This window comes from Chrysemys picta, chromosome 1, assembly GCF_011386835.1.
Source record: "Chrysemys picta bellii isolate R12L10 chromosome 1, ASM1138683v2, whole genome shotgun sequence".
Lineage (NCBI taxonomy): Eukaryota > Metazoa > Chordata > Testudines > Emydidae > Chrysemys > Chrysemys picta.
The window spans coordinates 126,695,435-126,983,792 of record NC_088791.1 but is presented as its reverse complement, the minus strand read 5'-3'; the positions used below and the strand labels follow the sequence as shown (position 1 = coordinate 126,983,792).

At 42.7% G+C, this 288,358-nt stretch overlaps 2 protein-coding genes across 10 annotated transcripts; one reads left to right on the top strand and one right to left on the bottom strand.

Annotated features, from left to right (window-relative positions):
• Positions 1-55,664: 55,664 nt before the first annotated feature.
• On the top strand, positions 55,665-211,337 carry KIAA0930 (KIAA0930 ortholog). Of its 5 annotated transcripts, none has more exons than XM_005299925.5 (10): positions 55,665-56,277; positions 146,091-146,239; positions 184,542-184,646; positions 186,011-186,088; positions 190,246-190,347; positions 191,850-191,990; positions 196,085-196,279; positions 198,863-199,025; positions 202,941-203,096; positions 206,059-211,337. In XM_005299925.5, exons 1-10 carry the CDS (start codon positions 56,133-56,135, stop codon positions 206,097-206,099), a joined length of 1,275 nt encoding a protein of 424 aa, XP_005299982.1. In that variant the 5' UTR covers positions 55,665-56,132; the 3' UTR covers positions 206,100-211,337. The 5 variants fall into 5 exon arrangements, with proteins under 5 accessions (XP_005299982.1, XP_005299981.1, XP_042703378.1 ...); XM_005299924.5 differs by having other exon boundaries at positions 184,539-184,646; XM_042847444.2 differs by lacking the exon at positions 55,665-56,277 and adding an exon at positions 56,362-56,615 and having other exon boundaries at positions 184,539-184,646.
• A 17,468-nt stretch (positions 211,338-228,805) lies between these two features.
• On the bottom strand, positions 228,806-264,091 carry NUP50 (nucleoporin 50). 5 transcript variants are annotated; one of them, XM_065569878.1, is made up of 8 exons: positions 263,962-264,091; positions 258,624-258,702; positions 255,450-255,533; positions 253,432-253,627; positions 238,410-239,075; positions 236,437-236,515; positions 234,270-234,388; positions 228,806-231,795 (listed from the first exon to the last, which is right to left on the bottom strand). In XM_065569878.1, exons 2-8 carry the CDS (start codon positions 258,690-258,692, stop codon positions 231,593-231,595), a joined length of 1,416 nt encoding a protein of 471 aa, XP_065425950.1. In that variant the 5' UTR covers positions 258,693-258,702; positions 263,962-264,091; the 3' UTR covers positions 228,806-231,592. The 5 variants fall into 5 exon arrangements, with proteins under 5 accessions (XP_065425950.1, XP_065425939.1, XP_065425974.1 ...); XM_065569867.1 differs by having other exon boundaries at positions 263,637-264,081; XM_065569902.1 differs by having other exon boundaries at positions 238,410-238,493; positions 263,637-263,974.
• Positions 264,092-288,358: the final 24,267 nt, after the last annotated feature.

The window sequence follows — 288,358 nt, the reverse complement described above, 5'->3', positions numbered from 1 at the left end:
CCTCTAATCCCATTTTCTATTGCTTCTATTTTCTCTTCATTTCCAAGCACCGAGCTTCGTTTTTCCACTTTCACTCCCTTCCCCTTGAAGGACAAGGAGATGATGGCGCTCTTCTTTCAAGAATGACAACCAGAGGAGCAACAGGAGCAACTGGGTATTTGTTTGTCCTTCAGCGACAAAAGGCCAAGAGAGAGATTGAAAAGGAGGCAGCATGTATTCTAAACCCTGAGATATCAATTCTGAGTTCATGGCTGTTACTGTGGATGCTGCATTTGCCTTTTGGGAATCTCTTTATGTTGCTATATATACAGTGTTGCTTCATTGTCACCTAGTCATTGTACTGCCTGTCCCCTCTGAGTTCTTAATTTTACTCTCCCAGACCACTATTAGTCATAATTTGTATTGCAGTAGTGCCTACAGGTCATACTCAGGATTGGGCCCCATAGAGCTAGGTACTGTGCAGACACAGAGTAAGAGAAAACAAACCATCAGATCTCACTGGGCACCAGGATCAACAGCCAGCTAGAATTTTTTTCCCTTGAGGGTTTTACATTCACCATTTGCAAAGTCTGGTTTCTGCCACAGTGGAAGAAAGCCCTCCAATGCTAAAATATAGTGAAAAAACACAATCCTCCCCATTCATCTCTGCTTTGCAGACTGGAATTTGACCTGCTAATTAGACAGACGATTGAGAGTTTGAGATAAAAAAAAACAACAAAAAAACAGACCCTGGTCTGATAGAATTTGAATGACTGTGTTTGCAGTCTGCTTAATTGTGTAGCAATATCCACTAGCTATATAATAAGGGTGCACAATGAACATTACATTTGCATCCGAAGAATGTTGCATCCGAAGAAGTGGGCTGTAGTCCACGAAAGCTTATGCTCTAATAAATTTGTTAGTCTCTAAGGTGCCACAAGTACTCCTGTTCTTTTAATGAACAGTACGTATGCCTCTCTTCTGTGAGGCAGCAAGTATCAGGAGTCTTGCACGTTGGCTTCCCAGTGGAGGAGAAATCAGTGATACAGTGTCTAGTTATATTCTAAGTGTAACTTATTTTATTTTCACATATACCCCAGTACTAGCACAGCTGTGGTCAAAGAATCCCTTTTTTCCAAGAATCTCAGCCCACCCCAATTCAAGTTTCCAGAGAGCAACTCTGTTTCAAGGATTGACTTTAAACAGAGCCCAAGGCAGTGAACAAATTCTCCTGCTGCTCACATATGTCCCTCTCCCAGGACCACTGTCTTTAAAGAAAGCATTGCATAGCCCCAAAACTAACACCAACGCACATTTTCCCAACACTAAACATTTAGTTGCAAGTGAAGAACTTGAAAGACTATGTCAAAGAGTGCCACCTAGTGACGCCAGCCATAACAATAGTAATGTAATTAATAATGCCACAGGAGATCTCCAACCCATGGTCTAAACCACTTTCTCAACTGGTGGATTCTGATCACTAGAGGGTCATGAAGAGCAATGACGGGGGTCGCGAGGTGTTGAAAATGTTATTACAATGTAAAGCAAAGAAAATCTTGCCCACCTACTCCCTCCCCCACTCCCTTATCCTGCGTTCTGTGTTAAGGAAAGGTTGAGAAACACTAGTCTAACGAAAGGCTACAAGCTTGACTTCTCTCTGACATAGGATGCTCTAACAACACAGACATTTTGGACCAGAATTAAATTAAAGGATTTGTAGAAGGGCAGGTGAAAGTTACAGAACATGAAAAGAAGTATGGACTTGTGATTAAGGCATTGAATTAGGTCTCAGGAGATCTGGGCTTGATTCTCAGCTCTGCAACTGACTTCCTCTATAACCTTGGAAAAGTCATTTAATCTGTGTGCCTCAGTTCCCCATCTGTAAAATGGGGAAAATAATGTCTTGTTTTTTCAGACTGTAAACACTTCAAGGCAGGGACAGTTGCTGATTTGGTGTGAACTAGAATTATAGGGCCTGATCTTGGGGGACACTAGGCAGTACTGTAATAGAAACATGTACTTACAGTGTACATCTCATTTTGTTATAGATACTCCATTGTTGATACATAACATTTTATCTATGTACTTCCGAGACATTTGAGCTGCCCAGAAGGAAAGTTGAGTGGAAGATGTGCCTGCTTTTGGAAGGATGGCAGATGGTTTCTGAGACATGGAACACGTAAGTAGCTCCATAGTACCTGTATACAGGACCGCACTCAGAATGTTAGCTCAGAGGAATCATATAAAACATGGCATAAAATCTTTCTCAGTGGTGGTGACAGGCCAGCATATTCAGCAGATTCTGAGTGTTTCTCTAAAATACCAGTTAGCTCAATGAGTAAATGCAGATGCTACCTATAGGAGGCTATCAAAGATATTGGGATAGCTCAGTGGTTTGAGCATTGCCCTGCTAAACCTAGGGTTGTGAGTTCAATGCTTGAAGGGGCCATTTAGGGATCTGGGGCAAAAATCTGTCTGGGGATTGGCCCTGCTTTGAGCAGGGGGTTGGACTAGATGACTTCCTGAAGTCCCTTCCAATCCTGATATTCTATGCTGTTACTGGGAATGAGATGCACATTCACTTAATGTACTAGACATTTGTAATAAGGAGCTATAGGAGAGTAAGACTTAAGGAGGTGGATTTTCTGTCATTTACATATGAAGAAGGAATCTTTTGTCTGGTTGCAAATGTCTTCCCCCCCCCCCCCCCCTGAAGTTGCAAGCTAAAAATAAGACCATTGACAGTTGCATCAGGCAGGATAAAAATGTATGGGATACAACGCCTCATGCATCAAGGTACACACCCACCACGAATTAAATGGGTATAGGAAGAAATCTCCCCCTATGGGCAGGTTAATCTATAATTATTTTCAGTGGGATTTCTTGAGCCTTCCTTAGATACATCTGGTAGTGGCCAATATTGAGGCAGGATGCTAGGCTAAGGATCCCACTTGTGTTACCTGCTATGGCAATTCCTACTGTCTGTGCTTTCTATCTTACAAACTAATGTATGGGATGGGATTTTTTCTACTTCATGTTCTGTGTATAAATGAGGCTATTATCACTGTTTAACAAATAATAAATAATAGTGCAAAAACAACAAGGAGTCTGGTGGCACCTTAAAGACTAACAGATTTATTTGCGCATAAGCTTTCGTGAGTAAAAACCTCACTTCTTTGGATGCATAGGTAACTTTCACTCTATGCATCCGAAGAAGTGAGGTTTTTATCCACGAAAGCTTATGCCCAAATAAATCAGTTAGTCTTTAAGGTGCCACCAGACTCCTTGTTGTTTTTGTAGATACAGACTAACACGGCTACCCCCTGATAAATAATAGTGCAACACCCTCAGAGAAGTATTATCTCCATTTTACAAATGGGGAAACTGAGGCACGGCGGGGCTAAGAGATTTGTTGAAGGTTATACAATGAGCTAGTAGGAGAGCTAGGTATGGAACTTGTTTGGACTCTCCATACCCTACTGTGACTACTAAACATTATACCTCAGAAAATAAAGAGGTGTGGTTACTTGTATTGGTGGGTGAGGGACTCATGTACCTAAAGTGTTAATGGGATTTTGTATGTACCTCAGTCTAGGTTCCCTAATACATCACTAACCTACTCAAAAGAGAAGAGCCTGAATAAAAATGAAAATGCATGTTCATCAATTGTTGATAGGCCTCATAGGGCAAACCATGAGAACTGGCTTAGTTACGCTGATACACAGGTCGTTGTCATCGTGTGCTTGAGCAGAACATGCCTGAAACGATTACTCTTCTGGCTTTTAAATATAGAGTTGGCTTATTGAATCAATTTAAGTATTAACCAATTTCATCCCTGTCTTATCTAATTGGGATCTCAGTAATGGAACATCTCAGGCCTTTCACATCTCGTTACTGAGACCATATATTTCTGGCATGGCAGGATGACTGAGCTGTTGCTCAAAGCTTCATTTAGGAGGCTGTGTCAGCTGCTTCTAAAATATATATTTTAAACTGTCTGACATCATCTATTTACTGTAAAGAATTGATCTTCCCTCTTTTCATGCCAGGACTGGTTAGCAGGCTGATTAGGTATCTGGGGACATGAGTTTAAGGTGTATTGAGTTTCCCTTGTTCTATAGCATTAAATCAGCGGTTCTCAAACTTTTGTACTTTCACATAGCAAGCCTCTGAGTGCAACTCCCCTTATAAATTAAAAACACATCTTTATATATTTAACACCATTATAAATGCTGGAGGCAAAGCGGGGTTTGGGCTGGAGGCTGAGAGCTTGCGACCCGCCCCCCCCCCATGTAATAACCTCGCGATCTCCTGAGGGGTCCTGACCCCCAGTTTAAGAACCCCTGCATTAAATGGACTGTATTAAGCATTCTCAGTGCTTGGCTCCCTGAGCTAATCCTTTGGATGGTCATGCTTTTTATCTCTGAACTGGGTGGGAAAATCTCTGCTGAGGAGCATATTCATCAGCTATGCTCCTCCTCTAGTCCAGTATGACACATCACACCTGCATGGGGATGCATGGGTGGAGCTACATTCATTTGTGAGCAGGCTTCTCTGCCTCCCCAGAACATCTCTAATTCTATCATTACTGTCCAACCTCCCCCGGATCTATGTTCCCACTGGTTCTTCACCACCAGGTTCCCTAACAATACAGAAACCCTCGTCACCCTCCCATTCCAGACCCTACCCTTAGCGCCTGGCCAGGAAAAGCTGGTTATCTTTTGATGAAAGCCTGACTCAGGATGCCGAGAGGCAACAATGGGATGTTCTCCTGGGCAGGGGCGGCTCTATGTTTTTTGCCGCCCCAAACATGGCAGGCAGGCGGCTTTCGGCGGCGCACCTGCAGGCAGTCTGCTGGTCACGCAGATTCGGCGGCATGCCTGTGGGAGGTCTGCCAGTGCCACGCCATTGGCGTCCCCGCCGCCGAATTGCCGCCGAAGCCGTGGGACCGGCGGACCTCCCGCAGGCATGCCGCCAAAAGCGGCCTGCATGCCACCCTCACAGTGACCGGCAGGCCGCCCCCTGCAGATTCCTGCCCCAGGCATGCGCTTGCTGCGCTGGTGCCTGGAGCCGCCCCTGCTCCTGGGGGACATCCCTTCTCGTCTCAGGCAGCTAAAGAGTCCACTTAAAAATGCTTAATGTTTACTCCATACATAAAGCTAAATTCAGTGCCTTGTATGAAAAATCATATAGCACTCCAGTCTCACCGGCTTCCAGACACTGCTCTTTCTAGCGGTTTTCCAGTGCAGCGATGTCTCCAGATGAAATAAACACAGCTAGTTGTTCTGCATTCCTACAGATTGGCAGTGAAATCAGGCTTTCCTCTTCAAGTCCCGGGGTTGCATGATAAGGGATTGTAGCTGCTGTCTTTACCATTCAGTGATGGAACTAGGCCCAACTTTTCTCCTCCCCAATTACTATAGCAACATGGTGGTGAGGGGGAAGAGACATTCCCAAAGGAGCAAGTTTCCTTTATGCTTTCCCCCTAGATTCCCTGTTCTTGGTTTCTTCTCTCTGAACAATGTGCCAGACTCGAATGGGAGCAGGCAGCAGACATGCCAGTGGGTGGGAGGTAGCAGCTTCAGGAGGAGAGTCTCCCCCATGCCGTCATTGCAAAAGGATAGGCACAGAACTTTTAAAAATTAGGTCTGTCTGTCTGCTATGCTGTGGCCTGGTGGATGAAATTTGATAGGCGTTAGCCCCCGCTCTTAACTTCAGTCATGGGAAGACAGGAACTGCCATACTGGATCAGACAAGTAGCTCCTCTGGTCCAATGTCCTGGTCCCTCAGTTAACTTGGCTCCAGAGAGAAAGACATCTATTATATAAGGACTGAATTAAATTCAACTGTGAAAATCACAATCACAATGGCAAACCTCCAAAGGTCTGGGATTTGGGTTTAGCTTAGTTAAGCATCTGAACGTTTGGATGTTTGTCTGAATTATCCAAATCTCTGGAGCCCCCTCAAACCACACTATCTACCCTCTGCCCAAAAGGCTCCACAGCCTTTTCTCCATCCTCACACAACGTAACAGGCCAGGGTTTCTTCCATCTTGTCTTGTCTTTTGGAAAGGCTTGGTCGCCTGTAGTTTTATTGGGAAAGGTCAGTATTGCCAATGCCAACTGTTCAAAAATCATGAGCCAAGCCCCCCAAAATCATAAGATTGGAAGAAATAGTCAAGTTTGGATTCTTTTAATTTGCCTCCTCTTTTTTGAGCCTCGGAGGTTCAAGTTTTCAAGCTTTTCTCTGCAAGCACAAGACCTAGGAACTTCCTTTTTTAAAATGAAACTGTGATTTTGTCATATTCACATGACTCCGGGAGCTAGGTTTAAACATCAAACATCATGAGACACATAATAAAATTGTGCAAGTTGGCAGCACTGAAAGGTATTCATTAGGATTGGTCAAAATTTTCTGTGCGAAACTGTTTTCTGATGGAAAATTTATTTTTTGTCTAAATTAAATTTTTGGTGGAAAGTTTGGTGCTTTTGGCTGAAAACTATTCAGGTTCAGTTTTCAGGTTTTTGATTAAAAGTCAAAATGTTTTGCAACAAAACAAAACAAAAAACCCCAAATCATGTTCTGACCAACTCTAGTATTCTTAGTAGATAGGAAGTTGACTTTTTTTCATTGTTTACTCACTGTGTGTATTAGACGAACCAGTTTTCTAAAAAGGAAACCTGCAATGTGATTTCTATCATTTGCAACTCTTGTGTCCCACCAAATGGAGCCAACTCTGGATCTTTGTGTTATCAGAATAGAACTTTTCCACTTGATTTATAGGAGTAATAGCTAGCCTCTATGAGGACCAGTCACTAGAGCGGTACTTAACACACACTTTCCCAGTATGTTATACAATTATTTGCTAGATAAAAGTAGAATGTTGGAGATCAGGAATTCTGAATTATATCCCTGGTTCTGGGAAGGGAGAATGGAGTAGTGGTTAGAGACAAAATAAACAAAGCAAAAACAGTAAAACCTGCCAAGAGCAACCACTCATGGGAGTTGAGAAAAGTGGTCACTTGTTAGAGGTGGTCTCTCTTCAAAGGTTTGCTGCCTTCAGAGCTGGGTGGCCAGAGAGCGGCAGCCCGGCTCTCAAGGCAGAGCAGAGAGTGGCAGCTGCTGGCCAGGTGCCCAGCTCGGAAGCAGCGCCAGCACCACTAGCAGTGGAGAAGTAGGGGTGGCAATACCATACCATGCCATCCTTACTTCTCCGCTGCTGTTGGTGGCGGCGCTGCCTTCAGAGCTGCATGCCCAGCTGGCAGCCACCCTTCTCTGAAGGCAGAGCAGAGAGCAGTGGCTGCTGGTGGGGCACCCAGTTCTGAAGGGAGTAAGAAAGGGTCACAGATGACAGATAGTTGCTCTTCACAGTTTCTTCATGGTCAAATTATAGGGGGAAATGTTCCATGAGCTCTGCAAGTAGTCACTCGTGACATGTGGTCTCTCTTCAGAGGTGGTGGCTAAGGCAGATTTTACTGTATATTTATCATCTTCATTATGAAGGGCAGTGTGGCTGAGGAGATAAGACTTTTGGGAGTGACATATTGGACACCTGGGTTCTATTCCCAACTCCACCTGTACCTCTACAGCTTCGCTGTTAATTTATTTGTAAAGGGAAGTGGCAGGGGAGTAATACATGACTACCTTATAAGGTCACTTGTTACTCCCCTCACTTCCCTTTACAAATATGAGGTCTTAGTAATAAGGGGTGATAAGTGCACAAAAATATACACAACTCTCAGTAGAGATGAAATTTGAAATCCTGGCTCCCAGCTCAGTGCCCTTTCCTTAGGCTACAAGGTACTTTGGACCATTGTAGGTGAGTGGAACAAACAGCCTGATTCAGCCAAGATGTGGATTTGACCAGCGAAATATGATCCCCTTGAGAGTTCCTGACAGGAGAACAGGTCGGTGTGATGGAAGGAATTAGGCAGGATGGGTTCCTTAACTGACAAATGTTGAGTCTTCCTAAATTTTTGGTTCTAAGAACTGACAGAGATTTGAATCACTCATTCATGCCCCTCTCCCCCATAATTACAGTTAGGACTAAATGATTCCATTCTTGGCAGTCTTGGCTTGAGAACCTGAGGCGTGAATGGGCCTTGAAGGTGGCAGTCCCTTCTCCTTCTTAGAAAGGCTCCCTTGAGATTGGGGTTGGGACAGTAGCTCTATTTCAGAGCTCTTCTGTGCAACAGAGAACTTCAAAGGTTCCTCACCCTCACTCTGACCCCCTACGTACAGGATGGAGTGATGTAAAGACGTCTGAAAAGCCCCATATCTCTCTGGGGCTAGATTCCCCCAGCACAGGCATTGTGGAAGATAATCATAAGGGTGCTTTTCCTGTACAAGCCTTGGCTGGGGATGGGAGGCATAGGTGCAGACTCGGTGGATGCTCTAGCCCCGGAGCAACCACAGAAAAAAAATAGTGGGTGCTTAGCACCCACCAGCGGCCCTGACGATCAGCTCCTCCCCCTCCCTCCCAGCGCCTCCCACCCACCAGCAGCTCCACCAATCAGCTCCTCCCCTCCCCCCCAAGCGCCTCCCACCCGCCGTGGATCAGCTGTTCAGTGGTGTGCAGGAGACGCTGGGAGGGAGGGATTGGTGGAGTGAGGGTGGGGTGCGCTCGGGGGAGGGAGCGGAACAGGGTGGGAAGAGGTGGGGTGGAGGCAGGGCAGTGGCGGGAAGAGGCAGGGTAGGGGCAAGGCCTGGGGTGGAGCAGAGGTCAAGCACCCCCAGGGAAATTAGAAAGTCAGCACCTGTGATGGGAGGGGCCACAGCACACAGCATTGCAGAGATTCTGGGCAGCTGTGCTGCAGGCAATAGGGCAGCCCAGGAATGCTGTTGTAATTTAGACAAGCCCCTGGGGCTATCTAAATTACACCAGGGGCATCTCCAGCTCCCAGAGCAGTCCAGGATTAGGACAACGCAAAGGTGGCTTAAAATCCGTGATAGCTACCCTTATTCCTGTGCCCAGAATCTCACTCCAAGTCTACAGTGATGCTAGTTTGGCACTGCTCACCAGAACTAAAACTATAAAAATATTTACAAAGTGTTTGAGTCGGCAGGAATAGAACAAAATTAGCATTCATAGCTTCTTATGCTCAGTGAGAGCTGTTAATTATTGGTAATGCAACAGACACCTATATACACAATGGGTAATACATTATTTGAGAAGATTCCAAACACCACTGGCATGTAATTCACATTCATTAATAGAAAATAACAGATTCATAGTCCTGAAGAATAAAGTCCTCCTGAACTCACATACTGAGTTCCTAAATAGGGTTGTTAAGGTGTGAAAGAAGAGGAGTTGGAAAGCAAAATACTCCAACATCCCAGTAGCTGAGGAATCCTTATTGTTTTTTGTACCGAATAATTTATTTCTCTGTTTAATCCTTTATTATAGCCCTGTCACCATGGCCTAAACACAAATCATCAACCAATATTCTACATTTGAACAGCAGTAACAGCCATCTCTACTCTAACCACACAAACCCATGAATGCAGCTCTACACCATGTGCTGTTTATTGTTTCATAGTTCCTGCCTACATTCCACTTTTAGGCCTCCATCCTGCAGGATTGGGACCTCAGACGACAATTCAGTACAATAACCCAAATTGGGCTCTGGTGTCTTTTCAGACCAGTTGATTGATCCAGATCTGTGCAATGCACACCAGTGGATCTAAGAGAAGCAAAAACCACTATTTTACAGGCGGTTGGGAGCCCTTTGCAATAGGTGCCTCTCAGATGGATAGTGAAGGAAACTGATTGTGGAAATGAGAATTAAAGGTGCAGCAAGTAAATGGTATAGGTACAGGCCTATTTAGGCTCTCATGTAGTTATATCTAGGAAGATGCACAAACATACAGTACCCTTACTAAAAGGCTGCCCTTGCACTCATTGAAGTCAATGGATATTTTGCCTTTGACCTCAAGGAGAGCAGGATCAAGCTCGAAATGTAATGTGAAAAGGAAATAATAATTTTCAAGCTTATCAATATGTAATCAGTGAAGTTTTCCACTGCTGTTGTGATGGCACAAAAAAAGCAACAACTAGATTTTTTTCTTGCAGTGAATAGTTGATCCATAGCGTCTCCCTTAGAGAAATATACTCAGAATGGCATCTACCATGAGGTGGGCTCAGCCAATCAGGGAACAGGGAACCAATACCATGGGACTCATGGAACTAATCACTACCAACCAGGTCAGGTCAAAATTTGAAAGGGGAAGGTAAAAGCTTTCCTGCTGATATTAAAACATGCAGCCACACTACATCTATTATTGTCCTAAATTTCATTTTAAAAAAATTGTCAAATTGATTCTCTTTTATGAACTCAAAACCAAGCATAGCAAATCTTCTTTTTATAATGTCTATTTCAGCCAGATCCCTGTACATCAATACTAGATTCTTGGGGCCAGATTTTTAAAAGGTATTTAGGTGCCTCATGGGATTTACAAATGCATCTATCACCCATTGAAATGAATGGGAATCAGGCACCTAGAGGCTTTTGAAAATCCACTAGGTGCCTGAATATCTTTAAAAATCTGGCCCTTGGGACCTGATTTTCAGCAGGGCTGGTCAATTGCAACTCCAATTGAAGTCAGCAGGAGCTGTAGGTGCTTAAGACTACTGAAAATTATGCTCTTGATGGACATATCCAACTCTATTAAAATTAGTGGAAGTTAGAGGCATGCATCAAGGGGACACCCTTTCGTTTTAAAACTCAGCTGTAGGTCATTCCTTGTTTTCCTTTCTTTGTTGTGTGTTTCATCAGAAGCTGAAAGGTCTTGCCATAAACTTTAGAGTCAGACTCACAATTATGAAGCAGAAAATCATTGTCAGAACAATGCAACATACTGTATCCTAAAGAATCTGCAATTAGAGAAAAATGCCAGCACTAAAATGTGATTTCAATAACCCAGTATTAGTTTCTCTAGCTTTAATTCATTGATACTTATGCTCTCTACTGCCAGCAGTCCCAGCTAGGAATTCCAACTCATGCGATGATGAGCTTCTGGACTGCAGTGGTAATGTCATTCTTGGTGACATTTTAATTTTTCCCCACAGTGATCATGGCACGTAAATACTACTCATACTTAGAATGCAAATAGAGCTGGTCCAGCACTGCCTCTCTATCTAACACAAGAACTAAACAAAGATGGGCTCAAACTGCAAAATCTGAATCTGGATCCAGATTTCTAACACCTCTCAATTTTGGGGTGTTCAAGTCACAGGTTTTGATTCAACGCATCATAAAAAGAGGGGCCATAGTTGGATTTATGATGGGCACATCTCTGATACAAAGAAACAGGAGTCTTTTCACAAGTGTTATTCCTGGTGTCTTGGCTAAATTCCAATATAAGTAATTACATAAAACCTATATTAATCCACCCTCTGGCCCCCACATCTCCAGTTGTAAACAGCACTTTTCCTTATGTCCTGACCTAAACCACTGTGCAGTGTTACTGTGAGTTGTTAAATAGCTGTTGTGCTTCACCTCTAGAGGTGGCTGCATTTCAGCAGTGGGTGAAGTGACAGCTTTATATCTTTCATCTTCCTCACAAAGGTGTTTTGAGACGTCATTAATGTTGATAAAGCTCTTTGAAATCCCTAGATGAAAGATGCTATAGAAATGCAAAGTATTCCTAATGCTCTATGTATGTCTACAGTATGTTGAATTCAGTCATTAATAGTATTCTTGGCATGCTTCTGTGGTGTGTTTGTGAAAGAACTGAGGAATTGGCAATGAGAAATCTAAAGAAAAAAGGGCTGTCCAAAACAGCATAAGAACAGCCCACCGCCCCTCTCCCCATTTCCCTTGCAAATAAAATTTATGGGCATTCTATAATCAGCTCAGCAACGACACACTGTTTTGAATAATTTCCTTTGAAATCACTGCCCCCCCTGCGTACTACTATGTGATCCTGTCTCTTCTGCCACCTTAACAGATTAGCAATGATGCTCCTAATGAGAAGTGCCTTACAGAGTAATGAGATCTGATCCTTAGGTTGGAGGCAGCAGCAAATGCATTCTGAAAGTGCTCTTGGAGTGCTGAATTTGCTGAGGTGAATTCAAACAACCCTGAGGTGAATTCAAACAACCAAACAGCGTTAGTTAGTATCAGTATGAAAGTTTCATGTCTCTTCTGGAATAAAAAAACTCTGGATATTAGAAGCTTTCGCTCCTGTCAATGCAACTAAAGGTGCCACAGGACCCTCTGTTGCTTTTTACAGATTCAGACTAACACGGCTCCCCTCTGATACAATGCAGCTATTGTTATTCATGGCAACTCCTCCGTTTAGCACATTTTACAGTTATTGAGGGTACCTATTTGGGGGCACTAAAGTGGAGTTTCTTGCACCACTGCATTGGCTGTTGCTTTTGTGGCACAACACACTTACTCTTAGTACATATGACTAGGCAGCTGATAAGAGATGACAACTGCTACTGACTGGCTCTTTTCACCTGCGAATTGTGCATACAGCCTGCCTATGCTAAATCATCCTTACTCCATCCTCCCCTGCCCCTGAGCCACATCCACTGGTCTGGTTCACCCAGCTGCTACACCTTGTTATTTAAATTGTGAGCTCCTTGGTGCAGGAATTGTCACTTATACTATAGGACCTCAGTGTTACCAGAACATGTTGCAATTCAATTAATAATAATTTTTAAAATACTCCAGTGAAGGTACAAAACTCTACAGCTTGAAAGAGTGTGACTAGAGGGTTTAAGGCCATTACTGTAGAGAATAATGTTTTATTACTCTAAAAATAAAACTAACGTCCACTGTTCCAGTTATGCGTCTTTCACAAAACACAGTAGAAGGCAGCCAATGTGCATCCAAGCTGGATACCAGTTGCTCTTTCCCCCTTTTTATTAACATGAAAAATAAACCAGCCTAACTTTCTTATTTTGAAATATTTATCAACAAAGACTTTAAAAACTAAAGCCAAGATTTTCAAAAATAGGTTCCTAGAGTTAGGGTCCTAAGGACAAAGTTAGGCACATAAATAAGGGGCTGATTTTCAAACATGCTGAGCACCCAGCAGTTCTGCCATTGATTTCAATAGGAACTGCTGGGTGCTTGGCCCCTTTAAAAATCTGGTCACTTATTTAGATGCTTTAAATGTGGATTTAGGAGCCTAACTTTAGGTTCTTGTTTTGAAAAATCTTGGGCCATGGGCCTGTCTGCTGTGGGAAGTTATGAAGATCTCATAGCATTAGCGATGTTTGCTTTAGTGGCCTTGCCCAAAATTTGCCCGCTCTCCACTCTTTTCAGTGTGCTGTGTGCTCCCTGGATGCCATCTTCCCACCCCAGAGCTGGCTGCAATTCAGTGTTGCTGTACATACATGGAGCCAGACTGTGTCCTGGCTAATACACCTGCACACAGGAGAAAGGATCCTCTGGCACCCTTTATTCCCCTGTGCCAGCTGCATATTCCCCAGGGAGTAGCACAGAAGGGAGAGTAGCCTACCTGGGCTGTTATGTTCCCTCCCATGCATGTGGGCAGGGGGTAGTCAGAAAGGGGTGGGTAATGGGGGGAGATGTGCTGGCCAACACAGCTGCAGTGGTGCACTTAGGGGAGCATGCTGTGCCAGGTATGGGACTCATGTAGGGTAAAAGGGAACTGGGAATCTGGGCCATAATCAGGTCTCAGACTGCCCCATCCATGGGGCTCGTGGCAAAGCCACACTTCACTCCCTCATGTGTGAGATCCTTAAGAATGGAAGCTCCCATATTAAGAGATTGCAACTCACGAAACATGGCCTGTTATTATGTGAACTGAGTCATGGAGGTAGTGCTGAGATCCAACTTAGATCCTGGGAATTGCCAAGGGCCCTGACATTTCATCGAAGTCAATGGGATTCTAGGGAGCTCAGCATCTTGCAGGGCCCTACTCTAGTGTTTGGGGGACAAATCGGAACTAGGGCTGGCCATGATTGCATGAATGCCTTGCAAAGGGATGTCAGGCAATTTCAGCCCTACATATCAAAATCTCTCTTGTGAGATCAGAAGTTACCAACAGTTCTACATCTAGAAGTGAAGGTATGGATTTGGATTCAGGGATCTGAATCATAACCACCACCATCACTTCCAAATTTGAAGGGACGTAGGTTCAAGGTTCCAGTTTTAACTTATCTCTGGTTAGGACGCCGTGTTCGGTGCTGAATGACACAGTGCAGAAGCAGGCTCCTCTGCTCTGTGGCAAACAGAGCACAGCTGCAGTGACTTCTGACAGTCTGCACCTTTAAATGGATGTTCTTCATGACATTGCCACTGGCATCCGCAACCCTGTAGTAGATAAGGGGTTAAGTCTATTAACTTTGTCACTAGGGCTGTGTGACTGATCACTTCTCTGCCTTCACACCAGACTTCACCCTTTACAGATTTAAATCCTAGTTGATGTTGGGGGGAGAGGAAAGGTGATATATCTTTAAAAAGGGAGATGAGATCATCTTCCTTTTATAGAATCTGAGATCATTTGAAAGCAACACAGCAGTAGTCTGGGTTTGCTTCTCCTTCGGCATGAAAAGACCATTCTCTGGGAATATCTACCCAGTTGAAAGGGAGCATATATTAATCGGGCTTTATCTTAGTATCTGAACCCTAGACTTTTTTTTCTTGCAGGGAATTGAAGGTTTGGTGGTTGGTGTATTATTTTTTCTGCTGATATAATTCTATCCATCAGAGTGACAACCAAGACCTCTTTTTTTCCCCTCTGTATGACTGAGAAATCATTATAGCACTTTGAATCTCATCTCAAAAGAGGAAAAGCCTTTTCAGTTGTCATGGAGCTATTATTAGTCATCAGGATGAAGCACTGAGGCCTGCTGAGAACAGTACCCCACTCTACTATTCATTTTCAGATGGGTAGAGTCTGTCAAATGCAGAGCTATTTCTTTAACTTGTGTGTAGTGCGATGGAAAGATTAAATACTAATCCTGAAAAAGACTGCGCACATGCACCCACAGATCTGTTCTATATTTGTACAGCACCTAGCACAATGCTCCATGACTAGGGCTTCTTGAAGTTACCACAGTGCAAAATAATAATAGTGTCAGATCAGTCACAGGTCACCTTAATATTTTGTCTCATACAAATGGAGTATGTTCTAAATGAGACGGTGTAGGTTTAATTCTTCTCTTGCTGGTTTTATAGAGTTGTAACTCCATTGCCCTCCACGGAGAACTCCTGATTTACCCTAGTGTAAGAGGAGAATCAGGCCCCTAGACTCTAAAATACTTTACCAAGGTGGGCAAGCATCCTTATCTCCATTTAGCAGATGGGGAAACAAAGAAGGACAAAGAAGAAGTGAAGTGACTTCACCAACATCATACAATGACTCAGAATCAGGCATAGATCCCAGATCTCCTCTCACTCCAGTGCCCAGTTCACCAGACCTTGCTGCCTCCCATCAACAAGTACAAAGTAAAAATAGGATTTGAACATAGAACTGTAAACATTCCTCTAAATCAGTAATCAAAGAAAGTGAGGTAAAAATGTGGCGTAGGCAAGGATGAGTACTATTTATGATACAAGAAGTGGAAGAAGCACTGATCTATCGTTTAGTTATCTGGTTCTTGTTAGAGCTGGGTGCAATTTTTACACTGAACCTTTTTTTTTTCCCCAGGAAAAAAAATGCCAAGTTCAGTTGATGGAAACATTTGTGTTGAATCCACCAAATTGTTTTGGTCAAACTCCCCTCCCAAAAAAGCAAGTTCCAAGAAACTTGAAGTGTTTCATTTTGATGTTTTCAAAATGAAACATTTCAGTTTCTGATTTGAAATGACTTTTTGTTTAGAAATTTCCTTCAATTTTCATTTATAAAAAATAAAGTCTTTAAAAAGCTCAGTCTAAACAAAATATTTCATTTCAGGTCACACTAAACATTTTGTCTGACAACATGAATTTTTAAAAAAAAGCTTTTTGGTTAAAAAAGATTTTGCTTCAGGTTGATCTGAAACAATTTTTTCCCCAGTTTTTCAGAAGTGATGGTGAACCAAAAAAACCCCAAACAAACAATTATTTGCACCGCTCTCATTCTGGGACTGACTTGTCCTTATCCAGGGATGGAAGATTTTGAAACTAAGTAGTTGGCCACCATGTATAAGGAGTTATTTATATTGATCATAAGTGATCTCAGTTTCTAATAATGAGAAATTTCATTATGCTTTGATGCCCTGATTTAGCAAAACATTTAAGCATGTCCTTAACTTTCAGCACGTGCTTAAGTGCTTTGCTAAACAGGGGCCTGAGATCTGAAGAAATGTGTACATACAGCAAATGTAGTCGTGTGTACACCACAATATCAGGACATACTCTACAGTCAGAAGTTATCAGTATTTAGTATGCCGGATTTTGATATTGACTGGAAAACAGAAGTCAGTGGGTCCACATGAAGTACTATTTTACATTTTTAGAGCAACATTTCTTTTGAAGAATCTCAAAACACTTTACAAACTATGGACCTAGTTCTGCAATCCACAAGAGTCAGTGGGACCACTTGTGCCAGTAAAAGTGACTACCCCTAGATATCTAGCACCACTGAAGTGCAGTCAGCTCTGGGGCAGTGGAGAGGGGCATCTAAGCGGACTACTCCACGGAGTGCAGTGTGTGTGAGGGGGTGGAATGGAATTACACTAACGGTTACGTTAATTACAAAGCACATCAAAAGCTGAGGCTACTGTGATTTGTGCTGGGAAATAAGAGGTAGAAACAGGCTGAGAGAAATAATGTCACTTAGCTTTCAAAACCTCTCTCTGGGCGTGTGTGTGTGAGTTTGATTTATGAATATCTTCGGTAGAGTTTCACAGCAGCACAGAATATCACAGTATAGAGTTACTGTATAGCCAGTCCTATTAGAAGTAGTCTGGTGAAGAACATAAAAGGAAAGTGAGCTTAGTTTCTGAAATACTGTATTGTCCTATAATTGTCTTTTCAATTCCCACTTTATATAAGCTCCTTGGAAAATCAGCTGTGAAATTTCACTCAGTGTTCCTTGACAACCAGAAACAGGCACTTTGGATGCTATAAAGAGCAGTTAATCTATTTGAGAGGATTATATTAATGATTTATAATACATAATAACACAGGGACAGATCCTCAGCAGCTGTAAATTGGCATGGCTCCATTGACATCAGTGGTGCTATGCCAGTTTGCACCAATTGAGAACCTGGCTCATAGGGTCCTCTTTCCAGGCTAGCCTTATAATGAGGTGGACAATTCTAAAATTTTCAATATGCATTAAAATATTACCTTGCTTCTTAATTGTGCCAGTTTGTCTAATCAAAAAGTAGAAACGTAAATTGTGAACATTTTAACATATATTTACATCTCAATGGCTTCATTATATATAGCCATATATATATATATATATATATATGGCATACAAAACTATGCTAAAGGAATTCTAAGGCTGAAAAGCCAAGCACTCACAAGTTATGAAATGCAAGAAATAAGAGCTGATTGGGATTTTTTTTCAATGAAAGTTTTTTTGTCAGAAAATGCCAATTTGTCAAAGCCAAAAAACTGTTTGCGGGAACGGGTCAGTTTTGACAAGTTTCCCATTTCAAAAATTTTGAAAATGTCAAAACAAAAGTTCATGTTTTGGTGTGAAATGACTTTTTGGTTCAATATGGAAGTCAACTTATATGTTCAAAAAATATTAAAAGGTGAAAACCAAAACAAAACCTTTCAAAATTATTGAAATACTCTAAAATGTTTTGACTGATGTGATCCAAATTTTTGGGCGGTACTTGGTTCATGAAAATTTTTGATGATTGACATTTTGTCCTGATTCGGGGGAAATTTTTTCAAAATCTCAAATTCTCGCAGGATGGGAAAACCATTTCCTGGCCAGTTCTAGAAATAAGTTACCTGTGGAACCTTAATTTTGGCCCCTTCCTCTGTGTGTGTGTTTTACTTACAGGAAAACATACTATTCTTTTCCACAATACATGTGCCCCATTCAGTGCTCACAGGGAGGATAGCACTCACTGAATGAGCAGTTATTGTTTTGTTTTATCCTCATGTTCAATGTGTGGCTCTACATTTATTTATCACACACTGTTCAACCCCTGTTCTAAAGACAGAATTATTAATTTCCTCATAGGCTTTTCTATGGCATTCATCACAATGGCAGCTGAGTGAATTACAAATATTAATGAATTTATTTTCACAGTACTCATGTAAGATGTGGGGAGGCGTATTATTATCCCCTCTTTACAGATGTGAAGCTCAGGCACAGAGAGATTAGGCTAAAAATTTCCACTAATTTTGCGGGCCCAATTTCAGATGCTTAAAATTTGATTTTTCAGAGTACTTAACATTATATTGCATTTTATATGTTCAAAGCATAGCGCCCACTGACTTCACTTGTAGCTGTAAGTGTTCACCACTTCTGCAAATCAGATCCCAGGGTCTCATTTGGACACCCAGAGAATGAGGAACACACAAATTGTTACCTGCGAAAAGTTTGGTTTAAGTGACTCGCCCAGCATCACTTAGGAACTCTGTGGCAGAGGTAGAATCCAGTTCTGTAGAACAGCATGAAACTGCTTTCAACATGAGCCTGTCCTTTCTCTTTCTGCAGCCCCCTATGTCATTCACTACACACCTTCCAGCTTTTGCAAGAAATGAGGCAAGGGTCTTACAGACAACAGCCTCATTCACTACACAACTAATTCATCCCCACAGCAGATCCATCCTGTGCACTAAACGAGGCAGGGGTCCTGTGGAAAAAGTAGATTGTATCATAATGCATCCACACCAGGGGACTGAATTATGGTTACACAGGCAACCTCTTTCCTAACTTCTTAGTACTTGACTTTGCAACCCTAACACTTTTAAAATATATTTTGGGGGTTTAAAAAGTTATAAACATTGCCCCCCCCCCAAAAAAAATCTATCATGTGGAATCATATTGACACCCATATTGGCCATCAGCAGGCTTGGACCATTTAGATCCTCTGCACAGACCTCTGCTACTTTGAGCTATGAGAGTAAGTGATAGCAGTAGTGGGTTGTCATCCTTTATGTGGAGCACTAGAGGAGGATAAGGCGCATATATTGCCAGTGGGTTTCACAGATATTTGCTGACAGCAGAGGAACATTGGGAGACAGTAATCTTGGGTTCCAGTCCAGGTTCTGGAGGGGGACTGTGCTCTAGTGGGCATAGACTCTTCTGCCTTTGTTACCCTATTCTGCCCCGTCTCCTCCAACCTATCTTTATCCCGGTCCTGTCTCTCCCCCATGGTTGCTGGTCCCAATCCTGTCTCTTTGATCCCCCATGAGTCCTTGTCTCCTCACCTAACCAGTCCCAGTCTCCAGCCCAAGCTTCTCTTCCCTATTCCAATCTCCTTGTTCAGGTAGTCCCATCATTCCCCTCTGGATTCCCTGATTCCTAGCTTCCCTCCCTCCCCCAACCTGGTTCCCAGTTCCAGTTTCCCCACCTCCACCCCCAAACTCCTGGCCCTCCAGTTCCTCATATGAGGTCAATCTTCCCACCCTTTTCCAGTCCCAGTCTCCCCAGCATGGGTTCCTCATCTGAGTTCAGTCTTTCCCTCCCCCAGGTCCTGGTCCCAATCTCCCCCAAAGACTCCTTGTTCTAGTGGTTGTTGTGTGGGCAGGAGCAAGGAGCACAGACTGTTGGAACCATGCTTGGCAGAGGTATGCACTTTACAAAAATTAACCGGGCAGTGATGCAGATAGTCTGCGCTACTTCTGGGTGTAGTGAAACACGCAGTATTAGCCATGCATTCCAGCACATTTCTGTGGCTGCATGGAGCTAAATTCAATCCAGGGTCTATCACCACTCACCAAACAGCAGCTGACCTCCAGAGGGTTGGATAAATTCACATAAGCATCCTACCACTTCTGGGCTTATCCAAATTTAACTGCTACAATTTTGGAGACTCACCCATCAGTAACAAACAAGCAATTTGTGGAAATGAGAGCTTTGGGAGGAAATTCAAAAGGTCTGATGGGGGTGGGCAGGAGAGGAGAGAACAATTATTTATGAAAAGAGAAAGGTGTGTGAGTTCATACATGGAAGTGATCTTTGTCTCTTATCTCTGGATTTTTAGGGGGACCAATCATTCTGTGACTTGTCTTATGGCTTTAATGAATATTCATTTGAGAGTCTCCTGTGCCATCTTACTAAATAATTCACTTATTTGCTGTGATCCCATCACAGCATTCATTCTTCTCAATGAAACCTTACCAATGAACAAAAGGTTCAGAAATCCTGCCAGCACCCAATCATAATAAAGTTCCAATAACAGTTAAATGAAAGCACTGGCCTCTTTGGTAAGGTTCAGTTTGTCATTCAGGCAGAAGTTAAAAAAACAACAACAACAGCATGACTAATACTCTACCTTAATTAAGAAAGGCTAGCAATATCTGAACTGCCGTGGAACTACTCCCTATAATTCTTTGAAAGCCATGTTTAACATTTAGCATACGTCATTAGATAATTAACTGTTTTGGGCTGTTTATCATACCAGGAATATGCGGAAAGGAAGAACACTTCCCATGCTGCCCTTAGCCCAGGTGAAAAATATCCTGTTGTGATGTTGGTGGAATGCTGGAACATCACTGGAAGATGACAGCAGCGTGAAGCTCACTAAGAGGACAAGAGGTGACTGCAGAGTAGTTACAGTCTGCATAACTAGGGTCTGGTTCTGACCTCAGTTACACTCTGTTCAAGCCCATTAACTTCAGTTCTCTTCAGCTGAGTTACACAGAGTGAAAGAAGATCAGAATTTGGCCCAAGGGTGTCTGGAGACCACTAGATGTGTAAGAGCTAAATTCTGATCTCATTTACTCAGCTATCCCTCAGTGATACAGATGCAGGTCTTATATCTAGCTAGAACAATGGATGAACAGTTGAAACCATTGTTATCTCCTTGTGCAAACAACTTCCCTCTCCTATTTCAGATCCTTCCACAGAACATACGTCTAAGAAACCTTTCAAAAATGTTTACTTGCTACTAGAATCTCCATCATTTCTGTCTCAGCAAGCCATGTGTTAGCTGTGTTTTATCTGTTCTGTGTCTGAACTAGATTGCAAGCTCCTTGGAGCAGGGATCATGGGCCTGGATTCGCTGTTGCCCTGCAACTTGTGTAGCCATACCAGTGCAGAACAGGTGTAAAACACAACCACTCTGCTTTGGTAACCCTTTCTATCCACTTTCACTAGTGTAAAGAACTGCACAATATGCAGGATGATTGTGAATGTAGCTTGTGTCTTTTCAGTTGTTTTTAAAAGCACAAAGCATACTGTTGTTTCCCAATAAACAATACGTTATTATTGCCCTGTTGGCCTGGGTGGAAAGTGCAAGGTCATGCACTTGGGCCTGTGACAGGATACCAGACTCACGCTGGCTCAGCCAGAGTTAATCCTACTCTGTGGGCTGTGGAGGCCATGCCCCCTCTGCTGGACATGCTCCAGCTAAAACCAGGATATAAAAGGGAGCAACTCTGCTCAGTCTGGGCTGACCACCAGAGGTTCTCTGCAGGCTCTTGTGGAAGGACCACCGCCACTTCAGGATGCAGAGGCCAGCCAGATGGTGACGAACCACAACCCTCAGGCTCCTGACGCCACAGAGGGAGGAGAGTCTGTGGGAACCCCAAGACAACAGACCACAGAGGAACAAGTAGGAAGTAACCCAGGCATTGGTGAGACAAGTAGGAAGTAATCCAGGCATTGGTGAGACCTCATCTGGAATACTGTGTGTAGTTCTGGTGTCCCATGTTTAAGAATGAGGAGTTCACACTGGAACAGGTGCAGAAAAGGGCTACTAGGATGATCGGAGGAATGAAGAACCTGCCTTATGAGAGGACACTTAAGGAGCTTGGCTTGTTTAGCCTAACCACCTGAAGCCTGAAGAGAAATAGGATTACTCTGTATAAATACATCACAGGGATAAACACCAGGGAGGGAGAGGAGTTATTTAAGTTAAGGACCAATGTTGGCACTAGAACAAATGGATATAAAACTGGCCAGCAGCAAGTTTAGACTTGAAATTAGACAAAGGTTTCTACCCATCAAAGGGGTGAGATACTGGAAAGCCTCTCAAGGGGCACAATGAGGGCAAAAAACCTAACTGGTTTCAAGACTGAGCTTGATAAGTTTGTGGAGGGGATGGTATGCTGAGGTTGCCTACAATGGCATGTGGCCCATCCACAACTACTATTAGCAAGTAACTCCATTGGCCAGAGACAGGACACTAGATGAGGAGGGCTCTGACTTCCTCAGAGGATTCTTTCCCAGGTGTCTGTTTGGTGGATCTTGCTGACATGCTCAGCATCTAAGTCGGGTGGGCTTTGGATCTGGCCCGCGATGCCGCCGGGCAGGGGGCAGAGGGCTCCGTGCGTTGCCTCCAGGTACTGCCCCCCGCAGCTCCCATTGGCCGGGAACGGGGAACCGTGGCCAATGGGAGCTTCGGGGGAGGTACCAGGAGGTGCAGCAAGGGCAGCACACACACGGAGCTCTCTGCCCCCCCCCCCACGGGCCGCGGCGCTTCCAGGAGCGGTGTGGGGTTGGGGATAGGGCAGGTAAGCAGGTAAGCAGGCAGGGAGCCTGCCCTGGCCCCAGTGCATGCCGCTGCCACCCTGGAGCCACTTGAGGTAAGCGGCCCCGGTCCTGCATACAATTTCCCCACCCAGATGTGGCCCTCGGCCCAAAAAGTTTGCCCACCCCGATCTAACTGGTCACCATATTTGGGGTTGGGAAGGGTGTTGGGTGTTTCTTCAAACTATCCAACTATCTTGATTTTGCAGAATTACTTTTAACAGTGTCTTGGGGCTACCTGCTTTGGTCCTAACCAAATAAGATTTTTTTAAAAAGAAAAGCAGAGCCAAACATTCCAGAACATCACAAAAGGTTCAGTTGGTTCTAAAAATGGGTGAAGGTTTCAATATGTGTCTGTATGTTTCTTATTCAATCTAAACTGGCTCACTAGAGCCAAGAGGTTCCTATGTGTTTGACTGCTACTATTATGGCTGGCTTTTACTTCCAGGGTCATATTTTTGGGCAAGTCCAGTTTTAACTTACAGAAGGAAAAGAATCAAAATTCTCCACAAAAGTTCCCTTGTCCATTGTTTGGAGCTAGAACTCCAAGAGGATTCTGCTCACTTGCAAGTGTCACATTATGATAGGGGACATAAGTCCTGTCCAGGGCCGGCTCTAGGCACCAGCGTTCCAAGCATGTGCTTGGGGCGGCACTTCTCAAGGGGCAGCTCTCCGTTTTTTGTAGGGTTTTTTTTGCTTTGGTGGTGGCACGCTGGCTTTTTTTTTTTTTCTTATCTTATGTTTGGGGTGGCAAAAAACCTGGAGCCGGCCCTGGTCCAGTCCACTGTTCTGTGGGGAAACTCTCTCCCTCAGCAATGGAAAAATCACAGGTGTCTGCCCTCACTACACTGGCATAGTACTCTTGATGATTCGTCATTAGGGGCCTTATCTAGCTCCCACTGCCACTGACTCCAAAAGAAGTTGCATTGGATCCTAGAAGGGAGGCTAAAGAGGTTTTTGGAAATTGGTCTCTCTCACTTCACTTTGGTCAGAGACAGATTTGTTCTAATCCCTGCAGCTTGTTAGAGAGAAGAGGTTAGATATTTCATAGTGCACAGAATGAGGTGGGGGAGGCTGGGACACTTTAAACATGTGTGCCTTAGCGTTTACGAAGCATATAACAAATCTATGTTGGATATTTAATAGCAATATACTAAAGAAGAAGATTAAATGATGCCTTGCCCACTCCTGTATAAGGGTAAAGGAACAGCCATTCAGTGTTACTTTGGCTGGCTTCTCTGAATCATTTCCCTCATGCCTTTCTAAACTCTCTATGGACTCACTCCATTCAAACTCTGCCTTCAGACCTATTCACTATCTGCTCACTCAGCATCTCTGTTCTTGGCCACTAGTCTGTCCCCTCCCTGTGACTCATCAATCTCCATCTGAAACACTAAATTGCTTCTTCCATTCTGTACATCTCCCAGTAAAAATAGTCCTATGACAGGCTTGCAGTGTAAAATCTTATAAACACTGTGGGTTAAGGATGAAGTGGGTTAGGAATGAAGTGTATCATATCAGTTTTATTCCAGTCTCCCAGGGTACTGGGGTAAGGCTCATTGAACAAAGACATTCTAAAAGTATCAATACACCATCTGCTGTCAAATGGTAATGCCTTGGGTTGCTGGCAAAGATGGGAAATCTGAATAATCCTGCATCATGGAGTGAACTTGGATACCCGTTTATGACATTTGAATAAGATTAGCATCATAGATGCTGTGCTCAATTTTTCTGTTTCTAAACACTTCCTCATTATGGGAGTGGATGATAATGGGCAGAAAATGCTTTCAAGTGCTGGGTCTTAGAAACTGCTACTATGCCTCAGAATTGCACTTTCCCTCTCAACTGATGTCAACTGGTGTGCGGAAGTCAGTGGAAAATATTATTAATCTGATGTTTTCTAGAAATTATATGAGACATCTGGATATAGTTGTTTGACTAATTACACTAATATCACCTGTCATTCAAAACACTTACCATAAATGCCTAATATGACCTACGACTATTTTTGATATGGCTTAGACAGCAAGGTTCCAGATCAGATCTTTGTTGGCAGTAGAGGGAGTAAGACTTATTTTATTGCTGGTCATTGGCAATGGTAGTTCAGTTGACTTGGAGAGAACTTCTCTAGGGACTAGATATAGCCATGTTGGCAGGAGAGCACAGGGAAGCTTGCACGGCTGGTGCCTCTCTTCAGTGGTTAAATAGGATACTTTGTTGTTTATTTGCCTTATGTAGTGGAGCTAAGTTCAGGACCCCATTGTGCTAGGCCTAGTGAGAGACGATCTTTGCGGCAAGGAGCCTACAGTCTAAATAGACAAGACAAACAAAACGTGGGATGGGAAATAAAAGCACAGAGAGGTGAGGAGACGTGCCTAGGATCAAACAGCAAGTTAGTGGCAGAGCTAGGAATATTCCTCAGGTCTGCTGAATGCTAGTCCAATGCTCTGTCCACTAGACAACACTGCTACTCATTTGCCACAGTTGGCAATGTGCCACCTTTCAGAAGTACTAAGTTTTCATTCCCCACCCCATGTTGTATCATACATGATAAATAGTAATTAGATACTCTGTGCCTTGTGAGTGACTAAGGAGGTGGTACGGGGGGTGGGAGGGGTGGTCAGGGGAGTAAGGGGATCTTTCCTCTGAAATCAGAGAGCAAATCTCCATCTCCTCCTCATGTGCAGTGGGTGAATGTCAGCTGCCTCATCACACCCAAATCCTGTGGACAGCTCTGACAGTCTGGGGATGTGCCCTCACACAGGCTGTAGGTTAGTGGTGTGTTGAGTATTTTATGAGGCTGTGCCAAAGGAAATACAGAGCAATCAGGGTGGTTTTGGGCAGTTCCCCTTTACACTACGGAACTACACTTTATGGGAGAGTTGTGGGCAGCTATCAGTGTGGAGTCAATGGGGTCCCTGAGCCACTGTGGAGGCACAGGGCCTCCATATGGATGTCCATGGCTTCTAGCACCCTTCTGAGATCTGAGCAGATCTTGGTGAATGAGTTCAGTTTGGAGGCCAAACATCTTGCTATTTCAGGGGTTTTGTGAGCAAACCTCATTCCCTCAGGGAAACATTCTGGACCCTCACAGATTTTTCATATAAGCATTAGACCATATTCTATTCAGGTGTACCTAGGCCATTCTGTGGGGCCTTGTCTCTCTTTTTTTATACTCCTCCCCACCACTCCACTTCCTTAGCTCTAGACACCTTTTAGGGCTTATCTACATGGGCAGTTACTGTACAGCAAGTCAGGGTGTGAATCTACAGCGCACTAAGTTGCCATACAGTGAAATCCCGTGTGGATACTGCTACAAGACAGTGAATACCCCATACTGCAGTTTGGCTGACTGCTAGTGGAAAGCATAGCCTACTAAACTGCACTCTTGGACTTTCCCTGTGCTGTGGCAGCATCTACATGGGATGTGACATCCTGGCTTGCTGCATAGTAACTTGCTGTGTAGACAAGCCTGCAGTCATTGACTTGAGAGGTGAGGTTGTCACCCATCCCATTATTTTCAGGATTACCTCAGTTTTCTGCCACAAGCAGTATTTGCAGAGTGTTCATGAGTTCCCATAGCACTTTCAAGGCTGGTGAAATGTTATCAGATCACATTGTAAGAGTGGCAGAAAATTTTCTTTCAAAACTGTTTTCCGATGGAAAGTTTGGTGATGGCAAACAAATTTTTTCTGAAAAGTGTCTGCTTTCTATGGAAAATTTTGATTTTTTCCATCAATAAACAAAATGCCTGGCAACAAAAAAATTTCAGGTTTTGGTTGAAAACATTTTTTTTTATTTGGATATGGCACCTCATGTCCCCATTCTCCTCTATGGACTGGCGTCCACAGCTGGACTTCATCTCCCATAATGCACTGTGGCCAGGGAACTCCCATCATTTGCCACATCTCCTCAACAAGAGATGTATCATGGGAAATGTAATCCAACCAGGCAGCCTGGCCTACAGAGGAGAATGGGAGCATGAGGCACTCAAACTCTGTAGCAGAGCCAGGTTTTGCAACCAGGGGTGAGGGCAACGGGTTATTGGTGGTGGGCTGGACAGCAAGCCTGCCATTCACTCCTCCTGCAGCGACAGCTTGTGACTGGCCCATCTTCCCACTCCAAGCATTGCAACCTGGTGCACAGGGTTGCAGTGCCATTCAAGTTGTGGTCTCAATAAATAATCAGTTATTATTGCCCCTTTGAGTGAGTGACATTACAAGATGGTTCATGGGATTATAGCACCACATGACTCAGAGTGGGAAACTGGGTGAGTGCAGGGCATGCTTGCTTTCCAGCCCCGTGTGAAACTGTTTGTCAACTCCCTAATATGCTTGAAAAGGCACCACACATATATTTAAAGATCCCTATTAGCTCTGCCACTGTCCAAACTACAAGTCCCATGAGGCACTGTGGCGGCATTTCCGAATTGAAATATTTTGATTTTTGGCTGAAATATTCTGTTTTATTTTTATTTTTCATTGAAAAGTCAAAATTTTCCAAACAAAAAATTCCATTTCTGATCAGCAATATCGCACTGTGACATGTTGCTCTTTTGGCATGTATTTTGCTATACAATCTTCAAGCTATATGTTCTAGAACAATCTGACCATATTGCATCAAAATCTCATCATACTGCAACATCACCATGTAAGTTAACATTATGACGGCCAATTTTATCCCAATTGACAAACCCACAAAGTGGCTATCTCTGGAACAGCTTCATCAGCTCTCCCTCTCTTCACAAATCCAGGCTAAAAACGTATCTGCGGGCCCTCCATCTGCTATTAATTTTCATTTACACTTTGTCACTTCTACAAATATATTTAGCTCTGTAGACTTTTGGGATACACTCTTGAATGAAAGATGCTGTGCAAAATAAGGGACAAATTCTGCTTGCCTTACTCATTCAGGCAAATAGTCTCATCAAAGTCAACAAGACTATTCTTGTGAATAAGGTGATGTGGTCCTACAACTATATTGTACTGAAAAGAATTGCAAACATTAAGGAAAGCTGAAGCAGTGGACAATCTTACTTGCTGTTCCACTTGTCCCAATGAGTTTTGCACTAAATCAAATACTTTAATTTTCTCTTTATTCATTCATTTTAATTCTGAGAAACTTTTCTCTTGTTTTTATTTCAATCAATAAATATGAAAAAGATCAATATGTAATATTACTGTTCATGAAGGCCAAAAACTAAAATATTTCAATAAGGATATGCTGCCATTGTGCCTCAGGGGTGTGGTAATTTGGTTGTTCATGTCCTCATTTTCCTCTATGGGATGGGCTTCTCAGCTAGATTTCATCTCCTATCATGCAGTATGGTCATTTTACAGGATACTTTAGCACATGCCTAACTAGAAGCATGGAAGTAGTCCCACTGATTTCAGTGGAAATGCTCATATGCTTAAAGTTAGGCATGTGCTTAACTACATTGCTGAATTCGGGCCTAAAACTAGCAAAACTACAAAGAGAATACAGAATAATGTGCTTTGTGTGCACCCACAAAAAGATTACTCAGCTCTCAGCAGTTAGCTAACTTTTTACCCCCTGAATGATTTTCAGCTGTGGATCTCCACTGTCCTTTGCGGGAGAGGTGTCAGCCATTTTCACATCACCATCCCTCTTTCCCTGGTCAGAAGGGAAGTCCTCTGGGGCATTTGGAATCTGTGGCGGAGGAAGAGGAAGGCTAGTGACAGAGTGGACATTGATGAGCATACATAAGTCCCTCCCCTGTGGGATAGTTGGACCCCCAAAGGGAAAAGACAGCCTCTGAGCTGAGGCAGAGCTGGTGTCCAGGCAGCCGTGGCATTCTACATGTCCCTTAGGAACTGAGGGTTCAAGGACTGGATGCTACTTATGTGGGAGAGGGGCATCAAAAGTTGTAAGAATGTATTTTTGCTTTGGTTTAATTTTAACAAGACCAAATTGTCTTTGCTAATTTTTTCTATAATGCTCAGCAAACAAAGCAACAAAATTCCTTCATCCTGCTTCCAAGTTACAAGCTGTAAGTGTTTTTCCACCTACAGCAAATGTTTATAGCTGAGTTTTAAACAGCAGGATAGTAATGCTTTATAATGGAAGTTTTGACACCATCTTATCTGCAATGGCGTAAGCAAACCACTGTAATAGTAAGACATGCCATCAAACCAGTTCATTAAAAGAAGCTCTAGCAGTTATCAATTACACGGGGGTAAGAAAGCATTTTTCCAAGCTAATGTCCACCAACCCATCCAGGAACTTACAATGCAGCACTAGCTAATTACCTGCCAAGTCTTTGTATTCACTTGAAAGAGGCTTGGCAAGTGGACACAGCATCTGAAGTCAACATTGTGCAGGGACCTAATGCTTGTATTTAGAAACATTAGCTCTTCCAGACAGGAAACTTTTTCTCCCTTAAATTTCCACAATAAGCTAGCAAAATATATATTTTGCATTGTGAATTTGACACTGACAAAACTTCAAGGACTTCTCTGAATACCTAGGACTAGACAAAAGATTGAGCATGCAATGTGAAAGCTTCCCTATTATATCAGCTGTAGCAATGCCCCTCATTCCTGACATATAACCCTCCTATTCTAGTCCAGGGATTCTCTGGAAGAGAAGTCAATAATCATGCCAGTTGCAGGATGGTTTTGTAACACAGATGGGCACCCGCAAAGAAGCAGGAGAAGATCCCCAGAGTTGTTCTCACTTTTAAACTTAGTAGTTGAATTTATGTCTGGAGGCAAAAAAAGGCTGCCACATTAATGGACTGCATCATCTATCCTTATTAGTAATGCTTTCTGAATTATTCCACCTATTGAATTTAGATTGATACTGCTTGGCTTATCCATATCACATGTGCGAAAAACATCCGATACATTGTATCAGAAAAAAGAATCCCTTAATCCTTCTGTCCAGGATCAATGAGAAAAAAAAAATCCACTTGAATCTAACAGATCTGAGGAGCACTTTTTTCTTTTTTTTTGCGCTCTCATAAAATATTGGGATGAGAAAGGACAACACTGAAGGAAGCACAATTTTGTTCATGGGGAAAAAGCCCAACACATGCCTGAGCAACTTCACTCATCTGAATCCACTGAGGATTTAGACCTCCCCCTTTTCCAAGAACCTGTGTGTCACGAAGGCAAGGCACAACACCAAGTTCCTTACTCAGTACCCGTAATATGTGGAGAGAGCTAAGCTACCAAGTTTAGATCCATATCTAAATTACCCCCACATTCAGGAGTGTTCAGATCTAGGGGGGTTTATTTGGGCTGATCATTACTAACATGTTAGTTCATGTTTATTTTGCTTTAGGTATTAATCTTGTAAAAACAAACACTGCAGCCATGGAAAAAACTACATAAAGGGATGGCAAATTCCCCACAAGCAATTGATAGAACAGGATAACACCTTCTAGCCCAGCATTCTCCAGCCCCTCCTATTTTAGCATTTCAACACAGTCCTAAAGATAAGGGGACTATATACCACATGTCCTTGGATTAAAGCACAGTCTCCTCCATATATAGAGGCCCGGACTTCACCTCTCATAACTGTCAGGGGCCCAATCCCAAATCATCTCTCTGGGCATATGAGGGCCCAAAGAATCTCAAAAGCTGTGTGTGCTGCATTTAAGAAGCTAAGGAGAAAGGTAAAACACTAGTGATGCCGTGCATGCATGCAAACTCTGAACTCCCATATGTTCTGCAAAGGAGATTGCGACAAATGACCTGTACAGCTCTCATTGTGGAAGGTGAAGGTGGGGGGTGCAGCTAATGGATCCAAGCACAGCACAGATCCATGTGATCACAAACCCACACAGGAGGGAAGCATCAAGTTATGTCTATGTTTTCACTTCCCTTTATCTCCATGGTAGCTCAGGTGCATTAGACCTTGCTCCCAATTTGAGAGCTAGAATTCTATTTCTCCAGATCTGTGAGATGTTCACCCCACAGCAGCGCTGAGGGGGCGGGGGGCCTAGAAGAAGCCAATTAACCTTCACAGTTGCACCTGAAGGGAACCTCAGGGATTTATAGATACTAATTGCTGATGAAGCCCAGCTGAGGGAAAAGCAAGGTAAGGATATAAAGAGAGGACCAGGGTAGAATTAGGGGGAGAGTTTACAGGCATGTGCTAGGAGTGGGAAATGGAGGTGGGAAGAGTTTTGGTATCCTGGTCCTGAAAGAAGTGTTGACTAGAGGGGATTTGTGAAGAAAGGAAGGCTGGGTAGGAAGAAGACCAGGGGAAAAACAGTAACAGGGAGGGGGACTGTGTACTCTAGGGTCTCTGGGCTGGAATCCAGTGTAAAGGAAGGGCTTTGGTTCCCCTACTAGCTACTGGGCAGTGGCACCTCCCAATCCTGTGCCATCTGGACAAGGGGTTTAGTGAGACTTTGATACTCTGGAAGGGGGGACCATATAGTGACCTAGCTGAGTCATGGAGAGGGAGCACTGGGAATTACAGGAAAAGAGACCACTGCTCCAACGGAGTAACTATTGGCAGTGGTAACATATAGGAAGGAAGCTGCTACTCCAAGCCTGGCTAGGAGCAGGTGCTATTGCAGTGAGTGAATCCCCTTACAAGCTCCTTTGCTGCTTCTACAAGTAAATCCCTTCCATGCAATATATATGTAGAATATAAAGATATATAACTGTCTTATTATACTGTACTACTTTCTTCTAAGGGTATGTGATGCCCTTTGTCTTGAGTGATCCCAAAGTCCTTTGTGTACAGCAGTCACTAAAATGCAGCTACCTCTAGCTAACCAGCCAGTGCACAGTACCCTGCACATCACTGAAGATGAGGGTAAACCTTGTCTATTGTTAATGTCCACACACAGTAGAAGGGACCTTGTATTTTAAGGCCTCTTGGTCTGTGGATGGGTATGGCAAGGTGTACTAACCCTTTGAGGAACAGCCTGGGTGAGATCAAGGATCCCTTTTGCCCTGACCTGAGGTGGGCCATTTAAATAGGAAGAGACAGCTGAGCAGGAGTGTTAGAAGCTTTGCTGTAGATCACTAGTCTGATGTGGGACCTAGAGGTAGTTTATAAAGCCCTTACCTCAGAGCAACTAGACTTGTAACCCAAAAAACAAAGTTAAATAGCTGTTCTGCTGACACCTCAGAAAAAGGGAGAAAGCAAGCCTGCCTACCAACCAGAACAATATAAGAACTAGGGAAGGGGAGTGAGAACAGATTACTGGTGGGGAGAACAAGGCAAGATGGATTCCCAGCAGATGTGGGTTTGGTGGAAGAGGGAGATCATGATGTGCAAAAGAGGGCCTCACCAATCCAAACAAAGGGTAGAAGGTCCAAAGCTGAGGTTGCAAGGAAGAGAGCAACGAGCAGAGGGGCTTGAGAGAAGCCTAGGGAGTGAGTTCTGGAGCAGGAGAAAAGGAGAGCAGAGATGATGTCACTGGTCTTTAAGGCACTTCCCCATGGATTCTATCTCAGAATGATAGGAGACGGAGGTGATAAATGCATAATCCTGCTGTGAATATCACACACCACCAAGTTTTTTATGATTTAAAATAGCATTTTATAGCAAACACTAATAGAAGGTGAAAACACTAGAAAGTACATTTTATGTAACTGGTGATCCTGAAAGCAAAACTTTAAAAAGAATACAGAATCTGATTCCACAGTCCTTACCCGGGCAAATCTTCCATTGACGTCAGTGGGAAATTGGGTGAGGAAGGAGTACAGGATCATGTTCTTACTTAGGGTTAGGGTGTTCCAGAATATGGTAGGTCAGCTGTATCCAAGCCACCCAAATATCATGGTGATGGGGAACACTTATGAATAGATTTTATCTAAGTTCTTATCAGCAAGATGGATAAAGGGGGAAAGCTCTAGACTGAATTTAATGCTGTGCCATCCGCAGCTAAGAATTTGCTCATGGGCCCCTTCAGCTGTGCTGTCTCTGAGGAGTGCAACTAGCTTGGTAGGAGGCAGGTGGTGAGGTGGCTTTTGTGATAGCAAGGTCTGGGGGTAATAATTGGGCCTACAAATTTACCCTAATGCTGAGCTCAACTGTGAGGAAGTGCATAAAAAGTTTGTCAAAATACCTATAGCAATCAAAATTGATGGGAAAAGTACAAAGGAGAGAAATATTGAATTAGTACAAACAAAAAGACTTACTGATATAATTCAAGGACTGTGTTAAGATCATGCCTGGTAAACAAGAGGAGTAGAGAACCGGAAATCAATGTACCAAAATTGGTATGTCAGAGACGAGGCCTAATTGGTGGACAAAATAATGAGGGGATGGGTTGTTCCACACATCACTCCCTTTTTGGGTTCTTAAAGAAAGAGACTTTGGAGACAAGATTGGCTGGAAGAGCAAGCTTCATTCATCATCGCCATCTTTCATATCAACTAACTTCTCCTCTTTTCCTTGCAAAAGACAGTTGTTATGATCTTTAATGCCATCTAAGAGACTATCAGACAAGGAGGGGGGAGGATTTCATTCTAAAAACTGTCTCCAGCTAAAGGTAAAGGGAACAAGTGATGTTGTTAAAATGAAGCCTTACTCAATATGTTATGTTCCAAATGCTTTCCCTGTTTTTCCTTCTTTTGTGTATCTTTAATCAAAGGTTAAAAGGATTTTAATGGCGTGTTTGCCATGGTGCTAAGCAGGTTGAGGTCTCTGTATATCAAACCCAGACTCTTGTTTAAAACTGTTTAATGTTGGACAGAGATTGGGTTATGTTAACATCTTTGACTCTTTGGGCCCACATGTTGCATATTAATACAAGAGGTCTCAGCCTGTTCCATTAGCTTTGCATTAGGACAAGGACTTTGGTTGTTAATTGGAAATGAATGGGGAAGCAGTGAAGTTTGTGAAGTAATAATGTTATGTGCTCAAGAAGACCTTTACTGCTTACGAGGGGGCTGCTATGGTTTGCCATGAGTTAAAGCTTCAAGTACAGTGAGTTGCATGCTTAAATTTGAGTTGGTGAAAGTATGGCTCACAGTGGCTAGGTATGCATCTGACGAAGTGGGTATTCACCCACAAAAGCTTATGCTCCAAAATGTCTGTTAGTCTATAAGGTGCCACAGGACTCTTTGTCGCTTTTTACAGATCCAGACTAACACAGCTACCTCTCTGATAAGTGGCGAGGTACTCATCTGAGAGGAAATGATGTAGTGTCCTGGCTTGCCTAACTGGCCGGAAGTCAGTCCTTGCTAATGTTGCAGTCCATATGTCCATAGTAGTGATGAATGGGGCATAACCCCAAGGCTGTGCATTATCTTGATAATCAGAGCTGCATGCCACCAGTGGTTGATTGTGTCTGTGTGTTACAAATTTCCTTAAGTGTTTACCTCTCTTTACCTTATAATTTCTTAACTGTCTGAGTTTGTACCAACTGTGCTCCAGGTCTGCTCATTTATTTATTTCAGGCTTTGGGACATCTTGAGGATGGTAAAGGCTGCAATAATCGAGTGTTCTCTGCATACTAGTGACATTAGAGTCTGTGGTGTCTTACAGACTCTTTTAGTGGACTTGCACATATTTTAGAGGAAGGGTGAGAGTATTGAGCATTGCAGGATTCATCTGAGATGGATTTTTGTGAGGAGTGTCTATTGTGACTTTGTGACATCTGTCAGAAATAAATTGATCCACCATAATGCTACACCAACTCAATGGTGTTGAAGGCTTGTAAAGGTCTACTTTTGTTGGTATGGAGATTGGTTTTCAGTCCACAGCAAGGGCAAGGTCAGTTAACCCATGCAACATTCTATTGCAGATATTACTGAGGACAGGAACTTAGCTGAGTTCAGAATAAGATGACACATGTATATGAAAGGTAAAATCATGTATAGATAAGACAGGATTTAATAAAAAATATAAGGGACATAAACCATTCTTTAGGAAAGAGATGTGTGTTAAAGCTTGCAAAAATACACACAAAGATTAAAATAATAAATTAGGATGATCTTATTGGAAAGGATCTCTTGAATAGGACATGGGATTTTATAAGCTCTTTGTAATGTGTTGTTTTGAGTTTTGTGCATATCTGCAAATTTTAGGGGAGAGAGATGGTTGGGTTGGGGATAAGTCAGGAGGGAGATGCTGAGTGATGAAGGATTACGTCAGAGGGAAACTGACTGGATCCTTTAATTCTTCATTTTCAGACATCCTAATGTGGCTTTTTTTTTTTAAACAAGGTTGAATTTTTTTGAAATGAAAGTATAATATTGGTTTTGGGTGTAATCTGGATGCCACTGAATCACATGCTTAATCTTAACTATTTAAAAATACTTTTTGATTTTTTGCACATGTATGTATATATTCCCATATATACCATGTAGGACAAGGAATTTATTTTCATTGCATTGAAATTATGACTATAAAGTCATCTATAATTTTATTAACACAGAGAAAAGTGAGAGAGACAATCTGAGTTATGAGCTCTGAGAACAAAGGAATTAATATTCCTCAGATGCAGATCTCCTTTTATAGATTGGGCTGCATTAATAAGTGATTTTAGCAGCAGCTTTGGGAAGAGAAACCATTTAATACAATATGGTCTCCTTTCACAGACTCGTATTTACTCAAGTAAACATCCGGAATGATTCAATTACATGTGATAAAATCTAGCTAGTTATTCCTTCCATCCTATCCTCAGGGCAAAATTCTTCTCTAAGTCAGCAGTTCTCAAACTGTGGGTCAGGATCCCAAAGTGGGTCATGACCCTGTTTTAATGGGGTCCCCAGGGTTGGCTTAGACTTGCTGGGGTCCAGGGCCGAAGACCAAGACCCAAGCCGGAGGGCTTCAGCCCTGGGTGACGGGGCTCAGACTTTGGCTTCAGCTCTGGGCAGCAGGACTCAGGTTACAAGGCCCCTGCCTGGGGCTGAAGCCCTCGGGCTTCGGCTTTGCGCCCCCTGCCCAGGGTGGTGGGCTCAGGCGGACTCAGGCTTCAGCTCCCTCCCCCCCGGGGTTGTGTAGTAATTTTTGTTGTCAAAAGGAGGTCACGGTGCAATGAAGTTTGGGCAGCCCTGCTCTAAGTCATGTGGGTGATTTCTACTCAGATATTCTGCTCTCCTTATATGAGCAGAACGCTCATTGACATCAGATAATGGTATTTCACCGCCTTTGTAAAATACTTTGAAGTTCTTCTAGAAGGTGCTCAAATACTGTAGTGATGAGGGCCATAAAGTTCTAAGCTAGATAAGAGATTCTCTTCTGCTTATGGAAGAAGAGTGTTTTGTGGTTAAGACACTGCATGTGGATTGGGGTGAAATCCTGGCACCATTGAAGGAAGTGGTAAAACTACCATGGACTTCAACAGGATCAGGATTTCATCCCTGGATTCTGTTCCGTGCCCTGCTATGGACTTCCTGTGTGACTTTGGGCAAATCATTTCATTCTTCCGTTCCTCAGTTTCCTCAATTTATAAACAGGGCAGATTTATTATCTCCAATGTCGGGGGTCTTTTGAAGATAAATTCATCAATGTATACAAGGTGCTGAAAATCTTTGGTGATTATCATAGAAAAGCCTATAAATATAGAAACAATTCAAATGAAAAGCACTATGCGAGCTCAAAGTATTATTAGAGCTGGTTGGTGGGTGGAGACAAAAAATGTTGCAATTTCCCCCCTGAAATTTGAAATTTAAAACATGGCTCAGTAGTTGGTCAAAAATGGAGGGGAAAAACTTGTGAAAATTTCACACCACATTTTCTTGATTATTTTTTCCCAAATGCCAATTTTTTTGGACTAGCTCTAATTATCATCATCAGTGGCAATGCCATGTATGTTGGAAGGGCAGAATACCTGAGCTGAGATCTGCCACAATGTGAAGAGAGATGTGCACGACTTCTTGCCCCCTACAGTTAGAAATTACAGAAAGTGGGTTTAATAATAAACAAAACAAATTGTATTAACTACAAAAGGTGAATTTTAAGTGAATATAAGAGATAACAGAACAAAGCATATTACTGAGCAAAGAAAACAAAGTATGCAAGCTAAGCTCAATATACTTAAGAAACAGGTTATTTCTTACCCTAAATGTTATTTTTGGCAGCTTGCAAAGTTTCTGTGGTTCAGAGTTCCAGTTATATTTTCTTTCAGACTGGACCCCTGTCTCAGTCTGGATTCCCACCCTGCCTTCCCTTCAGGTGGCTTTAGCAGTCTTTTTTCTTGGGCAGGCAGGCCATGGAGAGAAGCAGTCCCCATTGCCTTCCTCACCACCCTTAAATAAGATTTACATAGGATTTGGGAATCCTTTGTTTCCCAAACTTGACCTCCCCCTTCCCTTCCAGGGGAAAGTTACAAGAAGTCCCAGGTGACAAGACCACCTGACTCTAATATCACAGAGTCCATGAGTCAGTGGCAGTATGGAGTGTCCACAAGAAGGCCAAGCCTTTTCACAGTCCATTGTCCTCGCTGATGGGCCATCCGCCCTGTCTGGCTTTTCCATTGTTGTACCTGAAGTTTTAGCAGTGGACATCACCCAAAGCAGTATAGTTGAAATACAGATACATAGTCAATATTTCTAACTTCAGACACAGAAATGATACTGGCATACAAATTGGATAATCACATTCAGTAAATAATAACCTTTCCAATGATAACTTACAAGACCCATCTTGCATAAAGTACATCTCAGTTATATCATATGCATATCATAAGCATATTTTCATAAAGAATATGGAGTGACACGTCACAAGAGCTAGCTTGTCAAGGCTATTGGGTTAGGGGTAAAATTTTCAAAAGCGCCTAAATGACTTAGGTGTCTGTCCCGTTGACTTTCAGTGAGATTTAGACTCCTACGTGCGTAAGTCACTTTGGAAATTGGGATTCAGGATTCTAGGTTGTTTAGGGTGTGTCTACACAGCATTTTGGATCGAGTGGACACCCGGACTTCAGAGTGAAATCTCCAGCCCAAACTGCAACTTCTAAGCAGTGCCTATAAAGCTATTTTTAGAGTGCTAGCGCAAGCCCCTTTACCCTAAATCTGTCAACCAAGGCTGGGAGGCTTGCTCCTGCTTGGTCCAAAATGCTGTGCAGACATACTCATAGGCACTTTTGAAAATTTTACTCTAATGACACAGTGGTTAAAAACATTTGAGCCCTATCTACATTACATTTTAGGGTTAAATGAAATGGTGTTAAAACCTCCTGTCTACGCTACAGCTTCCTTTGCTACCACTGCTGGAGCAACGCCAGTGGGGAACTATGGATCTGACGTTTGCTAGCAAAGATACAGTCTTAGGTTACACTTAACTTATAGGCCACCACCAATGGTGTGCAGTGTATGTGTTGCAAGCAGGCTGTGTCCACACGTAGTGTGTAGATATGCTTCACAGTGAAAGGCTCCGGCAGCGGGAAGCTGCCAGAACCTTTTCCCGCTGCCTCCCCCTGCCAGATCCTTTCCCTGCTGCCCTGGAAGGGAACTAGTGACTTTCTAAGAACCCACTTTCCTTTTTAAATTCCTCCAATATGTCAGGGTCAGACTTGTCTACATCTCTTTTTTTTTCAGTGAGGTACAAGGCGATCATCACAGAATACTTGGCTGACTCTAAAACAAGAAAGTATTTAATGAAGTCTTCCAGTGCTGCGAGGTGCAAATTCCAATTAGCAGTCCTGACAAAATGAATAAAGAGCAGCAAAGACTCAGCCATACTGGCACTTGTGCCAGCATTTTTAACTTTTTCCTGATGCTTGATGTACTTTTTCTCCAACCTTGCCAAATTCAGTTTATAGGTGCACTTCTTGTAGCATATAAGGTGCCACTGAGCCTTGTGTTTAACCAGATCCTCCAGGGGGAGGGAGGAGGGTGGTCTCCAAAGATTCAGCTACTTGTCAGTACTCTTAGTCTCCTCTTTGATGCCTAAAAATGATCAAGACCAAAGTAAAGACAATATATTTGTAATAAATAATTTTGGAATTGTAATTAATTGTTATGTAACTATGTGCATACTGTTTGCAGATGGATTCCAGTAATTTCTAGCTGGAAACTGACATCTTAACCACTGTCTCATTACAACTCTTTTGGCATCACAGAGCTGATAATCAGTCTCACTGAACTGCTTCCTTTTTTTCCCAGTGATGGCACATCAACTTGAAGGACTCATTTCATTGATAGTAATCTGTAACATTAAAAAAATAAATCCGGTATCATATTCTGAGCATTCACCGATAGCATGGCACTGTCAGTCAAGGACCACAATTTTACTCTGTGAGGGCTGCATGTTTGCCAGGCCTGTGTTAAAGTATAATCAAGAAAAGATTGAGTTTTAAACCTTTTCTCGATTATATAGCTACTTAGTTCTAGGTTTGTCATGTTTGGTACCATTGTGTTCACGGGGAAAAGGGCTTTTGAATGTTACCCAACAACACTATATTCTCAAAATTTCCACCAACTGGAGTACCGGGACCTGGGGGCCAGCAGGCAGTGAGTCTCCCTGCCATGTCACCCTCTGTGGCACCATTGAAATTATGATTCTGTAGATGTTTACAAGTCGAAGGATACCTCCCCCACCTTTCTATCATTAATCTGTCCACAGAATAAGATTTTACTACATTATGCTCCCAGCCTAAATGTCCTGTCTCAGTGGCCAGGGCCAGCAACTTTAGATGTAAGTGCAAGAAGGCCCTTATTAGAAAATTGTTCAACAAATTGCCCATCAGATTCTGTGAAGCAGGAGGGTTTTGTATACCTTAAAAATTGCTTATTCTCCCTAATGTAGCAGTGATACAAATGAAAATATTCCTTTTAGTTCTTAGGTTTAGTGGAAAAAATTGATTATTGTGAAATCAGAAGTTGAAACCTTTGCAGGTGGGATTTTGCAAACTCTTTTTGCTGGCCTAATTCTGAAGTCAATGAGTGTAGCAGTAAACCAGTTCTGAGCACTTTTAAATATCCCATCCTATAATTTCACATTGCCTTTCATCCTGAAGGATTCCAGATACTTTTCTAATCTCTGGGGCAAAATTTGCAGTAAAAAACTACACGAGATAAATGGGAATGTTGCTTGAGAAAAGACTGCAGACTTAAGTTTGGTATTTAAACACACCACAAAGATCACTTCCCCACTGACACACAGCCGTGCATGGAATGGAAAGCAGCAGACAACAGTAGGGGGCGCCATCGTAGTCCTCAACCATGATAACTCCATTAATGATGCCAACCGACGAGACTCTGACACCACTTATTATAAAGAACTCAAAGAAAACCTTATCCCACAGTTTACCCAGGAATACCAGGATATTATCAAATCCTTCCACAAACCACTCCAAGAGAAACTCTACAACCTCATCTCCTATAAACCTACCCCAGGGACCTTCTACCTGCTTCCCAAGATACACAAACAAGGGAACCCAGGCAGATTCCTCATATCTGACCACGGCACTGTTACTGAAGAAATATTAGAATTCATAGAAATCATCCTCAAACCACTCGCCACACAAAGGGCCACCTTCCTCCAGGACACAACCAACTTCCTCCACAAACTCTGCAACATTAACAACCTCCCTTAGTACACTATCCTTGCCACCATGGATGTCACCTCCCTATGCAACAACATCCATCACGATGATGGCATAGCTGCCTGCCTCAAATATTTGCAAGACAACAGACAACCCTCAGATCTCCACCCCAAACACATTGCCAAACTTATCCATTTCATCCTCACCCATAACAATTTTACATTCAACAACAAACTTTGTCCAAACCATGGGAACAGCCACGTGTACTAGGATGGCTCCCCAATATGCCAACCATTTCGTGGTCCACCTTGAAGAACAATTTCTGGACAAATGCACCACAAAACTAATGAGATGCCTGAGATACATTGATGCTATTTTTCATCCTCTGACCAGATGGCTTTAATTCCCTCAAAGATTTCCACCACAACTTCAACAATTACCATGCATCCATTAAATTCTCTCTGGGCCACTCCCACACTAGCAGCAATCCTGGACTCAACAATGGACACCACAATGAATGTCAACAATGGAACCGTACAGACAACTAGATACAAGAAACCCACAGATCACCACACCTACCTTCATAGATCCAGTAACCACCCCAAACACACCAATAAATATGTTATCTGAGATACCACAGAATATGCTCCAAGGAGAAAGTCCAGGATATACTCCTTAACTCACTCAAAACCACCTTCGCCAAACAAGGACACTCCACCAGAGAAGTAGATTGCATCACAGAATGGGCCACCCAAGTATCCACAAGAGATCCTGCTTCAATACAGAAATAAAACCCCCTCAAACCACACACCTCTAGTTGTCACCTACCACCCAACACTGGAATCCATATGGGGTGTCATCAAACAACTACAACTCATACTCAATGGGGACCCCATCCTGAAAGAAATCTTTCCTGAACTCCTCTTCAAACAACCCCCCCATCCTCTCCAAAATAATCATCAGAAGCAAGCACCCCACAGACCAGGACACACCAATTCAAAGCAGCACCAGACTCTGCCAGAACAACAGATGCAAAACCTGCAGACATATCTCTACTGCTACAATGATCACCACCTCTTTCAAGATTCCTGGGTCCAACACATGCTTATCACAACATGTGGTGTACCTCATTCAGTGCACTAAATTCCCCAATAACACTGTGGATGAAATCAGATAATCACTATGCTCTCGAATTAACTCATACAGAAAAATGATAAAAGACAAAGACCATATCACCTTGGTGAACATTTTTCACAAAGCGATCACTCCTATATCTGACCACATCCTCCAAGGAAACCTGCACAACACTTTCAAAAGACAAACCTGGGAGCTTAAATTCATAACTTTGCTAGACACTAAAAATCATGGTCTTAGGCCTTGTCTATACTGGCACTTTACAGTGCTGCAACTTTCTCGCTCAGGGGTGTGAAAAAACTACTCCCCTTGTGGAAGTGGGGTTTTTATAGCACTGAGAGAGCTCTCTCCCAGTGCTGGTGCCGTAACTACAAAGCCATGCTAAAGCGCTGCCAGTGAAGACATGCCCTTAATAAAGACAGTGGATTTATGGCTTATTACAGCAATCTCGCCTTTTTATCCTCTGACTACAGGGGTGTTAATGGGTCAACAGAGTGGGGGCTACCCAGTTTATTGCACCCAATGCAGCATGGGCGAATGCGTGCATTGGGTGCAAGGAGCTCCTGGCCCTCATAGATCGTGTATGGGCTTTGGAGACCAGAGTGGCTGAACTGGAGGAGCTGAGGGAGACAGAGAAGTACATAGACAGGACACAGTAGAATGGTCCCGCCCCCGGTTTGACAGCTTCTGTGCTGTTGGGGAGGATGAAAGTCCCAGGGAAGGAGAGCATCTAACTGGAGCAGAGGGAAACAATCCCATAGTTGGGACCTTCCAGATGATGTTGTGGTATCCTCTCGCACTGAGGGATACCTCTCCAGGGGAGGGAACTCCAGCTATTAGAAAGAGCCAGGTGTTAGTAATGGGCGATTCGATCATTAGAAACCTAGCTGGATTTGCAATGACCGGGAGAACCGCATGGTGACTTGCCTGCCTGGTGCGAAGGTTGCGGATCTCTTGAGACATCTAGATGGACTTGTGTGTAGTGCTGGGGAGGAGCCGGTGGTCATGGTACATGTAGGTACCAGTGATATAGGGAAGGATAGTAGAGATATCCTGGAAGCCAAATTTAGGCTGGTAGGTAAGAGACTGAAGTCCAGGACCTCCATGGTAGCATTCTCTGAGATGTTCCCAGTTCCATGCGCAGGGCCAGTTACACAGGCAGAACTGCAGAGTTCTCATACATGGATGAGATGATGGTATAGGGAGGAGGGGTTTAGATTTATTAGGAACTAGGGAAACTTTTGGGAAAGGGGGAGCCTATACAGGAAGGATGGGCTCCACCTAAACCAAAATGGAACCAGTTTGCTGGCACTTAGTTTAAAAACTCCTCTACAACCTTTTTAATGTTAAGGGCTGGGGGAAAGCTGACAGGTGCGGAAGAGCACATGGTTTGGACGTCCCTTAGGGGAGGATCTATTAATAGAGAATCTCTATGTCCTAGTGAGGACGAGAGGATGGAAAATGATAAAATACAGGCAGGGTCTGATCAGAAACAGTCAAATAAAAGAGTCCCATTCAATTACATTGTGTAATGGCAGACAGCTAAAAGGAGACAAGTTTTTAAAGTGCTTATATACCAATGCTAGAAGTCTAAATAATAAAATGGATGAACTAGAGTGCCTTGTATTAAATGTGGATATTGATATAATAGGCATCACAGAAACTTGGTGGAATGAGGATAATCAATGGGATACAGTAATACCAGGGTACAAAATATATCAGAAGGACAGAACAGGTTGTGCTGGTGGGGGATTGGCATTATATGCTAAAGAAAGCATAGAATCAAATGAAGTAAAAATCATAAATGAATCACACTGTACCATAGAGTCTCTATGGATAGAAATTCTATGCTCTAATAATAAGAATATAGCAGAAGGGATATATTACCAACCACCTGACCAGGATGGTGATAATGACTGTGAAATGTTCAGGGAGATTAGAGAGGCTATTAAAAGAAAAAACTCAATAATAATAATAATCATGGGGGGTTTCAATTATCCCCATATTGACTGGATACATGTCACCTCAGGACCAGATGCAGAGATAAAGTTTCTTGACATCTTAAATGACTGCTTCTTGGAGCAGCTGGTCCTGGAACCCACCAGAGGAGAGGCAATTCTTGATTTAGTCCTAAGTGAAGCACAGGATCTGGTCTAAGAGGTGAATATAGCTGCACCGCTTGGTAATAGTAACCATAATATAATTAAATTTAATATCCCTATGGCAGGAAAAAACCCACAGCGGCATTTAATTTCAGAAAGGGGAACAACACAAAAATGAGGAGGTTAGTTAAACAGAAATTAAAGGGTACAGTGCCAAAAGTGAAATTTCTGCAAGCTGCGTGGAAACTTTTTAAAGACACCATAATAGAGGCAACTTAAATGTATATCCCAAATTAAAAAACATAGTAAGAGAACCAAAAAAGAGCCATCCTGGCTAAACAGCAAAGTAGAAGAAGCAGTGAGAGGCAAAAAGGCATCCTTTAAAAAGTGGAAGTTAAATTCTAGTGAGGAAAATAGAAAGGAGCATAAACACTGGCAAATGAAGTGTAAAAATACAATTAGGAAGGCCAAAAAAGAATTTGAGGAGCAGTTAGCCAAAGATTCAAAAAGTAATAGCAAATTTTTTTTTAAGTACATCAGAAGCAGGAAGCCTGCTAAAGAACCAGTGGGGTCACTGGACGATCGAGGTGCTAAAGGAGCACTCAAGGATGATAAGGCCATTGCAGAGAAGCTAAATGAATTATTTGCATCAGTCTTCAGTCTTTGCATGGCTGAGGATATGAGGGAGATTCCCAAACCTGAGCCATTCTTTTTAGGTGACAGATCTGAGGAACTGTCCCAGATTGAGATATCATTAGAGGATGTTTTGGAACAAATTGATAAATTAAACAGCAATAAGTCACCAAGACCAGATGGTATTCACCCAAGAACTCTGAGTGGATATAGTGTACTTAGATTTTCAGAAAGCCTTTGACAAGGTCCCTCACCAAAGGCTCTTATGCAAAGTGACACGGGATAAAAGGGAAGGTGCTGTCATGGATTGGTAACTGGTTAAAAGATAGTAAACAAAGGGAAGGTATAAATGGTCAATTTTCAGAATGGAGAGAGGTAAATATTGGTGTCCCCCAGGGGTCTGTTCTGGGACCAGTCCTATTCAACATATTCATAAATGATCTGGAAAAAGGGGTAAACAGTGAGGTGGCAAAATTTGCAGATGATACAAAATTACTAAAGATAGTTAAGACCAGGCAGACTGCAAAGAGCTACAAAAGGATCTCTCAAAACTGGGTGACTGGGCAACAAAATGGCAGATGAAATTTAATGTTGATAAACGCAAAGTAATGCACATTTGAAAGCGTAATCCCAACTATACTTGTAAAATGATGGGGTCTAAATTAGCTGTTAACACTCAAGAAGAGATCTTGGAGTCATTGTGGATAGTTCTCTGAAAACATCCTCTCAATGTGCAGCGGCAGTCAAAAAAGCTAACAGAATGCTGGGAGTAATTAAGAAAGGGATAGATAATAGGACAGAAAATATCATGTTGCCTCTATATAAATCCATGATATGCCCACATCTTGAATACTGTGTGCAGATGTGGTCGTCCCATCTCAAAAAAGATCTATTGAATTGGAAAAGGTTCAGAAAAGGGCAACAAAAATTACACTGGTCTACAATTTTTGAGAAGTCGTCTGCTTCAGAGATAAAATATGCTATTTATTATGTATTTTGATGTGCTGAATTCAAATATGACAATTAAAACAACTGATTGGCTACTGTTTCTAAGATATTTAATTTTTACATTTTATGTCTATATAATCAGAAATTGTAAACCTAGGTCTTTTCATGTGTTTATGGTTGCTTTACATGATAATACTTCACCTGTCCTGTTTATGTAACACTTTACAGATCAGCAAAAGGGTTACATAAATAAAATTTATTATGAAACAAAAGGCAAAAAACTATTATGTACATAGTTTAGTCCTATTCAGTGTCTACTCAGCGCTTCTTGGCTTGTCTCTTGTATTCATTAAGTGGAGCATCTCTTGTCACTGTCCACCAATAGTCTGCAAGCATTGATGGGCTCCATTTGCCCTGATAGCGTTTCTCCATTGTTGCAATGTCCTGGTGAAATCACTCGCCGTGCTCGTCGCTCACTGCTCCGCAGTTCGGTGGAAAAAAAGCTAGATGAGAGTGCAAAAAACGTATCTTTAGTGACATGTCGCAACCAAGGCTTTTGTATGCCTTGAGGAGGTTTTCCACCAACAACCTGTAGTTGTCTGCCTTGTTGTTTCCGAGAAAATTTATTGCCACTAACTGGAAGGCTTTCCATGCCGTCTTTTCCTTGCCACGCAGTGCATGGTCAAATGCATCATCTCGAAGAAGTTCACGAATCTGAGGACCAACAAAGACACCTTCCTTTATCTTAGCTTCACTTAACCTTGGAAATTTTTGACAGAGGTACTTGGAAGCTGCTTGTGTTTTGTCAATGGCCTTGACAAAGTTCTTCATCAGACCCAGCTTGATGTGTAAGGGTGGTAACAAAATCTTCCTTGATTCAACAAGTGGTGGATGCTGAACACTTTTCCTCCCAGGCTCCAATGACTGTCGGAGTGGCCAATCTTTCTTGATGTAGTGGGAATCTCTTGCACGACTATCCCATTTGCAGAGAAAACAGCAGTACTTTGTGTATCCAGTCTGCAGACCAAGCAAGAGAGCAATAACCTTCAAATCGCCACAAAGCTGCCACTGATGTTGGTCATAGTTTATGTACCTCAAAAGTTGTTTCATGTTGTCATAGGTTTCCTTCATATGGACTGCCTGACCAACTGGAATTGATGGCAAAACATTGCCATTATGCAGTAAAACAGCTTTAAGACTCGTCTTCGATGAATCAATGAACAGTCTCCACTCATCTGGATCGTAAACAATGAGGGCTGCCATTACTCCATCGATGTTGTTGCAGGCTACAAGATCACCTTCCATGAAGAAGAATGGGACAAGATCCTTTTGACAGTCACGGAACATGGAAACCCTAACATCACCTGCCAGGAGATTCCACTGCTGTAGTCTGGAGCCCAACAGCTCTGCCTTACTCTTGGGTAGTTCCAAATCCCTGACAAGGTCATTCAGTTCACCTTACGTTATGAGGTGTGGTTCAGAGGAGGAGGATGGGAGAAAATGTGGGTCCTGTGACATTGATGGTTCAGGACCAGAAGTTTCATCCTCTTCTTCTTCCTCGTCTGACTCAAGTGAGAAAGATTCTGGTGCATCAGGAACCCGGCAGTCCTTCTCCGTGGGGTACTGGGCATATAGCTGATGGAATGTTTGGATAATGCACAGTCCACTTGTTCTTCTTTGACACACCTTTCCCAACTGGAGGCACCATGCAGAAGTAACAATTGCTGGTATGATCTGTTGGCTCTCTCCAAATCATTGGCACTGCAAAAGGTATAGATTTCCTTTTCCTGTTCAACCACTGGCGAAGATTTGTTGCACAAGTGTTGCAGCATATGTGTGGGGCCTACCTCTTGTCCTGATCTCCAATTTTGCAGCCAAAATAAAGGTGATAGGCTTTCTTAACCATAGTGGTTATACTGCGCTTTTGTGATGCAGAAGTCACTTCACCACAAAAATAGCAGAAGTTATCTGCACTGTTCACACAAGTACGAGGCATCTCTGCTCACTTTGGCTAAACAGAAATGTGTCCCTTTGCAAAATCAAACACTGACAAATAAGAGAGCACGACACTGTATGATTTCTAGAGCTGATATAGGGCAATTTGTTCAGCAGAGTGATGTAAGCTTTGTTATGATTGCATCATCCTTGACTTCTAGGAATAACATGATGCAACTCATATGTATGACGCAATACCAGCTTCAGATTGCATCATTCATTGTTTTGCCTAAAAAGCAAGTACTGTCCAAACCTAGTCATAGATTTATTCATAGATCCAGATATATTTTAGTCATTTCTGGTTTAAATTGAGATCCCTTCCCTTTATAACTCACTTATCCTCCACCATTCCCAAGTCAAGGGTCGTATATACTGACCCAATAGCATATCTTGAAAACTAGAGCCAATCAACAATTTTAAGCATCATTTTCATTCTCAGTGACCCAGAATTAGTAAAGTTTGACTACGTTTATTTCAGAAGCATTTTGGCGGTAGAGCAGTGTTATTAGGGGTATGGAATGGCTTCGGTATGAGGAAAGATTAATAAGACTGGGACTTTTCAGCTTGGAAAAGAGATGGCTAAGAAGAGATATGATTGAGGTCTATAAAATCATGACTGGTGTAGAGAAAGTAGATAAGAAAGTGTTTTTACTACTTCTCATATCACAAGAACTAGGGGTCACCAAATGAAATTAATAGGCAGCAGGTTTAAAACAAATAAAAGGAAGTATTTCTTCACACAACACATAATCAACCTGTGGAACTCCTTGCCAGAGGATGTTGTGAAGGCCAAGACCATAACAGGGTTCAAAAAAGAACTAGATAAATTCATGGAGGATAGGTCCATCAATGGCTATTAGCCAGGATGGACAGGAATGGTGTCCCTAACCTCTGTTTGCCAGAAGCTGGGAATGAGCAACAGGGGATGGATCACTTGATGATTACCTGTTCTGTTCATTCTCTCTGGGGCACCTGACACTGGCCACTGTCGGAAGACAGGATACTGGGCTAGATGGACCTTTGGTCTGACCCAGTAGGGCCATTCTTATGTTCTTAGAATATGTGCTAACTAATTATCCTAAACTATGTGTTTGATCTTGTATTTAGCTGTGACACTCTCAGTAACTTTCCTAGACCAGAAGAAGAATTCTGTGTAGCTCAGAAGCTTGTCTCTTTCACCAGCAGAAGATTATCCAATAAAAGATATTACCTCACCCACCTTGTCTCTCCAGTAGAGGAAATAGACATTTTGGCTCAGGAGTAAGATTGAGAGTTCTATTACTGACTCAGCGACAAACTTTCTCTGTGATCTTGAGGACATTGCTTGACCTCTGTGCCTCACTCTTTCCAGCTGTAAAATGGGTATAATAATAGTCAGCTACCTCACATGGGTACCGTGAGACTTAATTCATTGATGTTGGTAAAGAAATTTGGGACATTTAAGTGACTTGCAAAACAGAAGTGCCCAATACTGATAGTACTTTAACGTGCTAAGAAGGACCATGCCAGAGCCCCACAAACTACAAAGGAAGCCTCTGATCCTACAAAGATTTATGTACATGCATATGAGTAGTTCCAGTCCCTTCAATGAGACTACCAATGTGCTCAAAGTTCAGCAGGTGCATAAGCTTTTACAAGATCAGGGCTTTAGTTGTTATAAATACAGTATTGGGCTGGTCTGTTAGACAACACCAAATACAGGTCTTACAGATATTTTATTCATAAAGAGTAACATGTAAGGTATCTATAGAAAGCTTGTAAGTTATCAAGACTCATAATCATTGTGAGATGTATGTATGCGTAATATTTAAAGAATAATGTCTTTGTACTGAAAGTTTGCTTTAGGGACTTGGAGTAGAAATCAGTCACCGGGAGGGTAAGATGTCTCAGTGATGAGCCATTCAAGCAAGAGGGACTTGACACCTCCTCCTAGTCAGCCAGCAAGGTAATGCAAGTTTCCACTGTCTACCCTTGCCATATCCCAGAACAGCCAATGGTTTTCCTTCAAGGATAATTGCAAACAATCAAAACCACTTGGAGGTGAAAAGGAGTATTATAGCAGGCTATAATAAAGACTCTCTGGCTATGAATAAAGACAAAAGATTGTCTCATTATAACAGAAGTAGGAAAAGGCACTCTGCATCCATTCACTGAGGAAACCACTTAAGGAGCAGGGTGCATTTATGAACATCTGGATCCTGGTTTTTGTGAAACCGGAAAGCTCTGCAGTGGACTGAACTTTGCGAGGAAAGCCTACATTATAGGAAAGGTAACTATTGATAAGTGTAGACCTAGGTTCATTTTTTTTAAATCATTTTGTGTGTTGTTACCAGTTGTTTCCATCACTTTCTCTCATTTCTAGTTAAATCTTTAATCTTTCTTAAATAAACCTACTTTTGTTTTATTAAAGTGCTCACAAGTGCTGCATGGTATACAGGAGCACTGGTTTAAGGTAAAACTAATAAATTGGGATTCACTGCACATTTGTAGGGCGGAGAATCTGGGATTTCTGTGAGTAGCCAGTGTCAAGGGCTGGATATCATGAGAATGATTCAAAGGGACTCAGGGATTGGCGTGCACCTATTATTAACCTGTAAGACAAAGTTAAGGCTGGTGCAGCCCAGAGGAGAGTGTTTAAGTGGCTGAAAGAGCTGGTGGTGTCAGGAGCTGACAGCCAGCTACCACAAGAAAGACTCCCTCTTGCTGGAGGCAGGGGGTAACAAGGTGGATCTCAGTCCTGGGTGCCCCGAGTATGGTCACAACACCTCAGAGTTATTAGCCTTTTCCACACTGTATCATATTGTTGATTCTTTCAGTTTGTGATCCACTATAACCCTCCCTCAGATCCTTTTCGGCAGAACTACCACCTAGCCAGTTATTCCCTGTTCTATAGTTGTGCACTAGATTTTTCCTTCTTAAGTGAAGTAGTTTGCACTGGTCTTTATTGAATTTCATCTGGTTGATTTCAGACCAGTTCTCCAATTCACTAAGGTAATTTTAAATTCTAACCCTGTCCAATAAAGTGCTTGTAGCCCCCCACCCCACAACCCCCTATAACCCTCCCTCAGATCCTTTTCGGCAGAACTACCACCTAGCCAGTTATTCCCTGTTCTACAGTTGTGCACTAGATTTTTCCTTCTTAAGTGAAGTAGTTTGCACTGGTCTTTATTGAATTTCATCTGGTTGATTTCAGACCAGTTCTCCAATTCACTAAGGTAATTTTAAATTCTAACCCTGTCCAATAAAGTGCTTGCAGCCCCCCACCCCACAACCCCCTAGCTTTGTGTCATCCACAAATTTTATAAGCATACTCTCCATTCCATTATGAAAAGTCATTAATGAAAATATTGAACAGTACTGGACCCTGGACTGACCACTGTGGGACTCCACTATATACATTCTCCCAGACTGACAGTGAACCATTGGTAACTACTTTTTTTTTCAGTATAGTCTATCAACTAGTTTTGCACCCACTTTATAGTAATTTCATCTTGACTACATTTCTCTAGTTTGTTTTGAGAATGTCATGTGAGACTGTCAAAAGCCTTACTAAAATCACTAGGCCAGTAGCCCTGTCAAAGAAGGAAATTAGGTTGGTTTGGCATGATTTGTTCTCAACAAATCCATGTTGGCTGTTCCTTATAATCCTATTATACTCCAGGTGCTTAAAAACTGATTGTTTAATAATTTGTTCCAGTATCATTCTAGGTATCAAAGTTAGGCTAATTGGTCTACAATTCCCTAGGCCTTCATTGCTCTTCTTTTTAAATATAGGTACTATATTTGCCTTTCTCCAGTCTTCTGGAACCTTGCCTGTCCTCCATGAGTTCTCAGTGATAATTGTTAAAGGTTCTGAGAGTGCTTCAGCTAGTTCCTTAACTACCTTAACATGAATTTCATCAGGCCCTGTCAACTTGAATACATCTAATTTATCTAAATATTCTTTAACTTGTTCATCCCTATTCTAACTTGTGTTCCTTTCCCCTTGTGGTTAATATTATTTGTGGTAAGTAGCCAGTCACAATTAACTTTTTGCTTCAGTCTTCTAAGTATTAAAAACCTCAGCCTTCTTGGAGTTGTCTGTTATTAGTTCTCCTTCCCTGCTAAATGGTGGACCTATGCGTTCCTTTGTCTTTCTCTTGATCCTAATGTATTTATAGAACCTCTTCTTATTGCCTTTGTGTGAATTTTGTAACTCATTTTGTGGCTCAGACTTTCTCATTTTGTCCCTACATGCTTATGTTATTCTTTAGTACTCATCCTTAGCAATTTGTCCATGTTTCTACTTTTTGTAGGATTCCTTTGTATTTTCAGGTCATTAAAGCTCCTGGTACAGCCATATTAGCATCTTATTGTTCTTTCAATCTTTCCTTCTCATCAGGATAGTTTGCTGTTGTGCTTTTAATATTGTCACTTTGATATTGCTTTTAATATTGCTTTTAATATTGTCACTCTGCTGAACTCCTTTTCCTCTTAGCTTTTCTTCCCATCTGACCTACTAGTTGTCTGTGTTTGTCTTCTTTTTTTAAAGTCTCTTTTCCTTATTCTGTTACTCTTATTCCTTCCTTTCCTGAGAATCGCGAAGCCATCATTTCATGATCACTTTCACCCACTTTGCCTTCCACTTTCAGATTCACAAATAATTTCTCCCTGTTAGTCAGAATGACATCTCAAATCTCACATGCGTCTGATGAAGTGGATATTCAGAAAGCTTATGCTCTAATACATTTGTTAGTCTATAAATTGCCACAGGACTCTTTGTTGCATATCTCAAATGGCTGTCCTCTGGTTACGTCCTCCACTTTCAGAAATGGGAAGCTGTCCCTAACACATTCCAATAACTTTTCAGATGTTTTGTTAATGTCACTAAACATCAGTGAAGAGGAAGTGAAGAAGACTGACAAATCAGATTGCAATCACAGGGACATGTACTTACCAAAAACGGAATTTGCTCAGGACACCAGACAGATGGCCCTTTTATTTCAAAAATGTCATAGGGTCTTTAATGACAACCATTAGTTAGTATCTCAGATTTATAACTGATCCTAATAATGGCAAGTCCAGTAGCACATGGCCCCTAATGTCATGCTGGAGGATTGCTTCAATACTAACTCAAAGGGGAAAATGCTTGATGCTTTTAAGTAGAACAGACTATTCTATAAACACAGACTAAGTTCTCTCATTACTTATTTCTCCCATCATAGAGGTTCTAGACCATTTCTTTCACATCTTACTAAGGCCAGAAATAAATGATCCGGAGGCTAAAAGTACAGAACAGTCTTCCACTCTTCCCATTTGCAAAACATTGGATAAAAAGAATCTAGAGCATGGACAAAGGCGGCTAGTATGCAAATACAACCCTTTGTTCTTGCAGGGCTAGAAATCATTATTAGAAATAATGACATAAGGGTGCCGTAGTCCTGCCGTTGTACCAGTTTATGTAGGGTGTCTCTTGTTTTAGACCCATAATTACTTCTGCCCTCTGAAAACCTGTTATTTCACCTGGAGAAAAAAAGTGTTGATTTCAAAATCATACCATATTTAACATACAGCTGATCAGTAGAGAAGGATAATCCCACAAATACCTAAGCAAGAGGAAATACAATATAGGAGTGTAATTGTTCTGCTAGTGTAGAATGTAGTAATAGTGTCCAGCAAGTTTATTATGGTTAATTTATTTGAATCACAAAATAGTGACTCATAAAACTGAGCTTGTAAATAAATGTCTTTTATGGTAAAGAATATAATCCGTTACCATTCTGAAGTTCCCTCTGCCTTATTCTGCCTCTCACGGGGGGGATGAAATTCATCTCTGTGCAGAGGGCCAGCCCAAAGTCTATGCATCCCTTAAGTCCAAATTATGCTCTCTCATGAGGCCTTAAGACCCCCTTAAGTCTCATTTAAGTTAAAGTAGGTCTGAAGTGGGACATGAGAGGTGCATAGGCCTTGTGATGACCTTCGGCACTTGGGAGAACTTCACTGAGTGAGAAAATGAGAAACTGAGCTGAGCGATAATGATCAAATGTTTTCACAAGTAAATTCTTCGATACCAGACACAACAATTTTGTTTAGAAAATTATTCACAAAAGGCTATTTGAACTTCAAGAGTGTTAGTCAGCTAGCTATATTGTGAGCTCTGGGAGCCAGGGACAGTCCTCGTTGATTGTCTGCATGGTGCCTAATGCACTGAGGCTGTGATCCCACTCCACACAGTTAACTATGGATGTCATTGTGAAAACATTCTGCACCTGTAGGTCAGGGGCCTCCAGGACTGTGAAGACTGTTCACATCGTACATCTGGCTAACTGCTGATCAGGCACCTGGCAATGTAAGCCCACAGCCAACTCATAAGGGGTGGATTTCTGCCATCCATGTGTCTGGGGGCAGGTGGAGAGGCACTGGGCCCCCCTGATCCTTCTGCTGTCTGGACAAAGAGGATAATGTCCAGGTTCCAGTGATCTGGTCCAGCAGCAGTGAAAGCCCCTGCTGGGCTACTGCCACACTAGGGTCAAGGTCTGGGTTCTGGGAGTGTCCTAGCTTAGGTGCTCTCCTGCCTGGTGCACCAGCTGCAGCTGCTGCTAGCTAGTTTCTAGCTTCAAGTGGGCCAGCTTTGTCCCCAGGAGAAATTATTCTTGGATTCCTGAGTGGGTCCTGTCCCTTCCCACTGGTGTCCCCAGAAGAAAGGGACTGACTGAGCTGGGCTGCTCTCCCCTGATCCACCCCAGCTCCATCTGCTGCCAGTTTAATGGCTTCCAGAAGCTTGACCTTGCCCTATTGAGAGGATTTTACTCCCTAACCCACATACCTGAAGCAGAGGACCCTTGTGCTCTCCTCCTTGTTGCTACCCGGGTCTCAGGAGACCTTGATAGTATATTATTTATTTATTTGTAATAATTATGTGTTTGGAATAACAAGTTGCTAACCCTGAACACAAAGGTATTTGTTTTTCAGGCTTGTGTCCTTAGTACCCTCCTTTAGGGCTGTGAAAGCTGGGTCACGTACTGCAAGTAGGAGCAGAGATAGAACAGTTTTCACCTCCGCTGTCTTAGAAAAATCCGTGGAGTTACTTGGTACTAGTGGGTCACCAATAACGAGATCATTGAGAGAACCGGCCTACAGTCTATGCACAGTGCTGGACGTTCGCAGGCTTTGCTGGTTGGGACACTCGGAGCACATGCCTCAAGACTGTCTGCCGAAGGCTTTGCTCTGTGGCCAACTTAGAACCGCCTGCAATGCAGAGGAAGGCCAAAGCTCCCATACAGCAACAAGGACAAGCAAGGCCCCAAGAAATACTGGGAAAATCCTGCTCACAATCGTTCCGTTTGGAGAAGCCGGGTCAAGGCCGGTACAGTCACCACGGAGAGCTGAGGCCCGCAATGAGCCAGAAAGCAGAGTATGCTTCAACTTCCATCTGGTGCGTGGACCTGTAGCCACTGTGGGAAGGTTTGCTGCTTGTGCATTGGGCTTTTTTATCGTATCATTGCTAAGCACCACTGACAGACCGACTTTGTTGCGTCTCCTTTCATCTGTCAAGATATTGGACGGCCATATAAATTGTATTACAGTAGTGCCTAGGGGTCCCAACTGAGATGGGACCCCAGTGTTCTAGGCACTGTACAGACATAGATTAAAATACAGCCCCTGGCCTGAACAGCTTACAAGTGTATGAAATACACAGTCCTAGTTCTGCAAAGATTTACACTGGGACGACTAACAGGTTGAAAGTTAAACATGTGCATAAATCTTTGCAGAATTGAGGCCTAACTTACAACATTCACAGTTCAGAAAGGTATCTCCTAGTCCCTAGTGAGTATGCACAGTAGAAACTCGCTAGTTCACACTAATGCCAGGAAATTAATTTACAGAGCCGTGAATGCTGCCAATTGGCCAGTAATCCCTGTCCGGACTAGCAAAAGTACTGACTGAGAATGGGTGTCAGTAACAGAGGCACCTGAAGTGGGTACTGAAATATCCACAACTTAGGTATAATCCACATGTATATCTACACTTGAATGTTTAGTTGTGTTTTAACATGTGCTAATTAACATGTTAACCGACAAAGACTATAAATTCTAGAGTAGATAGGACACTGACACTTATTGCATGTTTGCTTAGTGTCTGACTACTTGTGTTATTGTTTCCTTGCACTCCCCCATCCGTGCGCCTGTAGGCTCCTGTCGTTTTGTCTTATACTTAGATTGTAATTTCTTTGGGGCAGGGAGTTTTGTTTGTTTTCATGTTTGTACAACGTCTAGTACAATGGGGTTCATGGTCCATAGTTAGGGCTTCTATAGTCTACTACAAAATAACAATAACTGGAGTGTGCCATCTTGTTAGTTAACCTGTTAAAACATGATGGAAAATTCAGCTTTAGATGGATCCTAAGTTTAGCGCCCTTTCAAAACCTATCAGTGAACTGGTGCAGCTGAACAGAGCTGGGCCTTGGCTAAGCTTGCAGGTAAACACCAGGTTTAGCTGGCCCCTTGCGGACAGCCCTTTTCATGGATTTTTCCAACTGTAGACAGGGCCTAAACTGAACAGACAGGACAGAGACGCAGAGAAACCCATGGCCAGTTTGCTTTAAAATAACTGTTTGAAGCTGCCCTGGCTTTGGAAATGTTAGAACAAGTCCTGAAAGGAATGGATTAGTGGCCAAGAGGCAGTCAAAGGGGGGGGGTGTCTCTACTACCTCGAGCCAGCACCCTTACTTCTATAGCTATATGCATGCATATGGTTAATTGCACAAGCAGAGACACAGAGAGGGGGGGGGGAGGATCTCAGCTTGTCATGATGACTTCAAACAAGCTCCACCCTGCAGCCCTCCCCGCCCCCTTTCTCCTTGTCACACATCCGCTCTTTGCGGTCATTGGTGGGGAATTGCCTGATGCCTCTTTAAATCGCCTCTGCTGGCTCCTTGTTTCAGGAAGTGTCATAGGCAAGCAGCCCCAGCTCCTCGGCTATGGGAGGCGGAAGTGCCTCCTAGGTAAATTGGAGCAAATTGCAATCGATCTCCAGCAAGAAGCGGGGTTAAACCCGATATTTCCAGTGGGTGGATGATAAGGACTCGGAAACTTTCCAAGGAGCTTTGGCATTACAAAGGGAATAACCCTCCCCCACCAGCAGCACCGCCAACGGCAGGATCGGGATTATTATTATTTTCTTAAAACATTCTCGTCTCCAAAACCAAAAAGCATCCGGCCCCCTACTCCCCGCAAGTCTCTTGCCGCCCCCATTATCTGCCTAGGAGCTCGTGTTTTCGGTGCGGTGGGGCGGGGTGGGGGCAGTCCTGCAGTCTGAGCTCGGAGGCAGACTGAGATGAAATCATTTGCGGTGGCCCTAGCATGGCATCTCTCAAGAGTTTCGGCCGGGCTGGGCAGAGAGAAGAGGAGGAGAACGGAGACCTGGACCGCTCGCTCCAGCAGATGCTGCGGGCGATAGTGGAGGAGAGGAACCGCATTAACATCCGCCAGGAGATCAGCGGGCTGGGTGAGTCCCGGGGGGTGCGGGGTGGCTGCTGCTGCCGCCGCCTCCTCGTATCTTCCCCCTGCAGAGCGAGCCGGGAGCCAGGGGAAGGGAGTGGGTGGGGAGCTCCAGTCCGCAGAGCGAGCCGCGGGGGAGGGAATAAAGTTAGCCCTTTGCCTGGCGCCTCCTGCAGCCCGCCCGCCCGCCCCGGAGCGAGTGCACCCGCGAGGCGCGGGGAATGCAGGGGCTGTTTGGCACCTCGCCCCGAGCTGAGTCTCCCCGATCTGATCCCACTGCTCGTCCGGCATGCGAAGCCCTCCGCTAACCATAATAGCCAGGGCTCCTGCTAACGGCTAGGGCAGGTTAGAAAGGGCAGCGCTTGCTTCTGTTCCTCTAGCATCGGGATATGTGTAGGTCCCCGTTAGCAGTGGGTCTGCTCGGTGGAGCATTTCCTACAGGTACAAAGAGGCTGAGGGGGGGAGGGAGTGTTTCTGGTGGCTTATTACTATGGCCCAATATTGAGTAATTCCTTGTGATGCAGTAAGGTAACAGGTTTGAATTACTATATGTTGTGTAGTGTGTGATTTCCGTAGGCTTAGTATACCACACAAACCTGATCCGTCTGTGAACTCCCCTACCTCCAGTCCCCCTTTTTTCTATCACTGGGTGGTGGTTAATGGAAACCGAAAGTCCCTATTATCAGAAGAAATGGGTATCTGCTTTTGTATATGCATTGGTTAAGTGATGAGATATTCACGTCCTGTAGAAACAATCCACTGCAATCTGTAAGAGAATCCGACAAACAGCATTTATCTTCTTATCTCTTGGAAGAATGGAAGCTTTAAGATGAACAAAGCTAGCTGAGTGCCATTGCTTTCCAGACTGCAGTGGGAGCAGGAGCCTTTTTTTCATAAAAAGCCTGGAGACTAAATCAAAGTCGGTTGGTTTGTAACATACTGCCAGCCATAATTGCTACTGGGAACCTGTTGTGTGCTCTAGGGATATTGTATTGTTCCAGAAATGGGCCTAATTTTAGTCTAAGTAGGCTAACAACTAAAGAGATCAGTTCACTCTATTGTCTGAAACGCCCTTGGAGGAAAATGGTCAAAAGGCACAATATGGATAAACTAATTTTTTAAAATGAATATTTTTTTCCTAGATCTTGGAACACATACCAGATATATACTTTTTTTTCCGGTTCTTGAGATCACATGGCTGTCAAATGATTGATCCTTTTTATGTAGCTTTTTTTCCTGTATGAATCAGACACCTCCCTTTTCTGAGTAAGTGATTTCATACTGCTTGCCAGGTCTAGTAATAACACAATGACTTTTTTCTTTTTAATCAAAAGATTTTTTTCCCCTATTTTTAGTTACTTAGTATTGACTAAGAAGTAAATATTGAAAAGAGCTAATGTTACTTGAGAGGAAATAAATATTGCTTAATCCAGTTACTGGGGAAATGTGTTGTGAAATAAGAGTCCAGGGTTGAAATCTGAGTAACCTACAAACTTGAATGCAGTGAAATTCTTCCTTAACCTAAGTCTCTCATATTATGAAATAATTTGAATCTGGTTAAGTTAATGGATAGAAACTATAACCATACAGTATTATGAGTAATAAGACTAAAAGAAAAAACAGCTGCTATTCAACAGATGTTCCTGATATGAAAAACTATTTCAACCTTATTTTAAACCTATCTTGAAACGGTATTTGTACCTTGGCCCCGATCCTCTTATGAGCTCCCTGTGCCAGTATATAGTGCACTACAGGATCAATGCCTTAGATTGCAAGTCTCTGAAACACTCACGGCCTTCTTTTATTTCCAGGTGGTCTAGATGTGTGGTTGACCTTCCTCAGCACACATACAAGGCCCCAACACTCTTCATTTTTAAGTCCTTCTTAAATACTTACTTCTATTGTGCTACTTATAGTGAATCTCCTTGACTTGCATTGAAAATCCCTTTTGCGTTCCTCTTCCCTGACCTCTGTATTACCTGTGCGTGCATCTGCCCTTATGCTGTGATCTCCATGGGGCAGGGATCATCCCTTATTGTATGTGCTTCATGCATAAGTGGGTGCAGTCACAAATAAATAGGATAATAATCATTACTACATGTTGCTACAGCATCTAACATAATGGGTTCCCAATCCCTGACTGTAGCCTCCAGGTGCTACTGTAATAGAAATAATGGACAATTACTGATCAGCATTTGGTGTTTTGCAGTTTTTATTTGGCCTACGTATTTATTAATAGTATAAAGTTAAAGAGATACTGCTAATTAACTTTGGGCCTGATAGTTAAGTTTGTTGAAAATGGGGACTTAAAAAAAATAGTCAACATTTTTATTACTATAAGTTGTAGCCAAAATGCTGTTTTTTAGTTGGTGGGAGGGAGATTGAAACATTTGCAATAGTATGAACCTCAACACCATGATTCCGCAGCACTGTCTTGAGAGAAGTCCCATTGCGTGAGCTTGGGCTGATCATATGAATAGCACTTGTTGGGAATTTTTTAGCTAAATGTTTTATAATCAGAAAATGCAGTTTTTTGAAATGGAAACGTATCTTGGGAAAGGGTCAGTTTTGACAATTTTTTTTTTTTTTTTACTTGAAAAAACTTTTGCGGGGGAGGGGGAAGGAAAGAGTTTTGGAACTAGTGAAACTCAATGTTTTCTAAACAACAAATTCCAGTTATCTGGCTTGACATGGCTTTTCATTTCAAAAGTTAAGCTAATTATAGTATAAATAAATAATAGTTTAAATCAAAATGAAACATTTCAACTGACCAAAATCAAAAATGTTTTCAAACTACCTTTGTGAAAATTTTGGAGATTTTAACTTTTCATCCCAATTCGAAAACAGTTTCCTACCTAGCTCGTCACATGAGTAAGGGGACACTCTTGCAAGTTAGCATGCGAGGACGAGTTAGTATAATGTTAATGGGAATTGTACAGCTCAATCACCATGTTGAAAATGTGATCCTACCAATAGAGATACTCCTGTTACGTCTAGATTTGTTGAGCGAGATTACAAAGTTATACATCGATAGAGAGGTTCTGGTTATATCTTTTTCTAGGACATTGCATTTCCACACTTTACTCCAGGCTGCAAAATTATAGTCAGACAAACAGTGGGACGACTACAATGGCCTACAGTATAGACCTGCCACATGCCATATTTGTGTTGAAATAGCCATGATATTGGTCCTCCGTCACCATGGTGCTGCATGAGCTAGCCCAATCTTCCATATATATTGCTGCTCAAAGCTTAGGTAGTCTCATCAGGGCGCAGCGGGAAGAAGAGAGAATGGATGCTCCATGTACCATATTGTATACTAAGTTTTCTTATATTGAAAAGCTTCCTTGCACAGGACACTCTTAATTTCAAGCATCATAACTAGTTGCTTGATGTATGGCATTTGTCACTAACTGTAAATTAGTTCCTGTTCTTTTTTTCCCCTCTTTTCCTTTATTGTTTATGAACCTTCCAAAATCCCAGTAGAAATCTCAGAAGTCAGGAATTTAGACTATTGCAAGTGTAATCCCATAATTTAAAAGTTCAAGAAACAGTTTTAATGATCTTTCATAATAAAAGCCAAATTCTGCTCATTTTACTTGTCTCTGTAGTCCTAATGGGCTAGATCTTCAACTGCTATAAATCTGTGTAGTTACACTGAAGTCATTTGGAGGTATCCCAGTTTACCCTGTCTGAGAATCTGATTCATTGATTTCAGGAACTAGTCCCCGAAGGCTTGATCCTGAAAATTGCTGAGTGTTTTTAACTCCCATTGACTAAAACGAGACTATATAATAGCTCACAGAATTGGACTCTCTCTCTCCCTCTCTCTCTCTCTCTCTCTCTGTTAAATGGTGTTATTCATTGAAACAAAACCTTTTCAATTTTGAGTTGGATTTTATTGCCAAGTTATTATAGTGCAAATTACTTCTTCCTAAAATCTTGCAGTTGGTGTATTGTATCCATTCTCATTAGACATCCCTAAAACAAGTGTCTTCCCCCATATTGAGGGGAATCCATCCCTTTGTTGTGTGAGTGTGTTACTCTTGAAAGTGTGGCAAAAAGTTCCTGGTATTGCATTCCAAAGTAATGACTAGATACATGATTTATAATCACACTGTGTAGTAGAGAAGATGATGTCACTCTAATTAGGTCTCAACTGGCTGTTAAGGCATTATCCAGTCACCGAGTGTATTATACTACCACAAGGCTTGCTATGAAATGGAATTCACTAGAGTGTTTCTGTGGCAAAAAATTATTTCATTTGGGAAATAAGAACCTTGCCCCATGTTTTACTTCGATAATAAAGCATGAATGGTGGCAGGTTCTGCCTCAGCTTCTTTGATTAAAAGTTCAGAGTGGGTGGAGAGGCATAAATCTTGTGGGGTTTTTTTGTTTTTTGTTTTTTGTTTTTTTTTTTTGATCTAGTCAACAGGAGCACAGAGTTGAAAAGTTCCATGGCTCATGTTGTTTGTCTCCAGTCTTTCTCTACCTCTTGCTATGTTTATCCTCCTTGAAACATTCATTTGGCCGCAAACGAGCGTCTGAGGAGACAAAACAGTTTTGGGTTAGAGCTCTGGACTGGGAGGGTTCGTTTCCTGTTTCGCCTATGGCATCTTGTGTGAAGTTCGGTAACATGATTAACTTCTCTGTGCCTTGCTGCCCGTCTAACAATACTTACCTTACAATATGCTAAAGAAAGTACTGCATTTGAGATCCCGGGATGGAAGGTGTTGTTTTAGTATAAGGTAGTATTATAATTAAAATGACTTTTGCTAGGAAACAAGAAATAGACATTTGAATAATGTAATGATGAAATGCTCCGTTGCTGACCAATAATAGACCAGTGTAATACACAGATGGTCAAAGGTGGGAAAGGCCCAAGGAGCTCCTTTGCCTCTGTTGATGTGTATGCTTGGATAATCCAGAGAGCCATAAAAAAGCAACAGCAAGTAAACAATCTAAAATAACTTCTCCCAGAGTACAAAATCTTAAATGTAGCGGGGCCTAGAAGAGAGGCGGCTGGATCATGCAGTGGGCCTGCTCCTGCTGTTGTCAGGGGCTAGAGCAGGGGTTGGCAACCTTTCAGAAGTGGTGTACCGACTCTTCATTTAGTCACTCTAATTTAAGGTTTCACGTGCCAGTAATACATTTGAACGTTTTTTGAAGGTCTCTTTCTCTAAGTCTATAATATATAACTAAACTATTGTTGTATGTAAAGTAAATAAGGTTTTTAAAATGTTTAAGAAGCTTCATTTAAATTAAATTAAAATGCAGAGCCCCCTGGACCAGTGGCCAGGACCTGGGCAGTGTGAGTGCCACTGAAAATCAGCTCGCGTGCCACCTTCAGCACGCGTGCCACAGGTTGCCTACCCCTGGGCTAGAGAACCCTTCCCTTTTCTGTGTCTCCTGCTAACTGAGGGAGGATCAGAAGCTCTCCCATACACTTCTGACTCACAAGGGGAAAATAGGATAGGGGGTTACAGTGGCAAAGTGGCAGGGTATGTGCTTGGCTTGGTGGTGCATGGGGTGTTCCTGGAGGCTTCAGAAAAGCATCTGAACGTCCTTAAAATTGCCTGTCAGCAATGTATGAAGTCAGTGGGGTGATTCTCATGCTCAAAAGTCAGGCAGGTGCTTAAACACTGTGCTGAATCAGGGCTTGAATAAGTAGATCTTTGGTCTCTTTCTGGAAATTGGAACCTTGCATGCATTAAGTGATAGGCTGTTAGGATATATGGGTGTCGGGAAAGAAGGGAGTAAGTGTAAGTAGGTGACAGAGAAAGGGAACGGTTGGAAGAAAACTTGGTCAAACTGAAGGGAACAAGGGGAGGTAGAGAAGGAGATGAGGTTAGAAATATTGGCAGACATGCCAACTCTTGTGAATTTATCACGAGAACATGATTTCTAAGTAAAATTAAGCCTCGCTCATGATCTCACGATAGAACTCTCAAATGTTAGAATCCTGACATTTGAGAATTTTATCTTGAGATCATGAGTGAGGCTTAGTTTTACTTAGAAATTGCAGTCAGCCACGTGTGGCCAGGCTCCTTCTGTCACCCTCCTCTGTCCCCGCTGCTGGGGGCTGACAGTGGGAGCCCCTCCTCATGGGCTCTGGCTATCAGCTTTGGGTGGCTGCTTCCCTGCCAGCCTGGGGAGTGGGAGAGGGGACCCCACTGAAGAACCCTAAGAGAAGCACAGGTGAGGTTGTGAGGGCTGAAGTGAGGTGGGGGCTGATGGTGGGTTCTGAGCGGATGGGGTGAGTGCTGGGAGGGTGAACTGAGGGAGGCAGGAGGTTCATGGGGTAGGGAGCTGAACTGATAGGGTGGTGATGATGGGAGCTGGAGGGACTGAATTGAGGAAAGATTGTGTGGGGACAGGACTGGTGGGGGAGCTGGGAGACAGGATTAATTGTTGGGCAGGAGATGGGTAGATGTGGGGGTGAGAGCTCCTGTAGCAGGGGCCAAAATCACCTTATCCAGTACATGTTGGACAGTGGGCAACACTGATTGTCACGTGCACACATCCCGGGTATGGGCAGGGGTAGTTCAGGAGATTGACCTAAAATACACCATGTAATCTTTTTTTTTTCTTTTCTTTTTTTAAATGTCATGATTTTTTGTGTCAATCTCCTGATTTTGGGGGGGTCCAGCTAATGATTTTTGAACTCTTGAAATTGGCAATCCTGTATTGGGAACGGATGGAGTTATACAGTGCTGGGAAACTTCTCTGAATTTAGAACTCTTAGATGCTGTGCAGAGCCCGGAATGGATTTACACCTTATGTACCCCAGGCACAGCATCTTCAGCGCCCCCCCCCCCGCCTATAGCTGACCTTTGTGTTTTCTGTAAAACATGAAACAAAAAGAAATATAAACACGGCCTCCCCAGGAAGGCACGAGACCCTCCGACACATACAGCGCTCTTAGCTTGAGCTGGGGCACAGCCCACCCGCCCCAGGCAAGGCGCAAGGGGCGGGACTGTACCCAGGGCCGGCTCCAGGCACCAGCGCAGCAAGCAGGTGCTTGGGGCGGCCAACAGAGAGGGGTGGCACGTCGGCAATTCGGCAGCAGGGCCCTCAGTCCCTCTCAGAGGAAAGGACCTGCTGCCGAATTGCTGCTGAAGAGTGAAACGGCGGCGGTAGAGTTGCCGCCGGAGTGCTGCTGACCGTGGCTTTTTTTTCTTTCTTTTTTGGCGCTTGGGGTGGCAAAAATGCTTGAGCCAGCCCTGACTGTACCTCTCCCCAGGGCAAACGGTCCCCAGCTGTCTTCTGTCCCTCCCGCAGCCTGGCGCAGCAGTCATGCTCCGGCTCTGCCCATGCAAGTGAATAGGGCACCGGCCACGTCCCTACCTCTTCCTCCCCGGCACGGGGCAGAGGCAGCAGGGTGGCCAAGATTGGGAAGGGTCTTGGACACTCCCAGCACCTTCAGCAGCCGCCCCACCCGGCCATGGCTCACAGCACCCCCAGGTGGGCTGACTCGGACGCTTACCCTGCCCCAGCCCCACACACTGGGTGGCCACCAACCCATGCCAGGAGCCTGGCCACCCAGCTCCGCGGGGGAGCTGTATGTATTTTTAACTTTTAACCCTCTTAACTTTTAACCCTCCCAATCCAGAGCTCTAACCCAAAATTGTTTTGCCTCCTCAGAGGCCCCTAGAACGCCGGCACCCCAAGGAACATGCCTACTGTGTCTAAATGGAAATCTGGCCCTGTGCGAAGCCAGAGCCTAATTCTGCTCCCACCATTGCCAATGCAGGATCAAGCCTTTAATGCAGGTTGCCGTCCAGCATAACATAGCATAGCATGACCCACCCTTTACTGCATCTTATAATCCTTCTTGTAAGAGTTCTATAAAGAACCTCCTGGGCTCTCAGGAAGGTGATTATATCTATTTGTTACACTGGCTGCTGCGTTATGGAGAATAGTAATCCAGGGTACAACTCCAGGGCTGAGCTCCTTGGAGGTAAATAACCTTTTTGTGGCAGTTCATTTAAAATTCCATTTAGTTTGTTTATTGTAAGAGCCCCATTCATGCTGTTGTAGTTATGGGCCTGTCATGCTTTCCATTACAAACCAATATTTTCAGGGAGTTTATAACTCAGCCATAAAAATTAGCCTCTGGTGGAACTTGACAGACATGGTCTCAGACCAATAAGATCTTGTCCTTTTTTGTTGTTGTTTACATATCTCTTGAGATGTTGGGCTTTTTGGTTTCTTTTCTTTTTTTTCCTTTTTCTTAAAATTGCCTACAGTGGCATGTGGCCCATCTCATCAGAACATCCCCTTTCCTAAATTTATCTTTGCTGAATTTGGAGCACATACGCTGAGTGCAGAATGAATTTTCTCAGAATTTACAAGGGAGTCTGTTAACTCAAAAAGCAATTAACATCAATTAAAAATGGAGTCCTTTAAGAAATTCAGCATATGTATCAACCTTTCTTTTGTCCTGAATGACTAAGCCGTTGGAAGGCCAGAAGGACCATTGTGATCATCTAGTCCAGGGGTCAGCAACCTTTCAGAAGTGGTGTGCCGACTCTTCATTTATTCACTCTAATTTAAGGTTTTGCGTGCCAGTAATACATTTGAACGTTTTTAGAAGGTGTCTTTCTCTAAGTCTATAATATATAACTAAACTATTGTTGTATGTAAAGTAAATAAGGTTTTTAAAATGTTTAAGAAGCTTAATTTAAAATTAAATTAATATGCAGAGTCCCCCGGACCCATGGCCAGGACCCAGGCAGTGTGAGTGCCACTGAAAATGAGCTCGCATGCCGCCTTCGGCACACATGCCATAGGTTGCGCACCTCTGATCTAGTCTGACCTACTGTATAGCTCAGGCCACAGAACTTCACAGAAATAATTCCTATTTGAACTAGAACATTTCTTTTAGCAAAACATCCAATCTGAATTTAAAATTGTCTGTAATGGAGAAGCTATCACAACCCGTGGTAAATTTTTACCGTGGTTAATTCCCCTCACTTGTCTAGCTTCAGCTGCAATTGAATAAATACAGACAGGTGAAACTTTTCATGTAGGTAAATTAATTGAAGTCTTGCACTTTGATTTATTACAATCCAATTTCTTCAATATAGCCTAAGTTATTAATGATTGTTGTTCCAGTTATGACTGTGTAAGTCAGTGGTGGCCAGACTTTACACAGGAGGGCCACATAAACCTAAACACAACCTTGGGTGGGCCAAACAGATTCTACAGATTTTAACAAGATTTAAAGTCGCCTGTATTGATTTATAGTTGTTTGTTTCATATGTATTTAGATAGGTTGTTTCTATGTACAGTATTGTCTGTTTACACATTTTTGTAAACTAAAATAATATAAACATGACAACAAAACACTAATGAATCAGCCTTTAGTATATTGTGTTGAAGCAGGAGGTTTTTAAAAAATATATCTTAAGGTGAATGTGTCACTTTGCAAAAAGACAGAAATATGTTACTGCTGCTTAACCTCCACTTTAGTAATAAAAAGAAATTGTCCCCTTTAATGGGGACATGCCTGCAGTTCAGGAATAGAATGAGGACACAGCTATTGGTGATACTACTATCTTCCTAGCTATGGCTAATTGTGTCTGTCACAAAACACGATGTGATGGGTTGTTTTGTTTCTCAGCATTTGTACAAAAACATTGCAGAAAGCTTTCTAATATAGTAGAGTAGTCCAAATTCAGAGGTGAGTTGGAGAGGATATGACTACATCTTTGTCCAGTGCCCTCAGCAGGTAGGTTAATCAGGTTGGACTTTGTAGTCTTTCACCCTTTACTAAGGCCTGGTCCCCACTAAGCCCCCACTTCGGACTAAGGTACGCAAATTCAGCTACTTTAATAATGTAGCTGAATTCGAAGTACCTTAGTCCGAACTTACTGCGGGTCCAGACGCGGCAGGAAGGCTCCCCCGTCGATGCCGCGTACTCCTCTCGGTGAGCTGGAGTACCGGCGTCGACGGCGAGCACTTCCGGGATCGATCCGGGATCGATTTATCGCGTCTTAACCAGACGGGATAAATCGATCCCAGAACATTGATTTCCTGCCGCCGGACCCTCTGGTAAGTGAAGACGTACCCTTAGTGATATAAGCACTATACAGTGATTGGGACTGGCACTGGTTTTGGTGCTGTGTAGTAGTCTCAACCCTCTGGAACTGTTTGTTGAACATGATGGCTTATGTCATCTTGTGCCTTTAGCTGATTCTCCAATAATCCTTGGACTAGGTATAGATCAGTCCAGACTTTCTGGTACTTTAGTATTTTGGCATCATCTGAGCCTTGTCCTGGAAATCTAGATGGGATTAACATGGAACCTGCTCATGAACAATGGCAGATTGACAGCTTTGGAAACAGATTTTCATTTTGTCCAAAGAACATGCATAACATGGGCCAGAGTAGAATCCTACATTGCTTACATGCATCAGCCTTGATTTGGAAGGACTGTCTCCAATAGTGAGAGGGTGGTTCATTTTCCATGTCTACTCAAAATAGTGCCTCTCTGCTGACACTACCAGAAACAAGTGCAATCCATGGTGGTAGTTTTTGTGATGTAAACACCTGCACTAGGAGCTGGACTGATGTGTCATGATAACCAAATAGGTTTCAGATAAGTGTCTTTATTCTCACTTACTACTGACCTGAGTTGGATTCAAATGTATCACTTTTAAGTAAGACTCTGCACAATATTTATCACCATAGATTTTCTGTGTGCCTGGCTTCTTAACTTCAACTGATTTTCAAAGTTTGACAAACTCCTACCTATTGCAATCTTCTTTTCATCTATCTCAAACAGACGTGGTGACAGCTCTTCTAGAGTCATAGATTCCAAGGCCAGAAGGCCCATAGATTCCAAGGCCATTGCTAGAAGACAGCTCTTCTAGAGTCATAGATTCCAAGGCCATTGTGATCATCTAGTCTGACCTCCCTTCTAACACCGTCCGTAGAACTTCTCCAAAACAATTCCTTGAACAGATCGTAGAACAGTTGTTCTCAAAGCTGGTCCGCCGCTTGTTCAGGGAAAGCCCCTGCCTGGCTGGTTTGTTTACCTGCCGTATCCGCAGGTTCAGCCAATCAGGGCTCCCAATGGCCGCGGTTCGCCGCTCCAGGCCAATGGGGGCTTTGGGAAGCGGCGAGGGCCGAGGGATGTGCTGGCCGCCCTTTGAGAACCACTGCTTTAGAAAAACATCAATTTTGATTTAAAAATTGTCAATGACGGATAATCCACCACAACCATTGCTAAATTGTTTCAATAGTTAATTATGCTCACTATTAAAGTGTATACTTCATTTCCAGCCTGAATTTGTCTAGCTTCAACTTCTAGCCACTGAATTGTGTTACAGTTACACTTTTCTCTGGTAGACTGAAGAACCCATTATTAAATAATTGTTCCCCATGTAGGTACTTATAGACTGTAATCAAGCCACCCCTTAACCTTCTCTTTGTTAAGCTAAATAGAGCGAGCTCCTTGAGACTATCTCTGTAAGGCATGTTTTCTAATCCTTGACTCATTCTTGTGGCTCTTCTCTGAACCCTCTCCAGTTTATCTACATCCTTTTTGAATTGTGGATTCCAGAAGTGGACACTGTATTCCAGCAGCAATCGCACCAGTGCCAAATACAGATAAAATAAACTTTTTTCTTGTACTTGAGATTCCCTTGTTTATGCATCCAAGGATCATATTGGCCCTTTTAGCCACAGCGTCACACTGGGAACTCATGTTCAGCTGATTATCCACCATGACCTCCAAATCTTTTTCAGATTCACTGCTTTCCAGGATAGTCTCACCCCCTCCCAACCATCCTGTAAGTATTCTTTGTTCTGAAGTGCCCTCAGAATCCTTATGATCAGTGGTGAGTTGATATTCTTTCCCCTGTTCAAATGGATATGGAGGATAATTGTATGTGGAAGTAACATCATTCTTTTCAATGAATATGTGACATTGCACTCTATATGATTTTATGAAAATATGCTAATGAGTGTGAATATAATGTAACTGGAATATGCTTCATGCAAAAGGTCTCTTGTAAGGTATCTTTACAAAGCTTATAATCTACCGAGTGTGGTCATCCTATTTGTATGTATGCATCATTCTTGTGTCTGAAGCTAGAAATATGAAATATAACTCTGGGGGCCTATTGTAATTATGCAGAGGTTGGGCCATTAATGGTGGTTTGAAATCTTGATGGCTCCCATTAACGGGGACAATTGACTATGGATGGCTCTGTTTGCTTGCAGGCCTTCCTGTGAGTCAGACTGGGAGGAATGAAGGCTTGGAGTCTTACAGTGACATGTGATTATGTCACCTGGTGCTTTTCCATTGAGAAGGAGGGGTGGGAACCCAGAGAGGGACAAAAGATTCCCACCTTGTGCAAAGCTATATAAGGGGGTGGAACAGAACAAAGGGGGCTGCAATCATGAGAAATCCCCTAGCTACCACCTGAGCTGGAACAAGGGCTGTACCAGGGGAAAGAATTGTGCCCAGACTAGGAAGGCGTCCAGTCTGTGATAGAAGTTTATTGAAGCATCTGAGAGTGAGGTTTTATCTGTATTCGGTTTTCATACTGTATTAGGCATAGATTTCATGTTTTGTTTTATTTTGCTTGGTAATTCGCTTTGTTCTATCTGTTATTACTTGGAACCACTTACATCCTACTTTTTGTATTTAATAAAATTACTTTTTATTTATTAATTAACCCAGAGTATGTATTAATACCGGGGGGGGGGAGGAGGGGGCAAACAGATGTGCATATCTCTCTATCAGTGTTATAGAGGGTGAACAGTTTGAGTTTACCCTGTATAAGCTTTATACAGGGTAAAACTGATTTATTTGGGGTTTGGACCCCATTGGGAGCTGGGCATCTGAGTGTTAGAGACAGGAACACTTCTTAAACTGTTTTCAGTTTAGCCTGCAGCTTTTGTGGGACGTTGTTCAGACCTGGGCAGGCAAGCGTGTCTGGCTCAAACCAGGCAGTGTTCTGAAGTCCCAAGATGGCAGGGGAAATGGCTCAGAGGTAGTCTAAACACATCAGTTGGCAGTACCCAAGGGGTTTTCTGTGATCCAACCCATCACAGAACAGATCCAATCAAGTGCATCTTAAAGGGCTTTGGGAAATTGTTTTAATTTTCCATCAAATTCTCAGTTCTCTGTTCCATAAGGAAGGGTGTGCAGTGTAATTAAGTAATCTGTTTAGAGATGATAGGTTTATTGTCTCAGAAGGATCATTCATGATTAGCTATTGCCTGAGTGAAGCTCTTCTGACCAAGGTGAGTCTTATGAAACTGTAAACTCATCACAATGCAACTTGTATGTAAAGCTCTGTGTAACCGAGGAGATTCATATATAATCTGAGTCCAGCTTTACATTGGCCATAGGACTGTTTCAGGGGTTGTTTTTGTGAGAAAATTCATTCTAATTAATGAAGGCCTGAACAGAGTGACCCTTTCTCTTAGAACAAGGTTGCCCAAACTTGTGCCACCAAAGCACCGCATTGGAATACCAGAGGGCCACATCTTATTTTCATACAATGGAACTGACTACAGGTATTTCCATCTTTAATACAGAGACCACAGATCCCATTATACAGTGCTCTTTCTTGGTCTGACTGGTTGGGGTGCATACGGGAATTTGTAGTTTCCATGTGGGCTGAACGTCTGTATTAATGATGTGAACAAATTATTTTAGATCTCCATGAGATGCACTTCAGATGCCTCTGAAATGTCCCAGGATCTGAGTTGTTGCTATTTAGTTTTTTACTTGTTATTGGAAGACAAATACCGGTTTGATTTCAGATATTGACAATCAGGGTTCTGAATTTGTTGAATTTTAGAAATCCTAAATAATAGGGTTACCGTACGTCCTCTTTTTCCCGGACATGTCCGGCTTTTCGGCAGTCAAACCCCCGTCTGGGGGGAATTGCCAAAAAGCCGAACATGTCCGGGAAAATGGCGGCTCTGCTCCTCCCCGACTCGTCGGCTCTGTTTAAGAGCCGGGCTGCCCGAGCGCTACCGGCTTCGGGCAGCCCCGTGCCTCCGGACCCTGCGCCGCTGGAGCCCGGGAGGGGAAGTGCCCGGCTGGGGGCCCAGGGTCTGGAGGCACGGGGGCTGCCTGAAGCCGGTAGCGCTCGGGCAGCCCGGCTCTTAAACAGAGCCGAAGAGTCGGGGAGGAGCAGAGCCACCGCGGCTGGAGGCTCTGCTCCTCTTCGGCTCTGTTTAAGAGCCGGGCTGCCCAAGAGGAGCAGAGCCTCCAGCCGCGGGGGCTCTGCGTAACTTACACTGTGTAAGTTACACAGAGCCGAAGAGGAGCAGGGCCTCCAGCCGCGGCGGCTCTGCTCCTCTTCGGCTCTGTTTAAGAGCCGGGCTGCCCAAGCGCTACCGGCTTCGGGCAGCCCCCGTGCCTCCGGACCCTGCGCCGCCGGAGCCCGGGAGGGGAAGTGCCCGGCTGGGGGCGCAGGGTCCGGAGGCATAGGGGCTGCCCAAAGCCCGAGCGCTACCGGCTTCACGGTTTGCCGGGCAGCCTCCAGACCCTGTGCCCCCGGCTGGGCGCTTCCCCTCCTGGGCTCCAGCTGCGCTGGGGAAGCGCCGGCCGGGGGCGCAGGGTCTGGGGGCTGCCCGGCAAACCCTGAAGCCGGTAGCACTGGGGCAGCCCTTTCCCCCTGGCTGGGAGTGGGAGGGAGGAGGGGGCGGAGTTAGGGTGGGGAAGGGGCGGAGTTGGGGCGGGGCTAGGGGTGGGGAAATGGGCAGGGCCAGGGCCCGTGGAGGGTCCTCTTTTTTTTATTTATGAGATATGGTAACCCTATAAATCAGAACAAAGAGCATATATTTGTCCCTTTGACAAAAGGTGTAACTCCTGTTAGTGCTAATGAAAGAATAATTCCCCATGTACTTTGCTTTAATTGAAAGAAAACTTGTCCGAATACTGTAATATGCCCTGAAATTGTGATGGAATAGTCCATATTTAGTGTTCCTTGTCCGTTGAACTGTTAGGGTAGTTATGATACAGTCTCCCACTAACAGACTTGATGAGTGTCACAGGCACTAGGCCAATGTAGGAGGTGGTGGCTAGGGCACCACATCAGGAATAATAATAACCCCCCCCCCCCAAAAAAAAAACTAGGGTGAAGTGAATTTTTTGATCCTTGTTGACCTATCTAATTTATGTTTTATTTGTTGTTCATTTCTTTTTAAAAGCAGCACTTGTAGATTATCCATAGAGATGGACCCAGTCTGAGAATATGGATGTTTGGGGTTGTCCAGATCTTCGGTATTGATTTAGGCCAATCTTGGGCAGGGGATGGAACAAAAGTCCTTCTGGTCTGGTTTGTTCCAGATGGTGCTGGGGAAATTAGGCACAATACCGACTCTGAGCAGACCTGTATCTCTGTCGGGACACTCTGTGCACCCCTGTATATGAGGCAATTACTTTTTACTGTGAGGTTGGACTGGGACACCATTTCAATTCAATAACATGATTATTGGCAAAACTTGAAAGAGTTTTCATGCCAAAGTGCAGAAGAGGTTCGTCTGAGTGAGGTACAGTCTATAAATCTGGGGCTCATGGTGGGATTGGTGGTTTTTCCCTCTGTTAGTTTGTCATTATGTCTGTTCTTTTGTCCAGTGCTTGGTTGCTATGTGCTGGTAGCAGCGCAGAGGGAGTAGGTGAGAGTCCTGTGAAGACAGTTATACCTACAGAGAAGAAAGATGATCTAGTGGTTAGAGCACTAGCCTAGAACTTGGGAGACCTGCGTTGAAGTCCTTATTCTATTACAGATTTCCTCTGTGACCTTGGGCAAGGCCCTTAGCCTTTCTCTGACCCCGCCCTACCTCACAGGGATGTTGTGAGGATAAATACAATAAGGATTGTGAGGTGCTCAGATACTCTGGTAATGAAGGTCATGCAAGTACCTGAGATAGATAAGATGGGCAGAAAGGGAGGAATGGCCACAAGCAGCAGACCAGTGGCCAGGGGCGGCTCCAGGCACCAGCACACCAAGTGCGTGCCTGGGGCACAGGACCGGCTCCAGGGTTTTTGCCGCCCCCAGCGGCGGGGAAAAAAAAAAAAAGCCGCGATCGCAATTGCGATCAGCGGCACTCCAGCGGCAGCTCCACCGCGCCACTTTCTTCTTCGGTGGGAATTCCGCAGCAGGTGCTTCCCTCCCAGAAAGACCTACCGCCGAACAGCCCAATGTGCCGCTCCTTCCCCTTGGCTGCCCCAAGCACCTGCTTGCTGGGCTGGTGCCTAGAGCCGGCCCTGCTGGGTGGCAAACCGCTGGGGGTGGTCCCGTGGTTTCGGCGGCAATTCGGCGACAGGTACGCTGAAGGCGTGGGACCGGCGGACCTCCTGCAGGCATGCCGCCGAATCTGCGTTTCTAGCGGACCGCCCGCAGGCGCGCCGCCAAAAGCCGCCTGACTGCCGTGCTTGGGGTGGCAAAATACATAGAGCCGCCCCTGCCAGTGGCAACTAGAGGAACATAAAATACTTCAGCACACCAAGCAATATCTGAATTCACCTCTCAACACAAGGTGCACCTAAAAGTCCTACTTCTATTTAATTTTTGCTGAAGGGTTGGGAAGCTGGGAGTGGCAAGGAGAGAGTTAGGGCAATTTGCTAAGTGCCATCCTTCAGGATGTATCAGCTTGTTGCCTACTGTACTCTCCATGATCATGTGATGTGCCCCAGATTGAGTGCTATGCCTAGGGTTCATAGTACTGGTCATGTGATATTCAGTGACTAGTCACAAAGGCTTTGGAAATAACAGATCTATATTTCAGTGGTTTGTTAGTCACTGAACTAAATGGGAGCATTCACTTCTGCATTCTTACTTTAAATTCTAAAGTTAAAATCAAAAGGTAATAAAGTGAAGGTAATTACAGAGGGGATTTAAAGAGGCACTTTTTGTAGTTTGTCATACTACAAAAAGAAAAGCAACCCGAAAGTATTTCCCCTGTGCTTTTGCTGAAAATTTGTTTGAATAAGATCATCCTCCTTCAATCCACATGATCCAGTTTGAGCCCATAATCATTGTTGCAGAAAGGCAGCAGCTTCTTCGTAGTTAAAGTTGCACCCAGGTTCCATTTTCTAAATCCCATATTGTTAGCCCCGTATAACTTTACCTTTTGTAGCTGGTGTTAAGGTATATTCAGGTCTACATAGGTAAAATATAAGTATTCATTCATGCTGTAATGCAAGGGACTGCAGGCCCTCAAGCCTGTAAGACAGATAGGTTGGCCAAAAAAATCAAGGCCTGAGGCCTGAATTTTGGTTGACCCAAATAACTAACTGATGAGTGACCTTAAAGTCACAAGATAAAGTGTTGCAGGTAACAGATTTGCTAAATGGTGAAATAAGAAACTACAGAATCCCACTTATTAATATTTTGGGAGATTGCTAAGAAATGGGTATCAGCAAAACTTGCAGATGTCCAATTGCAATAATGCTATAGCAAGTGATTAACCAGTATGCTAATGAGTCTGATGCACATGGGTATGATGCACAGAAACTAGGAACCCCAATATAAGTGGGGTGTGGAAGTTCAGATAAAGAAAAGGGGCTGAACTCATTATGAATATGCATAATACACAGTGGTTGTTAACCAGTTTTATAATGGGTTACGCTGCCTGCCTATGTGCTGGGGGATAGACAAAGACACACGATACTGATGATTTCCTGTTGATTTCAGGGTTCCCCCATACAGGCTATGTGAGTAACACTGTTGTTGGACATTCTGTATTATCTTTCTGTCTTTTGTTATCTTGCAGTGTTTGTTCCCCTATTTTGCTGGATAATCAATTTGCTAATAAAAGAACACATAAGAGTAGGCTGGTTCTTTTGTGCTTCACAGGTCTCATTCTGATGACAATGAGTAGCTGATCTGCAGACTGAACCCTCTCAGGCCACTGCATGCTAAATTGTGCTAATAAGTATTAAGATCTAAACTATTGATCAGGCTACACATGTAACATTTGTTTAGCCTGGAAATTGTCAAACTTACTTTGAAAGGAAAGGAGAGTGTTTCTGCAAAACTCAATGAAAATTCTTCCAAGATTTTGAATGACGGGTACTTCTAAACGTACCCTGATTTGAAATGACTTTTGTCTTCATATAGCACAATAATGACTTGTTACTTACCCCTTCAAGCTTCCCAAATAGTTACAACAGCTAAAGGTGGAAGAAAACAGGTTGTAATTAAGCAAGTTATTTACTTTGTGCTCAAAACTCTTCACAACAATCTTGTTTCCATTTATATTAAAGGGAGGTTTTTTCACCATTGACCTGAGTGACAGCAGGATTAGATGCCAGGGTCAAAATTTTCAAAAGTGACTAACGATTTGGGGTGTCAGTTTTTGAGTGCCCAAGTTGAGGCAGCGGGGCCTGATTTTTCTGAGGTGCTCAGCTTCCATTGACTTCAGCTGGAATTGTAAGTGTTCTGAAAAATTAGGCAACTGACAATTTCAGCTGAAACCAGTAGGAGCTGAGCTGAGGTATCTCACCCCAAATCAGTGGCCACTCTTAAAAATGTGGTTTTGTGTGTATATGTGAATGCTGCATTTCAGAAAGAAACTATTGCCGTGTATTAGTTTTGTACTACTAAAGTGTCTAGAGGCCTCAGCCAAGATCTGGGCCTCATTGTGCAAGGCACTGTACACACATGAACAAGATGGCCTCTAGTTCAAAGAGCTTATGCTGTAAATGGACCAGGTAGACAAAGGGTGGGAAGGGAAACAAAGACACCGAGAGGTGACGTGATTTGCCCAAGTTCACACAAAAGCTCACTGGCAGAGCAGGGAGGAGAACTCAGGTCTTCTGTATTCCAGTGCAATGTCCCAGCCCCTAGATCACAGTGCCTCTGTTCACTCAGCCACCTCTGGAGATGTGCAGAGTTTTTGCTAAATTTGTCTAAGTCCTTTTCAGATGCGAGTCAAATTGCATTTTAAGAGTAATGAGGCTAATTCTAACTGAACATGGAGGGTGTGTATTTAAGCAGCTAACAAACAGTAATGGCTGCTTCATAATAGGGGCTCTTAAAATGCCAACAGAGTGTAGTAGTGGTTTTAGACCCAAGAAGTTCTCCCCAGAATTTGCAGACTTAGAATGGGAAAGGGATCAGTTACTGGGGATTTCTTTCTTTCATTTGTTCGTTGTTTAATATACAGCCCTGCGTGCTGTTTAGGCTTCGGAGATACCATCCCCTCTCTGTGTGCTTAGACTGACTGCAGCACAAAAGAGTTGCACCAGTGCTGTCAAGGGGATCGTTCGACACTGTAAATACCCATAACTGTGCAAGCTGCAGTGCTGTGTCCACTGGCCAGTCTTACATCGATTCTTTCTCCTGTGATGGGTTCCCAGAAAGGTTAGGAACTGCTTGAGCAAATATCTCTTTCTTGTGTGTATGAGGTTTGTTGAAACAGGGAACCCGTTATAAAAGGCACAATAATTTTGCAATTGAGAGGAAGTCTGCAACGGCATTTCTTGTGTCATACAAACATCTAGACTTGTGTGGGCTAAATGTTTGGGGACAGATTCAAGACTCAGTTTGTTAGACATTACATCAAGCACCATTTTATTGTAAGTCAGGATTTTCAGAAAGTGACCCAACCTGAGACACTTTAAAAGGGGCCTGATTTTTACAAAGACCTGAGCATCCTTCCAACAAGCCTTCTTAAATGTGTATCATTGGGACACCCAAAAATTGAGTGACCCAAAGTTAAGTAACATTTGAAAATTTGGGCCATAATTAATATAAAATGTGTTATGCTGGATCAAAATGACGATCTCTAGCAATCTGTAGGTGCAAGAATTCTGTTTCCCCAAACTCTGCGTACTGGACTTAAGTCCAGGCAGTGAGGGAAGTCTTTTTTGAAACTTAAACCTGTATCTGACAAAAAGATGCACTAGAAATTTGAAACTTGTATATAAATTGGTGGATATTTTGTTCCCCATCCGTCAGTCTTTCTAAGCGAGATCTGCAATTGTATGCAATGCGATCATTAAGGCCCCAATTTGGGAAGGCATCACATTAAGGAAGGGTACGTAAACATATGCTTAACTCCCATTGAAGTCCTAGATGAATAACACGTGCTTAAATGTTTTCCTGAATTATGACCTAATACAGACAGTATTGTTAGCTACGTTTTCTGGCACAATATTGAAAAATAATGTGGGGTGAAATCCTGACCCTATTTGAAGGTAATGGGAATTTTTCAAAAGTTTCATGAAGGCGCATACAGCGTATGCATACCTGCTCACACCGGAGTCTTAAACATTTAGTGTGTGGGAAAAGGAAGTTTTAAGTTAACAGACATCACCATTGGAAACTAAACAAGCACATACTGCATAAGACTGGATTGCATCAAAAGGATGCATATTTGTTGGATGATAACATTTGTTCTTTCTATGTGTTAAAATTCAGAAGTAGGTCACAAACATCAGCAGTGCTGATAATTTCTGGATTTATGGCATTTAAAACTGAATTGGCTCATGTCTGTAAGTGAGCAAAGGCACAACTGGATATTTATGAAGTGCTTGTTTTCTTTCAGTATTGACATGTGGCAGTTATTAAAAGACCCATTCATTATTTATCTGCTCTTGAATTTTAACAGATAAGATTACAATATGTGCAGAACCATCCCCAAAACTGTTTACTGTTCAACGGTCTGATGAATTTCACATCTCCTGAAACGGATATTAGCTGGATAGACCAAAGTTCCATTTTGATTTTGCAATCCACTGTTTAGTTGGTGTTTTATTTCCTTCTGTGCCCCATTGTCACATTCTGGGGTGCAATGCAGACCCGTGAGGGGTTGTCACCACCAGGGCCCTGCATCCTTGGGTGCCTCGCAATGCTTTGCTGTTATAGCTCCCAACATGGGCCGTTCCCAACCAGCCTATCAGTATGCAGGTCATACCCAGAGTATCTGTGTGCTAGAAAGTCTTGGTTTAGCAGCTCTACCCCAGCAGCCTGTCTACAGCCACACTCTGGCTTTCACCAGCCTTGGTTACTACTTGCAGGGTGACCCAACACACTCCAGTGCTGTATTTCCCCAAAAACGCGTGTTCTGCAATGTTCAGTCCTCTCCTGGGCAGTTCAGATATTAAGGCTCCTTGCTTCTGTTACTTTAACTGGAGTTCCCAAACAATTCATTTTAAACACAGCACTGGATTAGTTTAGATTAAAAATAAAACTAGTTTATTAACAAAAGAAGATAGGATTTTAAGTGAATTCAAGTATGAGAGAGAGTTAGAAATGGTTACAAGCAAATAAAAGTGAAAACACGCATCTAAAAGTGTAAAAATCTAGCAAGTTTTAGTTCAAGCTTTGTTAAGATGGTCTTTCTCACTCATGGTCTTCCAGCAAGATGTGACTGACTCTTTCCTTGGTCAAGATCTCTCCCAGAGGCCCCAAAATACTGGTGCCTTTGTCCTCTTAGGTGAAAGAGAGAACTTAGGGTTTTCTGCCCCTTTCTTTTATAGTCCAGTGAACCTTTGAAGTGGATTCTTCTGAAGGTTACCCCTCAAATCATAGTTTATCCAAACGGTGAGGAAAGTGACATGGAGTGTGGTGGTGAAGGAGCCTCCATGGTCTTTCTTCCCCCAAGTTGTGTTTTTGCTAAAATGCAAATTGTTCAGTTTCCTGCCATCTACTCCCCCTGCTGTTATTTACTACTTGTATGTAAACCGAGGTAAACACATTCCTTTGTTTAGGATAGGCCTGTTTAACAACTTTTGCCTAGGCAGGGCTGTCCAGTTTTGAACACTTGCTAATAACATCGTACAGGGAGAATTCATAACTTTACATATACTGTTGCTACATACATTTCTCTGTGATATTATTCACCAGTGAATTACTAGTTTTCAGATGAAACCTCACAAGGTATATTTCATACAAAGATTACTACAGGGGTGTGTAGGACGTGAATACAGGGGTTCTTTTGCTCACACTGATCCAAAGAGAAGGCAAGTCTATTACAGCCCCATTACGGGCTGGGGTCTATAGCTCAAGCTGTAGAGGTTCATGCTTTTAGCTCTGAAGATCCCTGACTAGGGTTGCCAGGTGTCCGGTTTTCAACTGGAATGCGCAGTTGAAAAGGGACCCTGGCCGCTCCGGTTAGCACTGCCGACTGGGCTGCTTGGAGTCCTATCAGCAGTGCAGCGGGGCTAAGGCAGGCTCCCTGCCTGCTGTGGCTCTGCGCAGCTCCCGGAAACAGCGGCAGGTCCCCCCTCCAGCTCTTAGGCGTAGGGGCAGCCAGGGGACGCGGGACGCTGCCCCTGCCCCAAGCATCGCCCCCACAGCTCCCATTAGCCGGGAATCCCCAGGCAGAACCCTCACCCTCTCCTGCATCCCAACCCCAGCCAGAGTCATCACCCCTTCCTAAACCCCAAATCCCTGAGCCAGCCCAGTTAAAATGAGCTAGCAAGTGAGTGAGGGTGGGGAGAACGAGTGACTGGGGGAGGGAATGGAGTGAGATGGGGAGAGGCCTCCGAGAAGGGGTGGTGCAGGGGCAGGGCCTCAGGAGGGGCAGGGCAGGGGTGTTCAGTTTTGTGTGAGTAGAAAGTTGGCAACCCTATCCCTGACTTGAGAAAATTTAGATCCTGAATCAAACTTTGTAGCTGGGTGCTTACTCTCAAATGAACTAAACAAAATCTCAGACACCAAAATATTGATGTTTGGGGAAAGTCCTCATCCAGATCAAAATTTGGCTCTTGGGACTCAGGTGAGAGAAAGTGAGTTACAACACAAAAACACTAGTTCTAAATTTACATAAGTACAGACATTGATTTTGGCTTGAATGTGGGCTTAATAATAGAAACTTTCTCTCTCCACCTACAGGTATCCAGTAGCCTTGTATCTTATGCAAGACAACTAAGTTATTAACTGAAATGAACAGGGCACTGCATTCCTTTTGTTGATAGGTTTTGTTTTACCTGTTTGTGTAGAAAACATGGTTCTAAGACCTGGCAAACCTTAGGTCTCAAATCCTTTTTTGTAGCCCTTCCACTTTCAACATTCCTTTGAAATAGCTCATGAAGGAGCCTATTTGGGGGGAAGGGTTTGTTTGTTTGTTTGTTTTAATTGCATTGTGATAGCCAACCTTCAATATTTATGCAGCACCAGTTTATAGTGTTACATATTTTGCAATAGAAAATAGACTTTTGTCTTAAAATGACTAAATTATTTTCATTAACTACCCAGTAATCCAAAAATGGGTTAAGAGGGGTAGATGCTCTTTATTCACTTTAGGTGCAATATACCTCTTGTAGTCAGGGCCAGTGTAGACTTTTTTCATGTCTTGCATGAGTCCTATTTTGAGAACTTGTCAGATGGGTATAAAACTTTATGTTGACTCTCTGCATGAGGGTGAATTTCACCCTTTGTGTTCTTATGAGAAAGAAAACATGAAAATGTGCGTGATAAAGCAACAGGAAAGAGTGCAAGCCAAGAGGGCTAGAACATGCCCCAAGTTAAATAACTAGATGCCCAAGCATTACAAACTATCTCATTACACTAGGAGTAAAGAAAAGGCTGAAAGAGGTGAATAAGGACATTTCAAAAAGTAGTCCATGGTTTAGATGAGAGGCATTAGTGAGACACACAACATCTAGGATAGAGTTGGATTGGAAAACATAGTTGAGCTTGAGTAAAGAAATGGAAAAAAACAAGATGCAGAGAGAGGACACTTACACATGACTAATGGCCCAACTCTTAACTTTCTCACACTGGGTGGCAGCTCTTCATAGGAGTAGCCCAGTTGCCTTTGAGGAAGTCTTACAACTACAAGGGGTCACGGTTTGCCTGTTAGGTAGTAACTTATTCAGTCTTAGGCTAGGTCTACACTACCCGCCTGAATCGGCGGGTAGAAATCGACCTCTCGGGGATCGATGGGACGCGACAATCGATCCCCGAATCGACGCTCTTACTCCACCAGCGGAGGTGGGAGTAAGCGCCGTCGACGGGAAGCTGCAGAGGTCGATTTTGCCGCCGTCCCTACAGCGGGGTAAGTCGGCTGCGATACGTCGAATTCAGCTACGCTATTCACATAGCTGAATTTGCGTATCTTAAATCGACACCCCCCCTCCCCCGTAGTGAAGACCTGCCCTAAGAAATAACTTATCTACAGTGTGTATTGCTCTCTTCCTGGTGTAGTTTTAGGAACATCTCTCCATATGTATTCATGGGTCCTTCTCCTGGATATATGCCTTTATGAGAAATTCAGTAAAACTTTCAAGTTTTAAACAAAAATAAAGAGCTTTGTGCCATCTTATCTGAAATGTATACAAAGTTGTAAGAGCTAAGGAAGCTACTGAAAAATACTTCACATTGACTGCCAAGTGTTTGTCTTGTACGTTAGACAAGCAGATGGGATTGTTTCACTTTCAGTTGTTAAATGTTTTAATCTTTTAAGCTTAAAACCATAAAATCCCAATACATGTCTATTTTAATTTTTCATGTGTGAGGGTTTCCTTTTCTCTTGCTGTCTAATATACTAGTTGTCTGCACTCCTTATTTCTTACGTGTTCTGAAATGTTCTCTTGCTTAAGAGAAAGAGGGCTTGGGGAATCATTCAAGTGGAAGGATCCAGAGCATCAGCAGAATTTCCTAAAGACAAATCCATTTAGTGGTTTAGATTATGGTTGTATCTCCAAGGGTGTCCTTCAGCTTCACCCTGTCAAGTACCTTTCCTGTGACGACCCCCCCCCCCCCCCAGTGATCCTGCTGTCAGACCTTGGGTGTGTGGGTGAGGATGCTTTGGCTCTGACCGTTTCTTTTATGTAGATCTTCCTCCAGGGGCATCTGCTTCAGTTCACCCCTGGCTGGGAGGGGTGCACGTGGGCAGGCTGAAACAGCTGGGAAGAGGAGTAGGGTGGTCTGGAACACATGTCTAGAGGAAGAAGAGGATCACTTCCAACCAAGTTTGACTTCTGCAATGGGAGGGGAGAATGATGGTTTTGGTAGTTGGAAAGATGCCCCTGAAATTGATGGAAGGGCAGACCAGAATTTTCCATGGTTCCATAGAAACTCCACTAAGACCAAGTCTCCTATGTAATCTGATATATTACAAGCTTTTATATCCTTGGAACAAATGTTCATTGCCTGATCTAAACCTGAGGATGTGACACTGATACTGACTGCAAATTAACCCTTTCTGGGTGTCTGCTACACCACATACCTCCTCTTCTCCATGAACATATAACTGTGGGTGCATCTCCTCCTATCCAAGCTCTCAATTGTCTTTCTGTGTTTTAAATTGGATTAGTCTAAACTTGCTATTTCTCTGCTCCTCACAGTGCTCTTAAGTACATTTTTAAGCTGTCTTGAAGCTCTGACATTTCTGCACTCAAGACACTGCAGAGTTATTGGCGATGTAGCCTGAGATCAGTGTACCCTGAGGAGGAAATTGTGGTACAGATTTGTCTCTAATTCCATTAAGCCTTGACAGCAGTCCTACGATGTAGGAATAATAAAATGTTGGAACAAATGAGTTTATAAACCAAAGCAGATTAAAGTCAGTGTGGCTACTCAAATTGAGGGGAGGGGAGAAAATTAAGGTTTTGTGTAATGTCTTAATTTATCCAACATGCCCAAAGATGACCGTTCTAGATGATAATGGTTCAGTAAGAACTTGTGTTAAACTCGAACAGCTCTATAATACGTTCACCATGAATAGTCTCTACTGTCGTGCTCATGTAGTTGTCTTTAACATCATACTGTTACAGAAAATGAGAAGGATTTTAGCCAAGCATAGCCTAGAAAAATATAATTTTACTTTACTGTGTGTGTAAACTTTCCATCTTCAACTCTGCAAGTATTAACTAATCCTCACAACACCACTGCGAGAATAAAAACTATTATTATCTCAGCTTTACAGATGGGGTGAATGGAAACAGAGAAGTTAAGTGACAGGCACAAGGCCATGGAGAGGGTCAATGATGGAGTAGGGATTAGATCACAGCGGTTCCTGGGGCCTGCTCTTGTACTTTTAAGACTTTAGCAAAAATGGTTCCGCTGTTTCTCAAAATAAGATGGCGGGGGGGGGGGGGGAGGAATAAGTTTTGCACAGGTTAAAATAATAATGACAAAACTCACAACCTTTCAACTGAGAAATTCTAGTACCTCTATGCTTTGGAGTAGGGACTTGAAAAATGAGTCAGGAGTCCTGTGGAAAAATAGTATGTGATCTTGTACTTTAAAGACTGCGTCATAATATATAGGGAGGCTGAGGCCTGGTCTACACTACGAGTTTAGGTTGACTTTAGCAGCATTAAATCGAATTAAGCCTGGACACGTCCACACGACAAAGCCCTTTCTTTCGACTTAAAGGGCCCTTTAAAACCGGTTTCTTTCCTCCACCTCCGACGAGGGGATTAAAATCCGCCTTTGCGGGTCGGATTTGGGGTAGGGTGGACACAATTCGACATTATTGGCCTCCGGGAGCTATCCCACAGTGCTTCATTGTGACCGCTCTGGACACCGCTCTCAACTCAGATGCACTGACCAGGTAGATAGGAAAAGCCCCGCGAACTTTTGAATTTAATTTGCCCAGCATGGATCTGCTCACCATATGGGGAGATGAATCAGTGCTAGCTGAACTCCGTAGCAGTAAACGAAATGGCAAAATATTAGAAAAAGTCTCAAAGGCCATGAAGGACAGAGGCCATAAATTAAGGAGCTTAGGCAAGCCTACCACAAAGCCAGAGAGGCAAACGGAAGGTCCGGAGCAGAGCCGCAAACATGCCGCTTCTACGCGGAGCTGCATGCCATTCTAGGGGGGGCAGCTACCACTACCCCAACCGTGTGCTTTGACTCCATCAATGGAAAATCATGCAACAGGGAAGCGGGTTCGGGGTACGCGGAAGATGATGAAGACAATGAAGATAGCTCACAGCAAGGAAGCGGAGAAACCGGTTTCCCCAACAGCCAGGATATGTTTATCACCCTGGACCTGGAACCAGTAACCCCCAAACTCACCCAAGGCGTGCTCCCAGACCTTGAGGGCACACAAGGGACCTCTGGTGAGTGTACCTTTGTAAATGTTACACATGCTTTAAAAGCAAGCGTGTTTAATGATTAATGATTAATTTGCCCTGGCAATCGTGGCCAGTACAGCTACTGGAAAAGTCTGTTAACGTGTATGGGGATGGAGCGGAAATCCTCCAGGGACATCTCTAGAAAGCTCTCCTTCATGTACTCCCAAAGCCTTTGCAAAAGGTTTCTGGTGAGGGCTGCCTTATCCCATCCGCCATGGTAGGATACTTTACCACGCCAGGCCAGTAGCACGTAGTCTGGAATCATTGCATAACAAAGCATGGCAGCGTATGGTCCCGGTGTTTGCTGGCATGCAGACAACATCCATTCCTTATCGCTCTTTGTTATCCTCAGGAGAGTGATATCATTCACGGTCACCTGGTTGAAGTGGGGTGATTTTATTAAGGGGACATTCAGAGGTGCCTGTTCCTGCTCGGCTGAACAGAAATGTTCCCCGCTGTTAGCCACGCGGTGAGGGGAGGGGTGAAGTGATCATCCCAGAGAATTGGGTGTGTGTGTGTGTGGGGGGGGAGGTAGTTGGGTTTGTGCTGCATGTTAACCCGAAAACCGCAGCCCCTCCTTTTACATTGCAAACTCATTTTAAATGGCCAACCCAACGGGTCCTTGGTATGGGAAATGAGGGCGCTGCTGTTTGAAACCATTCCCACATGTTATGAAGGTGAAAAAAGCCAAAAGACTGTGGCTTACCATGGCTGCCTGCAAGCCGAATTCTATTGCCTGGCACTGCGTGAGTGATCTCTCACACCAAACGGGCAGGCCCTCAATATAAGAGGAAAAATGTGACCTTGTAACGAAAGCACATGTGCTGTGTAATGTGAACAGCAAAATTTAACGTGAAAGAGTGTACCCATTGTTCTCTAAAATGTGTCTTTTTTAACCACCTCTCCCTTCTCCTCCACCAGCTGCAAATGTTTCTCCTTCACAGAGGCTAGTGAAGATTAGAAGGAGAAAACGGCGGACTCGGGATGATATGTTCTCAGAGCTCCAGATGTTCTCCCACGCTGACAGAGCACAGCAGAATGTGTGGAGGCAGTCAATGTCAGAGTGCAAAAAAGCACAATATGAACGAGAGGAGAGGTGGCGGGCTGAATCGCAGGCTGAATCGAGCAAGTGGCGGACTGAAGAGGCTAGGTGGCGTCAGCTTGCTGACAGAAGGCAAGAGTCGATGCTCCGGCTACTGGAGCATCAAACTGATATGCTCCAGCGTATGGTTGAGCTGCAGGAAAGGCAGCAGGAGCAGAGACCGCCACTACAGCCCCTGTGTAATCAACAGCCCACCCCACCCGGCGCTTCCCTCCTCCCCACCCCTCCTGGGCTACCGTGGTAGTTATCCCCCTAATTGTGTGATGAATTAATAAAGAATGCATGAATGTGAAGTAACAATGACTTTATTGCCTCTGCAAGCGATGCTCGAAGGAGGGAGGGGAGGGTGGTTAGCTTACAGGGAAGTAGAGTGAACTGCGGGGGTGGGGGTGGGAGGGATCATCAAGGAGAAACAAACAGAAGTTTCACACTGTAGCCTGGCCAGTCACAAAACTCGTTTTCAAAGCTTCTCTGATGCGCACCATGCCCTGCTGTACTCTTCTAACCGCCCTGGTGTCTGGCTGCGCGTAATCAGCGGCCAAGCGATTTGCCTCAACCTCCCACCCTGCCATAAATGTCTTCCCCCTTACTCTCACAGCTATTGTGGAGCGCACAGCAAGCAGCAATAACAATTGGAATATTGGCTTCGCTGAGGTCTATCCGAGTCAGTAAACTGCGCCAGCGCGCTTTTAAACGTCCAAATGCACATTCCACCACCATTCGGCACTTGTTCAGCCTATAATTGAACAGGTCCTGACTCCTGTCCAGGCTGCCTATGTACGGCTTCATGAGCCATGGCATTAAGGGGTAGGCTGGGTCCCCAAGGATAACGATAGGCATTTCAACATCCCCAACGGTTATTTTCTGGTCCAGGAAGAAAGTCCCTTCCTCCAGCTTTTTAAACTGACCAGAGTACCTGAAGACGCGAGCATCATGTACCTTTCCCGGCCATCCAACGTTGATGTTAGTGAAATGTCCCTGGTGATCCACCAGGGCTTGCAGCAGCATTGAAAAGTACCCCTTGTGGTTTATATTCTCGGTGGCTTAGTGCTCCGGTGACAAGATAGGGATATGAGTTCCGTCTGTCGCCCCACCACAGTTTGGGAATCCCATTGCAGCAAAGCCATCCACTATGACCTGCACGTTTCCCAGAGTCACTACCCTTGATATCAGCAGGTCTTTGATTGCGTTGGCTACTTGGATCACAGCAGCCCCCACAGTAGATTTGCCCACTCCAAATTGATTCCCAACTGACTGGTAGCTGTCTGGCGTTGCAAGCTTCCACAGGGCTATTGCCACTCGCTTCTCAACTGTGAGGGGTGCTCTCATCCTGGTATTCTGGCGCTTCAGGGCAGGGGAAAGCAAGTCACAAAGTCGCATGGGTAAGGGCACTTTCATGGAAAAGTTTTGCAGCCACTGGGAATTGTCCCACAACTGCAACACAATGTGGTCCCACCAGTCTGTGCCTGTTTCCCGGGCCCAGAATCAGAGTTCCACGCCATGAACCTGCCCCAGTAACACCATGATTTGCACATTGCTGGGGCCTGTACTTTGTGAGAGGTCTATGTCCATGTCAATTTCCTCATCACTCTCATCGCTGCGCTACAATCGCCTCCTCGCCTGGTTTTGCTTTGGCATGTTCTGGCTCTGCATATACTCCAGGACAATGCATGTGGTGTTCATAGTGCTCATAATTGCCACGGTGATCTGAACGGGCTCCATGATCCCAGTGCTATGGCATCTGGGCTGAAAAAAGGCGCGAAACTATTGTCTGACGGAGAGAGGAAGGGAGGGGCGAGTGACGACATGGCTTACAGGTACAGGGAATTAAAATCAACAAAGGTGGCTGTGCATCAGGGAGAAACACAAACAACTGTCACACAGAATGGCCCCCCCAAAGATTGAACTCAAAACCCTGGGTTTAGCAGGCCGTTGATTTCACGGAGGGAGGGGGAAGCAAATGAATACAGAGCAAATCTGGTCCATCTATTTTTTACATCTTAAGCTGGCAGCAGACGGTGCAGCATGACTGATAGCCATCGGCATCTTCTGGGTGCTTGGCAGAAAATGATGTATTACGACTGCTAGCCATCATCGTCAAGACAGTTCAATAGGACTGCCGGGTCTCCAGGAGACAAAATGAAGAATCAGATGCCCAGAGTGGAAAGTTTGGCTCAGTATTTCTTAGAGGAATCTGCTGAAGAAGTTTCCTGGGTGCCTCTGATTGAACTCACTGAGGAGTATGATGATGACGGATACCAGTCGTAATACACCATCCACTGCCAAAAGGCAAGGAGCTGCTGCTGTGTAGCAATGCAGCCCCACGTCTGCCGGCACCCAGATGACATATGGTGACGGTGAGCTGAGCTGAGCTGAGCGGGCTCCGTGCTTGCCGTGGTATGTTGTCTGCACAGGTAACCCAGGTAAAAAGGCGCGAATCGATTGTCTGCCGTTACTCTGATGGAGGGGGAGGGGCCTGACGACATGTACCCAGAACCCCCCGCGACGCTGTTTTTGCATCATCAGGCATTGGGATCTCAACCCAGAATTCCAATGGGCGGCGGAGACTGCGGGAACTGTGGGATAGCTACCCACAGTGCAACGCTCCGGAAGGCGACGCTAGCCTTGGTACAGTGGATGCGGTCCGCCGACTTAATGCACTTAGAGCATTTTATGTGGGGACACACACAGTCGACTGTATAAAACCGGCTTCTATAAATTCGACCTAATTTCATAGTGTAGACGTACCCTGAGTTAAGGCTGCACAGCGTCGCCTAACTTTTTAATGCTTGACTTTGTAACCTAAACTGTAGTTTGTATGTAATCTTTCTGTACAGTGGTGCAATTTATCTGGAAGGATCACAAAGTATTTTACTGACTGATTGACAAGCTATGTACAGGAATCACTTCTACCCCCACTGAAAGGATGAAACTCAACAACTGTTAAATGACACATTAGTGGGGGTCCCTCCCCCTTTGGCTCAGTGGGAAGCCGCTCCGCCTCACTACGTCTCTGGGGTGCTGCTCCCTATCGGGGATTAAAGCCACGGCCCTTAAGCAGGATAGCCCAGTCTAACAGTCTTAAGGAGCCTAGGTCCTCAGGCAGGGTGGGGCAGACAAACCAGTCTCAAGGCTCAGGCCCTGAGGCGGGGTGGAGCACCAAACAAACAGATGTCCCAGCTCTGGCAGACAGACGCAGGCCTCTTGGCCTAAGGTGGAGAGGCTGCCACCCTATGTGTGGGTTTGGCAGCAGGGGCTAGGGGGACCTGAGCCCACCCTACTCCATCGGATCCCAGCCCAGGGCCCTGACAATGTGTCAGCGGGGATCCAATGTTCAGGCAGAAACACAACCCAACTATATTTGGCTGTCCCTGGGCTATTTCCTACTCTCCCACCGTAATGTATGTGTGGGGTGGGGTTGTCCCGTCTCTTCAGGGAACAGGGTGAATGGCAGTCCTGGTAGCTCTTCTGCTGGATCAGTCTCCTCCAGGGGCAGGGTGTGGAGCAACGCAGGTTCAGCTCTGGGGATCTGCAGCAACCTGGAGGTGTCTGCTCCCTTCCCTGGTTCAGACTCAACTGAGTTAGAGGTTCCACCTTTTATACTTCCTGTTCTGCCTCTTAGCTTCCAGTGAGAGGTGTGAGCCCAGCCTGGCTCCGGCCACCAGGGATCAGGGAGGCCACTCCATCAGACTACAGACACACAGTGACTCTATGCATCAGTTTTATTATAAGAGGTGAAGAATATCTTACCTAGTGGGAACTGCAGAGAAAATTTAGGTGGGCGGATGGTAATTTTTCAAGTTATACACATGATTCCAAGACCAACTCCTCTAACTTCTGTTAAAAAAGTATTCATATGATCTTCTTTAATGATTAGGAGTAGGATTTCTGTTTCATTTTTCATCTGAAAGGCAAACTGTACCAGTGGCTACTAATTAATGTGGTGGTAGAGGACAGAGGAGATGTATGTACCTTTATAATGGTAACCCCAGAAAGGGTCAGTTAAGATGATTTCTAGAAAGGTCCTTGTATGGTAAATTGGGATGGTGATATTGATAGGTATAACTAGGTGCCTTGGCTGTATAGATAAGCACTTCCAAACAACAACAGCAAACGTGAAGAAAATTGAAAACTAAATAATAGTAAACTTCTACTGTTTGAGCTACAGTACTTATATTAGCAATCACTGAGGTAGGGATCAGGGTTTCCTCAGTGTTCCGCACAGCACTATGTTGTTAGTATACAACCAATAACTGACATATCAACAAACCAACCAGACCAAACAGGTTTTCTTTGGAGACCCTTTCAATCTTAAAATTGATTCAGTGTCATGTTAAAACAACCCCATCGAGGAATTATTCCTTGATATTTTTTCCCCCCCAGACAGTGATGCTGTATCTGTCACTTTTGTTGTTTGCTGCTGGCTTATTAAGAGGTGGAAAAAAGAGACCCAAAACCCATTACAGAAATGCTATAATTACATGCATTAGGAAATCTGTGTATATGTCATTAGATTATCAGTCACCATCCTTGTTTTAATTATTAGATTCTAGTAATTCTGTTTGGCAGCTAAGCCTCTTGATAATCAAGTTAAATTTACACAAAGTGCTCATTTGAGAATGGTGTAGATGCTGGAAGGGAATGATAAAGTATTTTGCAAACGCGTGGGCAGGCAATAGCGTTTTATTTGACACGGCAGCCACTTGGGAGAGGTGGGGAAATAGAGATGCTGCATTTTCCATAAAAGGCAGTTTTCATTCCATATCTCTCGACTGTACTTCATTTCCAGGAACACCATTTACCTTAATCCCACAGTTCCCTCTGTTCCACACAAATGAAATGTCCCCGTCACCTTTTTGTTTGAAATTTATTTACAGCAGAAATGAAGAATCATGAAATTGAGGTTACAGAAAGTAAACTCTCATTAGAGGAATGAATCCTACGGCATTTTTACTTCCTGCCAGGAATAATTTTTGTATGTTCCTTATTTTGGGTCTCCTGTTGCACATCATGTTCCATGTTTGAGCTTTTGCAGGTTGAGAGGTATGTTTTATGCTTTGAAAGTGTTGAACTACTTCATTCCCCATTGTCACTTCTGTACCTTAGCTTCATCTCTCCTGGATCCCTCAGTCGTTACTCATGCAACATCAGGCTGTATCTGATATTAGCAATGAACACTGAATCCCTGAAAATCAAAGCATTGGTTTTTTGTTTTTGTTGTTTGTTTGTTTGTTTTTTTGGGGTTTTTTTTTGCATTTCATTGTCAACTTAATGTGTCCTTAAAGTAGTGTCCATTGTGTCCTTAAAATAAGACTTTTTTTGAGAATGAGACTATTCCTATTCAACAACTGGTTCAAATAAAACCCTTTGAATGTATTTTATTTTTCTCATAACCTAAGAATTAGAACTCTTATGTGGTTTGATGTGAAACTGTCAACTTCACTAAAGTGTCATAAAAAGTAGTAATTTGGGGCTGCAAAATAGCCCCGAGTAAAATAATTTTGCAACTCCTCACCTGCCATCTCTACTCCCATTTAAGGACTACAGGATTGAGCACTAAGGGCCTGATACAAATGCTGTTGAAGCCTATGGTATTCTTTCTACAGGACTGGATTGGGCCCTAAATATTGCTGCTTCACAGAAGCGGTTGCCACCAGTCAGTATCCTACGCAGTGCAGTTTTGGTTGGGCTAGAATTGTTGTTAAATACTATTTGGAGTTGGGGGCTAAAACTTGCCTTGCTACTATAAATGATTATATACAATTAATTGCAGTGGCGTTGTAGCTGTGTTGGTCCCAGAATATGAGAGAGACAATGTGGGTGAGGTAATATCTTTTACTAGGTCAACTTCTGTTGGTGGAAGGGACAAGCTTTCGAGCAACAAAGAGCTCTTCTTCAAGTCTGAGTGTCCAATTCCTTTTTCCTTCCCCAGATGTGAAGAGCTGTGTGATGCTTGAAAGCTTCTTCCACAAACAGAAGTTGGCCCAGTAAAAAAATATTACCTCACCTACCTTGTTTCGCTCCCTATATAGTTACATGATTTATAATTTGTTCTTAATTTGGTTTTGTTACCTATCTTAGATATTGAAAACATATCAGTCTGAACCACGTGGATTTATATAGACACACATAAATCCAGGGTATTGTAAGTGTTTCCATGTGGTCAGACCACATCTTGGAAGAGATTCCAAACCTCCTGATTCAGGGTTGAAACTAATCTCTAATTATTATGGGTTAAGAGGAGGCTCCTTGTGGGGCAGATTATGCCACATCTGCCTACTGTACAGTTCTTACACCTTCCTCTGAAGCATCTGGTGCTGGCCACTGTCTCAGACAGGATACTGGACTAGATGGACCATTGGCGGTTCCAATGTCCATGTGGCAATTCCTGTGCCCATGTAGAGCCCCATCAAAGTCAGTCCATCTGGACAGAGCTCCTTGCAGATGAGTCTATATTTTGTAAAATAGAACTGTAAATACATGAATTCAACATGCTGCATGTAAAAGGTGTAAAGTTTGTAGTTTTTAAAACACATTTTAAATGTTGAAAATACAGTTTTCATATGTGAAGATCCCTTTATGTTAAATTGTCTCTTCTGTGTAGGTTGGGCTGTTGTCTCTTTCTGGAATTGGTTAAAACTTCCCAAGAGCGGCAAACCTTATTGTGTGAGGACTAGTTTCCTTTTGAGTATGTCTATTCTTGAATTTGTAGTCACATTGTAATGAACATAACTGTAAATTTTTGAATGGACACTACACAAATGTTTCTTCTAGTGTCCTGTCTACACTAGAATTTACCATCATGTTTATTAAAACAGGACTAAAAATTCAATGTAGAGCTACCCTTCAGCAAGAAGTAAGATGTTTGTGCAGCGTCTGGCACAATGGGGTCCTGATTTCTGACTAGGGCTCCTACGTGCTATAGTAACACAAATAATGAATAATAAAGGGGAAGGGCCTTCCACTTTTTATTGGCTCTTCGATGTTTAAATCATTAAACAATATAGAACCAGCCATGGACTGATACAGTCCCTTAGGTTGTTGCTTATGTCTGCAGTATTAACAAATGAAACAACTAAGCAAACCTTCAGTTAGGAATAAAAGGGCTGGCTACTGGAAGGCAACCTGACATACAGGCCTCCCTGTTCCTCTTCATCATGTTTAAGTGCTTCAGGAAAGAGGGAAGGGATAATAAGCAGTTTGCAGTTACGCATTAGTGGGTGAATAATATGTTGATACATTTCCTTGTGGTGCTTGCAGAATCATTCTAGATCTTACTCAGGTTGCCAGACTAGTTTTAATAGTCACCCAATAACTTCAAAGGGAGCTTTTCAAAGGATACAGGGCCTATTTAAACAGAGAAGAAACTCTTTCATAAAATTCAATAAAGTGCTTGCTAAGAGGATCATAGGGGAGAAAAAGTAGTTTTGCAACTGATGCAATTTAACCTTCTTCTCACAGTCATTGAATGATTTAACTTGCATGGGAACCATTGGGTATACGATAAGAGTGCAAACATGAAAGTTTCCTAAGCTTTATGTCTTTTTCTTGAAAGTAGACTTGGGGCTAGATTCTCAGCTGGTGTCATTCAGTGTAACTTATTGACTTCAATAGAGTTGCACTGACTTACACTTGTGGAGGAGATCGCCCTTAATTTTAGTAGCCTGTATACTGCAGTGGATGCAGTGTTTCTAGTGCAGTGAATGCAGGAGATTTGAATTGAGAAAGCGTTGATAATAATGGACCTTGTAAACAAAAATGAGATTGGGGGGGAGAATTTTGTCATTTTAGAAATGTGTTCATACACTCATAACCCATTTATTTGGGGTACTAGAGTATTTAAAATGCTGCTATGATCAGAGAAAATAACCTCATAAAATTGGCGTAATTTTTCTGAACAAATCTAACTGTATTTGGAGCCTGTCTGCTTTACTTTAAGTTTTACTGCTTTTTAGTCCTGTGGAGCCAACCAGCTACTGAGGAAAGAATTAGATTTCCTTATTATCAGAATTGCTAACTACTGTAAGTTCCAGTTTCTTTCTCCTCCCCCCCCCCCCCCCCATTCTTACCTAAATTGCACCTGTGCCAAAATTTGAAGACAGTGGGGTTCCACAGACATAACTGAAGGCGGAATCTGATCTGCAGAGTCTTTATTATGGCTGCTGATGCACAATATGGGAGGAATCCAACGTGGCTTTTGAGATCCTTGGTTGTGTCTGCAGGACTGGCATTTAGAAAGAAACACATTTGCTTTAAAACCAAGCCAAAGGAGCTGGGACTCATTGAGAGGTCATGAACCCAGAACCTTAATATGTCATACAGAGTTGCTTTCAAGAACAGAATTACATACACTTTAAAAAGCAACAAAGGGTCCTGTGGCACCTTTAAGACTAACAGAAGTATCGGAGCTTAAGCTTTCGTGGGTGAATGCCCACTTCATCAGACGCTTGTGAGCTGTTAAATAAATGCAAGAGCTGAACCTTAGCTGCAGTGTGTGGAAGCAGGGGACCAATCCTCCTCTTCCTCCCGCTCCCCCCAGCACCGCTGTCAGGATGTATAAAAATCAATGACTTTTCTAAATAAATAAATAAATAAATAACTCGGATTTTTTTAAGTTAAATCGGATTTTTTAAAGAAAAAACGTATCTAAAGATAGTTTTGAGATACATTATATCTGATCATGGAATAGGGATTATAAATTCTAATTCTATAGTATGAGACAATATATTCATGTATTTTTAAGAAAAGTTTTTTTAAATGAGTTCTAATAGTTCATGGATTAGGGACCCAATTTTATGGGGTTCCAGGGGCTTCTGTATAGATTATTTAGGTTAATCTTTCTATCTACCCAATGGGACTCAGTGCTCAGTTTAGAAGATCCCATCAGAGATGCTTAGTTTTGCAGTTCTCAAACTGTGGATTTGTGTCTCCAGAGGTAACATGCTTGTTAACAGCAAAAATGTTTTTAAATAAATATATATATATAGAGAGAGAGGTGAGAAATAACAGACCTCAACTCTATTGTCCCTCTGCAAATTTGTGTACACAGAGTCAATCCCTTACCGCTCTTTAAAAGTGAAAAGTTTCAAAAAGTTAAATGAATAGAAGATGGTTGAGGTCAGAATAGATCTGGACAAGGAGAGGAAGTCTGGAGATAAATGTGAGAAGCGAGGGACATATGCTTTTTTGTAAAATATCATGTCTGCTGTTGAAGAAAAAAAATCCAGAATACTTAACATTGTGGTTTTAGTTAAATAAAACAATTTAAATTTCTATCTGGTGATGATCTCTTCCTAATACAGCCTGGCAAGAAAATCCTCCAAATATTAATGATTAACCTGTTGAATTGGAGATAGTTCACCTCCCAATGACTTCATAAATATCTGCTTCAATTATCTTTGGCAAATGAAGTAACCAAACAATCATTCATTTTCTGATATAGCTTTAAAACTCATCTGAAAAGTTTTCAAAATAAATTACTGTTTAAAAATGTATAGTGTGTACCTTCTAAAAATGTATCTCTGAGTTGTGAAGAATATGTATTAAGGTTATAACAACCAACAAGAATGCATTTGTATATAGAAAACCATGATTAAATCGAGTCTTCCTGACTAGTGATTTAAATCAAATCTACTCTGCGCGCTGTGCTCTTGCCCTTGGCCCCTTCATTCCCCAGGGGGGCCCATAAATGTGTTTGGGGCCGGGCCCACAAAAAGTTAATCCAGGTCTGATTGTTTCATGCATCTTTTGAACATCAAAAGAAAAAAAGTGATATGAAAAGAAGACATAAGGCCTGGTTTCCACATAAAAGTTATACCAGTGTGTTTTGGTTTTTTAACAGTAGCACCATTGCTAGTGTGGATGTGTATAAAAGTGCCTTATACTAGTATAGTTCATTCTCCTTTCTGTAAAGCTATTCCAGTTTAAGTATGCTGGTATAACGTTGTCTGCACTAGAGGATTTGACTACTTAACCATGCTAGTATAGTTAAAGCAGCACATCGTGTGTGCATAGACAAGCCCTAAGCTATAGTCTCAAACTGAGCATTAATACTTAAGCGGAAAGCAAGAAATCTTCTGTTTAAAATAGTTATGCCAAGGTCTTAGCATGCATCCCAGCAACAACGTTATCCCTCTGCATAAGCTGAATAAATAAAGTATTTCCTTTTGTCCTCAAGCATCAGAAGTGGCTCACACTCAAGAGCCCATGAATTCTCCTACTGTGCCTCCTTGTATTACACACTGTTTCAATGCACTGCAAAGCCATTGGGTGTACGTAAGTGGTTATATGAGTACTACAGTATATTCTGGACAGGGGCTGAATATCTGTAGGCGCCAAAGAGAGAAACATTTTGATTTGTAGACAGAAAGAGCAGTACTCAAGGTAATCTTACATGTATCAAACTATTTTGCTTGGTCTGAATGGAATCTGTTTCCAAAAACCTATTCCTCCTTAGAATCTTGTCACTGTATACTTCACAGACCAAATTAGAGGTGTAACTTACACACCCGATGCACTGGTGGAAGTGAGTAAAACTCAGAGGGAGCAGAAGGGTGGGACTTTATCAGGAAAAACATCTAATGGGAGGTTTTAAGGTTGAATTTGGGAGGGCTGCTTTAAATTGCTCCCAATTTATAGCACATTCCATTGAAGGATCATAAAAAGCTTATCAAATATTAATAAATGAAGACCTTGCCTACACACACAAGTTGTACTGTTTTAACTATACTGTTATAGTAAAAGGGGTACAACCCTCCCTATTGTGGACACAATTATATTGGTATAAAAGTGCTTTATACTATAAGTATACCTATTCCTGTGTGGAGAGGGGAATAAACTATACTGGGATAAGTCACCTGTATACCCCTATAATTGTGTCCACACCAGGGCTTTTTCTGGTGTAACTATATTGGTAAAAATCACACCTCTACCCAAAATAGTTGAACTGGAACAATAACTGTGGGTAGACCAGACCCAAGCCACACAACCGATAAAATTGAGGCACTGAGGGAAATTGACTTTAAAGTCACGCAGAAAACACGTGATAGAACTAGGAATTTCCTTACTAACAGGCTTTTGTGTTCACCACAGGAATGTGTTGCCCTCCTGTACATGTGTATGTTTTGTGTAACGTCTTATATGTATGAGTTCATATTCCATCCTCATCACCAATTTTGTAAAGAGACCATTCAATCCAACACAATTCTCTGCTTACAGGACTGCAGGCTGGGAATTTGTTACTTTTATTCACAAGCATCACAACATAGTGTGCGTATTTGTAAGGGGGGACTCCTGCTTACAAACTAGGAAATAAGAAAGGGGTGGAGAATAGCTCCATCACATAATACTCTGGGTAACATAGTTAACCACATTGTGACCACTTTACTACAATGCGAGTCTAACAGGCACTAGCTGATCTTAAAAATGTATGTTTAAATCAATTAGGTATGTTGTGAATTTTATATTTTCTCTTTTCAGACTTTACTGAGGAGGGAAACAAATGCAAATCCAAGTCCTTGGTATCTTCTTCTTCCTCCTTTTATTCCTGTTCTCACTGTTTTTTAAAAACTTCTCCCTCTTCATATTCATTGCCATTTTGGTAGTTTTGAATTTGAGTTAGAGAGGGAAAGGGTGAAATATTTAGTAAATAGGAATTAATAAGGGTTTAGAATGACTCATATGAGCCCTCAAATTTAAAATGTGTGAAGTGGTCTTGAGTTATCCTAGAAACCTGGAATAAGGCATGTTGTTGGGGCAGAGAAAAGGAGTGATTAAATCTTTAAATAGGGAGAAACTGATTCTTAAAGAGATTAGGTGTCATCCTCATCAAAGCTTAGTTTTTAAGCTGCTGAGCTCTCACTCAAGGAGCACATGCAACATTCTGTGAAAGGTACGTTCGAATAAATCTATAAGGACGGCTGGACAGAGGTGAAGACATTCTTTATTTCAGAGTTCCAGGAAGGGGAGAGGGAATAGGCCTGAAGATGTATTTTTCAAACACAAGCAAATTCATGTAGTCATACACACTGGCTGGCTGAGCTATTCACAGCAAAATTTGAAACTGCTTGACCTTAGCATGGGGTTCTGAACATCCAGTCCGTTATTGAGAGAGGCTCACAAACATGAGCCAAGCTGGTCATTTGTGTTTGTAGAGACCTCTTCCCCCTGAACAACTGCCACCCTCTGAAAACTAACTTTGATGTCTCTTTGGGGAATGAGGATGATAACCTGCCCTGAGGCTGGGTGGCTACTTTGCCAGCCTTGCGCCAGCAAGGCCATGTTTTCATGATACATGCTACTACCCTCCTATCTGCACAGGGCCTCCCTGAAAGTCCATTTCATTGTAGTGCATTAGGAGCAGCAGATGGGTTGCAGCAGCTGTCAGGTAGCAAAATCTAATGACTTGAGGCTGAGTGATTGTGACGGGTTGGCTCACAGAAACCCCCTTGGGTACTGCCAACTGGTGTGCTGGGACTACCTCTGAGCCTGTTTTCCCAGGCAGCTTGGGACTTCAGTGCTCTGCCTGGTTGTGCTAGACACGCTAGCCTGCTACAAACCCAGACCCAGGTCTGAACCACATCCCCGAAAAGCTGCAGGCTTAACTGAAAACAGCTTAAGAAGTGTTCCCTGTCTCCAACACTCAGATGCCCAGCTCCCAGTGGGGTCCAAACCCCAAATAAATCCGTTTTACCCTGTATAAAGTTTATACAGGGTAAACTTATAAATTGTTCGCCCTCTAAAACACTGATAGAGAGAGATGTACTGCTGTTTGCCCCCCCCCCCGCCCAGGTATTAATGCATACTCTGGGTTAATTAATAGGTAAAAAGTGATTTTATTAAATACAAAAAGTAGGATTTAAGTGGTTCCAAGTAATAACCGACAGAACAAAGTAAATTACCGAGCAAAATAAAATAAAATACACAAATCTAAACCTAATACAGTAAGGAAGTGATTACAGATGAAATCTCACCCTCAGAGATGTTCCGGTAAGCTTTTTTTAAAGACTAGCCTCCTTCTAGTCTGGGTCCAGCAATCACTCACATCCCTGTGGTTACTGTCCTTTGTTCCAGTTTCTTTCAGGTATCCTTTGGGGTGGAGAGGCTATCTTTTGTGCTAGCTGAAGACAAAATGGAGGGGTCTCTTAGGTCTTTATATAGTTTCTCTCTTGTGGGTGGTAACCCCCCCCACACACACACACACTGTGTAGAATCTCCTCTACAAGATGGAGTTTTGGAGTCACCTGGGCAATGTCCATGCATGACTTAGTTCTCTACAGGAACGTTCCCAGGAAAGCTCAGATGTGGATTGGAGTCTATCAAAGTCTATTGTCAGCTTAAGTGTTTCTTGATTGGGCACTTACTGAGAATAGTCTTTTCTCAAGAAGCTGACCAAATGCTTCACTGAGGCTACTTAAAATCAAACGAGTTCACAGCCAATATTCATAACTTCAAATACAAAAATGACACATGCATACAAATAGGATGAATATATTCAGTAGATCATAATCTTTGCAAAGATATGTTACATGGCATATGTAGCTTAAAACATATTCCAGTTATGTCATATTTACATTCATAAGCATATTTCTATAAAGCATTATGGGGTGCAATGTCACAATAATGCCCAAGCATTCCTTGTGGCGTAGATTCTCTCATCCACAACTCAGTAGAGACAATGGCCGAAAGGAGGAGCAACAGCTATGCTGCTTCTGCTGTATACTCTGTATGTGGAAACTGAGAGGCTTTAGGAGGTTGGGACCATTTTAGACCAGTGTTTCTCAACCATTTTGATCCCAAGGACCAGCTTTCTGCCTTCCCAAACTGTGTCAGGGAGATCTCAGGGACTGGCACTGGTCCACAGACTGGTCGTTGAGAAACACTGATCTAGACCCACAATATATTCTGTCCCAGTAATGGGACCCCCATGGTACAATCTGGAATGGTGGGATCGCTGTGCCCCCTTAACTCTCCAGCCTGGGCTGTCACTCACAATGCTTTGCCATTGACAAGCAGCAAACCCTTCCAGGCCCTGTTATCACTCAGCCACCGAATGCAGAGGCACACCCAGCTAAGTTGCATGAATGCTTTCCAAGCCACTCATGAACTATAACAGGGAAACACCAGCAAATGTACCGTTTCACACTGCTCAAGACCTTCTCTTGAACAGTGTAAGATCATTAATTAGTTCACCACTTCATCAAAGGAAAGTGGACATGCACCAGCCTTTGTAATCTGAGCAGATTCCCCAAGCATTGTCAACAAGCTCCCTGGTAAGGATAAAACATTAAAATATTTTTTTTAAACTACAGAAATATAGATTTTAAGTGATTGGTAAGCATAAAGGTCTGATGTAGTTACCTTAAGAAAATAAAAAATAAACACGCATTCAAAAGCCTACATTTTTAGACTAAGCAAGATTTGAATCAAACAGCTTTTCTCACCCCACCGGATGTTGCAGGTAGGCGGCTACAGTTCTTAATACACAGGCTGAATTTCCTTCTGAGCCTGGGACCAATCTCCTCGGTTCAAAGTCTTTGTCTTCCCAGTGTTTTTGTTACCTTCAGTGTTGGTGGGGGAGGAGACAGGTGGTCTCATGATGCTGCTGTGCCTTATTTTATACTCTCAATCCATGTCCTTGGAAAGATATTGTCCCAGACATGTCCTGGTGGGCCTTGCTGAGTCCCAGAGTTGAGCAATCCCCATTGTGTGGTGCTTGCCAACTGTCTCTTAGAAAATTGTATATCTCTTGTTTACAATTCCCCTGCTGATCAATGGTCATTTAACGTCTGCTTGGGTCACTACCCTTTTAATCACTGGAGAGCTAACAGTGGTTATCTCCCAAACTCACAACATATTTCAATAACAACCGTATAGCAAAATCTCATAACTTCATACACACTAATGATATACAAATTTTGACAGAACAATGAGTTTCAGCAGATCATGACCTTTCATATGATGCCTTGCAAAGCATGCTTTGTATGAAATACTACAACCATATACCAATGATGAATATCGGGGGTTACAGGGTGATACTTTGAGGTGTTACCCCTCTCCCCTTAGTATACTGCTAATAGTGTTAGTCACTGACTAACTTGAAGGCAGTCTGTGTTAGGGTCCTTTTGAGGTTTAACAACATTATTCCCAAGTGTTGCTTACTATTGAAGCGTTAACCACATATGCTCCTGAAAAGTTTTGTGCATCTTTTAGCACTCTGTGGACTAGTCTAGTGATCTCATAAGTTAACAAGTGCGTCTTCTCTGGGTTGCTAGAAAGCATCTCATTGTACCTTTGCATTACTGCTTTCCCAACTGGTGTTAACTCAATGTAGATATTAATGTTTTCCAGTATGTAGGTATCTTGGCATCCAGCCACTGAAGTAATGAGGTGGTGTGCCTCAGTTTCCTCTTCCACACACTAACCAGGTTTATTAGGGCTTCTCTGTTGTGACCAGCTTTAAGTCTGTTTACAGATAATAGCTGAGAAGCAGCATTACCATAAGGGTTCTTGACATTACATGTGTTCCCAATTACCGTTCCTAGTATGTCTGAAGTCAATGAAGCTGGAGCTGTATCGATTTACACCAACTGAGGATCTGGCTCTTCATTAAGATTTCATAAGTAGCCTGGTTGTTATCTTGTAAACTATGTTAATACAAACCATATGACTGTAATCATGTCGAAAGGCATGTGCATGCTCTCTCCTTGGGAGGCATGTCGTTCAAGGGAAAACCAGTCCATGATGCTGAAATACAGTGGTGATCTTATTAGAAAAGTAAACAGGAAGGTGATAGAACGCTGCCTCAGCACAGAGTAAGCCTTCTCATTTTGAGACAAGCAAGAGTGTGTGTAACTGTGGTATACCTCGGCCAGGGGCCGCTCTATGTATTTTGCCGCCCCAAGCACGGCAGTGAGGCAGGCTTCGGCGGCACACCTGCGGGAGGTCTGCTGGTAACGTGGATTTGGCGTACCCGCCGCCGAAATCGCGGGACCGGCGGACCTCCTGCAGGTATGCCGCCGAAGGCAGCCTGACTGCTGCCCTCACGGCGACCAGCAGGCCGCCCCCGGCACGCACTTGGTGCGCTGGTGCCTGGAGCCGCCCCTGACCTTGGCTACCAGGGTTGTTCATTAATTGTTCAGGCTCAGTGAGTATAGGGTTGAGGTATCTGAAGCTTGGTCTACACTGAAAAGTTATATCAGCATAGATACATTGGTAAGAATAGAATCAGTGTAGAATCAGCTTTGTTGACAGAAAAGGGCCAATATAGTCTCCATAGTGTAGACATATCCTAAGAAAGAAGCCCATGCTGTGACGGTGAATGCAACCTACTGTCTATGGATTAGAAAACGTTTCTTTGGCCAAGTCCTCCTTCCTCATTTGGTTGGATGCCATAATTCATGCTGAGTAGAACTGTGAGCAAAGAAAAAATTGTGCAAAGAATCCCAGAAAATTTCAGTCAAAGTGTAATCATCAAGAGAGCTAAATTCTAAATAATCTTGCAGGCACAGATTCATCATCTTTGTCCTCACCCCCTACTGCCTCATGACATTTTAAGGAATGAGGAACAAGAGCTGGAGCGAGGTGCGGGAGTTTGTTTGTCAGTTCCCCTGCGTGACTCATGCACTGCAGACAGATATAAATCAGGTTTGCATGCTAAGCAGTAAAGCGGTAGTGCAGGCACTTATTAAGGATAAGCTAGGACCTTATCAAGAGTACTGGATATAAACTCTGGTGTTCAGACTGGCAAGGTTCTCGTCACACCTGACACAGCTGCTAAAGCAATCCCTGCTTTCTGTGCCTTGGGGAGGGGAAATCTGGCATGTGATCCCTTTCTTCCTGGCATTGTTTAATGAAGAGGTAGTAGGGAGGAGCGAGGTGAATTAGATATCAACCTCCATCTTACAAAAGTTTAGCAGGGCATCTCTGGCCTCCGTTTGAGGCTCCCCTTTGTAAACAAGGGGTGATGTGGAATGTAAGAGAGGACAAAGGTATTTTACAGGGACCATGTGCTTCAAAGGGCACAAGCACCCTACAAAGATTCACTATGAACAGGAGCATTTTTAATAAATCCAAATTTAATATTTGTGTGCTCTTTACATATTTTGTTATTATGTAAGCATTATTAAATCATCTTTATTTATTTTTTCTCCCTACTGTCCCTCCTAGCGTAGGTCTTTGTCCCCCCTTTAGTGGCTGGTTGATATAAGTGACTTTATCTGCTGCTGCTTCCAGCTTGGAGACTTTGTCCTTTAGCTCATGTGGCCAACACTCACACTTTCGGCTCCAAAAGTACAGGGTCAGACTGGATTGACAGCCTGAATCAAGTCAGTTACAGACATTTACCAGCAAATATTGCAGCTATCCATGTATAATATGTAACAAAACATGGCCATGTATTCAATAGATCTTTATTTCTGTAGATTTTCCTTATTGGAGTGTTCATACTTCTCTTTCTGTCTAAAGTACTTATCTGGCCCCATTTACTGTAGTATCGGAGCACCTCGCTGTATTTAATGTATTTCTGTTCACAACACGCTGTGAGGTAGGGCCGTGCCATTATCCCCATTTTACAAATGAAGAACTGAGGCGCAGAGAGAAATGTGACCTGTGTAAGGTCACATAGGAAATCTGTGGCAGAGCAGGGAATTGAAACCAAGTCTTTCAAGTCCTAGGCTAATGCCTAATGCCCTAACCCCTGGGCCGAGCTTCCTCTCTAATTATTTGAAATGAAATCTTCAAAGAATGGCTTGACTCTTTCCTGCCCCTTCCCTTTCTCCAGTATCATCTCTGAAAAGTGTACAGTCTCCAGCACAATGAGGCTTCCACCCTGGGGTGTTTACAGCTTCAGCTGATAAAGGCAATAGTGCTGATGTGATATACTTAGACTTCTGTAAGATGTATGACTTGATACCACACAATATTTTAATCAAAAATAGTAGAAAGAACATGGTACACATTAAATGGATTAAAAGCTGACTAGCTGACCTAGCTGGCTAGGTCTCAAAATTTAATTGTAAACAGGGAATCATTGAGCAGGTGTGTTTCTAGTAGGGTCCAGCAGGGATCTCTTCTTGGCCCTATGGTCTTTAACATTTTTGTCAATTACCTGAAAGAAACATTGAATTATCACTGACAGAGTTTGCAGATGTCACAAAAATTGGGGAATGGTAAATAACGAAGAAGACAGGTCACTGATATAGAGCAATCTGGATTGCTTGGTAAACTGGGTGCAGGCAAACAATATGCATTTTAAATACAGCTAAATGTAAACGTGTACATCTAGGAACAAGGAATATAGGCCATACTTACATGATGGGGAACTCTATTCTGGGAAGCAGTGACTCTGAAAAAGATTTGGCACTAGCTAAAAGGGCTAATGTGATCCTCAAATGTATGAAAAGAGGACTGTTGTGTAGGAATAGAGAGTTTATTTTGCCTTTGTATTTGGCACTGGTGTGACCACTGCTGGAATGGTTCTGGTGTCCACAATTCAAGAAGGATGTTGATAAACTGGAGAGGGTTCAGAGAAGACTCCCCAGGAAGATTAAAGGATTAGAGTACCTGACTTATAGTGATAGACTCAAGGAGCTCAATCTGTTAAACTAAACAAAGAGACGGTTAAAGGGTGATTTGATTACAGTCTATAAGTACCTACATGGGGGAAAAAAATATTTAATGGGCTCTTCAGTCTAGCAAAGAAAGGCATAACATGATCCAGTGGCTGGATGTTGAAGCTAGACAAATTTAGGCTGGAAGCAGGCTGTAAATTTTTGACCGTGAGAGTAATTAACCATTGGAACAACTTACCATGGGTCTTGGTGGATTCTCCATTACTGACAATTTTTAACTCCAGATTGGATGTTTTTTTCTGAAAGCTCTGCTCTAGGAATTACTTTGAGGAAGTTCTACGGCCTGTGTTAGACAGGAGGTCAGACTAGATGATCAGAGTGGTCCCTTCTGGCCTTGGAATCTGTGACTCTATAGGCTCTACCACAATACACAGTACTTAGTGGTATGAAAAAACTGTGTGTGTGTTGGGGTCTATCATAATCTGGGAGCAGCAGCTTTGGCAAAACAGTAATTAAAATGTGGCCATCAGCCACCTGGCTCGATTTAAAATAAATAAAAAGCCAGGTCTGTGATCTTTTGAGGTTTTTTTCCTCCCCCACTCACTTGAAACACTGACTACACAAATAATAACATTAATAATTCTTATAGATTTCTGACATTAAATCTCCTCTTGAAACACTCTCCCTTCCATGGCTGTGGACCCCCACACTCTGCCGATGTCTCAGAGTGTGGTGCTCATACCAGAAGGTTGGGGTCTCTTTCTACTGGCATAAGGTGCCTCCTGAAGGTGTCTTGTTGTAATTATTTTGTGGGGAGGAGAAAGAGATGGGGAAGGGGAGACAGTGCACTGGAATGATGAGTGAGTGAGTAAGGAGCCCTAGTGCTTTCTGCTTTCTCTCACTGGACCGCACTCTGCAACCTGGGGAGCTCCCCCAGGTGTGTCTGATTTGACCGGCTGCTGAAGATTAAAGATTTTTGCACTGCTCCCACTTGAGAGTGTGGGTTATTAGGTTACGGATATGAAAGAGAAGGGTCCCCCCCCTCCCAAAATTCCCAGCCCTGCCAGGCTGCTTATACTGTTGACAGACCATGATACCACTTTAGGCTTCTTGATATGGCCAAGGACAAGTGCAATATTACTAGGGAGTGACCTTAGTTTTATGCTTCAGTGGGATCATAGAAAGCAACTGCAAGCAACTAAGGGAGAGATTTTCAAAGGGGCCTACAGGATTTAGGCACACCCATCCCATTGAAAATCAATAGGAATTGTGCATGTAAATCCACTAGGTGCTGTAGAAAATCTCTCCCTAAAAGCACAGGTGGAAACACATGCCACAAATGAGTAACAATGGCATGTTACTTCTCTGCTCCTTGGGTGAAATCTTGGTCCCACTGAAGTAGATGGCAAAACTTCCATTGACTTCAATGGGCCTGGGTTTGCATGCCTCGTCTTTCCTCACCCATTGTCATGTCTAAAACTAGATTACATGATTTCTGGGACAGGGCCCACACCTTGCTATTTGCATTGCAAAGAGCCTCCACGTTTTGGGCGGCTGTAAAAGTAATTGTGGCTCTTGGGTGCTAGAGTAATTAATGTTCCAGAGCAGGAGCTGCATGTGCATGGTACATGTGTGGAGAGTGTCGTTTGTGACTGCTACCATAATTCAATTAAATAATGGTGAGACCATGTGCTTTAATGGTTAGACCATGGGCTGTGAATGGGAGGAAATGAGTGAGAAAAGGCCAGGCACTGTGCACTAGTCTAATGGAAAACGTATGTCTGGAGCAGCCCCAAAGACTCCTGGGAATATAGAGCAGCTGTCAGCGTTAGGCGGGCACAGGGAAGAAAAGACTGTAGAAGTTCAGCGTAGGGAATGGGACTAAAAGGGAAAGTATAGCTGATGGAGATAGAGAAATGCATTGTATCTGTAGGAGTCAGATTGGAAGGACTAAGGCTAATTCTGTTATTACTAATATATGGAGTGACTAAAAGCATACTAGGTGCCATCTACAAGAATAAAATAGATGTGGTCCCTGCCTCAAAGAATTTATAGTTTTGCAACTGGAGACAGGCCCTTTACCACTGTGTCAGTGGAGCTCTGCATGTGGAAACTCACTCCTGTGGATCCAGTTGCAGCCCTGGGGCCTAGGAAGAGATGTGAGAAGATGAGGGCAGACAAACCAGAGAGAGAAGGTAGAGGGAATGGAGGAGAGTGGTTGCAAATACAAGGTCGTGGGGCAGCCTACTGGTACTGCATGCATCTTAGTTGAATGATGATGTAAGGATCACTTTTTTCTTTTAAACAAACAGTACAGGATAGGGAACAAACAGCCCAGTTTAGCAAAGCACTTCAGCAGGTGCTTAACTTTTAAAATTCAAAGGGACTTCAGCACTTGTTGAAGTGCTTTGCTGAACACGGATGGATTACTGAATTGGGGCTAAGGTGGATGTGGCAGCAGGAGGAGTGATGTGGAAATAAGGAGGAGTTGAAGAACTAGGGGAGTGGATGAGACCACTGTCCATATTGCAACTAGATCAGTTATTCACACACACATGGTAGTTCATTGTTGATTTGTTTTTTCCTTATTTTTAAAACTGCTTGTTCCTGTTTTGTCAGCTGGAAAATAGTCAAGCCCAGATAAATCAGACTTCTTCAAAATGTTCTTCATTCTCGTGATAATGTATTGAAGTCTGGTAGAGGTATATGGGGTAAGGATTTTTTAGTGGAGAGGTGTTGAAGTAAACTCATGAAAGCGAGCAAATGGCCCTCTGCAAATCCTGGTTCATTTCTCTTGCCTTTCCAGTGTTCTCTTTGGACTCTGAAACTTCCTGTAGGTTAATAGTCTTTGTGCTAATTTGGCAATGTTTCTATGGGAAAATATCAGTATAATTAGGATTTTGATGTCCCAAGTTAATGTATCAGTGATAATGTTGCAGCTGCACAAACAAATGGATTGTTAAAATGTTCTTAGATTTAAACCTCAGTTCAGCAAGATACTTAAGCACATGACTCATTTTTAATCATGTGAGCAGTATTGACTTAAATTGAATTACTTACATGCTTAAATGCCTTGCTAAATTGTGATCTCTATAGAGAGATAAAAGTGAATTTTGTTCACAGATTGAACACAGTCCCATTCTGGTTATAAATTATTGCTTCTCTCTTGTTGTCCCAAGGGAAAACATTACAGAAACCTCAACTTTTCAGGCTAGTTAAATATTCATGTATCAACTCTGCACTCTTATTCTGCCATTGAGAAGGGTCACAGGTTTCTTTCCCTGTTACCTGAAAGGAATATCCCCTGATGTCCGTATATTTGGTTCTCCTCTCTCGCTACTTCCCTTCCCCTCCCCTTTCCTCCCAATGAATATCTGTTGTGTATTCTCTGTTCAAAGATAAACCCACTTACTATTTTGCAATTTAAAGTAAAACTTAGCTGCTTCCAGTTTCTGAACAAAGGTGTTAGAAAGAAAGGTCAAGACAGATTTATACAGAAACAGGTCTTGGCAGTCCCTAGTCTGAAACCCTGTTTGAGTGTTTGAGCTGACATCTAGAAGGAACTAAGTATAAGGACACAAAAGACCAAGGTGTTTGTCTTGACAAAAGAATAGAGGGGATCTGTGTGGCTGGGAAGAAAGGCTGGATTTAATTGTGTCCACACTTATCAAGCCAAATTTGACCTTTACATTTATGTTCTGCAGCTTTGATGTGATATCACATCTGCTTTTCCTGCACTTTGGTTTACGTGAAGTTATTGTGGAGTAATGACTGTGCCTCTAGGTTGTAATGTCATGGTATTGGGGTGGGGGTGAAACAATCATACTGCAGTTATCAGTATGGATTAAAAAACTACAAGTATGTGTCTTTTTTCAGGGGATAGGTCAGCTCAAAAATCACACTTGATGAAACTGTTTTGTTTACCTGTATTAACTACGACACCATTGTATATTAAAATTAAGATTTTTTTTTAAATCAAATGCATTCTTCAATATTTGCATGAGTTTATTTCTTGCATTTCTCTCAGTTTGGGTAATGAAAATGGACTTTCTAGTCAGTTTGACTTCAAAGTTCTCATAGATTAGTATAATGGTGGAGCATTTTGAGACTATTTATTTTTTCAAAATAACTACTTCCCTTGGCAATTATTTTTTTAAAAATGCATTGCAGCATTTCTATTAGCCTTAGTTTTATATTTACAGAAAAAGCTAAATATGGGGCAAAATTTGACCCTTCAACAATTTTTTGCAGTATGTAGAATTATTTTAAAGTGGCCACCTGACATTGTAATTGGGCCAAAGAGGAAATAGAGGAATCCTACTTGCTTAAAAACCATAGAGGAGAATTTGTATTGTGTGAATATTGACTGTATCAGTACAGTGTGCAATAAATGTCTTCATCTTAGGTTTGTTAAGCTGTGCAAAGGACAGAGAGGAAATACATGGAAGTGGTGGCCCTTTCTTCTTCGAGTGATTGCTCATGTACATTTCACAATAGTTGTGTGTGCTCGCCACGTGCACCGGTGCCGGAAGTTTTTCCCTTAGCTGTGTCCATAGGGGAGTGTCCCTAGCGACCCCTGGAGTGGTGCCGCCATTGTGCGGTATAAGGGGCACTGTGCGCTCCCCCCACCCTCAGTTCCTTTTTGCCGCCAGTGAAGGTGCTTTGGAACTGCTCCAGCTCTGCTGTAGCTTTCCCTCTTGGACTCTGTTAGTTCACAGTTAGTAGTGCCTGTAGTTAACTAATTCTAACTAAAACTACTTTTTTTTAAAGTGCGCCCGGGTCAGGGAATGCCCCGCTTTAAGTCATGTGACACTTGCAAACGGCCTATGCCCGTGAGTGAGCCGCACGCACTGTTTACACTGTCTGGGGGAAACCCATCTCAACGATCGCTGCAAGATTTGCAGATCCTTCAAACCTTGGACCAAGAAGGAGTGGGACATTTGGCTCCAAATCATTTTGATGGAGTCGGCCCTAACCCCGACACCACTGCACTGCTCTGAGTCGGCACCGAGCACCAAGGCATCAGTGCGCGGCGACCCAATGGTGCCCTCCACCAGTCAGCACCGCTCCCCGTCCATGGGGCATGCCAAAAAGGTGAAGATGAGGTCTTCTCTGCCAAGGTACCAGAGCAAGACTGGGGAGAGACTAGACCCGTGTTGGGTAGCTCCCGGTCCCCCGTCAGCCTCGCAGCCTCTAACTCAAGTTGAGCGGAATAGCCTGGCCCACTCCGAGCTGGCTTCCCCAGACGCCAGTGCCACATTTGGGTGCCCTCCACGCCGGAGGCTCTGCAGGCAGCTCGAGACATTATGTCTCTGCTGGTACCAGTAGCACTGCCATCATCGGCTCCCCGGTCCAGAGGCAAGCCACCGCTCGGACCTCCACAGTCGCCGCCTGGACAGTACCGCTCACGGTCGAGGGAAGGTTCCCAACGCTGTTTCCAGGTCAGTGACTGCCCCGTGCGCAGTCCGCTCCGGTCCCTTTCAACCCCCACCAGGTTGTCTCGCTGGGTACCGACTGGCAGAGGTTCCAGGCGCCGCTCCATCTCGAGGGAATGTAGGCCTCGCGAGGAGAGTGTGCCCTGTCGAGACCGGGACAGACAGCACTGGAGGTTGTTGTCTCCGAGAAGCTACCATAGTCCCTCGCAGTACGGGCATTGATGCCGTTCCCGTTCTCCATCTTGCTTCGGCACCACTCCTACGGCCCCAGGTGTCGACTGCCAGCACCCCGCCGTCGCAGATCCACCTGTTGGAGCTGGTCGCAGAGCAGCCGCAACCGGCGGTACTCCCGCTCCTCCACGCCGGGATCAGATTCTCGCGGTTGGCACTGCTCCCAGCGCCGCCACTCGTCCCAGTCCCAGGATAGCGGTCAATCATATGCCAGCCCAGCCTCCCTTTGAAGTCGTCAGTCAATGGGCCGGGCTAGTCAGGTGGGACAGCCTGCTCCGCCAGTGCCACAGCAGGTGCTGGGGATAGGGCTCCTTGGCCAATGCCATGGTACCAATGGGTCCCTTTCTCAGCCTCCCAAAAAGTAGTCGGTGGAGCGTTCATCCCCGGTCCCACACTCAGAAGGGGATGAAGTGGTGGGACCGGTGGGGACGCAGAGTACCACATCCTCCTCCTCCTCCTCCAATGAGGAGATCACGGCCCCTCCTCTGCCTGTCCCGCAGGAGGACACAAAAGCTCACCAAGAGGTGTTGAAAAGGGTGGCATCGAACCTCAACCTACAAGTCAAAGAGGTGGAGGAACCCTCAGATTCCCTCTTCAATGTCCTCTCAGCTTCTGCACTGGGCAGGGTGGCTCTCCCACTCCATGAAGGAGTGGCAAAGATCTCAAATGCCTTGTGGCAAACCTCGGCTTCCTTGCCCCTTATCTCTAAGAGGGCAGAACGGAAGCATTTTGTGCCCGCCAAGGGGCATGAATACCTGTTACCCATTCTGCCCTCAACTCTCTAGTAGTCGAGTTGGTCAACCGTAAGGAGCGGCAAGGTCAACCCACTCCAACTCCGAAAAATAAGGACTTGAGGAGACTAGATCTATTCAGTAGAAAGGTTTATTCGTCCTCGAGCTTCCAACTGAGAGGGGGGGCAAATCACCAAGCCCTGCTGGGTAGATACGATTTCAATTTGTGGGGCTCCCTGCCCAAATTTGTGGACTCCTTCCAGGAGTGTGATAAGAGGGAGTTCAAGGCTCTGGTTGAGGAGGGCACGGCTGCTGCCAGGGCAGCCCTTCAGGCAGCCTCGGATGCCGCGGATACAGCTGCAAGGTCTATGGCCTCCGCAGTGTCCATGAGGAGAGCATTGTGGCTCCTGCTGTCTGGGCTGTCCAGCGAGGCACAGAACTCCTTACAGGACCTTCTGTTCGATGGCAAGGCCCTGTTTGCGGAACAAACAGACGTGAAGTTACAGGGTCTGAAAGACGCCCGCACGACATTAAAAACCCTTAGCCTCTATGTCCCGGCCCGGACCAAATTTAAACCATAGCAGGCTCCCAGTCAGGCCACCCACTCTAGATATGAGCCCTCTTATAAAAAGTGAAGGGATTATAAAAAGCGCCTGCAAAGGCAATCCTGGCCTGTGCCCCAGCCTGGGCCCTCTAAGGGTAAACAGGTGCGAAAGCGCCAGTTTTGACGGTATGCCCGGGGGGCGATTTACCAGTTCATACCAGGGATCCACCCACAATAAAGCTTCCCTTCTCCAACCGGTTGTGTGCTTTTCTCCCGGAGTGGTCATGGCTGACCTCGGACCAATGGGTCCTCAACACCGTCTCCTGGGACTACACCCTCCAGTTTACTTCTACCCCAGTTTACTTCTACCCCTCCAGCTCTGGTTGGCCTCAGTATTCTTCCAGTCCAAAGACAGGATGGATAAGGTCCTCACTGTGCCCGAACTGGTTATAGCCTCCTTGCGCTGTGGTCCTCCCCGGGGAACATGCTCTAAGGGGTCCCATTCAGGGGCCGACCCCCATATGTGGAATTGGTGTCTGATGCGTCGGACCTGGGCTGGGGAGTCCATGTGGGAAACCTCCAGACCCAAGGTCTGTGGTCCGCACAGGACCTTGCCCTGCATATAAATGTCAAGGAACTCAGAGTGGTCCGTCTGGCATGCGCGGCTTCCACTCCCACCTGGTGGGCAGAGTGGTCAGGGTTCTCACGGACAACACAGCCTCGATGTTTTACATCAACGGGTAAGGTGGGGCCCATTCCTCAGCCCTCTGCCAGGAAGCCCTCAAGCTGTGGGACTTCTGCATAACCCATGATATTTACCTGGAAGCCCATCACTTACTGGATGTCTGGAACTCTGCTGATTGGCAGGGTCTTGGAAAAGATAAAAACGGACAGGGCCCAGGTCCTCCTGATTACCCCGGCATGGCCCGGGCAACATTGGTTCATGAGCCTGGCAGTCACCCCGCCATGGCTGTTGCCAACCCGCCCGGACCTGCTCTCCCAGGACCAAGGTCACCTCCTTCACCCCAACCTAGCAGCACTCCACCTCACGGCGGTGGCTGCTCCATAGTTAGGCCGGGAGGAGAGGACTTTCTCGGAAGGGGTTCAGCGCGTCGTCCTGGAGAGCAGGCGGCCCTCCATGTGTCAGGCCTACCTGGCGAAATGGTCTCGGTTTTCCCAGTGGGCTGCTGATCAGGGCACCTTGCCTGTGGCTGCTCCAATCCATCTTATATTAGACTACCTACTTCATCTTAGAGCCCAGGACCTAGTCCCTCGTCCGTCAAGGTGCACCTGGTGACCATATCCGGCCTTCCACCTGCCAGTGCATGACCATACAATATTCTCTCATGTCATGACTGGCCGATTCCTTAAGGGTTTGGATCACCTCTTCCCCATATGTTAGGCCCTCAGTCCCACAGTGGGACCTGAACTTGGTGCTGGCCAGGTTAACTGGACCTCCATTTGAACCGTTAGCCACATGCTCCTGGTCACACTTCTCATGGAAGGTAGCCTTCCTGGTGGCGATCACATCCGCTAGACGGGTCTCGGCGCTCCGGGCCCTGACCTCTGAACCCCCGTACACTGTGTTTCAGGATAAGGTCCAGCTCTGATCACCTCCTTTGTTTCTCCCTAAGGTGGTCTCCGCCTACCATATGGGTCAGGACATCTTCCTGCTGGTGCTCTGTCTCTAACCTCACGCATACAGTGAGAAGCACTGCCTCCACATGCTAGATGTGAGATGGGCTCTGGCTTTTTACCTAGAACGTACAAAACCGTTCAGGAAGTCTTCACAACTGTTCTTCGCCTCGGCCGAACTTATGAGAGGCCAGCTGATCTCCACTCAACAGCTCTCCACCTGGATCACCTCTTGTATCTGTACTTGTTACGGCCTATCGGGAGTCCCCCTGCTGCCGATTGTAAGGGCGCACTTGACCAGGACGCAAGTCCCGTCGGGTGCCTTTCTGGCCCATGTCCCCTATTCAGGATGTCTGTAGGGCTGCCACATGGTCATCGGTTCACACATTCACCTCGCATTATGCAATCATCTCCCAAACCAGGAAGGACGCCGGGTTCGGCAGGGCTTTACTACGTCCCAAGTGTCTGTGAACTCCTACCCACCTCCAACAGATATAGCTTGGAATCACCTATTGTGGAATACACATGAGCAATCACTCGAAGGAGAAAAGACAGTTACCTTTTCCGTAACTGGTGTTCTTTGAGATGTGTTGCTCATGTCCATTCCACATCCCGCCCTCCGTCCCTTCTGTCCGAGTTGTCTGGCAAGAAGGAACTGAGGGTGGGGGGAGTGTGCAGCACCCCTTATGCCACGCCAAGGCTGTGTATTCCATTGCCTTTCCCTTGCCTTCCACGCCCATTCCCTTATATTATGTACTATATCAGGTCTGCTGTATTGCTCATTATTGTTAAAGTTTTTTCAGGAACCAACTGTAGTTCAGATGTGGATATTGGTAGGAAAAAAAAATGAAGTTCAGTTCTGCAAAGCAAAGACAAATGAACAACAATAGCTGAAGTAGTAGCATGTCATCAAGGGGAGAGAGCTCTCTCTTTGGGGAGTAGTCTGCAATGTTTTCTGATGTCTGATGCTTATCAGGACTCAGAACAAAAGAAGCATAGATCTGCTTTTCAAAACCAAAGGTAATGTTGCTACTTCAAATAAAGGTCAAAAATAAAAAAATCATTATTCTGTCTATTTAAGGTATTTATATGGTCCCCATTACCAAAGTATCTGAGTGTTTCACATCACCACTGTAAGGGAGGAAAGTGCTCTTATCCCCTCCTAGAGATGGGAAACTGAGGCACAGATAGATTAAAGATAGGTCACACATGGAATCTGTAGCAGAGCAGGGAATTGAACCTAGCTCTCCTGAGTCCCAGGCTAGCACCTTAATCACTGAATCGTGTCTCTCCTTCCTCCCCAAATTAAAGGAGCCATCGCAGCCAGGGCTAGAGCTAGGGTATGGCTGGGATCTGAACCCTGAACTACTGTCACCAGAGGTCAGACCTCTAGGCTACCCAGCCACTTGCACGTAGATCAGACAGTGTCTAAAACCAAAACAGCTGCAAGAAACTAGATTATGTTTTGGTGAGATTTCATATGAACATTAATTTGTGTATCAGTTTGGTTGGATTCTCCCTCCACCTTTTGGACCCTTAGTTTGGCTTTTGAATGAATCCCAAAGCTTCTAAGCAAAATTCAAACTAGTTTGACTTGTTTAACTTAGTTTGTCTTCACTGCAGAGTTAACTAAAGTTATAGCTCAAGTATTGTCCCAACTCGAGTGCTGTCCACTCACAAACTCCCTCAACTTGAGTGTGGTGGTGCTTCTAACTCACTTTGGCTGACCCACCAGGGGCTACGGCTCTGATTAGCACAAGGTGTCAGCTAACACAATCTCGCTGTGCATCTCTAGTGTTATTTCGCAGTGAGGCTGCTCTTGCTCAAGCTAGACTAACTTGGGAGGAGTAACTTTAGTGTAGATAACTCAAGTTAACTCTGCAGCAAAGACATACCCTGATGTCTGCATGGTTTCCATCCCCTCATCTTAAAGCACCTTATTGTAAAGCAACTCAGTCAAAACTTGACTCAGCTGTGCTGGAAAGGTTCATGACCTTTGCTGAACCTTCTGGTGAGCCTGGCCTGAGTTTGGCGTTGGTGACAAAATCTTAACCTGGATGAGTAATTCCTAGCTTCAAGTTTCATTAATGAAGTTCTGCCTAGCTCCTGTAATAAACAACTTCTGATAACTTTTGAAAGCAGGAATTAATCACTCTTTAGAGTAAACAGTAGACCCTGCTCTAGTCCTGATAAAGTTAATTCATACAAGGTTCTGAAGTAAAATATATTAATAAACAAGTAGTGAGAAACAGACAGACATCTGATTTGGTTTCATTGCCCTTGTTGTTGTTTCCATGCCTGAAGTTGCACTTATGTATTTTATACAAAGCAGCCACAGGTAGGAACTGAATCTACTTATGAGGAAATAAGTCTAGAGAAGAGTTACTTTATTATTATTTTTAATCATCTATTTGTAACTTTAGTTGTCTGTAATTTGTGAAATTCAGATTGGGTCCAGATCCCAAAGTTTAGGTGTGTTCAGACCAAGGGTTTATACATCTCTATAAAGCACTTAATACAATTGACTCAACAACTTTCACGTACTTTGGGAATATACAAGTTAGAGATAAAAAAGGATAAATGTTTTTAAATGGTTATTTTGATATTGTGTTATTTGTACTCTGGTATCACCTAGAGCCCTCCAATGCATTATGCTAGGAATATACAATGGTCCCTCCCTCAAAGAGTTGACAATCTAAGATGGGATGCAACAGCTGGATACACAAAAAGGCAGTGGAGGGCACAAGGTAACAATGAGAGTACATGGTCCATTACTAGAACCTCACCCTTGAAACAAATCCGTTATATAAAAAATAAATGTAAAGGGCAAGGACTGTAATTTGATCAGCTGAAGGCAGAATCTCTAATTGTTCTATTATGTTTCTGCTCAGTGTTTTTATGCAGACAGCACATTTGGGGGGATTGCTCAACAGTGAGCAAATGAGGAACTTGATAAATGATACAAAGACAACTTCCTTTTGTTTTAGTAAACTGATCTTCAACAGTGAAATCTCTGCTGAAATTGAGGTCAAGACTTACCAGTAAATACCAGTTTAAGCCCCCCAAAAGGTCAACACTTATTTTGGGGATGGTTCTTGCCTACTGTCAGCCTTAGGTTGCTATAGAAGTTCATGCTATAGAAGATTTTTTTGGATTAGTTATGTTGTTATGCATATTTAACTAAAACGCTCAGTTACTTTGGATACTAGAATGTTTACAGTTTTGTGGTTACAGACATCCAGAGTTCAGGCAAATCCAGAGTCTAACTGTCTTTTAGGAAATGTTGCAAAACCTTCCTGTTTGGGAAAAGCCTTTCTACCATAAGAATGATGGTCACAACTAGGGAAGCCATTTGTCCAGTTTTAAGCTGGACCATCCTGTTTTTCTAAGGTTTGTCTCCCATCTAATAGTGCAAAAAAAAAAATGGATGTGGTTTTGTTCAGTATCAGACAGGGGACACCATTTTGAAGAGCGCACCCCGCCCTGTGGCGGGACCTTACATGCCTGGTGGGCCCATGCTGTTCCTGGAAGTACTGGAACGTCTGGTATTCTGGGGATGCCGCCCCCTCCACAGTCCCAAGAGTGACCACTGACTTCTATTCCCAAGCATCTACAAACCAAAAAAACAACACAACCCTACCCCCTGCAGAGATTTGACTAAAAAAAAAAACCAAAAACCCCTCCCCCAAAAAAACAACATGCCGGAGACTCCATGAAGTCCAAAAGGGACTTTGCTGTTGCTATTGATTTTTATATGGAAGGTGCTCAGACACTGTTGTGGTGGGTGGCAGTTTAAACCCTAAGACAGATAAATGCATAACAAAAATCAGCAAAGAAACCATGGCTTGGAGCACCCCACACTCAACCCCTCCACATACACATTGCCCTCACCGTTTGGAGGTTCCTGCTCCCTTACACTGAAAGTGGGGGGAGGAATAGCTGACTGAGGCACTATTTGCCCCAACCTGCAAGTCTGAGATCCATGCATTGGGGAGGAAGCAGAGAATAAGTGGGCTGGGTTTGGAAGTGGATAGGGGATGGTGTTATACTTATAAGAAACACACGGGATCTTTTTCAGGGGAAAAGGCAATACGCCACATTTATTGAAAACACAACAATTAGCATATGCATTCAATCACACACACACACACACTCACACACACACTCTCTCTCTCTCTCTCTCTCTCTCTCTCTCCCGCCAATCAATGTTATAGTTACCAGTTCAGATCAATCTAGTGGCCAGCTAGGTTGAATACAGGTAGAGAGGAGCCAGGTTCTGTTGGTCGTGACACGATCCGGGAAAGTCTTGGCAGGACAAACCCAAAGTGTCATGGCAAAGCACCCTGTTTGTATAGTGATTTTCCTTCATTGGGACTAATGAGTTTTGCACCGTCATGCTGTAATTATCAATTGTTGTTTGACAAGTGCTTGTTTTCTTAAATTGTCTTTCTCATCCTTTATCTTGTTCTTTCATCAAGTCTCTCAGGGAGTTACCCCATGCTGGTTTTGATCACAGCTATTTTGTCCCCACTGATAGGTGTCTGTCTCATCTTTAGAGTCGTCAATCTGCCCTCTTCTGACATTTCAATAGAGGTGTGTTGCTTTCTCCTGGTGCCCTTGCGTCTGTCCTCAGTTCCTCCCTAGAACATCTTGTCCAGTGATGGCCTTCACACTTATCTTCTAACACACACATTCCTCATTCACACACAAAACCGAATTGATTCACACACAACATTTGAACAGGAACATCAAATTGCAATGCAAGAGAAAAACAATCATTGCATTCTTTTACGTATTTTAAAATGCTAAACCTACAACAAAGTGGTGACCCTGAAGGTCTGTCACTGCCTTGAAATCCGCTTCAGACACAGATTCAGGCTACTACTACAGTGGGTTTGATGTGGGGCTTGCATTGGTCCTTCCTTCAGCCTCATATCCAGGACTGACTGCATTGTCTCTTCCACAGATCCTCTCCCAGGGGTTGGAGCAGCCAGGGAGAGTCCCAGGTAGCATGACTCTACGGGACTTTAACTGGCAGGGACTGAGGGATCTGTTTTGGTCTGGAGCTGCTGAACAGGCACAGGATCTTCCTGTCGATAGCCCTGGGGTCATCTTAAATTCAGGGCTAGATCTGGCACTTTATTTTTTAGGGTGGGAAGGGGAAGTTTGTTTCCACCCTCCTGACGGAATACTTGAGGAGAGGTTTCTTCCCCAAACCCTAGGGCTGATCGAGGCTCATGTTTTGTTTTTCAAAGAAGGTGATGCATTCAGACTTGCCTGCACTGGAAAATATTGACTCCTTTTCCCTAACTGTTTGTCTCCATGTATTCATTACTATATGCTGTCTTCCTTAATCTGATCCACCTTCATCAGTTTCAACAGACCTTTCTCCCCCCCCACCCATCTCTTCTGAGGTGTCAATCTCTCTGCCTTTTTTTTTTCTTCTTCTTCTTTTTCTTTTGGGATGGGAATCATCCTTACCACAGTAGTAGTATAATACATCTGAGTAGTTCCCTATCCTCTTCTTCCTGTGCATTCCAGAGCTTTTCCCATCTGTATAATGGACTTGCCTCACAGGCACACTGTGAGCATTAATGAGTTAATGTTCGTAAAGCATTACTGAAGTGCTAAGTATTTCAGTGCCTCCAGCCACAAAGCCTCAGAGTTCTGAAACAGTTGTGTATTATGATAGCCAGAGTTAGGCAGCACTCTGTAACAAGTGACAAACTGCTGACTTTGTTAGCAGCCGAGCTCTCTCGTTGAGATTTCCAGATGAACCAGAAAGCATAAGTGGAAACTCGGTTAAGCACAGAGATGCTTATATTGGTGTCAGGATATTGGCAACATTTGGCCCAGAAATGAATTTAATATTCTAAAGTTGCCTCTTCCCCTCCACCTCTGTGATATCTTTTTGGTTCTGTACACTCGGATGCAGTATTCACTATGCATCATTCTGACATTGTGAACACCAGAAATCTCATTGCAATCCAGGGTATCTGTGATAACTTGGGACACATTGGGCCCAGTTGTACTGCCATGCTGGGGTAAATCAAGAGTAGCTCTCCTGAAGTCAGTGGAGTTACAGCAGTGTAAGAATATGTCAACGCATGGAGTTATTCCAGAATAGTTATTCTGCTTTAAAGTCACACCCTATTATATGCTGGAATAACTTTCACGTGTAGAAAAGCCCAAAGAGAGAAGAGAATCAGGCTTTTCATTCTGTAACCTCTTCTGCCTGATTTCAGAGGGTGGGGAGTGAATTGTTAAAAAGTTAATTTAAAAAGAGTCTGTGCAGAATGCCACAGCCCCCCAGTACTCCCAAACGTTCTGGTTGAGGGTGCAGATTCAACATTTGTTTTGCCATACAGCTAATCTCAGGGTGACCAGATTTGAGTACAAAACTGGGACACCTGCCTATATGAGGCGAATGAGGGTAGAAGGGAAGGAAAGGGGAGGGGCCCCATGGTTGGCTTCAATAGCTAGGGGTGTATTAGTTGGGAGAGAGGTTTTCTCCTTTCTCTTGTTCTCTCTTTCCCAACCACACTCTCACAGAGGTATGCAGGTGCTTTCTTATTCCCTGGTCACTCTCTTTAGGGTTGCCAATTTTGGTTGGATGTATTCCTGGAGATTTCATCACGTGACATAATCTTTAATTCAAGATTCATCTTTAATTCCTGGAGACGCCAGGCCAATCCTGGAGGGTTGGCAACCCTAACTCTCTTGCATTCTCCCCCTACATCCTACATCCCCACTTTGTTAACCTAAAGGACCTCAAGGGCCCCAGTGTCTCGTTTGGGTGTTGGGATTTGACAAAGATGGGAGAGGTCGTTGAGGTGCCCATGTTTGTTATGGGCATATGGATGAGTGCAGTAGATAACTACGGCAGAGGGAGGCAGAGAAAGAATCAATAACCTATTAGGAGGTGAGAACAGGTTTCAGTGCAAGAAACTAAGGTTGCTTGCTGTTAACATCATAACAACATAAGGCAATTACCGCATGAACAGAAAGCACCAGCAGATTGTAATTAAAATGTCATCTGATTGCAGACAGTCTTCACCTCAGAGTCTGATACTTTCTCAGGGCGAGTATAGAACACGTGAGAGCTTAGCACAGCAAGCTCCAGACTAGTCATGTAAAATGTTTGCAACAAAATCTCTGAACACCTAAAACTAGGTGAGTTACATGTTTCATCACAAACTGTCATATCCACCTAATGTTGCAGATAGCATCTTTCTGATCTCTGTGTTCATTCTAAGTGCCAGGTGCTAAGTTCCCAAAGTTTTTAAGCAAACTTTGGATGGTTTCTAGTTTGCAGCAAAATCCTCTGAAATTTCATGGTTTCCTCTCAAACTGAAATTCTGCTGTTTAGTCTCAGTGCCTCTGAGATGTTGCTGTTTGTTTTGTTTAATTGCCAGATTGCAAGCAAAAAATGGAGGCACAAAGCAGTGGAGCAAATTTGTGATTTTTTATTTATTTATTTATTTATTTATTTATTTTTAAGGGGCATGAATTTTAGCTCTTTGCATCACTGAGCTCTGGTAATTATATTGGTGCTTGTTGCTGCTGCAGTTTATTTAGCCTGGTCTACCCTGGAGCTGATGTGAATGTACAGAATAATTGCTTGCATGGTTCATGGAGCATGGCAGTGGTTCTCTCCAAGGATATGCTGGGAGTTCAGTTAAGCATTAGGCCTCCAGTAAAAATTGTTATTGATTCTGCCTTTATCCAATTACAATGTTACATACTCACTCCCGCTCAGACTACAATGAGAATTTGTCCATTTGGATAAATTATGTATGACACTTTTTGGCTCTAGACATATTAAAGTATAGATGTGAAATAATTACATTCATAACACTTTTATTAGTTGTTGAGAAATCAGCTTGTTCAGCCTGGAAAAGACTAATTGTTATTTCTTGGGGCAGGGAGGCTAAACTAGGAATTTTGCTGAAAATGTTTCCTTTCCCTATTCAACTCTCTAGCTGTTTTTTGTCCATCAGTAGCATTTCTTACATTTCTTACGTTAAAATTATGATCACTTTATGCCATTAGAACACTGGAAAACACCATGGTCTAAATTCAGATCTGGTGTAAACCATTGGCTTCACTGGATATATTTGGACCAACGGGTGTGGTATTCTATTCAGGAATGTGACTCTCTAACTGTAAAGGCCCTCAGTAAAACATCTTGATCTCATAATTTTTAACCTTAGTTTTTGCACTTTGAAAAAGGAGAATTCAACTCCTGTTGCTCTAAAAGCTGCTTAGCATTTCCACATTGCTGATGTTAATGTTGTTAGCCAGGTCTGGAGCAATGAGCATGGGGTGAGGTGTCAGGGAGTGTGATGTAATGGAATCAGGAAAGGATGTGGAGTCAGGAGGTCTTCTGGTCTAATCTTGGCTCTGCCACTGATTCATTTGTATGATCTTGGGCAAGTCGCTTTGACTTTCTGACTTCATTTTCCTCATTTTATAAATGGGGAAATCCGTGCCGACCTATCTCCTCTCTTGTGAGGATTAATTAGTAAATATTTATACAATTCTTTGGACATTGTGTGTGATTTCTATAGAGCTTTCAAAAACCCTTAGTTAAAAGACCATTATTAAGGTTGCAAAGTCAAGCACTCAAAAGTTAGGAAATGCCAAAATTAAGGTGGTCTGTGCAATCTTAATTCGGCTCCCTTGTGCATCTGCATTATGATACCGTATTTAATTACATGATCAGACTGTGTTTTTTTTCCAGAGGACCCCGCCTCCTTCAGTGCAGAGGGTGGCTGTTGCTCTCTTAGGCCAGGTCTACACTACCCCCCTAATTCGAACTAAGGTACGCAACTTCAGCTACGTGAATAACGTAGCTGAAGTTCGAAGTACCTTAGTTCGAACTTACCTTGGTCCACACTCGGCAGGCAGGCTCCCCCGTCGACTCCGCGGTACTCCTCTCGCTGAGCTGGAGTACCGCAGTCGACGGCGAGCACTTCCGGGTTCGACTTATCGCGTCCAGACTAGACGCGATAAGTCGAACCCAGAAGTTCGATCGCTTGCCGCCGAACTACCGGGTAAGTGTAGCCAAGGCCTTAGTGAGCAGCTATTCAATTATTTTGTTTTCTCCTCCTTGCTCAATATTTGGCTTGTGGCCTTCATTACTGCAGACACGCTATTCAAACCTTGTCCTGAAGATAGAATTATTAAAATTTCCTTATGGGTTTTTCTGTGGTGCTTATCACTATCGTATCTGCTTGCTCCACCAAAACCCCTGTTAAATGGGCGGGTTGATATTATCCACATTTCTCAGCTGGGGAGCTGAGGCACAGAGAGGTTAAGATCAAAAGTATCCACTGATTTTGGTGGCCAAATTCAGACATGTAGGACTGGAGATTTTTTTCAGTCCCAGTCTCATCAGACTCCTTTTCCCAACTTGCTCCTTTTACTCCCCCGTGCTGTGACTTTTGCATCTCTGCATTAGAATCAGGCACCTTTCCTCCCAGCCCCCCCCCCCCCCCCCCGGGCTGCCTGGATGCCAGCAGGAGGGTCACGGAGAACCAGGCTTCCTGTTCTCAGTTGTGCAGCCGGGAGCAGCCATTACGGGTAACCTCCATAGTCCGGGGTCAGAGCATGCTTGGTCACTCTGTGTGGATGGAGCATGTGCAGTCTAGTCGATGCTAAGAGCTTTGGAAACTCGAGTGTGCCCACGGAGGTGATTTTAGCTGTTAAGCTCTAACAGGTCTTCACTGAGCACCTGCAACTGTTGTTGTTTTTTTCCAAGGCTTGTAATGTGGCCAAATTTGGGTGGATTTTCACAAAATGGCAAGAGGCACATCCCTCACATAAAGGCCTTCCCACTCCAAATTTCCATTCCCTGTTCCGAAGCATGGGGGCACTAAAGCTGTTGAAAGAAAAGGTCTCAAGAATTTTTTGACATGGGCAAAACTGATTATCTTTCCCTAGTCTTGTTCTCGGAAATGGCTGAACCATTTTGGCTGAAATTTTCCAAAACAATTCAACCTGAGGCAGATGCCCAGCATAGAAAATTTCAACCCAAACGGTTAAAATCTGGCAAGCTATAAGCAAGTGAAAAGGGTCTTTTAATGAGAAGTATTAGGCAACCTTAGCAGTAGGCTGGGCTACTAGTTCTGCCTGTAATGCTAAATATTGGTAGTAGTCATGTACACCGGTCTTGAAGAGAATGGGGGCCAGACCATTTGTTAACAGAACCTTTTACACATCAGATGATTTTATAGTATGCATCCATGATCTGTTTCTGGAGTTTGGGAAAAAGAGAATACATATTGAAATTCACTGGATAACGAGGGGACTGGACGCTTCACGGGATTAGTAATAGGGTTTTAAGGCTAAGTCTACACCAAAACACTACAGAGGCACAGCATTCTCCCATTGCTATTGTAAATGCATCTCCCCAAGGGGCAGTGTTAACCAGTGCTGTCTACCTGGGGACTGAGGTCGGCTTTGTTGCATGATCTTAAATTATGTATTGGTTACTTAAGAATCCCCATTTATCACTCTGATGGTTGCCCGGTTCTTGCCCCAAGATCAGGGCCAGTATAATTGACATTTATTATATAGTTGGGAACCCTGATGTGCACAGTTGCATCACTCACATTGTAGGAACTCTTTTATATTTACAACTATAGTTTATTAGTATATGTAGCACAGTCACAAACACCCCAACATAGTAAGATAGAGATACTCCAAAATGTACATCTTCGCATCCATATACTCTCACCATCTCCTGTAGAACACCCTGAAATGTTAGCCATCATCTTCCTCATCACCTTCCCCATCATCACCAGTGGTTATCATTCTGGCACCTCCCAAGGATTACATCTCCTTCTCCTACCACCCCTAGGCTGGGATGCCACTTTTATAATATGTTACACTGATGCCACCATGTTTGATGCATATTCAGTAGGGGATTTTCCCCTTTTCCGTATTTGTATTTCCTCACTTTACTAATGGAGTGTCCTTTTCCTATAGGTTCGTATATCAATGATCTCAAATTATCATCATATACATCCATTCTTTACCATGGAAAGCCCCTATGCCAACCTGCTTTAACGCATCCTCTGTGTTAAAGATCGCATCCCTACGTGGACCTTATGCTTTAGCTCATCACCATCTATCTAAGGTCCAAAACATATGTATGCTAACTTTGCCTTAGTTCACCATACAGGATGTGGCTGGCAGGTCCCTTGTGTTACAGCCAAAATATACTCTAATATAAACCTATTATAATAAAACAAATAATTAAAACCATACGAAATTTATAAGAAAATATATATAGGCAAGCAAGCAGGCTAGCCTTAGATGTCATGTCTGTCATGTATGGCAGTTTGTTGCCAGGATGTCATTCAGGGCTGTGGAATTGTAGAGACGGACTGAATGGGCATGAGGGCTGAACTACCCAGTCATCTGTAGAGGGGGTCCTTCCAGATAAGAATTGAGGCAAATATGAAGGGCAAGAAGCTTGCACTGCTGCTAGCAGTTCTATCCACCCATTGCCTGCCTCGAGCACTAAATTCTCTGTCATGCGCATTGAATGTTAAAACAAAGTTGCTGGATAGTCTTGTAAGGATGAGCTAACACTTTAACACACCTTTCTACAAAAGATAATTGCAAAGCAAAACACAATTAACATTTGCTAAATTGAATTGGAAACCCCAGTGTAACAAATTAGAACACTTTAGGCAAATCCTAATTTTCAATTATGGTTCTACGTTAGCAAAAAACATACACTATCACAAGAGTAGGAAAATATTTACTTCATGATTAACTCATAACAACAGCTGGTGATAGTTGCGACATGGCAAGCAAAATGAAAATGTCATAGGGAGAACCAAAGATCAGTATGACCCTAGATCTGCTGGGCTATGTCTGCTTCAAGCCTGGCTGTGCAGCTGTTGGAAATGGAGCAGGGTAAATGTGAGATGTAACTGTTAGTCTGCTGCATGCTAATGATGAGCTATTTGTGTGTGTGTGTGTGTGTGTGTGTGTGTGTATGGTTACGCGAGGAGTGTGTGTATGATATGTATCTATAATAACCGTGTGTGTATGTGTCTCTCTGTGTGTGTTATAGTAGTGAGTTATTAAAATACTCCATGTACAGATGAGGAAACAACTAAAATTAAAACAAAACATGTTTGTTTCTCAGGTTGCAAAAATATTTTAAATTGTTTGTAAAGATTATAAACACTAAAAATATAGGTCATTTTTATCTGTTACATTAACATATGGCCTCTGCTGTCAGTTCCTCACTCTCCTTGCTGCTCTGAAATCCTGGTGCGATAGCAGTAGGTGTTGATGATATGGCAGAGTGTTTGGTGTAACAAATCCATTTGAAGGCATGGTTCTACTGGGAAAATGACTGTAGAATAGCATAAATTTCCATGTTTGTGTCTCAGTGAAAGGTAAATGAATTCAGCTTACAGTTGAGAAGAGATTCTTTTTCCTAATGAAGACAAAAACTCAACTGTGAATTTCAAGTCAGTCTGGGTTCTTCCCTGCTTGTGCATCTTCCTCAGTAACCTTGACCAGTACAAGAAATAAACTTCTAAGTGTCCACCTATATTAACTACAACTACAGATCACCTTGATTTGGTCACAGTGGCATGTGATGATGCAAAACAAAAAAAGTCCGGCTTGATTTTCAGAGATCAGACATAGTTTGCTTTGTTTGCATTAAAAAGCAAACCGAAACTTGTGAATAGAGCAAACTTTATTTGAAGCTGTTCAGAGGAATACAGTAGGAAAGTTTATGGTTCCATTTTTTTCAGATGCCCTTTTGCAGAATCCCTCTTCAGAGTCAAAGCATTGCAGTGCCATTTGGGGGATTTTATGTTCAGTTGCTCTAGAAGGAAACCAGTGAAGAGTAATGTCTGCAGTGCAGAAAGGTCTGGTTGTGTTGTGAAATGTGTTAGCATAATGTTGCATTCAAGCCATCTGCATTAATATTGTCAACAAAACAAAAATTTATTGTTTCAATTTAACACTAGTTGTACCACTTCTCAATTTTTTTCTCTTAGGGTATGTCTACACTACGAGAGTAGTTCGATTGTACTTAAATCGAATATGTGGAATCGATATTACAAAGTCGAACATGTGTATCCACACTAAGGACAGTAATTCAACTTTGTGAGTCCACACTAACGGGGCAAGCATCGACATTGGAAGCGGTGCACTGTGGGCAGCTATCCCACAGTTCCCGCAGTCCCCGCTGCCCATTGGAATTCTGGGTCAAGCCCCCAATGCCTGCTGGGGAAAAAAATGTGTCGAGGGTGGTTTTGGGTAACTGTCGTCATCCAACCGTCACTCCCGCCCTCCCTCCCTGAAAGCGCCGGCGGGCAATCAGTTCGCGCACTTTTCTGGTGAGTGACAGCGCGGACGCCACAGCACTGCGAGCATGGAGCCCGCTGCGACCATCGCTGCAGTTATGGCCGTTGTCAACACCTCGCACCTTATCATCCACCTTTTCCAGAGGCAGATGCTGAGAAATCGGGCGAGGAGGCTATGACAGCGCGGTGAGGACATGAAGTCTGAGAGTGGCACAGATCTCTCACAAACCATGGGACCCCGCGCCGTGAACATCATGATGGCAATGGGTCATGTTGATGCTGTGGAACGGTGATTCTGGGCCTGGGAAACAAGCACGGACTGGTGGGACCACATAGTGCTGCAGGTCTGGGATGAATCACAGTGGCTGCGAAACTTTTCTATGCGAAAGGGAACTTTCCTGGAAATTTGTGAGTTGCTGTCCCCTGCCGTGAAGCGCAAGGACACCCGGATGCGAGCAGCCCTGACTGTCCAGAAGCGAGTGGCCATAGCCCTCTGGAAGCTTGCAACGCCAGACAGCTACCGGTCAGTCGCGAACCACTTTGGTGTCGGCAAACCTACCATGGGGGTTGCTGTGATGCAAGTAGCCAACGCAATCATTGAGCTACTGCTGTCAAAGGTAGTGACCCTTGGAAATGTCCAGGTCATCATAGATGGCTTCACCGTGATGGGATTCCCAAACTGCGGTGGGGCTATAGATGGAACTCCCATCCCTATCCTGGGACCGGACCTCCAGGCCAGCCAGTACATTAACCAAAAGGGCTACTTTTCAATGGTTCTGCAAGCACTGGTGGACCATAGGGGACGTTTTACAAACATCAACGTAGGATGGCCAGGCAAGGTTCATGACGCTCATGTTTTCAGGAACTCTGGTCTGTTTAGACGGCTGCAGGAAGGTATTTACTTCCCGGACCAGAAAATAACTGTTGGGGATGTGGAGATGCCTATAGTGATCCTTGGGGACCCAGCCTACCCACTAATGCCCTGGCTCATGAAGCCCTATACAGGCGCCCTGGACACTGAAAAAGAACTCTTCAACTACCGTCTGAGCAAGTGCAGAATGGTGGTGGAGTGTGCTTTTGGACGTCTCAAGGGGAGATGGGGAAGCTTACTGACTCGCTCTGATCTCAGCGAAACCAATATCCCCATTGTTATTGCAGCTTGCTGTGTGCTCCACAATCTCTGTGAGAGCAAGGGGGGAGATCTTTATGATGGGGTGGGAGGTTGAGGCGAATAGCCTGGCTGCTGATTACGCCCAGCCAGAGAGCCGTGCTATTAGAAGAGCCCAGCGGGACGCGGTGTGCATCCGGGAGGCTTTGAAAGCTAGGTTCCTCAGTGAGCAGGGTAACCTGTGACTATTACGTTTGTTTAAAGAGAAGCTGAACCTGCCCCCGTTTCTTTACCCACTTACTGTTGACTATCCTCTCCAGCTACATACCCCGTTCACCCCATACCCCCCCCTTCCAACACACCTTTAAAAATAAAATAAATGAAACTTTGTTCATTAACACCGCTTTCTTTATTACGGATTTCGCGGTAAAGTGTTGAAACTGGGACGCAGACTGTGGTGGGGAGCGGGCGTAGTGATGGAAAGAACGCTTCTAAACTCGAGGAATGACAGGCTCCTGCTCCTAGAGCGGTCCGCAGTAGTGGACTGGTTGTTTCAACAGAGCCTGCCACCCCTCCTTTTCGGGACTCTGTGTGTGGGGGCTATGTGACTTTGTGGCGGGGGAGGACAGTTACAGATCCCCTGCTGCGTGGCTCTGTGATCCATGATAAGGACCGCTGCATAAGATCTCTATCCGCCCTCCCCCGCCAGAAAGTCACATAGCCCCCCCCTCCTCCCCCCCCCCACACAGAACATGAAAACCACCTCCCAGACTGACCAGGGTGCCTAGTGACTGCAATGTGTGTGTGACCTTCTGCTGAACCTGCCCCCGTGTCTGTACCCTGGTAAAGGTGACTGTCCTCTCCAATTACCAACCTCCTTCCCCCCCCTTCAAACACACTCTCCCCTAAAAGAACATGATGGAAACAGTAATTAACAGAAAGGTATTTTTTATTAACAACTACACAGTTAGGGGATGAAACTGGGACGGGGACTTGGGTGAGGCGGGAAGGAAAGGACTTATCAAATTTTTGGGAATGAGAGCCTTCTGGTACTTGAGCGGGCTGCAGGGATGGAGTGACAGATTTCACGGCCCCTGCCACCCCTCCTTCTTGGGACTTTGGGTGAGGGGGGGTATGGGATTTTGTGGCGGGGAGGGCAGTTAGAGATAGACTGCAGCGGGGCCCTGTCCTCCTGCCTCCGGTCCTGCAGAACATCCACAAGGCGCCGGATCGTGTCTGTTTGCTCCCTCATTAGTCCAAGCAGCGTTTGAGTCGCCTGCTGGTCTTCCTGCCGCCACCTCTCCTCCCATTCACTGTGTGCTCGCTGGTATTGTGACATGTTCTCCCTCCACTGGGTCTGCTGGGCCGCATCGGCTCGGGAGCAGCCCATAAGTTCTGAGAACATGTCGTCCCGTGTCCTTTTCTTTCTCCGCCTAATCTGCGCCAGTCTCTGCTAGGGGGATGCCAGGGTAGGTCGGGAGACAGTCGCAGCTGTGGGATGGGAAAAAGGGAGTAAATTCCTCACAAAGATAATTTTTTGTGAACAATGAACATAGTCTTTCTCTGTGAACAAGACCATGCACAGCACCTATCACATGCGCACTCAGGACAAGGTTGAATTTTCGGCCTTCGCATTCAGTGCCTGGGGTCTTGCAGTGGAGATCAGACAAGCGGGGCAGGACAGCGGAATTCGGGTAGCAGGCTGACATGGTAAGCCGTAGACTTTTGGCTGCTTAAAACTTAAATTATAGCAGTGCCCTCCTTTCACGTTCAAAGCAATGCTCCTAGCTTTGGCCAGTTCCTGCTGCTGGCAATCCGGCAAGCATGAACTCTGCCCCTGTCCCACCCCCTCGTGGCTGTCCCCGGGAAAGATCCCTGTATGCTGCCCCTCTCCCGCCACCACCGCGTGGCTGTAAACCGCCGGTGACAGTTCTGTAAAGGAACAGGCAAGCAGTCCCAATAATAACATTCCCCTAATTCTAAGCAGGTCACCATGAGCGACATCACTCTGCTGAGAATTTCTGAGACCGAGAAAGAACGCATGCTGCATGAAAGCCAGCAAAAACCAGGGCCTTATGCCGCCATGCTCTGCAAGACAATGATCCCAGAGTACTTGATGATAGCCTGGCGCGGAAAAATTTCCTACCACGGAGGACACAATAAGGCCGCTCTCCCCAGGAACCTCATGCAAAGGCTTTCCAATTACCTCCAGGAGAGCTTCGTGGAGATGTCCCATGAGGATTTCAGCTCTATCCCCGGACATATAGACCTTCTTTTGCAGTAGTTGCACTGCCAAGGACTAAAACGTTAAGCGCCTAGGGCAAACAAATCATGAAAAACCCATTGTTAATATTCCTGTTCTGTTCAAAATAAATGTTTACATGTTTAAAACACTTACCGACTGATCCTTCCCCTGATTCAGGGTCTGGGTTAACGCCTGGGGACGGTTGGTAGGGGATCTCTGTGAGGGTGATGAAGAGATCCTGGCTGTCTGGGAAATCAGCGTTGTAAGCGCTGTCGACTGCCTCCTCCTCCTCCTCACCTTCCTCATCTTTCCCGTCCGCTAACATCTCCGAGGAAGCGGCCGTCGACAATATCCCATCCTCAAAGTCCACGATCAGTCGTGGGGTAGTGGTGGCGGCTGCACCTAGAATGGAATGCAGTGCCTCGTAGAAATGGCATGTCTGGGACTGGGATCCGGAGCATCGGTTTGACTCTTTGGTCTTCTGGTACGCTTGTCTCAGCTCCTTCATTTTCATGCGGCACTGCGTTGCATCCTGGCTGTACCCTCTCTCTGTCATGGCTTTTGAGATCTTCTCGTAGATCTTTGCATTCCGTCTTCTCGATCGCAGCTCCGAAAGCATGGACTCATCGCCCCACACAGCGATCAGATCCAAGACTTCCCGATCAGTCCATGCTGGGGCCCTCTTTCTATTCTGAGATTGCATGGTCACCTCTGCTGGAGAACTCTGCATCGTTGCCAGTGCTGCTGAGCTCTCCACGATGTCCAAAGAGGAAGTGGGATTCAAACTGCCCAGACAGGAAAAAGAATTCAAATTTTCCCGGGGCTTTTCCTGTGTGGCTGGTCAGAGCATCCGAGCTCAGACTGCTGTCCAGAGCGTCAACAGAGTGGTGCACTGTGGGATAGCTCCCGGAGCTATTAGCGTTGATTTCCATCCACACCTACCCTCATTTAACATGGCCATGTCGAATTTAGCGCTACTCCCCTCGTTGGGGAGGAGTACAGAAATCGAATTTAAGAGACCTCTATGTCGAACTAAATAGCTTCGTTGTGTGGACGGGTGCAGGGTTAATTTGATTTAACGCTGCTAAATTCGACATAACCTCCTAGTGTAGACCAGCCCTTAGTGCTGGTCCTGGAGCCAGTCTCATAAACGGACCTCCCATTGGAATCAAAAGCAACAAAAGGCCTGAAGCAGTGGTTTGAACATACGTCTTCCTAATGCTGTAGTGTAGGTTCACTTCGCATAGAGTGAAGATCAGTCTCTTTCTTGATTGCATGTGCTATCCTCTTTGTGTAGGATTGTGTCTATCTTACCTGTGTAGAAGAAATTCTGACCGTATACATCTGGTTCCTGATATATTGCATCATGATAACAGACAGTGTCTCTCTTTTGTGGAAAAAAAACAAACAAAAAGTCCTGTGGCACCTTATAGACTAACAGACGTATTGGAGTATAAGCTTTTGTGGGTGAATATCCACTTAGTTAGTGGATTGAAGCTATTGAAGAACTGTTTAAAAGAACAGTTTAAAAGGTTTAATTTGGATGGAACATCATATAGCTGTTCAATGAAGATGAGTTGCTGTTCCTTACATTTTACTTCCCTTTCAAAATGTGTTTATATATAGGTAAATGCAGTTTCCAAGAATAGTGCACTTTGTTTGTACCATTTTCAGTTATTCAGTAAAAAAAAGTAATTTGTGTGAATTTGTAAGCAATTAAAACTTTGTTTTAATAACATAAAAAGTGTTGGGTCTGTTGTTACCATGATGTCTGGGTGACACATTCACATAACTCTTCTGTGTATCCAAGAGAGAAATGACCCAATAATGTTGCAACCAAAAAGCAGAAGGATGATTCTATAGGGATAGATGAGGGCTTTTTCAGTAGAAGTAGTGCAGAAAGCAGTCTCTTGAGTTCTCTGTCACGTAAGCAGAATCTTTAGGAGGTCCCAGCATAGCACATTCAATATGGTTCATTCTAAATAGCCATGCTGAATATTGATATGAAATAGAGCTAATCTAAAGCAAAGTCTATAGCACATCTAATATTCAGAGAATACTTGCTATTCAAAGTTATCCAAATGTCTTGAATATTCAATTGATACAGTACCCAATAAACCCAGGCAAAGATCTTTTTCATTAGTTGCTTAGCAGTGACTTCTAAATAAATAGAATAAATAAAACGTAAAATCAGCAAGCAATTAGTGATGTTAGGACCTGTCCTTGGTCCTGATAGACTCTTAGTCTGTGGAGGTTAAAAGATTCCATGTTTAACATGTGTAAAGATGTAACAGTTTTTAACTATTCAGTGCATTGTTGTTCTGACTTCTGGGCTCCTCAAAGACAAATAGAGCATCAAAAATTGTGCTGTAAAGGGGATACATTGAACTCCATTAACTTGGTTAATTGACTGATTGCTGCTGATAATAATGTCATCTTTGTTTTGTATAGAATTTTCTTCATCCTTCTGTCTTTTTGCATTCACTGCTACAATTACTAGATAGGCCTGAGGCACAACTGAGCACATAACAAATCTTGGCATTCTGCATGTATTTGACAGTTACTGCAGAGGGTAATGATACAAAGGATGGGCATCCCCAGTGGGGCTAACTTAGATCAAAATAGGAAAGGATTGTGTGATGTCATGTGACGCGGCATCACTTGTGTGCCATGACATAGAACAGGGAAGAGAATGGGAACAAGTGATGTATCTGGAAGGAGTCTGTGTCCCCAAGCAAGCTTACACCCAGAAAAGCATTGTAGGGGAAAATATCCCTTGTGCTCTCAACAACCTCCTCTACTCGTATTCTCCTCTATGGGCTTCTAGGAAGGAAGAGGGAACTGATATGGCCACTCTGTTTCCCCTGGCTTCTGGCTAGAGGAAGGCATATAGAAGAGTCGTGTTTCCCCTGGGGGTGGGGAAGATCTGTAGGAACAGGATCTGTGTCTTAACTTCGAGAGAAGGAGGAAACCAGCAGTGGGAGAGACGAAAGGAGGCAGATAGCGTAGTTCCTGGCTGGGCAATTCTTATTCTCTGTTCAGGCACCAGTGCTGTTCCTTTGACTGGTGGGAATGCAGAGTATTCCATGAATGCCTCATCAGCAATTCTGTCTATTGCTCCCTATCCTCCTACTATGAGGGTCTTAATCTCACTGGGCAATGAGAAGCATCAGGAGGAAGAGCTGGTTTCCCCCAAACTCAGGCGAGGAAGCTTTCAGCATTGGAGAGGGAGCGGCACTCTCCCATGCTCCCCTCTTGTATAACAGCTGCTCAGCAACTCTGGGCTGATGTCAAGGCACAGACTTTTGGGAGGCTCCTGGTTTATCTTTAGCTTGCTGCTCTGATGTCAAGGGTTAAACTGCAGTGAAGTCACTGATCCAGGAACTCTGTCCTGCAGGGATGATAAAGTACAGGTTTCCTTGCGGTCTCATGCTCTGCATATAGCCTTGCTGGGATGATAAGAAGTCGTGCACATTTGTGAAGTTATTAGCTCAACCCCTTTCATTTTCTGGGCTGATGTTAAGCTACAGGCCTCTGATTCTGCAATCTCTAGCTTGCTGGGCTGATGTGAAGTCTTGTGAGGTTAATAGCTTTGCTCCTCTAGTTTGCTGGATTTATGTGAAGGCCAAGATTTTTGTGAGGTCTCTGTCTCAGCACCCTCACTTGCTGGGATGATGTGAAAGTGTGTGTGCGCGTTGCGGTCTCAGTCCAGCCAAGAGCATATTCTTGGAATAAATACAAAAAGAAAAGTGCCAGCTGTAAGATTTAGCGTAAGTTTGGTCTTGTTAAAAATAATTATTGCTTTGTGCCCGTTGCCCCCAGTCTCTTGTGCTATTGTGTTATGGATCTGAACATAATTACAACAGCAAAAAAAACTCAGGGTCCAACTAACCCAGTATGTTCTCTCCACCAGTAGCCAATAACTGATCTTTTTAGAGGAAAGGCTAATTTCTCCTCCATCTCCCTCATTACCACTACCAGCCAAAAAAATGCAACTAATTTTCCAGTACTGTTTGGGGAAATTTCTCCCTGATTGCAGCTTATTATTGTAACCCTGAAATATCAGGATTTAGACTAGTTTCTGTGCTGGGTAGAGTGCTACAGACATTATCCTTATCCATATAAATGTTTAAAATGTTTAATCCTTTTTTTATTTGCTGGAAACTTACTAAGCTTTTTGCCCCATCAGGAAGGAAGGCCTGTCTAGCCAGGGCTATTTGGCATAAAGATATTTTCCTTCATTTATGTCAACTTGCCATAAGGTTTCTGACAAGTGCTTTCATTACTTAGACAGTACAACAGTAGTGATGGGGAACTGACATGTGACTCTTACTCTTCAAGACAGTTTGACAGCTGAAGTACTGCAAAGAATGCTCAGCTTGACTATGGGAGGAAATGAATATGCCAAAGGTACCGAGATGTCAGCTAGCCTCTGCAAAACAAGATTGTGGATGCAAGAGTAGATTTGAAATGCTGACTTTCAACCTATGAAGCACAAGATTTGGAATAGGTTCAGGTCACTGTTGTACCTTTTAGCCTCCTCTGCTCTGTAGCTAACAGGCAGCCAATTTATAAGATGCACACTTACCATCTACCTCTTCTCCTCCTCCTGCTCCAATCACTATGCATGCACACATCCCATTAGACTTATTTAGCACTGTCCACTCAACACATCATTTGATTACACAATATATTTAATTCAATTAACTGCCTCACCAAAAACAAGAAGGGATGGGTGTCTGTAGTAGGGATGGGTGAGCTTTCTTTTATACTGTCCTCTATTCACATGAGCACCTCCCATTGAAATCCATGACAGTTCTACTCTAGTTCAAAGGACCGCAGAGAAGGGGGGAGGAGGGGCTTGTGCATTTTGCCTACTTTGTGTAGTATTCGGATCTTTTTTTTGCTCTTTTTTCACTTAATTTCCCAAATATCCTGAATCTTGGTCCTATTTGGCTACATAGTTCTAAATTATTTTCCTGATACTATCAGCTCCAAGTGCTGGTGACAAAACAGCGTAGAAGCTTGGGGTACATTTAAGTCTCACAAGAGCATGCCATGACACTCTTGGGGGCAAATCCAGAGGTGACCTATAAATCGTGGAGTAAATTACATATTGGTGTATGTTGAAGGTAAATGGGTACAATTTACACCACAAGGTGCTGCCAGAAGTGTGGGGTTATGGCAAGAAAGCCAACAAAAGGAGAGTGTGAGAAGGTGTACAATGAAGCAGCTTCCCCTTTCTTTTTGTCACTTACCTGTATAACAGTCCTACCTTCCTGCTCTCCATTGAGGGTAAATTATACCCACTTATTACTATGTTACTTACACCACCAAATAGGACATCACCTGAATTTGGTCATTAGTCATGTGACATGTGACTCAGCCATTTTGCAACCACACCTGTAATAACTTTTAAAATGTGCTTTCTCCTCCGTCTGCTTTGTGGTGTTGATGCTGCCATTGCAATTCACATTTTAGCCCTCCTATTTTCTCTCTCCATTTTTCTGAATTCACGTGTTCCCAGATAAAATCCAAACAGTAGGCTCCCAACGGTGAATGTCATCTGAGTACTGGCGTATTCGCCCATCCTGTGCCTGTAGGTGAAGTTTTGTTGTTGGCCCAGCATGGCAGCTAGAGGAAATCCATGAAGAATCTCCAGTCCTTTGTAGCCTGAGGATAAGAGCTTTTAAAGGTTCACATGTATTTCTCAAGTACCCAACATTTCTCAGATTACTGCTTTGCCACGACTGGGGACCCGAACTTTTCAGCATCTCACACCAATTGATGGGTGTGTGTGTGTGTGCGCGCACACACAGTTACAAAGCCCTTGGTCTGGCATGCTGCTTTGTCACTGAGGTCCCCACTGGGATCAAAAGGGCAGAGTGAGATGTAGAGTATCTTCTTAGTGTATACTGCCTTGGGTGGTTGGTTTTGTTCAGTAAGCAAATCTTTCCTTGTACTTATTTATTTTTAAATTTTATTCTTTAATGTTTGTTTATATGACAGTGACACAGCTGAGATCAGAGCCCCATTGTGATTGTATTGAAGAAACACCTAGTAAGAGAAGAGAATATCCCTGTTCTGATAATTTTACAATCAAAATAGACAAGGCAGCCAAAAAGAGGGAGAAAGGAAGTATTGTTATCCCCATTTTTACAGATTGGGGACTGAGGCGCAGCCAGATAAAGTGCCTTGCTTGAGATCACTAAAAAGACCTGTGACAGAGCCAGGAACTGAACCCAGATTTCCTGCACATTAATCTAGTTCCTTCCCCACAAGACCTACCTTCTTCTTATGTGCTGTGGGATTTGTTCTCAAGTATGCTTATTTCTTTCTTTCTGCTTGGATGGTTCTAACAAGAAGATGTTAGTGGTGAGCATTCTGAAAGCAGTTTGGCTCAGTCTTTCCTTTGCAGCTGAGAGTAAAATTCTAATTGCTACCTTTACTGTAGATTTTTTTTTTAAACAGCCTTTTATTGTTCTCACAAGTATTTGAATAACTGAACACTACCCCCGTCCATGGTTTTGTATCCCTTGTTTCTCACTGCTTGCCATTTACCATTCCTCTTTATTTTTTGACTGAACAGCCCGTTCATACGTTTCCCTTGCATCATAATATAAAATATTAAAGATTTGACCTTGCAGAGTATATGTTTAATGTACCAAGCCATCGCTCCCAGGCTCCACACAGGATCAATCACAGTGCATGAAAGTCGTGCGTGTGTGTCTGTTGCAGCCAGAGGAAAAGTGTATCAAATTTAATCTGTTTGCTTGATAAATTGTTTTTCAACCACTATAACTAATTGTCTATTACAACCGTGTCTACTTACTGACTACCATACTTTATATGCATGTAGGTGCCAGAACAGGGTTTGAATGTTGAGTAGCAGTCATGAGAGCAGATTGCAAAATCTGATCACGCTTACTATAAGGTTTGTGTCTTGGCTCAGTGAATTCAGTTAATGTTTCTAGTAATCTTCCCATCTCACACTTCAGTCATTCATTCTCCTTCCGGATTCTTGTCTTTGAATTAAAAATGGAAAAAAAAATCCATTTCTTATTTTTTCATCAAGTTTTTTAAATAATTGTGTTCAACAGAGAAATTAAGAATGAATTCTGTGTAAGAAAATACTTCTTGTTTAGAATGAAAAATACCGGCATTAAACTAATGTGTGTATCATCAGTGGGCCAGGGGCCTTTTTAGTGACAATATCAGAGAGTGATTTGTAGAGGGATTTTCCCCATTCTTTAAAATGAAAACAGTCCTCCCCTGTCCCCAACCCCCTCCCGCTCCTATTGGGCTGCTGTTTCCCTTGTTTAAATTGATGGATGTACTTCATAAATGCCGAAGGGCATTGATCTGACCTTAACCGACCAGAATGAGGCCCTCACTACGAAACATTGACCGGAGTCAATGGAAGTTGTAATATTAACCATGACACAACTATGAATTCAGGGGATCGCAGCAAAACAAAAAGGTTAAAGAACTTGTGTGCACTGAATCCTGGAAAAAAAAAAAAGACAGTTTTTAATTCTAGTATTGACATCAATTGATATTAGGGTTTGTCCTTCAGGTAGTTAGTTATTTTGGCATTATGAGGTCAGCCCTATTCCCTGAGGAGAAAAGGGGTGTTTGATCTCTGTTAATCAGGAGTTCTGAAATAAAGGCTATGGCGTGGGGAGGGGTGAGAGAAGTATCTTGGATAACATTTTCAAAAATGTTGGAATCCCATTTTCAAAAGAGGCTTAAGGCATTCAGGAGCCTAATGCCATTGACTTGCAATGAGACTTAGGCTCCTAAATCACTTAAGCATTTTGAAAATGTTACTCCTTGTCTGTAAATATAGTGCTTTACTGAGCGTGTTGAGCAGGCTACAAGATGCTGCCTTTATGTGCTTGGACAGCTCCTGTCAGCATGCGGAGGGTTATCCCCAGCATATATGGTTTGAGAGTATTTTTGCTGTTTTCTAAATTTGTTGGCTGGTGTTTTTGTTTTTTGGTTTGCAACAGTCCCATTGGAAATTGTAAACTTGCCACCTGGTAAAAGTATCCAAATGGCTCACAGTATTTGGTATTGCTAATCCACGCCCATGACAGTATGGTTGTTTTCAGATTTACCCCAGTAAAATGTTCTTTAGGAACATATTAATGCTCCTGTTGTTTTATAATGTTTTTCCAAAGCTGGAGATGTAAGAACTTTGAAATGTGTAACATTTCCCTCTCTCCTTCACCCTTTTAGCAACAGTAGCTCTACCTTTTTATTGACTCTAAAAAATACAATCTTTAAAAATAAAGAAAAAGGAAACTAGATACTGTTTCGTTGGGGCTGAGACCTTAGCAAGATTCAGAGAGGGACTGGATAATTATATGGATTACCATACTGACTGGAGTTATAACAGATAATGTTAAGGAAGAGCTTGGGAAAGTATTAAAAAATACCACATGCTTCTGAATTTTAAGACAATCTCCTTCAATTAAATATTAAAATGAGATTCTCAGGGTCATATTTCCCTTCATCTGCCTATTGTGTGGTTCTTACACCTTCCTCTGAGGCCTCTGGTTCTGGCAACTGTTGGAGACAGGATACTGAATTAGCTGGACCTTGGGTCTGATCTAATCTGTCAATTCCTATGTTCCTATATTTAATATGCTATATTACTGTATCTCTCTTGAGGCTTGCACATTCATGAGTCACCTTATCAACTGCTCCATTATCTTGGCCATACGTAAAACCACTGAAATCAAGAATTATTTATGATTTAGGCTATGCCTACATTAGAGACCTTACAGCGGCAAAGACTGCAAATAAGGTATAAATTTTTAACAGCGAGTGTAATTTAACCATTGTAACAATTTAGCAAGGGACATGGTGGATTCTCCATCACTGACAATTTTTAAATCAAGATTGGATGTTTTTCTAAAAGATCTGCTCTAGGAATTATTCTGGGGAAGTTTTATGGCCTGTGTTACACAGGAGGTCAGACTAGATGATCAAGTGGTCCTTTCTGGCTTTGGAATCTAGTTATTTGAAAAACAATATCAATTGAAATCTGAATAAGGCTCCTGAGTCTGCCAACTTGGCTGTCCTAATGTTAGGTAACAAAATAGGCTTTAGGTGCATAAACCAAAGTGTTTGGTTTTTTTTAAGAGAGGCAGAACACGTATAGCTCAAGCGGATTTCATTAGTTTTGATTTCACTGGATTTGCAGATGCACAAGCCAGGAGTCTAACCTTGGGTCAGGGCCGGCTTTAGCAAGAGCGGGGCCCGATTCCTGGGGGCGGGGCTTGCTGCAAGCCCCGCCCCCAGGAATCAAGCCGCGCTCCGGCCGGGGTTGCCGGGCTTGGGTCCGACCCGGAGCCACGCCGCGGGGGAACGACCCGAGCAGCGCCGCGGGGGCCGCCCCCGGGGGGGGGGGGGGGGACGACCTGAGCCGCGCCGCGGGGGCCGCGCCGGGGGGTGGGGGGGGACAGTGGTGTTTATGGAGTATCATGCATGAGACTTGAGTTAAATCTGTTAACTTTCTTGCTAAAATTTCTTTAATTACTGTACAATTTACTTTTTGTTTTCACAGAATATTTAGTGTTACTGAGGCCTTTTTTCAGCTGTCTGATATTTAGGGCCCTACCAAATTCACGGCTGTGAAAAACATGTCACGGACCATGAAATCCGGTCTCCCCTCTCAAATCTGGCTATTGTGGGGTGGGGGTCACAGTATTGCCATGGTTCTCTTTCATTGATTCCAGTGAATCACTGTTTCTATAAGTCTCATACAAATCTAGTGCAGGCCGGTGACAATAACCAAAAGTTGTATCTATGTGTGGCTGTTCAGTGGTCTTGACATGAGTCGTCTCAGTTGAATCTTGGGTTTTCATGTTTTTTTTTTCTTTTAAGCAATATCACTACCATTATTTTGGGAGATGAGTGGGTAGGCCTGTGATTGGTGATAGGAGACTCTCAAATACAAAAGATGGGTGTGATTGTTATAAAGGTGAACAAACTTCACTTGGAGCTGTGTTACATAGGAGAGAAATTAGCAGTGGGCATAGGTAAGGGTGCTTGTTTCCAGGATTTAGTTTCCTTTCAGATACCATTTAGTTCTGCACAACTGAAGCTTTTTTCCCCACTGATTTTGATGTCACTTTTAAATTTTATGAATATTACTCTGAAGTGATCACCTGAAGATGATCTCAAAAGTTTCTTAGGGTTTGTCTACATGATGGGGTAATGCACTCAACTGTAGTCTGACTTTTAAAGTGCACTAATGTACTGGGCATCAATGGGTTTGTGTAGACCCTGCTGGTGCGCACCAAAGGTTTCCTGGCGCACTTTAACATATAAACAGCACCACATTAAAGCACACTAGGGAATCTTTGGTGTGCACCAGCAGGGTCTACCTGGACCAATTAATGTGCAGTACATTAGTGTGCACTAGTAATCATTCCCCCACTCCCCCCATCGCTCATAGTGCATTACCCCATTGTGTAGATGAGCCCTTAGAAGCCTTAGTCTTGTTTGGAAATGTTAGATCACAGCAGCATTTACAGTGCTTAGCAGCAGAGGTTATCTATTCTGGAAGGAAATGATGCCCTTATCCTTCCCCTTTCCCTTTCTATAGGAAGGACACCACTTGTAGTTGATCTTAATGGCCACAGTGATAATGGGCCACAGGCTCACATGCTATTTCAAATCAAAGAGCGATTACATTTAAGGTGTGTACTGAAAACTGCAAATTGAGTCTAGCGAGAATATATTGAATTCAGACAGCTGTAAAAATGGAGTCATGTTTAGAAAGGTGACAAATACAGGAAAATCAATTTCCATCTATTGGCAATCAGGTGTACGTGGTGCAACTGTTGCAGAGTTAATTGCTTACCCTAACTCAGTGTGTTTTAACCCTTTTGTGTTGGCGACCCTTCTTCAAAATCGAAACGTTTTGGGACCCCTTTCCATTTGCTGTAAAAGTAAGAGGGAAAAAAAAAAAGTATCAATGATCAGTTATATAGGTTTATTTTGACAGAGAATACTTGACCTTGAAGGGTAAAGGTGTGAGGAGAGTGGGGGAGCGAGATTTTCTTTGCTTTAGATTGTAATAAAATTTTCAGTGCCTCATGACCCCCTTAATTGACCAACGTGACCAACTGGTTGAAAACCACTTGGTCTAATTTAAGCAAAGTTATCCTCTCAGATCTTTAATAATATTCTGTTTTCCCTTCCTGTATGGATCTTCCATGTACGTCAGTGGAACATCCATGAAAAGTCGAATACTGGAGTCCGGATCTGCAGCACAGGAAAACCTGTCTCGTGTTCTGATCATTTATTCAGTATCTTTCTCTCTCAGTATTGGAGGCCCCTGTAATAAGTTCAGTATTTCTTTCAATTCTTTGGTATGATTAGATAGAAGAAAAATCCAGAGCACCAAGGGAAAAAATTAATGCTCACTCTCTTTAGTGTAATATTTGCTTGTTATTTCAGTCTCTCTCTCTTTTGATGTCACAGTGCTGAATTCCCTCAACATCTACTCTAGTTAGTGAGTGTTGATGGTGCTCATTATCACAGGGGCCACACACACACACACATATATAGATATAGATATAGATATAGATATAGATATATAATTTCCAAATCTACATAATCTTGCATTATACTTTTAAACGTGAAAGATATATATTTTTACACTTGGATGAGCCCATGGATTTTGTTCATTTTCAAAGAAAATTGGTCTATCTGTCTTAGATACTTATATAGCACTCATTACTGTACTATTTACACACCCCATAATCTTTAATGTGTTTATCCTTGCAACACACATGTGAGGTAAAGCAATGGTGGTATTCCCATTTTACAGATGGGCAATGGAGGCACTAGAGACTAAGTGATATGCCCAAGGTAACACAAGAAATCTTTGGCAGAGGAAGGAATTGAACATGGGTCTTGCATGTTCCAGGCTAACCCACTAGCCACTGGTCTTTCCTTCTTTCTTTTCTACCAAAATTTCAACCAGAAGAAGGATGAGAGATTTCTGGTGAAAGTATAACTTTTTTTGAAGTAGCTTGGACCTTCCTGCCTGAGAGGGCACTTCTCTTCCCAGGCTGTATTATCATGGTTAGGATTGGTAGAGGTGTTCATGTCCACGCCCCTTGATATATCCGAGAAGAAGCTGTTGGCAAGATGTCCTCTATGAGGGCCTCTTATTTTGGTGATTTCCCACATGGTCTGGAATATCCTGATTCTCTTGATCTTCTGGGCTTGTTGCAAAGTCTGTCTTTTTGGGATCGCAGAAGTGATTGGGGTGAGCTTTTTGGAGGAAAGCCTGGGTGCTTTTGGTTTCTAATATGCTGACTAGCTGATGTCTGATATGCGGTCGGGACAAATGTGCCATTCTGGTTTTGTGCTAGTTGTACCCTTTTAATACCAAGAGTGTCTATAGCCCAGGGTTGGCTTTTTATGTTAAATCTGAATATTTTGAGAATATATGGCTAAAGGAGCAGTTTATCTCATGCAGAGTATTTTGCTAACTCAAAACCAAAATGAAGTGTAATAAAAATCACTTACATGTCTTGACTGCGTTAAATCGTAAAATCTTGAAGAGCTTCACAAACAATTTAATTAACCTTCAAGCATCTCAGTAAGATCATACTACTAAACCCATTTTACAGATGATGAAATTGAGGCACAGATTGGTTAAATGACTTGTCTGATGTCCCACGGTTCATAGTAACTCATGGCAGAATTGGGGATGAAGCCTGGGAGACCTGACTCCCAGTCCTTTGCTCAAACCACCAGATCAGAGTGAGATTATTTTTCTTCTCTACAGTGTGAGTGATAACTGCCAGAAGAGTAGCTATCCACCTAATATGAAATCACATTTTTTTTGTTTTCCTTTGAAGAAAAAAAAAATTCTGACATTTCTTTTTAGCCTGTGATTTTTGCTTTTTGAAAGCATTAATTATAAACAATTCCTAACCTGTTGTTATATGGGTCTGGAGCCAGTTCCCTCAAATGAATACTTGATATAAAATCGAATATAGGTAAAAGGATACATTGACTGCATACCAGCTGACATAAAGCTTGACTCTAATGAGAGTAAAATCCATGCAAATGAATCATTGCAATGAATTGTTGTAATTAGGATGTATTCATTACAAAGGTCTCATAATCATATAATTAACTTTTGGTATATTGAGATTTATAATCTGAATTCCTAATTCCATTTTGTTCATTTAGAAGCAAAATCTATTAGTGGGCAGAGTGTTCTCACTAAGCTCTCTCATGCTGTGTTCTGTACTGTGTGTGGAATTGATTCTCTTGAATCCCTGATCTAATTCCATTGTAATAAAGGGCCCAATTCTGCTCCTGTTAAAGTGAGAGTTTTGCCAGAGATTTTAATCGGAGAAGCAATAGCTCCATAATACCTTTTTTCAAAGTCTCCAGTACTTTTATTAACTATCTTCCAGCTTGGCAATGGTATTTATACAGCCTTTTTATTCTGTAAGTCTGATGTAAGTCCAGCCAAAGACAAGAATGATAGAAATGTATTACCGTCTCATGGTTGTGAGAAATGAGTTAGGTCGCAGTCCTTCCCACTGGATTTGTCTACATCACAAAAGCAATATCAATATCAAGGTGAACTTGTTAGCATAGGTGCCAATGATTAAGTGCCTGATCCTCCTAGGAGCAGAGTGCCTTCTAGTCCAGTTGCTCAGCACCTTGCAGGATTAGTCTCTGGCTTGGAGAGAGAACCACTCTCTTGACCCCCTAGAGGTGGCCCCTACAGGGCAGGTTGTGGCAGTTTGGTAGGATAATGACCAGTCAAGGCCTGCGCTGTCTCTATTCTCTGTATTTAAAAGAGGATTTCTGTCTCCTGGGCTTGACACCTTTCAAAAGCATGAACTACCCAAAACAATATTTAAAAAGCAATTTTGTGCAGCTAAATAGAAGGCCCCCGACTTTGCCAAGGTTTTACCGATCAGCGGTGGATTTCTAAAATAATGGTTGCCATATAGGCTGCTTTTGTTTTTGTTGAATAAATTGAAGAGTTAATGAGCTTCAGATGAACTTGAAACTTGGTTACTTTCTGGCATGAAATTAAAATTTAAAAGGAGAGAAGTCAATGATTAAGAGCAATGTGTTCTCCCCCACAATTAATTCCACTGCATTTGTAGTAGATTTTAAAGTCCAATTCTCTGCACCAGTCTCCCTCTTGCCCCTGACATGGGGGGGGGGGTTGTAATTCTGTTGCATTCCAGCTATTTTTGGCTGCCACAATCCGATAGGGGTCACTGCAGCCAAAGAGAAGTTAGAACAGCCCTGAGGCTGCTCCTAATTACACTGGAGCCGGGGCAGCTCTGAGAAGGCACTTCTGCTCCCATTCCTTCATCCCTCTCCCTCCCGTTCCTTCATCCCTCTCCCTCCCGTTCCCACTTTGAGCACAGCTCAGTCAGGACAGAGAATCTGCCCTAAATCTCAGGTGGAGTTGTAAAGTCACCGCCTCACATCCTTGTTTCTGGGTCACCAGTTTTTCCTGAGACATTCCATTGTGGCTCTGTGGATAACCAGTTTCATTGCAGCAGCATTACTGCACGAAAGGAAGCTGACAGTTTCCTCTCTTGTTAGGGATGATCAATTTAATAAGTCAAGCTCATCTCCCTTCCCCTCTTGTCCTGTCTCTGTAAATATTCTACCCTGAGGAGTTCCTGGTGCAAATCCCCAGACCTGGTCTGTTCTCTGCACCTCTCCCATTTATACTAGTGCATTGCAATAACTACTTCAACATCATTCTGGTACAATATATTAATAGTTATATATTATTGTAACACATGCATGACACATAGCACTGAATGTTGTCAACTCAGAATTTCATAGCTGCAACAGAGATTGAATTGTGATCCAAAAACATGGTTCCTGAACTGGATAGAACAATATTGCAAGGATGACTTAAGTACAACATTGTATAGAGTCACACCACACCAGAACACACTGTATATTTAGTTATTTAGACCGCTTACCTAGATACCTATATCTGCTTGCATGTATTTATTGACCTGTGTAGAAAGCACTCTAAGAAAGCATCTGGATCTCCCTACGCCAAAAACAGAGACTCTTACAGCTTGAGTTGAAGGAAAACTCTCCTCAGCTCACAGTAGCTTTTGGCCTCTGACACATGTGAATATGAGTTGAACATCTCTTCTTCCATCCAGTAAAGGTCAAAGGGAGACGCGTACATATAGCCAGTTAATTAAAAACCCATTCTATTCCATTTTAGGTTCTTGTACTAAGCCCATCACCATGAACAGGTATACCAAGTTCCAATTGCCATTCTAAACCCTCCTGGCCACCAATTTTTAGTCGCCTATACATTACTCGAATGAATTTGTAAAGTTCAGTTTAAATCAGTTGGCTTTGGGTTTTCTAAGTGACAAGTTCAGACTGACATTTTATAGTCGTATAAATTGCCTTGTTATATAGACTTAATTGATGAAGGAAAACTAAGTTTGAAGGAAGTTTTTTTCAAGTGATGAACATGAGAACTTTTTTTTTAAGCTGACTGTACATGACACCTCCACTTTTCCTCATCCTCACTCATTTCTGTAAAACATCAGAGAAATTAAATACAAAGCCCCTTAATATTTAATTCATTGTTAAGACTCTGAAATCAAGCACTCAAAAGCCAAGAGACTTAACAAGCCCAGATTCCTGTGGGACATTTAGTGGGTCATGATGTGTGCCTGTACTGTTTTCTGTTCTCTGCTAAATATCAAGTTTAATGTATTACTGCTTGTTATTAAATGTTTCACAAACTTTACACAAGGCCAAGTGTTGTTGCTCTGCACACTTGAGTAGTTACGGTGACTTCAATACAACCACTCAATGAGTAAAGCAATTGCAGCCAGGCTGAGAATGTGTCAAATTACTGAAAACGTTTTGACTATCCTGGCTTCTTTGTGTCTGTCTCAGCCTTTTTTATTAATGATAGTTATCACATTTAATACACAGTAGATATTTCCTACAAATGCTGTGGCTTCCTTATTGATGATGTTTAATGTATTCTCTGCATGGTCTTGCAGTGAAATTTCATTTCGTTTGAACTGTTGCTCTTGGACTTAGTTGGAAATGAAATCTAAGGTCTCTCCGATCAGCTATTTCTCTGGTTAAAGATTTTAAAGTCTAATCTCCTTGCCTGCTACATTCATTAAAAATGGGAAGAAAGGTCTCGCCTCTAAATATTAAAGGCACATATAATGAGATCGGAAAATGTGCTGAACAACATTTCTGGATTAAAAGACTGACTGGTCCCTTATGAAGCCCTGAATATGGTGACCAGAGTCCAAGAAAAATATTTTTTGTTGTTATGAGAGATGGCACCTTTCTTTGCAATTGACTAAAAACTCTCTCAAAGCTTAATTCAGATATCCCCATAAATAAGTGTCATGTCTCACTGAATAAGATTGATTTGTGCTTCTCTACAGAAATTGTTGCGTATTCCATATATGCAGTATATTGCTATTAGGCGAATGTGCTACATTGAAAGATAGCTGTGGGATACAAGTCTACAAAGAGGTGGTTGTTTCTATTCATTAAAAGTAACTGTAGTATCCACTTCAGGTATTTTTGTTTCTTTGCTATGAACAAGTAACAACACTTGATAGAGCATCTTTCAGTCCAGAGGACTGCAAAGCAGTTAAGAAGCTGGACTGTGGCACATCACCGGTGTGCCACCTTTGAGGGCAGATGGAAGTGGTAGAGAACCACAGTTCACTCACCCACTAGGCCCTCTTGTAGCTCCAAGGAGTGCTGGAGAAGCACAGTTGCCTCACTGCCAGCCACCATATGAGAGGATGCAGCATCTGTTTCCCTCTCTGTGCTCCAAGACCTGGCTAGGCAAGGACTCCAATAGCAACTGGCCCCTGTGTGGCTGCAGAGGGGCTCCTTGCAGTATCTTTACCCTTTTATTGTATTTAACTACGTAAATAGCTTCACAAAATTGTAAGTCAACCTCTGCTGTGACTCCTTCTCCCAGTGAGATCTGAGAGACTGAGTCTCATGCTGCTGCTTTCCTCCCACCGACTCCTTCTCTGGCACATTTGTGGCATCAGAACTAGCAGGAACAAGAGACTTCAAAGTCTGGTGTCGTTAGCAGTTCTTGTTTCTGCATTCAAGAGGACTTTGCTACCCTTCATTTCCCACCCTCCTTATCCCCACTCAAGGAAAAGTTGATTCCCCATGTAACGTAATTAGACTTCTTGGTTTGACATGAAAACCTTCTAAGCTCTTTGATCGGTTGGATATTTTGGGGGAAGGGTTGGTCAGTTTTATATCTTGCCAAATGTGAGATGCATTAGAGGGTGCCTTCAAGGTATGGGCTCATTAATACGAATTGGCTAAGGAAAGATAATTAAATAATTCACTTTCTGCAGTGCTTACCACATTCCCCTGCCAACATACCGTAAGGCTATTGCAGGCCGACAGATTTAAGTAATAAACTCTGGCAAATGGTGGTGTTAGCTGCATTTGAAATTAACTCCCTTCTGTGCTTCTCTAATGTCTTCTAGATTGGTGCCTTGGCTCTGTCTTTTCCAATGACACCACCAGAGCAGCTGGAAAAAATAGAGAAAAACTTTAAGGGCCAGATCCTCAGCTGGTGTGAAGTGTTGTCTATCTGTATTGTCATCAGAGCTGTGCCAACTTACACCAGCTAAGCACCTGGCCATAAACATATTGTCTAGCATGGGTGTCACGCAAGAGTTAAACATGTTACCTTAAGCCATACAACTAATCCTTCCGTAGGATCATGCTTAAAATCAAATGTGCCAGAATGTCTTCTACAACTCTTAATTCTCCTGTTTTATTCCCCTTAGGTTGTTTCAAAGATGATCGCATTGTGTTCTGGACTTGGATGTTTTCTACTTATTTCATGGAGAAATTGGCCCCCCGGCAGGATGATATGCTCTTCTATGTCCGCCGAAAGCTATCCTACGTTAGTGGCGATAGCACAGAGGGAAAGAAGGTGAGTGAACAGAATTCAGAGTTACGAACACCAGAGTTATGAACAGACCAGTCAACCACACAGCTCATTTGGAACTGGAAGTATGCAATCAGGCAGCAGCAGAGACAAAGGAAGAAGGAAAAAAGCAAATACTGTACAGTACTGCATTAAATGTAAACTACTAACAAAAATAAAGGGAAAGCAGCATTTTTTTTCTGCATAGTACAGTTTCAAAGGCTGTATTAACTTAATGTTCAGTTGTAAACTTTTGAAAGAACAACCATAATGTTTTGTTCAGAGTTGCAAATGTTTCAGAGTTACTAACCTCCATTCCCAAGGTGTTTGTAACGCTTATGTTCTACTGTATATTGTAGCCTGGAAAATATTTTTCACCCATTTAGCACAGAATTTGGCCTTTTGCTGTGCCTTACTTGTCTGAAGTACTGCAGGGATATTGTAAATTAAGGCTTGGAAAAAATCAAGCTCCGCCCACAACAAATGTTAATGTGAAATTGGCCTGCAGTGAAATATTGTCGTTAACAACGTGGATTTCAATAATGGTATCAGTAGGCTTCAGTGTTAACATCCCAATGAGATGAGGGAATGCAGCTCACATTTCTGGTGGAGCTATTGTGTCTGTCAGTCTGCAGACTCAGGAAAACAGCACTGTGTTGGTCCACATCCAGAAGGTTCCGTTTTTGCAACTATAAGGAGTAGAAACATATATATTTTTTAAATGAAAGCTTAACTACTGCAGAAGGAGACAGCCAGCCAGCCAGCCAGCAAAGTAGTGCTGGTTTCATGCATCCATACATACCAGGACAATCCAATATTGCACCCATTAGACACTCGGCAATAACTTACGCACAACCTTAGGAACTCGTATAAAGGGATGATGAGGCGATGTAGAAGCAACTAGTAGACAGAACCTCAGTCATCAAAACCTATTTGTTGAGAGAGAGAATTTTGGCCAGAGGGCATCTTGGGATTTTTTTTCTAATTTTTGAAGATGGGGGTGGGGTGGGAGAAGAGGAGTAAAGTGTCTTCAATCAATGGAGGTACTAGACAAAAAAGAGACCCTAAGTTCAGCATCTCAAGTGAACAACAGTTACTGATTCAAGTGATGTCTACTAGTCTTCACTGAAGACTTAGAACGGGGTATTTTGGAGCTCCTGGAGGAAAGCGATGCTTTAATAAATGACCCTTACCTGAACCCTTGAAATTCCACAGCTGTATTACTAGCCTGCATAACACAAGATTGTCTCTTCATTTAGCCTGGTAAAAATGTGGGTCTTTTGACCTTTTATTCTTCCCAATGGGAAAGAAGAATCACTTTTAATGCTTGTCCACGTGAACAGTTTCATTCACATACGTACACTTAGCTAATTTCTGATTCCTAAAGTTTTTGAAATTATTCGTCTTTCCTATAGGGATTAGGAGATCAAATAACCCCTTGCTTATATCCGGCTAAATGAAGCCCCAAGCATAAATGCAGTCATAAATATTTCTGATCTGTGAGGCTTTTAGAAGTCCTTGTCTCAAATTCAGCCTTAGTGAACTGCTTACCACAATGGTTGATGTAGGAAATAAGAACTTGTGTGTGTGTAGCCTGGCACACTGAGCAAAGGGCACATTGTATGCTTCAATACTGTGCCTGGGTCAAGCTTTGAGAATTAGGCTGTTTCCTCTTGGGGATATTGCAGTACTTTAGAAGGTCTTGTGGGGTCACATATTTTATGAGTTCTTTTCAAAATTGTCCTGTAGGCTCCTGTTTGAAATGAGGGTTTGTGTTGCTTGGCGGTTTCAACTGCTTCTTATATGGGGTTATTGAGCCTGACTTGTGAAGTGAAACATCGATCTGTTACTTTTAAATCTTGATTTATGGTTGGTCTGGTTTTAATTTGACTTTGCAGCTTTGTCAATTATCTTGTGAAAGACAGACAACTATCTGCAGTCCCTGATTGCCATCCCATCACTGGGACTGCAAAAGTGCCTCCTATTTATTTGGATATGTAAAGGCGAGGGAGAACTAGACATAAGATTGGGCTTTCAATATCAATCACATTTTAAACTAGCTTTTAAATCTGCCCACCTCCAAATTGCATACTCTCCTTAGCTACTGACTCTTGAAAACAGGCCCATTCCACTCTTTTCGTGTGTGTGCGCGCGCGTGTGTGTGTGTGCGCGCGCGCATACAATAAGTTCTTGATAGGGCCCATATCAGGACAGAACTTATTTCTCTAATCCTGGGGACTTATTCATGGTGTTCAATATAGGATGTTGATTCTATTAAGCACTGGAATAAATTTCCTAGGGACGTTGTGGAATATCTGTCATGGGAGATTTTTAAGAGCCCACTAGACAAACACCTTTCAGGGATGATCTAGATAATACTTAGTCCTGCCTTGAGTGCAGGGGACTAGACTTCTCAAGCTATCTGATGTGGGGGACCGGCAATTTTTTTCCCCCAATGTGCCAGGGACTGGTGCCATATTATTATCCTATTTGACGGTCTTATGAGGAAACTCGCCGCGGACCGGCAGCCGATGGCTCACGGACCGGCACCGGTCCGCGGACCACCACTTTGAGAAGCACTGGACTAGATGACCTCTCAAGGTCCCTTCTAGTCCTACAATTCTATGATTCTATGCCAGGAAAGAGAATTAGATTCTTGAGTAACAGCTTTTCTTTTTTATTTATGACAAGAGTGCATCATATTAAGTTTCTAAGACTTTAGTCTCCAGAATCTGTGTACCAAAATCACAGGACCCATCTATCCTGACCAGAGAAATCAGGGTAACTTAGAACAAACCTTTTTCATATTTAACAGAGCATTAGCAGTTTAAGTGGGAACCCTCTGACTCACAGTTGTTCATACTCCATTATGTCAACTTCAAAAAAAAAAAAAAAAAAAGAAAACCTCACTTCCCACCTTGTCCTACACCAGCCAGTATAATTTAGTGAAAATTTAAGACGTGTTCTTCATTTACATTAAAACCCCTTTTTTTACTGCAGGAGTGATGTAAAGAGGCCTTAGTATAAATGGAATCAGGCTTTTGGTTTAAGAAGTATAATGGTTTACATTAACGGTACAATCTCTCTGCCACTGCTCCCTGCAATAGACATTTTTAAAGAATTACATTTTGGTACATTTACAGACAGCTCTGATTTTTCTGTATAAGACAGTAGGGAAATTGTGATCTCAGGGTATTAAGGGAAATCATAGCATGGCTTTCTTGGCAACTCACCAAGGAAGAGACCAAAGTAAAACCTGAAGCGGCAATATGTCATCAGTGCCAGATTGTATTATCCCATTTGCCTTTGAATTCTTCTTTGCCACGTGGAATGTACACCACATCTCTGGTAGGACTGAGAAGGACTAATACTTTTATTGTATGTATTGAGTTTGTAAAGGGTGCCAAGACGTGGGTGTGGGTACTCTCTTGGTTAGCATAAACTTTAATAATAAATGGTGTTGGAGTCACTGCCAATTAGATGTAACTTAGTTGCCAAAACAGCTAATCTTCCTGAAGGCATAAAAGTTACCAGTGTTGGTGCTCCATCTTCAGAAGTAGAGAGAAATGTAGCCCCATGGAATATAAACTAATGGGCCTCCAGAATTTGAGTGCTATCTTTGTACTATCTCGCTTTCAAGTACCAAGTATTGGCTGTTGTGGGAGACAGGTTGGTTGAGATTTTTAAAGCCAAAGGGATTTAGGCACATGAATTTCCAATGAAATTCACAAGAGTTGTGTGTCTAAATCCCTTGTTCACTGTGAAAATTTCATCCACCAAAATTTCACCCACCAAGAGTTGTGTGGTCCGACAGTCGGAGCCGAGATGTCCTCTAACAGAGATGGCAATTTCTTTGTTTCATATCATTGTTAATTTAAACTCTTTTTTAAAAATACTTCACCTTACTAATCAATGGTGGTCTGGTTTTTTTAGCAATCTGTGGGGCTGTAGAGAGAAGAATCTAGTGTAAGTTGTAACTTCTGGCCAGGGCCGGCTCTGGCTTTTTTGCCGCCCTAGGAGGAGGGCGCCGAGCAATCCCCCACCGGCCAGAGCGCCGGGGGGAGGGCGGCGAGCCCGCCGCGGCTCCGCTCTCCCCGGCGGCCAGAGCGCCGGGAGCAGGGCAGAGAGCCTGGCTGAGGCTCTCCGCTCTCCCCGGTGGCCAGAGCGCCGGGGGGAGGGCGGTGAGCCCGACCGGGGCTCTCCGCTCTCCCCGGCGGCGAGCCCCCGGCGGCCAGAGCGCCGGGAGCAGGGCAGAGAGCCCGCCGCGGCTGTCCGCTCTCCCCGGCGGCCAGAGTGCCGAGGGGAGGATGGAGCCCCCGGCGGCAGGAGTGCCGCGGGGAGGGCGGCGAGCCCAGTCGCGGCCCTGCTCTCGGGCCGGAGTGCCCCGCCGCGCCGCCCCCCTCCAGGCGCCACCCCAAGCACATGCTTGGTGGGCTGGTGCCTGGAGCTGGCCCTGCTTCTGGCAGTTCCAAATAACTGGTTGAAAATCACAGTCACAGAAACAAGTAGCAAGAGTCTCATTTCTGCCTGCCCAGTAACTCACCAACCGTTCTGCATAGTTAGAATGTGGGAAGGGATTACAGTCACTGTGTGTGTGAATCAGTTCAGAGACAGCTGTGCTGCCTAAATGCTTAATATTTTGCTGAGTCTTTGAGTTGTGTTGTAGTCATAGCTGTGAGTAGGAGCTGCCGGCATTCCTGGGAGAGGAGAATGTTAAGTTAGACAAAATCACTCTCATTGTAAAACCTGAAAATGAAAGAGAGAGAGATTGTTTGTTTGCATTGCCAGAATTTTACTATGACTTTCTTAAAGGAATTTCAAAGCCTTAGAAAACATGGTGATCTTGCTTTCCAATGTACATATGTTACCTGCAAAAACTCCTCCTGCATTTACCTTCACGCTTTATTTTGCTGACATTTTATTGATCCTATAAATTTGTGAAGATAAAAAATTCTGCTACTTGATAGCTTTGAGACAGCCTGTCTCTTATCTGTGACATCAGAATGCATCACAGAAGAGAGCATAAGAATATCTAAAACTCATTTGAGAATCTATATTCCTGCACAGTTAGGAAAGTAACCGAAATAGCTTTATTGTACAGTGATCAATAAAATACCTTCTCTGTTGGACTGAATTTGGGTGTGGCCATCGAGGTTAAAGCAGTATCACTCAACTTGATCATTTTTAGTGCTTTTTAAGTTTAATATTAGGTGTATATGTGTAATATGTGTGGGTAATGGGTATGTAATTACCGTTTCTGTGGCCATATATGTTTAAAATCTTTGTAGGATTTTTGAATAATTTAAATAAAGTGAATTTAAGAAAACAAGAGCAACAGCTAAGTGGATTCCTAATATAAACTATATAAAAGTGTAGCAGGATTGAGCTATGTAATTGAAATTTCATCTTACTGGAATCTACTAAATACATATTATTCTTATCTATATTAGATGTTAAAAGAAAACAGGGCCACAAATTTGCTTGCTTATACACTTCTACCTCAATATAACGCTGTCCTCGGGAGCCAAAAAATCTTACCACGTTATAGGTGAAACCGCATTATATTGAACTTGATTTGATCCACCAGAGTGCGCAGCCCCGCCCCCCCGGAGCACTGCTTTACCGCGTTATATCCGAATTCGCATTATATCGAGGTAACGGTGTATTTTAAACCTAGCTTCTGTGGCAGAGATGAATTTCGTTATAAAGGAAGTAAATACAAACCCAATTCCCCGTCTGATGGGGGAAAAAAATGTCATGAATTATTCATTACTGCAAATGCGGCACTTGTGAGCCACTGGAGGACAGGGGAGAGCGCCTAGGCTGGGCTTCAATAAAAGAAGTGGCTGAGAGGAGCTCTCCGACAATCTCATCAGTGCACTTCTCAAGCACCAAAATGCACGGAAGAAAGATCAGTGTACTCAATCAGTGAGTTACATGATGGGGTGTCAACTACTTAACAATTGCAGGTATGAAAATGTCTCTATTGAGGCCAGAAACTTGTCTGTCTTATATATAATTTATGCAACCAAATCAGAGCTTTTGAATATCATAATTAAGGCTCTAATGTCAATGATAGCAAAATGCTCAGGGCAGAAAATCTTAAATCTAGTCCATTTACCAGCCCAGTTTTGTATTCCACACTTTTTATTCAGTCACCATTATAAAAAAGAGGAGACTAAGGGGGGGATATGATAGAGGTATATAAAATCATGAGTGATGTGGAGAAATTGGATAAGGAAAAGTTATTTACTTATTCCCATAATACAAGAACTAGGGGTCATCAAATGAAATTAATAGGCAGCAGGTTTAAAACAAGTTCTTCTTCACGCAGCGCACAGTCAACTTGTGGAACTCCTTACCTGAGAAGGTTGTGAAGGCTAGGACTATAACAGAGTTTAAAAGAGAACTGGATAAATTCATGGTGGTTAAGTCCATTAATGGCTATTAGCCAGGATGGGTGAGGAATGGTGTCCCTAGCCTCTGTCTGTCAGAGGATGGAGATGGATGGCAGGAGAGAGATCACTTGATCATTGCCTGTTAGGTTCACTCCCTCTGGGGCACCTGGCATTGGCCACTGTCGGTAGACAGGATACTGGGCTAGATGGACCTTTGGTCTGACCCGGTACGGCCTTTCTTATGTTCTAAATATTTCCCGATCGGGCAAATATAATTTGAGATACAGTAGTTTATTAACTTATTCAAATCTCACTTCTTCCATCTCTCTCTAATGCAGTGATACTCAGACATCAGTGGTTCAGGAGCCGAACTAGCAATCAACATTACCCCAAAATAAATAAATATATAAATACATTTTTATATATATATATATATAGAGAGAGAGAGAGAGATGACTGACTAACTAAGTATTCTACAATTGGTTAATAACATATTAACCCATCAGGATGTTTTTACTAAGTTAGATTGGTTAATAATAAAATCACAGTGTTTTAATATCATGTGCTGCAAAGAGCTGCAGGAGACACATTAAAGAACCACTTGCAGCTCCTGAGCCTCAGTCCGAGTCTCACTGCTCTAATGCATCAGTTACTTCTCTAGCATAATTTCCGATGTTATGTCAATTTTAGGCATTCCATTTGCCATTTCAGATATTCACTCCTGTATGAATGAGTCCAGTAAGGCTAAGGAATTGCACTCATAATGGACAATCCATTGCTATAGTCTGTGTGTGCCCTGCTGCTCTGGGGATAAAATATGCTGATCTTTACACTCACTAGGAATTGCTTATTGAACAGTTCTAACAGAGTAAAAATCTAGGACAAATGTTTTTGTCAATGACACACCCATGTGAATACGTTGGTCACCACATGGCCTTTGACCACACTTGGCTAATGCTTAAATTAGCAGATGTGTACAAGAATAGGAACAACAATTTAGCAAATTTATGGAGACTGAAACCCACACCACTGAGGGACTGAATCAATGAATGAAAGATGTTACTGTTTTCAGAATACTGGCATAAGACAGGAGCTAAGAGCAGTTAGTCAGCATCTTAAATGCATTGATTCTGCATCTTTCTCATGCCGATCACAATCTCTTCAATCCTATGCAGGAAGTAATGGTTCCATTTCCCAAAGCAGTTAAAACACACTTCTTATTTTGCAACAAGCACAACAGCTTTCTCAGTGCCAAAGCTATGCGTCAGAAAGACCATTTCTGTGCCGTCAGTATCTTCTAAGATGTTTTTCCCCCCTCACATGGTTGGTCAGGCGTCACTGGACATTCAGAGCTCTCAGATTTTTGGGCATGTTCCTCTCTAGCTTCTCACTTATCTATTATTTGAATTGCAATAGTGTCTAGACAGACAAGACAAAGTGTGTGAGGGGAAAGAGAGGCACAAAGCAGTGAAGTTCTCTCTCTCTCTCTCTCTCCCCCCTTACCCATCAGGCTGGGAGGCAAGATATGGAAATATCCCTCTCTGTGAGCAACAGATTGCAATAGGAAAGGGGCTTTCCTGAGCCTAATACTATTTTGACTAATGCAGCTGTCTTTAAACAGGGCCTTTTTGCAGTCCTGTATGTCCTCCAAGGCTTCGCTTTTGTAAATTATGCTAGCTGAGCTATAGAACAGCTTCCTCTCCAAATAACTTCCCAGAGTATGTGGAGGAGTAGAAAGAAGAATGTATGGAGGGGCTCCGCTCACTTGGGAATGGGGCTAGGGAAAAGTCCTGGGTCCAAAATCACTAGTCACTCTTGAAAATCTCAAGGTACGTCTGCACAGCAATTAAACACCCGGGCTGGCACGGATCAGCTGACTTGAGCTCTCTGGACTTGATCCGCAGGGCTACAACATTGCTGTGTAGACATTTGGATGTAGGCTAGAGCCTGGGCTCTGAGACCCGGTATGGGAGGGGTCCCAGGCCCGAGGCGGCCAGCCATGGGTGTTTAATTGCTGTGGAGATGTACCCTGAGATTTTCAAAAGTGTCTAATGATTTTGGACCAGGACTTTTCCCTAGCCCCATTCCAAGTGAGCCACGGGTCTTTCATTGCAGAGTAGATGCACCTTCAGTGGTGTGTCTGACTCCTGGCTAATGAGGTATAGAATCTCTAGCTAGATTTTTTGGGGTATTTTTTTCTAATCTAGGTTGCCCCTCCCCCCACCTCAGGAGCTTAGTTTGTTAGGTTCTACATAATGTAAGAGTCTTTCTAAGAAAATAAACTAGCGGTCAATCCATAGAGTGAAATCATGGCCCCATTGTTGGCAATGGCAAAACTCCCACCCAAGTCACCCATGATTTCACCCATAGACTCGCTTAATGATGATTTGGGAGAAGGATTCATTCCTGCTACACACAAAGTGCAGGCATTTGCTTTGTCAGTCTTTGAATAGAAGTTCAGGGGCAAAGTGGGATTTAATCTTATCCATTGATCACTACCCTTTTTTTTCCAGGTGTCATTTTTGCCAAAGGTGTCTTTATGGTCCATTATACAGTACTACCATAGAATACGTATCTTGTTTGGACTGCTGTGTGCCCTTGTCATTAGGGTAAATTATTATTAGGTCTTCATTTTCTTGTAGTTAACATAGTGTCCGCTGTGGCCTTTACTGCCATCGGAAGAGTAAATCGGATACTATTATTTCATGTAGATAATTTTTGTTCTTGTGTGTGTGCACACTCAAAAAATTGTGCCTCTTTTCTTTAGCGGACTACAAATTTGGTTGGCTCTCTGTCTATTTGAGAAGACTCCTGCCTTGTTCCTGTGGCACTGGAATGGCAGATTATACCTGTAAAAAAGAGAATTTAGAAGCTAATGATGTTCCACAGACAGTTAACAGCAGCACCATGCCCTCTGGTTAAACCAGCCATTGAGAGTTTGTACCTGTAATGCAGTGCTTGTAACTGGGAATCTCCTTCCGAGTTTGTGGAAGTGCAGTTTCTTTAGAATGAGACAGAACTGGAATTCTTCCTTTTTGCTTCTATATATAATTTCAATTAAACTAAGTAGAAGTAAATATTTAACTTCTAGCTATCCTACTAGCTTTATTCAATTTTCTCATCTCTAGACTCTTATTGTTGCTCCAAACATGACAGTTTGATCCCCATAATTACAGACCTGCAGATCCTGAAAATAAAAAAGTGTGTGTATTTTAAATCTTAGTTGTCTGTAACTTGGATCCACCAATCCAGCAATAATTTCCTGAATTCTAGTTTTTGTGTTTTAGCTTCATATTAAAAATAGCGTTGAAAGCAGTTGACTTGGGAAAGAAAGAAAACCAAGGTGGAAGATGCCATATAGTCTTACAATTCCGCATGTTTGCTGGTGAGTGTCAGAGAGAAAGTAGCAAACCGTAGTTTTGGACTGGTGACTCTGGGAAGTAGAAAGCATCTAAGGATATATCTACATTATGAAATTAGGTCGATTTTACAGAAGTCAATCTTTAGAAAGTGATTTTATACAGTCGATTGTGTATGTCCCCACTAAGCGCATTAAGTCGGCGGAGTGCGTCCTCAATACCATGGCTAGCATCGACTCATGGAGCAGTGCACTGTGGGTAACTATCCCAGAGTTCCCGCAGTCTCCGCTGCCCATTGGAATTCTGGGTTAAGCTTCCAATGCCTGATGGGGCAAAAACATTGTCGCGGGTGGTTCTGGGTACATGTCGTCAGTCTCCACTCCCTCTGTGAAAGCAACGTCAGATAATCATTTCACGCCTTTTTTACTGGGTTACCCATGCAGATGCCATAGCACAACAAGCATGGAGCTTGCTCAGCTCACCGCTGCTGTCGTGAGCATAGTAAACACCTCGCGCATTATCCTGCAGTATGTGCAGAATCTGGCTAGGAGCCGCCAGCACGAGGACAATTGTGAGGAGGACATGGACACACATGTTCCTGAAAGCATGGGATGTGGCAATTGGGACATCATGGCGGCAGTGGGGCAGGTTGATACAGTGGAACGCTGATTCTGGGCCAGGCAAACAAGCACAGACTGGTGGGACCGCATAGTGTTACAGGTATGGGATGATTTCCAGTGGCTGCAAAACTTTCGCATGCATAAGGCCACTTTTCTGGAACTTTGTGAGTTGCTTTCCCCCGCCCTGAAGCGCAGGAATACCAAGATGAGAGCTGCCCTGACAGTTGAGAAGCGAGTAGTGATAGCACTGTGGAAGCTTGCAACGCCTGACTGCCACCAGTCAGTCGGGAATTAATTTGGAGTAGGCAAATCTACTGTGGGGGCTGCTGTGATCCAAGTAGCCAAGGCAATCACTAACCTTCTGCTATCAAGGGTAGTGACTCTGGGAAATGTGCAGGTCATAGTGGATGGCTTTGCTGCAATGGGGTTTCCTAACTGTGGTAGGGCAATAGACGGAATACATATCCCTATCTTGGCACCGGACCACCTTGCCAACCAGTATGTAAATCGCAAGGGGTACTTCTCAATGGTGCTGCAAGCACTGGTGGATCACAAAGGATGTTTCACCAACATCAACATGGGATGGCCAGGAAAGGTGCATGTTGCTCGCATCTTTAGGAACTCCGGACTGTTTGAACAGCTGCAAGAAGGGACTTACTTCCCAGACCAAAAAACTACTGTTGGGGATGTTGAAATGCCAATAGTTATCCTGGGAGACTCAGCCTACCCCTTGCTCCCATGGCTCATGAAGCCATACACGGGCAGCCTGGACAGTAGTAAGGAGCAGTTCAACTATAGGCTGAGCAAGTGCAGAATGGTGGTAGAATGTGCCTTTGGATGTTTAAAAGCTCGCTGGTGCTGTTTGGTAACTAGGTTAGACTTCAGCGCAACCAATATTCCATTATTATTGCTGCTTGCTGTGTGCTCTATAATATCTGTGAGAGTAAGGGGGGAGATTGAGGCAAATCACCTGGTGGACGATTGTGAGTGGCCAGACACCAGGGCAATTAGAAGAGCACAGCTAGGCGCGCTGCGCATCAGAGAGGCTTTGAAAACCAGTTTCATGACTGGCCAGGCTTCGGAGTGACAGTTGTGTGTATTTCTCCTTGATGAGAACCAGCCCCCTTTGTTAATTTTAATTCCCTGTAAGCCAACCACCCTCCCCACTTTGATCACAGCTGGCAAAGGAAATAAAGTCTCTATTGTTCTGAAACCATGCATTCTTTCTTTATTAATTAAAAAAAAAGTGAGATAACCGACAAGGTAGCCCAGGTGGGGTACGGGAGGAGAGAAGCACAAGGCCACATTGCCTATTGTAGCCACACTACAAATCAAAACTGTTTGAATGACAGCCTTCTGTTGCTTGGGCCATTCTCTGGAGTGGAGTGGCTGGGTGCCCGGAGGCCTCCCCCCATCCAGCATTCTTGGGCGTCTGGGTGAGGAGGATATGGAACTTGGGGAGGAGGGCAGGCGGTTATACAGTGGATGCAGAGGTGCTCTGTGCTCTTGTTGCCTTTCCTGCAGCTCCACCAGACGCCTGAGCATATCCGTTTGCTCCCACATTAGCCTCAGCATCGCCTTCTGCCTCTTCTCATCGCGCTCACTGTATGCTTTCCTGGCTTCTGTCACTGTATGCCTCCATGCATTCAGCTGTGCCCTATCAGTGCAGGAGGACTGCATAAGCTCGGAAAACATGTCATCGCGAGTGCGGTTTTTTTCGCCTTCTGATCTGCAATAATCTCAGGGACGGAGATGATAGGGGGAGTGTAGAAACATTTGCACCTGCGGGGGGATAAAAAGGGAGAGAATTTAAGAAGATACGTTTCTGAGAACAAAGGGGAGACTTTCACAGTGAATCAAGCAATTCACAGCAGACAGCACATGTGCTTTGGGTACAAGGTTGCATTTTGCCTTTTAAATTGAGCACCTGCCGATATGGTGACACATAACACACAGTTGGGCAACAGAATTTGGTTTCCAGGCAGCCATGGTAAGCCAAAGGGTACGTGGGGTTGGCTTCTTCTGCCTTCATAACATGTGGGAATGGTTTCAAACTGCAGTGCCCTCCTTTCCCATAGCAAGCAATGCTGGTTGGGTTTGCCGTTTAAAAGGAGGGGCTGCGGTTTTCGGGTGGATGTGCAGCACACCCCTTCCCCCACCACCACGTAGCTATTCTCTGGGATGATCCCTTCACCCATTCCCACCCCTCCCCTGCCATGTGGCTATTCTCAGGGATGATCCCTTTTAGCCAAGTGCAAACAGCCCAGCATGAACAGGGTCCTTTTACTGTTCCCTTACAAAAATTCCCCTATTTCAACCAGGTGACCATGAATGATATCACTCTCCTGCGGCTAACACAGAAAGGTATAGACTGAATGTTGCTTGAATGCAACCAAAACCCAGGATCATTCACTGCTATGCTTTGTGCTGCAGTGATTCCAGACTACTTGCTACTGGCTTGGCGTGGAGGACGAAATAAGGCAGAAACCTTCTGCAAAGGCTTTCAGAGTACCTCCAGGAGAGCTTCATGGAGATGTCCCTGAAGGATTCCCGCTCCATCCCCAGACACGTTTACAGACTTTTCCAGTAGCTGTACTGGCTGCGAATGCATACCAAGTCTTCAGGGCAAATCAGACATTAAACACTATTGCTTTTAAACCGTGTACTGTAGTTACAAATGTGCACTCACCAGAGGTGCCTTCTCCGGCTTCAGGGTCCGGGAACCTGCCTTGGGAGGGTATTGGCTCCAGGGTGATGAAAAGGTCCTGGCTGTCGGGGAGAACGGATTCTCCGCTTGCCTGCTGTGCATTCTCCTGCTCCACCTCCTCCTCTTCCTCATCCACAAAATCCTTCTCTCTGTTGCGTCTGACTCCCCCTTGCAGATGTCCATGGACAGCGGTGGGGTAGTGTCCCCCCCTAGAATGCCATGTAGCTGATCATAGAAGCGGCATGTATGGGGCTCTGACTCAGAGCCACTGTTTACCTCCTTTGTCTTTTGGTAGGTTTGCCTGAGCTCCTTAACTTTCATGCGGTACTGCTGTGTGTCCCTGTTGTAGCCTCTCTCCACCATGCCCTGCGCGATTTTGGCATATATATTTGCATTTCTTCTTTTTGATTGGAGTTCTGCCTGCACAGATCTTCTCCCCATACAGCAATCAGATCCAGTGTCTCCCGTTCAGTCCATGCTGGAGCTCATTTGCGATTCTGGGGGGACTGCATGGTCACCTCTCCTACTGAGCTCGCCATGCTGACCAAACAAGAAATGAAATTCAACATTTCCCGGGGAGGTTTCTGTGTACCTGGCTAGTGCATCGGAGTTGAAAGTGCTGTCCAGAGCGATCACATGGAGCACTCTGGGATAGCTCCCGGAGGCCTATAACATCGAATTGCATCTGCACTACCCCAAATTCAACCCAGCAAGGTAGATTTAGCGCTACTCCCCTCGCCAGGGAGGAGTACAGCAGTTGATTTTAAGAGCCCTTTAGGTCGACGGAACGGGGTTGGTTGTGTAGACGCATTGCTTATAAAATCAATCTAATACGGCTAAAATTCGACCTAACCTCGTAGTGTAGACCAGGCCTAAGTGAAAATTCTCTGGCTTTGAGAAAGGATGTGTAGAATGTTTCCCATCAGTGTATTGGTGTGATAGATTGGCCTCCACTCTTGTTTTGTCTCACTAGAGATAAATTAGGTTTGTCTCTAAAGATTACATTTCAGTTCAGAAATGGTAATAGTTCAAACTCTGATTTTAGAGAGAGGGACAAGGTGGGTGAGAATTTTTTTTTTTATATGGACTGACTTCTGTTGGTGGAAGGGACAAGCTTCTGAATTTCAGAGCTCTTCCTCAGGTCTGGAGAAGATAACCAGAGTGTCCTAGTTAAATACAAGGTGGGACCTGACTGATTTTATTTTTTATAGGTTCAAGAGCTCAGGAAACTGGGATACTTATAGATCTACGTCAATGTGAGATTTGTAGTGATTGCTCAAACCTTTCTGGAAGGGGATTGGGATGGCAACCAAAGTAATTAACCTGGAGTTTCAGGGTCTCGGCTCCCCAGACAAGGGAGACTGCTAAAAGGTAGACTGCTCGAATTCTACATTTGAGTCTTGCACCATTGAACTATCACCTGTTACTGGAGCAATAAATGACAGGAAAAGGATTGCGTTATAAGAAATTATAGCAGTGCTGCTGTCCCCATGAGTAGTGGGAATAATTGGGCAAGAAACTAAATATCAAAAGGAAATAGGTGAAGAGGAAAAGAGATTCAGTGAAGGTTGATTTTCTTCTGTTCTTTTGAATTTTGACTGCAAATGAGCAGATTCAGCAGAGAGAAACGGAAATGATTGAGACTGATATATGTGGTAGTATTAAAGGAACAGTGTTAATTTAGGAGTATAACTAAATGTATAGGAGTATTACAGTATGTCTACCAGTATTGAGGGGTGCAAACACCGAGGAGAGAGAGAGTGCTACAAGGCAGTGTAACTAAAAGCAATGAGATAAAATGAAACAATGGAAGATTTAGGCTGAATATCAGACAATGTTTCTAAATCCTGAGACCTTTGACTGTGGAGTAGTTTCCCAAGGGAAATAGTGGAAATCTCATCACTTAGGTCATTTAAAAGTGGAGTGGACAAAGCACTAACAAATATGCTGTAGGGTAACAGACCTTCTTTTGCAGAAAATGACCAAATGTCTTCCCCCCCCCCCTTTTCTAATTTCTGGCTTTTAAAGCAGTTCAGCTCTGCAATCTGGACCCCAGTGTTCAACAAGTTTACATGGAGAACCCTTTCTATAACACTGCTCTACAGCCAAAATGCTTCTGAAATAAATGTAGTCAAACTTTACTAATTCTGGGTCACTGAGAACGAAAATGATGCTTAAAATTGTTGATTGGCTCTAGTTTTCAAGATATGCTATTGGGTCAGTATATACGACCCTTGACTTGGTAATGGCGGAGGATAAGTGAGTTATAAAGGGAAGGGATCTCAATTTAAACCAGAAATGACTAAAATACATCTTTGACTGGATCTATGAATAAATCTATGACTGGGTTTGGACAGTACTTGTTTTTTAGGCAAAACAATGAATGATGCAATCTGAAGCTGGTATTGCGTCATACATGATATGAATTGCATCATGTTATTCCTAGAAGTCATGGATGATGCAATCATAACAAAGCTTACATCACTCTGCTGAACAAATTGCCCTATATCAGCTCTAGAAATCATACAGTGTCGTGCTCTCTTATTTGTCAGTGTTTGATTTTGCAAAGGGACACATTTCTGTTTAGCCAAAGTGAGCAGAGATGCCTCGTACTTGTGTGAACAGTGCAGATAACTTCTGCTATGTTTGTGGTGAAGTGACTTTTGTATCACAAAAGCCCAGTATAACCACTATGATTAAGAAAGCCTATCACCTTTATTTTGGCTGCGAAATTGGAGATCAGGACAAGAGGTGGGCCCCACACATATGCTGCAACACTTGTGCAACAAATCTTCGCCAGTGGTTGAACAGGAAAAGGAAATCTATGTCTTTTGCAGTGCCAATGATTTGGAGAGAGCCAACAGATCATACCAGCAATTGTTACTTCTGCATGGTGCCTCCAGTCGGGAAAGGTGTGCGAAAGAAGAAAAAGTGGACTCTGCATTATTCAAACATTCCATCAGCTATACGCCCAGTACCCCACGGAGAAGGACTGCCGGTTCCTGATGCACCAGAATCGTTCTCACTTGAGTCAGACGAGGAAGAGGATGAAACTTCTGGTCCTGAACTATCAATGTCACAGGACCCACATTTTCTCCCATCCTCCCCCTCTGAACCACACCTCATAACGTAAGGTGAACTGAATGACCTTGTCAGGGATTTGGAACTACCCAAGAGTAAGGCAGAGCTGTTGGGCTCCAGACTACAGCAGTGGAATCTCCTGGCAGGTGATGTTAGGGTTTCCATGTTCTGTGACCGTCAAAAGGATCTTGTCCCATTCTTCTTCATGGAAGGTGATCTTGTAGCCTGCAACAACATCGAAGGTGTGATGGCAGCCCTCAACATCGTTCACGATCCAGATGAGTGGAGACTGTTCATTGATTCGTCAAAGACGAGTCTTAAAGCTGTTTTACTGCATAATGGCAATGTTTTGCCATCAATTCCAGTTGGTCAGGCAGTCCATATGAAGGAAACCTATGACAACATGAAACAACTTTTGAGGTGCATAAACTATGACCAACATCAGTGGCAGCTTTGTGGCGATTTGAAGGTTGTTGCTCTCTTGCTTGGTCCGCAGACTGGATACACAAAGTACTGCTGTTTTCTCTGTGAATGGGATAGTCATGCAAGAGATTCCCACTACATCAAGAAAGATTGGCCACTCCGACAGTCATTGGAGCCTGGAAGGAAAAGTGTTCAGCATCCACCACTTGTTGAATCAAGGAAGATTTTGTTACCACCCTTACACATCAAGCTGGGTCTGATGAAGAACTTTGTCAAGGCCATTGACAAAACACAAGCAGCTTTCAAGTACCTCCATGGAAAATTTCCGAGGTTAAGTGAAGCTAAGATAAAGGAAGGTGTCTTTGTTGGTCCTCAGATTCGTGAACTTCTTTGAGATGATGCATTTGACCATGCACTGCGTAGCAAGGAAAAGACGGCATGGAAAGCCTTTCAGTTAGTGGCAATAAATTTTCTCGGAAACAACGAGGCAGACAACTACAGGTTGTTGGTGGAAAACCTCCTCAAGGCATACAAAAGCCTTGGTTGCAACATGTCACTAAAGATACATTTTTTGCACTCTCATCTAGATTTTTTTCCACCGAACTGCGGAGCAGTGAGCGACGAGCACGGGCGAGCGATTTCACCAGGACATTGCAACAATGGAGAAACGCTATCAGGGCAAATGGAGCCCATCAATGCTTGCAGACTATTGCTGGACAGTGACAAGAGATGCTCCATTTAATGAATACAAGAGACAAGCCAAGAAGCGCCGAGTAGACACTGAACAGGACTAAACTATGTACATAATAGTTTTTTGCCTTTTGTTTCATAATACATTTTATTTATATAACCCTTTTGCTGATTTTGAAAGTATTCCATAAACAGGACAGGTGAAATATTATCATGTAAAGCAACCATAAACACATGAAAAGACCTAGGTTTACAATTTCTGATTAAAACTCTACTATCTACACAATATACATAGACATAAAATGTAAAAACTTAAATATCTTCGAAACAGTAGCCAATCAGTTGTTTTAATTGTCACATTTGAATTCAGCACATCAAAATACATAATAAATAGCACATTTTATCTCTGAAGCAGACGACTTCTCAAAAATTGTAGACCAGTGTAATCAGTCAGAGCCCTGTTATCCTCTGCTAAGGATTCCATCTTCTCTAGAAAGCTATTAGCCAGGTTAGGAGGGGAGATTCTCATGCAGTATAGTGTATACAAATAAAGATTACCTTTAGGTTTAACTCCTATTTATTGGTACTAACTTGTGCCATAAAAAAACTAGTAAATGTTGGGTTTTTTTAATCTCCTAAATAAATTAGAAAATGTAAACACTTCTCTCTGTTTCTACAGACGGCTAAGTGTTTCTCCTAAATATGAAGTAAGCTTAAGTGACTGGAAGCCACATTGTAGTTTATTCTAGATGGTGGAATGGATGCTGCCTGTTAACCTCCTCAGATAATAAACCATCAAACCACAGAAATAAAGCGTAATAGTCCTGCTGATTATACAGCTGCACTGTCAAAATGTTCTTCCCACAGAATACTTTTCTTTCTTTCCCCACCATGCTAATTTCATCATTGTACATCTAATTGTTTGTGACAACAAAATAGACAATGATTTTTTTTTCCAATTCAACCTTCCCCCAATGCCAAAGCATAAATGTTTTATACAATCAGATGTTTTCATTCTCTTTTCCTCATCATTCCCTACCTTATTTGTAATCATTACTGTCACTTTATATATTTCTTCCAGTATGAAAACTACTAAATCCTAGAAGGTCGGTGACTTTCAATGATGTGACTTCAGATAGCATTATAAATCTGGCAAATTACTCCAGCTGGCCCCAAAGAAAAGGGTCTATACAGTGAATCTTTCTTTGTATTTCTTGAAGGTTATGTACAATTATCCTTATTAAGAAATTAGCCAGAGAAATGTCTTTTTTCTCTCAATCATTTTATCTAGGTTAACGTAGAATAACCAATCAGTTCTGCATCCAGTATCAAAAGTAGCCCTGTGGATGTCACAATCTACTTGCATGTAGTTAAAAATTCTTGGGCTGACCTCCTGCCCCCATTGCAGTCAATGAGTTTTTGTCATTGACATTAGTGGGGCCAGGATTTTGTCCCTAGTTAACACAAACGGTAAAAGCAAAGGTAAAAGATGTAGCAGTGGTTTTAGATTTGTCACATTTTTTTTTCTCCTTATGGTTTGTTGGACGCTTGTGCACTACTGAGGAAACCATCAGACTCAGGAGGTAATATAGGCCCCTGAACAGTGTAAATAAACTTGAGAATAAATGTCCTTTGCCTTTGTTCTCGTAGGAATAAATAAATAAATAAAAACCTGACGTTGTCTAAATTTTATCAGATTAATGATCAAAATCCTCAGCTGGTGTAAATCAATGTAGCCGATGAAGTCAGTGGAGCTATTCTCATCTTGACGGATAAAGAGGAACAGACCACAAAACTAAAAATTAATGGTAACTTAGGTACAAGTGATCATGACTTTATCACATTTATAATACACAAACAGAACAAGGTCTAGACTGCTGATATATACACACTTGGGGCTTTAAAGGGCCCAGTTTCACAAAGCTGAAAACAATTATGAGCCAAATCAGCTGGGAAGAAGAATTTAATCAGAAAAAATGTGAATGATAATTGGGAATTGTTCAAGAACACTTTACTAGATGCCCAGAAAGTCACAACTGAGGAAGAAGGCTGTATTGGTTTTTTAAAAAGCAACCTGGTTTAGAGCAGAAGTGAAGGCAACTATTTAAAAAAAAACATATAATAAATGGAAGAAAGGGTAAGTTGGAGTAATGACTATAACGCAGAAGCTAGGAATTGATAAGGGAAGCAAAGGGACACAAGGAGAAATCTATGACCAGCAGAGCTAAGGAGAATAAAAAAGGAGGTTTTTTAAGTTTGTCAGAAACAAAAAGAATCCTAATGATGGTATTGGGCCATTACTAGATGAAATGGTAGAAATATCAATAATAATGCAGAAAAAATAGAATTGTTCAATAAATATTTCTGTTCTGTATTTGGGGGGAAAAAATGATAATGTAGTCCTATCATATGATAACACTCTTTCCATTCTGCTAGTATCTCAGGAGGATGTTAAACAGCAGTGACTACAGTTAGACTTTGTTAAATCAGCAGGTCTGGATAAATTGCATCCAAGAGTTTTAGAAGAACAGGCTGGGGAGTTCGTGGGACTGTTAATGTTGATTTTTCAATAAATTTCGGCACACTGGGTGATTCTAAAAGACTGGAAGAATGCTAATATTGTGCTAATATTTAAAAAGAATAAACAGGATGGCCTGAATAATTGAGGCCTGTCAGTCAGACATTGCCAGGCAAAATAGTGGAGCAGTTGATACATAACTCTATTAATAAAGAATTGAAGGAGAGTAATATAACTATTGCCAGTCAACATGAGTTTTTGGAAAATAGATCCTGTCAAACTGTAATCGACTTCTGTAAGTTATATAAATTGGTACTGCACGACACTTTGGTTAAAAAATTAGAAACATATAAAATTAACATGGAACACATTAAATGGACTAAAAGCTGGCTAACTGGTAGGTCTCAAAATGTTGTTGTAAATAGGGAATCATTATCAAATGTGTGTGTTTCTAGTGGGGTCCCATCGGGATCAGTTCTTGGCCCTATGCTATTTAACATTTTTATTAATGACATGGAAGAAAATATAAATTCACTGATAAAGTTTACAGATCACACACAAATTGAGGGAATGGTAAATAAGGAAGAGGACAGGTCACTGGTCCAGAGCTGCCTGGATCACTTGGTAAACTTGGCCGCAAGCAAACAATATACATTTTAATATAGCTAAATGTAACTGTGTACATCTAGGAATGAAGAATGTAGGCCATACTTACGGGATGGGGGACTCTATCCTGGGAAGCAGTGACTCTGAAAAAGATTTGAGAGTCATGATGGATAATCAGCTGAACATGAGCTCTCAATGTGACACCGTGGCTAAAAGGGCTAATACTATCCTCGGATGCGTAAAAAGGAGAGCCCTCAGTAGGAGTAGAGACGTTACTTTACCTCTATTTGGCACTGGTATGACCGCTGCTGGAATACTGTATTCAGTTCTGGTGTCCAGAATTCAAGAAGGATATTGATAAACTGGAGAGGGTTCAGAAAGAGCCACAAGAACGATTATAGAATTAGAAAACATGCTGTATAGTGATCGACTTAAACTAAATAGATCGAGCTCTTTATCAAAGAGAAGATTCAGGGGTGACTTGCTCGTAGACTTATAGGCAGTGTTGCTGTAGCCATGTTGGTCCCAGGATATTAGAGACACAGGTTGGGTGAGGTAATAGAAGTTGGTCCAATAAAAGATATTACCTCACCCCCCTTGTCTCTCATAGACTTATAGACTTTCAGGCCAGAAGGGGCCATTGTGATCATCTAGTCTGCCCTCCTGCACATTGCAGGCTGCAAATCGCTCCCACCTACTCCTGTAATAGACCCCTACCCTCTGGCTGAGTTACTGAAGTTCTCAAATCATGATTTAAAGACTTCAAGTTACAAAGAGACCACCATTTATTCTGTTTAAACCTGCAAGTGACCTGTGCCTATGCTGCAAAGGAATGCAAAAACCTCCCAGGGTCTATGCCAATATGACCTTGGGGGGAAATTCTTTCCCGAACCCAAATATGGTATTAGATCCTGAGCTAAGACCCACCAGCCAGACACCTGGGAAAGAATCCTCTTTAGTAAATCGGAGCTCTCCCCATCTAATGTCCCATCTCCAGCCGTTGGGGATATTTGCTACTAGCTGTCGCAGATGGGCCACATGCCATTGTAGACAGTCCCACCATATCATCCCCTCCATAAACTTATCAACCTCAGTCTTGAAGCCAGTTAGGTTTTTTGCCCCCACTGCTCCCCTTAGAAGGCTGTTCCATAGCTTCACTCCTCTGATAGTTAGAAACCTTTGTCTAATTTCAAGCCTAAACTTGACCAGTTTATATCCATTTGTTCTTGTGTCCACCTTGGTGCTTAACCTAAATAACTCCTCTTCCTCCCTGGTATTTATCTCTCTGATGTATTTATAGAGAGCAGTCATGTCTCTCCTCAGCCTTCATTTGGTTAAGCTAAACAAGCCAAGGTCTGAGTCTCCTCTCTTAAAGTAAGTTTTGTATTCATCTGATCATCCTAGTAGCCCTTCTCTGCACCAGTTCCAGTTTGAGTTCTGCTTTTTAAAAAATGCAACGTTGTATTCCAGATGAGGTCTCACCAGTGCTCTGTATAATGGTACTAAACTTCCCTGTCTCTACTGGAAATACCTCACCTGATGCATCCTACAGATTTACGGCTGTATTACATTGGTGGCTCATAGTCATCCTGCTATCAACCAATATACTCAGGTCTTTTTCCACCTCTGCTTCCAACTGATATGTCCCCATCGTATAACAAAAATTCTTGTTGTTAGTCCCTAAGTGCATGATCTTGTACTTTGCATTATTAAATTAATCCCATTATTTCTATTCCAGTTTTCAAGGTCATCCAGATCAGCTTGTATGATATTCCAGTCCTCCTCCGTGTTGGCAATACCCTCCAACTTTGTGTCATCTGCAAATTTTATTAGGCGCACACCTACTTTTTGTGCCAAGGTTATTAATGAAAATGTTAAATAAGATTGGTCCCAAAACGGATCCCTGAGGAACTCCACTAGTAAACTCCCTTCAGCCTGACAGTTCACTTTTCAGTATGATCCATTGTAGTCTCCCCTTTAACTAGTTCCTTATCCACCTTTCAATTCTCATATTAATCCCCATCTCCAATTTCCCATGTAGAACTGTATCAGATGCCTTGCTGAAATCCAGGTAGATTAGATCTATTACATTTTCTTTGTCTAAAAAATCAGTTATTTTCTCAAAGAAGGAGATCAGGTTGGTCTGACATGACCTACCTTTTGTAGAACAATTTTGTATTTTATCCCAATTACCTCTGTCCTTAACTACTTTTTCTTTCAAAATTTGTTCCAAGACCTTGCATACAATTGAGGTCAAACTAACAGGCTGGTAGTTTCCCAGGTCACTTTTTTCCGCCTTTCTTAAAAATAGGGACTATATTAGCAATTCTGCCATCATTGAGTATGACCCCTGAGTTTATGGATTCATTAAAAATCTTTGCTTGATTAGCCCTTAAGTACCTAAATGGGGAACAAATATTTAACAACAGGCTCTTCAATCTATATAACATGATCCAATGGTTGGAATTTGACTAGAGAAAGTCGGACTGGAAATAAGGGGTCAATTTTTAACAGTGGGCATAATTAACCACCAGAACAACTTATCAAGGGTTGTGATGGGTTCTCTATACTGATGATTTTAAAATAAAAATTGTGTATTTTTCTAAAAGATCTGCTCTAGGAATTATTTTGGGGGAAGTTCTGTGGCCTGTGTTAGACAGGAGGTCAGATTAGATGATCACAGTGGTCCCTTCTGGATTCGGAATCTCTGAATCCATGAATTTATATCAGGTAAAGGTCTGGCTCAATATTATTTTTTCCTTCCTCCAAACTTCTGTTGTTTTTGGATGCCCTGACATTGCTGTTTGTATACTGCTGCCATACAAATAATTATAGGTCATGTTGTATATTTCCACATGAATCTGTGTGGGTTAAGATGTGCCAAAAGTTCTGCTACAATTAAAAAACACATGCTACCCTAATCCCGCTGAAACCCACACTCCATAGGGTACTGTTGGAAAAGGGGACATGGTTTTAAAAGGGCCATAAAAGAATGCATTACCTAGAAAAGGCAACATCAGTTCCACTGGTCTAATCCCTGAGCAACTTGGATCTGTGGTGGTCTTGCATGCATGTGAGATATCTCCTGCCATTGGAAAGTTGGGCTTGACTCTTTCCTATTATTGTTACAAGCATTTCTCCTGAGCATTTCTCAGTTCTGTAACACAGTAGCTGGCCCGTTAAGCATCTTATATAGGCCCAGACTCTGATGCTTATAAATACGCTCAGTATCACCGTACTCCATAAGTAGGTCTCACTGAATATTTTATACATGTATACAAGAGAAGGAACGGAGACATCTCCATGCACCTTCTATTTTTAGAGGTACATCTGTAGTTCCAGTTGTGATTTACCCTTCTTTGACCAAGGAAACTACCAACACGCTAGGTAGTGACTTGGGATATTGGACTGTGGTCTGCAGATCTACTGGACCTTTTGTACTGGGGAAGCTATTTCTCCTCACAGAGCTGGAGTCGTTGTGGGGGATTTTTTGTGTGGAGGTGGGTTGCAGAGGACATTTGGGAGGAGAAGGAGAGCAGCAATTGAGAATGCTTTACCCTAGGTTTAGCTGTTTGTTTAAAAGTATACATCATTGTCAAAGTAAATCAGAACTGGTCAGTCCCTAGAGGTAAGAAAGATGTGTAGTGCCTGTTTTGCAAGATGTGAACACTCTGAACCTCTGTGGATGGCACTGAGTAAGACTGATCTCCTAGTTAGGAACAAACGGATCAAAGGAGAGTGGGTTATTCTTGTCTTTTTTTTTTTTTTTTTAAATGCAACAAGCCTCTTTTCTGGTGGTCATCTTTGGGTACCATTCCCCTGACTAGGCTGGGAAGGGTGTATATGAGATGAATATCTTCTTTAAAGCATCATCAAAGAGTCTGTAGCTTGTGCGGTGAAAGGATACTCCATGGTGATCTAAGGTCCTGATCCCACAAACATTGACACATGTGCTTAACTTCAAACACATGTTATATGTAATCCCACTGAAATAAATGTTAAAGTTAAAAACACATTTAAGAGTTTTGCAGGAGCAGAGATAACTATGTCCTTTCTCTTGGGACTCTCATACATGGGTTCTCGCAGGAGGGTCATGACACCCTGTCCTTTCCTTAATGTCAAATGGGGGGCGAGGAGGAGTTCCCAGGGCAGTTCCAGCTGAGAACCACAGCTTTCGTTCATTCATTCCCTGTTGGGATTCTTGAAGAAGCCACTCCACCATGCTGGAGATACACCACAGGGTTAGCTTTTTGCCATTTTGGTTTATCAGAGCATGGAAAATTCTGGAAAAACAAGCTACCCTACAGACAATGTTTAGTTGGCTGCAGTTTTATTGTTCTATGTCAGCTTTATTATTACAAAAAGAAAAAACTTTAGGTAATTAACATCCATAGAAATTAAACCTAATTTGACTTTGGTTTTGTTGTTGTTAATGACTGAACTTTGCCCATCACACAAGCCAGTTCACAATTGCATCATCGCTGGAGGCTTCATTAGGGCTTTAGAGCCAAGAGTCTAGTTGCCATAGCTACTGAGAACTGTGCCTTCTTGTATGTGGGCTCCAGTCTGCATTCCAGGGGCATCAGGTGTAGATTGTAAATGATTGAGTGTATGTGAGAAGGGGGAGTGGGTTTTTACTTTTGTCTGGGTTTTGTGTCTAATAATTCTGAAGCACTAGCTCCAGTGAAAATTAAAATGTCAGGTACTTTCTAAATAAAAACCCATATCACATATAAGTTGTTGTTTTTTTGCTGTTTCTATTGAGTGGTGTGCTGATAAACACAATAGTCCCTTTGTAATTTCAGTCTGGATAAATATTGTAGGCAGGACTGGTAGTGCCACCTATTATTGTTAAGGTTGCTGGACATTTCCCATTATAAGATTTCCCATTAAGTTAATTTTCACTTTACCAAACTTCAACAATTTGGGCTGAAATTTGCCATGCAGAGTGTCTGTCTAGGGCTGAATCTATTCTGAGAGTGAGACTAGAGAAAAATACATTGTTTTGCCCATATTAAAATCTGGTGACCCCTTTTTTTTTTTTTTTTTTTGAAAAGCCCTGACCAACCCATACTTTGGAACAGACTTCAATTTTGGCAGTGTAATGGCTTTTGTGTGTGAGATGTGCCTTTTGCTGTCCCTTTGTAAATCCAATCAAATTAAACGAGTCATAAACCTTTTGAAAAATCGCAGTTCACACATTCTCAGTTAAGACTTTTCTTAGGTTTTTGCAGCTAAATTCCCCAAAGGCTCTGTCTGCATTAAGGATTCTCCAGCAGGGGACTGAACTTTCCCTGCAACTGCAGTTCTGGGGTTCTGTGCTTTGGGGCTGGGCACCAGGGCTGTCTCTTCTGTGCTCTCAGACTGGCTGGGCAAAGAGACTGGAGAAAGGAGCTTGGGGGAGAGACTGGGAGCCAGGGGGGATGGAGACCTTGGGTGAGGTTGGTGGCAACTGGAGCCTGAGTGGGGGAGACAAATGGGAGAAGGACCTGGGGATGAGGGTAAACTGGGAATGATTGGGCAAGGAGACTAGAATGGGTGGGGGGAAATTGGGCCTGGGCCAAGAAGTCCTAATGGGGAGACTGGGACTGGGATGAGAAGCCCGAGGAGTAGAAACTGGGATTGGCTAGGTGAGGAGAATGGGACTGGGACAAGGAGCCAAGATTTAAAACAAGGACAGGCTGGACAGGAAGGGGCAGAAGAGGTCAAGTGTGGGGGAAATGGGCAAAAGAGTTGGTGCCCATTAAACCATGCATCTTTCCAGAGCCTGGAATGGAACCCAAGGTTTATGAGTCTCACCATTCCTCTCCTGTCAGCAAACACTTGTGAAACCCACTGGCAAAGTGTGTCTTTCATCCCCTTCTAGTGCTGTTCCACATAGAGGATGATAATCTACTACTGCCACCAGTTTCTCTGTTAGCTGAAGTGACAGAGGTCTGTGGGTTGGATCTAAAGTTTCCAACCCTGCTGATGATATGTGGGTGATTTGTTTGCTCTTTTATAAACCTAGGAAATTATACACTCACACAAAACCTACGCTGAGAGCGTTATTGAGGTTGCAAAGTCAGACACTCAAAACTTAGGAAATGCCTGGTGCATATGAGTTGTGATACCATCTTTTAATTATATGATCGCATGCTATTTATGATGTGCTATGACAGGAGAAGTTCCTACTGGAGCAGTCTCAATGCAGCCATGCTGCTGTGTGGTGAGGAGGGCACCAGACCCATTGCAGGGTCTCCACGCACATCCCGTGGTCCCACTAGTTTTGGATATAGTTTTTCTGTGTTCCACAGCCTCTTTTCACCTCACCACCCAGAGGATGATAGAGGGGAATCTCCATGAATAAATCCTCTCAAACATTTCCTCACACAAAACGCCCTTCCAAGGCTTCGAACCTGGGTCCAGGCTTGCCCTACCCAACTTATCGACTGATTTAGTCCTGACACCTCCTGAAAGACGTGATAAACTGTTCAAATCATGGTGGAATGATCTAAATCAAGGCAACTATATCATTTTTTTTAAATGAGTGATATAAATCAGCTTGATGCTTTGTAAAATAATTTTGAAAATTTTGCTATTGCAACTTTATTTTGAAATACACCTCTACCCCGATATAACACGACCCGATATAAAATGAATTCGAATATAATGCGGTAAAGCAGCACTCTGGGGGGCGGGGCTGCGTGCTCCGGCGGGTCAGTGTGTCTGGCTCCGACACGCTGCTCTGAGCGGCATGTTAAGGGTGCTGGGCCGGGGCCGAGGGGTTGGATAAGGGGCAGAGGGTCTTGGGGGGTGGTCAGGGGACAGAGAGCAGGGGGGGGTTGGATGGTTCGGAGGTTCTGGGGGCGGGGCGGTCAGGGGATGGGGAACGAGGACGTTGGATAGCGCATGGGAGTCCTGGGGGTGATTAGGGACGGGGGGGTCTCTGGAGGGGGCGGTCAGGGGACAAGGAGCAGGGGGGCTTAGGGGTGGAGGGTCTCTGGAGGGGGTAGTCAGGGGACAAGGAGCGGGGGGGAGTTGGATGGGTTGGGGTTTCTGAGGAGTCAGTCAGGGGGCGGGGCCAGGCATGTTTGCTGACTGTTAATAACGGAAATGCTCGAGGCCAAAGCAAGTTCGTTATAACACGGTTTCATCTATAACACGGTAAGATTTTTTGGCTCCCGAGGACCGCGTTATATCGGGGTAGAGGTGTATATAATCAGCCAAATTATAAATGCTCCCATTTTCTTTTAATGCCATTATTGGTATTGATACTGATATTTGAATTTTACAGAACTGCTATAAGCAAAGAAAAAAAAAAGAAAGAAAATGAAAGCCCTGATCCTTCAAACACTTAAGCACATACATAGCTTTACTACCATGGCTAGTCCTATTGACTCCAGTAGGATTACTGGTGGTTAAAGTTAAGCATGTACATAAGCATTTGCATTGTTACCCTTTTTGGCCTTAGAAGCTAGTCAAAGTTTGGGGCCCTTTGGGTTGTTTCCACTGGAAGGAGAAAATGATGGAGGAATCTAGTACCTTTGATGCAAACTTATTTATTTATAAAGAATGTGCAAAGTCCTGTTTCCCTGAACACAGGATGAACCAAAAATAACAGGAGATAATGTCATTGTTTACTTCCCCAAACTCCTTTTAGTTGACTTGTCCAGGCTGTGTGTGTCTTCTCGTGTGCGCACATATACAACCCCCAAAACAATACTCAATGAACCCCCCCCCTTCCAAGTTATAGGAAATCCTGAGTGGCCTTTCGTGTGCCTTTGTCTTGCAGACCATTATTCTTTCTTAATAGTGAATGAAGGGCAACTGTATTACATTTGGTTTAACAGCTATAACAGCTTAACACCCAATAACAGATGCATCCTGCACGGCAATTGTTATTTTTAATTAAAACCTTTTCTCATAGTCTTTGTCATTTAAAAATAAAATTGCTTTGGTGTTGGCAATCAAAATGTATGTACATGGTCAGTACATTAAAGATATTGCGAACTATTTCATACACAGACCAAAAAGTAGACCCTAATGTAGGCTTCTGAAGCCATATTTAGGCACCAAAGTTTGGGATTTTCAAATGCTGCTAAGTTATTTAGTAGCTTAAGACCCATTGACTGAGAACTGCAGATCCTGATGGAGTATCACCTGGTCAAAACGTTTCTCCTTCTTTGACTTGTGGAAGCTCAATGTACCGGAGAGTGGTGTTGGTGCAAATAGAGTGGGAGTGATTTACTCTTCAACTTTGTTTCAGTTTGTGTTATTCTATCAGTAAGGATGTGAGAGAGGCTCTGAGCGTGTCGTTTTCAGTGTAAATGAGCATTTAAGTGTGAAATTTTAGTAGCAACAATCTGTATGTAAAATCTGGAATTCTTCTAACAATTAGGAAATTAATTTAAAAACAAGTGCAAAAATCCTCTTTAGCAATTTATGAGTATAAAATAGGAAGAAAGTAAAGAACCAGAAACACGTAAACAAAAATTCTGATTTAAATGTCAGTCATTATTTAGATTTTTTTTTAAAAATCATGTTTTAAAATCATGATTATTTTTATTTATACTGATGCAACAATAGAATACAATTAGACATCAATTCCAGAATAACTGCTATTTGCCATTGCATATGTAATATCAGCTAATGTACAAACTCTTCATGATGCCTTCTCTAGGTTTTATAGACGAGATGGGGAGAGTCTGGCTAGGAAAGATAATGTGCTGGCTGAGTGAATGATACGAACAATCCAATATCCTTTGTCTCATCTTGAATGAAAATCTAGATGAGAAATCATACATAAATCTCTAATCTAGTCTATTCTAACCCATACATGATTATAAAGAATACATTACAGCCTTATAGAAATCAGTTCCTCTGTTTCCAGAAAAAACATTACCAGCCTATGAATCCTTAGAAGACATTTCAGGTTTCTCTTCATTTATTTTTGAACACATTCCAAGTGCTTGTTATGACTTTGTTTGACTGTTGCCTCTTGAATTTATTTGTATAGCTGATCAATAGCATTGGTATCCTTAGTCATTAACGCAGTGTGATTAGGGTGGCCACTCATGCATCCCCAGAATATTGACCATTCAAGTACTTCCGGGAACAGCATAAACCTTCCCTTGCTGGCGTGATCTCACACACATGGTGTGTGCAAGGCCATACCACCCGTGTGGGGTGCTCTTCACAATGTAGTACCCCTCCTTCCCCCTCCCCAATACCAGACAAAACCATGTCTGGTTTTGTCTCAGTACCAGATGGGGGACAAACCTTAGAAAAGCAGGATTTTCTGGATCAAAACAGGACAAATGACCTGCCTAGGTGTGATGATACAAATATTTGGGCTAAATTGGCTTTGAGAATAAATTCAAGCAGTGTTTTTTGAGGTTACTTGCAAGAAATATATAGAAAAATGTAAGAAAACAAAGGAATTAGGGACAAAAGCAAAGGGGATGTAATGTTCTGCCTAGGTTTGGAGTGCAGACCACTCTAGTTAGATCCATAAAGCATATTTATTTGGCAGTGCTTGATATATCCTGTCAGCATTTAGCAGCACATTTTTGTTGTTCTTAAATATCTCCATAATTTTTAAGAGGTCTTTCTTTTGTTCTTGTAAATGAAATATCTGTCTCTGTGATAGATTAAAGACTGGTAAAAATGTAATGTTACTTCATGGTCCTGATTTATAGCTATATGCATCATGGTGTGTAAAAGATAATGTGCATTGATTATTCCTGAATCTGATACAAAAGCTGTAAGTACCACACAGATTGAATCTTACTTGTGCAAAACTGCTAGTGAGATGAAGGCATGACGTGTCCTGGAGAACAATTGCTTCCAGTGGGCTGTTTATGGATCTGTGTGTGTTTGCCTACAGATTGTGAAACAGCTCTTTATTTTTTGACTGGTTGCTGATTCATGCAGTGATACTGTGCTACACAGGAAGCTACTTAATGGAAAAGGGATGCTTTAAGACCACAGTTCAGCTAAACATATTAACTTCAATGGGTCTGCACATAGTGCTTAAAGTGTGTCTAGAAAAGGGGGGAAATAATAAAAATTGGTGTGGGTCACTGAGAGATGTACTGTAAGCACTGTCTTACGAAAATTCCTGCTCCCAGATTGATAGACCCCCAAATACACACTTTTTTTCCAGACTACTTTAAGCACTGATTGTACATGTGTTTAAAGTTAAGCACATGCTTAATTGCATTGCTGGTTCAGTTTTTTGAAGCATGTTAATGTTGTGAAGTCAGCTAAAAAGACTTCTCACATTGGAGAGTATAAGAGCTTCCTTATCTGTCCCCCCACACTCCCCTCAAAAAGGTAATTTAACAAAAATTGATAGTAAAATCCTAAATCTAGGAGTTTTCAGTCTTAAAGTTATAAATGGACAATGAATGTCAACAGCCTGTTGCATCTAGTATTGTGGGCTCAGCACAAATCGGGCAGTTTATTTGGGTGCCTACTTGTGGACGTGGGGTGTGTAACTTTGGGCATCCAAGTTTAAAAATGTTGGCTGCATTGCCATCAAATGGCATACTAGAGCAAAACAAAGTTTGACACCAACTTTTGGTTCCGTGTGTAGAAGCAATCCATTGTTGATCAGAATACTTTCTCTGCACTGAGTGATGGAGTGACTCCTGCATCTGAAATATAGCACTGGCCTATGGATATCTCATTCCTAGAAAGAGACAGATAAAATGGAAGAACAATATAAGTGGCTGGAGAGATCAACATACAAGGAAGGATGAAAAGAATGAAATGTGTCTAGTTTGGCAAAGTAACAGCTAAGATGTGGAGACAGGTCATAACTTCTCAAATATTTGAAGTCTTTTGAAAAAAAATAGCTAAATCAGAATTATTTTGGGTAGTAGTAAAGGTGTAAGTGTTAGTAACAGGAAAAAATGAAAAAAGGGAACATTTGGGATGACTATAAGGAAATCTTCCTTATGTTGAGAGAGATTAGGCTATGGAATAGTGGAAGTGGTGATAATGCCATTGGCTGGGACATTTAAAAACTAGTCTGGACAAATCACACTAGTAAATTTACAATAGGGAATAATTCTGCTTTTGCAGGGAGATGGACTACATTAATTATATACTGTATATTCCATCACTAATTTCTTTCACCAAGAAAGCTTAATAATCAAGTATCTACCTGTGTACTTATGTTTCACTTTATAGATACGAATAACATTTTACCAGTTGAACTTGCATGTTTATTTTTGTGAGTGAGCCTTGCCTCATCTCTCGATTATAAAATAGTTTCTTTGTTTTTGGATCTGATCGAGTAAACCAATAGACGATGTAACCTCTGGAGAGTCCTGCAATCCCCTTAGAGTCTGCAAAAGAGAACCAGAATCTGATTTGCTGAACTGTTTGTGAATACCAACAGCTCACTACACCCTATTTTACCTCTCTCTCGCCCCACTGTCATCTCTCCCCCCAGCTGTTTTCTGATGGTCTGTGCACAGTCACGGATTGTCTACGTGGTTCTAAGTGACACTGTGTAAGACAAGCCCTCTGTGATGTCCAACAAGTCCATATTAGAGTTGGAAATAGATCCAAGGACTGGCGTGTGCTTCCTCTCTTAGGAAGCAAGCATTAGTGAAAATCCAACAGGATCCAAGAGTTGTCCTCTCACAATACACTTTTGAAGAATAGTCTCACCATCCATCACAGTATTGCAAACTTCAACTTTCTAAAATCTTGGGATTGACTTTTAAAAAAATACCTTTTGGGTTTTTATTTGCCTTCTGGTTTGTGAGCCTTCGGGTCACATTTTCTAGCTTTTCTCCGCAACCAACAGGGCTAAACGCACATTTTTGTTTTTTAAAATGAAAGCTGAGATTCTCGTGTGTTGACATATCTCCTGGAGTTATGGCTTTGAAGAAAAACACCAAATATCATGAGGCTCGCGATAAAATCGTGAGAGTTGGCAACAGTGAACTACATAAATCCATATACAGTAGAACCTCAGAGTTAACAACACCTTGGGAATGGAGGTTGTTCATAACTCTGAACAAGACGTTATGGCATGCTTCTCAGGGCGGACTGCTTGGAGCGGGGCTCACAGCTGTGCCTGTGAACTTCAGCATTTTCACCTCCTACCTGTAAGTGGCTGCCCGGCAAGTGGGTGGTGGGGACAGGCAGCTGGTTCTAACCCCCTGGCTGCCAGGGTGATGAGTGAGGCACCCTGGGGCACCGCGGTGTCAGTTGGCACGTGGTGCAGGCTGTGGCCCTTTAAAACTGAGCAGCTCCTCCAGAGCACAGTGTCAGGCAGGCGCTTGGGCTCCAGCAGCTCTCACTGCAGGCCATGCTCCAGCAGGAGCTCAGGAAGTTTCTTTCCCCAGGCTGGGACTGAGCATGCAAGCTTATCTCCCTCCCCAGGGGGAGGGGAGAAACTGCACGCAGGAAAGCAATGAAGACCCCAGCGCTGCTGCTGCTCTGCCTGCTCGAGGGCTCACAACTATGCCTGTGAAACTCAGCGTCTTCACCTCCTACCTGTAAGTGGCTGCCCCCCATGTGGCAAGTAGGCGATGGGAGTGGGGACAGGCAGCCCAGATGTGCCTACCTTTAAGATGCAATACAGGCACAGTACAGTACAGCTGGTGTTCTCTTTTTTTTTTTTTTGGTCTCCCCTGCTGCCTGATTGCTTGCTTCCGGGTCCACATGGTGTCTGGTTGACTGGTCAGTTTGTAACTCTGGTGTTTGTATCTTTGAGGTTCTAGTGTAGTACACTGTAGTTTTATAATGCACCAGGGGCCTGGAGAGGTTTTGCAGCAATTCCACTGCTTGATGATATTTCTCAGTGCATAAGGTTATGTTGGTGAATAAAATGTCACCCTTTGGTTTCCCACACTGTCAATCCCTAGTGTCTTCAGCACAGTGCTAAACTCTCACTTTAAAAATACAAACAGTCACTGTTGGGCCTTTATTCTGATTCTTTTGGATTTGGGGTGGAAATTAAGACCATTAACGATATGTTAGAATCTACTTCAAAATTATTGTTCATTTTGTTTCATTGACTCTTGTCTTCTGCCCATTTGCTGACTAGATAAAGTGTTAGGGGTTTTGGTTTGCAGGTTTTTGATATTTTGTAGCTTTTTCATGGTATTTGCAGACAAAGCCAGGAAGATGAATGAGTAAATTTGCATATAATCCATTAAGGACTTTCTAACATTGATTTTTGGATCCCGTTAGTCATGGGTCAGCCTTAAAGGACAGTGTGCCAAGGAGCTTAGATCTCTTATAGATTTTATTGTTTTAAACAACAGTGATTAACTCTACTAAGCTGCAAAAGCTTGGGTGCCAGGATGTTTAAGCACTGTATGCCAAAATGTCAGTTTACTTAGATACTCCTTGTTTTTTTATGCACTCCCTGTTGGCTGATCATATAAAATTTGTGTATGACTTGAATGAAAACAACACTATTTGTTCTTGCATCCTTGGCTTCTCAGCTGAGACTTCAAGCACTGGGGGCCAAGTGGTAATGTGTTTTTGTCCAAGAGGAACTGGATTGAGCCTGTTGATTGATTGATTTATCTCACATGAAGTATCAAGCACCCATTGTTTGGTGGTGACTTTCAGTTACTACCATCATTTTCTCACCTACCGGTCCCCAGTTGCACAGAGAGCTAGGATTACTTCCGGAGCCACAGAATTTACAAGGGATACTGGGCCCCAAGGGACTACTTTGCTTTACTTCAAGAAATCTTACAGTATCTTTTTTTACTGTTATTTTTTGAAAGTAGATTTTGGAAACTAAATAAAAAGAGAGACAAAAATGTGTAAAATCCATAAGGTGGTTATAAGAGAATGGCCAAGATTTCCAGATGTGCCTAGTGATTTTGGTGCCCAAACTGAGACATATTAATGAGTACGAGAATGGTCCAACTTTTTCAGTGACATAGGCTGCATGGGTAGTTGTGTGGCACATCCATGGGCCACGTAGAGAGAAAAATGGCATCCTCCATGCAATGTGATTTTGCTCATATGGTGCATGCAAGGTCACACCATGTGGCATACACCATTTTGTAGAGTGGGTCTGCTGTGGGGGCAGACACATTTGAGGGCTGGATGGAATCATCTTGTGGGCTGGATTCTGCCCACAGGCCACCAGTTGGACCAGCCTTATTGCTTTGTGCAAGTCAGGCCCCTGTTAAAGTGTCTCAAGTTGGGCAGACAAAATTCAAGGCACCCAAAATCTCTAGGCACTTTTGGGAATTTCAGTCTCTTGCAGTAATCACCAGAAAAGTGCCATTAGGGCTGGTTCATTCTCCTGCTACTTTCCTGGAGGTGCCCAGTAATGTCAATAGGAGCAGAAGCATAAATCCCCTACATGTCAGCTGGAGATGAACTACCCAGGCATAATAGAAAACATTAAGAAGTCCACTAGTCTCTTTTCTTAGACAGATTAGTGGATGTTCCTCAGCTCTTGCCCATGATGATTGCTTTCTCTGCTTTTGGGGAGACATTGTCCTTCTGCCCATGTGATATTGGGTGGCTTTCACGGTCAAACCTAGAGCTCTGCATAGTGTTAGTTATTACCCAGCCAAAATTGTGTTCTGATTTCCCTAAATACATTTTCTTTTGGGGACAATGACACTGAAGTTTTTGACTCCTAAAGTAAAGGACCATGGCAGTAATTCACTGAGATACAGTGTCCTCAACCATATGTTTTACTGCTCACAAAATCATCTTATAAATGAGTATACAGGAAAAGGTCTCAGAGCTGATTAGAATCCCCTTTATCTTCTTCTCCACTTGTATAAGTTAAGGGACGAGGGGAAGGGAATATGTGAAAGCAGAATAAAATTTAGGTGCAATGAATGTAATTATTGAATATAAGTACTGTAAAGCATGAATCACTTTTCACAGGTATCTTGCAACACTTTGATCAAAAAACATGAACATCTGGTGACATTTGTGAAATTATCTTTGAACTTTGTTGCTGAGAGACAATTATGTTCTGCTTCTATGGCACTGTGTAAGAATAGGACTATGTATGGGAGAGTCAACTAACCTAATGTCATATAGGTTACTGTACTGCTTGATCTGTCTTCCCCTGCATAGTCAGCCCGCCGTGATCTCATTGCTTCCTTCCTTGAGTCAGGTGGACACTTCCTTTCCATTTTCCCAAGGGGAAGTTTCTCAAATTCTGTAGCCATGTGAATATTCTACCTCTATGTTCGTAAAATGTGTCCAACTCGGAACCCTGAATATACAAAGGTGCAGCCATCCTTAGTTTCATGTTGGATGTGGATATATATTAAAATGCTGCTTTGCATTTTACTCCTTTCCTTTCTTCATCTTGTTGCAGCCTCCTATCTGCAACTCACAATTAACCCCTGGAACTCATTGCCACTAGAAATATTGGAGGCCAGGAATTTAGCAGGATTTAAAAAAAGGATTAGCCATTTAAGGAAATCCTTTTTGAAAGGTATTTATAATGGTGATAAATTCATACGGGGTACGCTCATTCTTCAGGACATAAACCAACTGACAAGCATTAGAAGAAAAAACTTCCTCTATGATGCAGGATGTTCCATGACTGACAGTTTATGGTGATTCTTACTCCTTCCTCTGAAGCATCTAGTACTGGCCACTCTAGCATATTCAACTAGATGGCTGGCCTGGTCTGCTAGGGCAATTCCTCCTGTTCTATCCTTCCCGCACTCTTGACACTGCTGGTACCAGGAGTTTCTCTGGTGTGTCTCCTACCATCAGGAACGTTCTTTATGAACCTTTCTACCTCACTGACTCTCTCGTCTTTGGAAATCTCCCCTGGGAAAAATATGTATCTTTACCCTTTTGTATCTAACTTAGTTTATTTTATTTTTTTACTATCAGCTTTATGACTGAATACTTTAATATATTCACCAAAGAGTGTCCCAACTTCACTGTGTTTATACCATGTACAGTTTATGGTCTGGCACTATTTAATTCTATAAAGTATTCTGAGATGTATCTCCTGTGAAAGGTGATTTACAGAATAATGTTGTATTTTACTTTAGTAACGTAACATTGTTCTTTCAGACCTCAGGATATTTTGATTTTGATTTTTGCTGCCTGCTCTGAAACACTGTGCTGCCTCATTTCCTTTCTTCTGTATATGTCGGCCTTTATTCTAGCATTGTTCTTTTCAGAGGATATGAGTTATATTTAGAATTAACATAGTGCTGGATCATATTTCCCGGGGTATTTATTTCTTGTGGATTTACTCTCCTATTCTGGCTTTTTCTTTTTTGCATTCTGTTTTTGTTTTTTTTGGTTTTTCGTTTAAACTCAGTGATTCTCCTCTTGCCCCAATGAAAACAAAATAAAGGTGCATGAGTGGACGCTTCTTAGCTGTACCCTGCTGTCTGGCATTTTCTGGACACTCACCCTTTTGTAGTAAGGAACAGATTATTTTAATCTATTCTGGTGTTCTATCAAATAATAGCTTGCAAACATATAAACAAATATTCACATAACAGACCTGAATAGCTTCTTTGGCGATATTGTATGTATTCAGGTCTATTGGTCATGTTCTCCATCAGATGGGGGGAGGGATAGCTCAGTGGTTTGCTAAACCCAGGGTTGTGAGTTCAGTCCTTCAGGGGAGCCACTTAGGGAGCTGGGGCAAAATCAGTACTTGGTCCTGCTAGTGAAGGCAGGTGGCTGGACTCGATGACCTTTCAAGGTCCCTTCCGGTTCTAGGAGATAGGATATCTTCATTAATATAATATGGAGATTTTTTTAATATATGCCATTTGATAGATCCAACTACACTGCAAATTCAACATATTGGTACTGTGCCAAACACAGTCATCATTTTATAAATAATACATGTGCACTATTCAGGTTTTCATCTTCATATCTAGGCCATTGTTCTCATTGTCATCATCTGTAGTTTCATTCGTGTGGGTTTTGTTTTATGTTTGAGTTCAGACTACCTTGTGTTCTTGACAGATCCCTAATGGTAAGCAGAGTCAGTACTTGGAGGGAAACCTCTAAGGAAAACCCAGGGACTATAGGAAGTAATGTTAGTGATGTTCTCTCTCTGGGTGAGATGAAAAACCCAATTGCAAGTAATGTGGTCAGTAAAGATCCCCTAGCACTTTTTGCATGAATAAAGAGATGTGTGCTGGCCAAATTCTAGTTTGTGTAATTATATTCTGCCTAAGTTTCCCTTGTGATTTCAAATGCCTACAATATTCCTCTTTGCTTCCTGTCCATTGTATGCAGAATTGCTACAGAGTTGCTACAGTTGACCCCAAAGGTCTTTCACTGTGGGTGAAGTGATTCCTTACAAAGCACTTTCAAATCCATTGGAATGAAGGGTTCTCTACCTCATCAGATGCCTTTCATTTAGGATTGCTAAAGGATTCCTGCGGCTGCCCCCATCATTCCAAACAACCACCATTAGATTACATTATGCGTTAATCTGCTGACATATTTCACTTACATGGTGCAATTATCCTATCCCTTTTATGTGAGTATCTTATTTATGTGTTTGGTTAAAATATGACTAGCCAAAGCTCTAGGCACACATGCAAACTTTACTTGTACAATAAATAAATGAGACCAATGTCCAAAACTAAAATCCCTTCGAAATTTTCAGAACTATAAAATCATTAGAAAATAACACTTCAGTGTATCTCCTGGGTCATCTAGTCCAGTCCCTTGCTATTGCAGGCTACTACTATCTCTCCCACATTCCCTATTCTACATTCATCCCTTACCTGCAACCCCAGAAAAAGCCTGCAGGAAGAGCTGGCATTGCCTGGTGATCTGAGGGTCAACAAATCCAGGCTCTGGCAGACAAATAAGGCAGTAAATTTCAAAGCAGAGGTTCAAAGTACTGTGCAGCTGTGTGCACACAAATGGGTGTTCGTATATCATCCGGATGTCTTGTTTTCTATCAGCAGGTTGAAGTTGAAGTTTACCGTAGGGATTCTAAGAAGCTTCCTGGCCTGGGTGACCCAGACATCGATTGGGAGGAGAGCGTCTATCTGAACCTCATCCTGCAGAAGGTTACAAGAACCTCTTTCTCTTCTGATGCTCACTTTAGTCTCACAGACTACTCATGGTTATAGGGGTTTCAAAACCAGCTCTGGTCTACAATGTAGTTTGAGGCATTTAAGCAATTAGAGAAAAGAAAAAAAACAACCGATGTGTTTCATTTTGTCTCTCTGGGTCTGAGTGAACATACTGAACAGATGAAGTCGTCATGTTTTGTTTAGATTTCAATAACTACATGATTCCGACCTAAAAAACATAAATCCACTAATGTTCAATGAATCTGTGCTGAGGTTTGTAACCAAATGGGAAAATAGGTGAGCTTCACCAAGTGATAAAAGAAGACTGTTTTAAAAAAAAAAAAAAAAAAAAAAAAAGCAACATCTTCATTAAGATTTGAAATGTTGATGCAACTAAGAAACCATTTTGAGCTCTTGCCAGTAGCACCACTGCATTTCCATGGAGTTGCCATTTGCCAGCTACTGGCAGCAAAAGTTTAGTAAGCCATTTCTCATCTGGAGACGTCTGAAAGTAGTATAGGTTGTTTGTTTGGTTTTGGATTAACACATGGAGTGATTAGTTAGTACACGTGTTCTATTGGAGTTTTTGGGAGACTGATTATTTTTATTACAATCATTCCAGATCCATACCATATTTTGTTGATTATGATCTCAAAATGGGAGACCTTTCATTTGTGGCACATGTACTGAGTTGTGTTCATTTTCCTTCTTTCTCCACCAAAAAGACTAATTCCAAAGTTGCTCCTCAGAGAGCAATTTTCACCATTATTTTTTTATGTAGAATATAATAGAACCATTTCACTGCAAGTCAGAATTCTGAGATTATCAACACAGCTGGGAAAGGTTTGTTGCAAGGTTTGTTTTCTCAGATTACGTGGCAGGGAACTTTATGGCTGTGGATATTTCCTGGATGTTGCCCTTTTTCATTAACGTTTCCATTTTTTCCATGCCTAGGGAGGCAATTTTCATCCATTTCACCCTTAAACTAAATACTACATGTGGCACACCTACTCCTCCAGCTAACCCCTAACCTTGCATCTGAAAAGAGTGCTAGAGGGATTCCCAGACCCACATCCGTAGTCGATTGTACCCCGAAGTAAGGGTCTTTGCAGAGCTGTTAGATATTGAAGTAATGGTCAGAATAAGTGTGTCTTGGCTATGAATAAAACAGCAGTGGTTTCAGTGTGTTCAGTGAGTTGGGGCAGAAAGGAAATTGAAACGCAAAAATGTTTTTCTTTGAGGCCAGACAGAAAAACGAAAACCATGAATGTAGAGTGTTTTCTGTTTTGTTCACTGATACTTCGCTCTGAACAGCTGTTTTCCCCACCCCCAATTGACACCTCTGTCGTCTGTTTCAGCTGGACTACGTGGTCACCTGTGCTGTGTGCACTCGCTCAGATGGAGGAGATATTCACATTCACAAAAAGAAATCTCAGGTGAGCAGATCTCACTATTGTTGAAGCTTCAAGGACAAACATTTTGCACCCAACTTTCCCACCCCTAACAACTGTATAAAAACCAGGGCAGCGAGTCTCAAGTTGTGGTCTATGGAGCTGCTTCACAAAGGTGACGCCTCCATCTGTCTTCATGAAGTGACATTTCCTGTTAGTTACATCCCAGAGCAGAGCAGTTCAGCACTGGAATAAATTACCTAGGGAGGTTGTGGAATCTCCATCAATGGAGATTTTTAAGATCAGGTTGGACAAACACCTGTCAGGGATGGTCTACTTTAGATAATACTTAGTCCTGCCTTGAATGCTGGGGACTGGACTAGATAACCTTTCAAGGTCCCTTCCAGTTCTATGTGAATTTATTTCCAGCTTGTCTCCTTTAATGCCTTTGCTTTCTCATGTAACCAGCCATGATACTTTTGGCAGGGAAGGCATGAGATCAGGGGTGGGAGGATCTCTGCTTTCAGAAGTGGGAACAGGGAATTGTTTGAGAACTAGTGAATTAGGGAAACAGTTGACAAGGACCAGGACTGATTGTCCATGTCTAAAACCTTATTTAAATCTAAATAAAGTCATCCTCCTACTTAAAAACAACAAAATACCCAACAATCTCTTGTTGAAATCTGTACAAGATTTATTGTCAAGGATTTTCCTTTTGAAGGCAACCTGGAATAGTCAGCTATAAAAGTGACGTCTGTGAACTTTGCTATTTACATAGCTGTAGGCTTCGCTTATTTTGTACAAGGCAAAGACATAGCTTTGGGATGCGGGAAGAAAGAAAGAAAAACTTTTTCTTATAGAAAAGTTCTGTATGAGGCTCTCTCTTACTTTCACACTCACACACACACACACACACACACACACACACACACAGAGGGAAGATGACCGTTGCTCACTTTCTGAAGGGGGGAGGAATGAAAATTCCTCAAAGAAAACAGTTTCAAAAGTCTTGATAACTCCACTTCTACATTTAATATCAGATCGTAGTATATCATATCAGTCTATCCATATGCTATGAAAAAAAATCAAGGTATATACATTGCATGCCTTCTTATGGGTACGTTCACCAGGTAAATGAAGGTGGGATTGTAGTGTGTGTGTGTAGACATATTGGCACCAGCTTTTAATCTAGCTACCATGGGTAATGATAGTTGAACAGGATTACGGATTATGAAATGGAAGATTTGCTGCTTCTCAGTGATTACTGTAGATCTGCCATATTTGGGAAATCTTGTTAGCCTTTGCATTAGAAATTCTATAACTCGGTTTATTTTTCATATCAGTTGTCAACATGAAGCAACTTTTTTTTAATACTGTATATACAAATTTGTATTCAGGATTGCTATGTCAGATCAAGCCTATAATCCGTGTCCAATGTCTTACCTCCAGCCATGGTGCATGCTTGATGGTTTGAAGCAGAGGTGTCAGATCCAGATCACTTGATATATTTATGTGGCCCGTGTTGTGAGTGGATGTTCTGCAGAACCTCGTGGTTGTGAAGATAACATTCCAAATGTGAACAGAGTGTAAACCAAAGCCATGTTGTCATCCTGACTCTGAAAACAGGCAGCTGGAAACAATGCTATTTAGTGTGAACTCTTCCCCCACCCTCGTGCCCGTTATTCTCAGTAGGACATTAACTTTAAAGCATAAAGAGGACACTTTAAATGTCAGTGTCCACTATTTCGTTAGTGGACATTTTAGACAATGAAATGGGAAAGGGGGTGAGAATTGGGAGTTGCTGCAGAGCGGAAGAAAGGAGGAGAGGCACCGAGAGGAAGAAAAAGGAGGATGGGGATGAAAGTGTAACATGGAACAGAAAAAGTAATAGCCCTAAAGAGGGGCATATTTTCTCAGCGAGTGATGTTGAAATCAATAACTTACAAAATAAATAACTAAACATTTATATCTGGGCTGTCAATTAATCGCAGTTAACTCACATGATTAACGAAAAAAAATTAATTGTGATTAATCACTGTTTTAATCGCACTGTTAAACAATGGAATACCAATTGAAATTTATTAAATATTTTGGATGTTTTTCTACGTTTTCAAATATATTGATTTAAATTACAACACAGAATACGAAGTGTACAGTAATCACTTTATATTTTTATTACAAATTTTTGCATTGTAAAATAATAAACAAAAGAAATATTTTTCAGTTCACCTCAAACAAGTACCATAGGGCAATCTCTTTATTGCGAAAGCGCAACTTACAAATGTAGATTTGTTTGTTTGTTACATAACTGCACTCAAAAACAAAACAATGTAAAACTTCAGAGCATACAAGTTCACTCAGTCCTACTTCTTGTTCAGCCAATCGCTAAGAAAAACAAGTTTGTTTACATTTAGGGGAGATAATGCTGCCCACTTCTTATTTACAATATCACCTGAAAGTGAGAACAGAGGTTTGCATGGCACTTTTGTAGCCGGCATTGTAAGGTATTTACATGCCAGATTGTATGCCTCTTCATGCTTCGGCCACCATACCAGAGGACATGCTTCCATGCTGTTGACGCTTGTTAAAAAAATAATGTGTTAATTAAATTTGTGACTCAACTCCTTGGGGGAAATTGTATGTCTCTTGCTCTGTGTTTTACCCGCATTTTGCCATATATTTCATGTTATAGCAGTTTCAGATGATGACCCAGCATGTTCTTCATTTTAACAATACTTTCATGGCAGATTTGACAAAACACAAAGAAGGTACCAATGTGAGATTTCAAAAGATAGGTACGCCACTCGACCCAAGGTTTAAGAATCTGAAGTGCCTTCCAAAATCTGATTGGGATGGGGTGTGGAGCATGCTTTCAGAAGTCTTAAAAGAGCAACACTCTAATGCGGAAACTACAGAATCCGAACCACCAAAAAAGAAAATCAACCTTCTGCTGTTGGCATCTGACTCAGATGATGAAAATGAACACTGCACTGCTTTGGATTGTTATTGAGCAGAACCCATCATCAGCATGGACGCATGTCCTGTGGAATGGTGGTTGAAACATAAAGGGACATATGAATCTTTAACGCATCTGGCATGTAAATATCTTGCAACGCCAGCTACAACAGTGTCATGCAAACACCTGTTCTCACTTTCAGGTGACGTAAACAAGAAGTGGGCAGCATTATCTCCTGCAAATGTAAACAAACTTGTCTGAGTGATTGGCTAAACAAGAAGTAGGACTGAGTGGACTTGTAGGCTCTCAAGTTTTACATCGTTTTATTTTTGAATGCAATTATTTTTTGTACATAATTCTACATTTGTAAGTTCAACTTTCATGATAAAGAGATTGTACTATAGTACTTATATTAAGTGAATTGAAAAATACTATCTTTTACAGTACAAATATTTATAATAAAAATAAATATAAAGTGAGCACTGTACACTTTGTATTCTGTGTTGTAACTGAAATCAATACATTTGAAAATGTGGAAAACATCCAAAAATATTTATATAAATAGTATTCTATTATTGTTTAGCAGCTTGATTAATTGTGATTAATTTTTTTAATCTCTTGACAGCCCTAGTTTATACTTAGTCTATATTCTACCTTTGATCTCTGTGCAAACCTCCCATTGATACCAGTGGCACTTGGATTAAGAGTCGTATTTAGTCCTAAACGTATACCCTACCCATAGACTATATTTATAAATGTAGCTCAGCTCTCTCAGCAAAATGAGTTGGGCACTCCTAGCTTAAAGCAGAGGTTCTCAAACTGGGGAGTGTGCCCCTCTGTGAGGGTATGGAATGTATTCTGGGGGGGGGGGCATGAGACGCTATAGGGGAAAATAGAGTGTCTTAAGCCTATTGTAGAGGTGTCGCAGTATTGCCGTCCTTACTTTTGCATTGCCTTCAGAGGTGGGTGACCAGAAAACAGTGGCTGCTGTCTGGCCATCCAGCTCTGAAGGCAGCGCTGCTGTCAGCAGCAGCACAGACATAAGGATGACATGCGGTGGGAGGGGCATAAACTACTACAGACACAAAGAAGTTTGAGACCCACGGGCTTAAAGGAAGGTGAAATTCCCCTATAATATGCCTTTGGCCAGTTCCCCAATGTTTTACTATGGGTTTATTTTTAAGTATTCATAATTGTACATACATTCAAGAAATAAGGTCAATAACATCTTCAAAATTTCTTTCAGCAAGTATTTGCATCTCCAAGCAAACACCCAATGGACAGCAAAGGAGAGGAATCAAAGATCAGCTACCCTAACATATTCTTCATGATTGATAACTTTGAAGAGGTGGGTCTGTTATTAGAGTGGAAAATTTTCCTCATTTTTGTCCTATAATCTCCCTTTTCTATTGTGTGTCCAACTTGATATATTCCCACCACTATATCACTGCCCTGGACCACAAGGCAATAGTTTACTTAATTAGTCTTCATGGAGCCCCCTGACCATGATCCAGCCAGCTGGGCAAAGCCATGATTTTTTTCCAGAAACATTAATCTTATGTGACACTCCCAGGGGTACCCAGGATTGGTGAGGCACCTCACCACCATCTGCCATTAGTGTTGAGGCAGCTTTGTCTGTGCCTACTGTGAACCAGCTCCCTGAATCCACCAGTCTCTGGTAACATGAGCACTACGTTCCAGACCTCTGCAGGCCTTGCTCCCTCTGTGCAGTTTAATGAAAGGCACACATCAACACCTGAGTCCTCTCCGCGTGTTCCCTGGAGTGTCCAGCCCCTCATCCACTGAACACTCACAGAATTACCAGCCCTGCTGTTCCCAAAGGAACAGTACACACTAGCTTGTAGAATTCAGCTCCAGACCAGCATTTTGCTTGGCACCACAGCACGGAGCTATATTTGCAATGAAAACAAGAATATGTTTATTATCAAAGACTAGAGATTCAGGACATAGTGAGTAAGGATATTGGAAACAAATGGATAAATATAAAACAAAATCATAACATGCTTTCTAGTGACTAAACTTAGCTAACAGGTTATCCTCCTCTCTAAGGCAGTTTATCTCATCCAAAGTCCTCTTCAGCGTTTTCAGCCAAGGTTGGCTGAGACCCTGTTTTCAGGAATGCAAACGTGCTGTCTGTTTACTTCCTAGGTGCAGGATGAAGGGGTATCTTCTTTGCTTTCTAGAAATACCCCAGAGATCATTATCTTTGCTCATAGACAGGATAATCACCTGGGCCTTGTTTTTTCCTGTGTGCTCCTTTCCTGTTGAGCTTACATCTTTAATATTTGACTTCATATGTAAACGGGCAACCATTGTGTTTAACGGTACTTAATTTACATTACAACAGAGTGATGCACATTTCTTACCTCCTATCTGGAGGAAAACTGGTTTTTCATCTTTGCTGGTGGTTGATCCCTTGATACAGACTTTACAAACCTATTTTCAGTATATAGACATAACTCCTTATATAGTATCTGTACATACAATTCACAACAGTATTAATGACCAGTGTGACACCGGCTTTCATTTGAAATCTCACATGACATTCTGTGGTGAACTAGAACGTACACATGAAACTCATGAGATTTCTGTAACTCCTCCATACCCCATTGCCAGTTGGCATTAAGAAGTTCCTGGGTCGTAACTTAACACCCCAAACTTTCTGGGTATTGGAAACACAGATCTAGATCTGAATTTTCCAAGTGGCCCCTGTCTGTACAATGGGCTGAAGTAAAACCCTGGATCCTGAACACACTCGAGCTATGTCTAAAGGATCTAATCTCTACAGCTTTTCCTTTAAGTGTTTGGTTTCCTTGGATGCAATGGCAGGTGTTCAGTGACATGACCGTGGGGGAAGGCGAGATGGTCTGCGTGGAGCTGGTGGCCAGTGACAAAAGCAACACCTTCCAAGGAGTGATCTTCCAGGGATCCATCCGTTATGAAGCACTCAAGAAGGTCTATGACAACAGGGTAAGACACTTCCTCTCCAGAGAACCTCTTTTGCAGCAGTGGTGGTAGTGAAATTTCCATGATGTTTTCAGTACTATTGATGCAGCCATCAGCTTTTTGTCTTCTCAAGCTACTTATGCTGAGTGTCTGCTAGTCTTCATGGCTTTGAAAGTTACCAGAAACGGCTGTACGAAAGTCCACTAGTTTTAGTTCACACAGCTGTGGTGAACTGAAGTCATCAGAAGAGTCAGGCAACTCCTGATGTTTGACTGGGATTTAAAATTGGTAGGAACCCAAGAAATCTAAGTGAACCAGGTGTGAATCCTAAGAAACTTTCCAGTTCTGTAATAAAAAGAATGTTTTGCCATACCACTTTTTTGTATGATCCTCTTCTTTTCCGAGGTACCTATAGTTATCTTCTAAGAGCTGGGAAGACCCTCTTAGCATTTTTACACCTGTTGGTTTTAACCTTTCACTGTTGTGTCTTGTTACATAAATACAGTAACTCCTCACTTAGTCGGCCCGGTTAACATTGTTTCGTTGTTATGTTTCCGATCAATTAGGGAACATGCTCGTTTAAAGTTGCACAATGCTCCCTTATAAGGTCGTTTGGCAGCTGCCTGCTATGTCCACTGCTTGCAGAAAGAGCAGCTCATTGGAGCTAGCTGGTGGGGGCGTGAAACCAGGGTGGACCGGCAGCCCTCCTATCAGCTTGGCAGCCTCCCAGCAGGCTATCAATTGTCTGGGAGTTCAGCTGTCCCTCCCACCACTGCTCTGTGCTGCTCCCGCACCTCTGCCTTGGAGCTGCTTTCGGGAGCCTCCTACTTGCTGTGCTGGGGAGGAGGGGCTAATGTCAGGGTGTCCCCCTCCCAGCTCCTGCCCCCCATCTCTGCAGAGCGGGCGGGGACATGACAGGACTCAGGACGGAGGGAGCTTGCTGGCAGTAGTTGCTGTCTCAACTTGCTGATCTGCTTAAAAAGGCAGTGTACTTAAAGTGGGGTCAGCATACTTAAAGGGGCAATGCGCAGCTATCTCACACACATGGTGTGTGTCTCTGTCTCTCTCTGCCATACTGTGTCTCCTCCCCAATTTGTGCTGCCTTGTAGAGTGTGAGGCTGCATTAACAACATGTTAACCATTGAGGGCTCAGCCGAGTGCTAGTTCATCTTTTAGCAGTAAGGCATTCCCTGGGAAATATCCCACCCTCTGACTCCACCCCCTCAACCAAGCTTCACAATCATCATTGCTGTGTACAGTATTAAATTGTTTGTTTAAAACTTATACTGTGTGTGTGTGTGTGTGTGTGTGTGTGTGTGTGTGTGTGTGTGTGTGTATGTGTGTGTATATATATATATATATATAAAATGTGTGTGTGTGTGTGTGTGTGTGTGTGTGTATAGTCTTTTGTCTGGCAAAAAAAAAGGTCCCTGGAATCTAACCCCTCCTCCCCACCATTTACATTAATTCTTGTGGGGAAATTGGATTCACTTAACATCATTTCGCTTAAAGTAGCATTTTTCAGGAACATAACTACAACGTTAAGCAAGGATTTACTGTGTCTCTCTCTCTTGGGTGCATTCTATATGTCCACATGGTTTGAAAGGACTCCTGCAGTTTTCTTAGCCACTGAAGTATTAATTTGCTATGGAAATGTGAAATATTAACAGTAATGGCTTATAATTCACATACACTTGGTGTAGAATTCCAGAGAGAGTGAGAACCAGCAATAGAACCTCCCAGAGAGCTCAGCACTGAAGGCAGCTCTGACAAACATGCTAAAAAGTTGATCTTAACTAAGGAGGTTTGCCTCCCTCTACCATAAGCTCAAGCTAACTCTAGAAGACATTAGATCATTGGCTAGGCTTTATGTTTTGGAAATTTAAATTGTAAAATATACATCTCTGCCAAATGAGAGCAAATTCTCAGATCCAACAGTCTGATTCTGAATCCAGCAATATATGCATCAGTTCACCTGTGAGACCAGGGAGGGCTGTACCTATTCTATTTTGACTCCATAGACTTTCTTTTCTCCCCCACCCCCCTTAAAAGAGAGGGCCTGAATAATGTTGTCTCAAGAAAAATAGTTTTTGCTCCTGTATTAACATAGTTTCAGGAGACCATGGGACTGCTTCTCTAGCCCACCTATACCTCATGCCATGTGAGTCTACGGTTTTGTACAATCAGAAGGTGTGTCCGCACAGAAGACACAGTAGAGTGGAAAACATCTAGTGGGAAGTCAAAATGTGGTGTATCTAATACACAGGAGGGCAAACTACGGCCCGCGGGCCACATCCGGCCCCTGGGACTGTCCTGTCCGGCCCCTGAGCTCCTGGCCCAGGATGCTAGTCCCCGGCCCCTCCCCTGCTGTTCCCTCTCCCCCGCAGCCTCAGCTCACTGCGCCACTGGTGCAATGCTCTGGGCGGCGGAGCAGAGAGCTCCTGGGGCAGCGCAGCTGCAGAGCCAGGGCCTGATCCGGTGCTCTGTGCTGCGTGGCTGCCTGTCCTGGTGCAGCTGCACCACCAGCCAGGCAGCGCGGTAAGGGGGTGGGAAGCGGGGGGGTGGGGGGGTGGATAGAGGGCAGGGGAGTTTGGGGGGTGGTCAGGAGCCAGGGGTGTGGATAGGGGTTGGGGTGGTCAGAGGGCAGGGAACGGGGGCATTGAATGGGAGCAGGGGTCCCAGGGGAGCAGTCAGGAAGGAGAGGCGGGGTTGGATGGGGCGGCGGGGGGCAGTTAGGGGCAGGGGGTCTGGGGGCGGTCAGGAAGAAGGTGTGGTTGGATGGGGCAGGGTCCCAGGGGGGCAGTCAGGAAGGAGAAGGGGAGTTGGATGGGGCAGGGGATCCGGGACAGGCGGGGGACAGAGAGCAGGGTGGGTGGATGGGGCAGGAGTCCCCGGGGGGCCATCAGGGAGTGGGGAGGTTGGATGGGGCAGGAGTCCCAGGGGGACTGTCAGGAGGCGAGAAGCGGGAGTGGGGGTCAGATGGGGGTCAGGGGCCAGGCCACGCCTGGCTGTTTAGGAAGGCACAGCCTCCCCTAACCCGCCCTCCATGCAATTTCAGAAACCCGATGCGGCCCTCAGGCCAAAAAGTTTGCCCGCCCCTGATCTAATACATAATAGCTAAGGAATGTCCCTGCATACTGCTAATGATGTATGTGTGTGATTTCACTGCAATTTCTAGTTGTTATGTTAGCTGAAATAGACTAGTTAGATTTGTTAAGTACGCTAAGTTGCAGACTAGGGGGGACTCTAAATCTGAACTTTGATCCATTGTCATTTTTTGCTACTACTTGAGGAAAAGGAAGAAAGTGTGACTGTATTTTTGAAAGCTGCTTGGTTTCACTTGGCCATATTAATCCCTGGTATAACTCTAATGTGACTCATTTTTCACCAGGAATAAATTTGACCCATTATCTTTAACTGCTGAGAATTTTGAAACACATAAAACTTCAGGAATAAATTTCCATTTATTTCAACAGGCTGATCATTGACCATTTTGTGACCTAACCCTTTTTCAAACCTGTTTTCTCTGTTAACTGGGAATTGATCCATGACATCTGGTGTGTTTGTTTAAAAAGTATCAGGTTAACCTTTGTGACAGACTATTTTGTTCAGGTTGGTTGTGTATTTGGACTAGTCGGCTCTTTATTCTTGCTAGGCAGTGTTGCCTAGTGGATAGGACACTGGACTGGGAATCAGAAGACCTGGGTTCTATTCCTAGCTTTGCCACTGATCCACTGTGAGGGAATTGCCTGAGCTCGGTTGCCTCAGTTTTCCCATCTGTAAACTGGGGATGTCATCCTCCTTTGTAAACTGCTTTGAGAACTACAGATGAAAAATGCTATATAAGAGCTAAGTGTTGTTCATTATCTACTACTATTTATTATTTTGATTTTAGACCAACATTTTGAAAGTGCTCCCAAACCCTGATTTGCACAACTGTGTGTGCATAAAATTCACAGTTCCAAAAATGTAGGCCTTAATGTTTTGCATTGGTGTTATTGTGTGATGCTGACAGGCACCTCTACAAATGTTCTATAGAATTACAGTGTAGAGCAAATGTATGCTCTAATGTTTAGCAATTCATGTTACATGCTTCTTTCCTTTTCTGTGCATTGAAGGTGAGCGTTGCAGCTAAGATGGCTCAAAGGATGTCCTTTGGCTTTTATAAGTACAGCAACATGGAGTTTGTACGGATGAAGGGGCCCCAAGGTAAAGGACATGCAGAGATGGCAGTGAGTCGAGTTTCAACCGGAGACACTTCTCCATATGGAACGGAGGAAGATTCGAACCCAGGGTCCCCTGTGCATGAGAGAGTAAGTAGTATATGGAAATATTGGATGGCAAAATAAACATTAATGCACCTTGCTTCAGAAACCAACATGTGGGCCAGTGCTGTGATTAGTCAGACGTTTGCTTCTGCATGTTGTGTACAGCCAGTAGGTTGGTTGCTTTCTGTGCCCATTGCTCTTGACCAGATAGTGGATATAGAAAATTATCAGACTACTCCACAGTTTTGGAGGGATATTTTAATGAAGCAATAGCCAGGGTGGTGCAAGTCAAAACTGAGGCCCTGTCTCCTTTGTGCAGAAATCAAAAGATCCCACTGCAATTTCCATAAGAGATGGGGGTTCCCTACTAAAAGGTGCTGTTGTAATTTAAATTATTGTATGCATTACTACTAAATCTAATAGGACACAGCACAATGAGGAGGCACTTTCAGGGAATTTTGTCACAAATGTGACTTTTAGTCTGGGACCTGTATATTATTAAGGCAAAGATTAGGGCCCCAATCCAGCAAAGCACTTAAGTACATGCTTAACTTGTAAGCATGAGGCTAGTTCAGTTGACTTCAGTGGGCCTTCACCTGGAGTAAGATATTATTCCATGTGAGAAGAGAGATCACAATCTGGCCATAATTCAGTTCTAAGCACAGTTTCAACTAAGCTGTTTTGCCTGGCTAGTAGGGATGAAGCCATACTGTGTTAGAACTATTTTTAAGAGCCAGGTCCTAGCCTAGGCAGTTACTGATGTATTCTCCTATACAGAGTGATGGTTTATGGATGGAATACACTACCAAAAGAGCCCCAGGAAACAATGACTGCAAGCCACTTTATTCTATAGGTCTCAGCAGTGGGCTCTGCCCCTCCTTCCTCAAAGTGCCTGTTTCATAGATTATGGTGAGAAGGGACACTTCTGCTCATCTGACCTCATGCATGAAACAAGCAATCTCGTTTGGTCAAGGAGAGCTGAACAGGACTTCTGCAAAGCTCATCCATGCTACCCCTTTGTTTGGCCACTGCAGTGTGAAAAGACCTTCCTGTGTCCGTGGCTTCCCAAAGGGGCGAGAAGAACTGCCACCACAGTGCTCTCCATGCTTTGCTGGTCTGCTGAGTGAAAGATCAGGCTCCTCAACCAAGCCTGGTGTCTCATATCCTAGAGTTCGTTTCCCTGCATTGCAACTTTGACGAGCCAGGCCTTGAGGGAGTTCCTGGTCTCTCCGTGTCTCAAGACTTCCAGTGTTCTTACTTGATGGTTGCTTGTGTCTTAACATTACCCTGCTGGTAATGGTTTTAATTGTGCATAGTTTACTATTGTTTTTCCATGTATGTGTTATATCTAGTGTGTATAGAATAAAGAAAATGCTTTTTCTAAGGCAGCCAGAAAATAGAGACTAAATACAAAAACAGGAGGATCAGATGGGTGTAAAAAAGCTTTTTGAATTTTTCATATGAATGACAGAGAAATGATGTGGAGGGATTCTGCAGTGCACTACCAACCTGGCAGACTTTGTTGTCATCTTCAATCATGTGTCACATAGCTCTTTATACGCAGGGACAGATACGAGCAATGTAAGACTGCATCCTACAAGCGGCAGCAAAATTGTTAAATTAACTGTGTAGAGAAGAAAAGATGAGATGGGGATTTCTGAGGCAGCAAAGTAGCTATCCATTTTTTCACTTGAAAAGAAACCATTAAAGTAATACTAGCAGCAGCACTCAACCAAGGCAGTGAAAGCGTTCCTGAACTGGTCAGTCCTAGTCCTGGTTTGGCCCAAGAGAAACTGTCTTTTCTTTACTTTTCCATCCTCTGGCTTTGCTCCACTCTAGGCAGCTGTCTCCATGCAATTGTCATCACGTAGCCTAACTAATCATTACTAGTCCTTTCCGCACATTTTCTCATCTGCCATAATGATGTACTGACTTCATTTTCACATCAGCATCCTGGTCTAAGTAGTTGCTTCCTGCCCCTGCCTGTGAGACAGAATGACCTTTCTAAAAGATTCTATAAGGCAAGAAAAGTCAACCTCATTTCCAAGGCAAGGTGCATGTGCCATTCATATGCCAATCCACAACTTTAATAGTTGTTCATTCTTGTTTTCTTCTCCGTTTTGCCTAACTTTTTAATGTTAAGGTTGATATATTTTTATTGTTACCCAAATCAGTTTATAAATCTTTTTTTCTCTAGTTTTGTTTCCTATGAATGAGGTGCTCAATAGACAGCCCTGAAGAATGAAGCCCTCTCTTTACTCACAGCACAAATAGCCGCGGTGCCAGACACTCTGCTCTACCTCCACCTTGACAAACACTTCTACGCATGAAGGGTTGTCCAGTCACCATGGTTCATTTGCTTCTTGAGCACTGTGCTGAAACAACCAGTGAGAGTGCCAGCTGTGGTGGTGATTTTTGCTAGCCTTACTGAGACAGCCAAATAAAAAGAGAGTTCAAACAGGAATTAATTCAGGGAAGTCCCCAGGCCTGTGTTATACAGGAGGTCAGACTAGATAGATCACAGTGGTCTCTTTTGGCCTTAGAATCTACGAACTCATTACATAGAAGCAGAAGTCATCAAATAAAACTCTGCCTCCAAAAATTCTTCTGTTCCTATTTCCCTTTCAGGTCACTTCCTTCAGCACACCACCGACCCCAGAGCGCAACAATCGGCCATCCTTTTTCTCCCCATCCCTCAAGAGGAAAGTGCCCCGAAATCGGATCGCTGAGATGAAAAAATCCCACTCGGCAAATGATAGCGAGGAATTCTTTCGAGACGACGATGACGGAGGTGAGGGAGATTACATCAGAGAACCCAAGTGGTCTGGCTTAGGGTACAGAGCTCGGGAAAGAGATCAAAGCTGAGATTTTCAAGGGGCCCTAGGCAAGATACGCACCCAACTCCACTGAAAGTGTACTAAGCATGCACTGATTTTCATTGGGCACCTAACCCCTTTAGAAAACTTTTGAAAATCTGATCCTGACTATTCCTACCTGCTTCTAATAATACCCTTCTTTATCTGGGGGGAAATTGTGAGAAGAGAATCCTTCATTTCAGATGCACTTTCCAAGGCAGTAATGTACAATAAACTCCCCTGAATACCTTGTGTAATAAAGGCCTGACCCAAAGCTGATTGAAGCCAATGGAAAGGCTCCCATTGACTTACATGGGATTTGGATCAGGTCCTAAGTGCACCGATAAAAAGTCTGATACTACTAATGAATTGCACTTATGCATTTAATGATTTAACACTTCATACAGATCTTAGCATATTTTCTCTCTCCACTTCTAATTAAATTAGACTTGGTTATTTAATAGGAAAAACCAACAAGATTAATATTGAGCCCCATTCTGAAGATAAGTGAATACAATCACCTTATTTTCCAGATCATAATTTTATAATATAAAAACTCATTGAGGAGAAAGTCAGAACTGTTTTTCATATTCAAAAATGTATTCAGTAGGAAGGCCAACAAAATTAGGCCCCTATTGATATGATAATATGTAAATACAAAGGTGGTATTTTCTAGATCACAAAATGTTAATAGAAATGATCAGTCACTGTTATTTTATATCAGTCAAATTTCAATTAATTTTGACCAGATTATCCAACCAGAAACCATGCAAAATTAATCCCCAATTAATGTCTTGGTAAATACATTAATTTCTAGATCAGAGTTTCAAATAAAAAAGCAAACTTCAGTAACAACATTCCTTTCAAATTCTGTGAAATAAAATCAAGGCACTGATCTTCATCTAAATTCTTGAAATGTTCATCCACAGACACCACTCCCCTCCCCTCCCCTTTCCCTTAATTTTACTATTCAAAAAATTCACCACTTCATCATAACCAGAGAAGATATACTTCGCATACGTGACTAGACAAAGTTTAGCACGAGAGCCGAGGCCTGAATCCTGTACTGTGTAGTGTGTGGGGGAAAACTGCTGTGACTACACAGAGTCCCACTGACTTTGTTGTGTTCCTGCTGCATGCAACACACTGTGGGATAGGGGCCTGTGGGACTAATCCTACTGAACTTGCAGTTGGTTATAATGCTTACTGTGATATCAGTGGGACAAGACTCATGATCGTTTACTCTGATCTCCTGCATGTTGCAGGCCACAGACCTTCACCCACCTTCTCCTGCAATAGGCCTATAACCAGTGGCTGAGTTACTAAGGTCCTCAAATCTTGATTTAAAGACTTCCAGTTACAGAAAATCCACTATTTACTCTAGTTCAAACCAACTCCAGATCCATGCACCATGCTGCAGAGCAAGGTGAAAAAGCCCTAGGGTCTCTGCCATTCTGACCTGAGGAAAAATTCCTTCCTAACCCTAAATATGGTGATCAGTTTGCCGCTGAGTATGTGGGCGAGACACCTGGGAAAGAATTCTTTCCAGTAATTCAGAGTAATTCCCCATCTAGTGTCCCATCTCTGGCCATTGGAGATATTTGCTAATAGCAGTCATGGATGGGCCATACATTATTGTAGGCCACCTCATTATATCATCCTCTATATAAATTTATGAAACTCAGTCTTGAAACAAGTTAGGGTTTTTGCCCCATTACACCCCTTGGAAGGCTGTTCCAGAACTTTGCTCCTGTGATGGTTAGAAACCTTCATCTAATTTCAAGCCTACACTTGCTGATGGCCAGTTTATATCCATGGTAGTAAAATACTTTACTCTGTAATGTTTTGCAGAATCAGACTCTAAAACAGTAAATCCTAGTGACAAAAATTCTCACTACTTAAACTTTTGCTCTTCTTATGAGTTGGGGTCTCTCTCTTTCTTTCACTCCCTAGGAAAATATAGATTTGTTTACCATTATAATAAATCTTTTATTTTAATCTCAAAACCACTGAACTCAATCTCTCCTGATCTAAAAAGGACACAAATATTACAAGAGTAGTTCAGGTTAGAGCGTTAGAACCAGATAGAATTACTGGAATTTTGTTGGGAATCCAGACATATTTTAACATGTTGTAATAAGGGGTTAAATTTACCCATAGATCTAGAATTTAAAAATAGATAAGTAACGTACATTAATTTGGTTCGTGGACTTCAGAAACCCAAGAATCCTAATGTTATTTGCTTGGAAAGTTGTTGAACTTCAGAGGCATAGCACAGAACTTACAAACCAGGGGGAAGGAGGACTAAGCCACCTTGGAGCCCTCCCCAGTCTTGGGCTGCTCTGGGAGAATGAAGAAGCCCTCGGTATCACTTAAAGATCACTGGGGGCTTGTCTAAGTTGTGGTAGCCTCTCTGCGTTGCCCTGTAGGCCTCTGCATAGCCTGGAATGTGTTCAGTACTGCATGCTGCCACTGGCAGGATTTGCCACTATGCCAGGATTTGCCAGGGGATCCTTGGAGGACAGTCTTTTGGCTTTCTTCCGCCATGCTTGTGCCTGGGGAATCCTGCTCCAGACAGAGCTTTTAGGGCCCAGTTATGGTGCTGTGGCCTTTTTACCAGGCGTAAAGGTACCAGAGCAGTGGTGAGGCTCTGATCTCCGGATTCTGAAAGATTGATGCGCAATCCTCTAAGAACCCCTACTTTTTCCGCTGCCTTGGTTTACAGATGAGGCATATTTCCTTCTGCTATCTCTACTTTTTTTTTTTCTGAAGATTTTATTCAATCAGAATTTAATCAATTAGATGTGGGGTAAAGTTTTCAGTAGCACCCAAATCATTTTTGAAAATGAGTTAGGCACCTAAGTCACTTACATGCTTTTCAAAACTTTGTCCAAAGTCTAATTGAACTGAATTGGTCACATACTAACTAAATTGTTGATAATACTCTTTTGACCCTAAAATGCTAGATCTATGTATGTTTGGTCTGAGTGGGAGGGAAAAAAAGATTTATGGGCTGAACACCTCTAGGTCTCTGACAGTGAAGAGGAAAGATGAGATTGTCTTCTCACATCCTTTGTTCTAGGTGTTGCTGGAATGGTCACTCCTACACATTTTTCTACTGTTAAGGCCTTTTGGTTCTGATCTATCTTTGGGTTTTGAGCAACTCCCCCCTAGAGTTGGGATTTCAGATCCCAAGTTTTTGTTCAGCCCAATCTCTACTTTTAATCACTGTTGTTCCTTATTAAGTCCCTGTTGTTCCTTTGAGAGCCTATTTGTGGAACTGTAGATTGACAATGTAAAGAAAGCCATATGGCAGGGGATCCCAAGCTGTGGTCCACGGAATACTTGATGGAGGGATGAACTGAACTGGTTCATCACATGATTCTGCCTCTTCTGGTTTCCAGGTGTTGATCTTAGTTGAGAGCTAAAAATACATTAATTTCCTAATATTACTTTTCCATATAAGCAATTTCTGTACAGGGATATTTTGTGATTAAGAACATCTCTGTATCCAACATTCTAGAAGAGCCCAAGCTCCACACTGTTGGTGGACCACTAGAGGATAACAGCTTACTACTTCCCGCAGCTAATGGAGTCATTCTGTTAGTTCAAGTGGTAATGGTATATGCCATGCAAGACCCTGCATTCAACTGCTACTAATGACCTCTGCCTGATGAAAGTGTATCAATGCCCTGCATGGAATTCAGCTCTAGATGATAATTTACAACCCCACCACTACCATCCTATTTGTGATGGGTTCTTTTCAAGATGAAACTGATATCTGAACGTGCCAGGGACATGGTGGCTATAAAGCACAATTACTTTAAGGTTATTGTCTTCTACCTTGACAGATCTGCAAAATGCTTCGAATCTAAGGTCACGGTCCTTATCTGGAACAGGACGGTCTCTGGTTGGCTCATGGCTGAAGTTAAACAGAACAGATGAAAACTTTCTACTCTATGCACATTTAACCTATGTCACTTTGCCACTGCATCGAATTTTAACAGGTGAAACCTTTCAGATCTTCCCATAAATACCAGAAATGGGCTAGTCCCCAGGTGTCGCACACCTGTGAGTTAGCTAGTGTCTTAGGGTTACGCTTCCTATAAAACTATCAAATGATATTTTCTTTTCCCTACAGTCACGTCAATTGAATACTGCCCAGTTAGTTGACCTATGTCACAGCCACAGCATAGGCTTTCAGTAGTGGGGTTAGATGCCCTTCATATATTTTGCTCTTGACAATCTATGTAGAACTCCTAAACACTCCCCTCCCATTGCACTATTTTCAAGGGCCATGTAAGTTGATATACAAGGTGATATATGTACACCAGTGCACAGATTTATATCCAGCTAACTCCAATCTGTCTACTAAAGACAGAAATTATTGATGGGCTGAGGGAAACAACTGGAAGGATCTGCACTAGTGCAATCAATTGAGGGAACATACACACCTTTCCATGATAAGGCTGTCAGTCTAGAGTTCCTGTAGGATCCTGGGCTGCTTATGGATGCGGAGAAAGCAGCAGTGATCAAGAGTTCTTGTTTATGTCGGTCTGGAGACTGTGGCACTTCTCTTGAGGCAAACCTAACCATGCCCCTTTCAGCTCCAGATTGGAGCATTGTAATACCCTGTCCATGAAGTTACCCTTTAAGACCACTTAGCAAGTTAAGGCAGTGCAATATTTAGTTGCCCATTTACATAACGTTTCATGCTATAATACAACTGTGCTCCATAGTCTACACGGGCTCAAAGATATTTTTTTGGTTGCAATCGAAGGAGCTGGTTTTGATCTGGGAAGGTATTTGTTACTTGGACCTCCTGTATCTTAGAATTCATCTCTCTCTTTGTGCTCCAGTCCAGCAGTTGAGCTCACCTGGGACATGTGAGCTGATAGGTACTAGATTGGTTTGTCTGTGTGCAGAGCTTTCACCTAATGAAATCACTTCTTGCAGTTCCAGTAAAACCCCAAATTTATTGCAATTCAAGGAACATTATAAACATTATCTGTTTGTCAGGGTCTTCCTGTGAGGTTGCTTGAAGAGGGGGTGGACTTGTAATAGGGGAGCTTTTATTACATATCCAACTAACGCTGAAAGAGAGAACTGACATGCCTATCATGCCTCCAGTTGCACTATCCTATTATAATAATAGCTTGCAACTATATGCTAGTTTTTATCCAGGGATCTCAAAGCACTTTACAAAGATGCATCAGTATTATCCCCCTTTTACAGACTGTGAAACGGAGGCAGTGGCAAATGCTGTAGATAGCAAAGAGATATATATGGATAGCATTTTGCCCTTTCATTGAATACAGTGATCAGTGTAATTCAGAATAAAACTACACATTTAAGTTCCATTCTTATAGTAAGAATTGGCCCTGCATAAATAAAAGTAGACTCTGAAGAATATTTGAGGAAAATGGGTAACCATAGATACAGATTTATCTTAATGAATAACTATTTATTTGTATTATAAAATCACCTCTAGGTTGTTGAGAATATGTTTCTGCTGCATAACTGGAACTTTCACCAAGACCCATCACTCCTACTATAGGCATTTTGGAATAAGTAGAAAGTGTATGGTTTTTTCTGGCATTTAATACTTGTTTATTGGTTGGCATAAATGCCTCCATCCTCAAATATTTGCTGATAGCTCACACACCCTTCTGAGGCTCTACATAGGAAAACGTTTAAAAGGCAGGCTTACGAGAATCAGTGTCTACATCCAACCCACAGCTGAACAGATTCTATATCTATAGCTATATATATCTGCTGGTGGTCAGCATTTCAGCACTGATGAATCTGCCATGTGGGATAGCTCTTTGTGGGGAGGATGTTTAGCTGTCTTTGCAGATAATTCCCAGAACAAGTGACTATAATCACAGCTACAGCGATCCGAGGGGAAAACTGGATAGAAAGATGTACCTGGTTTCATTGTTTACAAGTATGAGTGGGAGCCAGTGAGAATCTCGAATCTGTACTAATACCTGATTTTTGCAACTTTGTGTGAACTTATTTGATCTGCCTCCTAATTATGAAATATAAATCAACCCTCTTTTATACCAAATATTAACCCTTACTCTTTTTCTGTTGCCTTATTAAGGAGAGACTGGCAGCCCAATTTCTAAATGTTATTAAATATCTCAAATGCCCATTTAGGCACCTAAATACAGATTTAAGTGTCTGCCTTTCAATGCCCATGTTGAAAATGAGGCCTGACTCTCAAAAGCGCTCTTCCAAATTAATGTTTTGCTGAATTAGAACATAGCAAAAATGTTCCAAAATCCCTTAGGTCTTGTGTAGTCTGTAACCAAGGCCAGCAGTCAATGTTTGTCTCTATCTCTGAATAGGGTGATCAGATGTCCCGTTTTTATAGTGACAGTCCCGGTTCTTGGGACCTTTTCTTATATAGGTGTCTATACCCTCCACCCCCCGTCCCATTTTTTCCACAGTTGCTATCTGGTCACCTATCTCTGAGGCTTCAAGAAAATCGGATGCTCCATTGGTCTGTAAGAACAGAATTTGGGTGCATTTCTCAGTGGCAGCAAAAGCTTGTTTTGCTACAGTAATTTCTTAGTGATGGGGCTCCCACCAGTTCCCTTGGAAGACTATTCCACTGTCTAACAATGTTATCTGAAAGGATCCCCGTACAACTGCACCTTTCCTGTCAAAGGACCCCATACCACTATAAAAACTATACATTGGATTAGTTGTCATCTCTCTCTGATGGCACATAGCTCTTGTTTACCACTACACTGATACAGAACAAGAAATTAATATGAATTTGGTGGTATATGATGTGACAGTTCTGCTTTTTAATCCCCTTCTGAATTACTGTGAAAACAATTTGACTAACATGCAATCCATGATTAGATCACTGGTTCCTCTGACTTGCTGTTTAACAATTATAACTTTTGCCAGATATTCTCAATATGGACTGTAACTTGTCTTCCCTTGTCTGTTTAGATATTCTGGAAGTGCGGCAGAAACCAATTCTGATGACATAGCAGAGCGCTGGGCACTGCCTTGGAATTTTGCTGCCAAGTGCCTATCCATGATGGTTTTCTGTGACAACGCTACCATCTAGTGTCAGGAACATAAACCTACACAGAAAAAAAGGGAAGTTAAGAATACCAGCCAATCAAAGTGCCTCTCTTTTCCTTCCTCTGCTGTCATACACCGTCTGCACACAATAGTAATACATCTCTTTATAGTGTTCTGACTAGAGGACTTTCAAAAACAAAACCAGAAGGGGCTGTGTTTAAAAACAAAATCAATGCTTTATGAACAATTTGTTACCGTGTTTACTTTATAACTGAGAAACCAACATGTACAGAATGTGTTGAACTTTATTTTCGTTGAGAGAAACAACTTTAGGATTTCATAATGATGTACCAATGAACTTTGTTCATAGACTCTTGTCCATGCCCTCCTTGTTATAATGGCTTTGTGTGCATGTGTTTTGGGATGCAAGGGACAACAGAATATTTTACTAGTCAGAAGGGGTAAGGAAAGAGATGCAACCAAGGTGTGTTGCCGTTGTGGTATGTGCAGTTGGTCAGGATGGAGCTAAAATAATGCTTTCAATGCTCTATTTCTGTTGGTGTGTCGTTCCTGAATTCCTAAGACAGCTTTATTCCGTGATGACCGTTTCCCCATTTACCAAAGAACAGTGAAGACTTCCTGCTCTAGAATGGTCTAAGGGAAAGAGCCAACATAAGAGGGGAAGAAAATGCTGCTCTAGAAAATCTGTAGTCCAGTTCCAGTACTGCTGCTGCCATGATGTAGGAGTAAACCCAAGTCTTAATGTATAGAGCAATGGGAGAGCATAACTAGACTCCAATACCAAACACCTTCAGATTATTATTATCCTTCTGCACTCGCAGGACTGCAGCATAACGAGTTCTCCTCCCAGAAGCTTTTGACTGACTCAGCAATTTCCCTGGATTCTATGTTTTAGTTTCTGTGACGATTCACTGTACTGAGGCACAAAGGGTTTTCTTTAAAGACAAGCTTAAGTATAGTTCTTCTCTGAAAAGTAACTGAAATGACCTTGTGGGAGGCTTGTAGTTGTGTGCTGTGTTTAGCAGTAATGCATGTTTTTCTAAATAACAGCCCTGTAAACTTCTCTGGGAATCTGAAAGTTCAATTGGTAAATACTCTGCAACCAGAATTCAGTTAACAATTCTGATGGGGGAGCCATAATATAGCATAGTTCCCTTTCTTAGCACTGCAGAGCCAATGCAGTAACTGGCAGACTCTAAAATACACACAAGAAAGAGATCAGTTGAGAGCGCAGATGCCATTCTTAGTTACTTTTCAGGGCTTGTCTGCATGTATAAACAAGCCCTCAGAATATAAACACCCTATGCTCCATGCTGGCACTGCGGTTACCAGCATGGCATGTGCTTAAAGCCTAAATCTTTGGTTTTCCCCTTGACCTTTTCCCAAACTGCTTTGTTGTTATTCTCTCAGTAGCATCAGGCGACTTTCAAATAAAGCTTTTCAGCTTCATTTCTGCCCAGAATCCATGGAAACGGTTCCACTACAGCTTAAAGGTAGACTGTATCTTTATTGCTTACCCAGCATGATGGCTCCATCTGGTAAGAAGTACTTGTCAGTCTGTTTATAGTTACACTTTAAACCTAAATTAGAATATGCATTATTGGAGCCTAAGGCTGGAAGAAGTCAACTTAATGCGAAGTGATGGTATTTCTAACACTGGCAATGTGAACACTCTACAAGAGACTGTAGGCCAATTTCCCATTCACTTTAGTCAAACTATTTCAGCTTTAAGTAACTCATTAACCAGTAGAGTTTATTTTGTTAGTGCTAACCAATATTATTGCAGGTTAGAGACTGTCTTAAACATTGTTCCTCCCATCCCTGTGTCAAGAATTAAATCACTTTTGGCAAGAGAGCAACCTCCAATCTTTGTCTTGAACCTCTTAAAATGCCCTGATTCTGCACTTTCGTACTGCTGGGCTAAGCAAATTGATGCAGTTTTCCTTTAACTGTTTATTGCAGTGGGGAGGGAGAAGAGAGAGAACATTTGTACTTCTAGAGGCAATTGGAACATTTGAACCAAATACTCTGAGATTAGTAAATATTATGAATAGGAAAATTTACCCATTTGGAAATGTGACTTAGGTGTCTGAGTACTGTTCTGTCTCCAGCCATGTTCTCCCCCCCCCCCCCCCCCTTCCGCCCCCAGGCTGACGTCAATATGGTAGGATTAAATAGCCTAAATTCTCATGGGCTGGAGACCCAAACAGTTCATGCTGTGTATATTTTCAGGATAAATGGCAAACACGGCATGATACTAAACTAATCAGGAATGTATGGACAATTCTAGGATCAAGCAGTACAAATTCTATAGCCTTATGCAAGACATGCTGTCTTGCTGTATTGTATGTGGACTGGAGTTTTGCTAATGTCTAGTTTTTAAAGGGCTAAGAAAGTCAGCCAGTCATTTTGGTATATTTTATACTGTGTTAACAGATCTGCCACAGGCACTCTGAATGAAGAGTCACCTTTTTGACTAGCCGAAATGGGCTGTAAATTCACCAGCTTGGACAACCACAAGAAATACAAATCCATGTGTTTTGAATGTCATTAGTGCTCTGAGGAAATTGCTAGATGTACCAGACTCTAAAATAGCCCTTCTAAAACTCTGAAGTAGAACTCTCTGTACAGCTCCAGTCAGTTGTTTTCTGTCAAGTGAAAAGCTTAAATATTTTTAATGAAACCTAATACTCCAGAGTAGGAGGATTTGGGTTGGTTTTTGATTAAACCCTAAGAATCAAAACCTACAGTCCTCGCAGGCAGGAGTCCCAGTGACGTTAGCAGGAGGTTGGCTTAAGTGAGGCTGGCATATTATTTGGACCTTGAGTCTCTTAAAATGCTCTTACTCTGCACTTTCATACTGGACCTTTAGCATATTATTGCACTACACTACATAAGAGAATGTGAGGTGGGAGCCCCTGATCTTTTTATTTGGAATTTTTCCATCCTGTAGCTCCAAAGCATTAAATCAATGGAGCTGAGGCACCACTGGAATAAAAAACTACCAAGGAATGTTCTGAAGTGTTGTTGAGCTCCATAAGTATACCATATAGACGACAAATAAGAGTAAACAGGGTTTTGTTTGCCCAGTTACTGTTTTGCCTATTGAAGCAGCAGTAATTTTAATCGTGTATACTGAAGCTTGACAACTAGAATGGAAGTTCTTTTAGTATGAGAAAGCACCATGGTTAACCTGAGCCTGGAAAGCTTTGCTGCTCAGGTCAGTCTGTTAATCAATTGGTTATTCTTGTTTGATCTGATAGCTTTTTCCATTGTGCTGCACAACCACCACCTCTGGAGAACTGAAATTTGCCATATCCATCATCCTCCAGATAAATATAGAGACAGATGTCAAATACAAGCGTGTAAGAAATCTGTTTAGGTTGGAAAACTTAACAAGAGCTTATTACACCTTGAAATGGTAACATTAAAGACATTCTCCGTGATCAATTATATTGTATTAGCAGGGCGGTGATGTGCCTTAAAGACCACAGTGTATGTAAAATTCCATTCAAAGTCGTTGCAATTCCCCCCAGCCACCACAGGATGTCTTCCAAGCCTGTCCAACCTCTTGCATATGTCACATCATTGATAGAAGCCATTATTAGAAATGTATAAGATTGAGCAGGCTTGGCTCATCTAAACTCTGAGAATGGGTTCACTTTCTTCTCATTGGATTTACTCAACCTTGAGGCAAAGCTTGACTGAGGCAAAGCCACATGAACCAACCTGGGTTTGCATAGTCCCTGTTCAGAACCATAAGTCGGGTCACCTTGCTCACCATTGCAAACCTGGCTTTGAAACGAAAGTAGGGGAGCCTCTCAAGTTTTGCATAGGTTGAAGTGTGATGTGACCTGAATCATGCTGTTATCCACAGCCCTCCATTTGCAGAAAGGATGTGATGGGCTTTTCTAAAAAGAGGGATAAATTTAGTTTGACTTGCAATGGGAGATAACACATTAAATTTCCAAAATATCTTCTTGTATCAGCATTCAGTTCTGAAACTTCTAAGGCCACAACTGGATCCAAGTAGCTACAGCCTTATGTCCACACGTGCAAGTGCTTATAAATCCCCTTTGACATTGCTTTCAGCCAGTCACTGTAATATTTTGCTTTCCAGCTGAGTTTGTTTTGTCACCTACTTTTTCAAGTCTAAAATCTTCCTGATAAAAATAGATATAGGGTAAAACTTTCCAAAGTGCTTAAGTCCCAGCAACAGTCAATGGGACTTCAAAGTTCCTAAATGCATGGAACAAAGGTACTTGTGAGAATTCTACTAGTGCTACAGGGACAGCTGCCAGAAATGGTGAGTTTAACTGTACTTGGCAGGGCTGGCTATTTCCTATGGACCCACCTTATAGCAAATGGTCCTCATGGCCTCCACAGAGTTGTGACTCAAAAGCATTGAGAATTGGGTTCTCTGCAATCACAGCCCAGAGTTATCTGGTGCTACCCCACTTTGTATTATTAAATGTGACTGAACCAGACTGTGTAGAAATCGTGTGTGTTGAAAGTAAGTAGACTAGAACCCATGTAGAGAAACGGCTAAATGAATAAGTTGCCTGTACACCAAACCTTAAATGACAAAACAGTATTTTACATCAGAATGTAACTGTACAGACGCTTGGCTGGGATAATATGAGACTGGAAGCAGGTTACAGTGTTCAACATTCTCTATGTACATATATAAATATATTCTCAGACTAATTTTAACCAATTAACACTTGTTGCATGGTTTTTTGGCCTCATTGATCATCAGCATTGAGTGACAGATGATCAACTGAAAATCATGCTAGCACTGCAGCTGAGCCCCTTGAACAAAGAGCGGTGAGAACACCTTTGTGCACCAGAAATAAGACTAATGTTACTTACTGCAACATGAGTCTATGAAGAAAATGTTGAACCCTGCACCCAATAAACAAAGACCTCTTCAATGACCATATGTTTTGTTAACCGTATTTTCTTTGTATTGTATCCTATATGTTTGAGGGTAGTATGAATTTATATTTCCAGAACATTACAAGTCTTTATATTAAGCAGCAAATTAGAAATTGGTTGGGATGATAATGTGAAACATGTACGACGGTCCACCAAATAGGCAATTATCTGAAGATGAGTATCCCATTGACTGTTTACTTTCATTTGACCTTGAGTAAAAGAGATTCATCTTGTGTGACTAACACTGGCTCCTTGTGTGATCACTTTAGTATTTAGGGGGAGAAGGGAGGGGAAAATGCAACACATTTTTAAAAGGTTTTTCATATTTTCAATTAAATATAATAGTAAAAAAATATAGTATCTTTTAAAATTGTGTTTTCCTTGTAATTCTCTGACTTAATGGCTACATAACTCATTTATGTATTTATCTATTGGAAAGGTTAAATAGAATGGAATATTGAGACATAACTAGCTGGAATTTTTTCTTTCCTGACAAGTTCAGGTACTTTGAAAGTCTCCACATGGTGAGGCATTATTAACATGAAATGATCCCTTGGTTTGTTAATCTGAATCAATGTAAAAGATATTAGTTGTCCGTTTGGAATTAGTCCAGCAAGAAGCTAGAGACATTGATTCTTAAGTCCTTATTTAGACAAAATTGGCATGGAGTTCAGTGTCATCTTTGTTGGGATAAGGAATGCAAGGTTGGGTCTTTACCCCTCATTTAAATTTTATCTCTGAGCATCATTTTAAAGCACCTTGAGTTAGATTTTAAGCACTTTTTTTTTAAGCACCATGCATTTTTTAAAAAAACTTGGTAGCTTCCCCATGTTGAAGAATCAGAATTTTGAAGAGACAAGGCACATCCCAGTGCAGCCCCTCCAGCCAGTATATACTGTAGCATACATGCACAGCAATACCTAAAAGCTTGAGAAGAAATGGAGAATGGTGATCCATTATTCAAATTGAAAATTGGGCCTGAGGGGTGAAGGAAAAAGGCACACTTTTTAGGTAATAATCCCAAGTGAAGTTTGGCGAGAACAGTGGCTTTTTTTGCAAAACATGGAAAAGGATCACACATGGTCAGAAACGTAGTGTTCTGACTCTCCTGGAAGAACTTATTCTTTCTGTGAAATGACCGGGAGGAGGGAGAAGAGTGTAGAACCTACACACTTGTCCCCACTCATAAGGCCCCTAACAAATTATTTAAAAACAATCCATCCCAAGACTAGCCGACCATCAGCATAAGACTACAAACCAAGCAATGGAAATAAGTTTTCCAGCCAACAATGCAAAACAGCCAAGAGAAATGCAATCCTCCCTAAAAGCCCTAGCAAAGAACTAGTTTTTGCAACATCCCTCAATGGTCAATAGCTGGGGGGGTTACCAACAGGGCTTTTATGCCTTTGGCACTGAAATAGCCCCAATCTTTTGAAACAAGGAGATTCTAGCTCAGGTGCTTCTGCTGACTGCAGTGTGACATGAGGAACGAGGCAGCCTTTCAAGTCGGGAAGTCCAAAACTGTTTAAGGTATAGGGTTTGACCTATAAAGCCTCAAACTGTTCAGAAGCCACTGGTCAGTCACTGCAGAGCACAGAACACAGGTACTATATGCTCCCAGGGGTGTATACCGTTTAATAAGAAGGGTAGATGTATTCTGTGCAGGCCTCAGCATCCAAATGGATTTAAAAAAAAAAAAAAAAAAAAACCTTCCCTGCCTCCTCTCATCACATTGGACCATTGGGTCCATACCGAATTCAAATGAAGCCTGCCACATCCTGGGCTTTCCCACTTGGCTGCTCACAGCCTAGAAAGTAGATTCTTACAAGGAATATACATTTACTTGAATGTTTCTTTTTTTGGATTTATTACCTTTATCTTGGGGGAGGGAGTATTATGAAATCTGTAGCTTCAAGTTATCAGGCAGGACTAGCTGCTTATGAAGGCTATTGAGCAACTGACATATGACTTGTCTGATGCTGTCAACCAGTAGCATCAGTGGCCAGAAGTGACCTCTGGCTTATACCAAAAGAAACAGCATTGTTAAAACAATGTAGCAATAAGTCTTGTGCAACAAAGATTCCCTGTGTTGGGAAAGAATTAGTTCAACTTAAGCCAACGGTTTTCAAGCTGTGGTCCATGGACCCCTGTGGGGAGGTGCAGACTAAGTCTGAGATTTCCAATGGGGGTCTACCCCGGCGGGGTGGGGGTGAAAAAACACACTGCCCTAAGCAGGCTCTGGAGCCAAGCAAAGTTATTTGGCCAACTCTTGTCATTTGCAGAGATGCTCCATATATGTTTTTATATTGTATGATTCATAAGTTTCTTGCTTCCTCTTCATAGTTTGATTCCCTTGAATTATCTTTCTATTCAGTGATATAAACAAAGTGGCAACTCACGCCACAGATTCAGAGAGTCTTTCAGGAGAAATGTAGACTATTTTGTGGGAACGGTTACTCTGGGCCGATAAATACCCCTAATTGGCAGTTGTGGTGGATACCTTGTGTCCTGACACTCTTAGTATGTGAAAGCAAAGCCTGTTGTGACAGTGTGAGTAGCCCAAGGCTAACACCACTCAGTGCACTTTGGAAGTGTCCCCACCTGGGTACATTGCTGAGGTAATAGTTTTACTACTGGGTGATTCATCTAATCAGCTGCAAATAGTTGAAAAGGGAGGTAGAAAGACATGGGAGTTGGCGAGAAGAGAGGAGGGGGAATGCCCTGGAAGGATGCACCAGAGATGCCCAAGATTTCAGAGGTGAGAGCTCTCTCGTCAGTCCTGCTCTGCATCTGGGTAGTAGGTAAAGTCGGGGGGGGGGCAGCCTTAGGTTGTAGGGGAACAACTGTTTATGAAGCACATTGTAAATAAAGCACATGCTGTTGAACTTGCCCTTGGTGTGGATGAAGACTGTTTGCACTAAGAATCCAAGGCAGGGGAACCCCCACATTTTGACAGCTGCGTTGTCACTTGTTCCACTGTTTGTGCTTCCTAGAACATACCAGGTAAAAAGTTGTGCAGGAAGGTTTGAAGAGATGTAGGGGAGAGAAAACTAGGAAGATTCTGGGCCTGATTCTTCTCTGTGACCCTGACATGAAGAGAAAATCAGGTAGTAGCTCTGCCCCAGTTAATAAGCGTGGATAAGCCTTCGGTAAGGTAAACAAAAAGATGAGGACAAGTCTTGCCTCCAGGACTGCTCAGACCATATCCCTGGTCCCATACAGCCATATCTGGCAACAAAGCATCTGCCTCAGTAAGGCAGCAAACACCCCTTAGCTAGAAATGGTTAACAGAGCAGGCTGTTCTAATGACTTACTGTGAAATTTGCATCTGAAGAAGTGAGGTTTTTTTTTACCCACAAAAGCTTATGCCCAAATAAATGTTGGTCTTTAAGGTGCTACTGGACTACTTGTTGTTTTTGTGAAATTTAGATGTGGGAGGGAATCTACTCCCAACTTAATCATGAGCAGGGAAGTATTGCTATAGAATTTGGGTTCTCTCAATGCTCATTTAGTATTAGCAGCTCCTGTGTGTTCAAAACCAGCAACAGTGGGATTTGTCAAAGCGTAGAACTATTTCTTTAACAACTGTCTGAATATAAAAAGGAAAAGGAAGGAATCACCCCCTACAGCAGAGGAGGAGAAGCCTTGTACCTGTAAGGCTGGGAGGTCTGCTGCCACCACTGTGAATAGGAAATGTAAGGTAGTGGTGGTCGGAGACTCTCTTCTGAGGGAGACGGAGGCGCCCATCTGTCGCCTGACAATTCATCTCGGGAGGTATGCTGCCTGCCGGGGGCCCATATCTGAGATGTTACAGAGGCATTGTCGAGGATTATCCAGCCCCCTGACTACTACCCCATGCTACTCATCCATGTGGGCACAAATGATACTGTGAGGTGGGACACTGAGTGGATCCAGACTGACTACAGGGCTCTGGGAGTACAGGTGAAGGAGTTTGGAACACAGGTGGTATTCTCTTCCATCCTTCCTGTTAATGGTAGGGGCCCAGGCAGAAACAGGTGCATTGTGGAGGTGAATGCCTGGCTGCGAAGATGGTGTTGCCAGGAGGGCTTTGGCTTCCTCGACCATGGGATGCTATTACAGGAAGGACTGCTAGGCAGAGATGGCATTCACCTTTCGAGGAGGGGAAAAGACCCTATTTGGACACAGACTGGCTAACCTAGTGAGGAGGGCTTTAAACTAGGTTTGATGGGGACAGGTGAGCAAAGCCCACAGGTAAGTGGAGAACATGGAGACCTGGGAGATGGGTCAGAAATAGGAGGGAGCGTGGGCTATAATGGCAGAGAGAAAGAAAGGTCAGGGCAAAACTGGGAGGCAAGATCAACTCAGGATCTTAAATGCCTATATACAAATGCGAGAAGTATGGGTAATAAGCAGGAAGAACCGGAAGTGCTAATAAATAAGTACAACTATGACATTGTTGGCATCACTGAAACTTGGTGGGATAATACACATGATTGGAATGTTGGTGTGGATGGGTACAGCTTGCTCAGGAAGCAGATGGGGGGGGAAAGGGAGGCGGTGTTGCCTTGTATATTAAAAATGTACACACTTGGACTGAGGTAGAGATGGACATAGGAGACAGAAGTGTTGAGAGTCTCTGGGTTAGGCTAAAAGGGGTAAAAAGCAAGGGTGATGTAATGCTAGGGGTCTACTACAGGCTACCTAACCAGGTGGAAGAGGTGGATGAGGCTTTTTTTAAACAACTAACAAAATCATCCAAAGCCCAAGATCTGGTGGTGATGGGGGACTCCAGATATAATGTTGGGAAAATAACACAGCGGGGCACAGACTAGCCAATAAATTCTTGGACTGCATTGCAGACAACTTTTTATTTCAGAAGGTTGAAAAAGCTACTGGGGGGAAGCTGTTCTAGATTTAATTTTAACAAATAGGGAGGAACTCGTTGAGAATTTGAAAGTGGAAGGCAGCTTGGGTGAAAGTGATCATGAAATCATAGAGTTCACAATTCTAAAGAAGGGTAGAAGGGAGTACAGCAAAATAGAGACAATGGATTTCAGGAAGGTGGATTTTGGTATGCTCAGAGAGCACTGGACAAACAAGCAATTTTGCCCTCCCAGAAGGGCTCTTGCCCCCTCCATCCCCCATTGGCTCCCTCCCCAAATCCCTGCCCTGGCCCCGCCTCTTCCCCATGCATGTGGCATTCCTCCTCCCTTCCAGGCTTGCTGCTGTAATGGCGGTGCAAGCCTGGAGGGAGGGGGTGGTGGCCGGCTTCCAGTTCTTGGAGCTGGTGAGTAGGGGCACTGGGCGAGCAAGGGGGGCTGGCCAGGGGGCTGCTCCCCCAGGAGGTAGAGGGGGGGGCCCAGACCCCAGCAGCGGTGGGGGAGAGCGGCTTGGGGCCGCACGAGTGGCCATGTAAAGTTTAGCAGCTTGGACGGGACCCCGGCCGGCTCCCCGACCCCGCGCCAGCATGTCGCACCGGCCGCCACCGGCCATGTAAGGAGCTGAGTCGCCCTCTCCCCCCTCGTCCTGGCTCCTCAACTGAGCCCCCCATCACCATCCTGGGGGAGCAGCCCCCTTGCCCGCCTGGTGCCCGTACTCACAAGCTGCAGGAACTGGAAGCTGGCCACCACCCCCTCCCTCCAGGCTTGCCCCGCCATTACAGCAGCAAGCCTGGGAGGGAGGAGGAATGCCGCTCAGCTGAGGAGCCGGGGGGAGGGGGGACTCAGTTCCTTAGCTGGCCTACGGCGGCCGGCGGGACATGCTGGCATGGGGTGGGGACGCTACCCCCCTACAGGGCAGGGCAAGGAGCTGGCCGGGGTCTCCCCGCCCCCCCCCAGCCGATAAACTTTATGTGCCCACTCGCGCGGCCCTGAGTTGCTCTGCCCCACCGCTGCCGGGGTCCGGAGCCCCGCGCCTCTCACTCCAGCGGCTCCTTCCCCATGGGGTGGCGGGACATACCGCATGTGCTCTGGGGGGGGGGCAGCACCTGCAAAACAGCTTTATTTTTTTTTGTACTTTTTTTTTGCTCCGCCCCCCCCCCCCCCGCGTCCCAATATCCCCGCTCCCCCCCCCCCCCCCCCCGGCGTCCCGATATTTCCCGTCAGTGATCTGGTCACCCTATTCGGTCTTCACCGAGAAGTCTGAAGGAATGCCTAACAGTGAATGCTAATTGGAAGGGGATAGGTTTAGAAGAGAAAATAAAAAAAGAACAAGATAAAAATCTCTTAGAAAAGTTAGATGCCTGCAAGTCACCAGGGCCTGATGAAATGCATCCTAGAATACTCAAGGAGCTAACAGAGGAGGTATCTGAGCCTCTAGTTATTATCTTTGGGAAATCATGGGAGACAGGAGAGATTCCAGAAGACTGGAAAAGGGCAAATATAGTGACCATCTACAAAAACAACCCAGGAAACTACAGACCAGTTAGTTTAACTTCCATGCCAGGGAAGATAATGGAGCATGTAATTAAGGAAATCATCTGCAAACACTTGGAAGGTGGTAAGGTGATAGGGAATAGCCAGCATGGATTTGTAAAGAACAAATCGTGTCAAACTAATCTGATAGCTTTCTTTGATAGGATAACGAGTCTGGTGGATAAGGGAGAAGCAGTAGATGTGGTATACCTAGACTTTAGTAAGGCATTTGATACGGTCTCACATGATATTCTTATTGATAAACTAGGCAAATACAACTTAGATGGGGCTACTATAAGGTGGGTGCATAACTGGCTGGATAACTGTACTCAGAGAGTTGTTATTAATGATTCCCAATCCTGCTAGAAAGGTATAATGAGTGGAGTTCCATAGGGGTCTGTTTTGGGACTGTCTCTGTTCAATATCTTCATCAATGACTTAGATATTGGCATAGAAAGTACGCTTATTAAGGTTGCAGCTGATACCAAACAAAGGGATTGCAACTGCTTTGGAGGATAGGGTCAAAATTCAAAATGATCTGGACAAATTGGAGAAATGGTCTGAGGTAAACAGGATGAAGTTTAATAAAGACAAATGCAAAGTGCTCCTCTTAGGAGGAACAATCAGTTTCACACACACAGAATGGGAAGAGACTATCTAGGAAGGAGTATGGCAGAAAGGGACCTAGGGGTTATAGTGGACCACAAGCTAAATATGAGTCAACAGTGTGATGCTGTTGCAAAAAAAGCAAACATGATTCTGGGATGCATTAACAGGTGTGTTGTGAGCAAGACACGAGAAGTCATTCTTCCACTCTACTCTGCGCTGGTTAGGCTTCAGCTGGAGTATTGTGTCCACTTCTAGGCACCGCATTTCAAGAAAGATGTGGAGAAATTGGAGAGGGTCCAGAGAAGAGCAACAAGAATGATTAAAGGTCTAGAGAACATGACTTATGAAGGAAGGCTGAAAGAATTGGGTTTGTTTAGTTTGGAAAAGAGAAGACTGAGAGAGGACATGATAGCAGTTTTCAGGTATCTAAAAGGGTGCCATAAGGAGGAGGGAGAAAACTTGTTCATCTTAGCCTCTAAGGATAGAAGCAGCAGCAATGGGCTTAAACTGCAGCAAGGGAGGTTTAGGTTGGACATTAGGAAAAAATTCCTAATTGTTAGGGTGGTTAAACATTGGAATAAACTGCCTAGGGAGGTTGTGGAATCTCCATCTCTGGGGATATTTAAGAGTAGGTTAGATAAATGTCTATCAGGGATGGTCTAGACAGTATTTGGTCCTGCCATGAGGGCAGGGGACTGGACTCGATGACCTCTCGAGATTCCCTTCCAGTCCTAGAGTCCATAAGTAAGTGTTCTCTGGGCTGCTGGAAAGGTGATTATTTGTAAGGATGTATGGCCACTGGGAGGCTTTTGGGGACAGACAGCTGTTCTCGCGGGCTGGACTTCACCTGAGTAGAGAAGGAAATAGACTTCTGGGAGGGAGGCTGGCTCATTTTATCAAAAGAGCTTTTAACTAGGAAGTTTGGGGAGACGGTTGGGAGATGTACAGTTAATCTCCACGCCAGATTCCAACATTGAAAAGGTGAGTGAGATAAGAGGAGATATAGCCGGGGAGATGAGATTGGACATAAGAAGGAGAGGGGGGACGAACACAAAGAGGCCTGTAACATATAGCGTTACTAATGGGAGACAGGCTAAACAACATACATTAGAGTGTTTATACACCAATGCGAGAAGCCTAGGTAATTAAATGGAGGAATTGGAGCTCTTGGTCCGAGAATTAAAACCAGATATCATAGGAATAACTGAAACATGGTGGAATGCCAGTCACGACTGGAATACAGGTATGGAGGGGTATGCGCTGTTTAGGAAAGACCGGAACAAAGGTAAAGGTGGGGGGGTGGCATTGTATGTCAATAGTGAGATAAGCTGTAAAGAAATAATAGTTGATGGAATAGATAACACGGAGTCCGTCTGGACAATACTCACACTGGGTAAAAGGACTACTAGAGCCTCTCCAGGGATAGTGCTTGGGGTGTGCTATAGACCGCCGGGATCGACCCAGGATATGGATAAAGAACTATTTAATGTGTTTAGAGAAGTAAATACTAATAGGAACTGTGTAATTATGGGGGACTTTAACTTCCCAGATATAGATTGGGGAACAAATGCTAGTAGCAATAATAGGGCTCAGATGTTCCTAGATGTGCTTGCTAATCAATTCCTTCATCAAGTGGTAGCTGAGCCGAGGGGGAGGCCATTTTAGATTTGATTTTGGTGAGTAGTGAGGACCTCGTTGAGGAAGAGATAGTAGGGGACAACTTGGGCTCCAGTGATCATGAGCTAATCCGGTTTAAACTAAATGGAAGGAGTAACAGAATTAAATCAAAGACTAGGGTTTATAATTTTAAAAAGGCTAATTTTAACAAATTAAGGGGACTGGTAAGGGAAGTGGATTGGGCAAATGCATTAATGAATCTTAAGGCAGATAATGCCTGGGATTACTGTAAGTCAAAGATGCATGAGCTGTCGGAGGCCTGTATCCCAAAAAAGGGAAAAAGATTACTAAGCAAGAGATTTAGACCGAGCTGGATGAGCGACCGACTCAAAGGGGTGATTAGGAAAAAACAGAAAGCGTACAAAGAGTGGAAGAGGGGAGGGATCAGTAAGGAAACTTACCTTAGTGAAGTCAGAGAATGTAGAGATAGAGTGAGAAAGGCTAAAAGCCGTGTAGAGTTGGACCTAGCGAGGGGAATTAAAAGCAATAGTAAGAGGTTTTACAGCCATATAAATAGGAAGAAAGCAAAGAAAGAAGAAGTGGGACCGCTGAAGACTATAGCCGGAGAGGAGATTAAAGATAATCTAGGCATGGCGCAATATCTCAACGAATATTTTGCATCGGTGTTTAATGAGGCCAATGAAGGTATTAGGGATACTAGCACCGTGACAGAGGGGCATACAGGATGGGGGATTACCATATCCGAGGTAGAAACAAAACTTGAACACCTTAATGGGGCTAAGTCGGGAGGACCGGACGATCTTCATCCGAGAATATTGAAGGAATTGGCGCGGGAAATAGCAGGCCCATTAGCGATAATATTTAATGAATCTGTAAACTCGGGGATGGTTCCGTTAGACTGGAGAATAGCTAATGTGGTTCCTATTTTCAAGAAAGGGAAAAAAAGTGATCTGGGTAACTACAGGCCTGTTAGTTTAACATCTGTAGTGTGCAAGGTGCTGGAGAAAATTTTGAAAGAGAAACTAGTTGAGGACCTTGAGGTTAATGGCAATTGCGATAAATTACAACATGGTTTTACGAAGGGCAGATCATGCCAAACGAATCTGATCTCCTTCTTCGAGAAAGTAACGGACTTATTAGATAAGGGAAATGCGGTGGACCTAATATACCTGGATTTCAGTAAAGCGTTTGATACTGTACCCCATGAGGAATTATTGGTTAAACTGGAAAAGATGGGGATCGATATGAAAATCCAGAGGTGGATAAGGAATTGGTTAAGGGGGAGAATGCAGCGGGTCGTATTGAAGGGTGAACTGTCAGGTTGGAGGGAGGTTACCAGTGGAGTTCCTCAGGGTTCGGTTTTGGGACCCATTTTATTTAATCTATTTATAACTGACCTCGGAACGGATTGCAGGAGTGGACTGATAAAGTTTGCGGATGATACGAAGGTGGGAGGCGTTGCCAATTCGGAGGAGGATAGGGATATTCTGCAGGGAGACTTGAATGAGCTTGTGAATTGGAGTATCAGAAATAGGATGAAATTTAATAGTGAAAAGTGTAAGGTGATGCATTTAGGGATGACTAACAACAATTTTAGTTACAAGCTGGGGACGCATTGGTTAGAAGTAACGGAAGAGGAGAAGGACCTAGGGGTCCTTGTAGACCGCAGGATGACTATGAGTCGACAATGTGACGTGGCGGTGAAAAAAGCCAATGCGGTCTTGGGATGCATTAGGCGAGGTATATCTAGTAGGGATAAGGAGGTGCTGCTTCCGTTGTATAAGGCGCTGGTGAGACCTCATTTGGAGAACTGTGTGCAGTTCTGGTCTCCCATGTTTAAAAAAGATGAACTCAAACTGGAACGGGTGCAGAGAAGGGCCACTAGGATGATCAGAGGAATGGAAAACCTGTCGTATGAAAGGAGACTAGAGGAGCTCGGGTTGTTTAGTCTGACAAAACGAAGGCTGAGGGGGGATATGATTGCTCTCTTTAAATATATCATTGGGATAAATACAAGGGAGGGAGAGGAATTATTCCAGCTTAGTACTAATGTGGACACGAGAACGAATGGATATAAACTGGCCGTGGGGAAGTTCAGGCTTGAAATTAGACGAAGGTTTCTGACAGTCAGAGGGGTGAAATATTGGAACGGCCTTCCGAGGGAAACGGTGGGGGCGAGGGACCTGTCTGGTTTTAAGATTAAGTTAGATAAGTTTATGGAGGGAATGGTTTAATAGTAAAACATATTAGCAAAGGAATACCAAGCAATGGCAGGTAAATAGTATAATGGCTAACAGGGGTCAGGCTGGAGACTCTTGCCTACATGCTCAGGGTCTTACTGATCGCCATGTTTGGGGTCGGGCAGGAATTTTCTTCCAGGGTAGATTGGCTGAGGCCCTGGAGGTTTTTCGCCTTCCTCCGCAGCATGGGGCAGGGATTGCTAGCAGGAGGGTTCTCTGCCAATTGAAGTCACTAAAACACAGGATTTGGGGACTTCAACAGCAGAGTCAAGGGAAGGGGTAGGGACGGTTTTGTGGCCTGCAGCATGCAGGGGGTCAGACCAGACGATCATAATGGTCCCTTCTGACCTTAAAGTCTATGAGTCATTAAGAATCATACCTTAAAAATTAGTTTGGTTAATGAATTTTGTTTTGGAAAATAGACAAATACACTTTTAGATCCTATAATTTTCCCTCTTAACTGTATTGTCTTAACCTGTTACAAACAGATAAGGCACAAACACTTAGATGCTAAAATAATAATATTAGGGCTCTTAGCCAGAAACTTCAAACAAACAAAAACAGGCTAAGTCAGCCATCCCTCTAATTAGAAATAAAAGGGGAGACTTAGTAACTGGCACTAAAAAGCTCTTGGAAGTTCTGAATTGTATAAAGTATGGAAAAAGTTAGCAAATATTTCAAACTCCTCAATTTATAAATAGATATGAGCAATGCGAAACTACCTCACCGCGCAGAGGATGACATGGTAGCTTTTGATAGGCAAATTTCTGCAGAGGAAGTTGAAGATGTATTTAAGAATTTAAAATCCAGTAAAGCTGCAGGTTCTGAGAGGTTTTCTGGAGAGCATTATAGAACTCTAAAGCAAATATTGGTTCCTATTTTAATTGTTTAAAAATAAATTGCAGAGGAATGAAATTGTAGATTTTTGGAAAGGGACAAAAATGGTGGTTATTCCTAAAGAAAAAAAGATCCTACCCATTGTGCATCATACACCCCTATATCTTTAATTGATGTGGATGCTAAAATGTATGCCAAAGATATTAGAAAAGAGATTGTGTCCTCTTGCCCAAATATATTCAGCTGACCTAGTCTGGTTTCATTGCTGGCAGGTATCTAGCCAATAACAGCAGCAGAATTCTGAATTTGATCTTTGTTAATTCTAGCAATTCTTTCCATGGGTTGCTTTCATCAGAGAGTGAGAAGGCCTTTCACTGGCTGGAAGGGGAGCACTTCAGATTGTGGTAAGCTTTGGTTTTGGGAATCAGTTTTATAGGGGCATATCAGCCCTCTACTTCAAGCATCTACTATGGTAAATGGTCATCAATCCCCTCCTTTTAATTGGTCTAGGGCAGGGGTTGGCAACCTTTCAGAAGTGGTGTGCTGAGTCTTCATTTATTCACTCTAATTTAAGGTTTCGTGTGCCGGTAATACATTAACGTATTTAGAAGGTCTCTTTCTATAGGACTATAATATATAACTAAACTATTGTTGTATGTAAAGTAAATAAGGTTTTTAAAATGTTTAAGAAGCTTCATTTAAAATTAAATTAAAATGCAGAACTCCCTGGACCTGTAGCCAGGACCGGGGCAGTGTGAGTGCCACTGAAAATCAGCTCGTGTGCCGCCTTTGGCACGCGTGCCATAGGTTGCCTATCCCTGGTCTAGGGGAAGACAGGTGCCTTTTCACACTTCCCTCCCCCTTCCCCCGTTTGGCAATTGAGTCAGCTGCAATAAAGGGGAGAAACAGCCCCTTTATAAAAAGGTATTAAAACACTTTCTGGACTAAACAAACTAATTTTAATGAGGCTCCTGCAAATACAGTTGATGTTGGAATTGGTGCACGTAGCAGGCTTCAAAATAAAACTACACATGGTCAAAAGAAACATATCCGCTACATAAGTTTAAATGGGCAAAGGAATCAAAAATATTTAGGAATAAATATTGTGGAGAAAGTTTTTTTTTTTTTTAAGGCAAGTGTGGATAAAATTTGCACGAATGAAACAAACATGCAATGTTTCAATATACATACATACATATTTTATTTCTGAAAACTTTCTTCCAATTCTGGACATAGAACAAAACGCTCATCAACTCCTAGGCTCTCTTTTTCCAATGAGTCCCAATCTTTTAATCTAATATATGCAGGGGCATAATCAGACCAAGTTATAACTCCCAAAATTAGTGGTTTTGGACCAAATTAGCCAACGTCCTAAAAACAAATCCCATCAATCCTGGAATAAGATACATTATTCTGCAACTCATATATAGTCCCTGATTTATATCTTGCCAAACATCCACCAGATGCTCATTTTCTAAGTGATGCAACAAATTTGCACTTGCTCTTCCTACACAGCATGTGTGCATTTGATTAACCTAAAGTGGCAGTAAGCATCTCATTGCAATTCCCTCCCTACCCCCTCATAATAGCCCCTTCCCTAAAAATCTGATCAAAAGAAGCTTGCCATTGACTGAGAGCATATACATTGGCAAAGGTGAGGAGTTTACCTTGCTAGGATCCCCTTACTTAAAATATATCTGACTTTGCACAGGACTTTAAGACTCCATTGCTCCTTATTTAATAGCCCAAGAAAGTATAGAGTATTTAGAAAAAAGAGAGACACCCTGAACACAATGCCCCTCACTCTAGCTCACCGTTCCTGTTTGAGTTCTAGATGGTCCATCTGAGTTTAGGTAGCAGGGCTTCCCCTGCCTCATCAGGGTCCTGCAATAGCTTCTTTACTTGATCTGGCAAAAATGGCTGAAGACCTCAAATAAATCAGCTCCTGCCCTTTACAACAGCTCAGTCCCTGTCAGGTGGCTCCTGGATCAGCCTCAACAGGTGATCAGTCCCCCAGCTGGTGCCATCTTTCCCATGCACCTTCTTCCCTGAAAAAGCAGTTCTTCTGGGTGGAAGCTGGTGGACTGTTTATGGTGTTTGTATGCGATCCCGATTTAATTACCCTCCTGGCAGCCCTGTATTACTCTCCCTTAGAATTTCAGTCCAACATGGACTGTCTGTCTTGTACTGGGAGAAGTTGACAGTTCCAGCATGCGTTATCTCCACAGCTGTCAGCTTCAAATTTGGTCAACTACAGCCCCTCCCAATACAGCTATGCCCTGCTCAAGGTGATCTACAAAAGGAAACAGTTTGGTTGTGTCCCTCCCAGGCTAAGTTCACCCTTTCCTCCCCTCAAGTGTTTTTCAGAACATTTTACTTTGAAATTAGACACCAGCTGTCACTTCCCCACTGGAAGTATTTGGCATTGCAGTCATAACCAAAAGCGCATACACAGTCAAACATAAAAAAGGGTTGTTATATCTCCCATTTGTTTATTCACATTTTCCATGGAATTTGTACATTTTCTCAGAATGTATTAGAAATAAAACATGTCAGAAGTCACATGACAAATCTATTCAATAAAAGATCAGTTCCTATGGAAAAACTTGAGCTTTTTGAGGTCTACTTTGAAAATAATGGAGTGAATTATTACATTACTCAATTCAGTAGCCTTTAATTGCTGATTACTAATTCATGCCATTTGAAGTTAATTTTGCTTGCACATGTACCAGCCACAGAATTTAGCAAATGCAAATAACTTAAAGCATCAGAAAAAGTCTCGAGACATTTGAGAAGTTGTGGTGCTGCAAAATGAACTAAATCAGATAGCATTCTTAACATACATTACCTGTTATGCTTAATTACACATTCACTTTAAAGATGCATCACTGTAGATTTGTTTAACTAGAATCTTACTAGATTGCAATCAACCAGAGGGGAGTATGGGGCAAAAGCATCTGCTCAATGACCCACTTCTTCACTCTGAAACCGATTAGTTACACATACAGACTAAAAGCTTGCAAGAGGAAGTTATAGGATTCACAACATAAAGGTTTTTGTGAAAACAGTGGTTTTAATCTTGTTCTTTTGGGGGAAAAAGTATATCCAGAAAGCCAGAGCAACAACTCAAACCTGTAAAGATTTGAAAAAACAAAGTCTACAGCTGTAACAATGAAACTGATCATTTGTAGCAACTCAGATTGGAAAGAACTCTCTTGCACAAATGTGCAACTGATAGCTGGTGCTTAATGTCACAACATTGAATCAAAGAAGTGTAAGACTAGAAGGGACCTGAACAGGTCATCTAGCTCCATTCCCTGTGCTTAAGACAGGAGTACGTAATAACTAGTCCATTCCTGACAAGTGTATGTCTAACCTGTTCTTCAATGACCGAGATGGCAGAACCTCCCAAAGCAATTTGTTCCAGTGCTTAACTACCCAACAGTTAGGAAGCTTTTCCTAATGTCTAACCTAAATCTCCCTTGTTCCAGCATATGCCAGTTGCTTCTTATCCCATCCTCAGAGGTTAACGAGAACAATTTTTCCACCCTTCTCCTTGTAACCACTGTTTATGCATTTGAAAACTTAAGTCTTTACTCAGTCTTCTCTCTCTCCACAAACCCATTTTTTCCCCATCTTTCCTTGTAGGTCACGTTTTCTAGTCCTTTAATCATTTTTGTTGCTCTGCAGTGGACTGTCTCCAATTTGTCCACATCTTTCCTGCAATGTGGCACCCAGAACTGGCCACAATAGTCCAGTTGAGGCCTTATGAGCACAAAGTGGAAGAATTACTTCTGGTCTCTCTTACAACACTGGTGCTGATATATGGCGGAATGTTCACTTTTTTGGGGGGTGGGGGCCAACAATGTTACTCTGACTCATTCAGCTTGTGATCTTCTATAAACCCCAGATCCCTTCCTGCAATACTCCTTCCTAGTCATTTCTCATTTTGTACATGTGCAACTGATTGTTCCTTCTGAAGTGGAATACTTTGCATTTCTTATTGAATTTTATCCTTTTTACTTCAGACCATTTCTCCAGATCATTTTGAATTTTAATCCTATCCTCCAAAACACTTGGAACCCCTCCCACCTTGGTATTGTCCGCAAACTTTATAAGCACACTCTCTGTACCATTTATCATCATATTGAACAGAATCTGACCCAGGACTGATCTCCTGCAGAGCCCCACTCATTGTGCCCTTCCAGCTTTAATGTGAACCCCTGATGATTACTCTCTGGTACAGTTTTCCATCCAGTTATGCACCCACCTTATAGTAGTTCCATGTAGGCTATATTTCCCTAGTTTGTTTATGAGGTCATGCAAGACAGTATCAGAAGCCTTACTAAAGTCAAGATATATCAAATCTACTGCTTCCCCCTCTCCTCCCCATATCCACAAGGCTTGTTACCCTGTCAAAGAAAACTGTTAGGTTGGTTTGACATTATTTACTCTTGACAAATTCATGTTGACTGTTACTTATGACCTTATCTTCTAGGTGGTTGCAAACTGATTTGCTCCCTTATCTTTCTGTGTACTGAAGTGAAGCTGACTGATCTGTAACTCCCCAGGTTGTCCTTATCCCCTTTTATAGATTGGCACTACATTTGCCCTCTTCCAGTCTTCTGGAATCTCTCCCATCTTCCATGAGTTTTTGAAGATAATCACTAATGGCTGAGATCTTCTCAGTCAGCTCCTTGAGTATTCTAGAACGTATTTCATCAGGCCCTACTGACTTGAACACATCTGACCTCTTTGTTCCGTTTTAGCCTCAGATCCTACCTCATTTTCACTGGCATTTGCTATGTTAGATGTCCGATTGCAACTAACCTTTTTGGTGAAAACAAAGGCATTTAACACTTCTCTTACCACATTTTCTGTTATTGGCTTTCCCCTATCACTAAGTAACAGGTCTACTCTGTCCTTGGTCTTCCTCTTGCTACTAATGTATTGTAGAATGTTTTCTTGTTACCCTTTATGTCTTTAGCTAGTTTAATCTCATTTTGTGCCTGGGCTTTTCTAATTTTGTCCCTACATGGCTTTTGGGTTTTTTTATGGTTATCCTTCATAACTTGACTCAGTTTCCACTTTTTGTAGGACACTCTTGAGTTTCAGATCATTGAAGATCTCCTGGTTAAGCCAGCGTGATCTCTTGCCATACTTTCTATGCAGTGGGATAATATGCACTTGTGCCCTTAATGACAGTTTTTCAGAGACAACTCTCTTGAACTGTTTTTCCTCTTAGACTTATTTCCCATGGCATCTTTACCTACAAATTCCTTGAGTTCGCTGAAGTCTGCCTTCTTGAAATCCATTCTTTATTTTGCCGTTTTCCCTCCTACTGTTCATTAGAATCACGAACTCTATCATTTCATGATCACTTTGACCCAAGCTGCCTTCCACTTTGAAGTTCTCAACCAGTTCCTCCCTATTTGTCAAAAGTCAACTCTAGAACAGTCTCTCCTAGTTGCTTTCTCCACCTTCTGAAACAAAAGAATGTTTCCAATGCATTCCAAGAACTTGTTGGATAATCTGTGCCCAGCTGTATTATTTTCCCAATAGACGTTTGGGAAGTCCATCATCACCAAGTCCTGTGCTTTGGATGATTTGGTATATTTTTTTAAAAGCCTTATCCACCTCTTCTTCCAGGTTAGGAAGTCTATAGTAGACCCCTACCATGACATCACCCGTGTTTTTTTTTTTTTTTTTTAAACCTCTTATCCTTACCCAGACATTTTCAGCAAGTCTTGTCTTCTATTTCCATCTCAACCTCAAGGGTATACATCTTTGATATACAAGGCAACAACCTCCTCTCTTTCCCCCCTACTTGTCCTTCCTGAGCAAGCTGTACCCTTTTATACTAATATTCCAGTCATGTGTATTATTCCACCAAGTCCGTGATGCCAATTATATCATAGTTGTGATTATTCACTAGTATTTCTAGTTCCTGTTTATTCCCCATACTTCTGGAAAGAAAACAGATCTTATCTACAAGGCAAGATACAGAAATTTATTGAATTAGAATTCTAAATAAGACAATCTTTTATAATAAAGTAGCATATGACAGACACCCTGATACAAACTATATAATTAATGGTAATTTCCTAACAAACTATTTTTACATTTGCTTTTAATACGTTTTTAGAGCTTAATTTCTATTAAATTTTCATGCAAACAAACATTGAAATCTGTAGACTAATCCCAGAATCTACTTTTTAGGTGTCTCCCTCCGAAAGTGCCCTATGAACTACAAAATTCAAACCATAGTGCCACAACATTTGTTTTTATAACCCTGGGAGCAAAATAATTTGTGCTGTACAATTGAACACAAGTAAAAAAGTATACATTTAAGTTCTCCCCATCTCACAATTCAAATAACTGAAGTCAATATAAGATACACAGAACTTTTAATTAGACAGATCAATTTTACATCTGTCATATCTCTATCACTTTTCCCTGTTTAATTTTGTTTTAAAGTGTTAACAGCAAAGATCTGTTGTAATAAACTGTAGGATTACGTTCTTAAATTAAAAACACTGTTTTTAATATTATTAGACCTAAGACATTTCATACATATACTTTTCTTTTTAAGGGAGACTTTATAGGGTAACCTATTGCAAAGATGTGAGTATACACTTACCTATTTCCATCTCTCCCATATGATTCTCCATGCCATTTACTGATACCAATACATGCTTAGCTAAAGAATAAGGTGTGCCACCTCCTTTACTCATTGTTTCCCAAACTAAGATAGAAAATGTGTGTATTTGCCAGCTTGGGCATTGTGGGGTACAAAGTTTCCAGCATATTAGATTTTCATTAAGTAGTATCTGTCCCATTCTCTTTCCTGTCCTCAACACCCACCCTCAAACATACAATCACAATTTAAACAATGTTTTAAACAACTCTTCCAATCACAGATACAGCAGGACCATTCACTGGCCTCTTCTACTTAGCCTACCTAGCTTCACGAGCAAGCCAAAACCATGCACGTACAAAAGTCCCAGATTTCACTCATTTCAAAGGCAAATATCAGTCAGGATGGCTGTGCAAGGGGCACGTGGAAAGTTAGTTACATTTGCCTCTCCTAATGAATTTCTGTGTATCTTCTTTATTGGTCCATATTGCAATTGATGGAAAGCACATTACTACACATCTTTGCACATGAGGAAGTAAACAAGTACCAAACACAATACCTCTAACCGTCTAATACACAATGGCTCTTAAAGTGTGAGGTGCATAATGAGTGATCTGCTCATCACAAAAGATTATTCCCCTCCATGTGCAGTGACTGGCAGCCTACAAAACAAATTTCTTTACTCAAATTTATTTATTTATTAAGACACTGTTTTCTAAAAACAAATGCAAAATTATTTCAGCCCTTGGCCCTTCAACCTGAGCCTGTAAAACTTGTACATGTTATGATTTTCATTCACAGAATTAACATGCAAACATTTAAGTTCTGACCTCTGCGCTACGTACCAGCACGACGTTAGAAAAAATTGAGGAAACTAACCACACACACACACACACACTTTAGTGGCTAAATACAAAACCAAATGCAAAAAAGGCACCAATTTATATTTAAAATGGGTATGTCTATACAGCATCCGAGCTTCCTTCCAGGTTAACACTAAATACTTTACTCACACTTTATGATGTTTCAGTAGTCCAAAAGATAGAACACTGCAGCCAACCCTACTGCTATATTTGATGCCAGCAAGTAGTATTCTGCTGCTTTATCACATCACAAAGAAAATATTTAATAGTATAGTACCCAAGTTTACACAGACTCTTGGCCATGTCAGGAGACATTTACAGCACAAAGATTTTTTTAAAAAATAATTTGATGCTCATGAGACGTGCTTAGTAAATTTTATTAACAGATAGGGCATGTATTTGCCTTGACCAGTTTCCTCCACCAAACTGCTTCTGCTCTTGATGTGTCTCAACCTGGAGGGAGTAGGGAAGAATACTTCTAGGAGAGAGAGTATTGGAGTCTCCTCCCTTGGCCTCTAGCTCTGTCAACAAGAATACCAATTATAGGGCCAGTCTGGTTGTTGGTTGAGAGCTAATAGTCTTCCACTTGTCTGTGGATACTATTGCACACCATTAGCTTGCTGCAACAGTAAGCACAACAAAACTGAATTGTTTGTAGCAGAGTAACATTAAAGTCAACAGAAATAATGCAAGCAAATTATTTGCTTTGAGGAACCACAGATGCAGTCTGAATCCCAACAGTACATCACATTTCTTATTAATTTAAAAAGAATCTACAGAAGCATTGTTATTCAGATACATAATTATTCAGGTGACAGTTTGAAAGGTTAGATCCTTTACCAGAAGCTAGCAGACACTGATTTTGTATTAAAAAAAAAAATTCTATTCAGTCTAGAAATAGTTTCAAGAGTTAAACAATTTAGCATTCTCCCTTCTCAAAAAAGGAGGTTGCTGCACTTCACCTTAAAGCCTGTGAAGAACATGTGGTACAACATTTTGTACTTTGATTTCAGTCCATCCAGCAATCACTAATTTAAAATGTACAAATTTTATCCAAATATGGTTCATACATTAGATATTCCAAAAAAGGAGGGAGGACAGATGGATACTTGTGTTCAGTTAAAGCTTTTATTAGCCATTTTAGCTTTTCCTCACAAAAACTTTTCAGAATTCCTGTAACAGTTCTTAGAATGTCAGAGTAGAGAGTTAAGAAGTTAAAGAAAAAATGAGTAGCAGCAGTTTAGCAGTAATTTCTCAGATCATTTGACTGCAATATGTTTAGGCCTCCTTTTTCTCAAGTAAAATTTTGTGCAACTCATCTGCATCCTCACTTGTTTTCACTCTTATTAACATAGTGACAGGGACAGTGGAATTCTTCTCATCAATTGGTGGATTGGGAACACAGACTATAAGAACGTTGTTTTTTCCTGTTCTTGTGCATGGCATCTTGGGCGGAACCAACACGTTCAATAGTATGTTACCTGCATTTGTGAGAAAAGAACATATTAGGTTAAACAAGTTATTGGTATTGTAAGAAAATTTACATATTAGTAAGCTTACAGAGGAGGAATTTAAGCTTTAGTATGGAATGAGGGATACTCTCTTCCCCCACCATTTATATTCAAGGGATTCTCCCACCAATAAGGGTTGTAGGTATGCTTTTACTTTAGGATTCCTTGGGGAAGCAACAGCAAATTGGAATGGTCCGTTTCATTCTGATTATCCATTTGTGTGCAAGTGGCAAAGCTTGCAGATGTGATCTACTACAGCTGCTGGAGATGCTCTTGTGGGGAGAAGACAAAGAAATTTTGTTTCCCAAATATCTATTCCTCTGCGATTTCTAAAAGGATGCTTCACTGGTGACCCAGGGGAGATGAAATTCATGGGTAATTCATCAGATTCACTCTGCCACTGCCAGAAAGGCCTCAAGTGGAAGTACTGACCAACTGGCAGTATTAGACAAGTTAAGGTCCAAGGTTAGGCTTCTGTTCTTCTGCCAGTAGAGACTGGGGTGTGTTGATCTTTGCTTTATAAAATACTTGGCTTACCTACAGAGCATCCATAAGGCACCAGGGGCCTACATCCCACCTCTTAGCCAGAGGTAAAATTTCAGTGATTTGTAGTTCACGGGAAGGAAAGAAATGTGAAACCTTCCCTCCAAAGAAGTGAGAACAGCAAAAAATAAGAGAAGCTGGAGGAACAGTGTTAGGGTGAAGAGCACACGTGGGATTTTGTTTTTAGGAGGGTGAAGTGTCCCTATGACCAATTTAAACCTCAGCTAAATGAGGAAATGCAGCACACAAACCGAAATCTGAGTGTTCACATTACGTCTATATAAACATAGCAACTACTATTCCGAGACATCAAGTAGAGTCCTTAAGCAGTAGAAAAAAATTGCACTAAACATACAGGAGCTGTTAATATAGTACTGGACGTGTTGTAGTAGAATTAATTTTTTATGGCTACCACTGTTCATTCACACAACATATGCTGGAAATATAAATAACAGTGATATTCTAACTCAGGCATAAGTTAACATATTAAAATACTAAGTGATTTAAAAAAAATCACATTCAAAGTTAGTGCTGTATTAGAGTAGTTTCAAATTTAAACTCAGCAATATGCATAAACAAAAAAAATGTTTTCATAAACCTAGGAAATAATTCACAAAAAAATGTAGTAGTGAGTATTAGGAAAGGGGGGAATTCAGTCTTCCATTGTACCATACTGATTACATCTTAAGAGGTTTTCATGCACCAGAGCTCAGCAGCACCCTACATGCTGGAATTTCTAGTGTACAATCTAATTCAGATCTCAATATAGAAGGCCACCCAATAACAAGCCCATTCCCTATCCCAGATGCAAAAGTCCTGATTTCTACCTCTTCCTAGTGCCCTAGTAGTCACAATTTATATCAAAATCCCTGGAAAACCTTATTGAATTAAGTTTAAGCATCTTTGTGGGACTACTGTATTAAATGAATGATTTATATATTGTGGTGGTCCAAGATTGTAGGTAACCTCTCTGGGGGGAAATATGATGTGAACAGTAGAAAGTGATATGAACTTTAAAGGACTTATGTTTTTATGTATCGAACAATATACCAGCCAGGAATGGATTTTTGGGACAGCGTCAAGTGATTTGCCTGGGGAATCTCTAGGGGGAGCTGAATGCAAATTCCCCACCTTCAGTTATGCAAAAACCCAGCCTTTTGAAGCTGTGCCCTGAGGATAGGACCATTATCTGCTGATTAGCTGTTACCAGAGTCTCAAGATCAAAGACCCAAGCCTTATAATGGACAAACTAATCCATTCATTGATGTGCTAGTTCTAAGCTAAGACTTATAGCCATACAAAAATCCCCTAGTAGGATCTGAAGGACTGACTCCTAGCGGAGATCCTGTTGCAGTTGGGAGGTAATCTCTGGTAAAAACTTATTAGCATGTGTGCATTTATTATTATTTTTAACCTTCTCTCTCTAATGCTTTCACCTTATGAATAAATGTGCTTGTTTATAAAGGGCTGTGTAGTTACTTATAACGGCTGGCAATTACTGCTATTCATAGCCTTCAAAGCAGAAGTGAAATGCAGACGCTGGCTTGTTTAGGCAATCTGGCTTGCTGGGAATATCACAGTGTAGGCAGATAGAACTGTGCAGCCGGTCAGGAGGAAGACACATGCAGGTCTCTACCTAAGAGGTGACGGCTGAGGAGCTGGCAGCCTAGGGTGCTGCGTTTAGAGGACCGTGAGGGGGAAAGCTGGTGCAGTTGCTCTGAACTGTGACTGTGACCTGATAGTATCTCTTATTTGAGTACTTAGTATCTTGTGTGTGCTCAATATGTATATCAGTTAGTTACAGTGAAAGCACTGGATCCTTTAGAAAAGAGCACCAATGTAGATTTCACTATAGAGCATTATCAGGACCAGCAAGACAGACTCAGAAGAAAGTTACATACCTAAATTGGTGTCTGCTCGCACCAGCAGTTGAGTTTTTTCATTTCCTGCAGGTTTTAAATGCAGCGTTCCTACACCCTTTTCTTTAAATTCATTATCTTTTTTGTAGAACAGTTTGCACCTATAAAACAAGTCAGACAGTATGTACAGATATATAAATAAAGTTTTAAAAAATCTCCCAGATAATACATAATGGAGGATTTTATCTACAGTTAAAGTCCTTTCAATAATTTAAACCTGACAATTATAGAATAGAAAAAAAAAACCTACACATGTCTAGTCTCCCAGACCACAGCAAAATACATTATTTAGGTTCTTACTGCAACTACCCAGATGATAGATCCCATAGCATGGATAAGCTGTCAATATTAATGTTGTTTCAGGAAGAAAATGTGTCATTTTGGCTTTAAACTGTTGATTCAACTACATTTGAAATAGTCTCCAAAAAAAGTGTGACATTTTGACTCTTAAAATGCTTTCAGTCCTTTGTTATAAGTTAAAACTTTATGGAAAAATAAGGCTATGGAAAATTTGAATAGTTTTGGAAGTTTTATGAAGATACTGGGCTTGTATACACTTACCAGGGGATTGACGAGCGGCGACTGATGCATCAGTGGTTGATTTAGCGGGGCTAGCGAAGACCCGCTAAACTGACTGCGATTCACTCTTCCGTCGACTCCTCTATTCCATTGGATAGAGAAGAGTAGGGGAAGTTGATGGGAGAATGTCTCCCATCAACATCGTGTAGTGTGGACCCCGCGGTAAGCAGATCTAAGCTATGTTGATTTGAGTTACGCTATTCACGTTAACTCCAATTGTATAGCTTAGATCGAATTTTCCCTGTAGTGTAGACAAGGCCACTGAAAACTTGGCAAGAAAGAGCTACTTAAGTCCCATTCGGTAAACAGCTGTGATAGCTGATATTCTTCTCAACAAAATAAAATCAAATATGCAAGAGACTGTAGTTTCAAACAAGGACACCAAGTTATGGTATACGAAGTGAAAGCCAAATGACTATATGTTATATAAAAAAGACCTAAGAAAAGCAGTTAAACAATACAGATTTTAATACATAAAACTCTTGATCTTTGTTTGAAATGCTAATTTTACTGCAAAACTGGGGAAAAACAGTCAGCATCACACACGATGCGGTCGCAAGTTAAAAGCGTAAGAATAGATTTTAGTAGGACCACAAAGCAAAGGGTTCAAAAAATGGGAGAGCTGAACTTGAAAATATTAATGGTTAAAGTCAAAATCCCAGCATTTGCAATATACTAAAACAAAACGTAGAACCTGTTATCCTAAAACAAGATCTTGTGTACTTTGTAAACCTTGCTTCAAAATATTTAAATTTAAAGCCCCGATCCTGCAAAGATTTAATATGGTACATACTTCACTCACATAAATAGTTCCTTTTATGTCAATGGGACAACACACATGCTTATAGTTAAGCATGTACGTAAGTGTTTGGAGCATCAGACACTAAAACTGTATTTTAATTAAACACTTCTTTTAATAGGCTTAAAGTCTGAATTCAAAGCAAATTTGGTTCCGTATTAACAATGAAAATTTAGACTTAAAATACCTTAAATATTGTGAATTATTTCATATACACACCTAAATTTTCAAAAACACGTCTAACTTTACACTCCTATGCCCAGTCTCCTCTGGGAGGGATATTCAAAAGCACCTAAGTGACTTATGAGAACAAGTCTCCAACTTCGAATTGCAAAACCTGATGGAGGAGAACAGCTGGTCAAAGTGTTTCAGCTTTCTTGAGCTGTGGAATTGCAATATCAGAACGTGTTGTTGGTTGCGAATAGCGCACAAAGTTTTGCTCAATTTTGTTTGAACATGTGTTGTTCTCACAGTAAGGATGTTAATGAGGCCCTAGACATTCCACATAGATGAGCTCAGATGAAACTTCACAGAAGAAAAAAAAAAAAATCTATGTAAAATCTAAAGTTTTAACAATTACGAAACTAAAAAAAGTACGAAAACATCAATTTCAGCAATTTAGGACTAGAATAGGAAGAAGGTACAGAACTTGCAACATGTAAATAAAAACAGCGATTTCAATTAAAAAAATTAATTTATATCTATTTTCTTTTTTAAAAAGTCATTATTTTTATTTACTATGGCTTGTAAACATTAAAAATGACCACTCACTTCTTTGAGTAGAAGGCATCATCTTCTTTTACCTCGTTAACAACTGTTTTTGGTGGCTCCTCCTCCTCTTCATCTCCTCCTTAAACAAAGGAATGGTTTAATACAACCCAGAACGTTACGCAGATACCACTTATTGTTTCTTTACACTGTATTACTGATAATACACAAACATACATATTGAGAGTGCAGATATACAGTCCAGAGATTGTCAAAAAGTATTTTAAATTGATTTGTGTCTTGGAGGTAAGGCAACTATAAGAAACTTTCTGTGGTCATTAAGTCTAGTGTTTTAATAACTACACCAGCTAAATGAATATGGAGATCAGAATGATCCTAATTACATTTTTGGAAGTTTGAATAGCAGCTAGCTAATTATAAGGTTGGTTTTAAAAACAACAACAAAAACAACCCAGGACTTTTTTGGTTGGGAGATTTAGTTATAAAGTAAAGAGATTCAGGAGTAGTTCCCTCCCCCCCAAAAAACACCACCCAGGTTATATGGAGGGCTTGAAAAGTATTCTAGGGGTAGGTCGGGGGAGGGGGAGGCAGGAGGAGAGCTATACCAATGGTATCAAGAGACAACAGCTTAAAAATGGGTAAGAGCTCAGCCTCTTTCCACCCCCCACACTTGCTAGGAATTCTACCAGGATGCTGTGCCTGCCTCTGCTGCTACTCACAACTTTTCTAAGCAGTAGCAGAAGGAAACTGACAAGATCTTTGGTAGTTTTACTGCTCCCTAAATACTTATGAACAGCAGCAGTGAAACTGACCAGAATTTTATTCATTTCATTCTGCAGCTGCTTGACAAAGCTACTGAATGCTGCAGCGGGGCTGAAACTGCCTTAAGACTTGAAAGCTTTAATGTACCACTGTACAGTTGGTTCACATTCAGAAAGACCAGAAACTTAGTTTTGTTCAAAAGTTTACATTCCACAGAAACTCAAGTTTTAGGGCCTTTCCCCACCACACTTGCAAGGGAAGCTACCTCCCACTTCTCGCTTAAACAACCCCTCACTAAAGTCCTAGATTATGTTACTTTTATATAAGCACAGACTGAAATGGTGTGTACAAGCAAATAGAGTTCCAGCTCCTATATTAAACTTCAAAAGACAGCCACAGTGGACAGGGGTTACAACGGAAACATTTATAAATATTTTCACAGTACTAATCACTAGTCATTTTATTCCAGAATAAGTAAGGGACAGGGAACCAAGAGTACTCCAATTACCAACTTCACACATAAAATAACACTTTTGCCTAATAATTTAATCAGTATTTGACAGTGCTATTTAAAATTCAGCACTGTTATAAAAATGACACAATGGGCCACACTAGGTTTGTGAGTCATTACTTATAATTATGTGGAGCAGTGTTTAAAACAGATAAAAGGGATCCTTACTTTAAGAACGGGGTGGGGTAGTTTACAGCCCCTTTAATTAGATATGCAGGTTCCAGTACAGTTAAAGTTACATTTGGTTTAATTTGAGCTAGAGATTACAATGTAATTAAATGTCACCGGTGATTATACTTATCACATTGCAGGGAGAAATGTGCACTTTTTATTCTAATACGTCAGACTAGTATATGACTAAATCAACACAGGGTCTGGATTACAAATTTGGTTGAAATTTTGGATGAACACGAGTCTAAGATTTCAATCATAAAATTTCAATACTTGTGTAGGCAAATTGCTTATGTAACACTGAAAAGATGCTATTAAAATGTATAAATCCAACTAAAATTTATAGTTTCTTACTGTCATGACAGCAAGATTGAGAAATTCAAGATTAGAGGCAAAGTTCTGCAATCGTTCAGTATTGAAAATACAAGAGCAAAACGGTGAATAACCCTATACAACCCCTTGTTAAGCTTAATAGCTCACTACAAAGCAGCCTTGGAATATTAAGTTATGCCCAAACATTCAAAGCCTATCATTAGTAAAAGTTCAAATTATCAAAAAAATCAATATTTACCTTTATCCTCACTACTTCCACTTTCTGTCTGAGCTTCCAATACCCTGGTGGAAAGCGTGGAGACAGACTTTCCCTGCTTTGCATCTTTTCCAAATACACCCGAATTCCCAGGGGAGAATGAAAAACTAGTTAGTGTGCCAGAACCAAGTGAACCCAAAATAGAACTATCAACATTCTTGCCAAAATTAAATGAGACATTTGATGCAACTCCTAATGGTGATTCTCTGTTTTTTTCCGATGTTGATTCAGGTTTCTTGTCTGATTCATCCTCAGTTTTGTTGCTGTTAAACAAAAAAGTTGATCCTTGCTGAAGTTTTGAAGTCCCAAACGTAGGAACAGACTGAGTTCCAGTTGTTTTGTTGCTTTCATTTTCAGAGCCACTATCACTACTGCTTCCATGATGTTGTTCAATGCTTGCTAAATATTTCTCATAGTCTCTAAATATGGGTGTCAGATCACAGAGTGGATTTGTGTTTACATGCTTTACTATCCAGTCACGCACAGAACAGTTTAGAGCTGCTAACTGTTTGTGATAAACACTAGAGCTGCACATTTTATTTTGAGTGTAACCAGAGGATGAGGATTGTGGACTGCCACCATTAGCTTTTGTGCCTGAAGCCTTTTTCTCAACCAATGTGGTGGTGGGACCATTTGATGTCACGGATCCTATTGAAAAAAAGTAAGTAATTAAAAAAAAAAAAAAACAGTAATCTGGAAGATATACAAACTTTGAAGAAAAGTGTATCGAATCATCTAGTTTCTTGCTTAACTATCTCTCTGAGAGTTCAATTTAATCTGTATCACCACAATATTTAAGGCCTGAGGGAAAAGGAGAGGTGGAGCAGTACAAGCAAATAGACAATGCCTTAAAACAGGCCCAGTGTTTGCAGTCTGGAATTTCAAAATTGTATGGATAGTGATTAAAGGTAAGAGGCAAAAATTCCAAAAAACAAAATAGTACAGAAGAATTAACAAGGCTAAACAAAGTACAAGATTAAAAAAAATACAACAACAAAAACAACAAAAAAAACAAGCAAAGTGTAGAAAAGTACTAAGGAAATACAAAGGAAGATTCTAGGTGTAGGTTAGTTTTCAGTCACTTATCTGCTGCATCCAACATGATTAGCTAATAAAAACAAAAAGACCCAAGCTATTACAGGTTTAAGGATGCACATTTAAAAATCAGGAAATGCAGAAGTTACATACACAGTAATATTTACTTGGCTATCTTGCACAACTGCATATTTCACAATATGTTATACATACAGTAGTTATATTCATCTTCACACACAGGATCTGAACCTGTTCTCATTGAAGTCAAAAGATCTGTCATTCACTTCAATGAGAGCCAGATCAGTCCCTTAAATCAGAAAGGCAGGGATAGAAAATACTGAATACATTCAGTACAGGCAACTTACTTTGCTTTTGAACAACTTTAGCTTTTATATTTTCTCTCTTCAAGAGTATCTAATTGCCTGTTTTTAGCTTTAATATTGAAAAGATTTTCAACTGAACTTTCCCACCTTCCTGCTATTTGCCACAAAAAAATTTCTGCAAAGCTTGTAACAGGGCAGCACTTATCTGTAATAATTATACCTTTACAACAGAAAAAGTTATTTGTAAAGCTAAAAAAAAAAATCTAGAATTTACAATCTTTTAGAATGTGGCAAAAACAAACTCTGCAGCACTAAAACAAATTTTACCAGATAATCTTTGTATTTCATTAAGGTAAATTTAACAAGTTGTCCTATGCCCCTTGTTTTAGAGCAACCCGAGTAGTAAATCATATCTTGTTTGAGCAGGAATTTAGAGGGACTCCATAGTAATCTCACAACGGGCACTGGGATTAATTTTTGCTTAAAACATAACAAATGAACACGTTCAGGTTTTTTTTTTTAATTGATCGTAACTCTAAATAAAGGCATCAATCAGGGCAGACTAAGTCCATTCTAAATTTCAAGCATAACCTAAGTCACAGACTAGAAATGGTGAAATTTATTTTACCAAAAAGCATTTCACTCTTCTGTATCTAACACAAGGGATTGGGGGGGGGGGGGCCGAAGAAAGGTTATTATCCTTCTGTAACTGTTCTTATTCCACGCTTAGCGTGTGCACACCCTGCACACGGTCATAGGAAATTTTCCCTTCAGTGGCATCTGTTGGGGCAGGTCAAAAGTCCTGTGCTGTTGCACACCACTGTTACCCAGCTGCTCCAGAGTCCCCTCTGTTCCTTTTTGCCTGACAACTACAATGCAGAGGGATAGGAGGGCAGGTTGTGGAATGGACATGTGCAGCATATCTTGAAGAACAGTTACAAAAGGTTATTAAGCATTTTTTGAGTAATTGCACATGGGCATTCCACTCTGACTCAAGCTGTAAAGTAGGAGGGGGGATTGGAGCCTATGCATACACAGACTGGAATACAATTTGTCCAAATTTAGCATAGTCTCTAGGAGTCCCGAGTGATGGCATAATTGGATGTGAAGGTGTGCATCGAAGACCAGACTGCTGCTCTACCACGGTCCTGGATAAGGACTTGTACGAAAAATAACACTGAGGCCTCTTGCAAACTTGTAGAATATGCCATTATTTTGCTCAGTGGAGAAATGCCAGCCAGATCAGAACATACATGAATACTGGAAGCTATCCACGATAAAATTATTTGTGACGAGACTGGGAGATCTTTCATCCTGACTGCAATAGCCATGAATAGTTGGGTTGACTAACGGAACTGTTTAGTCCTGTCTAGAACACGAGAGCTCTTCGAACATTTAGGGCCGATTTGCCTGGTACTGAAGTTAGGCTTACTCACAGGTAATTGCAAGGATCACCTTTGGAGCAGTGTTCCCTTTAATTTTTTCCACACATGTGCGGAAAGAATTTAGTTATGTGCACCAATATGGAGGTGATGTGTGACGCAACCTCCATATTGGTGCACATAACAAAATTCATGCGGCAGGGATGGGACTGACGGGTTTGGAGTGTGGAAGGGGGCTCAGGGCTGGGGCAGAGGGTTGGAGTGCAGGGGGTGATGACTCTGCTGAGGGTGCAGGAGGGGTGAGGATGCCAGCTGAAGGTGTGGGCTGGGGTGAGGGGTTTTGGGTGCAGGGCTATGCATCTGGGGAGAGAGGGGCTGGGGCTATGGCGGGGAGAGAGAGGACTCCACCCAGCTCTCTCTTCCCACAGCAGCACCGGGTCTTCAGAGGAGAGGCGCTTCTCCCCACTGTGGCAGCTCCAGGGTTGGGGCCACGGGATAGGTGCCTCTCCCCCAGCTGTGGCAGGTCCAGGGGTGGGCTGGGGCACCTCTTCCCCATCCTCTATAGGTCTGGGGCCAGGCGAGGGTTGCCTCTCTCCCCTGGTCCGTGGCAGGTGTGGGGGAGGGTCGCCTCTCCCCGGGCTGTGGCAGGTCCATCCACAGTCCGGGCCGCCAGTGACAGTCTGCCGCTTCGGGCTCTGGACCCCAGGGGAGCACAAAGCAGCGGACCATCCCTCACCGGCAGCCCGGAGGAGCGATAGCAAATCTGGACTCCTTTCTACCTCCTCCACCCCCACAGGTAGCCGGCAGGTGCAGAGAGAGGAGCCCTCAGTTGGTCGGCTGAGATGAGTGAAGGGGTGGAGCGGAGAGAAGCCCTGGAACTGGAGGGCCCATAGGAGCGCAGGGAAGGGTCTGGAGAGGAGCCAGCGCTGTGGCCGCTGAGCCACAGCGCAAGTGAAGTGGAGCGCCAGGCTGGGCTTGGCCACCGCAGCAGGTCTGGGGCTGGGGGAGAGGCATCTGTCCCAGCCGCAGCCCTGAGAGCCTGCACGGCGCTTCGTAGGCTGCTTCACAACCACACATCTTAGAGGGAACTTAGCTCTCGAGTCTTTTTAAAAAATTGGTGTCATATTAGCTATCCTCCGGTTATCTTCAAATCAAGCAGCTTCAAATCACAGGTTACATGCCACAGTCCTGAGATGTAACCTGGCATGCTGGACTATGTATGTGCATGAGGCCATATGCCCCAGGAACCTTATACAGTTTTACACTGTTGTGACTGGATGAGCCTTGAGATCTGCAACAAGAGATCAAATTGTTTGGAACCTTGTGTCCAGAAGGAAAGCCCTGGCTTGAGCAGAATCCAGAACTGCTCCTATAAACTCCATCCTCTGAATTGGAGAAAGGATAGATGTCTTTATGTTGATCAGCACACCCAGAGCTTTGAAAGTTGACTGGATGAGATATATACCGGACAGTATCTGAGCCCCGGACTCACTTCTGACTAGCCAATTGTCCATGTAAGAGTAGACTTTTACTCCTAGTACATAGGTACCCCATCATACATTTTATGAAAACCCGAGGAGTTGCTGACAGGCTGAAAGGCAGCTCAGTGAACTGGTATTAAGAGTGCTTCACTACGAAAGTGACATTTTCTGTGCCATTGATCAATTGTCTCATGAAAGTAGGTGTTTTTTACGTCGAGGGCGGTATACCACTCTCCAGGGAGGGAATGATGGAAGCTAGGGGGACCATGTAAAATTTGTTGGTGTGAGACCTCTTTGTTTTCACGATTAGGAAATAACAGGAATAAAACTGCAGAACCTAATTTATGGGTCCTACTCTAAAGAGAAAATGAACCTCCTGGAGAAGGAGCTCCTCATGAGGGTAGTCTCTGAAGAGGGATTGTGAAGGAGGAACAAAGAAATTAGAGGCTATATCCCACTTCCACAGTGCTTAAGACCCAACATCCGAGTAATCTGGGACCAAGCATGGAGGAAGTGGACAAGGTGGTTTGTGAATATGGGGGGAGACCGAATCTGGCTTCCTGGAAATTGGCATGCTGTCCTTGACCGACCTATCAAAACACCAGTTTAGCACCCCCCAGATGACTAGATGGAGCAGGCGGTGATGCAGAAGCAGGAGGAGGAGGTGGTCTGCACCCTAGAGTCCTTCAAACCATGGAGTTTAGAGTCTGTTTATTCTGAAAAAAGTGAAGACTCTTCAAAGGACAAATCTTGTGTTATTAGCCTTCTTCCGGAAGACCTGAGGCCTGCAGCCAAGAGCTCCTGGTATGGAAACTACAGAAGCCATGGTCCTAGCAGCAGAGTCCACTGCATCTAGTCCAGGTTTCAGCGAAGTTCTTGCTACAAATTTCTGCTCATCAGCTAAAGAGGAAAAGAGAACTCTTGCCTAGTGTCTTCTGGCAACATGTTCCTAAACTTTAATGTGGGAGTCCCAAATAGTAAAATCATGTCTCAAAGTACCCTGTTGGTCAGCAATTCTGAGTTGCAACCCTAAACTTTTCTGCCAAATCTAGTTTTTTAGCACCCTTTCATTTGGGGGCTGCGACCTGTTGACTCTGCCATTCCCTTTCATTGGCCACGGACACCACCAGAGAACCATGCGGGGGGAACATGAGCATAGATATTCACATCCCTGGGAGGGAACATAATATTTACACTCAGCCCTTTTTGAGGTGAGGAAGGGATGAAGGGGACTAACAAAGTGACTTAATGGGCTCCAAAATTGCATCATCAATAGTTAAGGCCACCCACAGAAGCTCTGTGGTGGCTAAAATATCAATAAGGTAGTGGGAGGACTTCTTAACCAATCTCATTCACTTGGATCCCCAAACTTGAGGTCACCTTCTTCAATAGCTCTTGGTGAGCTTTATAATCTTTGGGAGGGGGTGAGATGCTGTCTGAGGAAGTGGCCTCATCAGGAGAGGATGATGAAACTAGCACAGGCTGAGGCTGCTGCTCCTCTTCCGCTAGCTGTCCAGCAGGGTCCTCCTGAACTGCCTCTGTCTACTCACCACTTGGCCCACTACTGGACTCAGGAACAGGCGGCAACTTGTTAGTCAACTCCCCACACCTCTGATTCAGAGGAGGGTGAATCACCACCGGGGCGGGGGGGGGGGGGGGGGAGAGAGAATGCTGCTCCCAACAGTGCTGCATCAGTAAAGTGTGTAGAGCAGCCAACTCTGCAGGCTTACCCTTTGATGGTACTGATGGGTGTGAAGACTGAGGCTCACGGTACGGAGAATTCTGCACCAATAATATACTTGCACCCCTCTGTCTGCTGGTACCAGAAGCGTGGTCTCCTGCACTGCAGGATATACTAGTACCGATAGGCTCACTAAACCTCTCACTGCCACAAATGTATCCTGTGTAGTGGGTACCGAGATGTTCTCTGAATGCTGTGGTACCGCAGGCGCAGAAGGCGCCTGTTGGGGCCCCAGACTCGATGGTACCCTGCCTTGATACCAGAATTAATGGCGTTGGTTTTGGTACTACCAATGAAGAATGCTTTGATTTCAGCTGCACTCTGCTCTCCTCCCCATGCCTAGATGATTTTAGTGCCAGTAACCACCTTCTCTCAGTAGTCTGTTCAGATATCTCATGCGTCTTCATACACACTGGGGAGGGTGGGCGGTTCAGGGTCAGAGACAGCATAGGAGGTACATTCCTCCCCAACGCCAAAGCACTTGGTGTAGAGTCCAAATGGCTAGGCTCTGACGGAAGTCTCAGGGAATAACCGGTGGGCGCATCACTAACTGAATAAGGTATGGGAACCATGTTTGTCTCCTTTTGCCCCTCCAGACCCACGAACATGATAGTTCCGCGGTGACCTAGAATCCTACTTTCGACGTCTCCGACTCAAAGAATATTTCCAACATACCTCTGAACAGCATACTAACCCACAGAATCCCCCCTACCAGCACTACAAAAAAAAGGATTCTGCATGGACTCCTCCGGACGGTCGAAACAACAGACTGGATTTCTACATAGTTTGCTTCCGTCAACGTGCAAAGGCTGAAATTGTGGAAAAGCAACATCACTTGCCCCATAACCTCAGCCATGCTGAACACAACGCCATCTACAGCCTCAGAAACAACCCTGACATCATAATCAAAAAGGCTGACAAAGGAGGTGCTGTCGTCATCATGAATAAATTGGAATATGACCAAGAGGCTGCTAGACAGCTCTAACACCACATTCTACAGACCATTATTCTCTGATCCCACTGAGGATTACCTAAAGAAACTACACCATCTGCTAAAAAAAACTCCCTGACAAAGCACAGGAACAAATCTGTACAGACACATGCCTAGAACCTCGACCAGGGGTATTCTATTTGCTACCCAAGATCCATAAACCTGGAAATCCTGGACGCCCCATCATCTCAGGCATTGGCAGCCTAACATCAGGCTTGTCTGGTTATGTGGACTCTCTCCTCAGACCCTACGCTACCAGCACTCCCAGCTATCTTCGAGACACCACTGACTTCCTGAGGAAACTACAATCCATCGGTGATCTTCCAGAAAACACCATCCTTGCCACTATGGACGTAGAAGCCCTCTACACCAATATTCCACACAAAGATGGACTACAAGCTATCAGGAACAGTATCCCCGATAATGTCACAGCTAACCTGGTGGCTGAACTTTGTGACTTTGTCCTCACCCACAACTATTCCACATTTGGGGACAATATATACCTTCAAGTCAGCGGTACTGCTATGGGTACCCGCATGGCCCCACAGTATGCCAACATTTTTATGGCTGACTTAGAACAACGCTTCCTTAGCTCTCGTCCCCTAACGGCCCTACTCTACTTGTGCTATATTGATGACATCTTCATCATCTGGACCCATGGAAAAGAAACCCTTGAGGAATTCCATCATGATTTCAATAATTTCCATCCCACCATCAACCACAGCCTAGATCAAGCCACACAAGCGGTCCATTTCCTGGACACTACTGTGCTAATAAGCGATGGTCACATAAATACCACCCTATACCGGAAACCTGACCGCTACACTTACCTACATGCCTCCAGCTTCCATCCAGGACACACCACACGATCCATTGTCTACAGCCAAGCTCTAAGATATAACCGCATTTGCTCCAATCCCTCAGATAGAGACAAGCACCTACAAGATCTCCATCAAGCATTCTTAAAACACAATATCCACCTGCTGAAGTGAAAAAACAGATTGACAGAGCCAGACGAGTACCCAGAAGTCACCTCCTACAAGACAGGCCCAACAAAGAAAATAACAGAACACCACTAGCTGTCACCTTCAGCCCCCAACTAAAACCTCTCCAGCGCATCATCAGAGATCTACAACCTATCCTGAAAGATGATCCTTTATTCTCACAGATCTTGGGAGACAGACCTGTCCTCACTTACAGACAACCCCCCAACCTAAAGCAAATACTCACCAGCAACCACACATCACTGAACAAAAACACTGACCCAGGAACCTATCCTTGTAACAAAGCCCGATGCCAACTCTGTCCACATATCTATTCAAGTGACATCATCATAGGACCTAATCACATCAGCCATACCATCAGGGGCTCGTTCACCTGCACATCTACCAAAGTGATATATGCCATCATGTGCCAGCAATGCCCCTCTGCCATGTACATTGGCCAAACCAGACAGTCTTTACGCAAAAGAATTAATGGACACAAATCTAACATCAGGAATCATAATACTCAAAAACCAGTGGGAGAACACTTTAACCTGTCTGGCCATTCAATGACAGACCTGCGGGTGGCTATCTTACAACAGAAAAACTTCAAAAACAGACTCCAACGAGAGACTGCTGAGCTGGAATTGATATGCAAACTAGATACAATCAACTCAGGATTGAATAAGGACTGGGAATGGCTGAGCCATTACAAACATTGAATCTATCTCCCCTTGTAAGTATTCTCACACTTCTTATCAAACTGTCTGTACTGGGCTAGCTTGATTATCACTTCAAAAGTTTTTTTTCTCTTACTTAATTGGCCTCTCAGAGTTGATAAGACAATTCTCACCTGTTCATGCTCTCTGTATGTGTGTATATATATCTCCTCAATATATGTTCCACTCTATATGCATCCGAAGAAGTGGGCAGTAGCCCACGAAAGCTTATGCTCTAATAAATTTGTTAGTCTCTAAGGTACCACAAGTACTCCTGTTATGTTTGTCTTGGGAACTATAAGAATAGAACAAAGGTATATAAATAACCTTTGCTCTCTCTTTTCTTTTCTTATCTTGAGCAGGACCTTTGATATGAAAGGAACTGAAGGAAAGACATAAGGAGACCCGTATTCTAATGAAAGAGAAAAGTGTCTGAGAATGATGAGCACAACCGGAGAACTGGGAACATTTCTTGTTTTTGACCTTGGAAAATAAGTCTTTCTGGGACACCTCCATGCAGAAACATGTTGTGGAGAACAGGGTCCATTTCTCATTTGTGCATCTGCAAAAATTACCTGCTGAGGGTGTCTGCTCTGGTGTTTTTTGTTTTTTTTTTTAAATGGCGCCGAAATGGGCGGGGGGGGGGGAGGGAGAGCGCGGGAGGGGAGGAGTATCAAGGGCTTGGGGGGGGAGGGAGGGGGGAGAAGACAGTCACGGACACCGGCTCCTCTAGCTGCACTAGGGGAGGGAAGGTCACAACAACATCAGGGGGTGCAGTGATTAACCAAAACGGGGTGGGGGGCACAAGCGCATGGGCGGGGGCATGGGCACACGAGGGGAGGGGTCAATCAGGGTAAGGGGGGCGCAAAGGAAGGTGAGCAACCAGGCTGGGAATGGGGCAGAGGAACCAAGGGGTAACTGTAGGGCTGGGACGGGACAACCAAACCAAACTGCAGAGGGAAAAGGGCGGGGCAGACAAACAAACTAAAGCTGGGGAGGGGCTAAAGGCCACAGAGGACAAATGGGGTAGGCAGCAAGGGGCAAAGCTGGGGGGCCTGGTGCAAAGGGGAAGGGGTCAGTCCACAGTGGGGGGGGGGGGGGTAGGTGTGCCCACGAGCGCTTGCACCAAAAGGCAACGTGCGAGCTGCTTGCTGCTGCAGGCCCGAATGATGGCAACAGGGCGCGGCAGGCCAGGAGAGCAGCAGAGTCCCGGAGGCAGATGGTAAATGGCCTGTGCGGGTGGCAGAGGGGGCAACGGTGGTGGTGGTGGTGGTGGAGACGAGACACAGATGGACCAGGGGGCAGGCTCCACGCCACACCCCTTGTGTCCCCACAGACACAGTCTAGAACCCCACCACTAGAGCACAGTTTGAAAATTACTCAGTCCTGAACGGCCCCCTCCACAGTGGTCTCCAGACTCCTGTGCGCTCCCCCAGCAGCAGATGGTCCGCGCAGTCCTCTTCCTCCTCCAGGCTCCAGCAGCTCCCCAGGACAAATGCAACAGCGGCAGCAGCTCCAGCAACCCTAGCGGCCAGGCAGGAAGGACCCCGCACAGGTGGTAGCAACGGTGGTGAAGGCGGGGTCCTGGCTTCACCCTCCAAAGGTTGGGCAGGGGGGCGCTGGCCGGCCAGGGCCCCCCACCGCTCACTCAGTGGTAGCAGCAGCAGTCCAGGGAAGGAGTATTCTAGCCAGCAGCAGCAGCAGCAGCCGCCCAAGAAGGAAGGGTAAAGGAGATCCAGCCAGCAGGGCAGCTAGAGAAGAGGAGGAGGAGGGAGAGCTCCAGCCAACAGGGCAGTCTGAGGACACTGAGCACGCTCTGTACATATTGGGTTCCGGGAAGTGGGCGAAGCCCGCCCACTGCTAAAGGATCCCCCCCCACCCTAAGGGGAGGACCCACAGGGCCTAAAACCCAAATGATTACAGGGAACAACTAATGTAAAAACAGGGACAGGGACTCTGGTGTGTTCTTGGGGGACAACTAATGTAAAAACAGGGACTCTGGTGTGTTCTTGGAAGGTAGGCAGCTGGCATGCTAATGCGGTGCGAAATGCATCAATTCTACAGTTTCACTGCTTCAGCACAACGGGATGGTGATCTTGTTCCTCCCTAGAAATTTATGTAAAACATACATGCTACGTTGTCTGTCAATCTTTATGTTTGCTTCTGATCAACCATAGCAAATGTGAACAGGCATTCCAAATCACTCTGAGCTCGGATAGGTTGATATGCAGTGTTGATTCTAAGGGGGACCATTTACCTTGAACCGTATGGTTGTCTGGAATGAGCGCCTCAGCCCAGTAAAGATGCATCTGTTGTAAGTATCAATATTGGAGGTTGTGGAGTGAAGGAAACCCCTACAGAGACAGTCTGTGGAACTTGCCACCATTCGAGAGTTTTTGACTGTCGAGGGCATCGACAGCAGTTTGTTCAGTCTCTGTTTGGTGCATATACTGCTTTGAGCCATGCTTGAAGGCAACGCATGTGGAGTCTTGTGTGACTTATTACAAAGGTGCCTGCCACCATATTCCCCAGTAGTTGTAGGCAATTTCTGGCTGAGGTCTGAGGGCTGACCTGGACTGTGTTGATTAAGTTAGTTAAGGCGTTGAACCTTTGTAGTGGGAGGGAGGGAGGCTTTGGCCCTTCACTGCATCTAGATAGGCTCCTATGAATCCTAGATTATGTACTGAGTCAGAGTTGATTTTTAAACATTCAATTTTTAGTCCCAGCTGCATGAATATATTTATAGTATTTTGCGTGGCCGATAGGGTATCAAAGGATCATGCCTTGAGTAGGCACTGGCAGTCATCTACATATGGATATCACAATTCCTAGTTTACAAAGATGTGCTGCTACCACAGACAGGATCTTTGAGAACATCCTTGGTGCAGATGATAGGCTGAATGGAAGTACCTTGTAGTGAAAATGGTCTTGACTCAAGGTGAATCTCAGAAACCTACTGTGGAACGGCTGGATCACGATATTTAAATAAACATCTTGTAGGTCGAGGGCCAAGAACCAGTCTCTCTGGTCCAGAGATGGAATTACTGCTGCTAATGTAACCATACTGAATAGTTGTCTCTTTCCATATCTGTTGAGTGATCTCAGATCCAGAATGAGTCTACATTCTCTGTTCTTTTTCGGGACCAGGTAGTATTTGAATTGAAACCCTTCCCACTGTGCTGACTGGGAACTGGTTCTACAGCACGAGGTTTAGGAGATGGTTTATTTCCTGACTTAACAGTTGCTCATGAGAAGGATCCCTGAAGGGGGGGCGGAGAGGTAGGTAGGTAAGTAAAGTGAATGGAATTAGCCATTGGAAATGATTTCCAGTACCTACTTGTCTGACGTTATCTTATTCTTTTTTGACAAAAGGATGTCAATGATTTGAGTATTGCAACAACTGATAGTGGGGGTGGTAGCTCGGGCCCTCGACCTATGCATCAAAAACTAATGTTTCAACATTGATGGTTGTGAAGCTGAGGTTTGGGCAGCTGTCAGCCTTTGTTTCTGCACCCGTTGTCTCTTCCACTGGGGTTCCTAGTGTCTCTGAGATGGAAGGAACTGAACAAGCTAGGATCTTTGTGATGTCTGAGATTTGCTGTATTTCTTTTTCTGTGCAGGTAACATTAAAGTCTGCAGAGAAGGGACCATCGTTGTCAAGGGAGTCAACCGTACCTGTAATCTTCTGTGGTTTGATAAGTGGGCAGAAGAAGGCGCTCTAGTCTTTTGTGTAGTGGAGATGCTTGGTACCGAGGCTCTTCGTGACTCCAGTAGTGCCATTTTAAAGGAGCTAGTGTGCTCTCTATCACTCCTCTCCTCTGACGGTACGGACATCCCTGTGCCTTTCAGGTCTTTAGGCTTACTGGCAGTACCTGTACCTGAGGAGCCTATAGCTTCATGGGTATCCAATCACAGTTCTGTCGATACCGAGGTGGACGATTTTGCAAGGGATCTCTTTTTCCTGGTCAATTCTTTAGTCTGGAGACTTGTAGCTCTTTTTTTTTGAGAATCACCAGATTTCCAGTTTGAGGCCACCCGAGTGATGTCCTGAGGGCACCAATGGGTGTATTGGGAACTGTTGTTCTACGGCGGTCCAAGTGAACTTTCCATCATGAGGAATCGGAGATTCAGTTCACGGTTTTTTCCTACTCTTGATTTTAATTTCAGGCAGAAAGTACACTTCTGTGGTACTTGACACTCTCTGAGGCAACAAATGCTGTGTGAATGACCAGAATAGCTTCTGTGCAGGAGAGAGCGCGTTTAAACTCAAGAGAACTGGCAATGCCCCTTTTTGGGTTTCGCTTCCCAAACGGGAAGAGATGACAAAAATCAGTTATGGACCAGGAGATAACTTTTCAAACCCCATCCCCCCCAAAAAAAAATTTAAAGGAAAAAGGATAGTACTACTATAACGTAAACTCTACTAGTTATAGTATCTACTGGAAATATAGTTCAGAAATAAATTGTCACTTGGACTCTGCTAATGCTTCATTACAGGCCAAAAGTGGTTGAGAAGGAACTCAGGGTGGATGACCCATGCAGTGCTAGATAGCCTCGAGACAAAGCACAAGACAGGGAGCGCGCATATGCAGGACAACCGGGCACTGCTATCTAAAATCTCCAATCTGAGGCACAGGAATGTGGATACACCTATAGTGGAGCACCCATACCGACACTACTCGAAGACGACCCATCTTTCAAAATGAAAAGTTCCATCTGCAAAGAATTAAATCATAAATGATTATTTTGGAAAATGGTGGTTATAAAGAGAAAGTTTTACCACCTTCACTATAGTAAGCATGATCAGTGCTGGCTATTAAGATGATGTATTCAACAGTGCCCTTCAAGGAGTGTTGAAGATTGGCAGTTGTTTCAAAGTCTGGATCAAAGTTTGTCAAGCTATTTAAAATTATAAGTGTCATAACACAATGTATGAAAGTCTAGTTACTAGGACAGTTTTGCAGTACAATATGTTGAAATATTGTAAATGCCAAGATTGTATTTACAAGGTAAGGTGTGCAATGTTTACAAAATATTGGAAAAACGCTGAAGCCACAAGACCTGTGTGCTGGAAAATATAATCTCAAAATAAATTGAACGAATACCATAATGAAGAGCCTACACTAGGATGAGTATTTTTGTTTGTATACAATCTCTTTATACATTATAAATTTATCTTATTTATAAAACATTCTCTTACTGATTAATTCACTATAGCATAAAATCATACAGCTTTGGGAATCAATTATCCTGAAGTCTGCAGCTAAGATGTCCATAGCTCCACCTAGGGTTTCTATGGAGCAAATAGCAAAATTTGTTTTAGCTCTTTATTCAAGGAAAAATGTAAAGGATGACCCCACCACCAGAAGGAGATAGGACACAAGCATTATGAAAACCCAAAAGTTGTCAGTTTGACTCCAGAAAACTAGAGCCAAAAGTATTTTTATACAATATACAAAACACTGGATTCAAATGTAACCCATCATCATTAGTTCAAATTTGCCTATAGGAAGCTGCAGTACAGAAAACAGTTTCAGATTATTGTACTGACAGGTTTTCAGTAGTTGTCACAAGTTATTTTCGAAAACAATTCATGATTCTGGCCACCTGATTCTATATTTTAACATTACTTCGAAAACACTATAAAGAACACAATGGCTAAATTAAAAAAAAATGGAAAATTCCTTTTATGGTGAGCAATCCACAAGTATTTTAAAGTAAAATTTCTCAATATGCTCAGTTCGATTTTAAGTAGATTAGCAATGTGTTTTATACATAACAAAATAAAATAAAAAAAAGCATAGCTTGAAAGTCATTTAAATCTCTTCCCTTAAGATCTAAACACTATCTGATCCATCTTTCAATAATGAGAGTTGCAACTGAAGCAGTCACATCTGATGGGTTACTTTCATTGAATTTTATTCCTCTAAACTGTGGAATTTAGGAAAAATTAAACACATTTAAAATGAAAATTAAAATACTCTATCAGCAGGATTTCATAAATTTGGCATGCTATACCATGTTTCAGTCTTCCATTCCCAATCGTTCTTTTTTCAGAAAGCCTCTAACTTCTACTTAATCTATTGCCAAATATGAATTAGTTTCCAAATTTCATATTTGGAGATCAAACTGAGTATATTACTTGCCTTCCCACTTGTTTAAAGTGTTTGTAAGAAACCCAACAGAGAATAGAGTTTTTTTAAACTTTTTTTTACTGTTACAATGAAAAACTGTCACTTAAAGTTTGGACCATCACTTTAGCTTAAACAAATAATTAATAACTTTGGAGACTTTTTTTTAATTGTATGGCAATTTCTTTTAATACAAATAAAAGTATTAGTCAACTTACCAAATGCAGGCTGTACTTCAGAAGCAGTCTTTACACTAGTGAAAGAGGGAGTACTAGAAATACCACTGCTTCCATTCGACAGCCCTCCTAAAGGCTTCATTTCTGTACCATTACCAAATCCAGTGAAGCCACCACCTCCTTTTCCAGAAGGTAAAACAAAACCTTTAAACCCTTTAAAAGCTCCTCCGTTGTCAGACTGAAATAAAATAAAAAACATACAATCAGTTACATACACCTCACCCACAAAAATTCTTTCATCTACTTAGTACTAATCAAACACTACTGCAAAACAGTTCCCCCCACCCCCCGAAATGAATGGTACCGAATCCCTACAAGTAAACAAAACAAAAACAAACAAGTACTATGTTTCTGTAGTTTACTACATTTGACAAATAAAAATAATTTTCTAGCCACTATATACAGAAATCAGACCTCAATTTCCTTCCAGGTCATACATGCTTTGTTTTCAACAAATGTTTATAATTACTGAACTTTGGCTCAGGCAACTGACCATATGAGTACAAAGGTACATAACTAAAGTTTAGCAGAATTCTATTTTTTTTTTAATTTCAACAGATACCTGTTTAGTTTTAAGCATTTTTTAAATCTATTTAAATTTTCACAGTTGTCAAAAATTGGGGAACGGAGAGGTCAGACAATTATTTAGTGACAGTAGACGCTGATTCAAAAATGTAAAGCTCTATAACTATTAAAACACAAATTGCCAAAATATATGTACACAAAATAAATATCCTTAAATCAAACAATGTTTTCAAGTAACATTTTCCTTACTTTGCCCATCTGTAAATTTTGAGTATTGTTGATAGAAAAATATTTGCGTCGGTACGTGCGTATGGTGAAACAGACGTCTATCAACATTTGCCAATAAAAATCTAATCCTTCCAAGCCTATATATGCACCTCATCTTGAGAGGATCAGAAGAGCTCATACAACTAACAAAACGCTCAGAATAGGAAGACAAATTTGAGAACAAAATCTGCAGGACTAGTAATGAATGAGTAGGAAAATGCCCTATTTTAAGAAGTACATGTTGTACAGTATGTGGAAATCAGGCAGGAAGAAATGATGTTAGTAATTAAACATTGTACTAGCATTGTTGATAAACACAATTTGATCTACTCCCACAGCAAGAATGTATCTTGCATTAAAGAACCATTAATAACTTGCTTTGCTGAACACATGGAAACCTATAACCAGGGTTTTGGAGCGGAGCCTGGAGCTGGAGCACAGAGCAGCTCCGGAGCAGTGGAGCTGCAGGTTTTTGCCTGCAGCTTGCTCCGGAGCCGAAGCACAGCTCCAAAGCCCTGCAACTACATGATAATTTCAGATAAAAACATAGAAAATTTATTTCCCACACATATACCTTCTGCCTGTTTCCAGAAAAGGTCTCCAGAATTTTTTAATATCGGCAAAATTCAATGTATTTTTTCCCCTAACCTCATCCTCATAAATGGCTGAACTGTTTTGGCTGAAATTTCAGCCCAAATGGTTAAAAGTTTAACAAAATTATAGCAATTGAAAATAGGGTATTTCAGGAAATGTCTGGTAACTTTAATAATAGGCAAGTCTATCAGCCCTCCTCTAACAAACATTAAGTTATTGTTAAAATCTCCAAAATGTTCCCACTGTTGGAAAACTGAAGCTATTCAAATGCTTGGTTTCCTTTGTCTTTAGAAATGCTAGTTAGTTTTCTATAGTGCAAATTCAAAATGTTTTAAAGAACTTTCATCGTTTTTGACCATGGCATTTATACTGTCTATATCCCACTCCACCCTTCCCATTGCTATGTGGACAGTTACTGAAAATACCTTCTGCAGCAAACATGGATTCCTGTATTTGAACAGTGTCCACTACAGTACCTTAAAAAAAGCTTGCTATACAAGTTAAATTACAGGCGAAATGTACAATACATAATCATCAATAGAGCACAGATGGCACATTTTTCAGTATTAAAGATTGAGAGTCTAACTATATTAGTCTTAAATGTTAAGAGTTACCTCAAACCCAACATTTCTGCGCTTTGCTTTCTTAATAGCTCTGTTCTTCAGGACTTCTTCACTAGCCACTGAGAAAGTTCCCACCTGTAGGAAAAGTACAAACTGTGGAATGCCTGGTGAGGGTCTGAACATGCAGGGTCAAAATACCCTGGAAAGAAACCTACTAGTGGTATTAGTCTTCTGCGTCCCAGCAGTTGTAAAAACATAAGAATGGCCATACTGGGTCAGACTAATGGTCCATCTAGCCCAGTCACTGTCTTCTAACATTGGCCAATGCCATGTATTTTAGAGGGGAAAAAAACAGAACAGGCAATCATTGAATGACTTATTTCCTGTCGTTCACTCCCAGCTTCAGTAACAACTACTACTACCAACAATAAGATACATTGCCAAACTCCCAGAGGTCAAAGCTTCACAAATGAAAAGCTGAGAATAAAATGGATTAAAAAAAAGGGAAGAAAGTGTGTTTTTTATAGTGGAAAAGAAACATTGATTTTATCCGAAGAAGTGGGCTGTAGTCCACAAAAGCTTATGCTCTAATAAATTTGTTAGTCTCTAAGGTGCCACAAGTACTCCTGTTCTTTTTATTGATTTTATGAGCATTTATCTTATGAATGACTAGTAATATGAACAATTTTTCTACTGTCCAAGTCATCTTTCTGCTGCCAAATGTGACATCAATCCTTCAGCTGACATTCAAGCAACCATACAGATTTGAAGAGCCTGAGTGATTTGGCAGCAAAGAGATGCCTAAATAGAGAAATACACTTCTCTGAAAGAAAAGAATCAGGCACACTATATAACATTTGTCATTACTCATTATGTACCATATAGCTGCTCTTTGATTTCATTTTTATTATTGTAAATAAATGACTTCAGAAATTCAGCTTTTTGAGAACAGAGGTTACACAATATTGATACTGAAGAAGTAAATCCCAAATAACTGGCAGCTGCCTGCATTACTACTCCTGGCCTGTTAGATATAGATTGGTGATGACTTATGATCGCACAATGTTCTGCAAGCTGTTGCATTTATAAGGCAAAACCTGACCACCAACACAGAATAAATGGACTTTAATACAATTTGTTTTAAAAATGTATTGATAACTTTAGATTTCTCTCATTTTCTACTGGCCTAAGTTTTCACATTTTGAGGATTGCATAAACTAGTATAACTAAGCAAAGTGTTCCAAGTTAAATAACACAAAACATATAATTCTGAGATTAGCCCATACAGAAGCTAAGTGTGATTCGAACAGAAGTTCTGTACTTGGCTTTATCTATGAAGCCTCAGTAATGGCATAGCAGCCCACCCAGTGACTTCTATCTGTATCTCAAGCCGTAAAAGCAACGGTCCCTACCAAACTTGGATAAGTATTGTAAAAGCTCTTTTACTTCACATGCATCTTAAGAGCTCAAAACCCTTAAGCATTCTAACAAATTCTTGAGTCTGGGTTCCCACTATATATTTAACATCCTCTACTCTCTGCAAAAGGACTTGGCCTTCTGAGGAGGCTAATTCCCTTCCTGTAATTCTAGCGACAAAGCTAGAGGGGTGATCAGATTAAGGTCCCAGGATTTCTTAAAGTATTTTTAGCAGCCTACATGGCACACAGAAGACCAAAATTCAGCCTTTTTTTGGTGTGATCTATCAGCTCCAGGAGGCCTTGTTCCTTTTATCATGACTGAATACAGTCTTCTCCAAGACCACAAAAAAAGTGAAATAGCTAGTGAACCCCATAATCTACATGTATCAGTCGTATTTGAATGAGTATAATGCAGGAACTAATCACTGTATGATACTATTAAAAAGTAGCCTCTGAAAAGGACTTAAATCAGGACATGTGAACTACTATTTTGTCTTCTGCCCTAAAGAAGTTAGAAAAAAGGAGAGTGTGTTACACCAACATGAATTCATTTTCAGCTGTAAATTAATAAGCCATCTGAACTGTTCATTTTCTTTTTCAACAGTTATAGCAAACAATTAACTTCATTGCGCAATACATCTTGGGGATTGTGATAGGATATATACCCCATCCTGGCATTGAAAGGGTTAAATGTGGGTCTGCAAAACCAATTAACTGACCTGGCTGCACCTGGAGGACAGACCAGCCCTAATTAAAGATAAATCCCAGCTCTGAGATGAGCTGAGTAGTTAGTATAAAGAGAGGAAGTCTGGTGGCAGCTGCAGTCACTGTTTAGGACTAGGGGTGGGGAGAGTCAAGGAAGAAGTCCAGGGGGAGAGTTGGGATCCTCTCAAGTAGAGAAGTCTGACAGGAGACCAGGAGAGAGACAGAATACTGGGGGGTGGAGCAGGCTCCAATGGTGAGGAATCCTGACAAAAGGGCAGGATCTGAAATTCCAGGGAGTGTACTCTTTGAGGTGTTCAGTGAAGAAACAGAGCAAGAGAAACATAAAAGAAACATGAACAGTCAAGTCCATGGAGCGTGAATTTGGTTTAAGTTTATACTTCTGGTTGGGGATTTACTGGATGATCCCAGGGGAGAGCCCTGAGAGTTCTGGCCTTGACAGAAGGGTGAACTAAGTGAGAGACCAGCTGACAGGCTACAGTATAAGCAGGACAGCAGCAGCAAGGAATCAAAAGGAACAGATTTTGCCTGCTAGTTACAGGGTCTGTGAACTGGAACCCAATGTAGTGGGAGGGCCAGGATTCCCCTAACAACTACTGTGGAAGGTGGTTTAAGCTCCTGAGAAAGGCATAAGCACAACTAAGAGCCCTGAGAAAAGGACATGAGGATCACGGGACCCACAGTTGGGAGCTGAAGACTCTTTAAGGACACTGGACTGTTCTTCTGGGGTATGAGTACAACTAATAAGTGGGACTAAAATATGACATGGCTGGAGGGCCGAGCCACAAGAAGAGAGACCATGGCAGGGCTGCAGCAGCTGTTGGCAGGGGACATTGAATGAGGAAAGAGCTGCTATGCACGGCTGCAAAAGGGCACACCAGTGGTGAGTCAACCCTTCTACAGGGGCCTTTTATTACTCAGTAATTTTTCCAGCTTGATCTTGAATTTCTTGAGCTTTATCCAGTTTTACAGAATTAGTGTACATCTCTCACACATACTTTTCTATACCTCATGGGAAAGACCTCACTGTTGGCTGTCACAGGCATTTTATTATCTTGCTAGGAAATGCAAAAAAATCCTTTACCTCCTCAGTTTCATCCTCCTGATCCCAATTTCTGTCAGTCAACTCCTTCTCTGCAATTCTCTTTGCCATTTTTCCACACCTGTGTAAGAGTTTCAGTAATCAGCAATTTGTATTAAAAGTGTCAAACTGATTTTAAAAGGAACCAAAAGTTAGTTAGAATGATCTTCAATTTGTATTCATAAAAACAACAATGGGAAATTTGAAGTTTTATACCAAAGTCATGTAAAATTGGAAATCTGAATGAAGACTTATGCACACTGGAGCCTCAACTTACAGCATGTCACATCACAGAAGATGCACAATAGTTACTATTTGACACTGTTTAATCATTACTACTATGACCATGCGGTTTTGCAAATCACATGTTCTTATATACGAAAAAGCAGTTTCGTTGCATTTAAAATATATATTGTAGAAGACCTGCAGAATTTTAGGCTAAATGTAAGAAATACTGACGAGTCAAGACTAAACATGCTGCCCTTTTGAAACCAAATTACGGAAACATTATTTAGGAAGTTGGGAAACTTGCACTTTGCTTCAAATGCCAAACTGTAGTATAGGGCAGCATGACACTGAGTGACTTCTGAAATGTACTGGGAGGGGGAAAATTAGCTGTTCATATTTGTCACTCTAACGATCACTTTACTGGTCATCTCGGCAATGTAAGAACCTTGCAACGTTTGCCAGGCATCTAACAACTGAAAGCTTCTGCACTCCAATTTAGCACAAAATGTTCTGAAAATGTATGTATAAATCAAGGCTATAAATTTAACTATTTTGCCCATATAGTATGTTGACAAAAATGTTTATAGACTTAACCACAAACAAAAAAATGCTCTAGAAATGCATATAAGCATTTTTTATACAGAAAGGAGGGTTGTTGTCCTCCCCACCCCCCGCCAATTTTAGAGATAAGTGTCATTGTTACTATACCATATGACCTCAACAATGGAACCACAAGTTCAGAAGATACTTTTAATATATTAATACCAGTTATTTCTTTTTGTAAACAATCCAGTGCTTAAGTTATCAAGAAGCTTCAAAAAAGTAAAAAGCATCATTACAATACAGTTCAGTGAACTCTGATTCTAGATTCTCTTCTTTAGTTTGAATTATTAAATTTTATTTGGAGAGTTAATTTTGAGATTTAAACCAGTCTTTAGAACAGCTTTTAAAAGGAATTAATTTAGTAGGGCTGAAACTGATGTAAGAGGAGTTAAATTCTGAGATTGGTTAAATGATCTAAGATCTTGGTTAGTTAAAACTAATTTTAAATATGTAGAATTGGAAGGCTCAGATTTAACAATCATTAAGTTTGGGATATGTTGCCTGTAAGAACTTATACATTTAATGCAGTTTGTTTGGAGCAAAGCTTTAGAGTATCCTTTAACCCAACATCTTGGCTGAGAACTGTTGCAAGAGGGTTAATATCTCAGCTTTCTACTAATCTCAAATTTAATTTCAATACCTCAAAATGATTCAACCTCATAGTAAACTGATCACTTTCTACAATTAAATCAAATTGTTTAATTTCTATAAGACAATTAGTGTCAGAAAAGGTTCCTAAGTTTTTCATGTTGAAAAGGAACAGGATGTTATTTTGTAGAGTTTGTCAACTTTTCACCCTGCAAAAATAAGTGAGGCTAAGTGATAATGAAATTAATGCACTACTGCAATTCACCAACATCAAAACTACCTTGCTTTTGATAAGGTGATACTGGGGCTTGACCTCTTCAACAGCAGGTATAAATTTTAGTGCTTCCTGCAAGAAACACTAAGTAGATAGTGTGTTTAAAAATAAATAAATAAAATGAGATGCTTCCTGATGTCTTAAAGCAATTATACCATATTCCTATCCTACCATATCACATCCAGAGTCTACGCTATAAACTGGTCTAAACTACAGAGTTAGGTCGACACAAAGCAGCTTACACCATCCTAACTATGTAAGTGTCTACTCTAAAATTTCACTCCCGCCGACATAATTGCTGCTATTATGACACAACTCCACCTCCACAAGAGCATCAGTGTCGACACACTTAAGTCGAGGCAGCGTAAGCTTAGACCGTATTGCTTACATCAACCATTACTGGCTTTCAGAAGCTATCCCACAATGCCGCACACTGACAATACAGTCAGTACAAGTGCTCCTGGTGAGGACAAGGAGTGTAGGGTGGACACGCAAAAGCCATTTAATTACTGCAGCAGCTGTATACAGACATAACGTAGGTCAACATAATTTTGTAGCATAGACATGCCCTACATAATGACCTACATGGTTTAGCCAGTCAATACATGTTTACAGTCTACTGTGAACCATGAAACGGTACTTCTGTATGAATTGCTCTAGAGATACAAATAATCAAGTTCTGTCAGTGTCATGTTAATTGTTTCTCCATGAACTGTTTTGCAAAAAATACCTAAATTAAGTAACAGGGGAGGGATAGCTCAGTAGAAAATATTTGGTACAAGAGTAGGGGAGATTCATCTTGAGACATGATAGGTGACTGTAGTCCATATCCTACCCCCAATTATAAGCACAAAATATAACAAGAGTAACACAGGGCCTGAGCCCTATGGCTTTTAAGCCGTAAAGCTGGACTGTACAGTGAGTCTCACACCACTCAGGGACCTTGGTACTTACTAATGATTCTGAAGAACCCAAAGGCTGGGGGGGGGGGGGGAAGAGGGAGGGGAGAAATATCACAGATCCAGTGAGCCTTCAGAAGCAAGAGACAGGTTGCCGCAGCAGCAAAAAAAAACAGCTGCTTTCTGAATCAGAGGTTAAGAGTGATAAACTTAGGTCTGAAACACCCTGTACGTCACCCACAAAGGCAAATTCTTTGGGTTTTAGGAAACTGCAATGAGTTCACCATGTGCCCACAAAACTGAAACTTCTCCCCTGGAATCCCAGGGAGACACCTCTCTAGTGAGAACACATTGGAGCCTGTATGCTGGTTAAAGTGAGTAAGGGGACAGTTTTTCATGAAAGCCCCTCAGTCTCCATCTACAAGAAAGAGGGAAAAAGCCAAATGGTCTAGGCCCCAAGCTCCTCCAATCCCCCACTTGTTTACCTAACTCCTCCATTTCAGTAAAGGAGCCATGAAGGGCCAGGAAAAAAGGATGCCCTATTAAAGCAGTTTGTCTGTATCCATCTGTTGTTGCTTGTCTTATACTTAAGCGCTGCAGCAGCACAATTGCAACAATGCCCTTAGTGGGGACACTACCTATACCAACAGAAGGGGTTCTCCTGTCAGCGTAGGTAATCCACCTCCCAAAAATACAGTAGCTAGATTGGCAGAACAGAAGAATTCTTCTGTCAACCCAGTGCTGTCTACTCAGGTTGGCTTAACTATATTTTCCCCCCCAACGCAGCCCTGACCAATGTAGTCAAACCAACCTAATTTTCTAGTGTTGACCAGGCCTTAGATTGTGAACTCTTTAGGTAAGTGACATCATCTCCCACGCCCCATGTCTAGACAGTAAGTAGCCTAGTGGGATTCTGGTCCATAACTAGGGCTACTAGGCACTAGACAATACTAATTAACAATATCAAAATCCTAAACAAGCTGTTTCTCAAGTTAGAAAACACGAGACCACCTCTACCCCTAAATCCTGTGTGTACATATACAGTGGCCAACCATGCAGCTCTTGGCACACAAACTCTAGTGGGAGCAGGGCAGAGCAATATGAGGCGCACAGGAGAAAAAAAATTGGTTTATTTTAAAAACCCAATATAGGTGTGTATAGCTATCTCTTACTTATTAAATTAAGTACACAAACCTATTAATCTAAAATTGAGAAGACAAATTTAGAATTACATCAGGAAATGCAAAGGTTAAGGTTATCTCAGCAATGTTAACATTAGCATTTCACATACTACAATATAGCATAAGCAGACTCAAACTAGAAAATTAAATGCAAAAAAATGATAGTCCAGTATTAGTGCTGCAGTTTAAATTAGTTTATTAGGAGTCTGTTTCATTATATGTACTTAATGTAATGTGTATAGGAAGTAAAATTCATGCAAGTTAATATTATTAGAACCAATCTTCTTTTGGGCACTGAATCTTTGTTTAATATGTCCCACTTGTCAATGCCCAGAGGCCTGTGACCAACCATGTGTAAGCTCAAGACTTAAATTGGAGAGTTTTTTTAAGTAGTTATGAGCCAAATACACTTCTACCTCAATATAACACTGTCCTCGGGAGCCAAAAAATCTTACTGTGTTATATCGAACTTGATATAAGTTCAATATAACACCGGAGCACGCAGCCCCGCCCCCCAGAGCACTGCTTTACCGCATTATATCCGGATTCGTGTTATATCAGGTCGCATTATATCGGGGTAGAGGTGTATTTCCAAAATGAAAAGCTAAGGGATCGGTCTCAGACCTTATCCGAACTAAGCTACTAGGATGCAGCATTGCCAACCCCAAATGGTCAAAAACCATGAGCTAGGCCTCAAAAAAACCACCAGCTTGACTTAAAAAATCATGTTTTTAAAAAAAAAAGCAATTGGGCTTTTTTATTTGCCTTCCTGTTTCTCAGCATTTCTAGGGTGCAGTTTTTAAAGAGGTTTCTCCACAACCAGGAGGGCTAGAAAGATAGCAGCAGATTCTCCCCTGGTCATGTCTCTGGAGGAGGACCCTTCCCAGTGGTATTGTGAGACTCTTGATACAAATCGCAGTGGGAGCCAGACCCCCTGAGACTGAGGCGTTTTAGGCCCTGGGGGGAGTGGGGGAAGGGGTGAAGCACGCTGCTGAGATAACCCCGTCCCCGCGTGCACAGCAAGTGCGATCCCTGCCGCCCACCCCCACCCTCACCCCCCCCCGGGAGGGGGGGAGAGGACCAGCCCAAGCCCTTCCCTCAGACACGGGAGGAGAAGATGGGGGGTGGGGGGGGGCGCAACGGGGATGAGGAGCTCCCTCTGCCCCCCACCCCAGCGAGCAGCTCCGGCCCGGGAAGCCGAGCCGCGCAGGGCGGAGACGCAATGCCACCGCCAGGCCAGTACCTGTCTCGCCGCTTCCCTTTCCACTCCAGTCAAGCAGGGCCGGCGGCGGGGAGCGGGTGGTGGCGCCTCCCGCAGCGCTGCGGGGCCGAGGCTCTGGCGGCGGGGAGGAAGCGGGGTCTGGTTCGCAGGGCGCCTGGGCCCCGAGCGCTCTCACGCCACCTCCCGACACAGGAAGTCCCCTCTGCGTTCCAATCAGGGCCTTGCCCCCAGTCTGCTTCTCACGGCCGCGGCCATTTTCTTGTACACCGCTACAGAATTAAATCAGTCACACGGGAAACCGTCGGTAACCGCAGCGACCCTGACTCCCGTGCGCATGCGCACTCACCCAGGCAGAGCCCAACCGCCGGCTGACCGGCAGGCAGCGGCGCAAACGCGGTAAAGAAGGGGGCGGAGATTCCGGAGAGTGACTCGCGCCCGACGGTTGGAATGCCGGTCGCGTGCCTCCGACAGCCAATAGCCTGGGCTTCTCCTGACTCATCCCACTAACGGCCTGCGCAGGTCGGGGAAGGGAGGGGGTGGGGTTGCTCTCGCGCCTGTCGTTCGAATTCTGGTCACGTGTCCCAAGCAGCGTGCTATATAGAGAGCGCCTTAGCCTCTCCTAGCCTTTGGCCTTAGCGCCTGAGGGAGGGCGAGGGCGAGGGCGAGGGCGGCGGGGGCGGGGGCGGGTGTGGGTGTGCGGACGCCTTAGTAGCCCTGATAATAAGGGATGAGAAAAGAGCTCTGTGCAGGCCCAGTGCTTGTCTCTCTCCAACAGAAGTTGGTCCAATAGAAGATTTTGCCTCCCCCACCTGGTCTCTCTCATGTCCTGTGACAGGCAGAGCTATGCCCAACCCTGCAAGCACCAAGGGAGGGTTGTTCAGAGGGTTGCCTCTATTGGTGGCCCCTGACTGAGTTCAGTCACCAGGGTGTGTTATTGTGGGAATAGGATGTCAGCTACAGGTGTCCAGGTACCCGCATGCCCTCCTAATGGCAGCTGTGTTAGCCCTGCCCGCCCATAGCCACAGGTGACTCACTGCTCCACCACCTCAATCCAGGTTAGATCAAGGCAAGGAGCATTTGTTTACAGAGTTCTTTCTCTGACTGACCTGTCCAACCCTGGCCCATTTACTGCACTGCCTAGGGCTCTCCATTTTCTTTGTCAAATATTACACTCAGGGTGTGCCAGATGCAGAGCCAGAGTAACTCCAGAGGGGTTAATCCAGGTCTGACACTGTAGTATAGATAGGTTGGGGGGAAGGGGGGCAGGAATTATATTTGTATCAATAAAATGTTGGTAAACATCAATTTCACTGTATGCACACAAACTGAAAAAACAATTCCATTGAGAATAATCAAAATTTACAGCTGGACAAAGTAAGAAAAATGCTGCTTGAATTTGAGAACTTCTTAGAGTTTGATTTTAAGGACATGCGTGCTGTGTATTTTGACATGTGACAATGTGCCTTTTAAGGGTGGTAAAGCTAGCTTTTTCAATCTCAACATCTGCTGTCATCTGTGCCCTTTAAATCACCGCCTGGGGAAGCTGGTCCGGTACAGCATACCGGACCGGACCGGCTTACTTTCACCTCTGCCTAGGGCTGATTAGCATTTGTAGAACCATGCAACTTCTGACTCCCTACCATCCTGAAGGGGACAGAGCCTACCTAGGACCTGTCCAGGAGGGCTTTTGTCATAACCAGGGATTTGCGTTTTTCTAGAGAATCTTTAGTATTTACACTTTTGAAAAAATAAAAATGTATACTAACTATGAACTACATTTTACTGAAAGTACCAGTGTCACTGGTGATACGGAAATTTGTGATGCTATACAGAGTCATAAAGCTTGGCAATGCACAGGAAGTTACTGATTGTGGGTTTTGGGTTTTGGGGGGGGTTCCACACTGTAAAGGAACTATTGATGGCTGTCTTTGCCTATTCTTTGCCCCCACATCAGTCTAAAGACTATATCAACAGGAAGGGATATTTCTCCATGGTGCTGCAAGGCCTGGCTGATTGCCAAGGAAAGTTCACCAATATTAATGTAAGGTGATCTTTAGAAATTTAGGCCTTTTTTCTGGAATGAGTCAAGGGAATTTTTGCTCCCCAGTCCACTATGGACATTAATAGAGTTATGATTCCTCCTGTCATTCTGCGAGACCTAGCTTACCCTTTGCTTCCCTGGCTTATGAAGCCTTTTAAAGGGCATTTGGACAAGAGGAAGGAGATATTCAACTATACTCCAAGTAGCTGCAGAATGACAGTAGAGTGTACATTGGAATACTGAAAGAAAGTTGGAGGTGCCTCATGACAAGACTGGAGACTGCTAAGTAATATATGCCTTCTGTGATATGTGCTTGCTCTGTTTTTCATAACATCTGTGAAAGCAAGGGAGGGAACCTCACTGGTGGGTGGAAGGAGGAGGTAGAGAGATTTTCTGAGAGAGCTGGAGAGGGTACCTCTTAAAAGTGCCCCAACTGGTCAGGGAAACAGGATCAAAGATGCATTGTGCTCTTAACTTGATGCCATGGTATAATTGTGAATAATGAATGTATTGTAACCAAGGAGATGACTGAAATGTGTTTATGTATTTATTTAATTTATTTATCTATTTATTTGGAATTTGTACTACGAGAGATGTTCCTCAATGACACTTTTCAGTTGAGCTGCACCAATTTTTGTACGGTTACTAAATAACATATAGAGTTAAAGAATATAGTTCAAACTTAAGACGAGTTAAACTGTGGCATAGAATCATAGAAATGTAGAGCTGGATAGGACCTTGAGAAGTTATTCCACCCTCTGCACTGTGACAGGACCAAGTAAACCTAGACCATCTCTGGCAGGTGTTTGTCCAACTTGTTCTGAAATCCTCCAGTAATGGGAGGTTATGGAATGTCCTTAGAAGCCTATTCAGGACTTAACTGCCTTTATAGTTAGAAAGTTTTTCCTACTATCTAACCTAAATCTCCTTTGCTACAGATTAAGCCCATTATTTCTTGTACCTTCAGAGGACATGGAAAACAATTGAATACTGTCCTCTTTAACACAGCCCTTGACATATTTGAAGACTATTATCAAGTCTCCCCTGTGACCTGAGGTGCCTAATCTGAAAATGCCAAGGGCAGGGCAGGCTGCGAAAGGTGAGCAGATTCTCCCAAAACTGGTGGTTAACATTATAGTTAGATTCACCAACCAGCCACAAACTGTGCTTCCCTTCCCCCATGCTGGTTATCAAGAAGCTAAAAAATAGATGTATAACATGTATTGCATTCCAGTTCTCTGGCTCCCAATCAGCAAATAGGTCCAGTAAGGGGAGGAGTTATTTAAAACTTTACTCACTATACAAAATGTTCTTCTGATCCCCAAAGGGCCAGCCACATTACTGGATCAATATTAGTTTGAATTTTACCCCCAAAATACCACAGTGCCAGCCAATCCTTGAGTATCTAAAACTAAAGGTTTTATTATAAAAGAAAGAGAAGAGAGTTGTTAAATGGTCAAAGCAACCCCCAATCAGAGTCCATATATCAGGTTCTTAGCAGCATTGGTGAGTTTGCTGGCTTGCTGAGTCTCTCTGGAACACATCCAAAGTTTGGATGGGTCTGTTAGCCCTTTGTTCAAAGCTTCAGTTTGTAGAGAAGTTATTCCAGAGGTCAGAAGCAGGATTGAAGATAAAATGGAGAAGATGCAGCTGCTTTTTATATCCTTTGCCATGTGGCTTGTACCTTCTTTGTCCGCAATGCAAGCTCACAGCACCGGGGCATGGAAAAGCACTTGGAGTTCTCTATCCACAGGCATGTCCCTACATGTCCTGCTGACTCATAGGTGTGGCTCCGGCTTCTCTCAATGGGTTCGTTGTACAGGTGATTGCCCTTGATAGGCCATTAAGCAGGCTGGATAGTACTTATGCCAACCTGTCTGGGGGTGTCACGCAGAAACACAGCACAAGTTTGAGATATCAGTATATCACAAATATTTATAACTCACAAGACAAAGATGATACATACATATAAACATAATTATTATATTTGGCAAATCATAACTTTTCCATTGATAGCTTACGTGGCATATCTTGTAAGATTCATTGCAATTTTGTAATATTGGTATCAATAATATAAATGGTCACCCACATTCCATACAGCGTCACACACACTTAGTCTTCTTTTCTCAAGACTAAACATGCCCAATTTTTTTAACCTTTCCTCAGAGGTCAGATTTTATAAACCTTTTATAATTTTTGTTGCTCTCCTCTAGACTCTCTCCAATATGTCCATACCTTTTCTAAAGCATGTCATCCAGAATTGGACACACCAGTGCCAAGTAGAGTGGGACAATTACCTCCCATGTCTTAAAACAACGTTCCTGTTAACACATCCCAGAATATTAGCCTTTTCAAAGCAATATCACGTTGTTGACTCATGCAATTTATGATCCACCTATAACACCCAGATCTTTTTCAGTAGTACTACCAGCTAGCCAGTTATTCCCCATTTTATAGTTATGCATTTGATTTTTGCCTTCGTAAGTGAAATACTTCGCACTATTGAATTTCATCTGGTTGAATTCAGACCAATTCTCCAATTTGTCAAGGTTGTTTTGAATTCTAAACCTGTATTCCAAAGTGCTTGCAACCTCTTCCATCTTGGTGTCTTCTGCAAATTTTATAAGCATACTCAGTGACATACCAGGGTACAATCCAGGCCACTGGGGGTGGGGATTGTGTCATCCCTGCCCTGTAACCTGGGGTGCCTTGCAATGCCTTGCTGTTATAGCCTCCAATTTGGACTGCTCACAACCAGCCACCAGCATGCAGGTCACTCCCAGATGTGTTTGTGTAACTGCAGCCTGCCAGTCACATCCTGGTTGTCACCAGCCTTGTTTATACTGCAGGGTGGCTCCAACACACTCCTAGTCCCGAACTTTCCACAAGAAATGTTTTTTTTTACTGCCCAGCCCTTTCCTAGACATTCAAAATATATTAAGTCATTATTCCTTTAAGGGAATAATATACACTAGCCCAGTGGTTCTCAAACATTTTTTTTTCGTGGACCACTTGAAAATTGCTGAAGGTCTTGGCGGACCACTTAATGATCTTTCCAAATGTTGTTTGTGTCGTTAGCTAACTGTTGTAAAGCGCTTTAGATAAAAGCGCTATATAAAAAAAACTTTAATAATAATTAACATATTTTTGTTCTACAAATAAAAGCACATAACTCATATTTTAATATCCAGAGTCTTCACTTTCTAATGTGATGGATGTGCCTATGTTTGTGAGCAAAGTTCAGGGAAGTTGTGTGTAATGTTTGTCAGCTTTAGCCTTAGGTCAGGTATGAAGAGGAAGTTGTACAGGAGCACTACCCATTTCACTGCACAGTATGCTAAAAATTCGAGAATTCATAGGTCACAGCAGAGTCCAAAACACCCTTCATTTCCACTGGCATTTTCTTGACAGCTAGTGCCTCTCGATGAATGCTATAGTGCACTCATGTGGCATTATGTGCCACTTCGCAGATATGAGCCATTACCCCACTGTGTCTTCCCGCCATTGCTCGTGCACCATCAGTACATACTTCAACACAACATTGCCAATCAATACCGTATTCCTTCACAAACTCATCTAGTAACTGGAAAAGTTGTTCGGCAGTTGTTCTTCTTCTTGTCACTGAACGACAAAACAAAATATCTTCCAGTACTTTCCCTTCCCACTCGTACCTGATGTATGCAAAAAGATTTGCAATGTCAGTGATATCAATCATCTCATCCAATTGCAATGCAAAATACCTACTGTTGTTCACATGTTTCACGAGAATGTCTTTATCATTAGTTGCCATATCTTGAATTCTGCGTAACACAGTGTCACTTGGAAGAGGCACACAATCTAACTGCTTTGCCGTCTTCTTTCCACACATTATAAATGTACGTTCTTTAGCTGCAGGCAGAATAATTTCTTCCCCAATAGTGTGAGGCTTCCCCGCTTTGGCAATTCGAAGGCTTGTGTGAAATGAAACTTCCGGGGCCTTTAAATTTACTGTTGCATGAGCAAACATAGTTACTTTCCCTTGTTTCAACTCATTCAGTTTGTGCTGAAAAAATTCAGGAGGTTTATCTTTGAAAGCAGCATGATTTGTCTCCAAATGATGCCGGAGATTTGCAGGCTTCAAACTTTTGTTAGCCAGCACTGCGTAGCATAACACACATTGCGACCTTGGTTCATCTTGTTCACCAGTCAATGTGAAGCCTACATTAATATAGCTTGAGTGGTATTGTCTTACCAGTTTTCGGCATTTCAGGGTATTTTCATTACCTGTACTCGTACTGGTTCCCGGTAAACACGAGTCTGCACTCAAAATTTCCTTTGCAGATGTATGTTTGCTTGCTGTACTCTCATGTTCAATTTTGAACTTTTCACTGATCTCACCGTCACTAGTTTGATTATTTGTTGTTTTCTTTTTCCAAAATCCAGTTTTCAACCACAAAGCCATGTCTGGGGGTTAACTACTATCCTACTTACTGGACTGACAACTGTTACATTTTTTTGAAAAAGCACTAGATTCTGGTACAGTCAGTACTTTCTGTGGTAAGATGGGGCCCTGAAACATAGGCCCTTGTATCAGAGGCCCGGTATGAGGCCTGAGGCCTGAACTAAAGTAATGGTCAAGACTTTGCTGACATAATGCAAAGTTAAGCTATGAGCCAGGCAGGCTCGGCTCACAGAAGTTGGCAAGAAGAGGGCTGATAATTGCACGTATACACATACCCAAAGGGTATCAAGTACTAATAGGATAAATATGTGCCAGGATGCACCAGAATAGTCTGGTACGAACACATTCCATGGAGAAAATGAGGAACAGGTTTACCAATCCTAAAAGAGGCTCAGAAGGATAATATGATGGATAGACTTGTTTGTTCAAACCAACATGTCCCAGGAGAGAGGCAGCACCCCAACACGCAGAGGGGTTGTACCTCAATGCATCAAGAGTGATGTGTGACTTGTTTATATCTGTGTATAAGAATGCATCCCTGAGTGGGTGTCTTTGTCCAGCCTAGGGGGCAGTGGAGAGTCCCGCCACTGACTGAGCTGTGTCCATTGTCAGGGAGCATATCTGTACTAGCAGAACTGTAGACATCTGATCCGGGGAGCTAGAGACTGTGTTTTGTTTGGCAATAAACCTGGCCCGGTGCCTTCGTACCTTATCAGAGTCTGTGGTCATTGGGGGTTCTCTCGGGGTCTGCTGTGTCAGCTATCTGCGCAGAGCCGGGGCAGCACACAGAGGGAACACACACACGCAGCCGACTGTTATTAACATTGAACAGAGCAGAATACCACACCGGTGACATCTGACAACTCTTTCCACGTTACAATGATGCCCAATCAATACAATAGGTAGGTTAGCTGAATTGCATCCAATGCAAACCACGCATACACAGCTGAAAAATGAAACCAATTAAAACTATGTATGTAGTGTAATAGGGTACCAATTTAAGGAAACACACATTTCGCTTCTGGATTAAATATGAAAATAAAACAAAATAACACCAAAGGCCCAATTAAATAACCTACTCCTACCATAGACGACAAAATCTCTCCACCGGGCTGTGAAGGTGTGTGTCTCTCCTCCACTGCGGCAGCCACCAGGCTGGGAAGAGGTGTGTGTCTATCCTGCGCCGTAGCTGGGGCTGGGAAGGAGGGGCGTGTCTCTTCCCCGCTGTGGCAGCCACTGGGCCGGGAAGGAGGGGGGCGTGTCTCCCGCACTGTAGCTGTGGCTGGGAAGGAGGGGGAGTCTCTCCCCCACCATGGCAGCCACCGGGCTGGGAAGGGGTGTGTGTCTCTCCCCCGCTGAGGCTGGGAAGGAGGGCCGTCTTTCCCTGGCAGCCGCAGTCCCCGCACCTCTGAAGGTCCTAAATTCCCCCCACCCCGTCTTCTCACCCTACTTCCCCCCCACCTCCTATTTCCCCCATCTCACCCCATCTACCCCCTATTCATGCGCAGCTCCACTTACAGGGAACTATCTGCGGACCACCTGCATGTGGTCCGCGGACCACAGTTTGAGAACCTCTGAACTAGCCTGTTATCTTCAATACAGTTAACCAGACCCTTCAACTTAAACACAATGGATTAGATAAAACAAGTTAATTAACTACAAAGAGATTTTAAGTGAGTACAAGTAATGAGGCATGAAAGTCAGAAATGGTTACAAGAAAAATAAAGAGAAAATGCTTTCATGTGCCTAACCTAACAAACTGTATTAGATTCAAGCAAAATGTCTCATCACATACTACCAGCAAGATTACTGACCAAACTCTTCAGGTCAGGACCACCATCAGCCTGAGTCCTACAGCTATTTCCTTTGTCTTCTCAGGTGCAGAGAATGCAATGGGCAGGGAGAGAGTACTCCTGAGGGAATTCTGCACCAAAACATTAAAAATTCTGCACCAAAACTTTAAAAATTCTGCACACAATATTTTAAAATTCTACAAAAGTCTGCATATTTTATTTGTCAAAATAACTCTGGTTTCAATTATTTTGGTAATTTATTTAAGCTACAATACAATGGATGAAGAATGGGATGGGGAGCATTGGAGGAAATCCCCAAGCCCCCTTGCCTAATAGTAATGTAGCTAGGTTTGACCCTTTATTTCTAGTTATTAGTCAACAAATATATGCAGCAACTGAAGAGAAAGTGAGGGGTGGGGAATGAAACTTACAATTTATAATGGCTTCTGACCATCTCCAGAAAGGTCAGTAGCAAACAGTTGATGGAGCACATTTTTATAGGAAATGTTTTCAGTCCAAAAATTTTAGACCAGTTCTAGTCACTAAAGCACCATAAGCACTTACAAGGCCATACTTTCCTTTACACCACTCTGGCAATGTAAAGGATCCTTAAAACTTTTGCACCTGTTTTATATTCCTGAGGGAATTCACAAAGACAATGGGTACAATTCATTAAGAAGCCAGGCTGCTACATTTTGCTCTGCCTGAGGGGACAGAGCCGTCCCCAGGCCTACCCCCTCAGAAATACGCCGAAGCCCTGCCCCTCCACGGCGAGTGTGCTGCAATAGCGAGCGAGAAGGAAAGGGTCTCTCTCTCTCTCTCTCTCTCTCTCTCTGATGCATGACTGCCCAGCTCCTACCTCTCACAGCGGTGATTTATATCTCTACCAGATGCTCCGGGTGCCAGAACCAACCTGCCTGCGCTACTGGGGAGGGGCACGTGACTGCTCTTGCGGCTTCCCTTTGTTTCCCCTTCAGAAGTCATTTGTCTGCAGGGAAGCAAAGAAATCTGTGGGGGACATGAATTCTGTGCACGTGCAGTGATGCAGAATTCCCCCTGAGTAAGAGAGAGAGGGGTCCTTTGGGGTGTTTGCCCCTCCTTTTTATATTTTCAGTCCCCCTCTTGAAAAACATTTCTTGCTGAGAACCAGGAGACAGTATATGTGGAAGGATATTCCTTACTGTTTTTTTCACCTGTTTGAATTTCCTTTGTTTTCCCTTCCTGCTTGATGACTCTGTTTACTGCTTAAATGCAAATTAAGGCAAGCACACATTCCTTTGTTTAGGACAGACTTATTTGTAGACTTCTGCCTGGGCAGGGCTTTCGGGTTCAAAACATTTGTTAACATTATACAGGGGAATCTTATAACTTCACATACAAATCCTGCCACACATATTTTATCAGGACAATACTGACCAACAAATTGAGTTTTTAGATGATACCTTACATGGCATGCCTTGTACAAAGACTACTGTAATAGTGTGTAGGGTGTGAATACAGAGATGTATTCCATTATGCTTTCTACCCTATAATCCAAGACATTAATGAAAATATTGAATAGTACTGGACCCATAGGTGACCTCTGTGGGTCCCCATTAGATAAAGCCTGCATTGAAAACTACTCTTTTAACAGATGTGCACCCACCCTATAGTAATTTAATCTAGACCACATGTCCCTCATTTGCTTATGAGAATGTCATGTGGGACTGGGTCAAAATCATTACTGAACTCAAGATATATCATATCTACTGCTTCTCCTGTATCCACCAGGACAGTAAGCATGTCAAAGAAGGAAATCAAGTTGGGTTAGAATGATTTATTCTTGACAACTCCATGATGGGTATTCCTTATTATTCTCTAAGTGCATACAGATTGTTTTTATAAGTTGTTCCAATATCTTTCCAGGTAATTTCAAGGTCTTCTTTGTTCCCCTGTTTAAAGATAGGAACTATGTTTGCCTTTCTCTTCTTCTGGAATTTCACCTGTCCTCCAAAGTTCTTGAAGATAATTGCTAACAGTTCTGAAATTGCTTCAGTTAGTTCCTTAAATACACTAGGATTAATTTCATCAGGTGCTGCTGACTTGAATACATCCACTTATCTAAATATTCTTTAACCTGATCTTTCCCTAGTTTGGCTTGCATTCCTTCCCCTCTCCTTGATAATATTAATTGTATTTTGGTCACCATTACTCTTGTTAGTGAAGAATGAGACAAAATAGGCAAAAAAAAAAAAACGTTTTCATAATGTATCAGTTATTATTTCTCCTTCTCTGCTAAGTAGAGAGGATCTATATTTTGTTTTGTCTTTCTTTTGATCTAACATATTTAAAGAATCTCATCTTACTGCCTTTTATGTCCTTTGCTAGGTATAACTCATTTTGTGCCTTAGCCTTTCTGATTTTGTCCCTATATTCTTGTTGTTCTTTTGTATCCTCCTTAGCAATTTGTCCATGTTTCCACTTTGGTAGGATTCCTTTTTTATTATCAGGTCTTTAAAGAACTCCTGATAAAGCCATATTGGCCTCTTAGTATTCTTCCTACCTTTCCTTTTCATTGAGATAGTTTGCAGTTATCCCTTTAATATTGTCTCCTTAAGAAACTGCCAGCTTTCCTGAACTCCTTTTTCCGTTAGATTTTCTTCCCATGGGACCTTCCCGTGCCTACCAGGTCTGAACTTGTCAAAGTCTCCTTTTTAAAAAGTCCATTGTCCTTATTCTGCTGCTCTCATTCCTTGCTTTCCTTAGAATCACAGGTTTCAGTGGTAGCTATGTTAGTCTGTATCAGCAAAAAAAAAAAAAAAAAACAAGGAGTCCTTGTGGCTCCTTAGAGACTAACAAATGTATTTGAGCATAAGCTTTCGTGGGCTAGAACCCACTTCATCAGATGTATGAAGTAAAAGATACAGGAGCAGGTATAAATACATGAAAGGATGTCGGTTGCTTTACCAAGTGTTAAGTCAGTGTAACGAGATAAAACAATTAACAGCAGGATACCAAAGGGAGGAGAAATAACTTGAAGTGGTAAGAGAGTGGCCCATTACAGACAGTTGAAAAGAAGGTGTGAGTAACAGTAGGGAGAAATTAGTATTGGGGAAATTCAGTTTAGGTTTTGTAATGACCGATCCACTCCCAGTCTTTATTCAGGCCTAATCTGATGGTATCTAGTTTGCAAATTAATTCCAGTTCTGCAGCTTCACATTGGAGTCTGTTTTTGAAGTTTTTTGTTGAAGAATTGCCACTTTGAGGTCTGTTATTGAGTGACCAGAGAGACTGAAGTGTTCTCCTACTGGTTTTTAAATGTTATGATTCCTGATGTCAGATTTGTGTCCCTTTTATTCTTTTGCATAGAGACCGTCAGGTTTGGCCAATGTACATGGCAGAGGGGAATTGCTGGCACATGATGGCATATATCACATTGGTAGATGTGCAGGTGAACGAGCCCCAGATGGTGTGGCTGATGTGGTTAGGTCCTATGATGGTGTTCCTTGGATAGATATGTGGACAGAGTTGGCACCGGGGTTTGTAGCAGGGTTTGGTTACTGGTTTGGTGTTTTTGTTGTGTGGTGTGTAGTTGCTGGTGAGTATTTGCTTCAGATTGGGGGGCTGTCCCTCACTCTCACAGACCTTGGGAGACAGGCCAGTCCTTGCTTACAGACAGCCCCCCAATGTGAAGCAAATACTCACCAGCAACTACACGCCACACAACAAAAACACCAAACCACTAACCATTCCCTGCTACAAACCTGGTGCCAACTCAAAGTTTTTCTTAGAATCACAGACTATCATTTCATGACCGCTTTCACCCAAACTGTCTTGCACTTTCAGATTCACTACCAATTCCTCCCTATTGGTCAGAATTGACTCTGAAATGGCTTTCCCCTGATTACTTCCTCCACTTTCTGGAACAAAAAAGATGTTCCCAATACATTCCAATTGGAAATTTTGTTGTTTGTCATATTAATTTCTGAACAGATGTCTGGGTAATTAAGTCCCCTATTACTACCAGATCTTGTATTTTGGATATTTCTGTTTTGTTCTAGAAATGCCTCATCCACCTCCTCTTCCTGACTGGTGGTCTATAACAGACCCCGACCAGGACATCACCCCAATTTTTTTTTTTACAACTTTTATCTTGGGCATACTCAACATGTTGAGTGCTCATTTTACTCTGTAGGTAGGGTATTTAAAACTGTTCTCCTTTTCCATGACCGGGGGGTTGTGTTATGCTCATACAAAGCACACGGGATCTTTATAGAGGAAGGTAAATACACACAGCGTTTATTGAGAATACCACAGTTAGCATATGCTTTTTACACACACACACACACACACACACACACACACACACACACACACACACACACACACACACACACACACACACACACACACACACACACACTCCTGCAGTGATGTTTATAGTTACCAGTCCAGAGTCTGGATCAATCTAGTGGCCAGCCAGATTGGTCGCAGAGGGGAGCAGGGTTCTATCGGTCGCGATCCGATGCTCCTGGAGTGTGGCAAGACGAACCCAAAGTCCTATGGCAAAGCACCCTGTTCTTATAGGTTTTCTTCTCTGATGAAGCCTATGGATTTTGCTGTGTCACTTTGTGACCGGTTACTTCTTAATTGGTGTAAACATTCCAATACACCTCCGAGAGGTTTCAGAGTGAAGAAGTGGGCTGTAGTCCACGAAAGCTTATGCTCTAATAAATTTGTTAGTCTCTAAGGTGCCACAAGTCCTCCTGTTCTTCTACCTCCGAGAGGGTCATCCTGTCCTTTGTTCCGATTTAATCAATTGTCTTTAGGGGTGCCAGCCTTTACCTCAGGGTCGTCAATCTGCCCTTCATTATGGATGCGTGTTGATGATTCTTTGATGTCCTTTAAGTTTCTTCACTCCTTCTTCCTTGACTCTGGCTATAACAATGGCCTTCACACCTTATCTTTTTCTGATGCATACATTCCTCATTCACACAAACAGATTGTATTAACAGTAGTATTTTATATTGAGCAACAAGGCATTGCAAATTAAACCTTGCTAAGTTTTGCAATCAATAACCAAGACAATTTACATTGAGACCCAGGCCTTCAATGTTCCTCTAATCTACTTAACATAGACACAATAGAGAATCCTGTCTCTTACTTCCTAATTTGCAATACATATAGGAAACCATAGTAGCTTTATAACTTATTCTAAAACAAAAGGATGACCATAATTAGTCATAAGGATTGTTCTGGTCTGTCATTCCTTTCTGCTATTCAAAAAGGGTGGCTGACAAGATGAAATCAAATCATACATTAATTCTCACAGTACATTATAAAATCCAGCTCCTACAGTTGACTGGTGTGAAAGGATATGAAATTTGGTTGGTTCAGAGTGAGGTGCTAATACGGTATGTTCTCCATAGTTTGCAAGACAGGGTTAGTTTGGGGTGCTATGCTTGACCTTTGTAACAAAATGTGTTCCGGCACATTGTGTGCAGCATATATGTCCCAGTCCAGGAACCTGGGCTCTGTTTCGAGCCTATGGAATTTCTCCACCCTTCTGCCTTAGTGGCCTTCTGTTGGGATGCAGTCACTAGTTTCCTGAAGATCTTCGTTCTCATATTCTCTCATTTCTGGTACATGTGGGCTGTGGTGTTGCAGGTGCTAAAGGAAATCCAAAAAAGCACAAATATTTATTGTCTTGTCTCCATGCCAACAATGATCAAATGTTGCTTTTCCCAAAATTATGGAATGCCATTCCCATCTCTTTTCCCACTCCGGGGTTCAAGATAAGACATTTTCCATCTTTCTTCCACCCAGCATTGGTACCTGGTCCTATATAAGGCCTAAGGGGGATGTGTGAGTTGGGAGGACAGGAGGCAGGTTAATAACTTCATGTGCATCCCTGCAGGCTGGCCTTATATTGGAGCATGCTACTGTCTGGCGTGTCTCCAGGAGACACAGAATGGTCTTGTTCAAAAAAAAAAGCAAACCAGGAAGATATGCACGACTGCTCTTTACCATGATGGTGTTGCCACAGCTGGTACAGTGGTGGACAGGAAACACTAGCTATATTGGCAATTAACTATGCTGAGGGAATCATTGCAAGACATTTTTTTCTATGCATTTTGAAATGTCTCTGTAGCCTGACTTTTGGCAATTTGCATCATAAAATTTAATTGTTCCTAAAAACTCCATGCACTGCTACAATTGTGACCCAAGGTACACTGTCTATTGCCTTTTCCATTTCTATCTGCTGATACAGTAATTTTTTGCCATACTTTTTTTTTTAAATCTCTGTGATGCTGACATCTTGAACAGGAGGGAGGCTTGAGAGTGTCTGTGCAGTCAATTGGGAAGGAGAGTGACCATCAGACGGCTTGAAAAGGGTGGAACTGGGGTGGCATGTTTGGCTGATGGTTATCAGATTTGCTAATTCAGGGAAATAAAACCTTTATAGCTTTAAGTATCTGGTGCACGTGCTGTTTTGAGCATGGCTTGCTTTTGAGGACGGGGAGAGGGGTGAGGAGTGTGACCCAGAACCCCTCAATGACAAGTGGCAAGCAAGGGGGTTACAAGAATATCCTGATTCTGGTATGTACATTCTGGTTCATCAAAGAATGACATGTGAGGTATTAAATGAAAGCCAGGGTCACAATGGTCATTGTTAAATGCAAAAAGAAGAACAGGAGGACTTGTGGCACCTTAGAGACTAACAAATTTATTAGAGCATAAGCTTTCGTGGACTACAGCCCACTTCTTCGGATGCATATAGAATGGAACATATATTGAGGAGATATATATACACACAGACAGAGAGCATAAACAGGTGGGAGTTGTCTTACCACCTCTGAGAGGCCAATTAATTAAGAGAAAACAAACTTTTGAAGTGATAATCAAGCTAGCTCAGTACAGACAGTTAGATAACAAGTGTGAGAATACTTACAAGGGGAGATAGATTCAATGTTTGTAATGGCTCAGCCATTCCCAGTCTTTATTCAAACCGGAGTTGATTGTGTCTAGTTTGCATATCAATTCTAGCTCAGCAGTTTCTCGTTGGAGTCTGTTTTTGAAGTTTTTCTGTTGTAATATAGACACAATCAACTCCGGTTTGAATAAAGACTGGGAATGGCTGAGCCATTACAAACATTGAATCTATCTCCCCTTGTAAGTATTCTCACACTTGTTATCTAACTGTCTGTACTGAGCTAGCTTGATTATCACTTCAAAAGTTTGTTTTCTCTTAATTAATTGGCCTCTCAGAGGTGGTAAGACAACTCCCACCTGTTTATGCTCTCTGTCTGTGTGTATATATATCTCCTCAATATATGTTCCATTCTATATGCATCCGAAGAAGTGGGCTGTAGTCCACGAAAGCTTATGCTCTAATAAATTTGTTAGTCTCTAAGGTGCCACAAGTCCTCCTGTTCTTCTTTTTGCGGATACAGACTAACACGGCTGCTACTCTGAAATTGTTAAATGCATGTACAAATACTAGGTAAGGAGTTATGTATGTATACTGAAAATATGTTATTGGATTCTGCACCACAGCAGAGGGGGAGAAACAGGTTTCCTGTCAGACAACAGATGTTTATTCACCTGTCTGTCAGCATGTAAATTAAGTATCGTAAGCCAACACAACGGATGCACATTTACATACATCAGAGATATGAAATCAACAGGGAAGAGCACACAGGAAAAACAAGCAACAGGGGATTATACTGTCTCTGAGTATAGATAATGAACTTTGGGGCTATAAGGAGAAGGGAAAGAGGATATTCCCTTATTCTGCACCTAGGCAGTAAATAGGCAGTGCATATATACACTAACAGGGTGTGCCCCAAGAGAGACCATTGTCTGCTGACCACCTGTTATATGAGGATCAGATCAGAGCCCAAACTGCATAAAGGAGTGACTCAGATTCATGGGCATGCTTGTTCTGAGTTAACAGCTATTAACAACTTGTGACCACTGGAAAAACCATTGGTGGTGTTTGAAGGACTATTAACCAACCAGAGCCCTTGTTAGATTTTGGGGGGGTGGAAATCTCTGATAAGCTTATTAACATGTATGTAGGTTGTTTTAAATATGTTTTCTCTGTAATGCTTTCACCTTAAGAATAGGTATACTTGCTTAGAAAGAGATGTATGGTAACTTAACTAGCTAATCACACTTTATAGCCTCTGAGGAGAAAAGCAAAACAGGCCTACTGAGGCAGCTTGACTGTGCTAGGGAATTCACACTGTAGGCAAGGAACTGTGCAGCCTGGAAATTCTTTGGTCAGAAGTGGGAAGAGATGCTTGTGTCTGCCCAAGAAAAGTGACAGCTAGAGAGTCCAGAGCTGAGAGTAGTTGCCCTCACTGACCATGGACGGGAATGCAGGTGCAGTTGCCCTGAATTTTGATGTCTGTACAGTTCCTAGCACAATGGGACTGGACCCTTAAGCATTACTACAATACAAATAATCCACACTAATGCTACTATTCTCAGGAGTGGGAAGGGGGAGGGTTCTCACGTGTTCTCTGAAACATTAGGCTGGGTTCAAGATGCTTAATAAGGTAAGATTGTATAGGATAAGATTGTATCTTTATTTAAATAAATATTAAATATATATTGAAGTCAATCAGGCTTCACAAGTATGTACAGTATGTCGGGGAGAATTTAGCCCTCGAAATATAAACTGGGGCTGAAGTACAAAAGCTGGCAGAACATCTTTCCCCTTGCCAGAAAGTCATTTTCAGTGTCTGTTTTTGGGACCTGAACATGAGACACACTGAAGAGGCCTGATTTCCAAAGGGTGGAAGCTCAGCACTTTCTAAAAATCAGGCCTGTTCAAGGTATCTCAGGTTGGGGCCCCGAAAACTGAGACACCCAAAATTACTAGTCACCTCTAAAATCTTGTCGATCAATAAATATTACTGCTGATTAACTGGTTAAGAGCATCCGTAGTAGCTAAATATAGAGGTATCCTTTTCTAAGTTACTATTGCTGTAAATTGCACACATCATAATTTTTATGTAGCTTCTGTGTGGTTACAATACATGAGGGTCATAAGACACTGTTACTAGAACACATTCATGAACTGAAGTGTGAAAAATTATAGACTAATGTACAATTATAATTCTCAATCATGTAATAGCACTAAATATATGTCTTGATCCTGCAACACTTAAGCATTTCAGAAGCAATAGGACTATTCAAGTGGATAAGTGTTCACAGGATTGGGGCCTTCTTTTATAAAACCCTGCTCCCTCAATGAGCTATAAGCAGGTAGTCCCTGTGCCCACAGTGGGGCCCATTGAAGTGACATGTGATTGGAGTAGCTGGGCCTAAGGTTGTAACTATTAAAAGAGTGGTGTATTTATTTACTTGTTACATTTACAAGACAATTGCTCTGGTCAAACAGAACCAAAAAGAGTAGGTTAACTGTTGAAACTACCAATCTTGACAGTATTATTTTAGGAATGAAAGAATGTGTTTGTTTATACACAACTTGTAGAAGGGAGAACCTAAAAAGCTTATTCAATTTGATTACAGCTTTTATATAGTCCCATGAATCTATACTTTAATCTTAAAATATGGAACAGATTAGGTTCAATAATGCGTTTTTGAGAAAATATGTAAATACATCAGAGCAGGGCCGGTGCAACCCATTAGACGACCTAGGCGGTTGCCTAGGGTGCTACAATTTGGGGGGCGGCGACCGCGGCAGTATTTCAGTGGCGGGACCTTCCATCGCCTCTGTGGGGGGCATTTCGGGGGCGGGACATTCCGCCGCCTAGGGTGGCAGAAAAGCTGGCGGCGCTCCTGCATCTGAGGCTCTGCAGACTCTTACTTAAGTGAGTGATCTCTTTCACTTCATTGGACCATGCATCCATGTAGCAGTTTTCAGGGCTGGCCTGAGATTCCTAGAGACGCAATAAAAATTGACGTCAATATTATCCATGTTGGACTTACACCAGAGCTCAACCTTTTAGTTTAGGAAGGAGCCTCATTACCTTTCAATGCGGGAGAGTAAACTATAGCAAACACTAGTGCTTTTCCTTTGGTTTTTGTTAGCTCAATTTTAGCATTAACATTGGAGAACACTGACATTTGCATTCCATGAAACAGAATAAAATTATTGTGAATTTTCAGTGTTCTGCATTAGAACGGCCTCAAAATTCCTCCCCTTAATTTATTGCAGGAATAGGAGGCCAGATTCCCAAATCCAATCTGGCCCCTTTGGGCTACCTAGGTTGCCCAAAGTAGTGGGACAGTGGTTACATCTAGCCATCTGATATTACTCTGGCAGATGGGAACTCTCAGCTGGCACAAATCTCCCAGTGTGTAATAAGCAGGAGAGGGTCTGGCTGGGGTGCTGCTTCATTGCATGAATTCTTAGTTGACAAATGGTCCACTGAGAACCATTGCCAGCTGGTGTAAGATAAATCATGCCTATGACTTGCACAGGGCTGGCTCCAGGCACCAGTGAAGGAAGCAGGTGCTTGGGGCAACCAATGGAAAGGGGCGGCATGTCCGGGTCTTCAGCGGCAATTCGGCGGCGTGTCCTTCAGTCCCTCTCGGAGCAAAGGACCTGCAGCCGAATTGCCGCCAAAGAAGTAAGCGGCGCGGCTGAGCTGCTGCTGAAGTGCCGCTGATTGGGGCTTTATCTTTTTTTTTTTTTTTTTTTGCTGCTGCTTGGGGCAGCAAAAAAGCCGGAGCCGGCCCTGGACTTGCATGTACAAGACCAAGAATCAAGGAGCTGTAACCAGCTCTTAACAGATCTCAGCACAGCAGAGAATCTGGCCTATAAAGTGTTTGAATTGAGTAATCAGAAGGTGTTAGTTGGGATAAACCCTTAAAAGGAGGGCCAGGGAATCTTCCCCAGGAATTTGTTTGAGAAATGCTAGGGATTAGACCAACTAAAACACTAGATCCAAACATATTCTGGATAAACTTGGATCTTGATCCAAAGTTTGCAGCAGGGCTGTGTCTATAATGAGATAAATCAAAATCTCAGATACTGATTTAGTCTTTGTAGTTGAGGCCCACCTCTGGAAAATGCATGCCATTATTTGGTGCAATGTTGTGCATTCCTAAGGCAAAAAACGTACTCTTCAGAAATATTTTTGAGCCTGATAAAAATTATCCTTAGCAGTGCTGGTTTAACAGTAACAAGAGACAGAGAATTGCCTCCAACTCCCTCTTCAGTCTAAGAGCTGACCTAAAGATTTGCTTTGTCTTGATGGAGGCATAGGGGAAATAAAGAGGAATTGAAGGAGTCATGTCATTGCAAGGCACATTCTATTTAAATTGAAAAGGTCACTGCCCACATGTTTTCATCAGCTAACACACCAGGCCAGTTAAAAGTATTAGGCTTCAATAGGTGGCCTCTTACTGAGGGCAAGACATTTCAGGTGTAGTTTCCATTGCTGTAAAAAAATAAGAAGTCCAACACACACAAAAACCATGCAGAAAAGGAAAAGATCTTGATTTTGATACATTTTTAGTAAAACAGACAAACATTCTTTTCTCCAATTTTTACTCTACACATTTTATTCTTCTAGAAGCTTAGTTGTTTAAAATAGCTTTACCTGTGAACTCCCATTCACTGTGATGAAGGCTCCCAGAGTGCTTAAGAAAAAGTCCATTTATAAGATGCTCATTCACTAAGAAGTCTGCCAGGTCACTCAATAGGATTTTCAACTTTTCCTTATTCTCTTTCCTAAACTTGTATTTTTGGGTATTGTAGCCTGGAAGATTCTTAGGGTAACCAGACAGCAAGTGTGAAAAATCAGGACAGATGGTTGGGGGTAATAGGAGGCTATATAAGAAAAAGACCCAAAAATTGGGACTGTTCCTATAAAATCGGGACATCTGGTCACCCTACTCTCTAAAGAATTCCTTGAAAGTATTTTAATTGGAAATTCATCTTTTATGTTGTATTAGTGTATCCTGAACTACACTGTGCAGAAGACTATAATTATGGCACAGTATGCAGTGCTGCCTAGTGGTCAGAGTAGTCAGGCTACCTGAGTGCTGTTACATCAGCAGGGAAACAGACTCCCTGTTGACCCAAGGTTAGAAATTTATTAGAGGTTCTCTTGTTTATGCCTCTGCTTTGCTATGTGACCTTGGACAATTTATTTAACCTCTTAGTGTGTTAGTATAACCATCTAGAAAACAGCATTTGTTCTGGCTATTTCCTACTAGCCCAAAAATAACTATCAAGTGGATTATCTCCAGAGGGTAAATTGAATTTGCTTTCAGTGTTGCCATCCCCTCATTAGTCCTTGTAGAGTACTCAGAGTTGTCTCCCTGATCCTTGTGTTTTGGGGGGGTGGGGAGGCAAACAGTAGGATACAATGAAATGACTGATGACATATAGGTTCATACTCCTCCCAAATGATAATTCCTTATAACTACAAAACAGTCACAGGGTTAGGGGAACAGAGACAGGTTTATTACTAAATCTGACACTTAAAATATTGGCTTAGTAAGATCAACAAAAATAAGATTGGGGTCTATTTAAAATTATTACAGAAAGACAAACATTTTTTAAAATACAAGAAAAATGCTTATTGGTGTATATCCAAACCTGTTCTATAAACAAATATAGTGAACAGACTTAATTTCTCTGATAACCCTGGGAATTTCTTCCAAGTGTCCAGTAAGATGCTTTGATCCCAGCAAAACAAACACGGTAGCAAGTCTCAGAGCCTGATTCTACAGGCTTGGGCTTGTAGGGTCCTTGCTACCAAACTAAAAATATCAGTAACTGAGTGGGAATGCCTACACTGCTATTTTTAACACTGAGGCATAAGCCTGGTAAGCCTACATATGTAAAGTTGGGCTTGAAGACTGGGTGCCCTGGGTGTTACGTGCGTGTGTGTGTGTTTGCAGTGTAGATATACCCAAAGAGACTATGGGTGGGGCAGTGAGTCCTTAGCAGGCTAGGGAGAAACTCTACCTTGTGACATTGCTTCCTGTGTGTAGCAGGGAGCTCTGGAAGGCATTGTGCCACTGGGAAGCTCAGTACTTCTTGGAGCTCCCTTCGGTACAACTCTGCACCATCTTAATGTAAGCCACTGCTTGATATGCAGAATCATGTTCCTAGTAGGCAAAACAGTTGGTTTGAGGTCAAGATCCCAAATTAAAGGCACGGGTGTTCAGATTCAGGTATGGCTCCAAAATCACTTGTTTCCTGCTACCCCAGTTAGAAAAGTATTTTTGGATGCCATGTCTGTTCCCCCAAGAGAGTTTTATGGTGTCATTTTTGAAGATTCTCCTGCAGGTGACTGCTGCTCTACTTTATCATAGTTGTGATAGTAATTACTTCAAAGAGCAATTGTTAGCCTTAATTAATGTTTGCAAAACACTCAGATATTAAGGTGAAATGCTATAAAAAGCTAAACTATTTTTTGTCAAAATAACAAAGTCTTAGGAATATGAGAGTTTGCTACAGCATTCTCCTATCCAGTCAGCTTCAAAATGAAGGGGGATCACAATTTTTTCCTCCTTTTTTATGGCTATGTCATGTAAATTCTACTTCTACATTGCTTAAACAAAAAAGATTTTGAAGCTAGTTTTGCAGATCTGCATCAGTAATTGTCTCAGTTTGTAAAACTAATTACTTGAGCTATGTTTTTACATATAAGGTTTCTCATTGTACCAACAGATGTCTCTTTTTTTGGCTGCATCTGAAAGGTTTTGAGAGCCATCAAGTTTATTAATATTTTCTGTAATTATAGAAAACGTGTGCTTTTGATCTTCTCTGTATGTGTTTTGTAGAACCACAGAGCCAAAATCTGCCTTGAGTGAGACCACAGTGATGGGCATAAAAGCCTAGCTAGATAGAAGTATTATTTCCATACTTTGTCCAGATGGCTGGAGTGTTTGTGTGGGATTTTTATCTGTTCCTTTCCCTCTCCTCAGATGGAAATGTAAAAGTTGTTATTCTAAGCCCATAGTTATTGTTAGAAAATCAAATTCCATCTGTTTCAAACTGAACAAGGAATGAGGGAATCAACAGAAAACCCCATTTGCTAAACAACACTCATTGCCACCTGTGAGTGAAGAAACTCAGAGCAAATGAAGTCTGGTTAATCTGTCAGTCGCCCTCCTGATCAATTAGAAAAACTACATCTACTTTTAGAGAGAAAGTGAGTGAGGTAATATCTTTTATTGGACCAACTTCTGTTGGTGAAAGAGACCAGCTTTCAAGCTACACAGAGCTCTTTTTAAGGTCTGGGTAGCTCAAAAGCTTCTCTCTCACTAACAGAAGTTGGTCCAGTAAAAGACCTCACCCACCTTGTCTCTAATACAGTGGGACCAACTTGGGGTTTCTCCAGGAGCAAACACAGATGCTGCAGGCTCTTGGGGACCTGTGAGTTCAGCAATCATGGGTTTGCCAGTCTTTGCAGTCCATGGAGAACTCCATTATAACACCATTATAACTCCATTATGTCCCCTACCCTCAACATTCCACATGTGGATCAGGAGTTACATCCCTGCCACTCCACCCCAGGGAACATTAAGGACAACCACAGATTTACGTACACAGACATGTGAAAGCAATGGTTGCTCTATGTGTCGGTAAAATGGACATGAATGTTCTGTTCCATTAATTTGGTTTTTAATGTATTTGATTTTAAATTGCACAGATTTTTCTTTTCACTTTTTACTTTGTTACTGAATAAAATTCTATTCTTTATTAGTTCACAAGATATGCTGCAGAATGCCTAGCATACTTGTTACTGTACAGTGTGACACAACTCATAGGATCAATGACACACAGTGCAATAATCATAAAATGTACAGCAAGCAGTGTAAAATTAATAGGTGCATTGACAGTGTTATAGTCACGGATGTGCACCAAGCACCATACATTTCCTCCTTAAAACAGCAGGGCTAGGTAGCGCACAGTATACCGCAACGCATTACTGTGTCTCCCTCTTAAAGTGCTCTTTCAAAGCCTCCCTGAACTGTATAGCCCTGCATTGAGCTCTTCTAATAGCCCTTGCGTCTCCCTGTTCAAACTCAGCAGACAGCCTCACCAACTCTGCCCCCCACCCAAGTGGCAACTTTTTCCACTTTGCTTTACAGATATTATGCAGGACACAGCAGGAAACTATAACCAGTCAGATATCTTTCTTACAGAGTTCCAATCTTGTGAGTGAACTACGGCAGTGTCCCTTCAATCTACCAAAAGCCCATTCAACCGTCATTCTGCCCCTGCTGAGCTGGTAGCTGAATCTTTCCTGGTGCTGTCAAGGTGGCCAGTGTACAGCTTCATGAGCCGTGGCTAGGCTGGGTCTCCCAGGAATGCTATTGACATTTCAACATCACCAATGGTAATAGACCAGTTGGGAAAGAAAGTCCCTGCTTGTAGCTCTCTGAACAGTCCTGTGTTCTTAAAGATGCAAATATGCACGTTCCCTGACCAGTCCTCATTGATGTCAAAGTAGTATCCTTGGTGATCCACCATAACCATAGAAAAGCAGCCCTTTCTGTTGATGTACTTTGTGGTAGTCTGGTGCCAAAATAGTGATATGCATGCTGCCTATTGCTCCACTGCAGTTTGGGAACCCCAGTGCTGCAAATCCATCTTGCACATTGCTGAGAGTCACAGTCTGGTGTAGAAGGAGACAATTAATGGCCCTGCATAGTTGCATGACAATGTCCCCAAGCGGATTTTCCAATTCCAAATGATTTCCTACTGGCCAGTAGCAATCTAGTGTTACAAGTTTCCACAGTGTGATTGCGGCTCACTTCTCCACTGTCAGTGCAGCTCTCATTCTTGCGACCCTGCACTGGAGGCAGGGGTGAGCTCAGCGCACAGATCCAGGAATGTGGCCTTGTGCTTCCAAAAGTTCTGAAGCTACTGCTCGTCATCCCAAACCTGCATTACGAGAAGCAGTGCTCCACCATCTTCAGATGCTCTGTTAACACCACCACCAACCTTGAATTGATTCTTACTATGTCTCACAGCAATCTGTCCTCCAAGAAATTGTCCTGTCCCCTGCTGATCTGGTTCTTATGGCTGTGCAAACAGCAGACTATCATGTGTTCTCTGCTTGCAAAACTTATGACAATAGTGCAGAGCTTTGCATGCTTCTGTCAGAGATCAGAAGCCAGTGAGGAGGGTCATGCTAGTTCACAGGATTTTTTAAAAAGTTGTGAAAATTATGGGATCGAGACAGTGGCACACTGGGAAGTTGACCCCTTTCTCCCAGTCATCCCTGTGCCACTTGTTTCTGCCCCACCATGCATTGCCACAACTTCCCAAAAGACAGCACACTGGACAATGATGGTTGGCACACTGGGATATCTACCCATAGTGTACCGCACCGTGCATCAACACTAGTACTCCTGGGGATAGATGCAGCACAGACAGAAGAAGCCAAGTATGCATACAGCCAAGTGATATACTAACTTTATAGCTTTATGCCGACGTAACTTGTCAACTAAAGTTTGTAGTTTAGACATGGCCTAAGTTACC

Bases quoted from the DNA above. Each gene is read 5' to 3' on its own strand.
- KIAA0930 (XM_005299924.5), top strand. From the start codon at position 56,133: ATGGCATCTCTCAAGAGTTTCGGCCGGGCTGGGCAGAGAGAAGAGGAG. The intron at 190,348-191,849 runs GTGGGTCTGTTA...ATGCAATGGCAG, and splicing joins TGATTGATAACTTTGAAGAG to GTGTTCAGTGACATGACCGT. The intron at 203,097-206,058 runs GTGAAACCTTTC...TTGTCTGTTTAG, and splicing joins ACTGCATCGAATTTTAACAG to ATATTCTGGAAGTGCGGCAG.
- NUP50 (XM_065569878.1), bottom strand. From the start codon at position 258,692: ATGGCAAAGAGAATTGCAGAGAAGGAGTTGACTGACAGAAATTGGGAT. The intron at 236,516-238,409 runs GTAAATATTGAT...CCTTTGTTTAAG, and splicing joins TGGAAGTAGTGAGGATAAAG to GAGGAGATGAAGAGGAGGAG. The intron at 231,796-234,269 runs GTATGTAACTTT...TCACAAATGCAG, and splicing joins GCGAGCAGACACCAATTTAG to GTAACATACTATTGAACGTG.